This window comes from Ranitomeya imitator, chromosome 9 (assembly GCF_032444005.1).
Source record: "Ranitomeya imitator isolate aRanImi1 chromosome 9, aRanImi1.pri, whole genome shotgun sequence".
Classification (NCBI taxonomy): Eukaryota; Metazoa; Chordata; class Amphibia; order Anura; family Dendrobatidae; genus Ranitomeya; species Ranitomeya imitator.
The window spans coordinates 44115175-44403532 of record NC_091290.1 but is presented as its reverse complement, the minus strand read 5'-3'; the positions used below and the strand labels follow the sequence as shown (position 1 = coordinate 44403532).

The 288358-nt window shown below is 44.4% G+C and overlaps 4 protein-coding genes and 1 long non-coding RNA gene across 10 annotated transcripts in view; 1 reads left to right on the top strand and 4 right to left on the bottom strand.

Moving 5' to 3' along the window:
* Positions 1-60936: 60936 nt before the first annotated feature.
* Positions 60937-92081, bottom strand: LOC138649804 (uncharacterized). Its single transcript, XR_011315365.1, has 5 exons — positions 91980-92081; positions 89827-89935; positions 87883-88010; positions 86616-86732; positions 60937-61525 (listed from the first exon to the last, which is right to left on the bottom strand). It is a non-coding gene; the product is annotated as an uncharacterized lncRNA (long non-coding RNA).
* Positions 80369-131543, top strand: IRF7 (interferon regulatory factor 7). The gene is made up of 12 exons (XM_069740509.1): positions 80369-80404; positions 87126-87191; positions 89830-89980; positions 92321-92567; positions 93190-93287; positions 93707-93758; positions 97002-97184; positions 97987-98169; positions 98696-98911; positions 101048-101440; positions 102453-102562; positions 126232-131543. The coding sequence occupies exons 2-12, from the start codon at positions 87175-87177 to the stop codon at positions 126391-126393; spliced, it is 1812 nt and encodes a 603-aa protein (XP_069596610.1). The 5' UTR covers positions 80369-80404; positions 87126-87174; the 3' UTR covers positions 126394-131543.
* Positions 131544-133889: 2346 nt separating this feature from the next.
* On the bottom strand, positions 133890-167548 carry LOC138648844 (malignant fibrous histiocytoma-amplified sequence 1-like). Its single transcript, XM_069738795.1, is given in 11 exon segments — positions 133890-134135; positions 137271-137341; positions 143576-143744; positions 143862-144019; positions 152725-153215; positions 153360-153410; positions 153412-153551; positions 154176-154362; positions 158735-159029; positions 162008-162881; positions 167393-167548. Coding segments are annotated over 11 exon segments (2586 nt in total). The 5' UTR covers positions 167457-167548; the 3' UTR covers positions 133890-134049.
* Positions 167549-182800: 15252 nt separating this feature from the next.
* PHRF1 (PHD and ring finger domains 1) lies at positions 182801-240868 on the bottom strand. 5 transcript variants are annotated; one of them, XM_069738728.1, is made up of 20 exons: positions 240774-240868; positions 220868-220985; positions 216932-217045; positions 216520-216728; positions 214948-215031; positions 214658-214776; positions 213448-213542; positions 209331-209497; positions 209058-209190; positions 208794-208891; positions 206654-206841; positions 205509-205628; positions 203239-203393; positions 198135-200851; positions 196999-197254; positions 196221-196564; positions 193053-193233; positions 192328-192377; positions 186315-186443; positions 182801-183551 (listed from the first exon to the last, which is right to left on the bottom strand). In XM_069738728.1, exons 2-20 carry the CDS (start codon positions 220959-220961, stop codon positions 183402-183404), a joined length of 5403 nt encoding a protein of 1800 aa, XP_069594829.1. In that variant the 5' UTR covers positions 220962-220985; positions 240774-240868; the 3' UTR covers positions 182801-183401. The 5 variants fall into 5 exon arrangements, with proteins under 5 accessions (XP_069594829.1, XP_069594832.1, XP_069594831.1 ...); XM_069738731.1 differs by having other exon boundaries at positions 193053-193230; XM_069738730.1 differs by having other exon boundaries at positions 193053-193230; positions 240732-240857.
* Positions 240869-283582: 42714 nt separating this feature from the next.
* Positions 283583-288358, bottom strand: part of RASSF7 (Ras association domain family member 7) — a 58619-nt gene continuing 53843 nt past the window's right edge. For both annotated transcript variants that reach the window (XM_069740147.1, XM_069740148.1), the window contains exon 6: positions 283583-283954. In XM_069740147.1, the coding sequence (XP_069596248.1) occupies positions 283923-283954 (32 nt within the window). In that variant the 3' untranslated portion in view covers positions 283583-283922. The remainder of the gene's footprint in view (positions 283955-288358) is intronic.

The window sequence follows — 288358 nt, the reverse complement described above, 5'->3', positions numbered from 1 at the left end:
GGCTGCTGAGCGTAATTATGATGTGGGCAACCGAGAGTTGCTGGCCATGAAGTGGGCATTCGAGGAATGGCGTCATTGGCTTGAAGGAGCTAAGCATCGCGTGGTGGTATTGACTGATCATAAGAACCTTACTTATCTCGAGTCTGCCAAGCGCTTGAATCCTAGACAGGCCCGTTGGTCGTTATTTTTTGCCCGCTTCGATTTTGTGATTTTGTACCTTCCGGGCTCTAAAAATGTGAAGGCGGATGCTCTGTCTAGGAGTTTTGTGCCCGACTCTCCGGGTTCATCTGAGCCGGCGAGTATCCTCAAGGAAGGAGTCATTGTGTCTGCCATCTCCCCTGATTTGCGGCGAGTGTTGCAAAAATTTCAGGCGAATAAACCTGATCGTTGTCCAGCGGAGAAACTGTTCGTCCCTGATAGGTGGACTAGTAAAGTTATCTCTGAACTTCATTGTTCGGTGTTGGCTGGTCATCCTGGAATCTTTGGTACCAGAGAGTTAGTGGCTAGATCCTTCTGGTGGCCATCTCTGTCACGGGATGTACGTACTTTTGTGCAGTCCTGTGGGATTTGTGCTAGGGCTAAGCCCTGCTGTTCACGTGCCAGTGGGTTGCTTTTGCCCTTGCCGGTCCCAAAGAGGCCTTGGACACATATTTCGATGGATTTCATTTCTGACCTTCCCGTTTCTCAAAAGATGTCAGTCATTTGGGTGGTCTGTGATCGCTTTTCTAAAATGGTCCATCTGGTGCCCTTGGTTAAATTGACTTCCTCCTCTGATTTGGTGCCTTTGTTCTTCCAGCATGTGGTTCGTTTGCATGGCATTCCTGAGAATATTGTTTCTGACAGAGGTTCCCAGTTTGTTTCAAGGTTTTGGCGAGCCTTTTGTGGTAGGATGGGCATTGACCTGTCTTTTTCCTCGGCTTTCCATCCTCAGACTAATGGCCAGACCGAACGAACCAATCAGACCTTGGAAACATATCTGAGATGTTTTGTTTCTGCAGACCAGGATGATTGGGTGTCCTTTTTGCCGTTGGCTGAGTTCGCCCTTAATAATCGGGCCAGCTCGGCTACCTTGGTCTCTCCATTTTTCTGCAATTCTGGGTTCCATCCTCGTTTCTCTTCAGGACAGGTTGAGTCTTCGGACTGTCCTGGTGTGGATTCTGTGGTGGACAGGTTGCAGCGGATCTGGACTCAGGTAGTGGACAATTTGACCTTGTCCCAGGAGAAGGCTCAACTTTTCGCTAATCGCAGACGCCGTGTGGGTCCCCGACTTCGTGTTGGGGATTTGGTTTGGTTATCTTCTCGTCATATTCCTATGAAGGTTTCCTCTCCTAAATTTAAACCTCGTTTTATTGGTCCGTATAGGATTTCTGAGATTCTCAATCCTGTGTCTTTTCGTCTGACCCTCCCTGACTCCTTTTCCATACATAATGTATTCCATAGGTCGTTGTTGCGGAGATACGTGGCACCTATGGTTCCATCTGTTGAGCCTCCTGCCCCGGTTTTGGTGGAGGGGGAATTGGAGTATATTGTGGAGAAAATTTTGGATTCTCGTGTTTCTAGACGGAAACTCCAGTATCTGGTTAAATGGAAGGGTTATGCTCAGGAAGATAATTCCTGGGTTTTTGCCTCTGATGTCCATGCTCCAGATCTTGTTCGTGCCTTTCATGTGGCTCATCCTGGTCGGCCTGGGGGCTCTGGTGAGGGTTCGGTGACCCCTCCTCAAGGGGGGGGTACTGTTGTGAATTCTGTGGCTGAATTCACTCCTGTGGTCACAAGTGGTACTGCAGCTTCTGAGCTTCCTCCCTCAGGTGTTCTGGTGAGCTCGTTGGCTGCTTTGTTATTTAACTCCACCTGATTCTGTCTTCCTTGCTCCTTGTCAATGTTCCAGTGTTGGATCTGAGCTTCTGGATCTTTCCTGTGGCCTGCTGCTCTGCTTAGATAAGTGCTTCTTTGCTTTTGTTGCTACTTTTTCTGTCCAGATTGTCTTTTCGTTTTGCTGGAAGCTCTGAGACGCAAAGGGTGTACCGCCGTGCCGTTAGTTCGGTACGGTGGGTCTTTTTGCCCCCTTTGCGTGGTTTTTTGCTTTAGGGTTTTTTGTAGACTGCAAAGTTCTCTTTGCTATCCTCGCTCTATATAGAATATCGGGCCTCACTTTGCTGAATCTATTTCATCCCTACATTTTGTCTTTTCATCTTGCTAACAGTCATTATATGTGGGGGGCTGCCTTTTCCTTTGGGGTATTTCTCTGAGGCAAGTCAGGCTTGTTTTTCTATCTTCAGGCTAGTCAGCTCCTCAGGCTGTGCCGAGTTGCATAGGTAGTGTCAGGCGCAATCCACAGCTGCCTTTAGTTGTGTTTAGGTTAGGTTCAGGTATTGCGGTCTACAGAGATTCCACGTCTCAGAGCTCGTTCTATTGTTTTTGGGTTATTGTCAGATCACTGTATGTGCTCTGATTGCTGGCACACTGTGTCACTGGATTGCCTACATAACAAATGCCCCTTAAAGGAATAGGGTTCTGCAAAGGCTGCAAGGGGAAACCACAACGTCTGGCAAATTCTAAGTCCATTAAGTTCAGAGCGGCGCCTGAATCCACAAATGACATGATGACAGAAAATGACGATTATGAGCAGATCAAGATCACAGATAACAGAAATTTAGGTTGTACAGTACTGATGGTAACAGAACTAGCGATTCTCTTTGTACACTTAGGGCAATCAGAAATAATATGAGCAGAATCGCCGCAGTAAAAACACAACCTATTCTGACGCCTGAATCTTTGTCGTTCAGCTCTAGACAAAATCCTATCACACTGCATAGGCTCAGGGCTCCGCTCGGAGGAAAACGCCACAGTGTGCACAACTCTGCGCTCGCGCAAGCCCCGATCAATCTGAATGGCCAGAGACATAGAATCACTCAGACCAGCAGGCGTGGGGAACCCCACCATAACATCTTTAACGGATTCAGAAAGACCCTTTCTGAAAATTGCCGCCAAGGCATCCTCATTCCATTTAGTCAATACAGACCATTTTCTAAATTTCTGGCAATACGATTCTGCCGCTTCTCGACCCTGACACAGGGCCAACAAAGTCTTCTCTGCATGAACCACTGAATTAGGTTCATCATACAATAACCCTAGCACCTGAAAAAAGGTGTCTACATTAAGCAAAGCAGGATTCCCAGATTCCAGGGAAAATGCCCAATCCTGAGGATCACGACGCAGCAGGGAAATAACAATTTCAACCTGCTGAATGGGATCACCAGAAGAACGGGGTTTCAGAGCAAAAAACAGTTTACAGTTATTTTTAAAGATCAAAAATTTGGACCTGTCCCCAAAAAACAAATCAGAAGTTGGAATTCTAGGCTCTAAAACCGGAGTCTGAACGATATAATCGGAAATACCCTGTACTCTAGCAGCAAGTTGGTCGACACGAGAAACCAATTCCTGAACCTCCATGCCAGCGCCTAACTCCTGAGCCACCCAGAGGAAAAGAGGGAAGGAAAGACAAAACAGACTACAGAAAAAAAATGGCTCAGCACTTTTCTTCCCTTCTTCTGAGATGCGTTTAACTCATTGTGGGCCAGTTGTACTGTTATGATCTGGTGGCCTAGGAGCAGCATGTGACGTACTCTGGAGAAGGTGGTACCTGTACTGACCGCAGACCCTGAACTTAGCACCGAAACTAGAAGTAGCCGTGGGATGTACCTAACTGTTATGACCTAGTGGTCAGGACAACAATGGACCTAGTGGTTAAGAGCACACGGAATGACCTGATAGTTTCTGATAATAAGGACGAGCTCTGGGACGTGGGAACTCTGCTGACCGCAATCCCTAATCCTATCAAACACACTAGAAATAGCCGTGGATTGCGCCTAACGCTCCCTATGCAACTCGGCACAGCCTAAGGAACTAGCTAGCCCTGAAGATAGAAAAATTAAGCCTACCTTGCCTCAGAGAAATTCCCCAAAGGAAAAGGCAGCCCCCACATATAATGACTGTGAGTAAAGATGAAAATACAAACATAGAGATGAAATAGATTTAGCAAAGTGAGGCCCGACTTACTGAACAGACCTGAGGATAGGAAAGGTTACTTTGCGGTCAGCACAAAAACCTACAAAAAGACCACGCAGAGGGCGCAAAAAGACCCTCCGCACCGACTCACGGTGCGGAGGTGCTCCCTCTGCGTCCCAGAGCTTCCAGCAAGCAAGACAACAATAAAAATAGCAAGCTGGACAGAAAAATAGCAAACCAAAGAAATACAAGCTGGAACTTAGCTTCTGCTGGGAAGACAGGACACAAGAACGATCCAGGAGAGAACTAGACCAATACTGGAACATTGACAGGTGGCCTGGAGCAAAGATCTAAGTGGAGTTAAATAGAGCAGCAGCTAACGAATTAACCTCGTCACCTGTGGAAGGAAACTCAGAAACACACACCAGAGGAAGTCCATGGACAGAACCAGCCGAAGTACCATTCATGACCACAGGAAGGAGCCCGACAACAGAATTCACAACAGTACCCCCCCCTTGAGGAGGGGTCACCGAACCCTCACCAGAGCCCCCAGGCCGACCAGGATGAGCCAAATGAAAGGCACGAACCAGATCGGCAGCATGAACATCAGAGGAAAAAACCCAAGAATTATCCTCCTGACCATAACCCTTCCACTTGACCAGGTACTGGAGTTTCCGTCTCGAAACACGAGAATCCAAAATCTTCTCCACCACATACTCCAACTCCCCCTCAACCAACACCGGGGCAGGAGGATCAACGGATGGAACCACAGGCGCCACGTATCTCCGCAATAACGACCTATGGAACACATTATGGATGGCAAAAGAAGCAGGAAGGGCCAAACGAAATGACACAGGATTGATAACCTCAGAAATCTTATACGGACCAATGAAACGAGGCTTAAACTTAGGGGAGGAAACCTTCATAGGAACATAACGAGACGACAACCAAACCAAATCCCCAACACGAAGTCGGTGACCCACACAGCGCCGGCGGTTAGCGAAACGTTGAGCCTTCTCCTGGGACAATGTCAAATTGTCCACCACATGAGTCCAAATCTGCTGCAACCTATCCACCACAGTATCCACACCAGGACAGTCCGAAGACTCAACCTGCCCTGAAGAGAAACGAGGATGGAAACCAGAATTGCAGAAAAACGGCGAAACCAAAGTAGCCGAGCTGGCCCGATTATTAAGGGCGAACTCAGCTAACGGTAAAAAAGGCCACCCAATCATCCTGATCAGCAGAAACAAAGCATCTCAGATATGTTTCCAAAGTTTGATTAGTACGTTCGGTTTGGCAATTTGTCTGAGGATGGAAAGCCAAGGAAAAAGACAAATCAATGCCCATCCTAGCACAAAAGGCTCGCCAAAACCTCGAAACAAACTGGGAACCTCTGTCAGAAACGATGTTCTCCAGGATACCATGTAAACGAACCACATGCTGGAAAAATAATGGCACCAAATCAGAGGAGGAAGGCTATTTAGACAAAGGTACCAAATGGACCATCTTAGAAAAGCGATCACAAACCACCCAAATGACCGACATCTTTTGAGAGACGGGGAGATCCGAAATAAAATCCATAGAAATATGCGTCCAGGGCCTCTTCGGGACCGGCAAGGGCAAAAGCAACCCACTGGCACGAGAACAGCAGGGCTTAGCCCGAGCACAAGTCCCACAGGACTGCACAAAAGAACGCACATCCCGTGACAAAGACGGCCACCAGAAGGATCTAGCCACCAAATCTCTGGTACCAAAGATTCCAGGATGCCCAGCCAACACCGAACAATGAATCTCAGAGATAACTCTACTAGTCCATCTATCAGGGACAAACAGTTTCTCCGCTGGGCAACGGTCAGGTCTTTCAGCCTGAAATTTTTGCAGCACCCGCCGCAAATCAGGGGAGATGGCACACAAAATTACCCCCTCTTTGAGAATACCCGCCGGCTCAGGAACACCCGGAGAGTCAGGCACAAAACTCCTTGACAGGGCATCAGCCTTCACATTCTTAGAGCCCGGAAGATACGAAACCACAAAATCAAAACGGGAGAAAAATAACGACCATCGAGCCTGTCTCGGATTCAACCGTTTGGCAGACTCAAGATAAGTCAAATTCTTGTGATCTGTCAAGACCACCACGCGATGCTTGGCTCCTTCAAGCCAATGACGCCACTCCTCGAATGCCCACTTCATGGCCAACAACTCACGATTACCAACATCATAGTTACGCTCAGCAGGCGAAAACTTTCTAGAAAAGAAAGCACATGGCTTCATCACCGAGCCATCAGAACTTCTTTGCGACAAAACAGCCCCTGCTCCAATCTCAGAAGCATCAACCTCAACCTGAAACGGAAGCGAAACATCTGGCTGGCACAACACAGGGGCAGAAGAAAAACGACGCTTCAACTCCTGAAAAGCCTCCACAGCTGCAGAAGACCAATTGACCACATCAGCACCCTTCTTGGTCAAATCAGTCAACGGTTTAGCAACAGTAGAAAAATTAGCGATGAAGCGCCGATAAAAATTAGCAAAGCCCAGGAACTTTTGCAGGCTCTTCACAGATGTCGGCTGAGTCCAATCGTAAATGGCCTGGACTTTAACAGGGTCCATCTCGATAGTAGAAGGGGAAAAAATGAACCACAAAAATGAAACCTTCTGAACTCCAAAGAGACACTTTGACCCCTTCACAAACAAGGAATTCGCACGAAGGACCTGGAACACCATTCTGACCTGCTTCACATGAGACTCCCAATCATCCGAAAAGACCAAAATATCATCCAAATACACAATCAGGAATTTATCCAGGTACTCTCGGAAGATGTCATGCATAAAGGACTGAAATACTGATGGAGCATTGGAAAGCCCGAATGGCATAACCAGGTACTCAAAATGGCCCTCGGGCGTATTAAATGCTGTTTTCCATTCATCGCCTTGTTTAATACGCACAAGATTATACGCCCCTCGAAGATCTATCTTGGTGAACCAACTAGCCCCTTTAATACGAGCAAACAAATCAGACAGCAACGGCAAAGGATACTGAAATTTGACTGTAATTTTATTAAGAAGGCGGTAATCAATACAAGGTCTCAAAGAACCATCCTTCTTGGCCACAAAAAAGAACCCTGCTCCTAACGGTGATGACGACGGGCGAATATGGCCTTTCTCCAAGGATTCCTATATATAACTCCGCATAGCGGCGTGTTCTGGCACAGATAAATTGAACAATCGGCCCTTAGGAAACTTACTACCAGGAATCAAATTAATTGCACAATCGCAATCTCTATGAGGAGGTAGGGCACTGGCTTTGGGCTCATCAAATACATCCCGAAAATCCGACAAAAACTCTGGAACTTCAGAAGGAGTGGAAGACGAAATAGACAAAAATGGAACATCACCATGTACCCCCTGTCAACCCCAGCTGGACACAGACATAGATTTCCAGTCCAATACTGGATTATGAACCTGTAGCCATGGCAACCCCAAAACGACCACATCATGCAGATTATGCAACACCAGAAAGCGGATATCCTCCTGATGTGCAGGAGCCATGCACATGGTCAATTGGGTCCAGTACTGAGGCTTATTCTTGGCCAAAGGCGTAGCATCAATTCCTCTCAATGGAATAGGATACTGCAAGGGCTCCAAGAAAAAACCACAGCGCCTAGCATACTCCAAGTCCATCAAATTCAGGGCAGCGCCTGAATCCACAAATGCCATAACAGAATAGGATGACAAAGAGCAAATCAGAGTAACAGACAATAGAAATTTAGACTGTACCGTACCAATGGTGGCAGACCTAGCGAACTGCCTAGTGCGCTTAGGACAGTCGGAGATAGCATGAGTGGAATCACCACAGTAAAAACATAGCCCATTCCGACGTCTGTGTTCTTGCCGTTCAGCTCTGGTCAAAGTCCTATCACATTGCATAGGCTCAGGCCCATGCTCAGATAGTACCGCCAAATGGTGCACAGCTTTACGCTCACGCAAGCGTCGATCGATCTGAATGGCTAAGGACATAGACTCATTCAGACCAGCAGGCATGGGAAACCCCACCATGACATCCTTAAGGGCTTCAGAGAGACCCTTTCTGAAGATTGCTGCCAGGGCACATTCATTCCACTGAGTGAGTACAGACCACTTTCTAAACTTCTGACAATATATCTCCGCTTCATCCTGACCCTGACACAGAGCCAGCAAGATTTTCTCTGCCTGATCCACTGAATTAGGTTCGTCATAAAGCAATCCAAGCGCCAGGAAAAACGCATCAACATCACGCAATGCCGGATCTCCTGGCGCAAGGGAAAATGCCCAGTCTTGAGGGTCACCACGTAACAAAGAAATAATGATCTTTACTTGTTGAACAGGGTCACCTGAGGAGCGAGGTTTCAAGGCAAGAAACAATTTACAATTATTTTTTAAATTCAAGAACTTAGATCTATCCCCAAAAAACAAATCAGGAATTGGAATCCTAGGCTCTGACATCGGATTCTGAACCACAAAATCTTGAATGTTTTGTACCTTTGTAGTGAGATTATCCATCCAAGAGGACAGGCCTTGACTGTCCATGTTTACACCAGTGTCCTGAACCACCCAGAGGTAAAGGGGAAATGAGAGACAAAAAACACTGCAAAGAAAAAAAAATGGTCTCGGAATTTCTCTTATCGCTCTATTGAGATGCATTAGTACTTTGGGCCACCTGTACTGTTATGACCTAGTGGTCAGGACAACAATGGACCTAGTGGTTAAGAGCACACGGAATGACCTGATAGTTTCTGATAATAAGGACGAGCTCTGGGACGTGGGAACTCTGCTGACCGCAATCCCTAATCCTATCAAACACACTAGAAATAGCCGTGGATTGCGCCTAAAGCTCCCTATGCAACTCAGCACAGCCTAAGGAACTAGCTAGCCCTGAAGATAGAAAAATTAAGCCTACCTTGCCTCAGAGAAATTCCCCAAAGGAAAAGGCAACCCCCCACATATAATGACTGTGAGTAAAGATGAAAATACAAACATAGAGATGAAATAGATTTAGCAAAGTGAGGCCCGACTTACTGAACAGACCTGAGGATAGGAAAGGTTACTTTGCGGTCAGCACAAAAACCTACAAAAAGACCACGCAGAGGGCGCAAAAAGACCCTCCACACCGACTCACGGTGCAGAGGCGCTCCCTCTGCGTCCCAGAGCTTCCAGCAAGCAAGACAACAATAAAAATAGCAAGCTGGACAGAAAAATAGCAAACCAAAGAAATACAAGCTGGAACTTAGCTTCTGCTGGGAAGACAGGACACAAGAACGATCCAGGAGAGAACTAGACCAATACTGGAACATTGACAGGTGGCCTGGAGCAAAGATCTAAGTGGAGTTAAATAGAGCAGCAGCTAACGAATTGACCTCGTCACCTGTGGAAGGAAACTCAGAAACACCCACCAGAGGAAGTCCATGGACAGAACCAGCCGAAGTACCATTCATGACCACAGGAGGGAGCCCGATAACAGAATTCACAACACCTAACACTCCCTAGACACCTCGACACAGCCTAAGGACTAACTTCCCCTAAAGATAGAAACGGGAAAACTATCTTGCCTCAGAGAAAATCCCCAAAGGATAGACAGCCACCCCACAAATATTGACTGTGAGAGGAGAGGGAAATGACATATGCAGACTGAAATCAGGATTTAGCAAAGGAGGCCTTTCTAGCTAAAAAGAAAGAATAGGACAGAGTACTATGCGGTCAGTATTAAAACACTAGAAAATATCCACCACAGAAAATACAAATCTCCACATCTGACTTAAGACATGGAGGGTATATCTGCACCTCCAGAGATACAGCTTGGCTGCAATAAATCCTTACACAGACAAAGCTGGACAAGACAAAACATGAAAATGCACAGAACTATAAGGCCCACAGCATGTGGACAGCAAAAACAAAGCCAGAACTTATCTTTGTTGAAAAGAACAGCAAAACAGGAGAGACCAGTAAGGGATGTGAATCCTCCAAAAACAATGGGCAACTGGCACTGACTAAAGGATCAAGCAAGACTAAATAGCCCAGTCCAAATTGCAATAAGTGGACACACCTGATAAATGCTGCGATCCAAAGACAGCAGCACTACCACTCATAACCACCGGATGGAGCCCAAGAGCAGAATGCACTGTTCATATTTTTACACGTCTGTATAATACGCTCATGTAAACGAGCCCCAAAGTGAAGCTGCCGCTTCTTATCTTTTTAACCCTTTTGCTGCTAGACTGCAAATTGTCTCTTCAGAGAGGAAGAAGATTAGACCTCTAGCGCCACCTATTGGAAGTAGCAATTCTAAAAGTCAATGTTGACCCTGTAACGAGCCTTGTCACATGACTTCGGATAAAAGCCAAATCAGAATCTCAATTTGCAGACACGGTGTTTCGAGGTTTTGCCCTTCATCAGTGCAAAGTTTGAGATCCGATTTGGCTAGGTGAGAGGCTCTGGACTGTGATATCTAAGGAATAACGTTTCTCCTGCATGGCTTAACAGTCTCCTCACTCTGAAATAGCTTCCTGCTCGACTGCAAAACCTTTCATTCAATTTTGGAGTTATTGCTAAACGCTCGCAATCTTATTATAGCGGTAGGTAATGTGTTTTACTCATAAGCTGAGTAAGAGGCTTTTGCTTCGAAACACGTCAACTATCATGTGCTGCTAAAGGGGCTTTTTACCTGTAAAGTTTTTTGACATGACATACTTTATAATTGCAAAAAAAGTAAAGCTTACAATTTTTTTAAAAAAAATTCTCAGCCTTATTATAGAGCATGAGTAGAATGAATGTGTTGCATGCTTAATTGTGTGGCACATACTTGCACACTTATGGCATGGCATTTAGGTCAGATCTCAGACCCAGATGCCATGCTTTTCGTGCGTCTGGAAGATGTGGTAATTGTTCTTGTATATTATAATAATAGAAAATGCAAGACAGAAGATTTCCACCTAATTACAATGTTCCTCTTTCAACTGTCTCCATGAATTCCCCTTCATTGTGACCTCCTTGAGACTTCGCTAACAAATTTCTTTAGAAACTTTGCTGCAGAGTAAGTGATTCTCAGCCCATCAGGCACGATACACAGAGGAAATGTCACCTACTTTTCTCTATAATCAGTTACTTATATGTTCACATTTTCTTTAAAAAAAGCTTCACATTGGCAAAGTTACAATGGGCTTCTTGTCTAACTCACTGATAATAATCCAGTGCTTTTAGTCACATCTGCAGTATGAAGCAAAGGTCTACCCAAAAGTGCCAGCCATAGTGCCCAGCGAAAAGTGTAGCCCCTATAATGCCAGCAAACACGGAGTTTAACTATTTGCTAGTGTTACATAGATACCTCCTCACAATTTTTGCTACCATATAGCTAATACTGATTGTGCTTGATCAGTGAGATGGAGACATATGAGGCCAGTATGGGAGAACATATGGGGACAGGATGTTAGAAAATATTGGAGCAGGATGAAGACACACGGAGCCAGAAAAGAGACACATGGGGCCAGGATGTGGGACATTATTACTGTCGAGGCTATTTAAGGGACATTATTACTGCTGTGATGTATTTTTATTTTTCAGGATACTGTTTTCAGTGAGGGGAGGTCTTGTTACTGTGCAGGGCTACACTATGTTCTAAGCTAGAAGATCGTTGGGTACAGCCGGGACCAGCTGCTTCGAAAGCATCACCAAACCGCGCGCCATAAGGCGCGCAAATTTTTTCCTGTAGGACATTATTGCAAGAGAGCTTGGCTGAGTAGATTACACAAGAAGGAAAACACACAGCAAGTCAGCAGGATCTAGGAGCAACATGGCAGATGTGACAACCTACATGGTGAGCTGCAGCATGTGCTACATGTTCACAGATCGACCAGAAGAAGAATCCAATTTCACCTGTCAGAAGTGTAGACTAGTGGCCCTTTTAGAAGAAAAGGTGCGGGGTCTGGAAGAAAGAATAGCAACTTTGAAACTCATCAAAGAGAATGAAGACTTTCTAGACAGAACAGAAGCATCTCTACTGGACACAGAAGGTGAAAAAAGTGTCAGAGAACCTCCAAAAGCAGATGAGTGGAAGCATGTGACCAAAAGAAGCAAGAAGACCATGGAGAAATCACCAACCACACAACTGAAGAACCGATATCAAATCTTTGTAGAGGATGAAGATGGCACACCTAAGAATGAAGCAATACCAGCAAGCAAAAAAGAAAAGGGCACACAGCAACAAGTGACAGCAAAAAGTACAGCCAAGAAGCAACGAAGAGTGGTGGTGGTGGGAGACTCACTACTGAGAGGCACAGAAGCAGCCATCTGCAGACCGGACATAACTGCAAGAGAAGTATGCTGCCTTCCAGGTGCGATGATCAAGGATGTGACCGATAGGATACCAAAGCTCTTCAGCTCCAAGGACGTCCACCCATTTCTTCTGATACATGTTGGCACCAATGACACGGCAAGGAAGGACCTACCGACAATCTGCAAGGACTTTGAAGAGTTGGGGAAGAAAGTAAAGGAACTGGATGCACAGGTAGTTTTTTCTTCTATCCTTCCAGTAGACGGGCATGGCACCAGGAGATGGAACAGGATCCTTGATGCAAACAACTGGCTAAGACGATGGTGCAGACAACAAGGATTTGGATTCCTGGACCACGGTGTGAATTACTGGTATGATGGACTCCTCGCCAGAGACGGACTACACCTCAACAAACCTGGGAAACACACATTCGCCAGGAGACTCGCTACACTCATCAGGAGGGCGTTAAACTAGAAGAAGAGGGGACGGGAGGAAAAACATTAGACTCGAACAAAGACGACCCAGGAAAACATACTCAGAAGGGAGGTAAGAACATTTCTAAAACAATCCACAGTGAGGAGATAGGAACAAAACAAAATCCTCTAAACTGCATGCTCGCAAACGCCAGAAGCCTGACAAACAAGATGGAAGAACTAGAAGCAGAAATATCTACAGGTAACTTTGACATAGTGGGAATAACCGAGACATGGTTAGATGAAAGCTATGACTGGGCAGTTAACTTACAGGGTTACAGTCTGTTTAGAAAGGATCGTAAAAATCGGAGAGGAGGAGGGGTTTGTCTCTATGTAAAGTCTTGTCTAAAGTCCACTTTAAGGGAGGATATTAGCGAAGGGAATGAGGATGTCGAGTCCATATGGGTTGAAATTCATGGAGGGAAAAATGGTAACAAAATTCTCATTGGGGTCTGTTACAAACCCCCAAATATAACAGAAAGCATGGAAAGTCTACTTCTAAAGCAGATAGATGAAGCTGCAACCCATAATGAGGTCCTGGTTATGGGGGACTTTAACTACCCGGATATTAACTGGGAAACAGAAACCTGTGAAACCCATAAAGGCAACAGGTTTCTGCTAATAACCAAGAAAAATTATCTTTCACAATTGGTGCAGAATCCAACCAGAGGAGCAGCACTTTTAGACCTAATACTATCTAATAGACCTGACAGAATAACAAATCTGCAGGTGGTTGGGCATTTAGGAAATAGCGACCACAATATTGTGCAGTTTCACCTGTCTTTCACTAGGGGGACTTGTCAGGGAGTCACAAAAACATTGAACTTTAGGAAGGCAAAGTTTGACCAGCTTAGAGATGCCCTTAATCTGGTAGACTGGGACAATATCCTCAGAAATGTGAATACAGATAATAAATGGGAAATGTTTAAGAACATCTTAAATAGGCAGTGTAAGCGGTTTATACCTTGTGGGAATAAAAGGACTAGAAATAGGAAAAACCCAATGTGGCTAAACAAAGAAGTAAGACAGGCAATTAACAGTAAAAAGAAAGCATTTGCACTACTAAAGCAGGATGGCACCATTGAAGCTCTAAAAAACTATAGGGAGAAAAATACTTTATCTAAAAAGCTAATTAAAGCTGCCAAAAAGGAAACAGAGAAGCACATTGCTAAGGAGAGTAAAACTAATCCCAAACTGTTCTTCAACTATATCAATAGTAAAAGAATAAAAACTGAAAATGTAGGCCCCTTAAAAAATAGTGAGGAAAGAATGGTTGTAGATGACGAGGAAAAAGCTAACATATTAAACACCTTCTTCTCCACGGTATTCACGGTGGAAAATGAAATGCTAGGTGAAATCCCAAGAAACAATGAAAACCCTATATTAAGGGTCACCAATCTAACCCAAGAAGAGGTGCGAAACCGGCTAAATAAGATCAAAATAGATAAATCTCCGGGTCCGGATGGCATACACCCACGAGTACTAAGAGAACTAAGTAATGTAATAGATAAACCTTTATTTCTTATTTTTAGTGACTCTATAGCGACAGGGTCTGTTCCGCAGGACTGGCGCATAGCAAATGTGGTGCCAATATTCAAAAAGGGCTCTAAAAGTGAACCTGGAAATTATAGGCCAGTAAGTCTAACCTCTATTGTTGGTAAAATATTTGAAGGGTTTCTGAGGGATGTTATTCTGGATTATCTCAATGAGAATAACTGTTTAACTCCATATCAGCATGGGTTTATGAGAAATCGCTCCTGTCAAACCAATCTAATCAGTTTTTATGAAGAGGTAAGCTATAGGCTGGACCACGGTGAGTCATTGGACGTGGTATATCTCGATTTTTCCAAAGCGTTTGATACCGTGCCGCACAAGAGGTTGGTACACAAAATGAGAATGCTTGGTCTGGGGGAAAATGTGTGTAAATGGGTTAGTAACTGGCTTAGTGATAGAAAGCAGAGGGTGGTTATAAATGGTATAGTCTCTAACTGGGTCGCTGTGACCAGTGGGGTACCGCAGGGGTCAGTATTGGGACCTGTTCTCTTCAACATATTCATTAATGATCTGGTAGAAGGTTTACACAGTAAAATATCGATATTTGCAGATGATACAAAACTATGTAAAGCAGTTAATACAAGAGAAGATAGTATTCTGCTACAGATGGATCTGGATAAGTTGGAAACTTGGGCTGAAAGGTGGCAGATGAGGTTTAACAATGATAAATGTAAGGTTATACACATGGGAAGAGGGAATCAATATCACCATTACACACTGAACGGGAAACCACTGGGTAAATCTGACAGGGAGAAGGACTTGGGGATCCTAGTTAATGATAAACTTACCTGGAGCAGCCAGTGCCAGGCAGCAGCTGCCAAGGCAAACAGGATCATGGGGTGCATTAAAAGAGGTCTGGATACACATGATGAGAGCATTATACTGCCTCTGTACAAATCCCTAGTTAGACCGCACATGGAGTACTGTGTCCAGTTTTGGGCACCGGTGCTCAGGAAGGATATAATGGAACTAGAGAGAGTACAAAGGAGGGCAACAAAATTAATAAAGGGGATGGGAGAACTACAATACCCAGATAGATTAGCGAAATTAGGATTATTTAGTCTAGAAAAAAGACGACTGAGGGGCGATCTAATAACCATGTATAAGTATATAAGGGGACAATACAAATATCTCGCTGAGGATCTGTTTATACCAAGGAAGGTGACGGGCACAAGGGGGCATTCTTTGCGTGTGGAGGAGAGAAGGTTTTTCCACCAACATAGAAGAGGATTCTTTACTGTTAGGGCAGTGAGAATCTGGAATTGCTTGCCTGAGGAGGTGGTGATGGCGAACTCAGTCGAGGGGTTCAAGAGAGGCCTGGATGTCTTCCTGGAGCAGAACAATATTGTATCATACAATTATTAGGTTCTGTAGAAGGACGTAGATCTGGGTATTTATTATGATGGAATATAGGCTGAACTGGATGGACAAATGTCTTTTTTCGGCCTTACTAACTATGTTACTATGTTACTATGTTACTATGTATGTTGCTTTTTTTTCTTCACATGGCATAGTGTAAGAGTGGGGGAAAAATTGGGGAATATGCCCTGGAAGTGGAGCTCTAGATGACTGTGTTATTTTCTGCAGAGAAAAGTTCTGGCTGGAAGAAATGATGGCGGTCTGCACTGGATGAAGAAGAAAAACAAAGATAAATATCTTCAACTAGAGATGTCACTGGGGAGTCAGTGTGTTAATTGTACACTAACACTATACATTATATACAGAGCACCTGTGTTTAATGTCACTGTTGATCCTTACCTGTACACTATATACAGAGCTCCTGTGTTTTATGTCATTTGTGAACATTGTATTACTTGTACACTATATGCTATATACAGAGCTCCTGTGTATAATGTCACCAGTGGTGATTGTATTACCCGTACACTGACACTATTCACAGTATAATATATAAAGAGCTCCTGTGTATAATGGCACTTATGGTAATATTAGTCTTGTGGTTTTTTGTTAGTGATCAGTATGGTATTATTCAGTCACCATGTGGTGGTAATATGTGATCTGGTCATGACATGGCAGTATTTGTTCCTTATATGTGATATTATTTGGTCACTATGTGTGGGTAATATGTGGTCCGGCCATGGTGTGGCAGTATTTGATCCTTGCATGTGGTATTATTCGGTCACTGTGTGGTGGTACTATGTGATCCGGTCATGGTGCAGGTATTTATCTCTTGTATGTGGTAGTATTTGGTTACTATGTGATGGTAATATGTGGTCTCGCCATGGTGTGAAGGTATTTGTTCCTTGTATGTTGTATTATTGTTCATTTAAAAAGTGTATGTGACATATTTCCTTAAAGAAAAATTATTAAAAACATACCTAAAAAGAGTATTGAGTATTTTAAGAAATGTTTAATAGGTTAGAGTAGAGTAGAGCCCGGCCAAAAGAGTTTACCTTGTTGTGGTGGCAGCTTAAAAAATCTTTTGATCTTTTGGCTAAATCAAAAGCTGATGGCTATGACTGTGATCTGGTGTTCGATGGGAACTGTTAATATGTGATTGGTGAAGATGTGGTGCAAAAGTGGAGTTTTTCCAAGAGTGGGTGGTGGGACTGTGGAAAGTTTGCGGGATGGAGGCGGAGGTGGGGTGGAGCCTGGGTGGAGTGTTATGAACTGGTGGCTTAGGAGCAACATGGGACGAGCTCTGAAGGAGGTGGTACCTGTACTGACCGCAGTCCCTAAGCTCAACACAACACTAGAAGTAGCCGTGGGAAGCTCCTGTGACTCCCTAGGCACCTCGTTACAGCCTGAGAACTAACTACCCCTAAAGATAGAAACAGGAAAACTATCTTGCCTCAGAGAAAATCCCCAAAGGATAGATAGCCCCCCACAAGTAATGACTGTGAGTGGAGAGGGAAAAGACATACGTAGAATGAAACCAGGATGTAGCACAGGAGGACAGTTGTTGTGAATTCTGTGGCTGAATTCACTCCTGTGGTCACAAGTGGTACTGCAGCTTCTGAGCTTCCTCCCTCAGGTGTTCTGGTGAGCTCATTAACTGCTTCATTACTTAACTCCGCCTGATGCTGCTATCCTTGCTCCTTGTCAATGTTTCAGTGTTGGATCTGAGCTTCTCCTGATTGTTCCTGTGACCTGCTGCTCTGTATAGCTAAGTGCCTTTTGCTTTTTTGTTGCTTTTTTTCTGTCCAGCTTGTCTTTTGTTTTGCTGGAAGCTCTGAGACGCAAAGGGTGTACCGCCGTGCCGTTAGTTCGGCACGGTGGGTTTTTTTTTGCCCCCTTTGCGTGGTTTTGCTTTAGGGTTTTTTGTAGACTGCAAAGTTCGCTTTACTGTCCTCGCTCTGTCCTAGAATATCGGGCCCCACTTTGCTGAATCTATTTCATCCCTACGTTTTGTCTTTTCATCTTACTCACAGTCATTATATGTGGGGGGCTGCCTTTTCCTTTGGGGAATTTCTCTGGGGCAAGTCAGGCCTATTTTTCTATCTTCAGGCTAGCTAGTTTCTTAGGCTGTGTCGAGTTGCCTAGGTAGTTGTTAGGCGCAATCCACAGCCGCTTTTAGTTGTGTTTAGGATAGGATCAGGTGTGCAGTCTACAGAGTTTCCACGTCTCAGAGCTCGTTCTTGTATTTTTGGGTATTTGTCAGATCACTGTGTGCGCTCTGATCGCTATGCACACTGTGTTTCTGGATTGCCTTCATAACACCTGTCATTAGCAAACATAACAGTACAAGGAGCCCTACTAATGATTCTCAATAGAGGGAAAGAAAAAGTTCTGACATCATTTTTTTTTTTTTTTTTTTTTCTGCTCTGTGTTCACTTTTTTTTTTTTTCCCCCTAGACATTTGGGTGATTCTGGACACAGGTGTGGACATGGATATTCAGGGTCTGTGCTCTTCAATGGATAATCTCGTTATAAATGTACAAAAAATTCAAGATACTATTGATCAGAAATCTATGTTACAACCAAGAATTCCTATTCCTGATTTGTTTGTTGGAGATAGAACTAAGTTTCTAAGTTTCAAAAATAATTGTAAGCTATTTCTGGCCTTGAAACCTCATTCTTCTGGTAATCCTATTCAACAGGTTTTGATTATTATTTCTTTTTTGCGCGGCGACCCTCAAGACTGGGCATTTTCTCTTGCGCCAGGAGACCCTGCATTGAGTAGTGTCGATGCGTTTTTCCTGGCGCTCGGATTGCTGTACGATGAGCCTAATTCAGTGGATCAGGCTGAGAAAAATTTGCTGGCTTTGTGCCAGGGTCAGGATGATATAGAAGTATATTGTCAGAAATGTAGGAAATGGTCAGTACTCACTCAGTGGAATGAATCTGCGCTGGCAGCTTTGTTCAGAAAGGGTCTCTCTGAGGCTCTTAAGGATGTCATGGTGGGATTTCCTATGCCTGCTGGTTTGAATGAGTCTTTGTCTTTGGCCATTCAGATCGGTCGACGCTTGCGCGAGCGTAAATCTGTGCACCATTTGGCGGTACTGCCTGAGGTTAAACCTGAGCCTATGCAGTGCGATAGGACTATGACTAGAGTTGAACGGCAGGAATACAGACGTCTGAATGGTCTGTGTTTCTACTGTGGTGATTCCACTCATGCTATTTCTGATTGTCCTAAGCGCACTAAGCGGTCCGCTAGGTCTGCCGTCATTGGTACTGTACAGTCCAAATTCCTTCTGTCCATTACCTTGATATGCTCTTTGTCGTCGTTTTCTGTCATGGCGTTTGTGGATTTGGGCGCTGCCCTGAATCTGATGGATTTGGATTATGCTAAACGTTGTGGGTTTTTCTTGGAGCCTTTGCGGTGTCCTATTCCATTGAGAGGAATTGATGCTACACCTTTGGCCAAGAATAAACCTCAATACTGGACCCAGCTGACCATGTGCATGGCTCCTGCACATCAGGAAGTTATTCGCTTTCTGGTGTTGCATAATCTGCATGATGTGGTTGTGTTGGGGTTGCCATGGCTACAAACCCATAATCCAGTATTGGATTGGAATTCCATGTCGGTATCCAGCTGGGGTTGTCAGGGGGTACATGGTGATGTTCCATTTTTGTCGATTTCGTCATCCACCCCTTCTGAGGTCCCAGAGTTCTTGTCTGATTATCAGGATGTATTTGAAGAGCCCAAGTCCGATGCTCTACCTCCGCATAGGGATTGTGATTGTGCTATCAATTTGATTCCTGGTAGTAAATTCCCTAAAGGTCGATTATTTAATTTATCCGTGCCCGAACACGCCGCTATGCGCAGTTATGTGAAGGAATCCCTGGAGAAGGGACATATTCGCCCATCGTCATCACCACTGGGAGCAGGGTTCTTCTTTGTAGCCAAGAAGGATGGTTCGCTGAGACCGTGTATTGATTACCGCCTTCTTAATAAGATCACTGTTAAATTTCAGTATCCCTTGCCATTGTTATCTGACTTGTTTGCTCGGATTAAGGGGGCTAGTTGGTTCACTAAGATAGATCTTCGTGGTGCGTATAATCTGGTGAGAATCAGGCAAGGAGATGAATGGAAAACTGCATTCAATACGCCCGAGGGTCATTTTGAGTATCTAGTGATGCCGTTCGGACTTGCCAATGCTCCATCTGTGTTTCAGTCTTTTATGCATGACATCTTCCGTGAGTATCTGGATAAATTCCTGATTGTTTACTTGGATGACATTTTGATCTTCTCAGATGATTGGGAGTCTCATGTGAAGCAGGTCAGAATGGTTTTTCAGGTCCTGCGTGCTAACTCTTTGTTTGTGAAGGGATCAAAGTGTCTCTTCGGTGTGCAGAAAGTTTCATTTTTGGGGTTCATCTTTACCCCTTCTACTATCGAGATGGATCCAGTTAAGGTCCAAGCCATCCAGGATTGGATTCAGCCGACATCTCTGAAAAGTCTGCAAAAGTTCCTGGGCTTTGCTAATTTTTATCGTCGCTTCATCTGTAATTTTTCTAGCATTGCCAAACCATTGACCGATTTGACCAAGAAGGGTGCTGATTTGGTTAATTGGTCTTCTGCTGCTGTGGAAGCTTTTCAGGAGTTGAAGCGTCGTTTTTGTTCTGCCCCTGTGTTGTGTCAGCCAGATGTTTCTCTTCCGTTCCAGGTCGAGGTTGATGCTTCTGAGATTGGAGCAGGGGCGGTTTTGTCACAGAGAGGTTCTGATTGCTCAGTGATGAAACCATGTGCTTTCTTTTCCAGGAAGTTTTCGCCCGCTGAGCGTAATTATGATGTGGGCAATCGAGAGTTGCTGGCCATGAAGTGGGCATTCGAGGAGTGGCGTCATTGGCTTGAAGGAGCTAAGCATCGCGTGGTGGTATTGACTGATCATAAGAACTTGACTTATCTCAAGTCTGCCAAGCGCTTGAATCCTAGACAGGCCCGTTGGTCGTTATTTTTTGCCCGCTTCGACTTTGTGATTTCGTACCTTCCGGGCTCTAAAAATGTGAAGGCGGATGCTCTGTCTAGGAGTTTTGTGCCCGACTCTCCGGGTTTATCTGAGCCAGCGGGTATCCTCAAGGAAGGAGTCATTGTGTCTGCCATCTCCCCTGATTTGCGGCGGGTGCTGCAAAAATTTCAGGCGAATAAACCTGATCGTTGTCCAGCAGAGAAACTGTTCGTCCCTGATAAGTGGACTAATAAACTTATCTCTGAACTTCATTGTTCGGTGTTGGCTGGTCATCCTGGAATCTTTGGTACCAGAGAGTTAGTGGCTAGATCCTTCTGGTGGCCATCTCTGTCACGGGATGTACGTACTTTTGTGCAGTCCTGTGGGATTTGTGCTAGGGCTAAGCCCTGCTGTTCTCGTGCCAGTGGGTTGCTTTTGCCCTTGCCGGTCCCAAAGAGGCCTTGGACACATATTTCGATGGATTTCATTTCTGACCTTCCCGTTTCTCAAAAGATGTCAGTCATTTGGGTGGTCTGTGATCGCTTTTCTAAAATGGTCCATCTGGTGCCCTTGGCTAAATTGCCTTCCTCCTCTGATTTGGCACCTTTGTTCTTTCAGCATGTGGTTCGGTTGCATGGCATTCCTGAGAATATTGTTTCTGACAGAGGTTCCCAGTTTGTTTCAAGGTTTTGGCGAGCCTTTTGTGGTAGGATGGGCATTGACCTATCCTTTTCCTCGGCTTTCCATCCTCAGACTAATGGCCAGACCGAACGAACCAATCAGACCTTGGAAACATATCTGAGATGTTTTGTTTCTGCAGACCAGGATGATTGGGTGTCCTTTTTGCCGTTGGCTGAGTTCGCCCTTAATAATCGGGCCAGCTCGGCTACCTTGGTTTCTCCATTTTTTTGCAATTCTGGGTTCCATCCTCGTTTCTCTTCAGGACAGGTTGAGTCTTCGGACTGTCCTGGTGTGGATTCTGTGGTGGATAGGTTGCAGCAGATCTGGACTCAGGTAGTGGACAATTTGATCTTGTCCCAGGAGAAAGCTCAACTTTTCGCTAATCGCAGACGCCGTGTGGGTCCCCGACTTCGTGTTGGGGATCTGGTTTGGTTATCTTCTCGTCATATTCCTATGAAGGTTTTCTCTCCTAAATTTAAACCTCGTTTTATTGGTCCGTATAGGATTTCTGAGGTTCTCAATCCTGTGTCTTTTCGTTTGACCCTCCCAGACTCCTTTTCCATACATAATGTATTCCATAGGTCGTTGTTGCGGAGATACGTGGCACCTATGGTTCCATCTGTTGAGCCTCCTGCCCCGGTTTTGGTGGAGGGGGAATTGGAGTATATTGTGGAGAAGATTTTGGATTCTCGTGTTTCTAGACGGAAACTCCAGTATCTGGTTAAATGGAAGGGTTATGCTCAGGAAGATAATTCCTGGGTTTTTGCCTCTGATGTTCATGCTTCCGATCTTGTTCGTGCCTTTCATGCGGCTCATCCTGGTCGGCCTGGGGGCTCTGGTGAGGGTTCGGTGACCCCTCCTCAAGGGGGGGGGGGGGGTACTGTTGTGAATTCTGTGGCTGAATTCACTCCTGTGGTCACAAGTGGTACTGCAGCTTCTGAGCTTCCTCCCTCAGGTGTTCTGGTGAGCTCGTTAACTGCTTCATTACTTAACTCCGCCTGATGCTGCTATCCTTGCTCCTTGTCAATGTTTCAGTGTTGGATCTGAGCTTCTCCTGATTGTTCCTGTGACCTGCTGCTCTGTATAGCTAAGTGCCTTTTGCTTTTTTGTTGCTTTTTTCTGTCCAGCTTGTCTTTTGTTTTGCTGGAAGCTCTGAGACGCAAAGGGTGTACCGCCGTGCCGTTAGTTCGGCACGGTGGTTTTTTTTTTGCCCCCTTTGCGTGGTTTTGCTTTAGGGTTTTTTGTAGACTGCAAAGTTCGCTTTACTGTCCTCGCTCTGTCCTAGAATATCGGGCCCCACTTTGCTGAATCTATTTCATCCCTACGTTTTGTCTTTTCATCTTACTCACAGTCATTATATGTGGGGGGCTGCCTTTTCCTTTGGGGAATTTCTCTGGGGCAAGTCAGGCCTATTTTTCTATCTTCAGGCTAGCTAGTTTCTTAGGCTGTGCCGAGTTGCCTAGGTAGTTGTTAGGCGCAATCCACAGCCGCTTTTAGTTGTGTTTAGGATAGGATCAGGTGTGCAGTCTACAGAGTTTCCACGTCTCAGAGCTCGTTCTTGTATTTTTGGGTATTTGTCAGATCACTGTGTGCGCTCTGATCGCTATGCACACTGTGTTTCTGGATTGCCTTCATAACACCTGTCATTAGCAAACATAACAGACAGTCTAGCTAGATAGATAAGACAGGATGGAATACTGTGCGGTCAGTATTAAAAACTACAAAGATCCACACAGAATTTACAAAAATCTCCACACCTGACTAAAGGTGTGGAGGGTAAATCTGCTTCCCAGAGCTTCCAGCTTAACTGAATTAATCCATACTGACAAGCTGGACAAAACATAGAATGCACAGAACGAATAAGTCCACAACATGTGGACAGAAAAGAGCAAAGAAAGGACTTATCTTTGCTGAACTGGTCAGGATATCAGGGAAATCCAAGAGAGATGTGAATCCAACCAGGAACCATTGACAAGTGGCACTGGCTGAAGGGAAGAGCCAGGCATAAATAGCCGAGCAGAAAGACAATCAGTGGAAGCAGCTGCAGACTGCTAAATCCAAGGAGCAGCCATTCCACTTAAAACCACCGGAGGGAGCCCAAGAGCAGAACTCACAAAAGTGCCACTTACAACCACCGGAGGGAGCCCAAGAGCGGAATTCACAACAGTGGAGTCTCAAGGGGCCCCAAAATGTTGCCAGTATGGGGTCTTGAAATTCCTGGTGACAGCCCTGATCAGGAGACATGCATATATAATAATAATGTGAACACAATATTTTGTAAATTAAAAATAAATGCTGATGAGTAACCATTACATGTTATAATGGGAACAATAGATTATAGAAGTATATTGTGTCAAGTAGAACTTGTGATAAGAATAAGAAGTAAGGTGCCTGGTACTTCCTATGAAGGAAAGATGGAACAGTTGCAAGACTATAGTTAAAGTGAATATCAAAGCTATGCAATGAACCAGGGACTGGCTGGCACTTTTCAGCCTGGAGGGCAATCACAAGGCGGTGGCCCTCAAGATGCAGTCGCCCACCTTTGCCCTACTCAGGCTTTAAAAACAGGCTTGTACATAGATATATAAATAGAACGGAGCTTGCTGAATAGATATGGGAGCAGAACCAAACTTACTGCCTACATAGATACTGTAACAGAAGCAAGATGACTACATATACACGAGAAGGATGGTTTACTACATAGATAAGTGAGCAGAACCAACCTTACTAGAGAGATATAGGAGCAGAACCGAGTTTACTACAGAGATATGGGAGCAGAAAAGAGCTTACTACAGAGACATGGGAGCAAAAATGAGCTTACTTCTTTGATAATAGAGAGGAACTGAGCTTACATTCCAAAGACATACTGATAGGGAATTTAGATTGCGAGCCCGAATGGGGACAGCAACGATAATGTGTGCAACCTGTAAAGCGCTGCGGAATATGTTAGCGCTATATAAAAAATAAAGATTATTATTACTACTACAGAGATAAGGGAGCAGAACTGAGCTTACTACAGAAATATGGGAGCAGAACTGAGCTTACAACAGAGATATGGGAGCAGAACTGAGCTTACTACAGAGATATCGGAGCAGAACCAAGCTTACTGCAGAGATAAGGGAGCAGAACCAAGCTTACTACAGAGATAATGGAGCAGAACAGAGTTTACTACAGAGATAATGGAGCAGAACAGAGTTTACTACAGAGATATGGGAGCAGAACCAAGCTTACTGCAGAGATAAAGGAGCAGAACCAAGCTTACTACAGAGATAATGGAGCAGAACAGAGCTTACTACAGATGTAAGGGAGCAGAACAGAGCTTATTACAGAGATAATGGAGCAGAAAAGAGCTTACTACAGAGACATGGGAGCAAAAAAGAGCTTACTTCTTTGATAATAGAGAGGAACTGAGCTTACATTCCAAAGACATACTGATAGGGAATTTAGATTGCGAGCCCGAATGGGGACAGCAATGATAATGTGTGCAACCTGTAAAGCGCTGCGGAATATGTTAGCGCTATATAAAAAATAAAGATTATTATTACTACTACAGAGATAAGGGAGCAGAACTGAGCTTACTACAGAAATATGGGAGCAGAACCGAGCTTACTACAGACATAATGGAGCAGAACAGAGTTTACTACAGAGATAATGGAGCAGAACCGAGTTTACTACAGAGATATGGGAGCAGAACCAAGCTTACTGCAGAGATAAAGGAGCAGAACCAAGCTTAGTACAGAGATAATGGAGCAGAACAGAGCTTACTACAGATGTAAGGGAGCAGAACAGAGCTTACTACAGAGATAATGGAGCAGAACGGAGTTTACTACAGAGATAAGGGAGCAGAACAGAGCTTACTACAGATGTAAGGGAGCAGAACAGAGCTTACTACAGAGATATGGGAGCAGAACTGAGCTTACTACAGAGCTGTGGGAGAAGAACTGAGCTAACTACAGAGATATTGGAGGAGAACTGAGCTTACTACAGTGCTGTGGGAGAAGAACTGAGCTAACTACAGAGATATGGGAGCAGAACTGAGCTTACTACAGAGATAAGGCAGCAGAACCAAGCTTACCACAGAAATATGGGAGCAGAACTGAGCTTACTACAGGGATATGGGAGCAGAACCGAGCTTACTCTAGAGATAAGAGAGCAGAACCGAGCTTACTACAGAGATAAGGGAGCAGAACCAAGCTTACTACAGAGATATAGGAGCAGAACCGAGCTTACTACAGAGATATAGGAGCAGAACCGAGCTTACTACAGAGATATAGGAGCAGAACCGAGCTTACTACAGAGATATAGGAGCAGAACCGAGCTTACTACAGAGATAAGGGAGGAGAACCGAGCTTACAACAGAGATAAGGGAGCATAACCAAGCTTACTAAGTCTACTACATATATACAGGAACAGAACCAAGCTTACGGCATGCATATGGTAACAGAATCTAGATTACTACATCGATACAGTACCAGAACCAAGCTTACTGCTTAGATATGGTACCATAACTGAGCTTACTTACAAACACTAGAAACACTGACAAGTAAACACACAGTACGGCAGGGACATTGCTAGGGTTCTAAAAGGTCAGGGGTCCAAGCCCCAAAGTGCATGCCTCCCCATCTAACCCCCCTATAACCATTTAAAAGAGCATCTATACATATATAATTACAGTATACCATTGTTGTTAACCAAAACATACAATGCAAAAAACAATATTATCACAATTACTACTATAAAACACCAAAACAATAAAACTACTCAAAGTCCTCTACCATCACCACTACACAGCAAATACATAATATAATATAATATGACCAGAGACCAGTGACACCACCATACACCTTCTACTACATAATGACTGAAACAAATTGAGCTGTTACTAAATAAAAAAAAGACTACTAAAAAGAGCAATATTCCCACCTTACTGTAACCGAATATTGGTAGATACCAGTCCCGCAGAACATACACCTCAGTACAGCACAGTTATATATAGTAACTTACAGCTGACAATCTTTCAGATTTGGGCCCCTCACTTTTCCCGTAATTTCCATCTTGCCCAGACCTCCATTACCACTTCTCCTGCCACAACTCGTCTGCACAGATTACAACAAAAACACATTTTACTTCTCACATTTCTAGTGATGTCTCCATCTATTCCCAACCTACAAAAACTCCCCACTCTGCATGCACCTGAGGCATAGAATACTGAACCCAATATTTTAAAAACTGTGTCATTACTATGATTACTCCCTCCCCCAAAAATTAAAGTGTCCCATAGAAGGTATTAATACCCCCACTGTGCAAAGTCCTGTATGCTCCTTTGAAGGATATAATATCCCATGTGCCCCCCTCCAGCAACAAATACCCTTGAGTGTCCATTTCAAGTTAACAATGTCCCCACCCCAAAAAAATTACTGGAACCTGAGTGCCCCTATCAAAACTATTAATGTCCCCATTTATAACACATGTCCTGAGTGCCCACATAGCTCTGCATATACAGAGCCCCCAATATACACAGCCCTCAATACACAATATGGTGGTCCCCAAAGCCCTTTATTATACATTGAGGACCTCATAGCTTCCCATATAGTAAAATGGCTACATAGCCCCTATATACAATGTGATGTCCCAACTGCCCTGTATATAGAGTATGATGGACCCACTGCCCCCTGCATATAGTATCATTGTCCCCACTGCCCCTATATATGGCCCTAGTTCTCCCATATATATAATATAATGGCTCCAGTTCCCCATATATAGTATGATGGCCCCATAGGCAGCCAGTACAGCATAATGCACCCTCATAGTGTGAGGTTTTTGGAACTCTTAGAGTGAACCCACAGATCCACGACAACGAACCTCCCAAGGGTGAGCTAGCCAGATAGACCACCCCCTATACAGGGAGCGTTAGGGGCAGGCCCGAGGGAGACTATTGCCGCAGAAGCTGGCACCTGGGGACAGGGAATAGGAGATTCAAAAGAGAGTGGGAGAGCGTAGGACTAGACTGAACGGAAGAAGACGCAGAACGGACAGGTACGGACTGGACACAAGTGAGACACAAGGAAAGCTGGGAATGATGGAGGCACAGAGGTGGTGGAACACATACGGAGGTGGACACAGGGCAGGCTGGACTGGACGATGCGACGGGGAAGACTAAATACGGCGAAGAAACTGGACAGGCTGCACTGAGCAAGGACACAGGACAGACTGAGCAGACACAAGAGAGGACCTGGTCATAAGAAGCACAAATGACAATCAGGCAAGGAGCAGAGGACGGGTGTACCTTAAATACATGGTGTGCAGGAGAACTTCCAGGTCAGGGTCCTCCAGGCCACAGAGAGGAGAAGCAGTGCACCAGAATATCAAAGAGGAAGTGCGCGTGTGCAGAGGGACATGGAGTGCGCACACGCACCCGACAGACACCAGGAAGCTGCGGTGAATCAGGAGGAGAAGAAGGAAGAACGCGCGCCTGCAGGAGGAGCGCGCCGAAGCGGGTAAGTATGTAGGCGAGCGGGGGGCGGAGCGGCAGGTGGGGCGGCACGAGCGGCGGCGCTGAGCGGCGCCGTGGCACATAGGCAGCCAGTATAATATAATGCACCCCCATTGGGCAGCCAGTATAGTATAATGCACCCCCATTAGGCAGCCAGTACAGTATAATGCATCCGCATAGGCAGCCAGTATAATGTAATGCACCCCCATTAGGCAGCCAGTATAGTATAATGCACCCCCATTAGGCAGCCAGTACAGTATAATGCACCCCCATTGGCAGCCAGTATAATGTAATGCACCCCCATTGGGCAGCCAGTATAGTATAATGCACCCCCATTAAGCAGCCAGTACAGTATAATGCACCCCCATAGGCAGCCAGTACAGTATAATGCACCCCCATAGGCAGCCAGTACAGTATAATGCACCCACATTAGGCAGCCAGTACAGTATAATGCACCCACATTAGGCAGCCAGTACAGTATATTGCACCCCCATAGGCAGTCAGTACAGTATAATGCACCCCATAGGCATCCAGGACAGTATAATGCACCCCCATAGGCGGCCAGTATAGTATAATGCACCCCAATTAGGCAGTCTGTATAGTATAATGCACCCCATTAGGCAGTCTGTATAGTATAATGCACCCCATTAGGCAGCCAGTACAGTATAATGCACCCCCACAGGCAGTCTGTATAGTATAATGCACCCCAATTAGGCAGTCTGTATAGTATAATGCACCCCATTAGGCAGTCTGTATAGTATAATGCACCCCATTAGGCAGCCAGTACAGTATAATGCATCCCCATTAGGCAGCCAGTACAGTATAATGAACCCCCATAGGCAGCCAGTACAGTATAATGCACCCCCATTAGACAGCCTGTATAGTATAATGCGCCTCCATTAGGCAGCCTGCATAGTATAATGCACCCCCATTAGGCAGCCAGTTCAGTATAATGCACCCCCATTAGGCAGCCAGTATAGTATAATGCACCCCGTTAAAAAAATAAATCCAATACTCACCTCTCCTCCTTGTTCCCGCAGTGCTCTAAGCACCTGCACATCTCCGGACCGCCGAGTATTGACATCATCGCGACCCCCTGTCAGTGTCGGCGTCTGTGATGTCAGACGCTGACAGGGGGATGATGGGAGAGGGAGCGTTAAAGCTCCCTTTCTCATCAATACAGTCAGCTGTATCGGCATCTAGCCGATACAGTTGACCCTGCGATAACGAGCGGGAAGCCCACTGCTGGCACCTGGTCCCCCACCGCCTCCTCCAGGGCCCCATAGCGGCCATGCAGCACTGCAGGGAGATCGATTCTCCCTGATCTGCTGCAGAGTGTAACTGTATCATAGTAACATAGTAACATAGTAACATAGTTAGTAAGGCCGAAAAAAGACATTTGTCCATCCAGTTCAGCCTATATTCCATCATAATAAATACCCAGATCTAAGTCCTTCTACAGAACCTAATAATTGTATGATACAATATTGTTCTGCTCCAGGAAGACATCCAGGCCTCTCTTGAACCCCTCGACTGAGTTCGCCATCACCACCTCCTCAGGCAAGCAATTCCAGATTCTCACTGCCCTAACAGTAAAGAATCCTCTTCTATGTTGGTGGAAAAACCTTCTCTCCTCCAGACGCAAAGAATGCCCCCTTGTGCCCGTCACCTTCCTTGGTATAAACAGATCCTCAGCGAGATATTTGTATTGTCCCCTTATATACTTATACATGGTTATTAGATCGCCCCTCAGTCGTCTTTTTTCTAGACTAAATAATCCTAATTTCGCTAATCTATCTGGGTATTGTAGTTCTCCCATCCCCTTTATTAATTTTGTTGCCCTCCTTTGTACTCTCTCTAGTTCCATTATATCCTTCCTGAGCACCGGTGCCCAAAACTGGACACAGTACTCCATGTGCGGTCTAACTAGGGATTTGTACAGAGGCAGTATAATGCTCTCATCATGTGTATCCAGACCTCTTTTAATGCACCCCATGATCCTGTTTGCCTTGGCAGCTGCTGCCTGGCACTGGCTGCTCCAGGTAAGTTTATCATTAACTAGGATCCCCAAGTCCTTCTCCCTGTCAGATTTACCCAGTGGTTTCCCGTTCAGTGTGTAATGGTGATATTGATTCCCTCTTCCCATGTGTATAACCTTACATTTATCATTGTTAAACCTCATCTGCCACCTTTCAGCCCAAGTTTCCAACTTATCCAGATCCATCTGTAGCAGAATACTATCTTCTCTTGTATTAACTGCTTTACATAGTTTTGTATCATCTGCAAATATCGATATTTTACTGTGTAAACCTTCTACCAGATCATTAATGAATATGTTGAAGAGAACAGGTCCCAATACTGACCCCTGCGGTACCCCACTGGTCACAGCGACCCAGTTAGAGACTATACCATTTATAACCACCCTCTGCTTTCTATCACTAAGCCAGTTACTAACCCATTTACACACATTTTCCCCCAGACCAAGCATTCTCATTTTGTGTACCAACCTCTTGTGCGGCACGGTATCAAACGCTTTGGAAAAATCGAGATATACCATGTCCAATGACTCACCGTGGTCCAGTCTATAGCTTACCTCTTCATAAAAACTGATTAGATTGGTTTGACAGGAGCGATTTCTCATAAACCCATGCTGATATGGAGTTAAACAGTTATTCTCATTGAGATAATCCAGAATAACATCCCTCAGAAACCCTTCAAATATTTTACCAACAATAGAGGTTAGACTTACTGGCCTATAATTTCCAGGTTCACTTTTAGAGCCCTTTTTGAATATTGGCACCACATTTGCTATGCGCCAGTCCTGCGGAACAGACCCTGTCGCTATAGAGTCCCTAAAAATAAGAAATAATGGTTTATCTATTACATTACTTAGTTCTCTTAGTACTCGTGGGTGTATGCCATCCGGACCCGGAGATTTATCTATTTTAATCTTATTTAGCCGGTTTCGCACCTCTTCTTGGGTTAGATTGGTGACCCTTAATATAGGGTTTTCATTGTTTCTTGGGATTTCACCTAGCATTTCATTTTCCACCGTGAATACCGTGGAGAAGAAGGTGTTTAATATGTTAGCTTTTTCCTCGTCATCTACAACCATTCTTTCCTCACTATTTTTTAAGGGGCCTACATTTTCAGTTTTTATTCTTTTACTATTGATATAGTTGAAGAACAGTTTGGGATTAGTTTTACTCTCCTTAGCAATGTGCTTCTCTGTTTCCTTTTTGGCAGCTTTAATTAGTTTTTTAGATAAAGTATTTTTCTCCCTATAGTTTTTTAGAGCTTCAATGGTGCCATCCTGCTTTAGTAGTGCAAATGCTTTCTTTTTACTGTTAATTGCCTGTCTTACTTCTTTGTTTAGCCACATTGGGTTTTTCCTATTTCTAGTCCTTTTATTCCCACAAGGTATAAACCGCTTACACTGCCTATTTAGGATGTTCTTAAACATTTCCCATTTATTATCTGTATTCTCATTTCTGAGGATATTGTCCCAGTCTACCAGATTAAGGGCATCTCTAAGCTGTTCAAACTTTGCCTTCCTAAAGTTCAATGTTTTTGTGACTCCCTGACAAGTCCCCCTAGTGAAAGACAGGTGAAACTGCACAATATTGTGGTCGCTATTTCCTAAATGCCCAACCACCTGCAGATTTGTTATTCTGTCAGGTCTATTAGATAGTATTAGGTCTAAAAGTGCTGCTCCTCTGGTTGGATTCTGCACCAATTGTGAAAGATAATTTTTCTTGGTTATTAGCAGAAACCTGTTGCCTTTATGGGTTTCACAGGTTTCTGTTTCCCAGTTAATATCCGGGTAGTTAAAGTCCCCCATAACCAGGACCTCATTATGGGTTGCAGCTTCATCTATCTGCTTTAGAAGTAGACTTTCCATGCTTTCTGTTATATTTGGGGGTTTGTAACAGACCCCAATGAGAATTTTGTTACCATTTTTCCCTCCATGAATTTCAACCCATATGGACTCGACATCCTCATTCCCTTCGCTAATATCCTCCCTTAAAGTGGACTTTAGACAAGACTTTACATAGAGACAAACCCCTCCTCCTCTCCGATTTTTACGATCCTTTCTAAACAGACTGTAACCCTGTAAGTTAACTGCCCAGTCATAGCTTTCATCTAACCATGTCTCGGTTATTCCCACTATGTCAAAGTTACCTGTAGATATTTCTGCTTCTAGTTCTTCCATCTTGTTTGTCAGGCTTCTGGCGTTTGCGAGCATGCAGTTTAGAGGATTTTGTTTTGTTCCAATCTCCTCACTGTGGATTGTTTTAGAAATGTTCTTACCTCCCTTCTGAGTATGTTTTCCTGGGTCGTCTTTGTTCGAGTCTAATGTTTTTCTTCCCGTCCCCTCTTCTTCTAGTTTAACGCCCTCCTGATGAGTGTAGCGAGTCTTCTGGCGAATGTGTGTTTCCCAGGTTTGTTGAGGTGTAGTCCGTCTCTGGCGAGGAGTCCATCATACCAGTAATTCACACCGTGGTCCAGGAATCCAAATCCTTGTTGTCTGCACCATCGTCTTAGCCAGTTGTTTGCATCAAGGATCCTGTTCCATCTCCTGGTGCCATGCCCGTCTACTGGAAGGATAGAAGAAAAAACTACCTGTGCATCCAGTTCCTTTACTTTCTTCCCCAACTCTTCAAAGTCCTTGCAGATTGTCGGTAGGTCCTTCCTTGCCGTGTCATTGGTGCCAACATGTATCAGAAGAAATGGGTGGACGTCCTTGGAGCTGAAGAGCTTTGGTATCCTATCGGTCACATCCTTGATCATCGCACCTGGAAGGCAGCATACTTCTCTTGCAGTTATGTCCGGTCTGCAGATGGCTGCTTCGGTGCCTCTCAGTAGTGAGTCTCCCACCACCACCACTCTTCGTTGCTTCTTGGCTGTACTTTTTGCTGTCACTTGTTGCTGTGTGCCCTTTTCTTTTTTGCTTGCTGGTATTGCTTCATTCTTAGGTGTGCCATCTTCATCCTCTACAAAGATTTGATATCGGTTCTTCAGTTGTGTGGTTGGTGATTTCTCCATGGTCTTCTTGCTTCTTTTGGTCACATGCTTCCACTCATCTGCTTTTGGAGGTTCTCTGACACTTTTTGCACCTTCTGTGACCAGTAGAGATGCTTCTGTTCTGTCTAGAAAGTCTTCATTCTCTTTGATGAGTTTCAAAGTTGCTATTCTTTCTTCCAGACCCCGCACCTTTTCTTCTAAAAGGGCCACTAGTCTACACTTCTGACAGGTGAAATTGGATTCTTCTTCTGGTCGATCTGTGAACATGTAGCACATGCTGCAGCTCACCATGTAGGTTGTCACATCTGCCATGTTGCTCCTAGATCCTGCTGACTTGCTGTGTGTTTTCCTTCTTGTGTAATCTACTCAGCCAAGCTCTCTTGCAATAATGTCCTACAGGCAAAAATTCGTGCGCCGTAAGGCGCGCGGTTTGGTGATGCTTTCGAAGCAGCTGGTCCCGGCTGTACCCAACGATCTTCTAGCTTAGGGAGACTTCGCTTCTCCCAGAAGGCACCTGGAATATGCAAATTAGCCTCCTGAAGCTTGAATCCCTGGTTTCAGCGCAATGTGCTCAGCTGCTGGGGCAGCGGCCCGGGGGGACTTTTGCCTCCCTGCCACCCGGCCCAGCCCGCTCCTGCAAGGAACATGGCTGATATCTACCTAGTGGCACCTATAGCAATAAATGAGAACCTGAAAGAAAGTACAGCCCAACAGTAGCAGGGGTGTTTGAATATGACTAAAATAGGAGGTGCTGCAATGATGCTATGAAGCTGAAGCTGAACAACGAAGGGAACTTGTGAACTTTATTCACACCGAGCAATGCGTTTCTGCTCTCTATGTAGATTTTCAGGATTATGAGATTCAGCTGCAGATACTCAGAGGTGTCTTTATTTACAGGTGTAGGATCATGTAGTACAACTTCAAATGGTGAGCAATATTCAGTGGTGCACTCCCAATAGCAGCAGACCAGATGGCTGCTATGAGGTCTTGAGTCAAGAGTTCCCAGTGTTGTACCCCCTGCCCCACCCCCGGCATCTCAATGTCAATGGTATCTGCATCCTCAAGATGTAGATATTGTTGAATACACTGGTGGAGTGAGGAGCCATCAGTTCTCTGTTCCACCATTCAGTCTTAGGGTACCGTCACACTATACGATTTACCTACGATCACGACCAGCGATATGACCTGGCCGTGATCGTAGGTAAATCGTAGTGTGGTCGCTGGGGAGCTGTCACACAGCCGAGGTCCCTGGGCAACCAGGGTAAACATCGGGTAACTAAGCGCAGGACCGCGCTTAGTAACCTGATGTTTACCCTGGTTACAAGCGTAAAACTAAAAAAAAACAAAACAGCACATACTTACATCTGGTGTCCGTCAGGTCCCTTGCCGTCTGCTTCCCGCACTGTGACTGCCGGCCGTAAAGTGAAAGTGAAAGCACGTCACCGCTGCAGTATGTAACTAGATCATGCCTGCTGTGTGGGGTCTCAGTCTACACTCAGGAAAGTATTCCATAGTGCAAGGTGTAGAGGTGTTATGTGATTCATTTCTCTTTACTTATTTCATCAGTCAGTGCTTGTAAGAAGCTGTGGGGTCTCATAATGTGGAAGGGGGCATCATGTGTGTGGTGGGTATTGTGGGGGCCATCATACTGTGTGGGGTGCTATATGCCATTATACTGTGTGGGAGATTGTGGGGACATCATTCAGTGTGGAGGAATATGGAGGCCATCATACTGTGTGGGGTACTATAGGCCATTATACTGTGTGGGAGATTGTGGGGACATCATTCAGTGTGGAGGAATATGGAGGCCATCATACTGTGTGGGGTACTATAGGCCATTATACTGTGTGGGAGATTGTGGGGACATCATTCAGTGTGGAGGAATATGGAGGCCATCATACTGTGTGGGGGACTGTAGGCCATTATACTGTGTGGGAGATTGTGGGGACATCATTCAGTGTGGAGGAATATGGAGGCCATCATACTGTTTGGGGGACTGTAGGGGCATCATACTGTGTGGTGGTATCATGCTGTACGTTATGAGAACTATGGGAGCAGCATACTATGTGAAGGGGACTGTAGGAACATCATACTGTTTGGAGGCCATCATACTGTCTGAAGGACTTCGAAGTCCATAATATTGTGTGGGGGCATCATACTGTGTGGGGGAAATCGTGCTGTAAATGATACTATGTAGGGGACCACAAAGAACATCATAGAGTGTTCGGGGGAGTTTTGAGGGCCATTATACTTGGTGGAAGTATGGTGGGTGCATCATATTCTGTAGTAGGTTGTTAGGGCATGATACTATGTGGGGGTGGTTGTGGAGGCATTATACTGTGAGGGGCTATGCATCATACTGTTTGGGGAATCATACTGTTGTGGGGTCCATAGTACAGTGTGTGGGGTCATCATACTGTGATCTGGGCTATCATACTATGAGGGGAGCTGTTGGGAGATCATGTTGTGAGGGAGGCCATCATACTTTGTGTGGGGTCATTACATAGTGTGTGGGATGTGGGAGACCAGGATACTGTGTGTGGACATGTCCCTCTCCATATCTTTAAAATATATTTGTTTTTTTAGGAATCATGAGTTTTGAGTTATCACACGAGGAAGAGCTGTTTCTATCTATATTGTATGCATTTGACAAGATGAGTCAACCGTTTAGATTTATTGAAAAGCATAATATTTGCAATTTTCAAGAAAAAAAGGAAGATGAATTACAGCATTATGCAAAGTGATGATTAATCCAAGAACTAGACTTGCATCTGCTGAGTGCTTTATGCTATCAGATAATAACACAATCATGTAGCACCAAAATAACAAATAACAGTATCGTTCAGTTTCTAAGCAATTTTACCACGCAAAGCAGCATGGGGCATATTATTTCTTTACTCTGTTCATGTCTTTTATGTGACTTACTAAACTGTAGTATTTAAAGAATGAACTTTTACTGTGAAGTGGCACATATCTGTGGTGACACATAGGCCAATGAGGCAAGACTAATCTGGCAAGCTGCTTCTTCCTCCGGTTTAACCCTGCCTTGGATCTTCTAATCACATCTCGCTGGGCATACTCAACAGCCAGTATATAATATTCGTTATGGTAGCACCATTATACAGGTCATCAATCGCTCCCTGGGATGTGTGATTAAAATTTCTAAGGCAGGTGTAACAGTGAACTGTATGTGGAAGCCTGACATCTCCTAATAGGGCTTCCAGGGATAGACTTTGTGCCAAAGTACTCCTCTTAGATGCTCCCAAAACATTCTGCAATCTGGACTTACAACAGGGACCCCTGGGTTGTGTCCACAGAGTAGCTGCTGGGTGGTTGAGCAAGCTGGCAGATAATAGTCAACTAGCTGGGTTCAAAACTTTAGAGGGCAGATACAAGGAAAAATCAAGAGATCAAGTCAGATAGTCAGGAAATAGCCAAGATCAGAACAAGAAGAATAGAGTCAGAGGCATAATTTTCAGAGAATAAAGGGTTAAGTTAGTCCAGGGTCACTCAGGAAATAACAGAGATAAGAACCATTAGGATGGAGGTCAAAACAAGTAGGAAAAGTAGAACTGTAAGACATTTGGAGGCATTTAAAGCGGGGGTCATCAATGAGTATCAAACAAGCTGGGTTAGATAACCGAGAAAAGCAGGAGACAAAAACCAAGGCTTGTATAAACTTATAACTGGAAACTTCCATCAATATGCTGGTAGTTTAATTAGCGCGTAGTACTGCCCCTTGACCACAGCAAGAAGCTGGATAAACTTGCTGGGCTTCTGAACACTGCACATACTCATTTGCCAAGGGGGTCCCCAGGTCACAGCCACAACAGTCCATCTGGATAAACATTGTCATAGCTGTGTGACCTCTCCTCTATCACCAGCACTGCCCACAGAAAACATCTCCATGTTCACAGAGTAAATATGGTGGCAATTGGTGTCAGAAAGGATGAGGCAGTGCCACCTGCCACTTCCTCTAAAGAGGATTAGCCAGCCGAACCCTTTGTTATACGTTTATCAGGAAAAGATCTATAAATTTTCCAGATTAGGTTGCCAAAGTTGATGTAACAAGCCGAAACCCATAATTTTTCCTCTGGACCATAAATTCTGCAGTACACCAGTTACTGTAAGAATCCTTTTACTGCACAAGAATCTAGAATTTTATGCATTTCATATTCTAAGCGATTGATATACTTTGAGCAGAGATTTGTATGGCACACTAGGTAAGAAGACATTGCAAATGGAAAGCTACAGGGTTACTGACCTCAATTATTTCATATTTCATTATTTCATAATCAACCTATAGTTCATTGTTTTAGTGATTAACTAAACTTTCCCATAACTTTAAATCTCGGAACACGGTAGCGCTATGTCCTGCGCCCCTGCATGGTATGCTCTTCTCCATCCCTGCAGGGATGCCGGCTTACTCACTGCCCCGGCCCGCAATGGGGCTCCTGGTGTGTTCCTGCCTCCTCCCAGCTCTGTGCATGCCGCACTGTGTCCTGGTGGCATGCTTAGGGCGCATGTGTGCGCACTCCCCTGTTCTTAAAGGTAAACTGTTGGGAGTCATTTATTTAATGTGTTCACCAGCAAGGTGTCTCCCAGCCGATAGCTGGGAGACATCTTGTATAAAGGCATCCTCCCCTATTGGGAGGTGCCTGAACAACCCTTATTAAACCCCAGTTAAGTGGTTGATGTGTATGCAACTGTATGTTGCCAGGTCCCTTGTCCCTAGTTTGTTAGTATCCCGTATCCTATATCCTGTGTTCCCGTTAGACCACCATAGTTAGTCATTGTCGGCATCTGAATCCCAAAACCACATCTCCGGTACTTGTACCCCATGGCCTCATAGGCGGTACCTGTCTGCCACCCTGGGGGCTGAATACACAGGAGAAAATTGGGAACCTATCCCTGTGGCCCTCCATTCTCCACCGTGTGAACCTGTCTCTCTGGCCATCCTGTCCCCGCAGTGAGAACTTGTCCCAAGTGGCCGTCCTGTCAGAATGTTTCCCAAGAGGCCGTCTTGTCTGAACTTGTCCCAAGGGGCTGTTCTGCTTTGTCTGAGAATATGAAGTCACGTCTCTGCCCTTTGTTTCAGCAGCTACAGCTGAACGTAGTACCTGGGAACTACCCACCGCACACATCTGACCTCACCACTAGAGGCTCCAGCAAACACCAAGGTATCTGCTTAGGCACGCCTCTCCAGGGTAAGTCCTATCTATGCAAAGTGGGTCCACAAACCACGTGCAACACGTAGGAACGTAACAAACACTAAAAGGTCTTTTATTAGCAGAGACGGTCTGATTACTCCGTGCATTTCTTCTACGGTGTTGCTATCAGTGTGTCAAGAGTGGGAGAAGAGGGTTGCATTGAGAATCCAACACAATGGGCAGCACTTTGAACACATTTTATAAGTGGTCATAAACTTGTAAATAACTCATGAAATAAAAAAGTTACGTTAAAACCAAGCACACCACTGTTTTTCTTGTGGAATTCTCAATAAGTTTGATGTGTCTTGATGTGTCTTGACTCTGCCCTCTCTTTCAAGCCACATATCCAAGCCCTTGCCTCCTCGTGCCGATTCTAACTCAAAAACATTTCATGGATCCGCACATTCCTTGACCATGAAACCACAAAAACACTAGTGCATGCCCTTGTCATCTCCCGCCTCGACTACTGCAACCTCCTACTCTCTGGCCTCCCCTCTAGCACTCTGGCTCCAATCCATCCTAAACTCTGCTGCCCAATTAATCCACCTGTCTCCCCGTTATTCCCCAGCCTCTCCTCTCTGCCAGGCCCTTTATTGGCTTCCTATTGCCCAGAGACTCCAGTCCAAAACACTAATGATGACATACAAGCCACAGCAGGGCACAGATTATACCTACTGAGCTGCTGGATAGCACAAACACTCATATTGACTGGCAGGGTGGCATCACTGGTCCCAGTCAAAATATCTCTGGCCGGGCAGTGTCCACGCTGCCCAAAGTTATTAACGTGAAGTATGGAAAAAATAATGAGCCTTGGGTGTTTGTTTGGAGCCCTACTGCAAAGAAGAGTGGGCAAAGTTTATCAATTCTAGATGTGCCATGCCCATAGACAAAGGGTGTGCATATTTATGCAACCGCATTATTTTAGTTATTTCTTTTTCTTTTTCCAACTAAAAAGATTGCAGTTTATTTTTCAACGGAATTGTGCATATTATGAGCGACATAAATGTGGAAAAAGTTCTGAAATGATTTTTCTTGTTATAATTTTATGGGATGTGTAGACTTTTTATATACTCTGTATATACTGTATTGCAATGCAGCACAATGACTCAGTGGTTTGCACTTTCTAAACCCTGGATCCTCCTCCTTTTTTATGACTGTCATTATTAAGGTATCGTCATGTGTGCAGGTATGTCTCAATTTACAATTCGAATATAAAACCTGGTTTATAAGAAAAGTCTCTTATGGGAAAAACCCTTTATTAACCTCTGTTAGAATGCAACCTGGATTAAAATAAATCAGTAATCAAGGCAGAGTGCCAAGTCTGGTATTTTCAGTTTCAATTCTTGCTGATGAAACCTCATCATAATTAGTTATGAAACTTCTTGATTCTTTCCTCCTACCTTTCTTTCAATCACATTCACAAGCTCTGATGAAACCTTCCGTACATAATCTCGACAACATCAATTGCACCCACGGTTTCTTCTCATCATTAAAGGGGTTTTCCACCATATGGAAAATGAACCCCAAATAATCTAATGTATCTAAAAATGACAAAGGGATCAGGTACTTACCCTCCCCTGGTCCAGCGCCAGTTCCCTGCGCTGTCCGGGTCTCATTGGTTTTGCTGCAGCAATGATGTTACACTGACAGCTCATGTCACAGCTGCAGCCAATCACTGAGCTCAGCGGATTGTTTCATCTACCTTGGTAGAGCTGCTGAGCTCACTGACTGTCTGTAGCGGTAATGTGATGTTACCGACGCGCTTAAAGCAACAAGACCCAAGCAGCAGCGGGGACCCAGGACTAGATCTGGTGAGGATGAGTACCTGCTTCATTTATTATTTTAGGGAAATGAGAGCTTTTAGTTTCTGCTTTCCTTAAAATCAAACAGCCCCATTCAGGGTCAGTTTAACGCCCTGTTCCATCTACAAAACTCAAATGATATTGTTTCCTTCCCTTCCAGATGTAAATAACCAGCTACTTACCTCTGAAAGAGAAGTTGTCATGTGAACAAACAACATAATCCTGCAGATATGGGGTTAATCAACAGGTTAATAGCATTCTAAAGTCTTGCGGCTGCCTCACTGAAAGCTCCACTGCCAGGAGGAAATACTTTATTCCTCCCGTCAGCCTCCGACTTTCAGTCACAGAAGCGTGGCTGACACATCCTAACTCACCATTCAGTACATTGTGAGTGGAAGCTGTAACCACACCCTGGCACTGACTGACAGCTGGCTCAGTAGTGCATGAGTACAGAGCCGGCTGTCAGTCAGTGTCGGAACGTGGTTACAACACCCACTCACTATGCACTGGGTGATGGCTCAAGCTGCACCGGTCATGCTCCTGTGACTGAAATCTGGTGGCTGCTGGGAGGAATGAAGTTAATTTCCTCCTGTCAGCCTGGATTTAGTGTGGCTTTTAACCTGCAGGGTAATAACATTTTTTACTACGGTGCTGGATCTGGTCACTGTACTCTCACCTTTACGTATAAATCTATGTTCATATTGTGTTAGCAAGTGCAAAACTCCCTGCATTAGTTCAGCTGCCACAAAATATCGCAAGGTCCAATTGCTAATTTGTGAATCAAGAATTATTTCAAAAGCAGTAGGCAATAATGACAAGAAATTGATTCCAAAGTCAGCTACAAATAAGGTTGTCTTCTGATGGACAGTTTCAACCCAATATTAATTCTCAGCCCCTACCCATCTAAGGAATCTTTGTAGTGCACCAGTCGAACCCTTGACCATGAAAGCCACTTCCTTGGTATCATTTTGGAGGATGAATTGATGAGGATTTGTCAGCAATTTCAATTTATGTATGTGGAGCGCTCCCATGGGGCCGTGGGGTACTCGGTACCGGGTCCTTTGGTTCATGGGGGGATGTCACGGTGGCTGTGACCCGGTCTATGGCCCTGGGACATCCGTGTAAAAGGGAAAGGTCTTTAAAGGGATAAAGTTTGTGTTCGTGACGCCACCTGTGGTATTCGGTCAGGGTGACCGACGCTGCTTTAAGGGGTCCGCTGGGGTGATGTTATGGCAGCTAGATGGTATACCTTCCCACAGGTGAAGTATATCCCCAGGGCTTCCCAGTGTGTAGATGGTGGTATGGTGAGAGGCGCAGAGAAGAACGAGGACACAAGGTTGCAGTCTCTTTACCTTTACTGAAGACTTCAACATCCACAGTCCAGGGCACCAGATCACAGGGCAGGCAGAGTCCGGCCGGTTTGGAGGCAAGTCCAGAGTCCCCTTGTCTAGGTGGAAATAAAAGCCTTCCTCTAGTGCCGTGGTGTTGTAGTCCCTTACTGCTAAGCTTCTCATAAGGTCCTCACAACTGTTGTAGATGTTCGGTCTTTCTCTGTCTCCCGGATAGGATAGGACAAACCTGTATGACTGGTGGCTTGAGGTGGTTTATAGGGACTCTATCATGCCCCAGCCTCTAAGGGGTGCCACCGTGCCTCCTGGGTGTAGGGGCGGACAGGTAGCGTGAAATTAGCTGTCCTGCCGGTCTCTGAAGTAAAGCATAAAGGTCCTTACTCCCTCAGTGTTCCGGCTACCGGGATCCTGCGCCTCAGAAGGAGGCAGCCTGTGCAGGGCTGGTCCCCTTCTGGCATCCTCTCCTTTGCTTCGTCTCCTTACACGCTCGCTGCAATACAATTCTGCTTTCAAAGTCTCTTTCTGGGAGCTACAGCTCTGAGGGCATGCACAGCTCCGTGGACCCTCTGTCTTCCTCAGACTACTGTCTGGAACTCACTAACTTTCCCTACAGACTAACAGTTATATATATGGGGAGTGACCTAATAAATAGGAGCAGAAGCTCCCCCTGGTGGCCTGGAGTGTAAACTGTGTTGCATGTTTGTGATACCTGGATGCAGTTATCCTTCTTTGCCTCCAAACGTTACATCACTCTCAAAGAGAGGAAAGCAATACCACTGTGACGACCAGGACCCTGGGGCGCCGCATATGTAAGCCATTGAAGGTAATCCAGAGCCTCGCAACATACCATGATAACATATGAATTATATGCTGTTTCACAACATTTGCAATCACAGTCATCTTGTTTCCATGATCTAATATTGGTCTACAGATGTCAAGCTTGAAGATCTTGGGTTCATATGAAAAATCTGCATCAGGCCAACCACAACCTCCATATGCCATCTAAAGTGAAATTGACACCACAGCTTACGAGTGATGGTAGCCTTTGGAACCCAATCTTAGGCTAGGTTTGCCCAAATGCTGAGGTCTACACTAAGAACTACATCAAGGTTTCTGTCTCAATCTCTGAAAAACAGGATCTCAAATGAAACCCCCCAAAAGCACCTGTAGATCCATTCATTATTATGAGGCCGATGGAGTCACGGTGGACTCTGTCTGGCTTCCACCCTGACATTGTCCATCTTTTTTAAACACACACAAATCCATTGTTTACCATGTCTAAAAACGTGGACAGTGTCAGGTCAGAGGCCAGATGGAGTCCAAAGTTGACCTCATACATCTGAATCCTGTTTTTTGGGGATTCTGACAGAAACCCCCAAGGGGTTCTCAGTATAAAGCATTGCATGTAAGTTCGCCTAGCCTTAGAACAATTGTTAGATCACTTTTTAGACGCACACATTTTTTTGGTTCCGATTAAATTATTTTTCAGTTAAAAAAATGTTTTGGATAGGTCGCCATTCATAATGTGACATTTAAAAACCCAAAATGTCTCAAGATGTCCACAATGTCTGGTAAAAGATATTTTTTTCAGCAGTTGCCTGCTCCTGTTCCGAAACCAGAAGCATTGGATCCTGTGAGAAGTGGCACCAGCTCGGTGGAAGTCATGCAACCCATTTCATGGATGTTGAAACAGGGATACAATTGACCACAAGTTCCTCATTAAAACGCTTTAAAATTCTGAAGCTGCAGTATTATACACATTTTAAATTGCTATTCAGGAGTTGCATGAGATTAGAAAACAGGAGAGTGAGACGGAGCTGTAGAATCAAACACAAACCTTGGGAGACAAGGGGCACTTTTTGTAGAAAAATAATTTTGGGGGGAAATTGCAAACAGCATCAGTAATATTGGCTTCAGTCATGAATGTTCTCAAAGCAGGAGATAAGGTTCAAGATGCAAAGATAGAAATAATTCTAGCAAACTCACATTGTTTTCTGCTTAATTTGTATATTTTTTCCTTTTAAATCTAACTGAAAAGTAAAAAAATGTACATGATCTCAAATTATTTATGGCCTAAAGTGCTGTTCTCTGTTAGTTCGGGGAATCTCCTTTCTATTTTGTCTGTGCATCTAGTGCCGCTGAAAGCACTTACGTTGCAATCTCGATCCAAATCTATCGAAAAGATCGAATTTTCACGCTGACAATTTGCCAATATGATCAAGTGAAAAAATAGTTCCCACGATAATGAAATGCTTACACAGTACAAATGAAATGTAACACGGGATGGTTCTGATCAATTTCACCATTTACACATTGAGACTTTGAGTAACAAAAACTAGTAAAAGCGCTTTTTGGTTTTCATATCATTTTCACATTAAAACAGTAACTGATGTCTGTATATTCTCTCATGCACGAAAATTGGACTTTCACACCTTGTTTAAACTGTGATCATTCTGTGATCCGATTCTCTCGAATGAGGAGAAAATGGAGAAATAAAATGTCTCCATCTTCTCCATTGTGTCAGTCCGTGAAAATCAGACCGTACTCAGATGTCAACAGGGTCTGCCTGTCATGGGCTGCCTTGACTTCTACGTTGTTAACAGAATCCGTGTTCTCAGGATACCCATACTGTTAAGAGTTGTGATAGAGCATAAAGTCACTGACTCCGTCACTTACCCCAGCAGGCCACAGGTATCATTACAAATATTGGTCTGGTAGAAAATCTTCCTTTCCGCCATCCAAGGTAATATTAGTAATATATCCCATCTGGTTCTTGGGGACAGGGACAACATGGGCCTGTGTGATTTCAAATGCCAGAGCGGAATTTCAGCTCCAGTCCATACCTGGATGTCATCCAAGTGTAATCTGGATATCGGATCAAACTTGGTCATGCAGCGATGTTTGTCTCGTAGCGGCATGGAAAAGATCTGACATATGCACGACCCTATAGACTAACATTGGTCCAGATGCGATCCGATGTTTTGTTGTGTCACGCTTGGACTGAAAATATGGCCATATGCATGAGCCTTAGGCTGTATTTCAGGGTCCCTATGTAAATATAGCCTTGTCTGCACTGAATGCAGGTCTCCTTACCATTCTTCAAGAGTCACACATATCTACAAGGCTGTAAATTTGGGCCGAAAGACACACAATCAGTCCGGACCTTGGAGTCTGACACTATCCTTAAAGAAATTGCTGGATTTTGTTGAAATGATGGAATCAATCATAAGAAGTCAAATTGTAATTACATACAGTTATCCCCTACATCTAAACAGTTCACTCTCGGTACAGTGCACACAGTCACGTCACCTGCAATCTTTCTACGCCTCCACAAACCTCCTACACCACTGACACTCCTTATTTAGATGACCTCAGGTCAGGCTGAGTATTTACTAGGTGTCAAGAACCTGCTGTATTTATCTGCACAAATATCTTGAAATGTGAAAAATCAAAAATGGGTATTTTCTTTTTCTTTTTATTGTTTTTCTGGAAAGCAAAGTTTTATCTTAGTTTTATCATATTTATCTATTTATATTATTATATGTCGCTGTATATTATACTTGGTGAAGTTACATGAGTTTGTGCTACGTGTCTTATAGCATTCAATGTTCAAAACTGTTGATGACAGCAAGTCTAAAATAAGCAGAATTTTTGGAAGAAGATATGCTCAACAGACACATGTACAGTGGCGGGCATATCATTGGCGCAACCTGTGCAGTTGCACAGGGGCCCAAGAGATAAGAGGACCACTACCACCTCCAAAAATGATGAGCTACTGCAAAATGTCCACATATTGTTCTTGCCCAGGGACCCTCTTCTGTCTGTGTCCACCAGTGCACATGTAGGAGGGTTTTCCATTGAATTGGCAGATAAATTGGTATACATGGCAGCAGCCACTAAAAAAATGTACGGAGCTATGCGTTTCCCCCCATACATTGCTTACATCTGTTCACTTGCAGAGAACTTATCAGTTGATCTGTGGAGGTCCCGTGTGTCGGACCCCCAACAATCTCATATTGTTGACCAATCCTGTGGATCAATATACAATATAAGACCTGGAGAAGACCACTAAGGGTCATTCTTTGATTTGGATTCTCAGGGCATTGAAGAAGATTAAAAAGGTTTGGTCTAATATTGTCAGCAAGAGAGGTATTCGTGTTCTGTACAGTTGCAAGAATAGAAATTCTTCCTCCAAAGAGTTCTTGGGTATGTGATTTAGGATCTTTTGTGAAATAGCTAATATTAAAATTGTTTAAATCCTCTGTCAGGCTCACCTTGTGAGGTAGAGTCTCCAAGCCCAAGGTCCGGATGGCGGCACTGTGGACGCAGAGGACAGGTGCTGCATCCAAAGTGCTGCCAATTGCTGACCGTGTGCACAACCCTAAAGAGGCCGGGAAACAAGTGTCAAATGACTTCAATATTGTCGATCACGCTCATTTACAGATCTGAACTTAGCGCTTGTAAATACAACAGAAATGTTTCTGTGTGATGTGCAATATGTGAGCATTTGGAGCCACACTTTAAACTTTTGCCCATGGCCCCACTTTATCTAAAACTGGCCTTGCTTATCCCACAAAAAATTAGATAAAGCCCTCACCCATCATCATTGATGAAAGAGTAGTAATAATGATAATAATAATAAAATCTATTGATTTCAGAAAATGGAAACAAACAAAAGAGTTTTTGTTTTTAATAATCAAAACAGTGAAATATAGAAAATCAATTTAAACAGAAGACAATTGATACAAACATTAAATTATATTAATTATTATGGAACAATAGCAGCTGGGGAAGGTAATATTGAAGGCTTTGCCTGGGAATTTATATTGATGGCCTATCCTTGAGGCCGGTTTCACACGTCAGTGGCTCCGGTACGTGAGGTGACAGTTTCCTCATGTACCAGAGACACTGACTCACGTAGACACATTAAATTCAATGTGTCTCTGCACATGTCAGCGTGTTTTCACGGACCTCCCATAGGGGTGGAGCCGCATATTCATCAATGTAATGGGCGGTACCACGTGACCGCTCATACAGGAGAAGCTGCAGCGTGGAGAGGAAGCAGCGAGGGAGCTAGGTGAGTATTTTATTAACAGCGGGCGGGCGCACAGGGGGTGGGAGGGGGTTGGGGACAGGGATCTTTATTTTAAACACCAAAAACAAAAGCAAAAAATAATTTTTCATATCTTCTCTCCAGCGACGCTGCTGGAGAGAAGAAATGAATGGAGCTTCAGCACCCAAAGCAGGGGACAGCGCTTACTTGTAGCGCTGTCTCCTGCACGGTCCGTGTGGTACCCAGTTGGCACACGGGCGGCACACGGCTGCCGCACGTGTGCCACACTGATGTGCAACGTGAGCACACGAACACATGGACACGGATAATTCCGGTACCGATATTTCCAGTACCGGAATTATCTGGACGTGTGAGACTGGCCTGAGATGGTTGGAGCTGTTTCCAGTGCCAATGGAAATAGAATTAATAGGGGGTGGATGTGCAGTGCCCTGTCCGTAGAATATCTCATCAATATCAGATCGTGGATGGGCTACAGCTGAAACCCCCAAAAATCAGCTGTTCCATATTCCATTGATGGAGCTGTGCTGTTCTGCTTTACAACTCAATACATCAGGTTGCCTCCGGGATAGGGAACTGCTGATCAGCAGGGGTGTCAGGTACCACCCCGCAAAATATGATATTGATGAACTTTCCTAGGATGGGCCAAAAAATGTAAAAGTAACTGACAACCTCTTTAAGAGGCAAGTGCACAGTCAGTTCTAGAGGCTGATATATTGGAAACAAGAAGATTAACTAAATTGTGATAACTGGAAAAGTGGGATAGTGCATTTCCAATAAGCTATTCTATTGGGATGCTCCTGCTATGTGGAGGTTAGTACCTACCAACCAAAAACAGTCTAAGGAAGGACAACCAGTGAATGAGTCTTGAGTGCCCTAAGCACATTGATTCACGTGGGAAGAAAAGAGTTGTATTTCTTTTGTCAGATTACCTGGGGCAGGGGCTCCTTCCCTGTCCCTAATGCTAGGGGCACCCAAGCTATCCCTGCTTTCCAGTTTATTTCTGATGGTGAAGATGCCGGAAAAACGTACCTTGCGGAACTTGTTAATCAGACCTATATCGGTCTCCCTCCCTCACCCAGGGAAGTGGGGAGGAATAGTGTATGCATATACACAAACCAAACAAACAAGTAAGGACGTACAGGAATAAATGAAAATACCAATCATACAAATATGCTCTCACAGACAACAGCGGGGAACACCAAAGAGAATAGGTAGGGCAACTAAAAAGGAGAAGGCGAGGAACTGCACACAACCGAAACACCTAGCAACAGTCAAAGAAAAACACTCCACAAATGCCACTACCAACAACCGACTCCTCCGCTCCTCACCAGGCAGATCAAGACTTAACACTGACAATCCGAATTGGCAGAGGCGAGTATACAGATCTGGCAAAAATTAAGAGACCACTGCAAAATTTTCAGTTTGTCTGATTTTTCTCTTTAGAGGTATATTTTTGAGTAAAATGTAAATTGTTCTTTCATTCTATAAACTACTGACAACATGTCTCCGAAGTTCCAAGCAATAAATTTTGTATATATTTTCGGAAAATGAGAAATGGTCAAAATAAAAAAAAATGCATTGCTTGCAGACCTCAAATAATGCAAAAAAAACCAAGTTAATGATCATTTAGAAACAACAATATTAATGTTTTAACTCAGGAATAGTTCAGAAATCAATATTTTGTGGAATAACCATGATTATTAATCACAGCTTTCATGCGTCTTGGCATGCTTTTCACCAGGCTTTCACGCTGCTTTTGGGTGACCTAATGCCACTCCTGCTACAAAAATGTAAGCAATTCTTCTTTGTTTGATGGCTTGTGACTATCCATCTTCCTCTTGATTACATTCCAGAGGTTTTCAATGGGGTTCAGGTCTGGAGATTGGGCTGGCCATGACAGGGATTTGATGGAGAGGTCCTTCATCCACACCTTGATTGACCTAGCTGTGTGGCATGGCGCATTGTCCTGCTGGAAAAACCAGTCCTCAGATTTGGGGAACATCGCCTGAGCAGAAGGAATCAACTGTTTTTCCAGGATAACCTTGTATGTGGCTTGATTCATACGTCCTTCGCAGAGGTTAACCTGCCCAATTCCAGCCTTGCTGAAGCATCCCCAGATTATCACCGATCCTCCACCAAATTTCACAGTGAATGCAATACACTGTGGCTTGTATGCCTCTCCGAGTCTCCATCTAACCATTAGACCACCAGGTGTTGGGCAAAGCTGAAAATTAGACTCATCAGAGAAGATTGCCTTACTCCAGTCCTCTATGGTCCAATCCTTATGATCTTTGGCAAACTTCAGCCTGGCTCTCCTTTGCTTCTCATCGATGAAAGGCTTTTTTCTAGCTTTACATGACTTGAGTCCTGCCTCTAGGAGCCTGTTATGAACTGTTCTTGCCGTGCACTTCACCCCAGCTGCCATTTGCCATTCCTTTTGTAGGTAACTTGATGTCATCCTGCGGTTGCTGAGTGACATTCAAATAAGATGAAGGTCATCCCGGTCAGTGGAGAGTCGTTTTTACCCTCTGCCGGTCTGTAGCTTTGTTGTCCCCAGTGTCTGCTGCTTGACCTTATTGTAATGGACTGCCATCTTAGAAATTTTAAGGATGGAGGTAACATGATGCTCACTGTGTCCCTGTGCTAGAAAAGCCTGAATTCAGCCCTTCTTTTCCTCACTCAAGACTTTTCTTTTCAACTCCTTTGACATGGTTAAAATTTATTTTTTCATTCCTATTACTTTTGGGATATTACTAGCACTTGTTTTGCCATCCAGCTTGTCCTGTTGCAAGAGGATTGTGAACACCACAGCAGGGTTTTTTATACTTTTCTTTGTTAAATAAAATTTGGTTCGGGTGATCACCTAATCAGAAGCACATTAAGTAGAATGAGGTGTATTCTGGATGGAATTCAACTGACACTGGACTGGAATGGCTGCCAGACATGTAGAGAAGCTGATTTTTATAAAACTGTGCAGTGGTCTATTAATTTTTCCCAGAGCTGTATATAGGAGAGGGGAGTGGTCAATACTGAGCAGCTGATATCATCCAAGCTTGAAGCTAAAAGGACTCCAAGCTGAACAGTTTAACTCCTGCACTGCTAACTGAAACCTGCTCCGTTTAATATGAGGGAAACGTGCTTCTAATTAGTGCAAGAATACGTGAATTCAGACTGTGGGCTGTAAATTACTACTGAGATACCCGATTATATTCCTTTTTTTTCCATATTGAAGTAATTGACTTCTAGGAATCCTTGTGGCTCTAATGATCTGATGACCAGCTCTATCCTCACCTACTGTACCCTCACCCATCCCTTGTAGATTGTGAGCCCTCGCGGGCAGGGTCCTCACTCCTCCTGTACCAGTTATGACTTGTATTGTTTAAGATTATTGTACTTGTTTTTATTATGTATACCCCTCCTTACATGTAAAGCGCCATGGAATAAATGGCTCTATAACAATAAATAATAATAATAATAATAATGATCAATGGAGGTAGGATGTAGCCTTGGTTTAAAAATGTCTTTTTAAGATGGGTTCAGTGTTCATTCCTGTCCATTGGGTTGGAACAGGGACAACTATATCTAAGGGCCTGGCTGTTGATGATGGACTTTTTAATGTATTTCGGATACAAGATGTCCCATCCAAGGTACTGTAAGTTTCGAAAGCTTGCTTTGTAACAAAATTTATTTTATTTTTGTTAGCCATTAAAAGGTATCATAACTACAAGATTATTGTTACTAGATGGTGGCCCGATTCTAAGGCATCGGGTATTCTAGAATATGTATGCATGTATATAGCAGCCATATAGTATATAGCACAGGCCGCGTAGTATATAGGAGTACTATGTGGCCTGTGCTATATACTATGTGGCTGCTATATACATACATACATATTGTAGAATACCCGATGCGTTAATACAGGCCACGCAGTAAATAACACAGCCCTTGTAGTATATAATACAGGAAAGAGAAGGAGATCCAGCTCAACGATGTAGTGAAAAATCCATAGTTTTTATTTCACTTGAAAAAATAAAGTGTAAGGATAAAACATCAGCATACAAAAAAATTAAAAACCAAGATCAACGCGTTACTGGTGACTAAGCACCCTTAATCATCTCCTTCTCTTTCCTGTTTGTCTACGCCCTGACACAGCGGTTCCGTGCTCCGAGCTTTTGGGAATGTCGGTATGGTGAGCTGGACTTTGTTTTTTCTTCCTTTATATAATACAGGAAGTATATATCTTCCTAGTATATAATACAGTCCACGCAGTATATAGCATCCATGCAGTATATACAGGCCACGTAGTATATAACACTGGCCACGTAATATATAGCACAGCCCACATAGTATCTAACACTGGCCATAGAAGTAAATAGTCCCATATAGCTTCATATGATACACGACTACTCCGCACAGCTGGGGCCACCGTACACAGAGATCACTATGCCCGGGCCCAGCCACTCACCGTGTAAATAAAATAAAAAATAGTTATATACTCACCGGCCGCGGTCCAGCGAAGCTTTGCCGATGCGCGCGATGCTGCCGCCATCTTTCGTTCCCAGGATGCATTGCGAAATTACCCAGATGACTTAGCGGTCAATAGTAAAAAGTTGGGGACACACAGGGTTAATAGCAGCGTTAACGGAGTGCGTTACCCGTGGCATAACGTGGTCCGTTAACGTTGGCATTAACCCTGTGTGAGCGGTGACTGAACGGGAGTATGGAGCGGGTGCCGGGCACTGACTGGACGGAAGTAGGGAGGGACTAATTCTCGGCCTGACTGTGCCCGTCGCTGATTGGTTGTGGCAGCCAGGACAGGCAGCTGGCGAGACCAATCAGCGACGCGGGATTTCCGTTACAGACAGACAGACAGAAGTACCCCTTAGACAATTTTATATATATATATATATACAGTGGGGCAAAAAAGTATTTAGTCAGTCAGCAATAGTGCAAGTTCCACCACTTAAAAAGATGAGAGGCGTCTGTAATTTACATCATAGGTAGACCTCAACTATGGGAGACAAACTGAGAAAAAAAAATCCAGAAAATCACATTGTCTGTTTTTTTAACATTTTATTTGCATATTATGGTGGAAAAAAAGTATTTGGTCAGAAACAAACAATCAAGATTTCTGGCTCTCACAGACCTGTAACTTCTTCTTTAAGAGTCTCCTCTTTCCTCCACTCATTACCTGTAGTAATGGCACCTGTTTAAACTTGTTATCAGTATAAAAAGACACCTGTGCACACCCTCAAACAGTCTGACTCCAAACTCCACTATGGTGAAGACAAAAGAGCTGTCAAAGGACACCAGAAACAAAATTGTAGCCCTGCACCAGGCTGGGAAGACTGAATCTGCAATAGCCAACCAGCTTGGAGTGAAGAAATCAACAGTGGGAGCAATAATTAGAAAATGGAAGACATACAAGACCACTGATAATCTCCCTCGATCTGGGGCTCCACGCAAAATCCCACCCCGTGGGGTCAGAATGATCACAAGAACGGTGAGCAAAAATCCCAGAACCACGCGGGGGGACCTAGTGAATGAACTGCAGAGAGCTGGGACCAATGTAACAAGGCCTACCATAAGTAACACACTACGCCACCATGGACTCAGATCCTGCAGTGCCAGACGTGTCCCACTGCTTAAGCCAGTACATGTCCGGGCCCGTCTGAAGTTTGCTAGAGAGCATTTGGATGATCCAGAGGAGTTTTGGGAGAATGTGCTATGGTCTGATGAAACCAAACTGGAACTGTTTGGTAGAAACACAACTTGTCGTGTTTGGAGGAAAAAGAATACTGAGTTGCATCCATCAAACACCATACCTACTGTAAAGCATGGTGGTGGAAACATCATGCTTTGGGGCTGTTTCTCTGCAAAGGGGCCAGGACGACTGATCCGGGTACCTGAAAGAATGAATGGGGCCATGCATCGTGAGATTTTGAGTGCAAACCTCCTTCCATCAGCAAGGGCATTGAAGATGAAACGTGGCTGGGTCTTTCAACATGACAATGATCCAAAGCACACCGCCAGGGCAACGAAGGAGTGGCTTCGTAAGAAGCATTTCAAGGTCCTGGAGTGCCCTAGCCAGTCTCCAGATCTCAACCCTATAGAAAACCTTTGGAGGGAGTTGAAAGTCTGTGTTGCCAAGCGAAAAGCCAAAAACATCACTGCTCTAGAGGAGATCTGCATGGAGGAATGGGCCAACATACCAACAACAGTGTGTGGCAACCTTGTGAAGACTTACAGAAAACGTTTGACCTCTGTCATTGCCAACAAAGGATATATTACAAAGTATTGAGATGAAATTTTGTTTCTGACCAAATACTTATTTTCCACCATAATATGCAAATAAAATGTTAAAAAAACAGACAATGTGATTTTCTGGATTTTTTTTTCTCAGTTTGTCTCCCATAGTTGAGGTCTACCTATGATGTAAATTACAGACGCCTCTCATCTTTTTAAGTGGTAGAACTTGCACTATTGCTGACTGACTAAATACTTTTTTGCCCCACTGTATATATATATATATATATATAAACACTACCGTTCAAAAGTTTATGGTCACTTAGAAGTTTTCTTATTTTTTAAAGAAAAGCACAGCTTTTTCCAGTGAAGCTAACATTAAATGATTCAGAAATACACTCTATACATTGTTAATGTGGTAAATGACTATTCTAGTTGCAAATGTCTGGTTTCTAATACAATATCTTCATAGGTATATAGAGACCCATTTCCAACAACCATCACTCCAGTGTTCTTACAGTAATTAAGGCTAATGAATGGTTAGAATACCCTTGAAAATCCTTGTGCAAGTATGTTAGCATAGCTGAAAACAGCTTGGCTGATTAGAGAACCTATAAACCTGACCTTCCTTTGAGCTAGTTGAGAATCTGGAGCATTACATTTGTTAGTTCCATTAAACTCTCAAAATGGCCAGAAAAAATGAACTTTCATGTGAAACTCGACAGTCTATTCTTGTTCTCAGAAATGAAGGCTATTCCATGCGAGAAATTGCCAAGAAACTGAAGATTTCCTACAACGGTGTGTACTACTCCCTTCAGAGGAGAGCACAAACAGGCTCTAACCAGAGTAGAAAGAGACGTGGGAGGCCCCGCTGCACAACTGAGCAACAAGACAAGTACATTAGAGTCTGTAGTTTGAGAAATCGACGCCTCACAGGTCCTCAACTGGCGGCTTCATTAAATAGTACACGCAAAACGCCAGTGTCAACGTCTACAGTGAAGAGGCGACTCCGGGATGCTGGCCTTCAGGGCAGAGTGGCAAAGAAAAAGTCATATCTGAGACTGGCTAATAAAAGAAAAACATTAGTATGGGCAAAAGAACACAGACATTGGACAGAGAAAGATTGGAAAAAAGTGTTATGGACAGACAAATCCAAGTTTGAGGTGTTTGGATCACACAGAAGAACATTTGTGAGAAGCAGAACAACTGAAAAGATGCTGGAGGAGTGCCTGACACCATCTGTCAAGCATGGTGGAAGTAATGTGATGGTCTGGGGTTGCTTTGGTGCTGGTAAAGTGGGAGATTTGTACAAGGTAAAAGGGATTTTGAATAAGGAAGGATCTCACTCTATTTTACAACGCCATGCCATACCCTGTGGACAGCGCTTGATTGGAGCCAATTTTATCCTACAACAGGACAATGACCCAAAGCACACCTCCAAATTATGCAAGAACTATTTAGGGAAGAAGCAGCAGCTGGTATTCTATCTGTAATGGAGCGGCCATTGCAGTCACCAGATCTCAACCCCATTGAGCTGTTGTTGGAGCAGGTGGACCGTATGGTGCAAAAAACGCCCATCAAGCCAAACCAACTTGTGGGAGAGGCTTCTGGAAGCATGGGGGGAAAGTTCTCCAGATTATCTCAGCAAATTAACTGCTAGAATGCCAAAGGTCTGCAATGCTGTAATTGCTGCAAAGGGAGCATTCTTTGACGAAAGCAAAATTTGAAGGAGAAAATTATTATTTCAAATAAAAATCTTTGATTGAACCTTGTCAATGTCTGGACTAGATTTTCAATTCATTTGGCAACTCATTTGATTAATTAAAGTGAGTTTTCATGGAAAACACAAAATGGTGTGGGTGACCCTAAACTTTTGAACGGTAGTGTATATATATTTATGTCTTGTTTTGTTAACAATATTGTTATTTACTAAAGAGGCTGCTGTGGCCTTTATATTCCATCATCAAGCAGCATTCATGTCTGGCTTATTTATGCTTATGAGAGGAAGAAGGGGGAAGAAGCACTGTTGTCATGATAGTGATTGATAATCTCTGCAGAAAATGACATAGCGGCCTTATATTTAGCTTAGTGGGTATTCTGAATAGTGCAAAGATGATGCTAGAATTATATAATTTTTATTTATAAAAATAGCGAAATAAATGAAAAAAATAATAACATTATATTTAATATAAAACATTACTTAAACAATAGGTCATATTCTGCTTGCACATTCCCTTAAAGAATCTCACACCACAGGTCTTGACGGACCACCACTGTGTTTGCTGGACAAGAGGGACCTACCTACACAATTTTAGGTCATCTTCTCTGTACTTTGTACAGAAAATCCTAAATGTACATTATATATACGTACACACCATCTAGAGCCCAGACAGACGGCTTGCAGACCTGGTGTGCACCGAAATATGCACTAAAAATACTATTGATTCATACAGAAACCATATTGCCTTTCATGAGTAGGGTACATTAATTATTAAATACAGCTTGAATGGTAGAATCTTTTGATTTCTTGGTCTGACAATCTGATGGAACAGTTTATCCTAGTCACGATGCATGGTCTCACTTTAAATGACTACTTCCTGGAAGGAAAAAACAAAAACATGAAAATAGTTATTTAGTGTACAATAGAATTAGAGAAAATATTTTTCACGTTTCACTTTTATGCTGAAATTGGATTTCTTAAATTCCCAATGTCTGATACTGCATGGCTGACATATTTTTATAACATGTGAGAAGCCAGAGTGATATTCATATTCTTAAAGGGAATCTGTCTACAGGATTTCTCCCCCAAAGCTATTTATATGTACATGTATCTATTTCAAGGACAAGTCCAGCAATACCTTTACAGGGCCAGTCCTTTCCTCCGTTACTGAGAAATCAGTGTTCGAATTAATATGCAAATGATAAATGAAGGACTGTGGTAAATCTGAAGCCTCTGTCACTCCAGCCAGGGCCGGCGTCAGCACCCGACGCACCCAGGCAAGTGCCGGGGCCCTGAGCAGGCAGGGGGCCCACTCGCCGCTGGGGACACTGGTGTGCTATGGTGCCGACCCCCCGCAAGTGGATCCCCCGCCTGCTTCAGGCCCCGGCACTTGCGATACTTACCTCTCCCGGTTCCAGCGCTGCAGGGTCTTCCATCCTCTGACTGTGACATTCAGGTCAGAGGGCGCGATGACATCACCAGTGCATCACCAGCGGCAAGCAACGAGAGGTGAGTATTTCATTTTTTTTTTAATATTTGGAGCAATATATGGGGACCATCAGAAGGGGCCCATATATGGAGCATTATACGGGGCTAATTCTATATGGAGTATCTTATGGGGCCAATAATATAGGGAGCATCTTATGGGGCCAATTCTATAGGGAGCATTATATGGGGCCAATTTAATATGAAGCCAATTCTATAGGGAGCATCTTATGGGGCCAATTCAATATGGAGCAGTATATGGGGCCAATATTATATGAAGCATCTTATGGGACTAATTATATATGGAGCATTTTATATGGCCAATTATATATGGAGCATTATATGGGGCCCATTATACATCGAGCATCTTATGGGGCCAATTGTTTTTGGAGCATTATATGGGACCCATTCTGTAATGAGTATTATATGGGGCCCATTCTGTATGGAGCATCATATGGGGCCCATTCTGTATGGAGCAATATATGGGACTCAGTATACTGTATGGGGCCGATCATATACTGTATGGAGCATTATATGAGGCCCATTATATATGGAGCAATAGATGGGGCCCATCATATACTGTATGGATAATTATATGTGGCTCACTATACTGAATGGAGCATTATATGGGGTCAATTCCATATGGAGCATTATATGAGGCTCATTATTCTATATAGAGGACTATGTGGTGCCAATTATACTGTATGGAGCACTATATGGGGCCATTATACTGTATGGGGCAATATATGGGGCTCATTATTCTATTTGGAGAAATATATGGGGCTCATTATTCTGTATAGAGGACTATACCGTCCGGTTTCTGAGCTAATGTAGAATGCACAATAGATATCACTCATGAAATGTAAGAAGTAATTGAAATCTTTGGCATTGTTCTATACCTATATTTCTCTGCCGTATCCGTGCATTATGAATTGTGGTATGTGTTAAAGGGGCCCACCGGGACTCTTTCACCCTGGGCCCATGAAAACCTGGAGCCAGCCCTGACTCCAGCTCTATTCCTGACCATCATTGTTTCCTCCTGCTTGACTGATGGCTTCTCTACCTAAAGTCACACAGCATAGATGCTTTTAGACAAGCAGGAGGAGGCAGTGCTGAGCAATGAATAGAGGTGGAGTGACCGAGGCATCAGATCTACCATAGTCCTTCAGCCTCATTTGCATATCAATTCAAATGCTGATTTATCAGTAACGGGTTAACAGCTTGACCATATAAAGATATCTCTGGACTTCTCTTTGAAAGAACTGCAAGAGTAAATAAATAGTTTTGGGGGGCAAAATCCTTCTGACAGATTCACTTTAAGCCCTATATTTTGTGAACATATTGGCTCTGCAATGTATTCCCACATAAACAGTTTAGGAATGGATATGCTCACACTTATACAGCGCTCCCTGCTGAGCATTAATTTAGGGTTCTTTCAGAATCCCCTCAAAAATGGATTCTGACAGGAACCCCAATATAACCCCAAATGGAGCCATTCACTTAAGTGAACCCAATTAAGTCACTGCTTGGCCTCCATCCTGAAAGTATTTCTCTTTTCCCGACATTCAGAATTCCAGATTTTCAGAGATTCTGACAGAAACTCCGATATAGTGCTAAGTGTGAACCTAGCCTTAGAACTAGAAGAGTTTCATTTGGGGATGCCTCCTCTCCCTCTTTATCTGATACCATAGGAATCCTATATTAGATTATCATACCTACTTGAAACCACAATTTAGGCTCTTGGAAATTAGCCTCAATATAATACAATTTAGTAATAAATGAGGTTACTAGAGGATTTCCTTAGACAAATCTATCTTACTTCCTAATTTTCAGCTTTGCTTTCAGAATAGAAACTTTCCAGTGTTTCGATTTCTCCGATGCCTCATTAGCACTTTCTGTGTAGGTCTAATGAGACTTGTGGTACATGTGGTCAGTTTAGTACGTGGAAGTAAAACGGGCATTACAACACTTCATGTGTACCAAGACCAATTTTTATCTATTCTGTTACTGTGTAAAAATCCAAACTTAAATTTTCTTTTTCATGTATGAAATATGGAATACCTAAAACCAGAACTTCTGGTTAACGAGCAATGTTACCTAGCAAGCGAGATGGCCAAAAATGATTCAGATTAATAGATTCATTAATAAGCAATTGCAGTGGGAGACACATTGTTGTTCTTTAACTATGGTCAGTGACTAAGTGGAATAGGCTTCCCCCATCCAGTCTGCATATTGAGTCACATCAGGAGTCTCCAGCCTGTGACCAGACTTCCTCCGCAACCATTTGTTAGGCAAAGACCGGACAGAACTTCCTAATACATCATTTAAAAAAGTGAATCTGGTTTTCACAAGACATTTTTTTCCTAAAAAGTTTATTTTATTCTAAATTATAATACCAGAGTAAGGCTACGTTCACACTAGCGTTGCGCCGCCCTGCGTCGGCGACGCAACGCGCGACGCGCGCAAAAACGCGCGCGTTTTGCGACGCGTGCGTCGTTTTTTGACCAAAATCGGACGCACAGAAAATGCAACTTGTTGCATTTTCTTGCGTCCGACGCTAGCGTCGGAAACGACGCAAGTGTCGAAAAACGCCACCCTAAAAACGCACGCGTCCCCTATGTTAAACATAGGGGCGCGTCGCCGCTGCGTCGCCGCTGCGTCGCCGGCGCAACAGCGACGCACATTGGCGGAACGCCAATGTGAACGTAGCCTAACAACTGTGCCTATGCAACAAAAAAATGTGAAAAAATAAAAACTTTCTACTTTTGTGTTGTGTCTTCTCTAATAAAGCTCTGCCCAGTCACTCCTCTATGAGCAGGAGCGCAGCCAGGTGTCCGTAAAAATCGGACCGAGATCACAACGCAATGCACGGTCTGGCCGCAGGTCTCCTAACAAAAGCCTGACAGCGGTATAGAAATATGTGACGCTGTCATGGTTGGGAGAGTCCAGTTTGTTCTCTGCGTTCTGATCTCCGACAAATTTATATGGTCGTTTGACTGTGCCCTAACAGAAATGTATGGTCGTCTCTGCTTTTTAAAATGTCTACTTACATCTCCTTGATTGACCTTTGTGTGAAAAAATTGTTTCTGTCCTGAAATTCTAAAAAAGGATTCAGTTATTAAATAGGTTGAAAGATTTCATAATAATAATATATATATATATATATCTAATAGAAGATATAAGAAGTACCCCGCTAAAAGAAAGCTTTCTTTCGAACATGGGCGTAACAAATAAGAATGAGGCGCCATACCAGACCTTGGAATAGGGCTCTGCTCTGTCAGTACTCGAAAAGTTAATGGTTATAAGCAGCCAATCATTGGCTGTTGACTGGCTGCAGCAGTTATGTGACGCCCCTAGAAGATATTGATGTCAGTAGATGTGAGAGGGAGACAACGTTAAGTATGAAGGAACGGTGCCAGTCTAGATGAGTATCGCTTTTTTTTCTGTATTGACCAATACATGGTCTTTATTTGTACAACCCCTTCAAGGATCTTTATGGCCAACCAGGAAATGGAGATTACTTTACAGCTAAGCTGGACCTGGAATGACTCCAGAAATTAGACTCAACAGACCATTTGATCAACATCACCACAGATCACTAAGGTTGTTACCTTGTTCCATTGCCTAAGGCAGCACTTTGCTGGAGGGTGGATGTGAGCTCGTAAATTTTTCTAACCTTTCCCCCGTAGGTCTTCTCATGGGAACTGGCCCTCTTTCCCCTGCTCTCGTAATGTGGAGTGCGCATTATCGACTCTTCGAACTGCTATTCTACCAATCACTGGGTCTGAGAAGAAAGGGAGGAGTACCACAAAAGCGCCATTGTTTGTGCACATCAAACACATGCAGAAAATTTGCAGGGTGTGAGATGTTTGACCGGGGCCTTTAGGTGGGTTAATATAAAGCTATGTTCACACTAAACTCGTGGCTTCCATTTATTCCAAAAAGTCATGAAGCTATAAATTGGATACCATCGGCATCAGAAAGACTTATTATAGTCTAGAGTCTGTTATTTTGACAAGCAGTAGACGAATAGTTTATTAGAACAGAACGTTTTATGCAACCTATTGACTGTAGCAATCCTCAAAGTCATAAACTACCCATGCCAGATAAATTAGCATAAGAAACCTACCTAGAAACTCCATTTGAAGACATGTTTCAGAGTGTTTACCCCTCATCAGTGCAAAGAAGGAGAACTAATTTGTCTAGGTGATTGGCACCTGACAGGTGGTCTAAAGGGTAAAGTTTCTCCTTGTGGAAAGCGATAAATTGTCATAGGGAGATACAGGAAAGATATATATCTTGGTACCTTGATACCTTTTAGTGGCTAACTGAAAAGATGGTAACAAATTGCAAGCTTTCAAGACTACTCAGGTCTCTTCATCAGGCATAGACTAATAGAAATTCTGAAGAATCACATATTTATGCACAACACAGCACAGATAAATGCCATAGATAAGACATGTGACGTGAAGCAGAATTACCATTATGTGAGTGATAAATAGTTTTGTCCATAAATATTGGGACAGTTTATGGATACGGAATGCTTTATTGTCCTCTGATTGGGGTCTGGTTCTGTTATGATGACCCCACATGGTCTGAGAAGCAAGTTCCTTAGTTAATGTAAAAAGACATAAATCCATGTGACACATTCATTCCTGCACTTAGAGTGTCAAAGGTCATCATCAGCTTATATTCCCAGACTATTCTGTCTCTCTGAGATTTGAAGTTACCTTTTAATACAAGTAATTTCATGTCCATAATGCTATGATCGAGGAGACAAAAATGTATTGCCACAGGAAGATCCATTTTTTTTCTCTTATCGTGTGGCGGTGAGAATTCATTCTTGTTCTAAGCTTTTGCCCTGGCTCCCCCACATACTCCCCTAGGTAGATACCAACCCAACATGTAGATCTGATAAGAAGATGGGGGGGACCTCTTAATACATCCCTACGTATCAATAACAACCTTATTTTTTAAGGGGAAAAAAGCTGAATTTTACAATATCATCAAAAGCAATGAGATTCCAGAAACTTCATGCACACACAGCTTTTTTTTTAGTCACACATGGCTGTATCTATAAAATGTTGTAAAAGCCAAATAAAAGGAAGCATAAAAAACAAAATAGCTTTATTTACAGCATAACACACCAAGAGACATAAACCTCAGAGTCAAAAACGTGAAATAAAAAAAAAGCATGTGAAAAAAAGGCAAGTAACCCTAATTTACATAATACGTGCAGAAATGTGGCAACATCAAAATCTCACTAAATACTGATCGTGGGAACGTAGCCTTAAAGGATAATTTTCATTGCATATTATCTACCCTAAAATTAAAGATGCCATCGCAGTCCCTGTTGTAGTGGAAAACAAATTCACAATCCGAGCTGGGAAAAGCTGCAAACGGTGATCAAGTAGACAGAAAAGGTAAAAGCCCCAGTGGTGAACTTACCATTGGTGTACAAGGTCCCAAAATGTAAGGGGTCACTATTACCTCCAAGGCATGTGAAATTCTGCATTATGATGAATTATTGGGCTGCAAAGGGCCCATATATTGTTCTTAAAAAGGGGCCCTCTTCTGTCTGAGTCTGCCAGTGAAAAGCCTTCATTGTAGACCACCACCACACTGCTACATCATGTCCATAATCAGCACCACCTGTTGGAATTAGTATCCACAAAGGGCTGTTATCATTCTCCTTGTCGCAGGGTTGTGCTCCTACACCAGTGCTTTCCAACGTTTTCAGCTTAGGGGATCCTCTGGAAAAAAAATGGGAGAGAAACAAGGCTTGACATCAATCACAAGGCTGAGCTGAAAAATGAGATGCAGTTCATCAACATCTGTAAGGCCATGTTCACACGTTCAGTATTAGGTCAGTATTTTACCTCAGTATTTGTAAGCCAAGACCAGGATTGGGTGATAAATACAGAAGTGGTGACGGGTTTCTATTATACTTTCCTCTGATCTTTTCCACTCCTGGTTTTGTCTTACAAATACTGAGGTAAAATACTGATCCAAATACTGAACATGTGAACGTAACCTAATCTCCTCATGCATATGAATACTGATATCATATATATTTATATGATACTCTCTTGTAGTGCCTCTGTCTGCTTATACGTTAAAAATAAATTCAGATCAAGACCATGCCTCTATATAATTACAGATCACAAACCAGACGCCAATATTAATCCAGATTCCTAAATAAATTGAGGCCCAAAATTCTAAGGCGCCATTAATCCCTAAACACCTGTAATCAAATGCAGTCTACATAACAGATCTCTATGAATCTCAGTCCCCAATCCAAACCTCTTAAGTAGACACTCAGTTCCCCTGTAGAGCCTCATTACTGCTCTTCCATCTACGTCAGGAACCTGTATATATACCGTCACTTATCTGTGTAGGTCCTTCCACAAGACTGACATCCACATGATTATGTGACCCTACCAGAGCAGGATTTTCTGCAGGTCCTGAACACATTTGTAAACTAGGCACTCAACTTAAAGATTAATTTTTTGACTTTTAACGTAGTCAAGGCAAAACGTTTCGGCTGCATCTGGCCTTTATCAATTACAAACTATACAGGAGGGTCAGGGATTTGTGGGAATCCTGTGGATTTTAGTGAGGCACATCTCGGTATGGTCACTTTCACAAGATTATGGGGCGTCTAAAGAGGAAAAACCCCAATGGTAAACAAGCCAGGGAACCTGAATGTGTGCACGTACCGAGACGCGCCTCACTAAAATCCACAGGATTCCCACAAGTTCCTGACACTCCTGTATAGTTTGTAATTGCCGCTAGATGCGGACGAAACGTTTTGCGTTGACTACATTAAAAGTCAAAAAATTAATCTTTAAGTTGAGTACCTAGTTTATTTTGTATTACTTTATGGTGTGGGATCCTACTACGGCACCTTCCTTAGTAGTGCACATGGTTCTCTATTAGTACTGAAGACATTTGTGTCAGGGACAGTGTCGAACTAAAGTGCCAAAGGCCCACCAGTAACCAACTCCAGGGCCCCACTTTTCAGCTACATGCAAATGTGACATTATCCTCAATCACAAATGTACATAACAATGAACGGTGTAGATCATTAAATAAAGAAGATGTTGCCTTTGTCTGTACATGTGATTCAAGTATATAGTGCCAAGTACTGCTCATATAACAGAGTGGTGGCCCGCCGGAGGATTCTCCTGTTCTCCAGTGGGCCAGTCCAAGCCTGGCCAGGGAAGTTTGTTCAGAGCTATTTTTGTTGGAGTTTTGCTGCCATATGCAACTAAAACTATGACAAAGCTACAATGTGCATAAAGTCTTTAAGATTGATTGTTCTGAAAAAAAAAATCTTGTAGTTATGATACCTTTTAATGGCTAGCAAAAATAAAATAAGTGATATTACAAAGCAAGCTTCCGAGACTTCTTGGGTCTCTTCATCAGGCATGGTATAATAAAGTATCTGAAGAAACACAAATGTATGCACAAAAAGAACAGAGGCATGACATAATACACGGACAATTAACTAAGCAAACAATCTGAGCTCAGAGAAGGAATCCTTCATTAGCTTAGATAAGTGGTGTGAGCGTTTTTATTGATCCAGACCTGGTGCCCTCATTGTCTCTGGAGACGATTCCTCAGTAGTAAGTCATAAATCCTCCTGACAGATTTAGTCCTGTGTGGATGATATCAAAGACTGTTATAAATGTTTGTTCACCAACCCATCTGTGTTTTTTGTAATTTGAAGATGCATTTCAATATAACAATTTTCATGTTGTTTATGTCACGTCCTGGACCTCAGGAATGTTTGGCCATAGATTGATTTTTTTTTGTGTGTAATCGTGTGGCAATGAGACCTCATCCTTGCCCACAGTTTTTCTCCTGTTTCTCCAACATAGAGACCCCCAGTAGGACAAATAATTTTGTGCACTAAGTGCACCACATAGTAAGAGGAACATGTGAATGTCTTTGGAATCTTATAGTCCTTCTGTGCATTGCGGACCTGTATCCAGTCTATGGTCATGACAATTGGGTATTCGTGAATCCTGTGAGTTTCGCCCCTTATCTAACCCTTTCCAACCCGCTCAGACTATCAATCCAACTTACCCACTCCCTAAATAATGATTCACCACATTTTTTCATTTGGATAAATTGGCCGCAGCAGCCTTTATTAACATAACAGTTTATTTATTTAACAATATTCACGGGGAGGGCAGTCCTCGAAGCCCCAAACTGTAGCAAAACTCAGGTCAATATCCATAAACTTGGCCTCCCAGGTCGCATCTTGCCTCTAGCCGCTAGGCACCAGCTCAGAGACACACAGAGACTCGCCCGGCCAATATCCTCCAAAATTACCCACGGATCCCAGTTATCTCCTCCGTGTGATCCTTACGTTCCATTCCATTTAATCCACTCAAGGGGGAGTCCAGGACCTTTGAGATCCCTCCCCCTCCGAGCTAACATTTATAAGCACCACCAACCTCAAGGACCCCCCCCCCCACGCCTGCTGCCGCGACAAAGCATTCCATATTACAAACAAAATACAATTAAAGTATCTCTCAACCCATCCTCAAACCTTTCCTCACCCTGAATTCCCTTGATTAACATAATTAACCCCTACTTTACCAAGGGAGGGTGGGTGGGAGCTTGTTTTCTGTGTGTTAGGGCACCTAAAATGGTTGCCCTACTAAGATAGCTAGTGACTTTTATAGTGCCCCCCTTTACTCCACCTCTTCTCCCTCCTCTCTCCTCTTTAGCCCTATCCTGACTCCACAATTCAAATTCCTTAACCCCTCCCAGTCCAACCACTTTTCAAATGTTCAACTCCTATAGGTCCACTCAACCCTGTCATGACGTCCTCCCTTCAAAGGCCTGCGGCCCAGTACGGCTTCACTTTACATGAATGTAGGTTTTGCAGCTCTTCACATTGCAAGGATAGGTTCCTCTTGGTGTATCAGAGGGCATTGGCAGTTGGCTGATCATGGTAGACAGTGTGGAGGCCATATACTATAGGAGGCTTATTTAGGGCCATAAAATGGACAGATATTTTTTTTCCAAGGACATTTTAATAACACTCTTATTTTTAAGGGCATTGTGTCGAGATGTGCTGCAAAATTCCGGAGAATAGGGAAGTCAGCAGAGAAGGGATGTGGATTTGAAAAGTCATCATGGCATCTAGACAAGATGGAGATGAAAAGAAAGAGAAGACAGCAAAGAAGATGTAATCTATAAGGTATCTGGGAGTAAATGTTTATCTGTGATACTGACTACTGTGGTTCCTGTATGGTCAGTAGTCTGATGATGGCTCTTAATACTAACTCCCAGTATCTCCTTAGCACTGTTAAGGATATACTGGGAGATGTAGTGTGGTAGATTCATGCGATACAATTGTTTATGGGGCTGACTTGATATGACAATAGATTGTTGTACTAAGCTTGGTTCTTGTATTCAAGTACTATTGGTTCTGGTTATGTATTCATTTACTTATGGTGGTTCTGTAGCTGTATTATGTACTGGTGGAGGTTCTCTTAGCGTACTAATTTACTGATGGTTGTTCTGTTGACATTCATGTACTGATGGTGGTTCTGGTGATGTATTTATTTACTGGTGATGTTTTTGGTGCCAGATTCATGTATTTTTGATTGCTCTGGTGCTCTAATTATGTACTGATGATAATTTTGGCTTAGTATTCATGTACTGATGATGGTTCTGGTGATGAATATATTAATAGAATCATCATCACTACATGAAAACAGCACCAGAAAGCCCATCACTACATGAATATGTCACCAGAACCAGAATACATCACCAGAACCACCATCACTGTTGTGTAAGCTGTATTTGTCCCATGACGGATGCAAAATCCATCAGACGTATCCCTTTATTTCCATCAAAGTGTTAATCCGCACAGCGGGGAAGCCCACTCAGTGCACAGGTAACTGCATGAACTGATGCTGCAAGCATATAAGTGCTCTGTGAGCCGGGGTGCCACTCCAAAGAAATAGCCACAATGGATACAAAAATTGAAAGGAACGGATGGCAAAAAAAACTTCTTTATTCCAATACTTTAAAACATCGGCATCGGGAGGATGGGAGGACTGGACGACAGCCGTTTCGCGCTGCAGTGGCACTTCGACTGGTTATTTATAATGGTGGTCTGTCTATTTTCCCTTAGCGTATTTGCCAAATGCTGGATACCTTAACTGAAACCAAACAGCCCCGATTCTAGTTACACTATATAAGTCACTGATTCTGTTTCTAACATTGAAATTGCACTCCCTGTTAGTTCACATCCCTAAAGCACATCACTTATTTTTTACCTTTGATAACATTTTTTTTGTGAAAAAGGTAGCAATTCTAGTGGAAGTAGTCATCAGAACTTGCTAACTAACCAATTGGCAGTGAAGGGGGATGTGGATTAAGTGTCCCGTTATCTTTGTGTCTGAGCCTTTCCTTTGCTTTTGGGGTGAGGGTGGATGCATGGTCAGCTTCAACTGCCTAGGGTGCCAAAATACTTTGTCCTGGCTATATATATATATATATATATATATATATATATATATATATATATATATATATATATATATATATACACAGTACAGACCAAAAGTTTGGACACACCATCTCATTTAAAGATTTTTCTGTATTTTTATGACTATGAAAATTGTACATTCACACTGAAGGCATCAAAACTACGAATTAACACATGTGGAATTATATACTTAACAAAAAAGTGTGAAACAACTGAAATATGTCTTATTTTCTAGGTTCTTCAAAGTAGCCACCTTTTGCTTTGATGACTGCTTTGCACACTCTTGGCATTCTCTTGATGAGCTTCAAGAGGTAGTCACCGGAAATGGTTTTCACTTCACAGGTGTGCCCTGTCAGGTTTAATGAGTGGGATTTCTTGCCTTATACATGGGGTTGGGACCATCTTGCACAGAAGTCTGGTGGATACACAGCTGATAGTCCTACTGAATAGACTGTTAGAATTTGTATTACGGCAAGAAAAAAGCAGCTAAGTAAAGAAAAACAAGTGGCCATCATTACTTTAAGAAATGAAGGTCAGTCAGTCCGAAAAATTGGGAAAACTTTGAAAGTGTCCCCAAGTGCAGTGACAAAAACCATCAAGCGCTACAAAGAAACACAGGCTCATATGAGGACCGCCCCCGGAAAGGAAGACCAAGAGTCACCTCTGCTTCTGAGGATAAGTTTATCCAAGTCACCAGCCTCAGAAATCGCAGGTTAACAGCAGCTCAGATTAGAGACCAGGTCAATGCCACACAGAGTTCTGGCAGCAGACACATCTCTACAACAACTGTTATGAGGAGACTTTGTGCAGCAGGAAGAAGTCTCCAAGTCTTTCAGGATCCAAGAAGTATCGTTTCTCCTTGCGGAGAGTGACATGTTAAGCTGACTGTTGACTGTTAGGATTGCTACTTCCAATAGGTGACACTAGAGTTCTAGTTCTCTTCCTCTCTGAAGAGACAATTTGCATATTTCCCAGAGGAGCATTGCGGCTTTAAGTCTCCTCACCTCGACATGCTTAACATGTCAATCTCCCCAAGGAGAAACTATACTTTTTGGATCTTAGTAAAGAGTAGAATGATTTGCTTTACCTAAAATCTCTATCTTGGTCTCATCTCTCTACAAGACGCTTTCCAAGAAGGATTTTCGCTTACTCATGTACATTTTGGCAAATTGCAGTCTAGCCTTTTTATGTCTCTGTGTCCTCCATGGGGTTCTCCTGTGTCTCCTGCCATAGCGTTTCATTTCATTCAAGTGTCAATGGATAGTTTGCAATGACACTGATGCACCCTGAGCCTGCAGGACAACTTGAATTTCTTTGGAACTTGATTAGAGCTGTATATTCACCATCCCAACTATTCTACAACCTTTCATCAATTTTTCTCTGCCGCCCACTTCCAGGGAGCCTAGCTACTGTGCCATGGGTTGTAGACATCTTGATTATGTTGTGCACCATGGACAAAGGAACATCAAGATCTCTGGAGACGGACTTATAACCTTGAGATTGTTGATATTGTTCAACAATTTCGTTTCTCAAGTCTTCAGACATTTCCCTTCTCCTCCTTCTGTTCTCCACGCTTAGTGCGGCACACACAGACACACAATGCAAAGATCGAGTCAACTTCTCCCCTTTTTATCTGGTTTCAGGTGTGATTTTCATATTGCCCACACCTGTTATTTGCCACAGGTGAGTTTAAACGAGCATCACATGCTTGAAACAAAGTTGTTTACCCACAATTTTGGAAAGATGACAACAATTTTGTTCTAACATTTTTGGGGGTTTTGGGTAAAATGATGTACAATTTTCCTTTTTTGTGTGTGTTGTTCCAATATACACAAAGGAAATAAATGTGTATAACAAAACATGTGTAATTGCAATAGTTTTTTGGGAGAAACACTTCATTTTCGGGAATAATTTCAAGGGTGCTTTCAGCCATGACTGTAGATATTACGGGCCTTCTGGAAATAACCTAGGGCTGTGCTTATCTTTCTCCAGCGTACTATAGACAATGAATGGAGTGGAGAATGAATCATGTATGCAACTTCACTCCACTCCATTCAAGACAAAACACAGCAGAACCCGATTCTGTGTTCCAGAGTCCTTTACTCGTGATCGTTGGGGGTAACTTACTATGTTTGGAATAGCTCTATAAGGAGTTAAATGAGTTGTATGAAATTAGAGAAAAAACATTTTTCAGATACTGCAGCACTCCTCCCCATGGACTTTGTCTGGTTTTGCACTCAGGCATCATTTGCTCAAACCTTTTTTCTGACAAATTCTACACCACATAGAATATCAATCAGCATGGAATTGTTCTACCCCAGCACTGGGATTAAAAGCCATAATGACACCATTCAAGTACATGACTGCAATGGTGAATGGGGCAGTAGAATTGGAAAAAGAGATGTGATTACCTAAATAAAATCTAAGTTCTATTAATTTACATTAAAACTTAATTCTCTGTAATAATATTATTGTTAGATAAAAAATAATATGGCTTCCTGCAGGATTGTGGATGTTATTGATCGATACATCCATGGGTGTTAGTAATTATCAAATTGATTATGGCTAGATTATTTTCCTGCCAACAATAAAAGACATTCTAGCAATAATAAAAGATACAAGATGTTTTTAATAACATAAATAAATAAAATCAGTACAAACAACAATTAATAGACAGGGTGGGGAACGACCTCCTTGTGGGGAAGTTCAAATAGGCTAAATACGAGTATATATACTCTACAGCAGGGGTGTCAAACTGCATTCCTCGAGGGCTGCAAACAGGTCATGTTTTCAGGATTTCCTTGTACTGCACAGGTGATAATTTAATTACCTACACAAATAATGAGTTGGTGATTAAATTATCACCTGTGCAGTACAAGGAAATCCTGAAAACATGACCTGTTTGCAGCCCTCGAGGAATGCAGTTTGACACCCCTGCTCTACAGTAATTACAAAAGTGAGGAGCTCTATGTAAGCCAGAAAAAATATTCACAACTAGTCTGTAATGTTAAAGCTAGGAACACGTTACCTATAGCCAGAAGATAAAGTGCTAGGTGCTGCAATAAACAATGTTACAGTGGAATCTAACAGAAAGACTATGGAACTCTATATATAGAACATGAGCCCGGCAAAGTATTTAACCACAGGCAGTATTATTAAATAGTAAAAAGAAGTGCTAATGCTAAGTAATCATAGAACTGCCGATGATAAATTAGACATGTCAATAATATACAGACATCTTAAAAGATAGATCATGAAGATCGGTACATCACCTGAATAAATAAGAGGGCAGTGGAGCCCAAGATTAGATAAAGTACAGCCGCACTTCCCCAACCCCTATGCTGTTTCGCATTATGCTTCTTCAGGGGGTGGGTCTAAAGCCAGGGGGCGTACCATTATATAGTATATTGGATCCAATCGGTGTCGCTAACAGTGCCGGCAGCAGAAGTTAATGATGTGTCTAGGTGCATCATTGGTATATATGGAGCACCAGCTAGGGTCTAAGGGATACTCGGTACCGGGTCCGGTGGTCATTAAAGGGGTAGTCTCGGTGGCAGTGATCCGTCCATGGCCCTGGTTGTCCACGTTAAAGGGAGATTCTTTAAAGGGATTGTTTTGAATAAAGAATGTTCGTGACGCCACCTGTGGTATTCGGTCAGGGATGACCGACGCTGCTTAAAGTGGTCCACTGGGGACGATGTTATTGCAGCAATGATGGTGTGGCTTCCCACAGGTGAAGCTTAGTCCCCAGGGCTCGCAGTGTGGTAGGCAAAGATGATGGATGGTGTGGTGCCAGAAAGAATTAGAGGACACAAGGTTGCAGTCTCTTTACCTTTTACTGGGAGTATGCAACCACAGTCCAGGGTACCAGTAACAGATGATGGTGAGGTCCGGGCAACCTGGAAGCGATTTGGAGTCCCCTTAACCAGGCGGGGTTGGAAGCCTTCCTTACTGCGCTGTAGTGTGCATCTCTTGCTGCCCGAGGCTTCACACAAGGTCCTCTCTCTCTCTGTCCTATATGTAGGACAATACCCACATGGCAGGCAAATCGAGCCTTTTTACAGGTGTCCCTTCTCATAGTGACTCCGGGCTCTATATGATGCTGTGCCTTCGGGTGTAATGGTGGACAAGCAACTTGAAATCTCCTGCCCGCCGATTTCTGCTGTGGGGCATACAGTTACCCCTACAACCTCAGAATTCCGGCTTCCGGTTTCTTACACTGATTCTGGAGTGAGCACGCTCGCAGCTGCACTCCCAGTATCTTTCCTCTCCTTTGCCTCTTGTCCCCTCACAGTCTCTTACAATCTGCTCTGTCAGGACCTGCAGAACCTCATGTCTGCACGGCCCCAGCTCTTCTCTAGACTGAACTCCTAACTTCTCCAGCCAGAATATATAGGGAAGCCATCCACAAACTGATCAGAGCTCCCCCTTCTGGCCTGGAGTCAGAACAGTGTTGTGTGTACGTGTCACCTGTTAAAGGGATCGTTCCTTACTTCCAGGCATGGCATCACCCTCCCCATGAGGATGGCAATACCACTGTAACAACTGGCTTCCTGGGGTGTGTGTTACATATAGTTCCCAATATACATATACACCAGGAAAAAGGAGGGAAGGGGAGAAAGGAGAAAGAGGAAAATTGCTGTTCATAAGAAATGTTAGAGAAATCATTATCCTTTATCTCTTTGCCCCTTAAGGAGGTGATAAAAATATTACAATCTGATAGTGTTGCATCTTATGATTTTTCATAGTAGTTATAGTCCTCATTAAGCTCTTTAGCTATTTCCTAATGAAAAAGATGGTTTTCACATAGTACCGAATGATTCCTCTTTAAGGCTCGCGGAAATTGAAGCGACCTTCTGCTTGCCGACATCAAAAATCAGACCAATACTACAAGAATAACAAATGACAGATACCAATAAATAAAGATAAAACTTAAAAAGCAAACAAATGCAATGAATATGACAAATATATTAAAAAAGCCCCGGAAACACTCACTAAACCTGAAAACCAAGATAAAGCCAGGATAAAGAAGCTCCCCAAACTACAAAAAGGACCCAAAACCAGTGTCATTAAGGCCCTGGGGGGGGGGGGTAAGGGTATCCAACCGAAAGATCGACTTGCTCTTTAATTGAGCCAGCACCTTACCTAAATCACCACCTCTTCGTCCCATCTCCACCATATCAATCCCTTTTATGAAAAAATGTTTTAGAATTGCAGTCGTAAAACTGATTAAAGTGACGTGGAATGGACTTCAAAAGAGATCATTAGTGGTTTTTGTCTATTCAATATCCTGAACATGTTCTCTTACCCGTATTCATAATTCTGTGATTGATAGCCCAATGTAGACCTTACGATAGGGGCATTCTGCATGATATATGACCCCTTTAGAGCTGCAGTTTAGTTGTTTACATATACATATATATATACATACAAAGCCATCCACAACCTGTCTCCTCCATACATCTGTGACCTCGTCTCCCGGTACTTACCTACACGCAACCTCCGATCCTCACAAGATCTCCTTCTCTACTCCCCTCTTATCTCCTCTTCCCACAATCGTATACAAGATTTCTCTTGCGCATCACCCTCAACCCTCTACCACAACACATCAGACTCTCGCCTACCATCGAAACCTTCAAAAATAACCTGAAGACCCACCTCTTCCGACAAGCCTACAACCTGCAGTAACCACCGATCGACCAAACCGCTGCATGACCAGCTCTACCCTCACCTACTGTATTCTCACCCATCCCTTGTAGATTGTGAGCCCTCGCGGGCAGGGTCCTCTCTCCTCCTGTACCAGTTGTGACTTGTATTGTTTAAGATTATTATACTTGTTTTTATTATGTATACCCCTCCTCACATGTAAAGCGCCATGGAGTAAATGGCGCTATAACAATAAATAATAATAATAATATACCAAAAGTTTGGGTCCCATCTGAATTCTTAAAGGTCTTAGTCTTCGATAAATTCATGCAGGCCTTACAAAGTCCGCAGGGGAGAAAAACAGGGTAAGGATGGTTGTTAAGATTTTTCTTACAGGCCTGGTCTTAAAAACTGTGGACCAAAATGTCTTTTAAATTTCTGCAGCATCGAGCCACCATGTACGGAGCAAGGAGTAGAACCTTTGCCAATATTGGGTCAGTAAGTAGAATCTTCCAATGTTTATTCATTATCAAAGATAGTTGGTCCCACTGGTTGTTGTGTGCGGATATGAAGTGAATTTGTTGATCCACTTCCATTTCAGGTTGCTGTCATAGATAGGTTTCTCTCTTGGTGTCTTGTTAGCCCTAATATATCTTTATTTAATTTGCCGATGACTGTAGCCTCTGACAGATTTGTGGCCTGGATTTCAAAGGTCTCAGTGTTGGTACAAATTATTTTAGCCCTTAAGAACTGCCCTATTGGTATCCTTCTAATCGTGGAGGCTGGGTGGGAGGATCCCGCATGGAGTTGGTGGCCGTCAGGTTCCTGTAGATGTCAGTTATAACTCGGCCATCTATTGAGACATTAATAAGAAGATCTAGAAATTCCAGTTCTCGTCCAAATTTATAAGTAAGCTTAATATTTTGGTTGTTTTGATTGAGAGCTCCCATAAATGTCTCTAGGTCCTCAATAGATCCCTCCCACAAAAACCACACGTCATCAATATAGCGCGTCCACCCCTGCACCATGTTGATCCCTGGATTCGTCTCCTTCTGAAATATATCCTTCCCCCATGCTCCTAAAAGAAAAAGGTTAGCATAGGAGGATGCACAAGCGACCCCCATAGCTATGCCTTTTATTTGTTAATACATTTTGTTATTAAAAATGAAAATATTATGTTTTAGGACATACTCGAGGAGGATAAAGAGCAATTCGACCAGATCAGGTTCAAGGTTGCTAGATCCCATATACCACTGCTGTACTTTATCTAATCTTGGGCTCCACTGTCCTCTTAATCATTCAGGTGATGTACCTATCTTCATGATCTATGTTCTAAGATGTCTGTATATTATTGATACGCACACTATTATACAGGTGCTTCTCACTAAATTAGAATATCATCAAAAAGTTAATTTATTTACAGTAATTTCTCCAATACGCCATTGGAGTCAGCGGTAGTAGAAATGAGTGAATATGTTTGGAATCGATCATCAAATATAAATTCGGAGCGAATAGGGTACCGATACGGCACAAATATGGCAAATTCAGATTCGGTGATCTTTTCTGAACATATTCGCTCAACTCTACTAGAGGTTTTACACTTGGCACTAGCATTAGGGCTCATTGAGACGTCAGTGGTTTTTCTCATACAATAATATCATTCCCAGTTTCATCAGAGTTTGATCTGAGTTCGGTTGGGTTGGTTTTTACCATCAGTGTTTGGTCGGAGTTTCACCAGTTTTTCTCGGATGAGAAACAGCAACAACAAAGTTTCTCTATCTTTTCCTATCTATCAGTCAGTGAAAAACAGATAGTACATGGATGGCATCGGAGTGCTGTTCGATTTTTTTTCACAGACCCACAGACTTCCACTATCGAGTCTGATTCAACACTCAATCAATATTGGACATGTCTCCACAACATTGAGTGATTCGTGAAAAATCACGAACATATGAACATCCCCATCTACTATGGCCTCATTCAGACATCCGATTTTTTTCGCGTATGAGAAAATCAAACCGAATATTTTGATCAGACTCAAAGTATGGTACAAGTGTCATCTGATTTTCTCCTAAGTGGAAATGTAAAAACAATTCTCCACCTTCTCCATACTGACAGTCCGTGAAAATCGCACCATACTCAGATATCAACCGAGTGCTGATTTTTTCATGCACCCATTGACTTGCATTGTTGATTTTGATCCAACCCGTGAGCAAAATAGGACATGTCTCTGATATTTTCTGCCTACCAAGGGAAAAGATCGGACATGTGAATGACCCCATAGAATATCATGATAAGTACAAGTGCTATTTGCGAAAATGTTTACATATCAATTTTTGGGAAAAAAATATATTTCTTTGTAAAAATGTACAAGAAAGAGTTGTTGAATTATTTTATAGTAACCAATATTTGGCAGCGGTGGTGACCAATCCGTGACATATCCACATGGACCAGGCAGAAGGTACAGAGCAGAGATACAAGAAGTACCCGAGAAAAGGATCTAAGAAATATCCAAGACATTCGAAGGCAGGACACTGATCTAATCTTGTAACATCAGCTGTATTCTTTTTCTTATGTCAGCAAAAGCCAACTTTTACTTTGTTTCCTTCCATTTTCTGACAATCTGTGAACAAGTGATAACACTTTCTACCTAGATGCCAGATTTAGTGAAATGGAAACAGTGTTAGGATCCTTGAAAATGTCTGGGATTAATTTGAATACACTTGACAGTAAAACAAGTAGAACACAATACATAAGTAAACAACTACACATGTTAGGTTACTTTTACACTTTTGGTTTTTTTTGCGGCCTGTTACCGCGGGCCTTTTTTGCGGGACATACTGCCGCAATTTTCACTGTCTGCCGCAATAACAGACAGCAAAAAACTTGCAGATCGCCATTTTTCGGGTTCCCAATACTATAGCAAAAGTATTGGAAAAAAAAAACGGCGGTCCGCAAAACCGGAAGTCACGCTGCACCATAAAAACAAGCTTCCCTTGTTTTTGCGGCCCCATTGATTTACAATGGGGGTCCGTGTCCGTAAGCCATGAAAAAGATCGAGCAGGCTCGATCTTTTTTCACAGCCGTAAATACGGCCCTCACGGCCATACCGTAGAATGTAAGTCCGCAAGGACAGGGGCCTCTCCCCTTTGTACCAGTCTGTTATTGTAAATTTGTTTACTGTAAACGATATCTATAACTCTGTATGTAACCCCTTTCTCATGTACAGCACCATGGAACTAATGGTGCTATATAAATAAATAACAATAATACGGCGCACCTGCGCCGTGGAATTATTTCTGCCCATTTTTGCGGCCCCATAGAAATGTATTTGGGTTCCAAAAATAAATACTAGATGGTAGCCCGATTCTAACGCATCGGGTATTCTAGAATATGTATGTAGATTATTTATGAAGATTTTAGAATAATATATTGAATACACAGGATTAGAGAAGCGTGGCCGGACTGCGCCTGTTGCTGATTGTTCGCGGCCAGCCACGTAGTATATAACAGCCCACGTAGTATATAACAGCCCATATAGTAAAAAGCACAGCCACGTAGTATATTGCACAGCCACGTAGTATATTGCACAGCCATGTAGTATATAGCACAGCCACGTAATATATAGCACAGCCACGTAGTATATAGCACAGCCCATGGAGTATATAGCACAGCCACGTAGTATATAGCACAGCCCACAGAGTTTATAACAGCCCATATAGCATATAACACAGCCACGTAGTTTATAACAGCCCACGTAGCATATAACACAGCTCACATAGTATATAACAGCCCACACACGCAGTATATAACACAGGCATCGTAGTGTATAACACATGCCATGTAGTGTATAACATAGGCCACATAGTGTATAACACAGGCCATGTAGTGTATAGAACAGCCCACGTAGTATATAGCACAGCCCACGTAGTATATTGCACAGCCCACGTAGTATATTGCACAGGCCACGTAGTATATAGCACAGCTCACGCAGTATATTGCACAGCCCACGTAGTACATTGCACAGCCCACGTAGTATATTGCACAGCCCACATAGTATATTGCACAGCCCACATAGTATATTGCACAGCCCACGTAGTATATTGCACAGCCCACATAGTATATTGCACAGCCCACGCAGAATATTGCACAGCCCATGTAGTACATTGCACAGCCCACGTAATACATTGCACAGCCCACATAGTATACTGCACAGCCCACGCAGTATATTGCACAGCCAATGCAGTATATTGCACAGCCCACGTAGTATATAGCACAGCCCATGCAGTATATTGTACAGCCCACTTAATATATTGCACAGCCACGTAGTATATTGCACAGCCCACATAGTATATTGCACAGCCCACGCAGTATATTGCACAGCCCACGCAGTATATTGCACAGCCCACGTAGTATATAGCACAGCCCACGCAGTATATTGCACAGCCACGTAGTATATTGAACAGCCCACGTAGTATATTGCACAGCCCACGCAGTATATTGCACAGCCCACGCAGTATATTGCACAGCCAACGTAGTATATTGCACAGCCCACGCAGAATATTGCACAGCCCACGTAGTATATTGCACAGCCCATGTATTATATTGCACAGCCCACGCAGTATATTGCACAGCCCACGCAGTATATTGCACAGCCCACGCAGTATATTGCACAGCCCACGTAGTATATAGCACAGCCCACGCAGTATAGTGCACAGCCCACGTAATATATTGCACAGCCCATGTAGTATATTGCACAGCCCACGTAGTATATTGCACAGCCCACGTAGTATATTGCACAGTCCACGTAGTATATAGCACAGCCCACGCAGTATATTGCACAGTCCACGTAGTATATTGCACAGCCCACGTAGTATATTGCACAGTCCACGTAGTATATTGCACAGCCCACGTAGTATATAGCAATGTGGGCATCATATGCCTGTTAAAAAAAAAAATTAAAATAAAAAATAGTTATATACTCACCTTCCGTTGGCCCCCGGATCCAGGCGAAGCGTTTACCGATGCTCCTCGTGCGCTCCGGTCTCAGGACTGCATTGTGGTCTCGCGAGATGATGACGTAGCGGTCTCATGAGACTGCTACGTCATCATCTCGCGAGATCACAATGCATGGAGCGGTCACCGAGGTGTCGCGCGGAGCGGAAAAGGCCTGTTCTGGATCCGTGGGGCCGACGGACGGTGAGTATATAACTATTTTTAATTTTTTTTATTATTTTTAGCATTAGATCTTTTTACTATTGATGCTGCATAGGCAGCATCAATAGTAAAAAGTTGGTCACACAGGGTTAATAGCGTTAACGGAGTGCGTTACACTGCGGCATAACACGGTCCGTTAACGCTGCGATTAACCCTGTGTGAGCGCTGACTGGGGGGGGAGTGTGGACTGCGGGCACTGACTGCGGGGAGTAAGGAGCGGCCATTTTGCCGCCGGACTGTGCCCGTCGCTGATTGGTCGTGGCTGTTTTGCCGCGACCAATCAGCGACTTGGGATTTCTGTGACAGACAGAAGGACAGACAGAAAGACGGAAGTGACCCTTAGACAATTATATAGTAGATATTTATTTTTACCTTAAAAGAATTTTACCGTGTTTGGAAGCTATCCGCTATCTCCAGTATAACTTACCCATGGCTGGGTGGGGAGCCGAATCTAATTTCTCTCAGTTGTGAATCTCAACTGTTAAAGCAGTTTACAATCAATCTTTGGTTAAAAAAGGACCATACAATGTTTGCTGCAACAATCAGATCTAGTCTGTGATTTCACAATTATACAGCTGTATAAATTGGACTGAAACCAGACGACTGTGCACGGACTGGCCAACGGCTCTCTGAGCATGACAGACTCATAGAAAGATATATCAGTTGGGAGAGCCGCTAGCCAGTCCACGCATTGCGGTCTGACCTTGGTCCAATTTATACACTGTACTGTAGTGTTGCTTCCCCCTCCTGTACCGCCACCATAGGGTAAAGGAAGAATTCCATGAAGCCAACTGAACTCAGTATTGTTCCATCTCTACCAGGACCTGCTCCAATGACATCTGCCACTGTCTCCAGGTACCGACTTGTTCATTCCGCGGGAGGCACTGGTGATAGACTATATGTTATGGCCAATATCACAGGCAGAGTCATTGTGCGTGCTGTCCGGCAGCTCATCGTGCTGTCCGGCAGCTCATCAGGATCTATTAGCTCCCTGCTGTGGCCAACTGGATAGTACCACACTCTATTTAAACTCCCGGCGTAGTGATGGGAGATACCAATTGGTTTACTTCTGAAGGTTTTCCTATTGTATTGATCTTAATACTTACCCAGCTTGTGATCGTGACTTTATTTCTCAACTCTGACCCTAGCTAGCTTTACTCCGCTTTGACTGACCATCTAGTAGTGGATCTCGGAAAAAAAAAATAAGCCACAGAGTGATGAAGGCATCTGTAGGCACGAACTTTTCACAGATTTGTATCTATAGCCACCACACTTCCATCTGAGCAGTACATGGGGGGTTGAAGTCAGCACCCTGGTCACAAACATTAAAGGGACACTGTCACCTGAATTTGGAGGGAACAATCTTCAGCCATGGAGGCGGGGTTTTTGGGTTTTTGATTCACCCTTTCCTTACCCGCTGGCTGCAATATTGGATTGAAGTTCATTCTCTGTCCTCCGTAGTACATGCCTGCACACTGTAATCTTACCTTGCGCAGGCGTGTACTACGGAGGACAGAGAATGAACTTCAATCCAATATTGCAGCCAGCATGCAGCCAGCGGGTAAGGAAAGGGTGAATCAAAAACCCAAAAACCCCGCCTCCATGGCTGAAGATTGTTCCCTCCAAATTCAGGTGACAGTCTCCCTTTAAAATAGAGAGACCTGTCACCGAAACACTGACTGCCCACCGACACGTGAGACAACACCACTTTAAAAGGAACCTGCTATATAGGCTAAGAGCAGACAACAGTAATTTCTTTCATCCGTGAGAATTAGGCCAATTATGCTAATCACACTCTGATTAAAGTTTGATCACAACGTGATCCGATTTTCTCAGATGAGAAGATGGAAAAAAACATTCTTCATCTTCCCCTTTCTGTCAGTGAGAATCGAACTGCATTCAGATGTCATCCAAGCGCTGACCAATTTTTCTCCACGCACTCACTGACTGATGGAAAACTGTAATCCAAACTGTAATCCAAATATCGGATGCAAATCAGGCACAGTGTGATTATTTTCCCTTGAACAGACTAGGGCTCAGGATAAAAAATCAGACATAACATTGGTCCGAGTGCGATCTAATGACTTGTCGGCTCACACTTGGATTGAAAGTACGGTTGTCTGTATGAGCCCTTTCTGAAAGTGCGCCTTCTGGGAGAAAATTAACTTTATTCCTCCTGAGAGTCGCCGGCTTTCAGTTATAAAGGCGGCGACTGAAAGCACTCCTCTGCACTATGGCTGACATTTTGCTGTGCAGTGCTTCTATGCAAAGCAAAGTGTCAATTAAAGTGATGAGGTGTTTTTTTCAGCCGCAGCTTTCAGTGCTTTGATGGGTGACTGTGGTCGCTCCGTGCCCAACTCTATGACTGAAAGCCGGCGGCTCTTGCTATGAATAAAGCTCACTTTCTCCCGGGCTGCGGTTACACAAGAGATTATACTCTCAAGCCAGAGATTCAGAAAGATTCTGTAAATGACAGACTTTGATCTGAGTGACATTTTTGTGTGATCCCCCTATTCCCTTGCATTACAAAATTGTATCACAACAGGTGTGAAGATGGAGAGCAAGATTTCTCCATCTTCTCCATTGTGTGTATCCACGTAAATCCGAGTGATGTCCGATGTTTCGCACGCACCCAAAGACTTGAATGGGCGTGCGTGATCCGATTTGCGAAAACCACTCGCGCCATGCTGTATCGGAATGAGAAAAATAACGCAGATCCGCACTGCCCCATGGTATAACACCGGTCTGAGTGCGATCCGATAAAACGTCAGACGCGTATGCTTGTGTGAGCGAGCTCTTGGATGACATTGGAACACTATTAACTTTACATATTAACCCTGAATCTGCATGTTAATAGCGTTTCGGGACATACGGTAACAGGTTCCCTATGAAGAGGTTCGGGGTGGGGATTTTGGAGCAGAATAGTGTGAACACATTCTACTACTGTGCTGAGAATCTGATCCGTGGGCTGAGATCTCCATTGTCATCGCCTTGATTTTCTTAGTATCACTTCTGTAGCTGTCATTCTTCCTAGTAAATCCCCGCCCCACCAGCTCAGACTTTTTTCAGCTGCATGGTCCCATGTCATATTTTTTTTTTTTTCTTTGAAAAGTCCTCCCCTGCAACGTTATGCAGCCTTATTGGCCTCCGCTGCTCCGTTGTGTCACCCGGGGCTGGGCTAGCTGGAGTATATTAATGGCACGCTAGTGTAGATCTGGGTTTACAGAAGAAACAATATCTAGCGAGCGACCAGGTAACACATTGGCACTGCTTTATCCTATAGCTCCTATCTCTGCCTGCAGGCTGCACCCCTCTCACACAGGCAGACCCCTGCTGGGGTACTACTGACACTTCTGGTTTTTGGCATTTTCCCAATGTGCTGCTGTCAGAGTCCTATGGGGAGAACACCTATAGATTTATTCCAGGATGTCTGCAGCTCCAGACACAGGAAGAAGGGAACATGCCGCATATATAGGGTCATTGGAATCATTAAATAGTTGACTTAATGTTTTATTAAGGGTTAAAGGAGGGATCGGTTCATTTTCAAATTCAATTTTGTTCAGTTTTTTTTTTTTTTTAAATGACAAGTGTAAAAAAAAAAAAAAATTGTAAGTGATATGACATACTTATTATCTCATATCATTGGGGGCCCGAGAGGTAACGGGGGGCACTATCACCTGCAAGGAAGATGGGGTTGTGCATTATGATGAGTATTGGACTATAAAGGGCCCGCATAGTGTTATTGCTATTAGCAACATTTGTAGAGGGAAGAATGGGGGGAAAAGAAGAAAACTAAATTTGGGGGAGCGGGGGTATTACATCAAAGAGAAGAGAGCATCTATAGACATATTTATTACTAATTTTAGGAAATGCACCCTCCCCCCCCCCCATAACAAATCACATTGCCAGCTCACAGTTGTCCAATTGTACAAGTATCCCTTATCTCAGGTGAATGGGGGGCAGCGCTCCCCCCAGAGATGTGACATCATTAGATAAAGTGTAGCCGCTGCTTTCATTTTTATGTCATGGATCAATGCTACACGTGAAAATAAGAAACGTTGTAATATATCTTGTCAGAGAAATCTGCTTCTGTCACCTCCAGAATCGAGCTTGACTTCTGAATTAATTTGTGAAATTTGTAAAATCTATATTAAAGGGGTATTCCCATCGCCAAGATCCTATGCCAATATATAGTAGGCGTAATAATAATATTATTAGCAAATACCTCCAATTAGAAATGTTGTATAGTTCTTCTGATTAGCGATGTTGCTTACCACATGTACAGGCCCTTGCAGTAGCTTAGGTATCCATGGTTACAGCCACAGCTAACTAACTGTCACTATATGAGTGGTCATAACCATGGATACCTAAGCTACTGCAATGCCCTGCACATGGGGTAAGCGACATAGCTAATCAGAAGAACTATCCTACATTTTTAATTGGAAGTATTTGCTAATATTATTATTTTTACATCTACAACATATTGGAATAGGATCTTGGAGATGAGAATACCCCTTGAAGTGAAGACAGATTTTCAGTGATGACAGTTTGTGCTCATAAGGTTCTATGGAAAACTGTAAATGTCGTTTCAGGAGAACTTGCAGCAGAAAGACAGAGACATTCTGCTGCAAGTTCTCCTGAAATGACCGTTACTTCACATAGAACCTTATGAGCACCAACTGCCATCTCCTATCTCAGTAATGGACCAGTGTCTTCACTGAAGACAGATTTTATCAGTGAAAGGAGAAAATTAATGATCAGTTCAGGAGGACAAAGAAAGATTTCTCTAATAAAATATATTAAAATGTTTCTGATTTTCACGCCCATTATTGATCTATGAAGCAAAAAATAAAAACGACGGTTACCCTTTAAATAAAACTCCGGTGGTACTATACTACATTTCTCCAGCCTGACACTTTGTCAACTTCGCATTACTAATGGGATGAAAAAAAATGAAAACATATTATTTGCTAATATTTTCTCCAGTTTTTGGGGCAAAATCAGGCGTCCGTGAACCATGGTCCGACTGTGAGATATGGACTGGCTGCGGGTCCAAACGTAACTCCGTGAGGTTGTCAGGAGACCCACGGCCAGTCCGGTAATAATGGTTCATATATTAGAAATAGACACTTTGCTCCTTCCTATAAAAAATAATATCCACTCCATCAGTGCGGTCAGGCTCTTATCATGCCCCATCCATATTGCCAATTATATAAACCCCCCCAAAAAAGTATTTCTAGAGATCTTGGTTTTGGGGTCTGTTGATCACGGTGGGCAATTTTGATGTTGCAGAACAAAGTCCAAATCTCCTACAACCTCGCCTGGCACGGGGGATGAGATTATTGGCAGAACGATGGTCTAAGTGACCGCTATCATGCTGAAAAATAGACATGGGTGGGGAGGGGCAACCCAAAACCCAAATCTTGTGCCCCTGGGAGCCTGTCCTGCTGCAGAGTACACGGCCATAGCACTTGGACTGTTATCACTTAGAACCTGGGGCAAAGTCCATGGAAAACCGGGCAGGAAGTGAAACTAGGAGAATTCTTGCAATAGCGAAATTCTGGAGTCTGGTAGAGGCTCAAATTGTCCCTCAAGCTCTAAAACTAATAGCTGACAGTGCGGTATTAATAATTATTAATAATTAGTACTGCTATTTATAGCAAAGAGCCGCCATGACTGCTTCACAAATGACAATGATGGCATAGCTATAGGATTAGTCCGCAATGTGTAGGGTGCAACCACCGGAACCGAGACCAAACCCAACACTGAAGGTCGCTCAGGACAGAACTGCAAAGCTTTAGTTCCAATCAATGGTGGAGAACTCCCGGTATATGAGACGGGTCATAGTTTTTAAGGGAATCTATCATCAGGTTTCTGCTATGTTATCTGAGAGTCGGGACTGAGACCCTGATTCCAGCGATGTGTTACTTGCTGGGATACTTGCTGTCAGTTCTATAAAATCACAGTTTTCTCTGCTACTGATCTACCAGAGCTCAGAGTGCTGAGCCCTGTATAACCACGCCCACAACACTGATTGGTCGCTTTCTGTGTACACTATGCATTGACAGAAAGCTGCCAATCAGTGCTGGGGGCGTGGTTGGACTAGGAGACACGAGACACCTAGTCCTGTAGTGATAATCTCCTGCTGATAAAACGCTGTTGTTGTTTTTCTTAAATGGCAAAATACAGCCCAGTAAGCGACATCACCAGATCAGGGTCTCTGTCACTACATCATGATGCTCTCGGAATACATAACAAAATCTACTGACGGATTCCCTTTAATTTTCCTAGAAACCTTGCAGGAGAACTTCAATTGAAAAACCTTCCTTGAAGCATCTGCAATTTCTGCTGAGCGTAGATAAAATCTCACTCACATGTCTGATACTGAATTGGACTACAGATTTTTTTTGCAACGCAAAAAAAAATACAAATGAGCATTTTTTTTTTTAAAGACATTGTCCACTTTCTGAAAAAAAAAATTCATCTCCAGCTGATGTTTGTTTTACAGCTGCTTGTAGCCGCCATCCCGGGGTTCAGCGCTGAGTCCCTGACATTGCTCCTGGTGTCCCACATCATGTCACTCAGCGAGCTCTGTGAGGCTGCTCGTGTAGACAGGACGCCTCCCTTAGTAGCCATTAAGACTAGCGATTGGTTGCTGAGCTGTGAATGTGATGTTGTAACGTCAATGGCCGCTGCCAGAGGTGTCTTTCTCTTCTCTATAAGTGGAAAAAACATGACTGCTCAGTCGAGTCGAGTGCTCATGTGTATGGGGGAGTCGAGGGAGTTAGTTATTGGCCCAGACGAATGGGGGTACAACAGATATCACATGTGTGTGGCCAGATGATGGCTTCCAAATGTCCTAATTAAAGGGGATGAGACACATTGGAATGTATAGTGCATATACTATCATATACTACCTCTATGATGTCTAACTATATGTTCTTACGAGTTCTGTGTGTCATTAGTGTGCCGCTCTCTAAGTGATGATGAGAACGCTCTCTGTCTTCCTGGAAGGGTGTGCTCATTAATGTTCTCTGACCCAGACATACCAGTATGACAGCTAGGACTGAGCCATTACTACACCTATTAAAGGAATCAGAGAGGTCTAAAAGGGAAACATTGGCCCAAAGTCCTAGAGACGCACTGCAATAAGTACTGAGTAAATGGCTCAATACTGCCGTCAGTCTTATCTGCCAGGTGCCAGGAAGCCGGACGTTTGTTCTTTCAACCACATTAAAGACTGACAATCTCTAAGTCCGATTTTCGCGTACAAGTGCCATCTGTGTTTTTCACGGACAGCACTCATAGCTGTGATACCTGAGACCATTCACATGTCTGGAGTCTGGAGACAAATCCGATTTTGATCAGAAGGTCGGATCAAAACCAGCAATGCAAGTCTACGGGTCCGTGAAAAATTTGGACTGCACTCAGATGACATCTAAGTGCTGTCAGATTTTACACTGACTGTCAGATTGAAGAAATTTTCTTTTCCACTTAGGAGAAAATCAGATGACACGCGTACCACACTATGATCAGAATACCTCGGTCTGATTTTCTCGTGTGCTAAAAAATTGTATTTCTGAATGAGCCCTAATACAGTCAGGACAGAGTAAGACGCTCCGAATTGGGGGATCTATGGTCACTTATATAAAAGTACTCTATGCATGTCAATCTAAGGGAATGTTCACATGTTGCCTTTTTGCATTTTGATTTGGAGACTTTTTTTCCCTTTCATTTTAATGGGTGAAAAAAGCTGAAAGAATTGACATGCTGCGGATTAAAAAAAAAATGTAGAGAAAATAAACGCAGGGTGTGAATGAGATTTTGGAAATTTCATTCACTTTGCTGGTACTGTTTTGGAGTAGAAAAAAAAATATACCCAAAAAACCCTACCCTTAGATGAGTGCTCACGGGAACTCGCCGAGGACCTACAGCTACAGCTAAATCTGACAAACATCATCGGAAATGATCGGTGGCGGCGGTCACTGAGTATCATACACCTGAAATGTAGAAGTCCAAAGGTTGACACGTTCCTCCACATACGACCTTCGTCTACTTACACATTTCTTATCATTATCTTTCACCTTTTATTTCCATGAAGTATGGCATACCGTACACATTTGATTAATTGATATGCAAATGAGGCTGAAGAGCTATGGTAGATCTGAAGCCTCTGTCACTCCAGCTCTAGTCCCCTCCCACGTCAGCCTCCTCCTGCTTTACTAACAGCCTCTGTGCTGTGTGAGCTCAATCAATGGAACAGGCAGTCAAACAGGAAGAGGCGGTGCTGGGTGGGGAATAGAGCCGGAGTGACAGAGGCTTCAGATCTACCAAAGTCTTTCAGACTCATTTGCACATCAATTCAAATGCTAATTACTCAGTAATGTAGAAACGATCTAGCCATGTAAAGCTATATACAGCAGGAGGAGGAGACGGCGCTGGACATGGAATAGAGCTGGAGTGACAGAGGCTTCAGATCTACCAAAGTCTTTGAGCCTCATTGGCACATCAATTAAAATGCTGATTTCTCAGTAACGTAGGAACTACCTGGTCATGTAAAGTTATACAGAGCAGGAGGAGGAGGCACTGTACAGGGAGTAGAGCTGGAGTGACGGAGGCTTCCGATCTCCAAATAGGTCTTTGACCTCATTTGCACATCAATTAAAATGCTGATTTCTCAGTAACTTAGGAACTACCTGTTCATGTAAAGTTATATACAGCAGGAGGAGGAGGCGCTGTACAGGGAGTAGAGCTGGAGTGACGGAGGCTTCAGATTGCATATCAATTAAAATGCTGATTTCTCAGTAACTTAGGAACTACCTGTTCATGTAAAGTTATATACAGCAGGAGGAGGAGGCGCTGTACAGGGAGTAGAGCTGGAGTGACGGAGGCTTCAGATTGCATATCAATTAAAAGGCTGATTTCTCAGTAACAGAGAAGTTATTGCTGGACTTTTCTTTGAGTGAGCTGCATGCGCATATTAATAGTTTTGGGTGTGAAATCCTGCTGACAAACTCCCCAAAAAGTGCCTGCCAAATTTGAAAAATATAAAAAAAATAAAGGTTTAGCTATTCTTTTAAGCACATTTTCTGCTAAAACCAAAGATTTCTTCATTTGTCCCCTACAGCCAAGTTACTGTAATTACTTTTGTTCTAGAGATTCCCCTAGAAAGCCCCACACAGATTGTCGAGTCCACCTGTCCGATCCCCAGGGGCGAAGCTTAGGGGATTTAGAAGCCTTGGTGTCGCTGACACATACGGAGACACAAGTGGGCGGCCTGTTCCACATTGTGCACAGTATCATAGGAAATTACTCTTTGGAGGAAACCCTTATCCTGAATCTTCAGCTATATAGAATATATGCAGTGAAACCTCTCCAGAAGACCACCTATAGGAGAAGACCACCTATAGGAGAAGACCACCTATAGGAGAAGACCACCTCTTTACTCAAACCGGCATTTATACCTATTTTCTTGAGTCTATGTGTATTTTCCAAGCATCCTGTTTTCGCTTGGACAGATTCCGCCCCATGTACTCATCTTCTTCTGTCCCAGGATTGGATCCGGTCACCCATCAGACCGCCTGTGTATATTTACAAGCAGAGGAAGTGTCAGTCTATTTCTCGCCCTCTAGTCGTCGACTTAAGAACTTTTCAGTATTTACTTTTCCAGGCCTAAAAACATGATATATAACGAAATATATGACCTTTTTTAACAGTTTGTTTTTGCAAAATAAAAATTAAAACACAATTGACTTTTTTTTATGTATATTTAAGTGCTATTTAGGACTCTTCAGCGCCACCTAGAGTACAGGAGGCGTTGCATGCACATCTGACAACAACACTGCACCACTCAGGTGTCAAGACGTGACTACTCGCTAATTGGAAATGGTTACACATTGTTCAACTTCAACTTTACATTGTTTCCCCATGTGTTTTTACCAATGTTTTCTAACCAACATATCTCCCAATTTCAGATATCATTTGTTTTCTCAACTTATAACTGGATACTGAATAATAAAGAAAATGCCCAGAAGGGAGAGGTAATATATGGCATTTTAAATAACTAAGTAATATATTAGAAATGTATTAAAACCAAACAGTGAACGTGTTCCTGTAATAATCAATTATAATATGATTATTTTCTAACCGAAGCTAGAATTTCGATGACCGTAGTTTAATTGAAGGAGTGGTCCAGGTTTGACATAAAAGTCTGCAGTCACTCTGTGTGACTGCAGACTTGTGAAACCTCACGTCACTCACATCTGGCATTGTCAGGATTCTCTGGATCCATAAGCGGGCAATCATGTAGCAGCAAGAGTGCGTTTTGCAAACTTCCAGGCTACACTCCGACTAGACGTGTGCGGACTCGCTCAATTCACTTGTATTGAGCAAGTCAGCGCACATCTAGTTGGAATGTGATCAGCATAAGACCTGAGTTCTTTGCCTAGGAAACCGGTCACCTCTGACAGGCTGCATTGGTGGTCGGTGACCTAGATAACTAACAGCAAACTGTAGAATTAAAAATACCGCCGGTTTAGTTTCAGAGAGGATTTTTAATAAGAGGTAGATTCCAAAATTGCTTTTTTTCCAAGCACTTTGCAATTTTACCCATTGAAAAAAATATGACCTTTAAGGCAGTGTTATTGACAATTTTTAGAATGTTCTAGCACAACCCAAGGAATTGCCGTAACATTTTCAAAAAAATTGGAATTAGATTTTTGTGATTCTCACCTATCATATAAAGGAAGAGACAGACCACCTTATCTCTGCTTTGAATGTGGGTCCCGGCAGGAATTGTCAGTCACTGTGCCATTCAGAAGTAGGGGAGTGTATCTGTGGTGGTGGGGCTTTCCCCCAACCTGTAGGTGATATTTGCATTTGTTAAGGTTAACGACTTTAATTATTGAAATAAGACATATGATACACATCTAAGGTGTTAAGGTACCTTCACACATAACGATTTAGTTAGCGATATCGTTGCAACGTCACGCTTTTTGTGACGTAGCAACGATCCCGCTAACGATCTCGTTATGTGTGACAGCGACCAACGATCAGGCCCCTGCTGGGAGATCGTTGGTCGCTGAGGAATGATCAGGACATTTTTTTGGTCGCTGATCACCCGCTGTCATCGCTGGATCGGCGTGTGTGACGCCGATCCAGCGATGTGTTCACTTGTAACCAGGGTAAATATCGGGTTACTAAGCGCAGGGCCGCGCTTAGTAACCCGATATTTACCCTGGTTACCATTGTAAAAGTTAAAAAAAAAAAACAGTACATACTCACATTGAGATGTCTGTCACGTCCCCTGCCGACAGCTTCCCTGCACTGACTGTCAGCGACGGCCGTAAAGCAGAGCACAGCGGTGACGTCACCGCTGTGCTCTGCTTTATGGCCGGCGCTGACACAGTCAGTGCGGGAAGCTGACGGCGGGGAACGTGACAGACATCGGAATGTGAGTATGTACTGTTTTTTTTATTTTACTTTTACAATGGTAACCAGGGTAAATATCGGGTTACTAAGCGCGGCCCTGCACTTAGTAACCCAATGTTTACCCTGGTTACCCGGGGACTTCGGCATCGTTGAAGACAGTTTCAACGATGCCGAAGTCTTTCCCTCATTGTTGGTCGCTGGAGGGAGCTGTCTGTGTGACAGCTCCCCAGAGACCACACAACGACTTACCAACGATCACGGCCAGGTCGTATCGCTGGTCGTGATCATTGGTAAGTCGTTTAGTGTAACGGTACCTTTAGGTCTTCATTTTGCACTTTCCCTTTGTCTATAGATGCATTGGATACGACAGTGTGCACATTTCCTACATTAGAAACACAAAAAATTTTCACCGGATCATATACAATGTGTCTCCAACTCTACACAATAAATAACACAACAAAAAGGGAAACTCTAAATATAAAGAGACCCAATAGAGAGTATCTTAAGGAAAATATAAATTTTATTGAACAATTAAAATCCAATAATCCAAGGCAGAGTAAAGCTAACCAAGCAGGATAGGAAGGTACACATTCACCACATGAATGGTAGTAATCAATACGCACTATATAGCACCTCCTGATGAAGATCGACGAAACGCGCGTTGAGGCGGCAGGCTGGGGTCTTAGGTCTCTCACCACATGTAGGTATTATTATATATAACTCATCTTGAACGAATGATTTTGCACTAGACACGCACTTTAGTCTAACAGCGCAGCTTTGCACCCTTTATTTCCCTCTGCCTAGCACTTTTTTGCACTTTGCCTTTGATTGTGTGGATAGCGGGTATATGAGGTCCTATGTGGATTGCTAACAGCGTTGTCATGTATTATCTGTATGCACATGCACTTTAAATTTTTGTATGGTATTTATTAGTCTTGATTTACCTTAGATTAGATATGGCTTTTAATAGTTAGTTCATGGTCTAATTACCCACTTGGTATTACAACTAGGTTCCATATAGTGCGTATTGATTACTACCATTCATGTGGTGAATGTGTACCTTCCTATCCTGCTTGGTTAGCTTTACTCTGCCTTAGATTATTGGATTTTAATTGTTCAATAAAATTTATATTTTCCTTAAGATACTCACTATTGGGTCTCTTTATATATAGAGTTTCCCTGTTTCTTGAGTTACATTTTCTACTTTGTATTCATTTATCATTTTTATATGTTTGTGTCACAAACCAGAGAACTTTTTGGTCCTTGGCTGATTCGGCAAATCAACAGCAATCATTTTGACGGTGTTCGTTGGTTGGATGAAAGTCGGACATTATTCCGCTTGCCATGGAAGCACCTGAATATGAGTAATGTAGACGAGAGGGATTATGGAATATTCAAGGCAAGTGGAAAACAAAAATCTGCATTTATTGGTTGTAACAATGTGAATATTTATGTTTCTCTATAATGGATCCACAATGACAATATTCTAATGAATAGGACAGGTTCGCAAACAGCCAACAAATATCTACAGACGTGAAGTCACAATCTCCTCCTCATAAGGAAGATTACCCTTCCGGAAAGGACTTGTCACCAAGTCAAAAGTGGCCACCTTGTGCTCTTATTTTATTCCTCCTGCCACCCTTAGTATTGTTTTCTCCGTTTTACATTTTCAGCACGGTTCCAGAGATAAGGGCCTTTTTATTTAGTGCTAATTTTCAGGGTCTCTATCAATGGCGCGTGTGTCAGAGAACTAATGCAGAAAAGCCTGAACACACGCCCCGGAGAATCCTTTGAGCCATGTTCCCTTAGTAAAACCCATAAAAAGCAGCATGTTGAATACATTAAATAAAAAGAGCACATATCTCTAGAGCATATGATGGAGCATATGATGGAAAAAAGAGATACATAATAAAACCTGTATATCTAGGTGAGCGGCAGGAATAAATTAATAAGAGCAAAAACTGGACACTTTTCTGCTGGTAACAGATCCTCTTTATTAAACAAAGTAGTGGAAGGATATATCATTTGTCAAATATATGATAAAAAGTTTTTTTGCTGACAGTAATCCTCATCAATAAAGAATAAAAGCAAAAGACTGCTTAGACAAAGCCAGTTCGGGAATTGCCCCCCATAAACATTAAGGTACCTTCACACATAACGATTTCGTTAACGATGTCGTTGCAACGTCACGCTTTTTGTGACGTAGCAACGATCCCGCTAATGATCTCGTTATGTGTGACAGCGACCAACAATCAGGCCCCTGCTGGGAGATCAAGACCTTTTTTTGGTCGCTGATCACCCGCTGTCATCGCTGGATCGGCGTGTGTGACGCCGATCCAGCGATGTGCTCACTTGTAATCAGGGTAAATATCGGGTTACTAAGCGCAGGGCCGCGCTTAGTAACTGGTTACCATTGTAAAAGTGTAAAAAAAAAAAACAGTACATACTCACATTCTGATGTCTGTCACGTCCCCCGCCGTCAGCTTCCTGCACTGACTGTCAGCGCCGGCCGTAAAGTAGAGCACAGCTGTGACGTCATCGCTGTGCTCTGCTTTACGGCCGGCGCTGACACAGTCAGTGCGGGAAGCTGACGGCGGGGGACGTGACAGACATCGGAATGTGAGTATGTAGTGTTTTTTTTTACTTTTACAATGGTAACCAGGGTAAATATCGGGTTACTAAGCACGGCCCTACGCTTAGTAACCCGATGTTTACCCTGGTTACCCGGGGACTTCGGCATCGTTGAAGACAGTTTCAACGATGCCGAAGTCGTTCCCCTGATCGTTGGTCACTGGAGAGAGCTGTCTGTGTGACAGCTCCCCAGCGACCACACAACAACTTACCAACGATCACGGCCAGATCGTATCGCTGGTTGTGATCGTTGGTAAGTCGTTTAGTGTAACGGTACCTTTAGATTAAAGTTTCAGCAATTTTGAAGGCTCAGCTAACAGTCCAATGTTTATTTAGACCTCCCGACTGTTCTGAGAGAGATGTTTGGGGAGATAACGATCAGGCAACCTTGAAACATGCCTTGCTCTTCTCCTTCGGGCAGATAACCCCTGCAAAATAAAACTGACCTTGGCTTCAATGGGTTTCTCCAAGATTTTTACATTAAACTCCTCTCAAACTGCTGAGATCTCCAGAAGAGGGAGCCGAGGTCGATCATGGTCACTCTCTCTCTCTTCCTTGTCTATGGAACTGCCGTAAGCAGCCTGTCGCTGTTCCCGGCCTTCTCTGGCAGTCCCATAAAGAATTAATTAAAGGTCTGTTCGACTTCTAATCCATCTATACAAAGTTCCCTAGAGTTTAGTTCTTGGGATCGTTTGGGTGCATTATTGCATCCAGAATAAAAAATTTTGAAAAGTTTGCAAATTATTATTTTTTTTTAAATGTCTTACCATTTTTGTCTCTATAGCTTTGATGATGATGTGTGTCTTCATGGCAACAGACTGAAAACTCTGTAGTCTGCTTCTAAAGTCATTCTTCTTGTCGTCTGGCCTAAAAAAAAGTAGTGGAAAGATGAAAGAGATGGTGCAGTTTGCAGTTTGTCATCATGGTGGCACATAGGCTTGCATAGGATCTATAGACACAAAATGGTCTTAACTGAAATGTTTACAGACCTTCGTAAACCTGCTTCAATATCTTAGATTTAGTCTTTAAAATACGTTTGTATGGGCTCGTTACCTTTTGACATCAATTGAATTTTTCTAATCACATGCATTCTTCGATTTGTTTTCAGGCTTGGGCTATTCACAGCGGAAAGTATAGTCAAAATTGTGCGGACCCCCCTACTTGGAAAACAAATTTCCGTTGTGCCCTCAATCAGGTTCATTATCGTAATAATAAAATGTTCACTGAACGTGAAGATAAATCAAGCGACCAACGTGATCCTCATAAGATCTATAAGTTCAATGGAGTTCATCGTGATACGCCTGCATCAAATCCAAGTGGTGCCATCTTCAATGAAGCCCCTATTAACCGAGAAGGTATAATGATTGCTCAATTAATTTAACGATATGCATTAAAATTGACTTTTTAGAAAAAATATGTAGTGTCCTACTCAGATGACCATATATATTTACAGACAGTCCTGGTTTTGGTGTGACGGTCTGGCAACAGAGGATTAGGCTGTAAAAGAAGTTGGGTTTAGCAAAACAACTGATATTTTTGGGTCATTCTTTGCCTTTTGGAGGTTCCTAGGTGGTCTATGGGTGGGACTTGAAAGTCTTGAATTTTGCAGTCTAAAAGTTGGTAAAAATGGGATTATTTTATTATAACAATGTATTGGGGTGGTGAGCAGAAAGAGCAGTTGTCTCTAGGTCCTGATGCCCCCAATGGCCCCGATGTATGTTGGACTAAAGTCGGGAGAACCCAACGATGTTGGGGTGATTGTGATATGTTTGGTGGCCTCCCGACTCTACCTACAACAGAAGGTGGTGGGGAATCGGCACACTGGAATTACAGCATCTGATCCATTTCGTTCTCCAGAGGGCTAGTCTGGCAGTGGAAAGCTTAGTTCACGGTTCAGTACCGATTTCAAGGTTTACTACCTGCTGAAAACTGAGACCCGTTTCTTAATTAATGTTTGCTTTCATTTTAATCTGGCAGAGCAAAATTTTCACAATGTCTTAAACGAAGAAGACTTCACACTTCGCATAAGTCCTGATTCTGTACTGGAGGCCCCTTTCGCCAGCCCTGAGGATTCGGTGCGTTACCAAATGGTGTAAAGTTGTATCTACCAGACATTAAGGGCATGATCTATATACTTCATATTACTAAATGTTTAGCCACCCTGTGTACGTGTAGTTCTAGTACCCTCCATATATTAAGACCATACAACTATTACGGGGCCAATAATAAAAGGGATTGAACTGGTATATATAAACACCAATGACTTCAACGCTAGCTTTATAAATCAGTATGCAGTCAGCTCCCCCTAGTGGTTACTGCAGGAGGTGATATTTATATTATTTAACCAGGATCGGTATTCAATGTGTCACCTGTTTTCGAAGGCCAATATTCTCGTCTATTTTACTTGATTATCAGTTCTGATCGTATTTTCAGATTATGGCTGTAGTGTGCAGTTTTATGGATTCTAACATACACCTGTCTTCCTCAAATATAGGACAATATCGCAGAGCTAATAAGTAATATTTTACTGGAGCCAACAGAAAACAGTAAGTCAGAAGTCTCACATATGTATTGTCTGTCTCTTGTTATAAAATTATTTGTGATGGGTCAGTAAAATGGAATGAACCTTTTTCCATCCTTGATAAGGTTACTAGCTATATAGAAACAATATTTTAAAAAATAAGATGCTGATCACGAGATTGCTCGAAATAGTCTGACACTTCATGTCCTGTAAAAGAACAGTGTTATGGCTGGCTACAGGGTCAGACTGGCCCACTGGAGAACAGGAGAATCCTCCGGTGGGCCCCTGTGCAAGTGTGGGTAATCAGTACTTGGCACAATATACTTGCATTAATCTGTAAAGACAGAGGCATCTTATTAATGTAATAATCTACCCAGTTCATCGTTATATAAATTTGTGATTGAGGATAATGTCACATTTGCATGTAGCTGAAAAGTGGGGCCCTGGAGTTGGTTACTGGAGGGCCCTTGATACCCCAGTCCGACACTGGCTGGGTACACACATTGTGGGGGTGTTATAAATCCATTTATACAAATTAGAACAGTTCACCGCAGTGTTGTAAGGTAACGTTTCGACCCGCTGGGTCTTTTTCAAACCTTACTTATAGTATAGATAATGGTGACGCCACCACCGCAGATGCCTGATGCCGCACACATATAGCTCCTAACGGGACTCCAGCACCTCTCCTGGGAATATGCCCTTTTTCCATTCTCTATACTATAAGTAAGGTTTGAAAAAGACCCAGCGGTGTTATGATCCGGTGGTTTGGACAAATAATGGACCTGATTGTTATTGATAATAAGGACGAGCTCTGGGACGTGGGAACTCTGCTGACCGCAATCCCTAAACCTATCAAAACACACTAGAAATAGCCGTGGATTGCGCCTAACGCTCCCTATGCAACTTGGCACAGCCTAAGAAACTAGCTAGCCCTGAAGATAGAAAAATAAAGCCTACCTAGCCTCAGAGAAATTCCCCAAAGGAAAAGGCAGCCCCCCACATATAATGACTGTGAGTAAAGATGAAAATACAAACACAGAGATGAAATAGATTTAGCAAAGTGAGGCCCGACTTACTGAACAGACCGAGGATAGAAAAGGTTACTTTGCGGTCAGCACAAAAACCTACAAAAGACCACGCAGAGAGTGCAGGGAAAAATACCTTCCGCACCGACTCACGGTGCGGGAGGCGCCCCTCTGCGTCCCAGAGCTTCCAGCAAGCAAGGCAATATTGACAAAAGCAAGCTGGACAGAAAAAATAGCAAACAAGCAAAATAGCACAGAGGAACTTAGCTTCTGCTGGAGCAACAGGAACTCAGAACGATCCAGGAGTGAACTAGAGCCATAGTACAACATTGACAGCTGGCATGGGGCAAAGATCTAAGTGGAGTTAAATAGAGCAGCCCACTAACGAATTAGCCTCGTCACCTGTGGAAGGAAACTCAGAAACACCCACAGGCACCAGAGAAAGTCCATGGACAGAACCAGCCGAAGTACCATTCATGACCACAGGAGGGAGCCTGACAACAGAATTCACAACACAGCGGGTCGAAACGTTACCTTACAACACTGCGGTGAACTGTTCTAATTTGTATTTTGGTGTTTCGAAAATTAAAAACCACTTGTTTTTTGGAAAAAACTCTTAAGATATTTTGAGTGCGACTGTTTTTGCACGAGAATAAATCCATTGGCCACATGGTATATTGGCTAGTTCTTGCTCTTATTTTATTCCGGCTGCTCGCGTGAGTTTTTTTTATTTTGGATGTTTGTTTTGTTTTTTTTTAAATCTGTCGTAAGGTTCTAGAAATATTGGCCTTTTCAATTAGTGTTCCCAATAATCTAATTCTTATCATCCTTTTCCAAGGGAATAAGGCAGGATAATAATGCAGAGCATCCTAAAGACACGCCCCAGAGGATCTTGTGAGCAACAACCACTTAGTAAAGGCCATAAAAATTACAACTAAAACAAAAGGTCCATAACTCTGAAGTCATATGGTGGCTTTAAAACAACAAAACAAAATACTCAGGGGAGGAGCAGTAGGAAAAAAATAGAGAAAAAACTGCCCACTTTTGTTTTAATTACAGGTCCTTTTCAAGTACTTCTGGAGGCCCATAAACTCAAGTCCGTGTTATACTCTGCAGTGATGATCTAAAACATCACTGTACAGTAGAGTAGCTGCACCAGATCTTTCAGCTTTAAGAGCTGGGAATCAGCTGTCAAGCACAGCCGATCTCCATACGGAAGGCAGAGATGGTTTATTACCGTCTCTGCTGATTCTATCATTATGTACACAGCGCTGAACAAGTGCTGAACAAGTATAGGAAGCGCTAACAGATCTCATCTTCTGGACCCATAGGTCATGTAACTGCCTGATGTATGGAGGAAGTAGGAGCTGCAGGATCCTGGGAGACATAGTCAGTTCTGCCACTTATCTTGGAAACTGCATTTCCCCTGTAACTGTGGCTAATATACCAATCCTAGTTACAGGGGAAATTGGATGAAAAAAATAAAATGTTGACATTCCCTCCAAAGGGAGGGCGCAATATGTGAAATAAATAAAAGATAAATAGCAAGTTGATAAAAAATAAATACATAAAGCCACCGCCAATCCAAATCATTGTTATTAGCAGCGCCCCTATCAAAAGAAAAAAAATGTGTCAAATAAATAAAAAAGAATTATTACAGAAAGGGGGACAAATTTTAAAATATATTTCATTGGTGGTCATGAAATTTGTTTTTAAAAAAAAAAACAGATACGCATTTCCTTTGTTTTCTCACCTGATATTGGCAAAAAAATGGAAAAAGAGAGTATGAAAATAAAACAAGAATTAAGCTACTTTTATACCCCCAAAAAAATCAAAGATCATTTGAATATCTGATTGATTTTTTTTTTTTGCTGCTTTTTAAATTGCGAGTACAAGAAAAACGTAAAATGTGGCTGATCAGTAACAGGGGTAAATGACCTGGTCTTGAACTGGTTAAATAGACAAAATTATACAATAATTGCATTACTTTCAATAGTTTGTGCAAAATACACAGATAGGGAGCTAATATTTAAAAAAAATGGCCTCTGACGTGTCATGCAGCATGTCCACTGCATTATCCAATCACTTACTGGGTCACATTCTGAAATAACAGCAGAGTAGATAATGTATAATTTTAGTTGTAAAAAAAATAAATTTCATAACTACAAAAATGAACTTGTGATGATGATGATGCATTCACCAAAACAAGCAGGAAATGACATGTATTTTTTTTAACTCTACAGACATAGAGCAAGTACTAAACCTCTCCCAGGATGGGTATCTACAAAGGGAGCCACTTGTGGAACAAATGTTCAGACCGTCTATACATGAGCACTGGACAAATTCACAACAGATGGAATCTTGTGTTGTTAATGGCCATGAGCGAACCGCCCACGAGGAGCCATCCATCCATATTCCAGTGTTTGGTGAGTAACGTGAGCACATATAGAGATAGTGAGGGAAGTAGATTGGGTATGCCATCAACTTTGGCCATAACCTATGGCAATAAAACCTGTATTCCTTTATTCCTATGTGGCACAAGAAGCTCCTAGAATCAATGTTTTCACAGTAGAACATGTTTAATTGTTCAATTACCGTAATTTACTTTATGTGCAAATTCTAGCAATTTTAAAAGTCAATACTGACCCCTTCAAAAAAGCCTTGCTAGGTGACCTAGGATAAGAAGCCATACAAGATGCTCCACTTGCAGACATGTGTTTCAGGGTGTTTGCCCCTCATTAGAACAAAGCAAGAGGTTTGATTTGGCTGGGTAAGAGGCCTCCGATTAGGAGGTATAAAGGAAAACCTCTCTCCAAGCTGATGTAAGGAGACCTTTAGGCCATGCAAAGCTCCTCTGGATATTTAAGAATGCAAATAGCCTTTTCAGAGAGGAATAGGACTGGACCTCTAGTACCACCTATTAAATGTAGCAATCCAAAAAATCAATATTGACCCTTTAATCAGTTGTGCCACATGAAAGGTGGCACTGTCTTCTTCCGCTCTGAAGTAGATATTTGCATATTTAAATTCCCAGAGGAGCATTGTATGGCCTATAAGTCTCCTTACACCAACTTGGCGCTGTCCACAAGAAGAAATGTTCTCCCGTTAGATCCTCATTTGCTTCAATAATACAAATATTATAATTATTAGAAACATTTTGAATTATTTTCCGAAACCAAAGAAAGTTATGCCTTACGCCATCTATGAAGAAATATATATTTTTTACAGGTACACAATATCAAATGTGTAACATTTATCAGAATGGATTCCCACAAGACGCGGCTGTAAACCAAGGCTTCCAACAGATATCTACAATCCCGCAGTTCCAACACCCTCCCGTAATTCTTAATGGTTTTGTTTCAGCATTGCATGAACCCCAGGTCGCTCAGATTAATGGGTACCATCAAGAAAGTGAGTAACACCTATAATACTCTTCTTATAAAACCTCTTAGTAGTAAATCAAATACCAGGTAATCATTTTTTTGCATCACCCCATTGGTACACAATTTGCGAATTTTCAAAGTTATTACGCCACTTTTCTGGGGTAAAAGCTTTGATAAATCAGACCCCTTGTGTCTTCTAATATATGCAGGAACATATTGTAATTCTTGAGGTTTGTGGATATGCTCTTTGTTGTCTTCGGTCAAAAACGACCGACCTTGAACTTCAATATTCTTTAAAATATTCAAGATGCGGCTCTGAAACCCGTGGCCGACCGAACCACCCTCATTTAAGTCAATCAACCACAAGTTTCAGAACCGCATCTTGAACACCCCAAAAAATACCAAAGTTCAAAATCGGTCTCCCCAGACCGAAGACAACAGCAGGGTTAAAAAAAGTACATCAATGCTCATACCTTACCCTTATTACATCATCTAATAAGCTCATCATTTCATAATTCCTGACCACATTTCTGTGATTTGTTCCTCTTATATAGGAGCACATGACCTAGCGTACCAGTCTGCCAGCAATGGGTGTCAACCGGATAAACCAAGAGTAAGACAAACTACTAACTCTTCTCCAAATTATTCCTATCACACCAACAACGAAGAGAGTGCAAGATCATCACCAGTGGGTCACGTTCCACCTATGGCTAATGGATCTGGACCTGTTTCTCCACCACAAGCCCAAGCTACATCAGTGAATGTTCACAGTAAGTCAAAGGATTTATTGCCATATTCCAGAGCATCTTTTTGTTTGTATTTTAGAATTTAAAAAAAAAACACATTTATAGTCATGGAAAAAAGAATCAGACATGCTGGATTTAAGTGACAAGATGGGAGTTTGTGGGGGTGATTTACTCTAACAAGTTAAATTTCCCCATTGTGAAATTGGACCATTTGTATGTGTTTGAGATGGAAAGTATAGATCATGAGTCCCATAGTTGACAAGGACTGGCTGAGGGCAAGGCAAGTTTTTGCGCCCCCTAACCTGTGAACTCTAAGCTTAGAATCATAGAATGTTAGAGTTGGAAGGGACCTCCAGGGTCATCGTGTCCAACCCCCTGCTCAAAGCAGGATTGACTAAACCATCTCAGATAGATATATGTCCAGCCTCTGTCTGAAGGCTTCCATTGAAGCATTTAATGAAAAATGAATCTCACTTGTTGTGATCTACATAAGCAGCCCAGGTTGGCACTCGCTGAGCCACTCCAAGAAGAAGAAGCTCTTCCAAGTGGGGAGGAGTGGGTAGGCAACATTGTGCACCTTCATGGACTTTTTTACCTGGTGCAACTGCCTCTCTTGCCCCCCTCTTGCTACGCCACTGCATAGACTGATATGAATGGTGAAACTATCTGTAGAGCATTTTGGAATATGTTGACTACTGGACTAATAAAAAAGGCAATCTGTCGTCAGGCTCTGGGTGAGATCGAATGGGGCAGCTAGGAACACATGGACAGAACTCAACAACACTTCTCTGGTGGTTATTGGCCACATGATTTTGTTTTAAAATCACGGAACCATTTGGCCATCGTGAATTGATGGAGTTTCCTCTGCCCCATGCGGTCTCACCCAAAAAGTCTACTAATTTCTTATGGCTGCTTATGGCTTCATGAATGGCTTGTAAGAGGATACCCATTCACATGCACAATGCTCCATACCCTCCATACTCGGGAGTCACTGCGCTCTACTGTACAGCTCAGTGTGCAAGGCTCTTATCTAACAGACTGACTAATTATGTGACTAATTATTTTCTGTTCATGGGTATGTGCACTTGGGAGAATTACTGGATGGAAAATTACAGTACCAGCACTATGGGTAATGTTTATTAAAATCTCATCCACACGTTGTAGAGAAGATACAAATTTTGCAATGCAGAGAGTGAAATCTGTGACAAAGCGACGGCATTTCCACAACAAAATCCACCGTGTTTTCTGCAGTAGATTAGTCCCATTTTTACAAACCCTATTAGTTCTAATTTATTGGGATCCAAGGGTTAATGTTTCCCCTTGTGGATATTCACATGCCAGCGTAAGGAGACTTATAAGCCATGCAATGCTCCTTTGAGAAATTAAATATGCAAATTGTCTCTTCAGAGAGGAAGGGGACTAGACCTCTAGCGCCACCTATTGGATGTAGCAATCTTACAAGTCAATATCGACCCTTTAACGAGCCTTGTCACATGACTTAGGATAAAAGCCAAACCAGAATCTCAATTTGCAGACACTGTGTTTCAGGGTGTTACCCCTCATCAGTACAACGTATGGGATCTGATTTGGCTTGCTATTTCCAATAAGTGGCATTAGAGTTCTAGTCCTCTTCCTCTCGGAAGAGGCAATTTGCATGTTTAATTTCCCAGAGGAACATTGCATGCTTTATAAGCCTCCTCACACTGACAAGATAGGGATGTCATTCTCCACAAGGAGAAATGATACCTCTTAGATCACAATCAGAGGCCCGTCATAGAGCCAAATCAGATATCATACTTTGAACTGATGAGGGGCAACTCCCCAAAACATCATTTCTGCAAATTGAGATTTTGGCTCAGCTTGTCTGTAATGTCTATTGTCTGTACAAGTCCCCTCTATAATTTGTAAAGCGCTGCGGAATATGTTGGCGCTATATAAATAAAAATTATTATTATTACGTCATATGGCAAGGCTCGTAATTAGGATTGCTACTTACAATAGGTGGCACTAGAGTTTTAGACCTGTTCCGTTTTGAACAGGCAATTTTCTAATTTATTATGGCACTTATCTTTACTTTTGGAACACTTTAGGATTACTTATGCCGATGTTCACTGTAGCGTTATTTGAATTTTCTAATTCCATGACATTATTCACCAACAGGGAGCATGCCACCCCTCACATCCTGGGAAGTTACTGTATATTATCGAGGAAAGGAAGTCCTAAAACAAAACATGTCTAAAAAGTTCTTCATCCTGAGAGATGTTAGTGAAGTCCAGATGCAAGATGCAGACACTATCCAACTCCCTTCTACAGATGTGCTGGTGGATCACGTGCAGATCAAGGCCACTAACGAAATCTGCAATTATGTTGAAAAAGGTCTTCTACTTGAAGTCAACCCTGACAATTTCAAGGTTTATGCTACAAGAATGGGTAGATCAAGAGTTTTTTGGAGCTTGTCAGAAAGTGTAAAAACCAAAGAAATGGCTTCACAAGCCAAGAAGCTGGTCAGAGATGACCAAACAGAGATATTTGACTTCAGTCAATTTTGGGAAGGTGAGAGTCCTAACGAGACGATATCTAGGGAAGACGTAGCTTGTTGATATTGTATACTTTTATGCGTACATTATACAGGTGGCTTTTCTTGGCAGAACAAAAGGTAGTGTAGGAAAATTGGGACGTCAATCAGAGTGTGATCTTATTTTCGTGGAGGTGGAAAAAAAATTGTTTCTCCTCCTCTATATTGTCAGTCCGTGAAAATTGCACCTTACTTGGATGTCCTCCTCAGGCGGTCCAATTTTTCCAAGGAACCATAAAGTTAAAGTTTTGCAGAGGGAAATCATGCATGGCGATTGTTTTCCTCGGCCCAAGGAAAAATCGGACATGTGCACAACCCCATAGAATAACTTGGCGAGGAGTGCTATCCATCAAAACGATAGATAGCATTAGTCCGATTTGCACCAGTACTTACTAACATAATGGGGGAATAACTAGCAGATTTACACCATTGGTGCAGGCTCACGTTTGTTTACAGCTCATTGCCTAGGCGACCGACCACCACTGCTATCTAGGAACGGTAGTCAAATATGCACTGTGTTTTCAAGCTTTTTTCCATTGTACTTGAAATTATTGTTTTGGAGCTGACCAGGATCCTGTCCAACTTCAGTGCAGAGTTTACAAGCTGCACAGCGGCGGTGGTCGGTCTCCTAGGCAAGGAACTGTAAGCAAAAGAGAAGAAAATCCATTGTATCTCAAAAACGTCTTCAAATTTTAATAAGCAGTAAACTGCAAAAGTGTTTTTATTTCAAGCAATATCAAACAACACTGTACACAGATAGGAGTGACCCTTAAGAGTCTAGTAGGTGCTTTTCTATAATTTGACAGACGCAACTATCATCGACTCCATTGCATTGCTTCCCTCACACATTGATTTGTTTCATAAAAAGATATGAGAAATAAATTTATTATTTTCTTTTCTCGATTGAAAAAAAAATGCATATATTTTATCCCCAACGACCTTTTAAATAGGAATATTTTACTATTTTTCCCCCATTTTTTGTATCTTCAGAGTTAAAAGGTTACAGGAACCACAAGAGGTCATCGCCAGACTACACAATCTATATGACATTTGGCGAGGAGCTGTTTGAGCCGGTCATGAAGAGACTTGTACTAGTGAAGGTGAGTGCACGGCCTTTAAAGGATTCATGCCCTTTGACCGTTCAGCTATTGACCGTACATTATTCCTCTTGCTCCGTCTTTTTTATGATCCCTGATAAATTGACTGAGGCATCTTCTGGTTAATAAGATTTTTGCCAAATTAAAAAGTTAGTGCACTTGTCCGTAGAGCCCACACAAACTTAAGACTAGCGCTGAAGGCCTATGTAACAGGGCTGGAGTTGTTGTTGGGTTGTAGGTTGGCCTGCTCCTTTTAGTAATACCATGATGTATTGGGCCTTAGCGGCAGAATAGTTCCCCTCTAAGAGATGGCGGTAAAATGCTGGTGTAAATTGATGTTAGTTCAAAAACTCACAAGGAGGCAGCAAGCTTGATGGTTACAACTGTCTTACAAGAGGCAATCGGTTGGCACTTTACTCGGCAGCACTCTTGTCACTCTTCAACAGTCTCAGTCACTATCTGAGCTTAAAGGGAACCTGTCATGTCCGATAATACTATTAACCCCTTCCCGACCTGTGACACAGCGTATGCGTCATGAAAGTCGATGCCAATCCGACCTGTGACGCATATGCTGTGTCACAGAATGATCGCGTCCCTGCAGATCGGGTGAAAGGGTTAACTCCCATTTCACCCGATCTGCAGGGACAGGGGGAGTGGTAGTTTAGCCCAGGGGGGGTGGCTTCACCCCCCCATGGCTACGATCGCTCTGATTGGCTGTTGAAAGTGAAACTGCCAATCAGGGCGATTTGTAATATTTCACCTAAAAAACTGGTGAAATATTACAATCCAGCCATGGCCGATGCTGCAATATCATCGGCCATGGCTGGAAACACTGATGTGCCTCCACCCCACCGATAGCCCCCCGATCTGTGGCCCGTTCCCCTCCGTCCTGTGCTCCGCTCCCCCGTCCTCCTGTCCGCTCCCCCGTGCTCCAATCCCACCCCCCGTGCTCCAATCCAACCCCCCCGCACTCCGATCCACCCCCCCACTCCGATCCACCCCCCACTCCGATCCACCCCCCACACTGCGATCCACCCCCCCGCACTGCAATCCACCCCCCCGTGCTCCAATCCACCCCCCGTGTTCCGATCCACCCCCCGTGCTCCCCCTCCCACCCCATCATACTTACTGAGCCTCCCGGGGTCCATCCGTCTTCTTTCCTGGGCGCCGCCATCTTCCAAAATGGCGGGCGCATGCGCAATGCGCCCGCCGAATCTGCCGGCCGGCAGATTCGTTTCAAGTGCATTTTGATCACTGTGATAAAACCTCACAGTGATCAAAATACAAAAAATACTAAATGACCCCCCCTTTGTCACCCCCTTAGGTAGGGACAATAATAAAATAAATATATATATTTTTTTTCTTCCACTAAGGTTGGGATTAGAACTAGGGTTAGGGTTAGGGTTAGGGTTTCGGTATGTGCACATGTATTCTGGTCCTCTGCGGATTTTTCCGCAGCGGATTTGATAAATCCGCAGTGCTAAACTGCTGCGGATTTATCGCGGATTTACTGCGGTTTTTCTGCGCATTTCACTGCGGTTTTACAACTGCAGTTTACTATTGGAGCAGTTGTAAAACCGCTGCGGAATCCGCAGAAAGAAGTGACATGCTGCGGAATGTAAACCCCTGCGTTTCCGTGCAGTTTTTCCGCAGCATGTGTACAGCGATTTTTGTTTCCCATAGGTTTACATTGAACTGTAAACTCATGGGAAACTGCTGCGGATCCGCAACGTTTTCCGCAGCGTGTGCACATACCTTTAGAATTAGGCCATGTGCACACGGTGCGGATTTGGCTGCAGATCCGCAGCAGATTGGCCGCTGCGGATTCGCAGGAAAGTTCCATCAGGTTTACAGTACCAAGTAAACCTATGGAAAACCATATCCGCTGTGCCCATGGTGTGGAAAATACAGCGCGGAAACGCTGCGTTGTATTTTCCGCAGCATGTCAATTCTTTGTGCGGATTACGCAGCGTTTTACACCTCTTCCTCAATAGGAATCCGCAGGCGAAATCCGCACAAAAAACACTGGAAATCTGTGGTAAATCCACAGGTAAAACGCAGTGCCTTTTACCCACGGATTTTCAAAAATTGTGCGGAAAAATCTCACACGAATCCGCAACGTGGGCACATAGCCTTAGGGTTAGGGTTGGAATTAGGGTTGTGGTTAGGGTTGTGATTAGGGTTATGGCTACAGTTGGGATTAGGGTTAGGGGTGTGTTGGGGTTAGTGTTGGAGGTAGAATTGAGGGGATTCCACTGTTTAGGCACATCAGGGGTCTCCAAACGCAACATGGCGCCACCATTGATTCCAGCCAATCTTGTATTCAAAATGTCAAATGGTGATCCCTCACTTCCGAGCCCTGACGTGTGCCCAAACAGTGGTTTACCCCCACATATGTGGTACCAGCATACTCAGGATAAAACTGCACAACAATTAGTGGGGTCCAATTTCTCCTGTTAACCTTGTGAAAATAAAAAATTGCTTGCTAAAAAATCATTTTTGAGGAAGGAAAAATGATTTTTTTATTTTCACGGCTCTGCGTTGTAAACGTCTGTGAAGCACTTGGGGGTTCAAAGTGCTCACCACATATCTAGATAAGTTCCTTGAGGAGTCTAGTTTCCAAAATGGGGTCACTTGTGGGGGGTTTCTACTGTTTAGGCACACCAGGGGCTCTGCAAACGCAACGTGATGCCCGCAGACCATTCCATCAAAGTCTGCATTTCAAAAGTCACTACTTCCCTTCTGAGCCCCGACGTGTGCCCAAACAGTGGTTTACCCCCACATATGGGGTATCAGCGTACTCAGGAGAAACTGGACAACAACTTTTGGGGTCCAATTTCTCCTGTAACCCTTGGGAAAATAAAAAATTCTGGGCTAAAAAAATATTTTTGAGGAAAGAAAACGTATTTATTATTTTCACGGCTCTGCGTTATAAACTTCTGTGAAGCACTTGGGGGTTCAAAGTGCTCACCACACATCTAGATAAGTTCCTTTCGGGGTCTAGTTTCTAAAATGGGGTCACTTGTGGGGGGTTTCTACTGTTTAGCCATATCAGGGTCTGTGCAAACGCAACATGACGCCCACAGAGCATTCCATCAAAGTCTGCATTTCAAAACGTCACTACTTCCCTTCCGAGCCCCGGCATGTGCCCAAACAGTGGTTTACCCCCACATATGGGGTATCATCGTACTCAGAAGAAACTGGACAACAACTATTGGGGTCAAATTTCTCCTGTTACCCTTGGGAAAATTAAAAAATTCTGGGATGAAAAATTATTTTTGAGGAAAGAAAACGTATTTATTATTTTCACTGCTCTGCGTTATAAACTTCTGTGAAGCACTTGGGGGTTCAAAGTGCTCACCACACATCTAGATAAGTTCCTCTGGGGGTCTAGTTTCCAAAATGGGGTCACTTGTGGGGAGTTTCTACTGTTTAGGCACATCAGGGGCTCTGCAAACGCAACGTGACGCCCGCAGAGCATGCCATCAAAGTCTGCATTTCAAAACATCACTACTTCCCTTCCAAACCCCGACATGTGCCCTAACAGTGGTTTACCCCCACATATGAGGTATCAGCGTACTCAGGACAAATTGGACAACAACTTTTGTGGTTCAGTTTCTCCTTTTACCATTGGGAAAATAAAAAAATTGTTGCTAAAAGATCATTTTTGTGACTAAAAAGTTAAATGTTCATTTTTTCCTTCCATGTTGCTTCTGCTGCTGTGAAGCACCTGAAGGGTTAATAAACTTCTTAAATGTGGTTTTGTGCACTTTGAGGGGTGCAGTTTTTAGAATGGTGTCACTTTTGGGTATTTTCAGCCATATAGACCCCTCAAATTGACTTCAAATGTGAGGTGGTCCCTAAAAAAAATGGTTTTGTAAATTTCGTTGTAAAAATGAGAAATCACTGGTCAAATTTTAACCCTTATAACTTCCTAGCAAAAAAAAAATGTTATTTCCAAAATTGTGCTGATGTAAAGTAGACATGTGGGTAATGTTATTTATTAACTATTTTGTGTCACATAACTCTCTGGTTTAACAGAATAAAAGTTCAAATTGTGAAAATTGTGAAATTTTCAAAATTTTCGCCAAATTTCCATTTTTATCACAAATAAAAGCAGAATTTATTGACCTAAATTTACCACTAACATGAAGCCCAATATGTCACGAAAAAACAATCTCAGAACTGCTAGGATCCGTTGAAGCGTTCCTGAGTTATTACCTCATAAAGGGACACTGGTCAGAATTGCAAAAAACGGCCAGGTCATTAAGGTCAAAATAGGCTGGGTCATGAAGGGGTTAAATTGCAAACTAACCTGTTATGATGCGGTGGTCTAGGAGCAACATGGAACGAGCTCTGAAGGAAGTGGTAACTGTACTGACCGCAGTCCCTAAGCTCAACACAACACTAGAAGTAGCCGTGGAATGCTCCTAACTCTCCCTAGGCATCTCGTCACAGCCTAAGAGCTAACTACCCCTAAAGACAGAAGCAGGAAAACTATCTTGCCTCAGAGAAAATCCCCAAAGGATAGATTAGCCCCCCACAAATAATGACTGTGAGTGGAGAGGAAAAAGACATATACAGAATGAAACCAGGATGAGCACAGGAGGCCAGTCTAGCTTGATAGATAGGACAGGATGGAATACTATGCGGTCAGTATAAAACACTACAAAAATCCACACAGAGTTTACAAAAAAATCTCCACACCTGACTAAAGGTGTGGAGGGTAAATCTGCTTCCCAGAGCTTCCAGCAAGACAGAATTAATTCATACTGATAACGCTGGACAAACATAGAAAGCACTGAACGGATAAGTCCACAATCTGTGAACAGAAAAGCGCAAGCAAAAACTTAGCTTTGCTCAACTGGTCAGGATAACAGGGAAATCCAAAGAGATGTGAATGCAAGCAGGAACCATTTACAAGTGGCACTGGCTGAAGGAACAGCCAGGCCTAAATAGCCGAGCAGAAGAGACGATAAGTGGAGGCAACTGAAGACAGCTAACTCCAAGGAGCAGCCATACCACTAGAAACCACAAGAGGGAGCCCAAGAGCAGAACTCACAAAAGTGCCACTTACAACCACCGGAGGGAGCCCAAGAGTGGAATTCACAACAGTACCCCCCCCCCTTGAGGAGGGGTCACCGAACCCTCACCAGAGCCCCCAGGCCTATCGGGACGAGCCAAATGAAAAGCACGAACCAAATCGGTGGCATGGACATCAGAGGCAACAACCCAACAATTATCCTCCTGGCCATAACCCTTCCGCTTGACAAGATACTGAAGCCTCCGCCTCGAAAAACGAGAATCCAAAATCTTCTCAACCTCATATTCCAACTCTCCCTCAACCAACACCGGGGCAGGAGGGTCAACCGAGGGAACAACGGGCATCACATATCTCCGCAACAAAGATCTATGGAAAACATTATGAATGGCAAAAGAGGCTGGAAGAGCCAAACGAAAAGACACCAGATTAATAATTTCAGAAATTTTATAAGGACCAATAAACCGAGGCTTAAACTTAGGGGAAGAAACCTTCATAGGAACATGACGAGAAGACAACGAAACCAAATCCCCCACACGAAGCCGGGGACCAACACACCGACGGCGGTTAGCAAAACGTTGAGCCCTTTCCTGAGACAACGTCAAATTGTCCACCACATGAGTCCAAATCTGCTGCAGCCTGTCCACCACAGAATCAACACCAGGACAATCAGAAGGCTCAACCTGCCCAGAAGAAAAATGAGGATGAAAACCAAAATTACAAAAGAAAGGTGAAACCAAAGTAGCCGAATTAGCCCGATTATTAAGGGCAAACTCGGCCAACGGCAAGAAAGACACCCAATCATCCTGATCAGCAGACACAAAGCATCTCAAATAGGTCTCCAATGTCTGATTAGTTCGCTCAGTTTGGCCATTAGTCTGAGGATGAAACTCCAAAGAAAAAGACAAATCAATGCCCATCTTAGCACAAAAGGCCCGCCAAAATCTAGAGACAAACTGAGAACCTCTGTCAGAGACAATATTCTCCGGAATGCCATGCAAACGAACCACATGCTGAAAAAATAATGGAACCAGATCTGATGAGGAAGGCAACTTAGGCAAAGGTACCAGATGGACCATTTTAGAGAACTGGTCACAAACAACCCAGATAACAGACATCTTCTGGGAAACAGGAAGATCCGAAATAAAATCCATGGAAATATGCGTCCAGGGCCTCTCAGGGACCAGCAAAGGCAAAAGCAACCCACTAGCGCAGGAACAGCAAGGCTTGGCCCGGGCGCAAGTCCCACAGGACTGCACAAAAGCACGCACATCGCGCGACAAGGAAGGCCACCAAAAGGACCTAGCAACCAAATCTCTGGTACCAAAAACCCCAGGATGACCAGCCAACACTGAACAATGAACCTCAGAAATAACCTTACTTGTCCATCTATCAGGAACAAACAGCTTCCCCACTGGACAGCGGTCAGGCCTATCAGCCTGAAATTCCTGAAGCACCCGCCGCAAATCAGGGGAGATAGCAGAAAGAATCACCCCCTCCTTAAGAATGCCAACCGGCTCAAGGACTCCAGGAGAATCAGGTGAAAAACTCCTAGAGAGGGCATCAGCCTTAACATTCTTAGATCCCGGAAGATACGAGACCACAAAATCAAAACGGGAGAAAAACAGGGACCATCGAGCTTGTCTAGGATTCAGCCGCTTGGCCGACTCAAGGTAAATCAGATTCTTATGATCGGTCAGGACCACAACACGGTGTTTAGCTCCCTCAAGCCAATGTCGCCACTCCTCAAACGCCCACTTCATAGCCAACAACTCCCGATTGCCGACATCATAATTGCGTTCCGCAGGCGAAAACTTTCTGGAAAAAAAAGCACACGGTTTCATCAAAGAACCATCAGACTCCCTCTGAGACAAAACGGCCCCTGCCCCAATCTCAGAAGCGTCGACCTCAACCTGTAAAGGAAGAGAAACATCCGGCTGACGCAACACAGGGTCAGAAGTAAATCGGCGTTTAAGCTCCTGAAAGGCCTCAACAGCCTCACAGGACCAATTCGTCACATCAGCGCCTTTCTTCGTCAAATCAGTAAGGGGCTTAACCACACTGGAAAAGTTGGCAATGAAACGACGATAGAAATTGGCAAAGCCCAAAAATTTTTGAAGGCCCTTCACAGATGTGGGTTGGATCCAGTCATGAATAGCTTGGACCTTAACAGGATCCATTTCTATAGACGAGGGAGAAAAAATAAAACCCAAAAAAGAGACCTTCTGAACTCCGAATAGGTACTTAGACCCCTTCACAAACAAACAAACAAACAAAAACAAAGATATTCAAAATGGCCTTCGGGCGTATTAAATGCAGTTTTCCATTCGTCACCCTGTTTAATACGAACAAGATTATATGCCCCTCGGAGGTCAATCTTACTAAACCAACTAGCCCCCTTAATCTGAGCAAACAAATCAGTAAGCAAAGGCAAGGGGTATTGGAATTTGACCGTGATCTTATTAAGAAGACGATAATCAATACAGGGTCTCAAGGAGCCATCCTTCTTAGCAACAAAAAAGAAACCCGCTCCCAATGGTGACGAAGAGGGCCGAATATGCCCCTTCTCCAAAGACTCCTTAACATAACTCCGCATGGCGGCATGCTCTGGCACAGACAGATTGAAAAGTCGGCCCTTAGGGAACTTGCAACCAGGAATCAAGTTAATAGCACAATCACAGTCCCTGTGCGGAGGAAGGGAACTGGACTTGGGCTCCTCAAATACATCCTGGAAATCCGACAAAAACTCAGGGACATCAGAAGAGGGGGAAGAGGAAATTGACATCAAAGGAACGTCACTATGTACCCCTTGACAACCCCAACTAGTCACCGACATAGTTTTCCAATCCAGCACCGGATTATGTTCCTGTAACCATGGAAAACCCAGTACAACAACATCATGCAGGTTATGCAACAAAAGAAAACGGCAATCTTCCTGATGTGCTGGAGCCATGTACATAGTCATCTGTGTCCAGTACTGAGGTTTATCCTTGGCCAAGGGTGTAGCATCAATACCCCTCAAAGGAATAGGGCTCTGCAAAGGCTGCAAGGAAAAACCACAGCGCCTGGCGAATTCTAAGTCCATTAAGATCAGGGCAGCGCCTGAATCCACAAATGCCATGACAGAAAAGGACGACAATGAGCAAATCAGGGTCACAGATAAGAGAAATTTAGGCTGTATAGTACTAATGGTAACAGACCTAGCGACTCTCTTAGTAGGCTTAGGGCAATCAGAGATAACATGAGCAGAATCACCACAGTAAAAACACAGCCTATTCTGACGTCTGAATTCCTGCCGTTCTGTTCTAGTCAAAATCCTATCACATTGCATAGGTTCTGGACTCTGCTCAGAGGATACTGCCATATGGTGCACAGCTTTGCGCTCGCGCAGACGCCGATCGATTTGAATGGCTAGAGACATAGATTCGCTCAAACCGGCAGGCGTAGGAATGCCCACCATAACATCTTTAAGGGCTTCAGAAAGACCTTTTCTGAAAATAGCAGCCAGAGCCTCTTCATTCCATTTAGTGAGCACAGACCATTTTCTAAATTTCTGGCAGTATAACTCTGCCGCTTCCTGACCTTGACACAAGGCCAACAGGGTTTTTTTCTGCATGATCCACAGAATTAGGTTCGTCATACAATAATCCGAGCGCTTGAAAAAATGCATCAACATTCAATAATGCCGGATCCCCTGTTTCAAGAGAAAAAGCCCAGTCTTGAGGGTCACCACGCAGCAAGGATATGATGATTTTTACTTGCTGAATGGGATCACCAGAAGAACGGGGTTTCAAAGCAAAAAACAATCTGCAGTTATTTGTAAAGTTCAAAAACTTGGATCTGTCCCCAAAAAACAAATCAGGAGGAGGAATTCTAGGCTCTAAAGCCGGAGTCTGGACAAGATAGTCCTGGATACTCTGTACTCTTGCAGCAAGTTGATCCACACGAGAAAACAAACCCTGAACATCCATGCCAAAGCATATATCCTGAACCACCCAGATATCAAGAGGAAAAAAAAGACAAACCAGAGCACAGAAAAAAAATGGTTCAGAACTTTCTTTTCCTTCTTTTGAGATGCATTTAATTCATTTTTGGCCACTTGTACTGTTATGATGCGGTGGTCTAGGAGCAACACGGAACGAGCTCTGAAGGAAGTGGTAACTGTACTGACCGCAGTCCCTAAGCTCAACACAACACTAGAAGTAGCCGTGGAATGCTCCTAACTCTCCCTAGGCATCTCGTCACAGCCTAAGAGCTAACTACCCCTAAAGACAGAAGCAGGAAAACTATCTTGCCTCAGAGAAAATCCCCAAAGGATAGATTAGCCCCCCACAAATAATGACTGTGAGTGGAGAGGAAAAAGACATACACAGAATGAAACCAGGATGAGCACAGGAGGCCAGTCTAGTTTGATAGATAGGACAGGATGGAATACTATGCGGTCAGTATAAAACACTACAAAAATCCATGCAGAGTTTACAAAAAAATCTCCACACCTGACTAAAGGTGTGGAGGGTAAATCTGCTTCCCAGAGCTTCCAGCAAGACAGAATTAATTCATACTGATAACGCTGGACAAACATAGAAAGCACTGAACGGATAAGTCCACAATCTGTGAACAGAAAAGCGCAAGCAAAAACTTAGCTTTGCTGAACTGGTCAGGATAACAGGGAAATCCAAAGAGATGTGAATCCAACCAGGAACCATTTACGAGTGGCACTGGCTGAAGGAACAGCCAGGCCTAAATAGCCGAGCAGAAGAGACGATAAGTGGAGGCAGCTGAAGACAGCTAACTCCAAGGAGCAGCCATACCACTTGAAACCACAAGAGGGAGCCCAAGAGCAGAACTCACAAAAGTGCCACTTACAACCACCGGAGGGAGCCCAAGAGCGGAATTCACAACACTAACCCTATGTTTGAAGGTTAATAGTGTTATCAGACGTGACAGGTTTCCTTTAAGCAGAAGCTCTCTGTGTTGGTCACACCTCCTCTTTCAGTCAACTCTCGATGGGAGAGATATCTTGCCGTAGCTGCTACAGCACCCGGTATGTTCTTGAAAGCTACTTCCTCAGTCCCTCACACAAAGGCACCAATCTCCCAGCTGTATCAGGCGTGACATTCCCCCTCACATTCAGACATTGGCTGCCAGACGTCTCTGCTTTTGGTAACCCCCATAACCAGGGTGGTGATAATTGCTCCCACATTAATAAGTCTCACTGCTACCCGCTAGTATGGAAATCCTCACACCCTTAATATGGTATTTCTTTTGCTCAGGTAGACTAGTCTCTTACCTCCAGGACAAACTCAACATGACTGCAGCTCAGATTCTCAGAATGGAGCTTTTATGATTTCTTCCATGGCTTTATTTAAACCCCACAGTGGTACATTTTAATACTGAGGCTTACTCACCCCCACTGCTAGCTAACTAGGATGCAGGCGTTCTCTCAGGATAACCTCCTCTTATTTTTGTGTGCATCATTTGTGTGTCTGATCCCTACTGGCAGGAAATCCCTTCCTTTTATCCGAAGCTTGTTTATAGGACACTATCGGGGGTATTAGGATGTAGGCTCCGCTGACCCCTACTCTAACCTTTATCCTGGCATCTCACTTTTTAACCTAGTGCTCATTTAGAAAACAGTAGAAAACCATCTCTCACTAATGGCGGTACATCCCTCCATAGATCCCTGGAGACTTGATTTGTTGTCCAGTGACATCTACATTAGACGTTTATGGCATTAAAGGGGTATTGCTTATTAAATCTCCTATTTCTAGAGTAGTCCATAGCAATCTTATGACAGTCATGAAATTAAAGGTAATGTGCCACTATGAAAATGCAGTCTAATCGTCAGGCAGCATGTTGTAGAGCAGGTGTATCTGAGCGGATTGATAAATAGTTTTGTGAGAAAGGATTTAGTATATTTTGTGTTTTCATCATTTAATCCTTTGCTCTTTGAGGGATTATCTGTTCAGTGTCCTATTAGTGACTCCATGGAGAGATAGCAGTCACACTTATACAAAGAAGGCTGTCAGTCACTGATGGGACCGCCTACTGGGCTGAAAATCCCAGAAAGAGCCAATGATTAAAATATAGTTTAAACTGAATCTTTACTAAAAAAAAAACTACATATATCAATTTACTCCACTCCCCCTGCTCTATAGCATGGTGTCTTAGATTGGATGGCATTTTCATGGTGAAAGGTTTCCTTTAATAGCTAGTACTTTTTTTTTTTTGTAAGCAGATAATGGATCATTTTTTTTCAGACATTTAGTTCACTGTTAACAAGCATTCTGTGTGATTAAATATTATAGGATCATTATGTAATAATGTGTCCATTGAGACATATTCTTCACACTTTTGAAATAAAACCTGATTTTTTTATAGCTAAAAAAATTGCAATTACATATATATATAGAATATTGTAGAAAAGCCCAACACTATACAACCATAGACCTCATTGCAATATTTCATGAAAACAGAAAGTTTTGTAAAAAGAAATGTATACAATTCCTTGCTTATTGCAAAATCTCTTATGTCAGCAGAGCCCAAGATGCACAATGCCTGGAAAAAAATACAATTTCAGCCTGTGCAGGGTCTATACATATCCCACATATAGATCAAATCACTGAATAAACCAAAAATACACGTGCCCCAGATGCCAGTAAATATTTGTGTCACAAGTTCAGCAAACCTCTGTCTGACATACTGGGGACCTCTGCCAAGGTCTATGCAATGTCATTATGTCACTTGAGGCCTAGTCTAGCCACAAGGCTGCACGTAACATCACAATATGCATTGTTCTGTGATGTCACGATGTGGCGGGGGCCTTATAAGCAGCAGAGGTGCCCACAGTGCAGAAGTGAACATCGCCCTGGTTCAGCTGCCACTGACGACCAAACTGGTTGCTGGAACAGGGTGATTCCAATGTTTTTGCTGAATTTCAGCAACATGTTTAGGAGTTGATTCGATATGTAACTGCTCAACTTCTCACTCAGAAGTTACAAAAGATGCTCTATAACCTATAAACTTGAACACAATTTTTTCCTAATTGATAAGACAAAAAAAATCCTGCATATCACATGCCAGATCACTGGAGGATGCACAGGAGAAGTGATAACATGAGAGAAGTCCTGTACACCCCTCCCAAGATCACTGAGGGCTGCACAGGAGGGGTGATACCTTGAGAGAAGTCCTGTACACTTTTCCCTAGATCACTGGAGTCTGTACAGGAGGGGTGATAATATCAGAGAAGTCCTGTACACCCCTCCCAAGATCACTGAGGGCTGCACAGGAGGGTGATACCATGAGAGAAGTCCTGTATACTTCTCCCTAGATCACTAGAGGCTGTACAGGAGGGTGATAACATGAGAAAAGTCCTGTACACTTCTCCCTAGATCATTGGAGGCTGCACAGGAGGGGTGATAAGATGAGAGAAGTCCTGTACACTTCTCCCTAGATCATTGGAGGCTGCACAGGAGGGTGATAAGATGAGAGAAGTCCTGTACCCTTCTCCATAGATCACTGGAGGCTGCACAGAAGGGGGGATAGCGTGAGAGAAATCCTGAACACCCCCTAGATCACTGGGGACTTCACAGGAGGGGTGATAACATGAGAGAATTCTGGTACACCCCTCCGTAGATCACTGGGGTCTGTACAGGAGGGGTGATAACATGAGAGAAGTCCTGTACACCTCTCCCTAGATCACTGGAGTCTGTACAGGAGGGGTGATAACATGAGAGAAGTCCTGTACACCCCTCCCAAGATCACTGAGGGCTGAACAGGAGGGGTGATACCATGAGAGAAGTCCTGTACACTTCTCCCTAGATCACTGGAGTCTGTACAGGAGGGTGATAACATGAGAGAAGTCCTGTAAACTTCTCCCTTGATCAGTGGAGGCTGCACAGGAGGGGTGATAACATGAGAGAAGTCCTTTACAGCCCTCCCTAGATCACTGGAGGCTGCATAGGAGGGGTGATAACATGAGAGAAGTCCTGTACACGTCTCCCTAGATCACTGGAGTCTGTACAGGAAGGGTGATAACATGAGAGAAGTCCTGTACACCCCTCCCTAGATCACTGGAGTCTGTACAGGAGGGGTGATAACATGAGAGACGTTCTGTACAATGCTCCCTAGATAACTGGGCGCTGCACAGATGGGGGGATAACATGAGAGAAGTCCTGTACACCCCTCCCTAGATCACTGGAGTCTGTACAGGAGGGGTGATAACAAGAGAGAAGTTCTGTACAACGCTCCCTAGATAACTGGGGGCTGCACAGATGGGGATAACATGAGAGAAGTCCTGTACACCCCACCCTAGATCACTGGAGTCTGTACAGGAGGGGTGATAACATGAGAGAAGTTCTGTAGAAGGCTCCCTAGATCACTGGAGGCTGCATAGGAGGGGTGTTAACATGAGAGAAGTCCTGTACACTTCTTCCTAGATCACTGGAGGATAAATTGAGAAAAGTCTTGGACACGGCTCCCTAGATCACTGTAGGCTGTACAGGAGGAGAGTTGACAGTAACAAGCCGAGATCTTCATACCTGATGTCACTTGCAGTTTCAACTCTCCCACCCTCTCTTAAATTCATACAGAAACAAAAAGTGAAATCATCTAGCCCTAATATAGAATTCTAGCCATGACAAGTGTGCAAAGTACGAGGCTCCTGATTCATTAAGAGGTGCACGTCTCTTAATGAAGCAGGTGCGTTTGACGAGTGCTGTGCACCTCAACACAAATCTTATGCCAACTGTCAACACTCATCATGAGTTTGAAATGCAGCAGTCGTATGCCCCCGTCCAGCCTTGGCTCTGCCCACAATGTCGAACCAGGGCAAAAATGGCATAAGAACGCCAAAAGTCGCAAAATTTTAGCGCAGCTTTGTGTTGTGCCAAAACTTTGCCACTTTTCAAAGCTTTTTCCACCAGAATTCTAGTGTAAAATGTTTGATGAATCAGTCCCATAGTTTAAAAGCCGTCTGTCTAGTGACTATGCATCTTAGATAACTAGTCCAAAGTATGTCCTCGATGAGTGCGTTCTGTCCTATTCCCCTAGATTGACAGCTCACTACCTATGTACACATATAGGGAGAGATCTTCCAGTCTAGGGGAATGAGGTGGGGAGAAGCTGCCAGCAACATGCCTCAGACTAGTCATACTAGTCCCTGGCCGGCTTTTCAAAGTTTGTTTTAGCTGAAATAGAAAGACGTAAATGGCTGCAACGCTCAGCTGTCAGCTTCAGAAAGGCTGGTTATCAAGAATAGAGGGGTCCCCATGCTGTATTTTCAATTATATAAATAAATAATTTAAAAAACCGACATGGGTCCCACCTATTTTTGACAACCTCCAAGCTAAAGCTGACAGCTGGGGGCTGGTATTCTCAGGATGGTAAGGGCCATGGATATTGGTCCTCCCCACCCTAAAAATAGCAGCCTGCAGCCAACCAGAAAAGGTGCATCTATTAGACACGTCAATTCTAGCACTTTGCCCAGCTTTTTCCACTTGCCCTGTAGTGTTGGCAAGTAGAGTTCATATTTGTGGGGTTGATGTCACCTTTGTTTTGTCAGGTAACATCAAGCCCACGGGTTACTAATGGAGAGGCATCTATAACACACCTATCCATTACTAATCCTATAGTTATATGGTAAAAAAAAAACATGGCCAGAATAAAGTCCTTTATTTGAAATAAAACAAAACACTTTTACATTTACAGTAGTTCCATCAGCTGACACCAGTGAATGGAGGTAAACTTTATACCTCCACTCACAACTGTGCACTCCCGCTGTCTTCTGACAGCGTGGGAACAACAGCTGTCTGACCGGCGGCGATGATTTTACCACCAATCAGAAGCTATGTTTGCCACACTGTCATGCACATGACTGTTATGGCTGGCAATCAGGCAACACAGTGTGCAGTAATCAGCGCACATACAGAGATCTGGCAATAACCAAAAACAATAGGACGAGCTCTGAGACGTGGAATCTCTGTAGACTGCAGTACCTGATCTATCCTCACACAACTATAAGCAGCAGTGGATTGCGCCTATCACTACCTATGCAACTCGACACTGCCTGAGGAGCTGACTAGCCTGAAGATAGAAATACAAGCCTGACTTACCTCAGAGAAATACCCCAAAGGAATAGGCAGCCCCCCACATACAATGACTGTTAGCAAGATGAAAAGACAAACGTAGGAATGAAATAGATTCAGCAAAGTGAGGCCCGATATTCTAGACAGAGCGAGGATAGCAAAGAGAACTATGCAGTCTACAAAAAACCCTAAAACGAAAACCACGCAAAGGGGCAAAAAGACCCACCGTGCCGAACTAACAGCACGGCGGTGCACTCCTTTGCTTCTCAGAGCTTCCAGCAAAAGTTAATAGCAAGCTGGACAGAAAAAACAGAAAACAAACTAGAAGCACTTATCTAGCAGAGCAGCAGGCCAAGGAAAGATGCAGTAGCTCAGATCCAACACTGGAACATTGACAAGGAGCAAGGAAGACAGACTCAGGTGGAGCTAAATAGCAAGGCAGCCAACGAGCTCACCAAAACACCTGAGGGAGGAAGCCCAGAGACTGCAATACCACTTGTGACCACAGAAGTGAATTCAGCCACAGAATTCACAACAGTACCCCCCCCTTGAGGAGGGGTCACCGAACCCTCACCAGAACCCCCAGGCCGACCAGGATGAGCCACATGAAAGGCACGAACAAGATCTGGGGCATGGACATCAGAGGCAAAAACCCAGGAATTATCTTCCTGAGCATAACCCTTCCATTTGACCAGATACTGGAGTTTCCGTCTAGAGACACGAGAATCCAAAATCTTCTCCACAATATACTCCAATTCCCCCTCCACCAAAACAGGGGCAGGAGGCTCCACAGATGGAACCATAGGTGCCACGTATCTCCTCAACAACGACCTATGGAATACATTATGTATGGAAAAGGAGTCTGGGAGGATCAGACGAAAAGACACAGGATTGAGAATCTCAGAAATCCTATACGGACCAATAAAACGAGGTTTAAATTTAGGAGAGGAAACCTTCATAGGAATATGACGAGAAGATAACCAAACCAGATCCCCAACACGAAGTCGGGGTCCCACACGGCGTCTGCGATTAGCGAAAAGCTGAGCCTTCTCCTGGGACAAGGTCAAATTGTCCACTACCTGAGTCCAGATCTGCTGCAACCTGTCCACCACAGAATCCACACCAGGACAGTCCGAAGACTCAACCTGTCCTGAAGAGAAACGAGGATGGAACCCAGAATTGCAGAAAAATGGAGAGACCAAGGTAGCCGAGCTGGCCCGATTATTAAGGGCGAACTCAGCCAACGGCAAAAATGACACCCAATCATCCTGGTCAGCGGAAACAAAACATCTCAGATATGTTTCCAAGGTCTGATTGGTTCGTTCGGTCTGGCCATTAGTCTGAGGATGGAAGGCCGAGGAGAAAGATAGGTCAATGCCCATCCTACCACAAAAGGCTCGCCAGAACCTCGAGACAAACTGGGAACCTCTGTCAGAAACAATATTCTCAGGAATGCCATGTAAACGAACCACATGCTGGAAGAACAAAGGCACCAAATCAGAGGAGGAAGGCAATTTAACCAAGGGCACCAGATGGACCATTTTAGAAAAGCGATCACAGACCACCCAAATGACCGACATTTTTTGAGAAACGGGAAGGTCAGAAATGAAATCCATCGAAATATGTGTCCAAGGCCTCTTCGGGACCGGCAAGGGCAAAAGCAACCCACTGGCACGTGAACAGCAGGGCTTAGCCCTAGCACAAATTCCACAGGACTGCACAAAAGCACGCACATCCCGCGACAGAGATGGCCACCAGAAGGATCTAGCAACCAACTCCCTGGTACCAAAGATTCCTGGATGACCGGCCAGCACCGAACAATGAAGTTCAGAGATAACTTTACTAGTCCACCTATCAGGGACGAACAGTTTCTCGGCCGGACAACGATCAGGTTTATTAGCCTGAAATTTCTGCAACACTCTCCGCAAATCAGGGGAGATGGCAGACACAATGACTCCTTCCTTGAGGATACTCGCCGGCTCAGATAACCCCGGAGAGTCGGGCACAAAACTCCTAGACAGAGCATCCGCCTTCACATTTTTAGAGCCCGGAAGGTATGAAATCACAAAATCAAAACGAGCAAAAAATAACGACCAACGGGCCTGTCTAGGATTCAAGCGCTTGGCAGACTCAAGATAAGTAAGGTTCTTATGATCAGTCAAAACCACCACGCGATGCTTAGCACCCTCAAGCCAATGACGCCACTCCTCGAATGCCCACTTCATGGCCAGCAACTCTCGGTTGCCCACATCATAATTACGCTCAGCAGCAGAAAATTTCCTGGAAAAGAAAGCACATGGTTTGAACACTGAGCAACCAGAACCTCTCTGTGACAAAACCGCCCCTGCACCAATCTCAGAAGCATCAACCTCGACCTGGAACGGAAGAGAAACATCAGGTTGACACAACACAGGGGCACAGCAAAAACGACGCTTCAACTCCTGAAAAGCTTCCACGGCAGCAGAAGACCAATTAACCAAATCAGCACCCTTCTTGGTCAAATCGGTCAATGGTCTGGCAATGCTAGAAAAATTACAGATGAAGCGACGATAAAAATTAGCAAAGCCCAGGAATTTCTGCAGACTTTTTAGAGATGTCGGCTGAGTCCAATCCTGGATGGCCTGAACCTTAACCGGATCCATCTCGATAGTAGAAGGGGAAAAGATGAACCCCAAAAATGAAACTTTCTGCACACCGAAGAGACACTTTGATCCCTTCACGAACAAGGAATTAGCACGCAGTACCTGGAAAACCATTCTGACTTGCTTCACATGAGACTCCCAATCATCTGAGAAGATCAAAATGTCATCCAAGTAAACAATCAAGAATTTATCCAGATACTCACGGAAAATGTCATGCATAAAAGACTGAAAAACAGATGGAGCATTGGCAAGTCCGAACGGCATCACCAGATACTCAAAATGACCCTCGGGCGTATTAAATGCCGTTTTCCATTCATCTCCCTGCCTGATTCTCACCAGATTATACGCACCACGAAGATCAATCTTAGTAAACCAACTAGCCCCCTTAATCCGAGCAAACAAGTCAGAAATCAATGGCAAGGGATACTGAAACTTAACAGTGATCTTATAAAGAAGGCGGTAATCAATACACGGTCTTAGCGAACCATCCTTCTTGGCTACAAAAAAGAACCCTGCTCCCAATGGTGACGACGATGGGCGAATATGTCCCTTCTCCAGGGACTCCTTCACATAACTGCGCATAGCGGTGTGTTCAGGTACGGACAAATTAAATAAACGACCCTTAGGGAATTTACTACCAGGAATCAAATCGATAGCACAATCACAATTCCTATGCGGAGGTAGGGCATCAGACTTGGACTCTTCAAATACATCCTGAAAGTCCGACAAGAACTCTGGGATGTCAGAAGGAATGGATGACGAAATAGACAAAAATGGAACATCACCATGTACTCCCTGACAACCCCAGCTGGTTACCGACATAGAGTTCCAATCCAATACTGGATTATGGGTTTGCAGCCATGGCAACCCCAACATGACCACATCATGCAAATTATGCAGTACCAGAAAGCGAATAACTTCCTGATGTGCAGGAGCAATGCACATGGTCAGCTGGGCCCAGTACTGAGGCTTATTCTTGGCCAAAGGTGTAGCATCAATTCCTCTCAACGGAATAGGACACCACAAAGGCTCCAAGAAAAATCCACAACGTTTAGCATAATCCAAATCCATCAGATTCAGGGCAGCGCCTGAATCCACAAACGCCATTACAGAATACGATGACAAAAAGCACATTAAGGTAATGGACAAAAGGAATTTGGACTGTACAGTACCAATAACGGCAGAGCTATCGAACCGCCTAGTGCGTTTAGGACAATTAGAAATAGCATGAGTAGAATCACCACAATAGAAACACAGTCTGTTCAGACGTCTGTGTTCTTGCCGTTCTACTTTAGTCATAGTCCTGTCGCACTGCATAGGCTCAGGTTTACTCTCAGACAATACCGCCAGATGGTGCACAGATTTACGCTCGCGCAAGCGACGACCGATCTGAATGGCCAAGGACATAGACTCATTCAAACCAGCAGGCATAGGAAATCCCACCATTACATCCTTAAGAGCTTCAGAGAGACCCTTTCTGAACAAAGCCGCTAGTGCAGATTCATTCCACAGAGTGAGTACTGACCACTTCCTAAATTTCTGACAATATACTTCTACATCATCCTGACCCTGGCATAAAGCCAGCAGATTTTTCTCAGCCTGATCCACTGAATTAGGCTCATCGTAAAGCAATCCCAGCGCCTGGAAAAATGCATCAACATTACTCAATGCAGAATCTCCTGGTGCAAGAGAAAACGCCCAGTCCTGTGGGTCGCCGCGCAAAAAAGAAATAATAATCAAAACCTGTTGAATAGGATTACCAGAAGAATGAGGTTTCAAGGCCAAAAATAGCTTACAATTATTTCTGAAGCTCAGGAACTTAGTTCTGTCACCAAAAAACAAATCAGGAATCGGAATTCTTGGTTCTAGCATCGATTTCTGATCAATAGTATCTTGAATCTTTTGTACATTTACAACGAGATTATCCATTGAGGAGCACAGAGCCTGAATATCCATGTCCACAGCTGTGTCCTGAAGCACTCTAATGTCTAGGGGAAAAAAAAGACTGAAGACAGAGCTAAGAAAAAAAAATGCTGTCAGGATTTCTTTTTTCCCTCTATTGGGAATCATTGGTTTGGCTCCTTGTACTGTTATGGCCGGCAATCAGGCAACACAGCGTGCAGTAATCAGCGCACATACAGAGATCTGGCAATAACCAAAAACAATAGGACGAGCTCTGAGACGTGGAATCTCTGTAGACTGCAGTACCTGATCTATCCTCACACAACTATAAGCAGCAGTGGATTGCGCCTATCACTACCTATGCAACTCGGCACTGCCTGAGGAGCTGACTAGCCTGAAGATAGAAATACAAGCCTGACTTACCTCAGAGAAATACCCCAAAGGAATAGGCAGCCCCCCACATATAATGACTGTTAGCAAGATGAAAAGACAAACGTAGGAATGAAATAGATTCAGCAAAGTGAGGCCCGATATTCTAGACAGAGCGAGGATAGCAAAGAGAACTATGCAGTCTACAAAAAACCCTAAAACGAAAACCACGCAAAGGGGCAAAAAGACCCACCGTGCCGAACTAACAGCACGGCGGTGCACTCCTTTGCTTCTCAGAGCTTCCAGCAAAAGTTAATAGCAAGCTGGACAGAAAAAACAGAAAACAAACTAGAAGCACTTCTCTAGCAGAGCAGCAGGCCAAGGAAAGATGCAGTAGCTCAGATCCAACACTGGAACATTGACAAGGAGCAAGGAAGACAGACTCAGGTGGAGCTAAATAGCAAGGCAGCCAACGAGCTCACCAAAACACCTGAGGGAGGAAGCCCAGAGACTGCAATACCACTTGTGACCACAGAAGTGAATTCAGCCACAGAATTCACAACACATGACAGCGTAGCAAGCACTCAATATTCGGGCCCCCCATTCAACTGAATGGGGTCCAGGTTCAGGGTTCGGGTCCAGGTACTGTTCTGGTACCTGAACCCGAACTTTTTGGAACTGTTCGGCCAAACTCGCCAGACCCGAACATCTAGGTGTCAGCCCATCTCTACTGGTAGATGCATAGGCTCTATGGAAAGTCTTTGTGACAACTCAAGCATTCGGCATACTGAGCACTCCGGCCCCTAGGTTTGAGAGATCAGTGGGGTCTCATGACCAATACCCCCACCAATCAACATTAGTTAGTATAAGTTAGTTATATGTTAAGAATTCTCAAGACCAATTTAACAAGGTGATACACTGTACAATTACCCAGGGCCCCAATTTCATAGTCCTTATCCCCTTCCCTAAAATCCGAGTGGCAACCTAAATTTGACATTGACCCTTTTAGCACCATAAACACTAGGAAATAGAAAACTATCCCTTTTTACGGCATTAAGCCACCAATGGATTTACACTTAACTCTTACACTAACCTAGGGCAACAGGGATTTTGTTGCAGAGCAATGGGGTCCTATTTTGCCATTTGCCCAGGGCTCTATTTTGTATAAAATTGTTCCTTAATATTAAAATTCTATAAACATTTTTATATTACTTATTACATTATTATTACTATAAAATGTTTATTTGGAGGATACAAAAATATAGGTTTCTATCTCTGATATAGATCTTTACCTGGGATGATCTTGGTAGTTTTTCAGTGAATATTTAGTCATTTCTAGCATTTTCGCATTACATTTTTGTGACCCTAACCCTTTAGCTAAAACATATAGAAAACAACATTGTTAAAAATTGGTTTTACTAACAAGAGACTGGTGTTTGTAAAATGTGTCAAAATTTTATATATTCACTTACCAATTATGTGGATAATACATGTCCCAGTCGTCCAAAAAAATCCCAAGAATTGCAGTGAGGTCTTGTCTGTGTCGAGCAGAGGTCTTCTCTGAAAAAGAACCTTGTTGCTTCAACTTATATATGTTTTGTGTTAAGTTTCACTTTCCTGTTCCTAGGTTAGGATCATCCTCCTTCTTCCCCTACATGTTTCCCAACGTAACAGTTTAAATGGTTGGACTTTGATATGTGTCGAGAAAGATCACAATGATATTATTTTGCTGTGTTGGGAAATTTTCATCATATTTGTATTATATTATAATTTTTAATTTCTGGAGAAATTACTAAGAACAATGCACTAGAAGTTTGTTACAAATTGGCTTAAAAAGAGTGTAAACACCAAATTTGTTATATATTTATGACATTTTTGTACCTATCTATTCAGTTTTCACAGATGTTTGGAACATAAAAATTAGCCAAGTATAAAGTTGCAAAAATTTGCGATGTTCCTATTTTATAACAAGTTAAATTATATTTGTAATGTCATGTTATAAATCAAAATTAATTTAAATTTGTATCGATTTGCTATGTTTATTAATTCTGCATGTCATTATCGACTGGAAATTCTGAATAAACATGCGTACATTAGTATAACCATATACCAATATGAGAAAGAAAAACACGTCTGCTGTGTAGTGCGACATGGACAATTATGACATATTGGAAAGAATTAAAACTCTGAAATACTAAAATGTATTAATTATAAATTGTGAATGTTTTTCTATTTCTTTGTTTTGCAAAACAGCTTTTGACATTGCATGTCACCTATAAACCCCCCTTTTTTCACAAATTTAATTGTCTGAAGGCCTCAGGACTTGAAGAGGTTTGATTATGAATCACCTATTAATAGTATAGGTGGTAAATGTTTGATCACTGGTGGTCCTTCCGATGGTCCCCACCTCCACCGATCCTAAATACAAGGGTCCCATGTCCTCAAGTTGAATGCAGCAGTGGTCATGTAAACATTGTACTTGGCTATCTCTGTCATTTGAATACACAATGAATGGAGCAGTAGTGGGCACGTACGACTACCCCTCCATTCATTAATGACCCAGGATAGGTTGAGGTCTCAGTCAAGGAGCCTTCCTGCAATTGTACATTATTAACATATCCTATAATGAAGTGTTAAATGTTGCTCAATATATAAACCCCTTAGGTGTATGTTGGCTATATGGTAATTTTTCACTAGGTAACTATTTGGAGGAATCAAGGCTAGAAAAACAGGAGCTTCAGGTTTCTTGTATTATGTTGGTCCTGAAGTTGACTTAAGTCAAATGCAGCATTAAAGGAACCAGCAAAACTGTGGTCAATTATTATCCAGGTTGTGAGAAATACAAATCAGAGATCTGGTGGGCACAAAGACAGCTTGTCAAAGGCAGCATGGGGGCACAAAGGCAGCCATTGCCATAGTCAGTCAATACAGGGTGGTCAACAATCCAGACAATATGCAGTTAGCTTCTCTACTGGGAGTCTATCACACTGCTCCCAACAGGCAGCAATCAAGGTCTGGGAGGGCAAAAATGTTGGCCATCTTGTAAAATGTGGTAGCTTTGAACATATCGTTCTGACAGATGAATGACATTTTCTTCACTACAACTAAGAAATGCTGCAATTTTTCGTGCATTAATAACAATCCAGGCAAGGCACAGACAAACAAACAAAAGTGTAGTCAACCAATGCTTGTCCAATATAAAAATACTGAACCGCATGAATGCTCCCATAAGTGGCCATTGGAAGATTCAGATAGAGGACTCTGATTGGCTGAATTGCCTTGCACATGCCTAATTTCTTACATTGCTTGGAGTAAAGAGGTTATCCACTATTAGGACAACCCTTTCTTAAATAATATATTCCCTCTTGTAAAATTAAAATACCGTATGCTCACCTACGGTACCGGGATATTTCCAGCAGAGTTGGTTCAAGGTCTCCCCAAGCTCGAATGATGTTGTTATGAGCATAAGGATATTTTTATTTTACAAGGGGGAATATAATATTTAACAAGGCGTTGTCATTATAGTGGATAAACCCTTTAAGTTTATTTGTCCATCTTCACAGCATTTAGATGTAACTCATCACACGAAGTCATCGTTACATTCTCAGTGACATCTCGTAACTTTCTTTTCAGCTTGTTCCCAATCTCTGCACGTACCTGCATCAAGCTGCACAGCAAAATGGCGCCTCATCGCTGCACTCCGAGCTCATCAGTCTCCAGATCTCACACGGAAGTTCCTTCAACAGCGTCGACCTCAACGATGCTTATTTAATGGATTTCCAAGATTTATTTTAAGTGGTTCTCATAGTTTCTGGATGTCTCACCCATCCTATTTTTTTAGTAGGAAGACGATGATTGATATTTTCTTGCCCTTTATTTTAAACTCATTCTGTGTCTATTCTAACTTTATCTTGGTTGCTTAACCCCTAAATGACCAGACTTGTTAAGGGGCCCTAAAGGAATGGGTCATTGAGTTATTCTGCTTGAACCGCGGGCTGCAAGAATTCGACACTGGTTGAATAATTGCATTGAAGTATGTTTTTCTCTGAAAAACATTTATACTTTATTCTTCTTGTAGCAGACGGTTAATTTCTATACTCTCCACTTTTTTCTCGCTGTTATTACAGTCTAGTGGATACCTGATTTAGATTTTTTAGTATAAAATATGTTTGTCATTTTTTTATGACTTTTTTTACTGTATTTTTTTTAATCCGATTAGGGATTACCATTTTTCTTTTTTTATATGCTTAGAATGTACTAGCATAATTCTGTATGCAAATCCACTATGTTCTGTGTCACTGTGGCACAGGTGATTGTTTGTTTGCCCAAACAGTGGGCAAATTGTTCAGAAAGCCTTGGGGTCCTTTCCAGATTATCAGGGCTGACTTCACAGAAAACTTGGATGTCACAAAGGGCGAGTCCCTTGACATATCATCAATCATGGATTTGACATAACCCCTCCCCCCCTATATATTGATGGTCATTACGGGGTTACCTGCAAGCCATCATGTATAAAAACTATTTGAGGGGGGAAAAAGTGTCCAATTTTCCTATAGCCATTAATGAGATTATTTATTTTGAAATCTTATTTAGAAAAACTCAAATACGAATCTCATTGGTTGAAAATTGAAACCTTACATTCTCCACTGCAGAGAAACTACAAATATAGTCCTGTTGGCAAAATTGACCTTATTTAAAAAAAAAATAAAAAAAAAAGTCCCCAATATTTCTGATAATATCCAAATGACATAAAACCCAAGTATAGCTGACGGAACGGGGCTCCTACCATTCGATTAACAAATTACTCCCATGAAGGTTTATATCCTCTTAATATATTGCAGTCATCATATTATACAGCACTGTGAACTTACAATTGCTCATTTTGCCTTTGTACCCAGTTGATTCTTCTCTTTTCCATTAAGTCTATGACATCACGTGATTAAAAACAGACTAGCTGAATCTAAGCTCTATGTAAAAACAGCAGGTCAATTTTCCCTGTATGAGTCATCATTAGAACTACAATTTAACCACACTGCAAAGTCCCTGGCAGAGGGGACGTCATGAGAAGAGATGAGCGAATATTTCAATGTTCGGTCCGGCTCACAATTGCCGAATTTGCAATATTCGCCAATTTAGTCGTTGATTAAATCGCCCAATATAACCGAACACACATAGCACAAAAACCAGTGTTTCCCACGCTGTGTGACAGTGTAGGAAACACCGGCGTAGTGCTTGTGATCGGCAGTGAAATCATCCCCACTTGTCAGAGAGCTGCGGTTCCCACGCTGTCAGAAGTAAACGCTCAGCTGTGATCGGAGATATAAAGTTTACTTTCGGTCACTGGTGTGAGCTGATGGGACTACTGCTCTCATCAGCTGACACCTGCTGCCTCTAATAAGAGTGAGAGAAGGAGCGGCAGATGGGAGTATTCATCAGGCTAAATAAATAATTAAAAAAAAACTTGCATGAGTTCCCCTGTATTTTTGATAACCAGTAAGGCAAAACTCACAGCTGGAGGCTGCAACCCTCAGCTGTCAGCTTCAGCAAGTTTGGCTATCAAGAATAGAGGTGTCCCCACGCCATATTTTTCATTATTTAAATAAATAATTTAAAAAAAACAGTGTGGGGTCCCCCCCATTTTTGACAACCAGCCTTGCTAAAGCAGACAGCTGGGGGCTGGTATTCTCAGGCTGGTAAGGGGCCATGGATCTTGCCCCCTCCAGCCTAAAAATAGCAGCCCGTAGCTGCCCAGAAAAAGGCACATCTATTAGATGCGCCAATTCAGGCGCTTTGCCCAGCTCTTCCCACATGCCCTGTAGCGGTGGCAAGTGTGGTTCATATTTGTGGGGTTGATGTCACCTTTGTATTCTCAGGTGACATCAAGACCACGGATTAGTAATGGAGAGGTGTCAAAAAGACACCTCTCCATTACTAATCCTATAGATGTATGGTAAATAAAGACACAGCCAGAATTAAGTCCTTTATTAGAAATAAGACTAAACACAGTTTTCCATTTTATTTAAAAATAACAAACACAGCTATACTTACCTAACGCCTATTCCACTGAAGCCCTCGTTCTCCTGTAATAAAACTAAAATAAAAAACAACAATGTCCCACGCTATAATCCATGTCTGGGGGATTAATAGTTTTCTACCTGGACAGTTTCAAGATGCGACCGTCCTGGCTGAGAACCACTGGGGAATGAACTGCTGTGAGCGCAGCTTCAGTGACCGGTGGTGACATCATTGAGGTTACATCCAGTCACTGAGGCTGCATTCCCAGCCGGGCAGAACTGCTGTGACCTCAGTGAGATCCCCACTACCACCGTGAGAAAAAGTCACTGAGTTCACCGCAGTTCAAGCTCAGTGGCTTCACAGCAGATCACCATGAGAATTTCTCACCGTGATCTGCGGTGAAGCCACTGAGCTTGAACTGTGGTGACATCATCACTGACTTTTTCCCACAGTGCTGAAGTCATGGCAGTTCAGCCCTGCTGGGAATGCAGCCTCAGTGACCGGAGGTAACCTCGATGATGTCACCGCTAGTCACTGAGGCTGCGTTTGCAGCAGTTCATTCACCAGTGGTTCTCAGCCTGGACAGTCTCATCTTGGCGCTGTCCAGGTTGAAAACTATTAATCCCCCAGACATGAATTACAGCATTAGACAGAACGACAGACAGATATGGTATATTGTTGCTTTTTTATTTTAGTTTTATGACAGGAAATTTAGGGTTTTGGTGGAATAGGCGTTAGGTGAGTATAACTGTGTTTGTTATTCTTAAATAAAAAAGAAAAACTGTGTTTTGTTTTATTTCTAATAAAGGACTTTATTCTGGCTGTGTGCTTATTTACCATATAACTATAGGATTAGTAATGGATAGGTGTCTTATAGATGCCTCTCCATTACTAAGCTGTGGGCTTGATGTCACCTGAAAATACAAAGGTGACATCAACCCCACAAATATGAACCCCTCTTGCCACCATTACAGGGCAAGCGGGAAGAGCTGGGCAAAGCGCCAGAATTGGCACATATAATGAGCAATTGTAAGTGCACCGTGCTTTGTAATATGATGATTGCAATATATTAAGAGGATAAACATCTTGATGGGAGGAGGAGTGCTTCATTAGCTGAGAAAAGGCAGAAATGGCATGCACTTTTTTCTACTCTCACTAGGATATAGGGAGAGCATAGATGAACTGTGTGCTACCCTATGAGGAGGGGTAGGAACTAGTGATGAGCGAACATGCTCAGGTAAGATGTTATCTGAGCATGCTTGGATGCTAACCGAGTGTGTTCAGCATGCTCGACAAATATGTTCAAGTCCCCGCGGCTGCATGTCTCACGACTGTTAGAAAGCCGCAACACATGCAGGGATTGCCTAACAAACAAGACATGCAGCCGTGGGGACTCGAACATATTTTTCTAGCACGCCGAAGACACTCTGTTAGCATCCGAGCATGTTCAGATAACACCTTATCCGAGCACGCTCGCTCATCACTTGTATGAACCATCTGAGGCAAAATCTCACCTGGCCTCATAGAGAGAACTTCTGAGGAAGGGCTGTTACAAGCAGCGTGTTGTGCCACATACGGGCACCACTGGCGACATATATAATGCTATATATGAGCATAGTTTTGTAAATTAAAAATAGTGTAAATATTTAACTTATTTTAAGCTTTGTTGATTGTTAACTATCAAGTATTAAATTCTCTGTACAAGAGGACAGTTGCCCGGCTTATCCTTTTGCTGTGAAGCTCGGCATTTGTCTAAAATCACAAGGGATAACTGAGGGTTGCCACATGCTTAGCTGCAGGGAAAATGTAGCCTCACAAATCGCTCATTCTAATAAATGGGCAACCATGTAATAGAGGCCAGTAGGCAACAATAACAATAATAATATTAGCAAATACCTCCAATTAGAAACGTAGCATAGTTCTTCTGATTCACTACATCACTTATCCCATGTACAAGGCATTGCAGTAGCTTGCTACGACCACTCACATAGTGACAGTTAGTCGTTAGTGGACATAACCATGGATACTTAAGCTACTGAAATGCCCTGAACATAGGGTAAGCAACATAGCTAATCAGAAGAACTATACGACATTTCTAATTGGAGGTATTTGTTAGTACTATTATTATTATACTTTCTACATATTGGGAAAGGATCTTGGAGATGGGATACTCCTTTAAGCTCTTACCTAAACCTCTAAGCATGGCCACAGTCCAATAATTATTAATAAATCCCAGAAATTGTAATATACTAACATCTTACAAGCACTAATTATTCTGAATATATAAATTTTACTATATATAATATTAGGATAAGGCTACACCGTGATTGAATATGGCAAAAAAAAAGAAATCACGGATGACTGTGAATTGCTTGTAATTTAAATGTAACGTAATAAAAATCACAAACTTTGATTATTGCAGACTATTTACACAATGGAAATTATTCATGCAGGTCATTAGCAATTTATTTTTCAGAAAGCCCCCGGTTGCAATTTGTCTATATAAAAAAAAAAAATATCATGCATCACCCTCCCCAGGTCCTGAAGTGAGTCCCCATTCTGCTCTGATGTTGCCTGCAGCGCCGACGTCACATCAACAGTGCGGCAGCTAATTAGTGACTGTAGCGACTCTGCCCCAGTTGATGGTATGAGCCACTCGCAGCTGTTGAGCTCAACAACAGATACTGGGAGCAGCGGAGTCTCAGCTTTGGACGTGGGGAGGGTGAGCAAAGAATTTTTGGAAACTTTGAAATAATTCCATTAATTTAACTAAGTATAAATAGAGAATTATTTGTTATTTAGTAATAGAGATTATTTAGTATTTAGACTAGAAGTTTTGTTTTAGGTTTTAATAATACACTCACAGACACATATACACCCATTTTAGCTTTAATGTTTGCTGTAGATTAATAAATGAGTATTGAGAGTGATTCCTGATTTTTTTTGGTTTTCTTTTAGTCCATGTATATGAAATACAACAATTAAATTGCGCGCCTTATACTTTTCCTGTTTAAGGCTATGTTCACACGTTGCTTTTCTGCTGCTTTTTCTTCTGCAGCCAAAACCTGATCTCTTGGCAGTAAAAAAAAGGATCCATAAAACATTTCTGGAAAAAAGGGCAATTTGATCAAACTATTTAGTGGAAAAAGATTTTTATGTCTGAAAAAATAGTGACTATTCTGAATAAAAAAAGTTCATATGAGTTAATGAAAAAATACACAATTGCAAATGTAAAAACAGCAGGGGGAGGTGAATTGGTCGGGAATAGTTTACCTAAGGCATTGGCAGTGCATTGAGTAGGTCGGACATTGTTTACTTTCACACATTGGTCATTGGTCAGCCAACTCCTTACTTTAATACATATTACTAATTTAATTAAATTGTACTAATCCTAACTTCCATGCTCAGGGGAGGACACCAAGACATATTGGTTCAAACTTGAGAAAATCACAAAAATAAGTTGGTTTAACATCCTATTGTACCTACTTTTATTTCAGCTAAAAACGTAGCAAAAACTGATGGTACCATTTTTTTGTTGCTGTTTTGCTACTTTTTTGCACATGCTGTAGTTTAAAAAAAAAGCAGCAGATTTCCAATTCAGTCCGGAAAAATAATCAATGTGTGTGCATGTGAAATCTCATAGCTTTTGCTGGTACTGTAAAAAGCAGCTTTTTATTTGCTAAAAAAAATGCAGCAAAAACGCAACATGTGAACAGAGCCTTAGACATAATTATTGGTTCGGGAAAATAAAGTATCACAGTAAATGTATAATGTAAAGTTAGACAATATTCCCATATACTTTCAATATCAATCACTCATGGTTTACGAGATCCCTGATTGCTGAACTCTTTATTCATTACTTCCATTGAATCCAAATCAGTCCTGGTCACCTGGCACAGGCATGTGGCTCATTAGAAGGCCGAGTTCACACATTTTCAGTACGAATGATGTCCGTAAACAAATTGACATCACAAGAACAGTGCTCAGACCCATATTATTCAATTAGGCTCTTCAGATGAGCGATTTGTTTTGTTTCATATGGTATAATGGGCCACACAGGGATAGTTAGGTTAATGCGTTGAGGCGGTAGGCCAGTCTGAAGAAATGCGTTTTTAGGGCACACTTAAAACTGTGTGGATTGGGGATTAATCATATTAACCTAGGTAGTGCATTCTAAAGAATTGGCGCAGCATGTGAAAAGTCTTGGAAACGGGAGTGGGAGGTTCTGATTATTGAGGATGCTAACCTGAGGTCATTAGCGGAGCGGAGGGCACGGGTAGGGTGGTAGACTGAGACCAGAGAGGAGATGTAGGGTGGTGCTGATCCATGGAGTGCTTTGATTGAGGGTAGTAGTTTTGTACTGGATTCTGGAGTGGATGGGTAACCAGTGTAATGACTGGCACAGGGTAGAGGCATCGGTGTAACGGTTGGTGAGGAATATGATCCTGGCTGCAGCATTCAGGACAGATTGGAGAGGGGAGAGTTTGGTAAGAGGGAGGCCGATTAGTAGAGAGTTACAATAGTCCAGACGAGAATGAATAAGAGAAACAGTAAGAGTTTTTGCAGAGTCGAAAGTAAGAAAAGGGCGAATTCTAGAAATGTTTTTGAGATGCAGATAAGAAGAGCGAGCCAGTGATCGGATGTGTAGAATTCATCCCACACAAAAAAAAAACAAGTGATGAGATATAGTACCTCAAACAAGTATTCATACACCATGAACTTTTCCACATTTTTTCATATTATACACATACACTTAAATGTATTTAATTGGGATTTAATATAATATTCCAACACAAAGCAGCAAGTACTTGTGAAGGTTAAAGGAAACGATATATGGTTTTCTAAGTATTATAAAAATATAAATCTTAAAATAAATCTGAAAACTCTTTTTTACTCTTCTCCACAACTTTATCCCTGACCTGTCTGGTGTGTTCCTTGGTTTTCTTGATGCTGTTTGACCACTAATGTTCTCAAACGTCTGAGACCTTCACAGGACATCTGTAGTTAAACTGAGAATAAATTACACACAGGTGGACCTCTCCCTAATGTGACCGCAATACGCCATTGGTACAATTCTGTGTCCTAGTTTTAGGATGGGGGTTTCTCACCAAATTTGTTCGGTCTTGGTTCCTCCACCAACCATAATTCAGTCCTGATTATATTAGCCATTGTCTGGGGTTCTGATGAACTATTCTGTTCACATGGCTGTGACTAAGTGTGGTTACGGTTTTTGCTTACAGCTGTCTCTTAAGAAACAAAAAGAAGCACAAGTATAATAAAAGCAATTTTTCTTTATTTTGAGGAGCACAGTTAAGACGTTACTTCCATTAGATCAAAAGAATTTTAACAAAAAAATATAAAATATCAATGAACCTAGGAACTGCTTAAACAAATTTTCTTATAGAAATCTCATGGCATGAAACTTTCTTCTCCATTTTACTGGTGTGATACAATAGATGCCACTCCGTAGTTCGTGACATGAATTGTTGGTTGCAGTAAAGGATCTTTGGTGTGGCCTTTTTCTGTGTGTAGTAAAACATATTAAAGGAAAGTTAGTCTTAAAAGGTAGATCAACCATACAGTAACTACCGTAGAGCCATGATTGCGGAATTGGTATTTCACATAAAGAGTTAAAAATAAAACAATAAAACCTATTTTTCGCCCAGTGAGATTTTGAGTAAATTCTGGAAACACGCAGGCTTGTGGACATTTTTCCAAAAATGTGGGCTGAGGGCATACAGTCATGGCCAAAAGATTTGAGAATGACACCAAAATTATATTTTCACATGATCTGCTGCCCTCTGGTTTTTATTAGTGTTTGTCTGATGTTTATATCACATACAGAAATATAATTGCAATCATATTATGAGTACCAATAGGTTATATTGACAGTTAGAATGAGTTAATGCAGCAAGTCAATATTTGCAGTGTTGACCCTTCTTCTTCAAGACCTCTGCAATTCTCCCTGGCATGCTCTCAATCAACTTCTGGACCAAATCCTGACTGATAGCAGTCCATTCTTGCATAATCAATGCTTGCATTTTGCCAGAATTTGTTGGTTTTTGTTTGTCCACCCGTCTCTTGATGATTGACCACAAGTTCTCAATGGGATTAAGATCTGGGGAGTTTCCAGGCCATGGACCCAAAATCTCTATGTTTTGTTCCATGAGCCATTTAGTTATCACCTTTGCTTTATGGCAAGGTGCTCCATCATGCTGGAAAAGGCATTGTTGGGCGCCAAACTGCTCTTGGACGGTTGGGAGAAGTTGCTCTTGGAGGACATTCTGGTACCATTCTTTATTCATGGCTGTGTTTTTAGGCAAGACTGTGAGTGAGCCGATTCCCTTGGCTGAGAAGCAACCCCACACATGAATGGTTTCAGGATGCTTTACAGTTGGTATGAGACAAGACTGGTGGTAGCGCTCACCTCTTCTTCTCCGAATAAGCTGTTTTCCAGATGTCCCAAACAATCGAAAAGGGGATTCATCAGAGAAAATGACTTTGCCCCAGTCCTCAGCAGTCCACTCCCTGTACCTTTTGCAGAATATGAGTCCGTCCTTGATGTTTTTTTCTGGAGAGAAGTGGCTTCTTTGCTGCACTCCTTGAAACCAGGCCTTGCTCAAAGAGTCTCTGCCTCACAGTGCGTGCAGAAGCACTCACACCAGCCTGCTGCCATTCCTGAGCAAGCTCGGCACTGCTGGTAGTCCGATCCCGCAGCTGAAACCGTTTTAAGATACGGTCCTGGCGCTTGCTGGTCTTTCTTGGGCGCCCTGGAGCCTTTTTGACAACAATGGAAGCTCTCTCCTTGAAGTTCTTGATGATGCGATAGATTGTTGACTGAGGTGCAATCTTTGTAGCTGCGATACTCTTCCCTGTTAGGCCATTTTTGTGCAGTGCAATGATGGCTGCACATGTTTCTTTAGAGATAACCATGGTTAACTGAAGAGAAACAATGATACCAAGCACCATCCTCCTTTTAAAGTGTCCAGTGATGTCATTCTTACTTATCATGACTGATTGATCGCCAGCCCTGTCCTCATCAACACCCACACCTGTGTTAATGGATCAATCACTAAAACGATGTTAGCTGCTCCTTTTAAGGCAGGACTGCAATGATGTTGAAATGTGTTTTGGGGGTTAAAGTTCATTTTCTGGGCAAATATTGACTTTGCAAGTACAGTAATTGCTGTTAAGCTGATCACTCTGACATTCAGGAGTATATGCAAATTGCCATTAGAAAAAATGAAGCAGTAGACTTTGGAAAAATTAATATTTGTCTCATTCTCAAAACTTTTGGCCATGACTGTACTTATAGAAAGTATCATGAGCGGAGATTTTCTTTTTTCAGCAGCTCGATCCTAGGCCTAAGACAAATCAGCCCGAATCCCTGTCTGTTTCCCAAAATGGTGGTGTAAGATGGACCCCCATTTGACGCATTCATTTTTTTCCCTATTTTCCTTCTGAAAATTTGGGGTGCGTCTTATGGTCTGAAAAATACGGTATAGTCGAGTCCCTGCGGCTGCATGTCTCGCGGCTGTTCGACAGCGACAACACATGCAGGGATTGCTTGTTTGTTAGACAATCCCTGCATATGTTGCGGCTGTCGAACATCCATGAGACATGCAGCCGCAGGGACTCGAACATATTTTTCAGGCACGCTGAAGACACTCGGTCAGCACCCGAGCATGGCGGATAACACCTTATCCCAGCACGTTCACTCATCACTAGGGATCACCCCTGTAGCATCCGATATTCACAGATACATTTCTGTTTTCTAACAAAGGGAACAGTATTAGGTTTTGTAAATTTTAATAACCACTGATGTATAGAGACGGATGTCATACGAATGACAAATGAATTGAGATGAAAATCATCTGTTTTTCGAAATTAAATTAGGTTGATTTTTTATGTGCGTGTGAACTTACACAAAGGACTTGACAATATTACAGCAATGTGGAGTTGTTGGAGACCGGACACGGATATATGATTCTGGATGACTTTGTTTCAAAATCAGCATTTTTTTTCCAATTGTTTTTAAATGATTCCCTTACTGCTAGTCAAAGATGTGTTCCCACCTTGGAAACTGCACCAGAAAATCAATATAACATTCTAAGATATTCATAGTAATTATTACATATTGGATTGAGCAGGGTGTGACAATTTAGTTAAAAAATAACTTTTAATGTATTATATTAAAATAGTGCTCAAAAAATAACAAGTAGACATTTGACTCACAAAAAGTCACCTTCCAATGAATGTTAAAATATACAGAAAGATCCGAGGGATCGAAAATAGCTTTTATGTCCCTACAAGAATCAATTTGCTTCATATACAAGCCAGAGTTCAATATATTCCACACTTAAGACTTCATAAATTATCCGGAGTCCACATTCCGAACATCATCGGTATCCCGTATCAAGTGAACTGTATTGTATAAAAATAGGAGCGATCTCACCTTCATGCTGGTTCCTCAGGTGAGACTTGTACCGTTATATACTGGTACTGCGTCTGGGGAGTCACTTTTGCGCACTTTTTTAATATAACACATTGAAAGTTATTTTTTAACTAAATAATCACACCCTGCTTAATACAATATTTCTTCGATTGGTGGTCTTAGTTTACAGATTAATTATTACATATTCAGCAATATAAATTACCTTTTGGTAAGAGAAGTTCCATATTGACAGTATTACAGCACGTCTCACAGGTTTTAAAGTCTTCTTTTATCCTTATGGAGAGATGAAAAAAAATAAGTAAGAAATAACAGTTTTAATGAAGCACACAAATGCATCTCCCTTTGGCTTTTAGCAACTTTGCTGTAATTATCATCTAAAATGTTGTCTTTGTGGCTTGAAATGACCTGAAATCTGCATTATCTGACATTTATGCTTTGTCTATTGTCAACCGTCCAATATCTTTCTTGTTGAAAATTAATAAAATTAATGTAAAAAGAAAAAAAGAACACAGGCACATTGCTAAACACTATGGTACCGATTGATCAAAGTGGTTACACCAGAACTTTAAATTGCTTTAAAAAGTCGCTAAATTTTTGGGCAATGTGAGGTTGTGACTTTTGACATTTTCACATCAGTTTCGCCCAGTTCTGTCAAAATGGGCAGAGTTGGGATTGGACGGAGGTGCTACGTCCACTACATGACTCCTTATTGCATACCGTACTCCAGTCTTTGACTGGAGTAAGATTTCTGCAAGGTGCATGCCACTAGTCCTTGTGTTCAGGGCCGGACTGGCCATCGGGCAGTTCTGGCAAATGCAAGAAGGGCCGGTGACACTAGTGGGCCGCTCGAGTGTGCCGTTGTCAGCACACTCCCCGCCCCACATTCAACTATACCGGCATCAGACACCGGTACAGTTGAATGTAATGATGGAGGAGAGAGCATCTGCTGACGCTCCCTCTCCCATCATTCCCCACTCTGCCTCTGACATCATATCATCGCGCACCTGCTGTGTGTCAGGCGGGCAGATTGCAGCCACTGAGACCTGTGCTGTATTACATTCTATGGGGGCTGGCTGCATTACATTCTATGGGGGCTGGCTGCATTACATTCTATGGGGGCTGTGCTGCATTACATTCTATGGGGGCTGTGTTGTATTACATTCTATGGGGGGATTTATTACATTCTATGGGGGCTGGCTGCATTACATTCTATGGGGGCTGGCTGCATTACATTCTATGGGGGCTGTGCTGCATTACATTCTATGGGGGCTGTGCTGTATTACATTCTATGGGGGCTGGCTGCATTACATTCTATGGGGGCTGGCCTGTATTACATTCTATGGTGGCTGGCTGCATTACATTCTATGCGAGCTGGCTGCATTACATTCTATGGAGGCTGTGCTGTATTACATTCTATGGGGGCTGGCTGCATTACATTCTATGGGGGCTGGCCTGTATTACATTCTATGAGGGCTGGCTATATTACATTCCATGGGGGCTGTGCTGTTTTACATTCTATGGGGAGCTGTATTACATTCTATAGGGAGGGTTGTATTACATTCTCTGGGGGCTACATTATATTCTATGGGGGGCTGCATTATGCTCTATGAGGGGGGCTACCATATATTATATATGCAGGGGCTGCATTATACTATATGAGGGGGCTGCATTATATTCTCTGGGGGGTTACATTATACTCAGGGGGCTACAATATATTCTGTGGGATGGCTGCATTATACTCTGGGGTGGCATCATTATACTATATGTGGGCTGCATTATACTATATCGAGGACTATGGGGAATACATTATACTATATGAAGAACTATGGGGTGCATTATACTATGGGAAGTGAATTGTACTACATGGATGTCGATGACAATGGCGGGGCATTATACTATATGGAGCACTATGAGGAATGTATTATACTATTTGGAGGACTGAGGAGTATTTTATACGATATGGAGGACTGTGGCAGTACATTATACTATATGGAGGACTGAGGAGTGTATTATACTATATGAAGGACTGTGGCAGTACATTATATTATATGGAGGACTGAGGAGTATATTATACTATATGGAAGACTGAGGAGTGTATTATGCTATATGGAGACCAGAGCAATTAAAATATTGAATTTTATTGATGATTATTATTAAAAAGAAAATTCCATCATCATTTAGATAAATAAATATAACAAGACATAAAAGACAAAAAAGGCACAGGGTTACAGTGACACCAAGCGACACGTCCAAATTAACAAACAGCTAGGTCAATAATAATAATGTCAATATGCAACAAGCCATGAGTTATCCAATAAGAAATGTGTGCAAAAAAAGCCAATAATAAATATAATTATAAAATAGCCTGCATGCATTACAAGGAATACCAAAAAGGGTGCCTCCTATATGGTTAGAAAATATAAGACCCGCATTTTCAGAGTATATAAAGCACCCAATGCATATATATCATGTCATAGCTCAATAGAGACCCTGAGAAGTACTCTAAAGGTTTAACAATCAGTAAGAAATGCCCATATTAGACCAACCTTAGCATAAGGACGTGGAGAACAACCCCAACGCGCGTTTCGCTGTAATGCTTCCCCCAAGGAAACGCGCGTTGGGGTTGTTCTCCATGTTCTCCAATATTTTAATTGCTCTGATATCCATTTTTCTGTTTTGGGATATATTTATGTACTTGTGGATGAGCTTATGATTTGAGCCCTTCTCTTTTTCGGTTAATATACTATACTAGATTGTGGCCCGATTCTAACGCATCGGGTATTCTAGAATATGCATGTCCCCGTAGTATATGGACAATGATGATTCCAGAATTCGCGGCAGACTGTGTCCGTCGCTGATTGATCGAGGCAACCTTTATGACATCGTCGCCATGGCAACCATTATGACATCATCATCGCTGTGCCCGTTGCTGATTGGTCGAGGCCGCGGGATGTCTACGTCCTTTATGACATCATCGTCGCTGTGCCCGTCGCTGATTGGTCGAGGCCTGGCAGCCTCGACCAATCAGAGACGCGGGATTTCTACGTCGATACTGTGCCCGTCGCTGATTGGTCGAGACCTGGCGGCATCGACCAATCAGGGACGTGGGATTTCCAGGACGGACAGACAGACAGAAAGACAGACAGACGGAAAAACCCTTAGACAATTATATATATAGATGGAGGACTGAGGAGGGTATTATACTATATGGAGGAGTGTATTATACTATATGGAGGATTGAGGAGTGTATTATACTATATGGAGGAATTGCAGTATATTTTAATATATGGAGGACAATGAGGAGTCTATTATACTATATGGAGGACTGAGGAGTGAATTATACTATATGGAGGACTGACGAGTGTATTATACTATATGGAGGACTGAGGTGCACATTATAATATATGGAGGACTATGGGGTGTATTATACTAAACAAGCAAAATGCTGCCTATTCATCGAGTGATTGGATTGTTTATATGGGAACAGAAATCCTTGTTCTCAGCAGCACATCGCCGGTGTAAACTGTAGATGTGCTGCTGATAACATGATACTGTATGGGGACAGATTGATCTACCTAACTGACCGTACATTCAGCGTCTCCCACTCACACACCACCTCCTCACCTCGCCCCCTATCTGTGGGAGTCCCGCAAGGTTCAGTTCTAGGACCCCTGCTCATCTCCATTTACACCTTTGGCCTGGGACAGCTCATAGAATCTCACGGCTTTCAATATCATCTCTATGCTGACGACACACAGATCTACATCTCTGGACCAGATATTACCACCCTACTAACCAGAATCCCTCAATGTCTTTCTGCTATTTCATCCTTCTTCTCCACTAGATTTCTAAAACTTAACATGGACAAAACAGAATTCATCATCTTTCCCCCATCTCACACGAGCTCCCCAACGAACCTATCGATTACAGTAAACGGCTGCCCACACTCCCCAGTCCCACAAGCCCGCTGTCTTGGGGTAATCCTTGACACTGATCTCTCTTTTAAACCACATATCCAATCCCTTTCCACTTCCTGCTGCCTCCAACTCAAAAATATTTCACGGACCCGCACATTCCTAATCCAAGAATCCGCAAAGACCCTAGTCCATGCCCTCATCATCTCCCGCCTTGACTACTGCAACCTCCTGCTCTGTGGCCTCCCCTCTAACACTTTTGCACCCCTCCAATCTATTCTAAACTCTGCTGCCCGACTAAACCACCTGTCCCCCCGCTATTCCCCGGCCTCTCCCCTCTGTCAATCCCTGCACTGGCTCCCCATCACCCAGAGACTCCAGTACAAAAGCCTAACCATGACATACAAAGCCATCCACAACCTGTCTCCTCCATACATCTGCGACCTCGTCTCCCGGTACTCTCCTGCACGCAACCTCCGATCCTCACAAGATCCCCTTCTCTACTTCCCTCTTATCTCCTCTTCCCACAATCGCATACAAGATTTCTCTCGTGCATATCCCCTACTCTGGAATTCTCTACCACAACATATCAGACTCTCGCCTACCATCGAAACCTTCAAAAAGAACCTGAAGACCCACCTCTTCCGACAAGCCTACAACCTGCAGTAACCACTGATCGACCAAACCGCTGCACGGCCAGCTCTACCCTACCTACTGTATCCTCACCCATCCCTTGTAGATTGTGAGCCCTCGCGGGCAGGGTCCTCTCTCCTCCTGTACCAGTTGTGACTTGTATTGTTCAAGATTATTGTACTTGTTTTATTATGTATACCCCTCCTCACATGTAAAGCGCCATGGAATAAATGGCGCTATAATAATAAATAATAATAATATCTAATTGTGATTGTTCTGTTCCCTTCATTCTTTCTCAGTTGGTGTAAAGAGGCTGGGAAACAAGCGAACGACTTCAGTATTGTCGATCACACTCGTTTAGTGGCCTGAGATCAGGGCATGTAAATACAGCAGAAATGCTTCACAAGGAGATGAGGCAAAGATGATGACAGTTGTAGTTAGCACCCGGCACCTGGGAATAGCGCTAACTCTACTGCTTTTCCCAGCCGCCAAAGCATTTAATTCTGGTATGTGTAATGATTTTTAGGGTTGATGTCAGCTGCGTAATGTCAGCTGCTATCAATCCCTGGTGTAAGTAATGGAGAGGTGTCTATCAGACATCCCCACTACTTCCCCAGACCTGGCGAGACCCAGGGACTCTGAAGAGTGGTGACAGTAGTAACAATACCGCTCTTCACAGTCGCCGAGCTCAGCGCAAGACCCGGAATATCTGAAGAGCGGTGACGTTACTGATGTCACCGCTCTTCAGAGTCACCGGGTCTCGTGCTGCGCAGCGGAACCAAAAGTGGCTGTAGGCAAAACTTATGGAGCATCAGAATGAGGTTCCACAGCCTTTGGTCGTCTCATCCCTTCATTATCTACGAGATCCAGTTATGTAGGTAAAGTAGCGGCTTTTCTTGGTACTGCAACTAAAAGCAATAAATAGGACTGAGCTGTAATGCTGGATACAGCTGTGATTATATGTTATATTGTTGTGTTACACTCCCCTCACTTCTTGTAACCTACAAGTGTACAAAGATATTATACAGTCACCAGGTGACAAGTGGGCCTGTGTAACTTCAAATACCAGGGCTGAATTTATTCCCTGTCCGGCCCTGCCTGTGTTTCGTTAAGATGCGACTGTCTGTGTAATGGTGAGAAATGCAAAGTTCCATAGAGCGAGATACACTTTTTCAAGGGTTTCTTTGCTCTAGCATTTCCACTCCTCAACACTAAAATTGCAATGCCAAGAAGGAAAATACGTGAAATTATGAAAATCACGGGACGAGTAGACATGTTACTGATATGCAAATGATAAAAAATACAACATTTTCAAAATATCTTCATTAACTCAGAAATCCAAGCACTTACAGCCTTTGCTGTTATCAATAAGGTTATTAATGGTCATCTGAGAAATGTGCAAATCATCAAGATCCGCTGCTGGCAGCTGCCATTGCAAATTGAAGACCAATGAGGTCCGAGAAGGGCTGGATGGAGGACAAGTCCAGAGGTGTTGCAGGCCACGGTAACATGCTAAGGCCATGCAGGCTGCTGGCTGTGGCACAAGCATCACGTGGTCTGGCGTTGTCGTGTTGAAAAACAGCCTCTGGGACAAATGTGAGGAAAGATTCTCTAATTCCACATCTTTTCCTTCTTGGTGTTGTAATTTCAATGTTGAGGAGCTTAGATGAGAGTCTTGAAAGTGGGAATATTCCCTTACTATACCCTAAATTTCGAAAAAGGAATTTGTCATGAGTATTCAAATCTGGAGAACCCCTTTTTAAGATACTTTGTGATTACCGTAACTTATTGTCAAGGGGCTCTTCCTGATCACTTTGATACCAAGGAACCCTTCTAATATATAGGAATTTTCCAAAGCAGAGAATGCCTTTATCAACGAACAAGGCATGCACAATAATCACTATTCTAAGTGCTGAAGATCAGTTTCAAACAGGTGAAATGTTACTATATGAGTACGTACATATCGTAGATAGAGCCGGTCGTTTCCATGTCTGGCCACTCAAACTCATCTGGACATCCAATTGTCCTACATGGTGATCGGATATAGTAGAAGAGGCCAGGCCACTCCTTGCAAAGCTTCTCCGCAATGGACAGAATGCTTAGCAGGAAATCCCAAACAGACCGGAAATCTGAATATTTACAAAGATTTTTTTTTCACATTAGAAATAGTAAAAGTCAGTTTATCTGGTACTCCCAATCATTTGTCGTAGATGACTATAAAAAAATGTGGAGATGTTCGGACTTACCATTGGGTCCTTTTGGTTTTCGGCTCCGAATCTCAAGATAACTGTCTGCTCTCTGGTTAAACTGTTTCACCAACAGCGGTTTCCCATTGTTTGCTAAAAGAAATTTGTCTTTTTCTACCCAATGCGTGGAATAAAATGAGCAAGATTTTACCATAAGTCTGTAATATAAAGAGAATGGGTTAGAAAATTGGTCTGCAAATACCATGATTTGTGTTATGATCCGGTGACCTTGGAGCAGCATGAAAACTTTCACTGGAGTAGGTGGTAACTATACTGACCGCAAATCCTGATCTTAACACAGCAACCAGAAGTAGCCGTGGGGTGTACCTAACACACCTAGACACCTCGTCACAGCCGGAGGACTAAATACCCCTATAGATGGAAATAGGAAAACTACCTTGCCTCAGAGCAGAACCCCAAAGGATAGGCAGCCCCCCACAAATAATGGCTGTGAGTAGGAGAGGAAAGACAAACACAAGCAGAAAACAGGATTCAGCACAAGAGGCCACTCTAGCTAAAATAGGAAAGTATAGGACAGAGTTCTGTGCGGTCAGTATTAAAACCCTTCCAAAAATATCCACAGCAGATTATACAAAAAATTCCTCCATCTAACTAAAGACGTGGAACGTATATCTGCAACTCCAGAGACTCCTACACTCAGAGCAGGAATACAATCAAAAAACAATTACACAGCTTGTGTGCCATAGAAAAAGAAACAGACTTTTTTTTTCCTTTTTTTTTTTTTCCTTTTTTTTTTTCCTTTTTTTTTTTTTTTTTTGGAAGTGCATTTGAACAGCAAGGTTGATTGCTGTTGAGGGGAACTAGGAAAAAAAAAAAAAAAAAAAATCTCTATATATCTTCAGCAGAGCGAGTGTGAGCGAGCTGAGTGTGAGCTGAGCGTAAGTGTGGACGGCGGTAAGTGTGACTTGTGATTCAGTGACTTTGGAGTCAGGGAGTTTTCAGGGGAGGATTTACTGAATTGCTGTCTGATTTTTATTAATACTTTGTATTTATTTATTTTTTTATTGAACTGTTCTGTCTGGTGCAATCCCCATTAGGAAATGTGCTCCACGATTGTTAATGCCATCCAGTGCACATCTTGCCACATGTATGCAGTCCTTGAGCAGCCGATCGAGGGTGCATACTGCTGTGCGAGATGTGAGCACGTTGTGCATTTGGAAACCCAGATTCTGACTCTAAATGTGCAGCTGGCAACACTGAGATCCATAGACAACATGGAGAGGAGTCTTCTGCTCATGGAGCAGACGCTCAATGGGACAGATGAGGGGGGGGATGGTGGGATGGAGCTGCAGGACAATGAAGTAGCAAGCTGGGTGACAGTTAGGAAGCGGGGTAGAGGGAAGAGTGCCAGGGAGGCTAGTCCTGATCTGGAACACCCCAATAAGTTTGCTAAGTTGGCAGATGAGGGGGGTGCCAGTACAGGGGTAGCACTGCTGCAGCCAGGCATGTCCTCTGAAAGCCGGAGGAGTGACTGCTCCAGTAAGGAGGGAAATAGGAGAGCAGGGCAGGCCAGACAGGTGCTGGTAGTGGGCGACTCAATTATTAGGGGAACAGATAGGGCAATCTGTCACAAAGACAGGGATCGTCGAATGGTGTGCTGCCTACCTGGCGCTCGAGTCCGACACATCGCTGATCGGGTGGACAGATTATTGGGAGGGGCTGGTGAGGACCCAGCGGTCATGGTGCACATTGGCACTAATGACAAAGTTAGAGGTAGGTGGAAGGTCCTTAAAGATGATTTCAGGGAATTAGGCTGCAAGCTGAAAGCAAGGACCTCCAACGTGGTATTTTCCGAAATACTGCCGGTACCACGTGCCACGCCAGAGAGGCAACGGGAGATTAGGGAGGTTAATAAGTGGCTCAAGAATTGGTGTAGGAAAGAGGGGTTTGGGTTCCTGCAGAACTGGGCCGACTTCTCAGTTGGCTACAGGCTCTACGCTAGGGACGGGCTGCACCTCAATGGGGAGGGTGCAGCTGTGCTGGGGGAGAGAATGGCTAGAAGGTTGGAGGAGTGTTTAAACTAGGAATTGGGGGGGAGGGTATTCATTTTATAGGAGGGGAAGATAGTGCAGACAGAGTCCTGGGCACAAATAAGGAAGTTGGGGGTGGCGGTGGCATGGGGGGTGGGGTCAGAACAGTTAATAATTTAAGAAATAGAAGTACAGAGAGGAACATAAAGTGCATGTATACTAATGCCAGAAGCCTCGCCAACAAAATGGACGAATTAGAACTAATGTTGTTGGAGCATAATTATGACATGGTGGGGATATCAGAAACGTGGCTGGATGTGAGCCATGACTGGGCTGTTAACTTGCAGGGCTATAGCCTGTTCAGAAATGACCGTACAGATAAGCGAGGGGGAGGGGTGTGTCTGTATGTAAAATCATCCTTAAAACCCATCCTGCGCGATAATATAGGTGAATTTAATGAAAATGTAGAATCCCTGTGGGTGGAGATAAGGGGAGGGGGAAAAAATAATAAATTACTGATAGGGGTTTGTTATAAATCTCCAAAAATAATGGAAGCAATGGAGAATATCCTCGTAAAGCAAATAGATGAAGCTGCGACTCAAGGAGAAGTCATTATTATGGGGGACTTCAACTACCCTGAAATAGATTGGGGAACAGAAACCTGCAGTTCCAGCAAAGGTAATCGGTTTTTGACAATTATGAGAGACAATTACCTTTCACAACTGGTTCAGGACCCAACAAGAAGGGGGGCACTGCTAGACCTAATATTAACCAACAGGCCAGACCGCATATCAAATATAAGGGTTGGGGGTTACTTGGGAAATAGCGATCACAAAATAATAAGTTTTCATGTATCCTTTAAAAAGATGTGTAGTAGAGGGGTTACAAGGACACTAAACTTCAGGAGGGCAAATTTCCAAAGGATGAGAGAGGATCTTGGTGCAATTAACTGGGACGATATCCTGAGACACAAAAATACACAGAGAAAATGGGAGACGTTTATTAGCATCCTGGATAGGACCTGTGCACAGTATATACCGTATGGGAATAAACATACTAGAAATAGGAGGAAACCAATATGGCTAAATAGAGCTGTAAGGGGCGCAATAAGGGACAAAAAGAAAGCATTTAGAGAATTAAAGGAAGTAGGTAGTGAGGAGGCATTAAATAAATACAGAAAATTAAATAAATTCTGTAAAAAGCAAATCAAGGCAGCAAAGATTGAGACAGAGAGACTCATTGCCAGAGAGAGTAAAAATAATCCTAAAATATTCTTTAACTACATAAATAGTAAGAAACTAAAAAATGATAGTGTTGGCCCCCTTAAAAATAGTCTGGGTGAGATGGTGGATGAGGATGAGGAAAAAGCCAATATGCTAAATGACTTTTTTTCATCAGTATTTACACAAGAAAATCCCATGGCAGACAAAATGTCTAGTGATAAAAATTCCCAATTAAATGTCACCTGCTTAACCCAGCAGGAAGTGCGGCGGCGTCTAAAAATCACTAAAATTGACAAATCTCCGGGCCCGGATGGGATACACCCTCGAGTACTGCAGGAATTAAGTACAGTCATTGATAGACCATTATTTTTAATATTTAAAGACTCCATAATAACAGGGTCTGTGCCACAGGACTGGCGTATAGCAAATGTGGTGCCAATATTCAAAAAGGGAACAAAAACTGAACTCGGAAACTATAGGCCAGTAAGCTTAACCTCTACTGTGGGTAAAATCCTGGAGGGCATTCTAAGGGACGCTATACTGGAGTATCTGAAGAGGAATAACCTCATGACCCAGTATCAGCACGGGTTTACTAGGGACCGTTCATGTCAGACTAATTTGATCAGTTTCTATGAAGAGGTAAGTTCCGGATTGGACCAAGGGAACCCAGTGGATGTAGTGTATATGGACTTTTCAAAAGCTTTTGATACGGTGCCACACAAAAGGTTGATACATAAAATGAGAATAATGGGGATAGGGGAAAATATGTGCAAGTGGGTTGAGAGCTGGCTCAGGGATAGGAAACAAAGGGTGGTTATTAATGGAGCACACTCAGACAGGGTAGCGGTTAGCAGTGGGGTACCACAGGGGTCAGTATTGGGCCCTCTTCTTTTTAACATATTTATTAATGACCTTGTAGGGGGCATTCAGAGTAGAATTTCAATATTTGCAGATGACACTAAACTCTGCAGGGTAATCAATACAGAGGAGGACAATTTTATATTACAGGATGATTTATGTAAACTAGAAGCTTGGGCTGATAAATGGCAAATGAGCTTTAATGGGGATAAATGTAAGGTCATGCACTTGGGTAGAAGTAATAAGATGTATACTTATGTGCTTAATTCTAAAACTCTGGGCAAAACCGTCAATGAAAAAGACCTGGGTGTATGGGTGGATGACAAACTTAAATTCAGTGGCCAGTGTCAGGCAGCTGCTACAAAGGCAAATAAAATAATGGGATGCATTAAAAGAGGCATAGATGCTCATGAGGAGAATATAATTTTACCTCTATACAAGTCACTAGTTCGACCACACTTAGAATACTGTGCACAGTTCTGGTCTCCGGTGTATAAGAAAGACATAGCTGAACTGGAGCGGGTGCAGAGAAGAGCGACCAAGGTTATTAGAGGACTGGGGGGTCTGCAATACCAAGATAGGTTATTACACTTGGGGCTATTTAGTTTGGAAAAACGAAGACTAAGGGGTGATCTCATTTTAATGTATAAATATATGAGGGGACAGTACAAAGACCTTTCTGATGATCTTTTTAATCATAGACCTGAAACAGGGACAAGGGGGCATCCTCTGCGGTTGGAGGAAAAAAGGTTTAAGCATAATAACAGACACGGATTCTTTACTGTAAGAGCAGTGAGACTATGGAACTCTCTGCCGTATGATGTTGTAATGAGTGATTCATTACTTAAATTTAAGAGGGGACTGGATACCTTTCTGGAAAAGTATAATGTTACAGGGTATATACACTAGATTCCTTGATAGGGCGTTGATCCAGGGAACTAGTCTGATTGCCGTATGTGGAGTCGGGAAGGAATTTTTTTCCCCAATGTGGAGCTTACTCTTTGCACATGGGGTTTTTTTGCCTTCCTCTGGATCAACATGTTAGGGCATGTTAGGTTAGGCTATGGGTTGAACTAGATGGACATATAGTCTTCCTTCAACCTTAATAACTATGTAACTATGTAACTATGTAACTTATCTTTGCTGAATTGGCAGCTAAGCAGGAGAAGCCAGACAGAGATCCAACACTTCCCAAGAAACATTGACAACTGGCAAGGACTAATGAGTCCTGCAAACCTAAATACCCCAGTCAGAATTGCAATCAACAGATAAACCTGTCCAGGACTGCAGCCTAGGGACAACTGCATTACCACCTACAACCACCGGAGGGAGCCCAAAAGCAGAATTCACAACAGATTTGTTCATGGGATCACTGTAGTCAAAAGTGACTACTGAAGGATTAAAGTAGGCTATGGGGCCATCCCCCAATTTGATTAGTTCACCAAGTTTCCATGTGACAGGAACAGAGATTGGGAAACCATTGTGCAGCCAGCATTGACAATAAACCTGCTCTTAGGGCACATAGTCGCCTATGATATAATGATACAGAACAATTTGTTTAAAATAAACAAGTAAAACTATACTCCCTTAAAAAGAAACCTGTCATGATGCTATTAAACTGCAGATATAGGGCTAAACTGCATGTCAATAGCATTATTGACCACCAAAAACTCGAGCCAAATGTACAAAGGATTGAGTAATGAAGAGATCCATGATAAAATGTTAGTTTTATGAAATCACAAATGACTTAAAACTGTAACAGACAAGCTACACCCCCGGAAGAAGCTGTCAGCAAAACGCGCGTCGGGGTGAGGGGACGCTGAGGTGTTCACTTTAATCCTGGACATCAGTTACATCTATGTCTACGGAATAGATCTGCACATGGCACTTTTTCCATTATGTATACTATAATTTAATTGGCAGGTTAATCCTACTATCTTGAGGGGCATTCATTATGGACATTACTTGGAGCTTAATAATGATCCTCATTAAATTTACTTACCTGTATACTGCAGCGTAAATGCTCATTAAAAAGTCCACATTTACTGCATTGCTTACGGTATATTATTACTCTACTTGGATCATTATATGAGATTTATAGGTTCTTTTTCTTCTCCTTTTTTTTTGTTCTTCTGATATTGATTACCTATAGGCCTTATATTTTTATAAAGTGTCAATTGCTCTGTGCACACTGTGCACTCCATCTATATTGTAGCATTCCTTTTTCTTCTGAATAATTTTTACCTATCAGGGTCCCTTGTAATTTTCTTGTCTGTTACCTTTTTTTAGTCATTTGTGATTTAATAAAAATAACATTTTATCATGGATCTCGTCTTTACTCAGTCATTTGTACATTTGGATCACATTTTTGTTGTTGTTTCAGTATAAATGAAGTGCCATTAATATTATTAGTGGACACTGGTGTATATTATGAAGCTGTCCAGCCATCGTGGTGAAAGTACAGCCACAGGGAGAAAATGAACTTTATTCCTCCCAGGAGCCGCTGACTTTCGGTGGTAGTGGAGTGCTTGGAGTTGTGACTGTCACAATCTAGTACACAGTAGTGGCTGCTGTAAGCACTTTGATTGACAGTTCACTCTGTATTGATGCACTGTAGAGCGAACTGTCAATCAAAGTGTAGGTTCACTGTGTGCTGAGCGATGACTGTAGAGGTCAGTAGCTACCGGAGGAATGCATAATTTTAATATATTTAGTTCAGTACGGTACAAATCAATAAAATTCATTTTCTATGAGCTTTCAGTAAGGCAGCAGGACAGCATTGTAATGCTGAAGATTAACCCTGTGTTTGCAGGATAAAAGCTTTTGGGAATATGACAGTTTCCCCTTATTTAAAAATGTAATACAACTAATATTAATAGCAAACATAATAATGTAATTTAAAAAAAATACGAAAATAAAAACACAATTAGATATATACATAAAAAAAAACTTTTATGTACATACATTGAGAAAAATAAAAAAAATGACACTTATGCATCTGCATGACCATAATAATCATAGTCAATTTAGCATGAAATATGAGCGGTATAAAAAAAATGGAATAAAAACCAAAGATTAAATCACTTTTTTTTTAATATCTGCACCACAAAAAAACCCCAGAGTGAATAACAGGTATAAAAAAGGAGCACAAACAGCCATACAGCCACATAAATATACTGTAAAACCATTATGACTGCTGAAATGCAAAGAGGAAAAAACAATATAATGTAGTTAGGCACTAAAGGGGTTGTCCAGCACTTTTATCTTCCCATCTGAATTCTTCTCACTTTCTGTGTAATGTCTCATACACAGCACTCTGCGTTGTCTTCTACTTTGAGCTGTGTATAGGACATAACTAGAGATGAGCGAATATGGTCGGAATCAGTTCCAGAATTTGCCGTGTTCCTGCCATATTTATATCCTATTCGTGTCGAATTTATGTTTGACGATCGTTTCGGAACATATTCGGTCAACTGTCCTCCCATTGACTCAAATGACATTCGGCTGTGTTTGGCAAATATTGCAAATACAATATTCGCCGGCGGATGTCATCCAAACCGAATATTGAAAAATTGGCTCAACTCTAGACATAACCACTAATGACAGTGGTAAATCGGGGCCGAGGAGACTGAGCTCCCCCAAGCCTGCACTTTCAGTCTGCTCCCTCATATGAACAATCGGAGTCTGTGTTTCAACACTGTCGTATTGTCTGTTTTTTTTACCCTACATTTTGTGTTCATTTACACATGAAATGTGATTTAATAGAGAACTATTTGGGAGCCAAAAGAGCTGGCTCTCTTTAGTAAGTTGACTAAAGTGATCCAGTTCATCCAAAGAAAAAACTTGAAGTGCCCATTGCTAGTCCTTCCGCGCATGCACAATTTCCAATCTCAACAGCACATGCACAATGGATCATTGCAAAGTATTATACAGGCCGGCCCTGGTGGAAGGAGTAAGAGAGCTTACAAGCAATAAAGCCTATTGTGGAGAGAGCACTGGCGCAATGCAGGATGGGAAATGTAGTGCAAGCATCCAGAAACTGGGAGCACAACCAGTCAACAGATGGATGTGCGGAGGTGACAGCATGGAGAGCTGTAAGAAGTAAGGGAACAAAAAAAAACTTGTGAGGGTTAATGGGGAGTGCTAACATACTGATTCTTATATGGGGGCTGGAAAATCCCTTTAACCATGCAATTTAAATAATTAGCCAAGACTTCCTTCTTTCTGACCTCCAGAGCCCTTGCATTGCAATAATCTCGAAGAGCAAACTTAGCATTGTGCTCTATCTCTTAGGCATCTGTATCCTACAGAAATCGTAGGATTCCTAGGCTTCATTGAATTACTCTGCTTGGTACCAGACTAGTAGTTGAGTGCATGGTACAATATAAATTTTAAGAGGTACAAACTCTTGGCATATCGTTTGGATATGCCTTTACTTGATAAACACTGTGCCACCCCCCACCAAACCTGAGACTGACGAGGATGCAGAACTGGATTAACGCTGAGCTCTCTTAACTTTTTCTCACTCGCAAATGGTGTCATGGCCTCCGAGCCGTGCAAGGAATATTTGGAAAAGGTTGTAACACTAAATCAGCTCTCCACCCCCTTAATTCTGAGGATTAATGTGAGTTCCCAGAGTTTGGATCCAGTCTACCATAAAGTTTTGGAGATATACGTATGTTGTTATGCTCTCTATATCCTCGTCCTTTCTACCTCCATTTTGATTTGAAAAATTACTACTTGAACAAAAAAGGAACAACTCTGAGAAATAAAAAGTTAACTAAGCCATACCTTTGAAAAAATCCTTCTGGAACTTGAGGAGTAAAGTAGACTCTAACATGAATGTCCTCATCATGGTCTCCTCCCCACCGCTCATTAACTTCCATGAAATTGCTGAGATAGGTGGGAAATAGGTAGCACAATTCTTTCCGTGTGTCTTGTTCACACCATGGATTCCCGGGAAAAAACTCAGCGGCTCTTGGATTTAGTTGCTTTATGTTTTTTACAGACATGCATATCTGGAAATGCAAGAGGAGGCTTAGTAGCTTCCCTTTCTGTGTCCCATATCCGGTCAGATCATGGAACAGATCCTCCGAATCCGGCAGGGATAGGGTCTCTAGCTGATGTTTCACCAAAACCCTAATGGCTTTAAAACGAATCATTGCCTTAGATTGTAGCATTTCTTGCCACTTCAGAAGATCACGCTTGAAGGCTCTTTCAGAAATAAGAACTTCAGCTGGTATTGCCCCAAGTTGGTGGTGGAGATCGTGCCTGATGAGCATCTGTAACGTAGCAGATATATTTCAATAAGTAGAGTGCTTAGAAAAATTGATGAAAAGAACATTGTAACCGAAGCCTAAAACATTTGTAAATTGAGCTACTAGGCAGTAAATGGACAGAAACATCAGAGTCTAATGGAAACAAACCTTGAAAACTGTGATGAGGAACGAAGGTTTCAGAAATACGGTGTTCAGCTAGCAAAGCCTTGATGTCTTCATACCACACAATGAGGCCAATTCTATGAAGATACCGTAAAATATCTTTGAGCAGATCTTTGTCCAGTTCAGTTTTGGTGATGAGCAGAACCTCATTTAAAAGATGATCTAAATCCATTATTCCTGAGAGACAAGTATTAGTGGTAAATATCTTATAGGTTCAAGAAGATTTCTCAATTACAACTTATTCGTAAGGAGGCAAAAAACTGGTGTAGAAAAGTTGCACATTTTTGCACAATCAGTACTTCGTAATCACGTTTGACATTTTACACCTTTACACTTTTTAAAAAGTTAGTGTAACTTAGCAAAGGAAGATGCAGCTTAGAACGTTAAATGCTACCATGAACAGAAAATAGAGCACAGCAATGATGGTGGCTCAGTGGTTAGCACTGTTGCTCTGCAGTGCTGAGGTTCTGGGATTAGTCCCGCCAAGGATAACATCTGCATAGAGTTTGCATGTTCTTCCCATGTTTGCGTGGTTCCATGAAGTACATACGACTCTTTTGCAGGGGAAAACACAGATGAAGGTCTCCGTGCCGGTCAATAACTCATCATCATGCACAATTCTGCCGGTTTTGGAGGTGAAAATTGACCACTTACTTTTGGGACCAGGTGCGGCTTCACAGGTTGGCCCAGTGGTATGTCCGCCCCTGGTCCTATGTTCTAATAATGGCTCTTCCGGCTGTTCTAACATGAGTTTTTCACATCTGTCTGATGAAGAGTGTCCGGTTTGGTATTTTAACTTACCATGCGGTGGAGTATCCTCATTGTGTTTCACTTCAAGTAAGGCATTTTCCACCACTTTGTAGATAGGGGGCAGCATTTTTATTACATTTAGAAATAGTTCTTCCTTGCGTACCGCATTTAATATATGATCCTGGAGCTTTTCAATGTCATTGGAGCGCATACCGTTGATAGGGAACACATTCAAAACCTGTTAAATACAAACCGTTCAAAAATTAGGTTTCCAGTAACATTTGAACCTTAATACCGCCTTGTGTGTATAACAACCAATATGATTAGACATTTACATTCAGTGAACTTGAAAGGGGATCTGTCAGCAGGTTTTTGTTAAGTAATCTAAAAGCAGTATAATTTAGGGGCTGAGACACTGTTTCCAGCTATGTCTCACTTACTGAGCTGCTTGCTTTAATTTTCATAAAATCACTATTTCATTACCAAAAAATGAAGGCAGCACTCCAATAGAAAAAAAGAAAGTGATGTGGACCTTTCTCAAGCCTGGACTGAAACGTTGCACATGGGCCAATAAATCCCTTTCTTTTTTTCTATTGGAATGCTGCCTTCATTTTTTGGACTATAGTATGAGGTTTGGTATATACCTGGAAGGATTTTTTCCACCCTTTGTTTTCTTTTGGTGCTGCTTTTTGTTTTCTTTTTCTATATTTAATTACCAAGAGATTATCACTAGAGGACTATTAAAACTGCTGCCATGTAGTCTTCCATATTCATAGGCTTTGTATTACCCTGCCTTCACCACTGATTGGCAGCTTTCTGCCTATTATTATTATTATTATTATTTATATAGCACCATTGATTCCATGGCGCTGTACATGAGAAGGGGTTACATACAAATTACAGATATCACTTACAGTAAACAAACTAACAATGACAGACTGGTACAGAGGGGCGAGGACCCTGCCCTTGCGGGCTTACATTCTACAGGATGGTGGGGAAGGAGACAGTAGGTTGAGGGTTGCAGGAGCTCCGGTGTTGGTGAGGCGGTGGCTTCGGTAGTGATGAGGAGGCAGCGGGGTCAGTGCAGGCTGTAGGCTTTCCTGAAGAGATGGGTTTTCAGGTTCCGTCTGAAGGATCCGAATGTGGTTGATAGTCGGACGTGTTGGGGCAAAGAATTCTAGAGGATGGGGGATATTCGGGAGAAGTCTTGGAGGCGATTGGATGAGGAGCGAATAAGTGTGCAGGAGAGAAGAAGGTCTTGGGAGGACCGAAGATTACGTGAGGGAAGATATCGGGAGATTAGTTCAGAGATATATGGAGGAGACAGTTTACGGATGGCTTTGTAGGTCAGTATTAGTAATTTGAAATGGATACGCTGAGGGAATGGGAGCCAGTGAAGAGATTTGCAGAGGGGGGACACAGAGGAGTAGCGAAGAGAGAGATGAATTAGTCGGGCAGCAGAGTTAAGGATGGACTGGAGAGGTGCAAGGGTGTTAGCAGGGAGGCCACAGAAAAGGATGTTGCAGTAGTCAAGGCGGGAGATGATGAGGGCATGCACAAGCATTTTAGTAGATTGATGGTTGAGGAAAGGACGGATTCTGGAGATATTTTGAGCTGGAGGTGACAGGAGGTGGAAAGAGCTTGAATGTGCGGTTTGAAGGACAGGGCAGAGTCAAAGGTTACTCCGAGGCAGCGGACTTCCGGTACGGGGGAAAGCATGATGTCATTGATTGCGATAGATAGGTCAGGTAAGGAAGATCTATGGGATGGAGGAAAGATGATGAGTTCAGATTTGTCCACATTGAGGTTGAGGAAGCGAGAGGAGAAGAAGGAGGATATGGCTGATAGGCACTCTGGGATTCTGGACAGCAGAGCGGTGACGTCTGGGCCAGAGAGGTAGATCTGAGTGTCATCAGCATAAAGGTGTTACTGGAATCCGTGGGACTTTATGAGTTGTCCCAAGCCAAGTGTATAGATTGAGAAGAGTAGGGGGCCTAGAACAGAGCCTTGGGGGACTCCAACAGAGAGAGGGCAGGATGAGGAGGTAGTGTGGGAGTGGGAGACGCTGAATGTGCGGTTGCAAAGGTACGAGGAGATCCAGGATAGGGCGAAGTCTTTGATGCCAAAGGAAGAGAGGATCTGTAGTAGGAGGCAGTGGTCAACTGTGTCAAAAGCAGAGGACAGGTCTAGGAGGTGGAGTACAGAGTACTGTCCATTAGCTTTGGCAGTAGGTAGGTCGTTAGTAATTTTGGTCAGGGCTGTCTCAGTTGAGTGATGGGGGTGGAAACCAGATTGTAGATTGTCAAAGAGCAAGTTGGATGAGAGGTGGGAGGAAAGTTCAGAGTGGACGTGCTGCTCCAGGAGTTTGGAAGCGAATGGGAGCAGTGATATTGGGCAATAGCTGGACATAGCAGTTGGATTGAGGGTTGGCTTTTTAAGAATAGGCGTGATTGTGGCATGTTTGAAAGCAGAAGGGAAGGTGCCAGAAGATAGTGATAGGTTGAAGAGGTGGGTTAGGGATGGGATAAGTGTGGTGGTGAGGTTGGGGAGGAGGTGGGATGGGATGGGGTCCAGCACACAGGTGGTGAGGTGCGATTTGGAGAGGAAACAATTAAGCCCCCCTTGTGATGTTGGATAGGGAGGTTATGGGGTTTGGGCATTGGTCTGGTATACAAAGGGGTTGTGGTGGATGAACAATGAAGACTTGCCTTGTCTGGTCGATCTTATTTTTAAAGTGTGTGGCAAAGTCCTTTGCAGAGATGAGGGAGGTTGGAGGAGGCAGTGGGGGGCGGAGGAGGGAGTTAAAGGTTTTGAATAACTGTTTGGGGTTGTAGGATAGGGAAGATACGAGGGTTGTGAAGTAGGCCTGTTTAGCAGAGGTGAGAGCAGAATTAAAAGCGAGTGTTGCCTGTTTGAATGCAGTGAAGTCGTCTTGCAAGCGTGTTTTCTTGAAACGCCGCTCTGTAACCCTGGACACTTGCCAGAGCTTTTTAGTGGTGTTTTTGTGCCAAGGTTGTCTATTGATATGTCGCACTCTGCCATGGACGAGAGGGGCAACTGTGTCAATAGCTGATGCAAGAGTGGCATTGTAGAAAGCAGTGGCACTGTCTGTGTCATGGAGTGAGGATATGGATGCCAGTGGTAGGATAGAGTCAGAGAGTGTGTGGGTATCTAGGTGTGCAAGGTTTCTGCGGCGGTGCGCATGTTGCTGGACATGGGTGACCGGTGAGGAGGACAGGGATGAGAAGGTGAGCAGATGGTGGTCGGATAGAGGGAGAGGGGAGGTGGTGAAGTTAGATAGAGAGCAGAGACGGGTGAATACCAAGTGTGGGTGGCTGCGGAGGACCACTGAGCAAGTCCAAAGGATGAGGTAAGGGACAAAAGTTTGGAGGCTGTTGACTGAAGAGTATCAATGGGGATGTTGAAGTCACCCATGATGATGGTGGGAATGTCAGCAGAGAGAAAGTGAAGAAGCCAGGTGAAGAATTGGTCAATAAAGGCAGTGGCTGGGCCTGGAGGTTGGTATATGACGGCCACTTGGAGGTTTGAGGGAGAGTAGATGCGGACAGAATGGACTTCAAAAGAGCGGAGGATAAGGGAGGGTAGAGGTGGGATTGGGTTAAAGGTGCAGTTAGAAGAAAGGAGAAGACCCACTCCTCCACCATGTTTGTTGCCGGGTTGAGGGGTGTGGGTGAATTGGAGGCCTCCGTAACACAGCGCAGCAGGGGAGGCGGTGTCAGAGGGTGTTAGCCATGTTTTTGTGAGGCCAAGTAAGGCAAGATTGAGAGAAAAAAAGGTTGTGAATCACGAGAAGCTTATTGCAGATTGCAGATTGAGCGGGCATTCCGCCTATGCAAAGTGTACTAAGAAAGCTGCCAATCAGCTGCCAATCAGTGGTGTGGTCGGGGTTATACAAAGCTCAGCATTCAGAGAACTGCTAGATCTGCAGCAGAGAAAACAGTGATTGTATCAAAACTACATCAAGCAGCCCAGTAAGTGGCACATCATTGAAATAAGGGTATCTGTCCCAACATCATGCTGCTCTGAGATTACATAGAAAAAAACAGGTGACAGATTCCCTTTGACTGATATCCTCCCTGTAGCTGCCCACATCCAGTTATGCAGTGCAGTGAGTATTTACAGTCACTGCTCATTATACAGAGAGTGTACTTTAATTATTCCCTGTGACATTGATTGAGTGTGTGTGTGTGTGTGTGTGTGCAGAGTATCTGTACAGAGCAGACTGTCAATCAGTGCCAAGGAGTGATCAAAGTGCACTCACAGTATAGTGAGCAGCGACTATAACAGCTTCCTGCACCGTCCCGATGAATAGAAGCGAGCAGCTGCAGGAAGGATATCATTTCATTTTCTCCCTGCAGCCGCTGCTCCAGTTAAGCAGCCAGGTATGACATATGTGTTATTTACCTGCAGATTTTCACTATCTTTGCAGGTAAATATCATTTCAGAAGGTAACAAAATCCCTTTAAAACCTACAGAATAGTTACTTTTTAAGTTATCCTGACAATAATTTATCTCCACCTGCAATTATAATTACCATTCCTGCTGAACCCATAATCATATCATATGCATGACAAGACGTGGTCACATACATGTATGGAGCAATTAGACAACTCTCTCAGCTTATCGGCCTGTTCCAAATAGAGCTCAGAGTCTTGACGTTCCTCCAGATTATTAATGAAGTGGGTGAGATTAGCCTTATATTCATTCAGCATCCTGTAGATCCTTTGTTCGATGTCTTTACACTTCTCTTCCACTTCCCCTGGTTGGCATAAATCCGTGTGAGTGCCCACAGTAAAAACTACTGAATTGGGTACCCTCATGACCAGATTTTTAATCCAGAAACCCACAAAGTCCATAAAAATCTGTTCATCAGCAACCTGGTACCTGTGTGAATATGAAAATGCACATTAGCTTTTATTTGCAATTCAAAAGCATTTCACCTATGGCAATGTGCATAAGGTCTTTCCACTAAAATCAAACTAAACAACCCTGAAAAACACAAGGGTTCGTGATTTATCATAATTTAACCAATTATTCATTCAGGTGACTTCCAACTTCTGAATTTTCCAATTAATTTCTCCCCTTCTCCCGAGATCCATAACATTATAATTTTACCATTGACAGGGTGAGTTTTATGCAAGATGAGTTGCAGTTTTGAATGACACCATTCATTTTACCTTACCTACTGAGAAAAGGGAAAAAAATCCAAGTGAGGTAAGCAAAATGCAATTCAGTTTTTTTTTTTTTAATGGCGTTCATTGTGGATTAAAAATGACCTGGCAATATAATTTACATATTAGGATTTAAAATAGTTCAGAACTTTGTGAACAAAAAAAATTGGTCTGGGCCTCCGTTACTTGAGACCTGTATAATTTTTTATTTTTCTACTAATGGTTGTTTTTTTTTTACATGCAGAGCTACGGTTTTTATTAATAGGAACAGGAACAGGAACAGGAACACATGGGCTACTTGCACAGTGAACAAGTCTGTATGATCATGTTCACACACCACCAAGAAACCTGAAGACACAAAAGAGAATAGTAAAACCAAAAACACTCAGTTTGAAAAAATGTTGCAGTAATCCGCAAGTGCTAGTAAAAGATGTAAAAAACAGGGTATTTGGTTGATACGTTTTTTGCAAAAAATGTATACTAAGCTGCTCTACCAATCTTCACGGTATACCCTTATCAGAGCAGTCCTAACTAATGTATGCAATCCCTATCTGATGTATTTAAAAACCTGATCATCTGTATATAACCTGTGTGAACAGGGTTCAGAGAGGAAAAATCCATGTGTGCATACAGGGTAGAACAGCTTTTGTGCAGATAGCCCAAGAGGAGTGGTGGAACTCCCCAGTCTTGTAGACACAAGAGAACAATTATGGAAACAGGAACACATGGGCTACTTGCACAGTGAACAAGTCTGTATGATCATGTTCACACACCACCAAGAAACCTGAAGACACAAAAGAGAATAGTAAAACCAAAAACACTCAGTTTGAAAAAATGTTGCAGTAATCCGCAAGTGCTAGTAAAAGATATAAAAAACAGGGTATTTGGTTGATACGTTTTTTGCAAAAAATGTATACTAAGCTGCTCTACCAATCTTCACGGTATACCCTTATCAGAGCAGTCCTAACTAATGTATGCAATCCCTATCTGATGTATTTAAAAACCTGATCATCTGTATATAACCTGTGTGAACAGGGTTCAGAGAGGAAAAATCCATGTGTGCATACAGGGTAGAACAGCTTTTGTGCAGATAGCCCAAGAGGAGTGGTGGAACTCCCCAGTCTTGTAGACACAAGAGAACAATTATGGAAACAGGAACACATGGGCCACTTGCACAGTGAACAAGTCTGTATGATCATGTTCACACACCACCAAGAAACCTGAAGACACAAAAGAGAATAGTAAAACCAAAAACACTCAGTTTGAAAAAATATTGCAGTAATCCGCAAGCAAAATGCAATTCAGTTTTTTTTTTTTTAATGGCGTTCATTGTGGATTAAAAATGACCTGGCAATATAATTTACATATTAGGATTTACATATTAGGATTTAAAATAGTTCAGAACTTTGTGAACAAAAAAAATTGGTCTGGGCCTCCGTTACTTGAGACCTGTATAATTTTTTATTTTTCTACTAATGGTTGTTTTTTTTTTACATGCAGAGCTACGGTTTTTATTAATACTATTTTGGGGTACATTGACGATGTTTTTGCATTTTTAATGGAAGTGCAGACACCCAAAGAATAAAATTCAGGCATTTGTTTTTTTTTCAGCATTTAACATATGGTTTCAGCATTTTTCAAATATTCAACATCTACAGGTGTGGGGCTATTTTTCTACATGCGGCACTGTCAAACCTCATTCATATGACTGAAGGAAGGCTGAATGGACAAATGTACTGAGATATTCTTGATACAAATCTGCTGTCATCTACCAGAATGAAGATGAAACGAGGGTGGACATTTCAGCAAGACAATGATCCCGAACCCACAGCCAAGGGAACTCTCAATTGGTTTCAGAGGAGGAAAATAAAGCTGATAGAATGGCTGAGCCGATCACCGGACCTGAGTCCAATAGAAAATTTGTGGAAAGCGCTAAAGCTCAGATTTTATACAAGGAGCCCACCGAACGTTCAGGATTTGAAGACTGTTTGTGTGGAAGAATGCCCCAAAATTATACCTGAGCAATGCCTGCAACTACAGCAGTTTCTCCATACAGGAGGCGTCTTGAATCTGTCATCACCAACAAAGGCTTTTATATGGAGTATTAATTACATTTCAGTAAGCGTGTTCAATCCTTTTTCCATGTGTCATTTCTCATTATTGTACATAACTTAATTTATGGACATCTATGGTTTGATTTCTTTGCCTGTGTTTATTGGATGGGTTGTTAAAGTGAGAATTTCATGTCAATATCACCTTTAAAAATATATTTAGTTAGAAAATTGGAGACAAGTTCAATGCTTACTTCACCCATTGTATCTGAGACCTTACACTGTCTTTAAGAATCTGTTCAAAATCTCTGCACTCACTGAAAAACAACAAAGGCTCCATAAACTCACTGTAGAACCACATCGGCTCTAGAATCGTGGGACTGATTGCCATGTTAAGGTTGGGACAACATGGAGAGCTCACCCTGAAACAGTATTCAGAACTCTCTGCTAGATTATTAGAAGTAGGAACAGATTTGTTTGGCTTGTTTACACGGGCATCATTCTCTTTGCAACAGTGGTTCCAGCAGTGGTGGACGCCAATGGAGATCTGCTTATAAATGTATGTGATCAATCAGGATCAAACCAAAAGCTCAAAGTCAATTTTTTCTCTACCTCTTTGTAACTTTCCATCTGAACTCACCTGTGCAGATTAACAACAAGAATGACAAGAGCATAAGGAGTAATAAAAACGTGATGGGTGACGTAATACTCAAGATGTCCGGCAAAGTCCCAGAATAAGAAGGTGAGGTCTTGGATGTGAAATTCACTGATCTCTATGCCAACTGTCCTTTCATTCAAAGATGCAGGAACAATGTGACCTTGTCTGAGGCTCCTGCTTATGGTCGTCTTCCCTGCCAGACTTGCACCTAAAAAAATGACTTTTACCCTCTTGTCTTCCTTGGCTTTGGTTTCTTGTAGCTGAAGAAAGTAACTGCGGATCTGTTTGAGGCCACCCACACAAACTTCATCAGGAGGCTCCCTCAAATGGTTGCAAGAAACCACCAACTTTTTCAAGGACAGATCAAGGAAAAGTTTAGCAGGTAGTTTTTGTAGCTTATTGTTCCCCATGTAGACTTCTTTCAAACTTTTTATTTCTAAGATACATTCCGGAAAATCAGTAAATAAATTGTGGGATACATTTAGGTACTGTAGCTTGGAACAGCTGCTCAAGTCTACTGGTAGTTTTGAAAGGCGGTTGTTGTTTAATTTTAGATGTTTAAGATTCTTTAGGTTGGAAAATATTTCAGTGGGAATGATCTTGATTTTATTTTGGTTTAGCTCCAACTTTTCTAAATGGGTTAAACTCTGAATTTCCAAAGGGAAATCAGTTAGTTCATTCTTGGAGAGAATTAAAATCTTCAGCTGGTGAAGATGGTCGATCCCACAGGCGCTTTTAAGTTTGTTCCTATCAAGATTAAGGGACTGAATTTTGGTATCAAACAAAATTTCTAATGGAATGACCTTCAATCTCCTGAGAGACAAGTCCCTTTGATTTAATGGCAACGCTTCTTTACCTGTTTGGAAAAAGGAATAAACATTGAGTTAATTTATTTCATACATATGGGATCACGTTTTTTTTGTCATTTTAATTACTCCATTTCCCTTTGTATAATTACTTTTTTACAGAAATGTTTCACTGTGAAATATCTGTATTAACCCTCCTTCTATAAAGGTGAACTAGTGGTCTAAACATTTGATTATGCTCACTTGGCTGATTTTAGCACTTAGGGAACTTCCCGCTCCTTTATATTTGATCTTTTCAGTAATGCGTGATGAGAAGAAGGTATTGACCCTGTTAAAGCCTCTGTGGCGCCCCTGAGGGTCCAGTCGCCACAGAGGTACTGCACCTCATCCCGAGGTGTGGTACTCCGCTCTCGGGTAAGGAGGGGGCACTACCCAAGAGCCATACTAGCATCCAACACCACACCACTCCAAGCCAGGGGATCTGGCAGGGAACCCTACTGAGGGAGGGCTCCATCTCAGGCTGGAGGGGGAACTAGGTAGAGGGTGTGGGTGGAGAGAGTGACAGTTAAAGGGAGGAGTTAGTCAGTCAGTGAGTGAGGAGTTGGTGGGGAGGAGTGGATGAAAGCAGATGTGGAGAGAGAAGCTCCTGAGAGAAGGAAGGAAGGGTTCCTAGGGGCCAGGGAAGTGAGGAATCTACCCTGGGCGCCTGAATCCACGCCAACTGTAGTTGGGTGGAAGGACCAGGACACAGTGGGGGAACCAGGCCCAAGACTATTGGAGGAACTAAGGCTCAGCCAGCAAGCCTTAGGCTGTGGTATCTGTATGTGCCACAGCCACATCCACACATATTCGCCGAAAAGGCAGCCACATAGGATCAAGGGGACCAGGAGGATGTCGCCTGACAGGATCCAAGGCTGCTGGCTTGGTACACTTTGTAAGACACAGGGCAAGAGGGTGAGAGCCAGCGCAGAGAGAAGGCCAGAGAAGGAACATAAGAAAGGGTGTCTTGGGAAAAAGTAAACACCAAATTACCTGAGAGCTGGCAGGACCACAGACCCGGAGGATACAGCACCCGGCTGGGGACTGCATCTAAAGGTACCGTCACACTGATCAACTTTCCAACGATCACGACCAGCGATACGACCTGGCCGTGATCGTTGGAAGGTCCTTGTGTGGTCGCTTGGGAGCTGTCACACAGACAGCTCTCCAGCGACCAACGATGCCGAAGTCCCCAGGTAACCAGGGTAAACATCGGGTTACTAAGCGCAGGGCCGCGCTTAGTAACCCGATGTTTACCCTGGTTACCATTGTAAAAGTAAAAAAAAAAAAAACACTACATACTTACATTCCAGTGTCTGTCACGTCCCTCGCCCTCAGCTTCCCGCACTGACTGTGTGAGCGCGCGCCGTAAAGCAGGGCACAGCGGTGACGTCACCGCTGTGCTTTACGGCCGACGCTCACAGTCAGTGCGGGAAGCTGACGGCGAGGGACGTGACAGACACTGGAATGTAAGTATGTAGTGTTTTTTTTTTTTTTACTTTTACAATGGTAACCAGGGTAAACATCGGGTTACTAAGCGCGGCCCTGCGCTTAGTAACCCGATGTTTACCCTGGTTACCTGGGGACTCATCGCTGGATCGGCGTCACACACGCCGATCCAGAGATGACAGCGGGTGACCTGACGACAAAATAAAGTTCTGGCCTTCTAGCTCCGACCAGCGATGTCACAGCAGGATCCTGATCGCTGCTGCGTGTCAAACACAACGAGATCGCTATCCAGGACGATGCAACGTCACGGATCGCTATCGTTATCGTTCAAAAGTTGCTCAGTGTGACGGTACCTTAAGAACTGTAAGTAAAGTGTGGAAACTGCACCCTGCTGTGTCCTCAGAATTATTTACTGTGTCACCTGCCCTGCACTACAACATTCACCACCATTGACTTTCAGTCTTTAACTGCCCTGGGGTCTAACTCTACCTATGGAGAGCTGTAACACCTCTGCTGCATCACCATCGGCCCCAGCGGTCCCTTTAAGCAGTGTCGGCAATCCACTGCCGAAAACCACAAGTGGCGTCATGAACTAACTCCCTATAGACTTTATTTCCCCCTTCATTTCATTAATTTTATTGGATGCCCAGGGCCACGGACTGGGTAACTGCTACCGTGACAACCCTCTGAAGAACCGTTGGACCCAGCCCAAGTACTTCACGGTCCTAGTGGGCGCTCCATTTTGGCATCACGAACAGGATGGACCGACCCGGTAAACCCGAGTCTCTTGCGCCTGTCATGGGCCCGGTTACCGAATGGTGCAAAAGCCATACCCGCCCACTGTAAAGACTGCAATGCAAAGTGAACTTGTCCATTAGCGAGAGGGATCCGCCTGCTGGCATGGCTGGCGGGAAAAGAAGAAGGATCCACCCACGAGTGGAGAACGGAAAGAGAACGTGCGGATGCGCGGTAAAGTGCGCTGCAGGAGAGGCGACAAGTCCGGTGAGCACCATGGCGAGTGGTGGAAGGAAGGCTTCGGAGCATAGGGTGGAAGCGATGGACTCCCTCAGCCGACAGGAGGACCCGGACCGGCTGCTCGCTGTGGACCCGAAGTTCCTTGGAGTCGAGGTGCAGGAGTTAAGTCTCCATCTCTTGGAGACGCAGCTTACTGTGGTCGCAAAGTGGAAGGAGGCCCTGCTGAAAAAAGTGTCGGAACGGAGGGTGGCCTCGCGAACAGCAGTGGAGGAGGAGACAGGTATCAACGTTGCCCCAGTGGCCGAGGAGACCTTAGTTGGGCCCTTAAAAACCCCGCCAGCCCTAAAACCTGGCCAGGCATTTAAAACCATAGCCTGGGACTGGACAGCAGACATCGGAGCTAGACTGGCAGCTCCACTGCAGCCGGAACTCATGTCCTGGGAGGTGCATAGCGAGAGAGTGGCTATTCGGTGGGAGCATGGGGACGGATTTGATGGGGCTCCCATGGGAGGCCCAAGCGGGAGAAAACCGGGCAGAAACCCTCAGTTGGGGAGACTACTGCCGGCAGCAAGTGCCCAGGAGGGAGACAGAGAAGCAGGAGCGCAGAGCCCAGTGGAGGACAATGGAAGAACGGAACATGGGGGCCAAGGCCCGCAAAGCTAAACATGCTGACTGGGGTCCGCTGAGACAGGGCACCGTAGTATCCTTTGATTTAAAAAAGGGCTGGGGTTTCATCAAAGAGCCCAGGATGACATCTGAACTGTTTGTCAAATGGCGGGACGTGGAGTCTCACCTGCTAGAGGGTCACCCTTATTGTGAATTACACCCGGGATGTGGGCGACGGGGTGGTACGCCCTTAATGTGAAAAATTGCACAAGGGAACGTGTTGTTCCCAGACCAACCAGTGCAGCGCCAGAAAGGCGACCTTGCTATGAGCCTGTGAAATCTTAATCTGTCTCCGTCCCATGATGCATGGAGCAGAAATGTAAGGTAAACAAGACACAAAGACAAAACAGGGAAAACACAAAACCTCTATGATACAAAAGCATAAACCAACAATAGGGAGGAGTATAGGGAGAAGGAGGAATAAACTAAATGTGAAGAGGGACCAGGAGACAAATACACATATACTACAGCAAACTACAGATCACTACTACAACAACGCCGCTCCAACCAATTAGCTTTAGCACTCAGCACAGGAAGACAAATCTTTCACCGGCAGGGACTAAACGCACAGAGACAGTATATATAGAGGGAGTAAAGCATAAGCAGTTATAGTTGAGAAAAAACAGGTTGCATGGTCTCAGCCAGCATGGAAAGAGTCCTTAACCCTCTCAGCACCGAAGGGAAGGCAATCTATTTAAAATAGGACATGAATCACACCATCTCTAAAGAAGAGTGCGATTCATTACCTGGCATGACTGTCTAACTCCAGGTGTCCCAAGGGGACATGAAACCCTTGTGACACTTCTCCAAATTAGGGGTCTCCTATGCCAAGTAAGGGCTCAAGGGTAGAGCCCATGGTGGGAATCTACTGTACCACTGTAAGAGGTGGTTTGAAGTAGTGAAGTGTGTATGTGCTCAGCCTTCTTATACTGCAAGATTATCAGGAAATGAGAATTCTTATTTTTCGTGCAGTGCAAATTAACCTTTGGTCGAAAAAGCAAAGGACGGGGAATGAACACGAAAATTAGCGTACTGGGCTGATTACGACACAAAATGTGGTGCATGCTTGTCCCATTGGCTTTTCCCCACAGATTTTGACTAATTGATAGGTGTCTTATCAGCAGTGGGTCCCTTGTGATTAAAAAAAAACAACCGAGTACATTACACAATTCCTTTTCTTGAGTGTGTCTGCTGTGAAATCTATGACTGTTTTAGATTTTGAACATGTTCATTTTCCATAGTGCTCATCTTATGAGGAAGTTTTCTCAGCACTACGTACATAGCAATCCTCGCCCACAACACCCCCAGTCAGCAGCCTGAATTTGCTTTTAAATAAAGCTGCTGTAAACCAATCATCTTAGTAAGCCTCGTTAATTCAATTGATCCATCGGTATCGACGGCTCACAATTACCGAGATCACTGAGATACTTACTTTTTCTTTCCATGTTTTCGTCTTCGAGGCGAGGCTCCATTTTTTTTTCAACATGAAGTTTCATTTCCTTTTAGATTCACTTGTTCTTCAAACAAAGTGAGTTTGTCATCCTCCCCGGAAATGCTTAAAGGGAACCTGAAAGCTGATTCATGCTGCCCGAATTGTGAATCAAAGTCCGTCTCCGTCAGCTCTGATACCATGCCATGATTAGTCCAAGAGGCCGGTCCCCGGTATCTTCTCCCCATCTTGTTCCCCTTGCATGGTAGGGATCCCCCTAAATGTTTTTGATAGCAAGGCTCCTGTCACTCGAAGGGAGTGAGGTGGGGAAAAGTCACGAGGACCGGCCTTGTGGTTTGGGCACCATGAATCAGCAAGACTGTGGCAACCATCTCTCACAGAACTGCATCTTCTTACGACTAGGGGTATCCATATCACGTAGCATTGGGACACCTCCACACCACAAAGGAAAGATCAATAAAGCGATTCAACATGCTTCACAGTAATAACAGTAAAAAAAAATGTCAAAACATGCAGAAAAGTCGTATCGTGTTTTACACTTATTTCTTCTAGAATAATAAAGACAAAAAAAATTGTTATTTTCATAACGTAAAGAAAAATAGGAAACACATGTCTATTTCTCATATTTTGTACAACCATAAAAAACCATAAAAAATTAAATTGCGTTCCTCTTTTCGTTTAATCCCTTAACGACCAGAGGTATTTGTGGTTTTACATTTTCATTTTTTTTGCTCCCCTTCTTCCCAAAGTCAAAACTTTTTTAATTTTTGGTCAAAATGGTCATGTCAGGGCTTGTTTTTTGCAGGACAAGTTGCACTTTTGAATGATACTATTGGTTTTAACATATCATGTACCGGAAAAGGGGAAAAAAAATTCCAAGTGCAGTGAAATTGCAAAATAAGTGCAATTATACAGTTGTTTTTTTTTTTTTACCATGTTCACTAAGTGCTAAAACTGACCTGCCATTATGATTCTCCAGGTCATTACAAGTTCACAGACACCAAACATGTCTAGGTTCTTTTTTATTTAAGTGGTGAAAATTTTTTTCAAAGTTTGTTAAAAAAAAAAATTGCGCCATTTTCCGATACCCGTAGTGTCTCCATTTTTCGTGATCTCGGGTTGGATGAGGGCTCATTTTTTTTGAGTGTCGAGCTGATATTTTTAATGATAAAATTTTGGTGTAGAAACGATCTTTTGATCGCCTGTTATTGCATTATAATGCAATGTTATGGCGACCAAAAAATGTAATTCTGGCATTTTTACTTTTTTTCTCGTTACGCCGTTTAGCGATCGGGTTCATTCTTTTTTTAAATTGATAGATCGGGCGATTCTAAACGCGTTGATACCAAATATGTGCATGTTTGATTTTTTTATTATTATTTTATTTTATTATTATTATTATTATTGTTTTATTTTGAATGGGGCGAAAGGTGATTTGAACTTTTATATTGTTAAAGTATTTTTAAACACTTTTTTTTTTTTTTACATTTAGCATGCTTCAATAGTCTTCATGGGAGACTAGAAGCTGCCATAATCCAATCGGTTTATCCAATCGGCATAATCCAATCGGGCGGTGCTCATAGCAATCCGGCAGTAAAAACCATAGAGGTCTGCTGGAGGCCTCTGGTTGTCATGCCAACTCATCGTTGACCCGCGATCACTTGACGGGGTCACCGATGGACAGGATTTCTGGCACGCTTGCCGGAAGCACGAGTTAAATGCTGCTGTCAGAGATTGACAGTGGCATTAAACTAGTTAACAGCCGTGGGTGGATCGCGATTCCACCCGCAGCTGTTAGAACATGTCAGCTGTACAAAACAGCTGATATGTGACGGAAAAGATGTGGGCTCTGCGATGGAGCCCACATCAAAGGGAGGGAGTCTGACATCGGATTACTATTATGCCCAATGTCGGAAAGGGGTTAAAGGGACTCTGTCACCTGAATTTGGAGGGAACAATCTTCAGCCATAGAGGCGGGGTTTTCAGGTGTTTGATTCACCCTTTCCTTACCCGCTGGCTGCAATATTGGATTGAAGTTCATTCTCTGTCCTCCGTAGTACACGCCGGCACAAGGCACAAACTCGAAACAGTATTGTTGACAGTGGTCTCTTGAGGAACTACTGGTCTCAAAAGGACTGATTGAGACATTGTTCGATGAATACATATACACGTGAAGTGTGAAGGAGGAGGATTCCCGATAATGTGGATTGTGCTCTAAAGAATGTTGTTGCAGTAAAGTTGTATTTTGTCCTTCGTTAATTGCCTCTTCGGGATCATTGCAAGGCATTTTGTTAGGAACAGAAGGAATCTCCAATTCAAGAAGGTGGATTTTGTAACTCATACTCGTGAGCTGTGCACATGGCTCTCCCATTACGCCTCTACAGTAAGGTGAACGCTCACAATAGTATATAATCTAAGACGTGCCGAGTCAAAAGTGCTTAAGTGCATATGACATTGAACAGTCAAAAATATCAAATACACAATTCAGGTTTACAACCATTACTTTACAGACTGAATTAACTATAAAAGTTACAAAAAAGCTGAATCCTTGAAAAATGAATTTTTCCCTATAGGACAGTTCAAAATGATCTAAGAACAGACACAAAACACACTGTGCACTCTTCAATGATTCTGTACATGGCAGCTTTGCCTCTGCAGCATCAGAAGAGCGCAGGAGAACTGAAGTCGGCTGGATACATCGACAGCTTGAGAACAGCACTTACAAGCTCTATAGAAGAGATTGCCCCTTGCCTTGGAGACCGGCCACTGATGAGGTGGCAACTAAACTAAGGGTACCGTCACATTAAGCGACGCTGCAGCGATATAGACAACGATGCCGATCGCTGCAGCGTCGCTGTGTGGTCGCTGGAGAGCTGTCACACAGACAGCTCTCCAGCGACCAACGATGCCGAAGTCCCCGGGTAACCAGGGTAAACATCGGGTTACTAAGCGCAGGGCCGTGCTTAGTAACCCGATATTTACCCTGGCTACCTAAAAAAAAAAACCACTACATACTTACATTCCGGTGTCTGTCGCGTCCCCCGCCGTCAGATTCCCGCACTGACTGTGAGGGCCGGCCGTAAAGCAGAGCACAGCGGTGACCACTGTGCTTTAAGGCCAGCGCTCACAGTCAGTGCGGGAAGCTGACGGCGAGGGACGCGACAGACACCGGAATGTAAGTATGTAGTGTTTTTTTTTAGGTAGCCAGGGTAAATATCGGGTTACTAAGCGCGGCCCTGCGCTTAGTAACCCGATGTTTACCCTGGTTACAAGTGAAGACATCGCTGAATCGGCGTCAAACACGCCGATTCAGCGATGTCAGCGGGTGATCCAGCGACGAAATAAAGTTCTGGACTTCTAGCTCCGACCAGCGATGTCACAGCAGGGTCCTGATCGCTGCTGCCTGTCAAACACAACGATATCGCTAGCCAGGACGCTGCAACGTCACGGATCGCTATCGTTATCGTTCTAAAGTCACTCAGTGTGAAGGTACCTTAAGGAATGGAGAAGACTTTTAATAAGAAGTAAATTTCAACCTTTTTACAAGAACTTTGCATTTTTTTCACATTTATGATAAAAAAAAATATTAAAGAGGTTTTTTCATTACCAGGTGTGTCAGCTTTTTATTCAACATACAAAACCTACAAGAAAAAAAAAGAAGCAAAAACCCTGCTGTAACTAAATAAGTAAAAAGTAAAAGTGCATCTAAATAACTCAGGGTTCTTAGTAATACTGTTTTTGATCAAAAAGAGTATAAACACCATCCCACCACGACAAGGTGACTCTGATCGGGACGGGACCTACGATGTCTAATATTAAAACCTTACCATGTGTCAGAGTTAACCTCAGAGTGTGAATAAGGGCCGACAAAAGGACCTTGTAGGTTTTGTATGCTTTATGGCCAATGTGAACATGCGTTTATGTGCTGCATGTATACCAACTTAAACCAAGCTCAATTTTTGTGTTTTTTTTTTTTTATTCAACATACTAAAGCATATTCAGATAAAGCTACACTGAGTTCGATTAGTCTTCAATGGTACTACATAGATGCTATAATGCATTTGCACGCCCCATACATATAACACATTGGGGGCTTACACAATGTGGTCAGAAATGCACATTTTAATGAGGATTGACCAAAAAATGGAAAATTATAGAAACATGAGGGATGTTCAATAACTTATCTATCTGAATACGAAAACAAAACTTTCTGAGAAAATTGCAAGTTTTCGATGTAATCCCCCTTGCCTTCAACACACTTATTCCAGTTCGCTTCCAGTGATGAGATGCCCTGAGAATAGATGGAGTCTTCTTGCTGCTTCAAGATCCCCGTCACGGCTTTTTTGACTGCATTACCATCAGGAAATTGCTTCCCATACAGAAATGTCTTCAGGTTCCGAAATAGAAAGTAATTACTGGGAGCAGGGGTGGGATGGGCCGGGGGGCAAATGCTGACTGACCACACTTGAACCTACAGCACATCACAGATTGTACAGCTCCATATGTATAATATGTGATGTCCTGTAGGCACGTCCAAGTGTGATCAGTACAGTGCATGGTATGTCTGTGCACGTATATCACATACAGATTAATGTATGATCTACTGTAATACAGGCAAAAATACACACTGCTATTATATCAGATGTCTGCCCATGTCTGTATATATTATACTGTAACTACAAAGTGCAGCCCACGGACCGGGACAGCCAAAGGGCAGAAAACTGTGGCCCATGGGCCGCACCATACCCTCCACTATCCCGATATCACCAGTCTGCATACTCAGGATGCAGACAGCGGTGAATACATTGGTGGAAAATGGAGCCGCCGGGAGATGTCAGGAGTGTGAAAGGGACACAGCAAACATGATGATGTCACTACATCTCGCCTGCTGTACCGTATAACGGGGCTTATGTGGGTCTCACACTGTATATAGGAAGCTATGTGGGAGCTGATACTGTATATAGGTGGTTATGTGGGGGATCATACTTTATAATGGAGACTATGTAGAGGCTCATGCTGTATATAGGCTGTGTGGAGACTCACACTGTGTTTAGGAGGCTATGAGGGGGCTCATACTATATATAGGATGGTACGTGAGGGCTCATATTGTACATAGAATCACAGCATGTTAGAGTTGGAGGGACCTCCAGGGTCATCGTGTCTAACCCTCTGCTCAATGGAGGATTCACTAAACCATCTCAGACAGATGTCTGTCCAGCCTCAGTTTGAAGACTTCTATTGAAGGAGAACTCACCGCCTTTCGCGGCAGCTTGTTCCACTCATTGATCACCCTCACTGTCAAAGGGCTATGTGTGGCTTACACAGTGTATATGGGCTATGGGGGGGCTCTCACTATATAGAGAGAGGCTATGTGGTGGCTCACATTGCATATACAAAGCTATGTGGAGGCTCATACTGAATGAAGAAGGCTATGTGGGGCTCATATTGTATATAGGATGCTATATGAGGGTTCATGGTATATAAGAGCTAAGTGTGTGGCTTACACTGTATATAGGGGCTATGTGGGTCTCATATTATATGTAGTGATAATGTCTAAAGCACTGTAGAATTAATGGTAATATATAAGTTAGTAAAAATAAATAGGGAGCTATGTGTGGGCTCATACTGTATACAGGGGGCTATGTGTGCTCATACAGTATATAGGGGGCTGTGTGTGGGCTCATACGGTATATAGGAGATGTGTGTGCTCATACGGTATATAGGGGGCTATGTGGGGGCTCATATGGTATATAGGGGGCTGTGTGTGGGCTCACATGGTATATAGGGGGCTCTGTGTGGGCTCACACTGTATACAGGGGGCTGTGTGTGTTCATACAGTATATAGGGGGCTGTGTGTGGGCTCATATGCTTTATAGGGTGCTCTGTGTGGGCTCATATGGTATATAGGGGGCTGTGTGTGGGCTCACATCGTATATAGGGGGCTGTGTGTGGGCTCATACAGTATACAGGGGGCTGTGTGCGCTCATACGGTATATAGGGGGCTGTGTGTGGGCTCATACAGTATACAGGGGGCTGTGTGTGGGCTCACATGGTATATAGGGGCTGTGTGTGGGCTCAAACAGTATACAGGGGGCTGTGTGCGCTCATACGGTATATAGGGGCTGTGTGTGGGCTCATACAGTATACAGGGGGCTGTGTGCGCTCATACGGTATATAGGGGCTGTGTGTGGGCTCATACAGTATACAGGGGGCTGTGTGCGCTCATACGGTATATAGGGGGCTGTGTGTGGGCTCATACAGTATACAGGGGGCTGTGTGCGCTCATACGGTATATAGGGGCTGTGTGTGGGCTCATACAGTATACAGGGGGCTCATATGGTATATAGGGGGCTGTGTGTGGGCTCATATGCTTTATAGAGTGCTCTGTGTGGGCTCATATGGTATATAGGGGGCTGTGTGTGGGCTCACATCGTATATAGGGGGCTGTGTGTGGGCTCATACAGTATACAGGGGGCTGTGTGCGCTCATACGGTATATAGGGGGCTGTGTGTGGGCTCATACAGTATACAGGGGGCTCATATGGTATATAGGGGGCTGTGTGTGGGCTCACATGGTATATAGGGGCTGTGTGTGGGCTCAAACAGTATACAGGGGGCTGTGTGCGCTCATACGGTATATAGGGGCTGTGTGTGGGCTCATACAGTATACAGGGGGCTGTGTGCGCTCATACGGTATATAGGGGCTGTGTGTGCGCTCATACGGTATATAGGGGGCTGTGTGTGGGCTCATACAGTATACAGGGGGCTGTGTGTGCTCATACGGTACATAGGGGCTGTGTGTGGGCTCATACAGTATACAGGGGGCTCATATGGTATATAGGGGGCTGTGTGTGGGCTCACATGGTATATAGGGGGCTGTGTGTGGGCTCACACTGTTTACAGGGGCTGTGTGTGCTCATACGGTATATAGGGGGATGTTGGGATACTTAATTCTGCTCAATATTAAGCGATATAATTATTTTATATTAATTGCAGTTAATATTAATATTGAGCAGAATTCCTTTCAGTCTATTAGTTAAGCCACCCACATCAGTCACAGTCTCTCATGTGGCCACTGGGGACAACGAATTGCCCACACCTGATATATACCATCATATATTAACCAGTATATACCACCTGATGTCTGTATCACAGCACGTCATATACAATACATATTCTCCTGTATACTGGATGTAATATACTGTGCACAGACATCAGATGGTATATACAGAATAATATGTGACTGGTGAGATATCTGATGTCTGTAGTCGTAGTGCAATATGCACTAGATACAGATTATCCTGTATGCGGTATATTATATGCACAGACATCCCATATTATATACAGGATAACAGGCGGCTGGTATAATCTCTGTATCACAGTATATCACATACCATCACCTATTCTGCTGTATACTGGATGTAATATACTGTGCACAGACATCAGATGGTATATACAGGATAATATGTGACTGGTGAGATATCTGATGTCTGTAGTCGTAGTGCAATATGCACTAGATACAGATTATCCTGTATGTGGTATATTATATGCACAGACATCCCATGTTATATACAGGATAACAGGCGGCTGGTATAATCTCTGCTGTCTGTATCGCAGTATACCATCACCTATTCTGCTGTATACTGGATGTAGTTTCTGACCTTTCATTCACCCCCTACATCCGATCACTGGCTCGCTCTTCTTACCTGCATCTCAAAAACATTTCTAGAATTCGCCCTTTTCTTACTTTCGACTCTGCAAAAACTCTTACTGTTTCACTTATTCATTCTCGTCTGGACTATTGTAACTCTCTACTAATCGGCCTCCCTCTTGCAAAACTCTCCCCGCTCCAATCTGTCCTGAATGCTGCAGCCAGGATCATATTCCTCACCAACCGTTACACCGATGCCTCTACCCTGTGCCAGTCATTACACTGGTTACCCATCCACTCCAGAATCCAGTACAAAACTACTACCCTCATCCACAAAGCACTCCATGGCTCAGCACCACCCTACATCTCCTCTCTGGTCTCAGTCTACCACCCTACCCGTGCCCTCCGCTCCGCTAATGACCTCAGGTTAGCATCCTCAATAATCAGAACCTCTCACTCCCGTCTCCAAGACTTTACACATGCTGCGCCGATTCTTTGGAATGCACTACCCAGGTTAATACGATTAATCCCCAATCCCCACAGTTTTAAGCGTACCCTAAAAACTCATTTGTTCAGACTGGCCTACCGCCTCAATGCATTAACCTAACGATCCCTGTGTGGCCTATTTATAAAAAAAAAAAAAAAAAGGTTCCTCGCATCATGTTCTCATACACTTTATGCAGTATTAGCCCTCTGTGTCTGTACTGCTACATACTTAGGCAGATAACTGGTTCATGCAGCTTTACATGAACACCTGAGCCTTACACTATAGCTGGTCCGAATAACTAAAGCAATTGTTACCATCCACCTCTCGTGTCTCCCCTTTTCCCCATAGTTTGTAAGCTTGCGAGCAGGGCCCTCACTCCTCCTGGTATCTGTTTTGAACTGTATTTCTGTTATGCTGTAATGTCTATTGTCTGTACAAGTCCCCTCTATAATTTGTAAAGCGCTGCGGAATATGTTGGCGCTATATAAATAAAAATTATTATTATTATTATTATAGTATACTGTGATTCCAGCATCCAATATTATACACAGGATATGTGAATGGTGCAATATCTGATGTTCTCTAGTCATAGTGTAGTATATAAATGTCACATGCTATCCTGTATATAATATGTGATGTGAATAGTTATAATATATCAAAATCCAGTACAGATGAGCAAATTGATCTGCAGGACACTGGTCAACAGTCACATCAGTAGTCGGTGGCCACCAGATTAGGGCCTTGCGAGCCTCCTCCTACCTGCCGACATCTGACTCTTCTATTGATTTGCAGTCCTTGCGTGATGTCATCTTTGCGGCATGGCACATACATGACATTGTGCCTGGCTACAAATCAAGGGTAGAGAAAGAGAATGCTATCGGCAGGAGACGGTCACAGGGCTCCTATCCAGAAGCCACTAAATAGTCATCTGACCAGTGGAGCGCGGTCCTGCAAATTACTGTAAGTTGTTTGTCTCCATATAGCAGTGATATATTCTCCTTCGTATATTGTTCTGTATGTGGTATACTGTATACTGTGTGCACAGACGTTGGACAATACACAGGATTAGTGGCTGGTGCATCACAGACTATAATGTGCAGTTGTAGGTCGCAATGTTGACTTGCTTGATCAAGTATGTATGGAAAAACACAAAATATTAATTCCTAGGTATCTGGCAGACCTGTGCTTATGTGTGACCACCTTTACTCTGATATGGTTATTTTTATTATTAGACATTTTTATAGTGCCAATTATTCCATGGCGCTTTACATGTGAAAGGGGCAAATATAGACAAATACCATAAACATGAGCGATACAAGGCACACGAGTACATACGGAGGGAGGACCCTGCCCTCGAGGGTTGACAGTCTGCAGGGGATGGGTGAGGATACACTAGGAGAGGGTAGAGCTGGTTGTGCGGCGGTTCAGTGCGTTGAGGATCACTGTAGGCTTGTCGGAAGAGGTGAGTCTTCCGGTTCTTTTTGAAGGTTTCTATGGTAGGCGAGAGTCTGATGTGTTGTGGTAGAGAGTTCCAAAGTATGGGGGAAGCACGGGAGAAGTCTTGCATGTGGTTGTGGGAAGAAGAAATGAGAGGGGAGTAGAGAAGGAGATCTTGAGAGGATCGGAGGTTGCGTGTAGGTAAGTACCGGGAGACCATGTCACAGATGTATGGAGGAGACAGGTTGTGGATGGCTTTGTATGTCATTGTGAGGGTTTTGAACTGGAGCCTTTGGACTATAGGAAGCCAGTGAAGGGCTTGGCATAGGGGAGAGGCCGGGGAATAGCGGGGAGACAGGTAGATCAGTCAGGCAGCAGTGTAGGATGGATTGGAGAGGTGCCAGAGGAGAAGCCAGCGAGTAGTAGGTTGCAATAGTCGAGGCGGGAGATGACAAGGGCATGCACTAGTGTTTTTGTGGTTTCGTGGTCAAGGAATGTGCGGATCCGGGAAATATTTTTGAGTTTGAGACGGCAGGAGGAGGCAAGGGCTTGGATATGTGGCTTGAAAGAGCGAGCAGAGTCGAGGATCACCCCGAGGCACCGGACTTTTGGGACTGGGGAAAGTGAGCAGCCATTGACATTGATGGATAGGTCTGGTGGAGGGGTACAGTGAGATGGGGGAAAGATGATGACTTCTGTTTTGTCCATGTTCAGTTTTAGAAAGCGAGCAGAATAGAAAGCTGAAATAGCAGACACAGTGTGGGATTTTGGTAAGGAGGAGAGGTCAGGTCCAGATATGTAGATCTGAGTGTCATCGGCATAGAGATGATACTGTTTTTTCATGGAGTGTAGAAAAGCACAGAACACCTTGCATTACTAGGTGCTGTTGGGTTTCTCCACGGTTAGCACTTGAGACAGACAATATGGTCGTGTGAATACAGCCTATGAAGCAGCTGGAAAAAAAATGTTAAGGATGGGGCGCTACTCATGGGTCACTGCTGTGCACTTGCCAACCAGGCTAATATTTGCCAGCCAGCCCCTATCTGTGAGCCAGGTCTGGACTGTAGGATGAATGGTTAAGCTCCATGAAGTTGCATTTCCCGAAGCTTGTGATTTGAAAGATTTCTGGCCATCGACATCTTCTCACAATGTTTCTCTTTGATTGCCTCACATAATGCCTTCATTGCTGAAGCATAGGTGTCTATAATAATTGCTGTCTTGTATGCATAAATTAAAGTAATAAAACTCCTGTGTCCCCAAAAAACTACTGCCATCTTTTTAGCTGACTGCTGGACAAGAAATTTCTTTGGAGTTGGTGATCCCTTGTGCTTTCATTGCATGAACCCTTCTTTGGTCTCAGAATCACAGTGATGGACCCATATTTCATCACCCAGAATAATTTGAGAATAGAAGTTGCACGTGTGAGGAGCTGGTCACTTACTAAAGACTATTGGACCAATGGAGAATAGAGCAGAGTCCACGGTTCTGAGGGATGCAGACTTTTTTCTAGCACATAGCACTGGTTATATTGATCTTATTGTGTTTTATTAGAGATTTGCTTGCTTGTCAGTTCAGCTTCAGGAAGCAAGGTTTCCATTCAATGAGGGTAAGCAGAAGAAGAGGCACGGGATCGATCTTATTTCATTACTCTCGCCAGTGTCTCAGGGGCCTCAAGCCTTTGTTCTGCCAGTCACTAGTCCCATTTTGTGGATGAGGAGCCATCACAATAGGGGTCTCACATGCAGTTCCAGGTGATGGGCATGAGCCTGTGGAAAATACCTCCACCAATGTAATGAGCTTTGGGCAGGGGGTGTTTCAATAGGGCCAGGCTCAATTTTCTTGGGGCATCTTGGGGTATTTAGGACACTGATGAGAAAATGGAGGGGTGGTTGCTGGCTAGAGGGGTATACACGTGTTATGGTAGTGATATCTTGCTTGGAGGAACATAGGATGTGACTGCAGACTGTAGCAGCATGAGATACCAAAAGCTGTGACCCAACCAAAAGTTGGTAGACAGTGGGTATTATCTGGTACGGGGGCAGTGGAGCTACTGATCCTGGGTTGGGAACTTGTGGACTAAGGGCATTGCAATGTTGGCCATCTACCCAGAATTGCTGTAAGGCCGGTTTCACACGGTACTGGAGTTATCCGTGTCCGTGTGCTCACGTGGCACATTAGTGTGGCACCCGTGTGCCCACTGGGTACCACACGCACCGTGCAGGAGACAACGCTAAAGTTTAGCGATGTCCCCTGCATCGTGCTGAATCCGCGATTCATATCTTCCCTGCAGCAGCGTTTGCTGCAGAGAAAATATGAATAATAGTGTTTAAAATAAAGATCTACCTGTCCCCCGCCCTCCCATCCCCTGTGCGGCCAGACCAGGAAGCAGCGCCAGCCAACAAGGAAGGCGGGTGAGTATTTTCAGAACAGCGGGGGGGCACACAGGGGGTGGGAGGGCGGGGGACAGGTAGATCTTTATTTTAAACACTATTATTCATATTTTCTCTGCAGCAAACGCTGCTGCAGGGAAGATATGAATCGCGGATTCAGCACCAGTGGGGGGGGGGGGACAGCACTTACTGTAGCGCTGTCTCCTGCACGGCACACGGACTGCACACGGACATCCGTGTGCGGTACGTGTTTTACACGGACCCATTGACTTTAATGGGTCCGTGTAATCTGTGCGCTCCCACGAACACTGACATGTCTCCGTGTTTGGCACACGGAGACACGGTCCGCAAAAAAATCACTGACATCTGAACAGATGCAGTGATTTTTATGTGTCTACGTGAGTCAGTGTCTCCAGTACGTGAGGAAACTGTCACCTCACGTACCGGAGACACTGACGTGTGAAACCGGCCTAAGACCGTGGAAGTAAGCAGGGCTGTGGAGTCGGAGTCCGAGCCCATTTTGGTGGAGTCGATGTCATGGAATTTGAGGATTCAGAGGTTTGGCTTACCAACTCCACAGCCCTGGAAGTAAGGAATAAAAATTAGTTTCATTGTTATCCTGCCTAAATTATTTTTACAACCCACAACCTCAGATCCTCACAGAATCTATTTTCTCTAAGCATATCTAAATTCTCTTCCACTAAATTGCTGGCGACATGTTTTTTTACTCAGGCGTCAACATTCGTGGCACCCGCCCAGGAACTGACCTTTGACATCATCAAAGCATCATGGAACTGGAAAGCATGCAAGAAGAATGACCTACTCATGAGCTAGAACATTGACTAGGCGATCTTAAAAAAATCTTGGCCTCCACCTTATGGCATATTTCCTCTGAAGATGCTCCGACAGGTCACCCTGAACGGGTGTCATCTTAAAAGTATTCTCTACCCCATTTAAACGGCTTGTCCCAAAATTTTACTTGATAGTAGGCAGATGCATAATCACCATATACAGCAAGCATGCTTGTTTTCTTCCTTTGTAAGGAATTTAATCACGGAACAAAGTCCCAGATCCCTCACATTGTTTGTAGCACCGCGCTGTACTGCACTTCCCACCCTGTCACTTCCAGTGCTTTTATTAGACAACTTCTACTGTGTCTGTTGTATGTCCAGATGTGTCTCAAGTTCCACAGAAAAGTTCAACTCTCTAGTAGGAGTTGAATGAATATGTTATCTGCCATATTGGTACCCTATTCATGCCGAATTTATGTTTGACGATCGATTCCAACCATATTTAGTCATTTCTACTCCCATTGACTCCAATGATGTTCGGCGAATACTGCAAACACAATATTCGCCGCTGATCGTTATCGGAACCGAATTTTGAAAAATTCACTCAACACTACTCTCTGGCACTGAGAGAACATGTACATAACTTGCTGAACACCCATCATACGTGGCTGATTCTTTCCCAATGTGCAGAAGATTTTCTTTACGTTTCTTCGATACATATTTTGCCTAGTCATCCACAGCTGCAAGGGAATGTGTAATCAGGAAATGATCCACTGGTGAAAATCAGGCTTTTATATTGAATGTTTTTTTTTGGTTATTTTTTATATCACCATCTGTAAATATTTATATACAGGGTGGGCAATTTATATGAAAACACCTAAATAAAATGGGAATGGTTGGTGATATCAACTTCCTGTTTGTGGCACATTAGTATATGGGAGGGGGAAAACTTTTCAAGATGGGTGGTGACCATGGTGGCCATTTTGAAGTCGGCCATTTTGGATCCAACTTTATTTTTTCCCAATGGGAAGAGGGTCATGTGACACATCAAGCTTATTGAGAATTTCACAAGAAAAACAATGGTGTGCTTGGTTTTAACCTATCTTTATTCTTTCATGAGTTATTTACAAGTTTATGACCACTTATAAAATGTGTTCAAAGTGCTGCCCATTGTGTTGGATTGTCAATGCAACCCTCTTCTCCCATTCTTGACACACTGATAGCAACACTGCAGAAATAATGCCAGCACAGGCTTCCAGTATCCGTTGTTTCCGATGCTGCACATCTCGTATCGTCACAGCATAGACAATTGCCGTCAGATGACCCCAAAGATAAAAGTCTAAGGGGGTCAAATCGGGAGACCTTGGTGGCCATTCAACTGGCCCACGATGACCAATCCACTTTCCAGGAACCTGTTCATGTAGGAATGCTCGGACCTGACACCCATAACGTGGTGGTGCATTATCTTGCTGGAAAAACTCAGGGAACGTGCCATCTTCAGTGCATAAAGAGGGAAACACATCATCATGTCGCCACAAATAGGAAGCTATCACCAACCATTCCTATTTTATAAATGGCCCACCCTGTATATATATTTCCTGATCTTTCAGTAAATTCACGACACAATGTCTCAGACCCTATTTTTTCTATTAAGGGATCTAATAAGCGTGCGCAAATGTCATTGTGAAGGTAGAGGGGCAGAGGCAGCGGTGACATTCCCCATTGTCAAATTTGTGGCACCCACCGGGAACTGACATTTGACATCAAAACATGGTACTGGAAATTATGCAAACTGAAATGCCCAACTCATGAACTATGACACTGATTTTGACCAGACAATCTTCCATAATCATGGCCTCCATTTTACAGCACATTTCCATTGACGATGCTTCGACAGGTCGCTATGAACATGGGTCATAGTCAAATCATTCCCTTCCCCCTATCTCAACTGCTTGGCCGAAAACTTTACTCGGTAGTAGGAAGGTGTCTCAACATGGTACAAAGCCATAATCCTCCTATTCTTCCATTGTAAGAAATGTAATCACAGAACAAAGCTCCAAATCCGTCACTTTCTTTGTAGAGCCGCACTGTACTGCACTTGCCATCCCGTTCAGAACCTCCATAACAATATTAACCTCGTATCTGCAGATTAATAGCGTTATCCGACATGATAGGTTCCCTTTAAATACATTTAATACAAAAAAATATGTCATTTTCTGATAAAGAAGTCTAATAACGCCTTGATGTGGCCTTAATAAATATAGTGAAGCTAAATTAAAGGGGTTTGTCCGATTTAATTTCTCGTATTAGGGAAATCTGTGAAAATCCAAGACCTCTATCAATTACAGAGAACAGCTACAAAGATCGGCTCTCTGCAAGACCAAGTAGCTCCGGGCTCCAGATTGATTCAGGTAGATGGCATGTAATACTTGGTTTCCCCTGTGGTGGCGCTGCAGAGGTGTTGAAAATCTCTACCATGGGGTCCTAGCAGCAGGAACACGTACGACCCCTTTCATTTCGGGAGGGGGAAACTCTTCAAAAAAGAAGCAAAAACACAGATTGCAACAACTCGACAACCTTTTTAAGCGCAGGGTTGTATTCCACAGTATCTCAAAAGAAGCTCAAGACTCAGAAATAACCTTAAAACAAAGAAAAATCTTATTAAAATCATAAATTTGCCTTCATACACATTTCACTGTCAAAGGACTAATCTTTATTCCAGAATACATCCTTTCATCGCTCTCATTACTTAAAGGCTGGGTCTTCGTCTCTGCTCCGTGCCAATAAAAAGTATACCCACAGAAAAAAAAAAGAAAAAAGAAAAAGTTTCTTACAAATGTATCTGGTCGTTTTCCTGTGTATACTTTAGGAACGCAAACTACAAAGGGAAATGACCACAGCGGTCAGCAATAATCCCAACGTCTTAAGGAGACGATGTCACTGCCTGTCCCTCGGTATTGTCCTCCAGGTTTTTAGCAAGGACCCTTGTGAAAAGGAAGCGGGCAGACTGGTTTGCGGGATATGGAAATATGGTTCAAAACTGGCAAGAAAAAAAAAAAACCAAGACCAAGTTTAGAAGAATAAATCAGGCATTTTCCATCTTGAAAAATGAAAATGATCTCCTCTGTATAGTACAGTTTACCCACTGAGCGGGGGAGGGGAGGAGTGTGACCAGACGACCTCCGATTTACCATGTCTACTTGAGTCCGTTATGCTGCGATTTCACAAAAAACTATTTATATGGGCGACTCGCGGCCTAAGTCATGATCATCGAACGCTCCCGATTTCTTCTGTTTATTTCTTATGTGTTTGTACTTGTCCACGTAGCCTTTCACCAAGTTCACAACTTTCACTGGATTTATTTCCCCGCTCTTGCTGTGACAGATCTGCGATAGATAAAAGGGAGCGTTATCAGATATACAGGACAAGTGCATGGCATGGGTGCACGTCACAGCCAAATTATGTCATACTAGATGGTGGCCCGATTCTAACGCATCGGGTATTCTAGAATATGCATGTCCACGTAGTATATTGCCCAACCACGTAGTATATTGCCCAGCGACGTAGTATATTGCCCAGCGACGTAGTATATTGCCCAGTCACGTAGTATATTGCCCAGCCACGTAGTATATTGCCCAGCCACGTAGTATATTGCCCAGCCACGTAGTATATTGCACAGCAACGTAGTATACAGCACAGAGCCACGTAGTATATTGCCCAGCGATGTAGTATATTGCCCAGTCACGTAGTATATTGCCCAGTCACGTAGTATATTGCCCAGCCACGTAGGATATTGCACAGTCACGTAGTATATTGCACAGCAACGTAGTATATTGCCCAGCTACATAGTATATTGCACAGCCCACGTAGTATATTGCCCGCCCACGTAGTATATTGCCCAGCCACGTAGTATATTGCCCAGCCACGTAGCATATTGCCCAGCCACGTAGCATATTGCCCAGTCACGTAGTATATTGCCCAGTCACTTAGTATATTGCCCAGCCACGTAGTATATTGCACAGCCCACGTAGTATATTGCCCAGCCACGTAGTATATTACCCAGCCACGTAGTATATTGCCCAGCTACGTAGTATATTGCACAGCCCACGTAGTATATTGCCCGCCCACGTAGTATATTGCCCGCCCACGTAGTATATTGTCCAGCCACGTAGTATATTGCCCAGTCACGTAGTATATTGCCCAGCCACGTAGTATATTGCCCAGTCACGTAGGATATTGCCCAGCCACGTAGGATATTGCCCAGCCACGTAGTATATTGCCCAGTCACGTAGTATATTACCCAGTCACGTAGCATATTGCCCAGCCACGTAGTATATTGCCCAGTCACGTAGGATATTGCCCAGTCACGTAGGATATTGCCCAGCCACATAGTATATTGCCCAGCCACATAGTATATTGCCCAGCCATGTAGTATATTGCCCAGTCACGTAGTATATTGCCCAGTCACATAGTATATTGCCCAGTCATGTAGTATATTGCCCAGCGACGTAGTATACAGCACAGAGCCACATAGTATATTGCCCAGTCACGTAGTATATAACACTGCCCACACAGTACATAACACAGCCCACATAGTATGTAACACTGGCCAGGCAGTATACAGCACAGAGCCACGCGGTATATAACACAGCCCACGTAGTATATAGCAGTGTGGGCACCATATCCCTGTTAAAAAAAAATAAAAACTGGTTCTATAATCACCCGCCGGGATCCAATCCAGCGAAGCTGTCCCGATGCGCGCGCGGCTGCCGCCATCTTCCATTCCCAGGACGCATTGCGAAATTACCCAGATGACTTAGCGGTCTCGTGAGACCGCTAAGTCTTCTGGGTAATTTCGCAATGCATCGCTGAGAACGAAAGATGGCGGCAGGCACGAGCTGCTCAGCGGACAACGGAGGGCGAGTATAGCAGGTTTTTTTTTTATTTTTTTTATTATTTTTAACATTACATTTTTTTACTATTGATGCCGCATAGGCAGCATCAATAGTAAAAAGTTGGGGACACACAGGGATAATAGCGGCGGTAACGGAGTGCCTTACCCGCGGCATAACGCGGTCCGTTACCGCCGGCATTAACCCTGTGTGAGCAGTGACTGGAGGGGAGTATGCGGGCGCCAGGCACTGACTGCGGGGAGTAAGGAGCGGCCATTTTCTTCCGGACTGTGCCCGTCGCTGATTGGTCGTGGCTGTTCTGCCGCGACCAATCAGCGACTTGGATTCCATGACAGACAGAGGCCGCGACCAATGAATATCCGTGACAGACAAGACAGAAAGACGGAAGTGACCCTTAGACAATTATATAGTAGATTTACCCATATCCCCCATTTTGGACGTTCCATGCCCGTATAATCCCCGCACTGTATAGGCACAGTATAGTGCGCCAAAGGACTGATCCACGTGTATACATGTACAGTGCAGTGTATAGGGTGAAGTAAAAACAAAATCCTCTGTGCTTTATATTTTTATATTGAGATCTTGTGTGCAGATTTTCTTTTAAAGGGAAATCTGTCAGCAGGTTTTTGCTAGGTAATAAGACAGCAGCATGAGATGTAGGGACTAAGACCCTGATTCCAGTGATGTATGACTTCGTCTACTGGGTGGAGTGGTTGGGATATAATCACAGTTTTCTCTGCTGCAGATCTAGCAGAGCTCAGAACACTTAGCTGTGTATAACTCAGGCCACATCACTGATTGGTGTGTACAGTGTATATTGACAGAAAGCTGCCAATCAGTGCTGGGGGGCGTGGTTGGACCAGGAGGCACAAAACACCTAGTCCTGTAGTGATAATCTCCTGATGATAAAACACTAAGGTTTATTGAAACGCCAAAACACAGGCTAGCAAGTGACACATTGCTGGAATTAGGGTCTCTGGCCCTACATTATGCACCTTTCATTTTACATGGCTAAAATTTGCCAACAAGACTCCGTTTAATAATATTTTTAAATAGCATTTGCAGACATTTTGGTTCTCTTGAGGGCAGCAGCCTTCAACCCATAGTTCTCTGGCTGTTGGAAAAAACTACAACTCCCAGCATGTTGGAAGTTGCAATCATTCAGCTACTGTAAAAGCCGTGACTAATCATAACCAACCCTGTCCAGGCAGACCGGTCTCTTGCTTCCAATCCTACCTTCTGCACAGCTTTGCGCAGGATCTCTTTATATTCATCCTTTGTGATCTCTCTCTTCTGGTAAAATGGTTTTATGGCCAGTTTGACCTCCTCCACTGCTCTTTCCTGCACGTAAAGTTTCTTCATGTACTGAGAAAGGGAAAAACCAAAGCCAATGTGTTAGATGGAGAATAACAGGAATAGCAGCAACCGGCATAATAGGAAGCAGAGTCCCACATCAAGGCCAAGTTATTCCCTGTGAAGGATGGATGGATATATATATATATATATATATATATATATATATATATATATATATATATATATATATATATATATATATATATATATATATATATATATATATATATATATATATATCCTCGAGTATAAGCCGACCCCCCTAACTTTGCCACAAAAAGCTGGGAAAACTTATTGACTCGAGTATAAGCCTAGGGTGGAAATGCAGCATTTACCGGTGAATTTCAAAAATAAAAATAGATCATTATTTCCCCATAGCTGTGCCATATAGTGCTCTGCACCGTTCATTATTTCCCCATAGCTGTGCCCCATATAGTGCTCTGCACCGTTCATTGTGCCCCATTGCTGTGCCATATACAGTGCTCTGCACCGTTCATTGTGCCCCATATCTGTGCCCATATACGGTGCTCTGCACCGTTCATTGTGCCCCATTGCTGTGCCATATACAGTGCTCTGCACCGTTCATTGTGCCCCATTGCTGTGCCCATATACGGTGCTCTGCACCGTTCATTGTGCCCCATTGCTGTGCCCATATACGGTGCTCTGCACCGTTCATTGTGCCCCATTGCTGTGCCATACAGTGCTCTGCACCGTTCATTGTGCCCCATTGCTGTGCCATATACAGTGCTCTGCACCGTTCATTGTGCCTCATATCTGTGCCCATATACGGTGCTCTGCTCCGTTCATTGTGCCCCATTGCTGTGCCCATATACGGTGCTCTGCTCCGTTCATTGTGCCCCATTCCTGTGCCCATATACGGTGCTCTGCACCGTTCATTGTGCCCCATTGCTGTGCCATATACAGTGCTCTGCACCGTTCATTGTGCCCCATTGCTGTGCCATATACAGTGCTCTGCTCCGTTCATTGTGCCCCATTGCTGTGCCCATATACGGTGCTCTGCACCGTTCACTGTGCCCCATAGATGTGCCATATACGGTGCTCTGCACCGTTCATTGTGCCCCATAGAAATCTCTGCCGCCGCCGCTGCTGCAATAAAAAAAAAAAACACATACTCACCTCCCTTGATTGCAGCTCCCGGCGTCTCGTTCCGGCGCCTCCATCTTCCCGGCGTCTCTGCTCTGACTGATCAGGCAGAGGGCGCCGCGCACACTATATGCGTCATCGCGCCCCCTGCCTGAACAGTCAGAGCGCAGACGCCGGGAAGATGGAGGCGCCGGCCGGGAAGATGGAGCGACGCCCGGCGGCTGGAACGAGGACAGGTGAATATGACATACTCACCTAGTCCTGGCGATCCTCGCGCTGTCCCTCTGCCTGGTCTTCGGTGCCGCAGCTCTTCCTGTCAGCGGTCACCGGCACCGCTGATTAGAGGAATGAATAGGCGGCTCCGCCCCTATGGGAGGTGGAGCCGCTTATTTATATCTCTAATGAGCGGTCCCACGTGACCGCTGAAGAGGGGAAGAAGCTGCAGCACAGAAGCCCGTGGGACGGCAGGGACAGCGCGAGGATCGCTGGGACTAGGTAAGTATACCTCAGCGCCCTCACCCCCTCACCCGCCGACCCTGCCACCCACATTGACTCGAGTATAAGCCGAGAGGGGCACTTTCAGCCCAAAAATTTGGTTGCAGGCTTGCAGGGCATCTCCTAAACTGGAGAGTCCTAAAAATAATGACCTAATACAGTATATGGACCAGCGAATTACACATTACACCTACAGGAGCTTTATCACCTCCCATTCTACATCCATAGAGCAGAGTATGGGGTTGGTCCTCCATTTGTAGCTATAACAGCTTCCACCCTTCTAGGAAGGATCTACAAGATTTTAGAGGATTCGGTGGGAATTTTACGCCATTCAGCCAGAAGACCATTTGTGAGGTCAGGCACCAATGTCTTGGAGAGGGCCGGGTTCAGTGTCTCCGCTCTAGATCATCCATCCCAAAAGTGTTGACTAAAGCGGAGGTAAGGGCTCTGCACATCCAGACCAAAATTCCCCAATAATGTCTTTATAGACCTTAAAGGGAACCTAACACAGTCCAAACAACAAAATGGCGGCAGACAGCACTCTGTAGTATAAAATGGTTGCTTGTCCTAGCTCCACAGGATCCAAATGGAGGAGTACATACCAAAGTTTCAGAAGTGAAGGACAGCATCCAATCCAGGTGAAGGAAATGAACACTTTATTGTGCCATAGGTGCAACGTTTCAACCCATAAGGGGTCTTTATCAAGCATACATAATAATCAAAATGACGGCCTTATATAGGAAGTGGATCACCACCACCTGACAGGTCCGCCCACAGAATTTACATACATAATATCTGGTGATCATATTAACCATAAAAAACATATACATAGCGAGACATACATACTTAAAATCTCATTGCATTAATACCACATAACCTCATTGTTGGCAATAGTGTTCAGATTCATAGTAATCCGCACATGTCAACGATAGAAAATAAATAAACAAAACCACATGTCACTTGTAGGCCTATCAGAGGACTCATGGGGGCTATTGTGAGCGTGAGCTGCCTATCACTGAACTTATCACATCATTATTGATTAACCAATCTATGTCTTTGGTAAAGGTCCAATCCAGGACACTGATACATATCTAGCCCATGCACTGGAACCAATCCAGGCTCCGTTTCTGCTTCTATAGAACCACCCCCCAGGCTGATCATTATCGTACTACATTACAACGTAGATAGATAATAGCATTATACGCTCTCTTCACTCACCCCTTGAAATATCCGATCACAGTGAGCAAGCCCGCCGGCCACACGGCAGCGCCAAGCATGTAAAAACATGCGGCGCAGCCGAGATGCACGCCCACCCGAACCGGCACGCGCCCCATATACTAGAATCAATCCAGGCTCCGTACCTGCATCCGCCCCCACTCAGGTCACATGACCGACCGGCCTTCCATACGCGTCAGCCCAAGCTCCCTAGTATGCCGAACGGAAGCCCAGGACCGAGGACGCATGCCTGACGGCTTCCCAGCGGCGCATGAAAACACAGCGCCGACACAGACAGCCGAAAGGCACGCCCCCCGGCCACCGCCCACCAATAGGGCTAGGATAGTGTGCCAGGGTTAAATTATTAAAAAAGAAAGAACTTAGATGGATATCGAGGTTGGGCTCTCGACAACCTGGGGGGTTAAATGTTGACTACAATCTCTCATTATGTGTATCTTGATCTATCTGTATATGGTTCGTGTGGCTCACATCTGTTTAGATTGTTTTTAATGTGGTGATTGGTATATTACTTATTGCATTTTTTGTTTTTTTAGAGTTGTGTGGATTGGCATATAACAAATTGGCTGGTTGTCTCCTGTCAGTTGGAGGTGACGCTCTGCCGTTTTAATGGGCTATATAGCCATGGATATGGTGTTATATTAGTTAAGATGGTTCATGTGTTTGTTTCCCCATATAGTTTTTATTAACTATGGTCGGTTTGAGCTATCCTTAGCGTTTTATGGCCCTTTATACTGATTGAGGGGTTTATTAAGAGGACCGCCTCTAAATGTTTAGATGGGGGACTTTAAAGTCTTCACATACCTCTTTTGTATGCCCGTATGCCTAATGGCATGAGCGCTTTAGTAATAGTAAGGGTACAGATGGATCATTAGCACACTATCCTAGCCCTATTGGTGGGCGGTGGCCGGGGGGCGTGCCTTTCGGCTGTCTGTGTCGGCGCTGTGTTTTCATGCGCCGCTGGGAAGCCGTCAGGCATGCGTCCTCGGTCCTGGGCTTCCGTTCGGCATACTAGGGAGCTTGGGCTGACGCGTATGGAAGGCCGGTCGGTCATGTGACCTGAGTGGGGGCGGATGCAGGTACGGAGCCTGGATTGATTCTAGTATATGGGGCGCGTGCCGGTTCGGGTGGGCGTGCCTCTCGGCTGCGCCGCATGTTTTTACATGCTTGGCGCTGCCGTGTGGCCGGCGGGCTTGCTCACTGTGATCAGATATTTCAAGGGGTGAGTGAAGAGAGCGTATAATGCTATTATCTATCTACGTTGTAATGTAGTACGATAATGATCAGCCTGGGGGGTGGTTCTATAGAAGCAGAAACGGAGCCTGGATTGGTTCCAGTGCATGGGCTAGATATGTATCAGTGTCCTGGATTGGACCTTTACCAAAGACATAGATTGGTTAATCAATAATGATGTGATAAGTTCAGTGATAGGCAGCTCACGCTCACAATAGCCCCCATGAGTCCTCTGATAGGCCTACAAGTGACATGTGGTTTTGTTTATTTATTTTCTATCGTTGACATGTGCGGATTACTATGAATCTGAACACTATTGCCAACAATGAGGTTATGTGGTATTAATGCAATGAGATTTTAAGTATGTATGTCTCACTATGTATATGTTTTTTATGGTTAATATGATCACCAGATATTATGTATGTAAATTCTGTGGGCGGACCTGTCAGGTGGTGGTGATCCACTTCCTATATAAGGCCGTCATTTTGATTATTATGTATGCTTGATAAAGACCCCTTATGGGTTGAAACGTTGCACCTATGGCACAATAAAGTGTTTATTTCCTTCACCTGGATTGGATGCTGTCCTTCACTTCTGAAACTTAAAGGGAACCTGTCACCCCGAAAATCGCGGGTGAGGTAAGCCCACCGGCATCAGGGGCTTATCTACAGCATTCTGTAATGCTGTAGATAAGCCCCCGATGTTACCTGAAAGAGGAGAAAAAGATGTTATATTATACTCACCCAGGGGCGGTCCCGCTGCTGGTCTGGTCAAATGGGTGTCTCCGATCCGCTGCGGCGCCTCCTATCTTCATTACAAGACGTCCTCTTCTGATCTTCAGCCACGGCTCCGGCGCAGGCGTACTTTGTCTGCCCTGTTGAGGGCAGAGGATAGTGCTGCAGTGCGCAGGCGCCGGGCCTCTCTGACCTTTCCGGCGCCTGCGCACTGCAGTACTTTGTTGTGCCCTTAACAGGGCAGACAAAGTACGCCTGCGCCGGAGCCGTGGCTGACGATCAGAAGAAGACGTCTTGTAATGAAGATGGGAGGCGCCGTGGCGGACCAGAGACACCCATCTGACCTGACCAGCAGCGGGACCGCCCCTGGGTTAGTATAATATAACGTCTTTTTCTCCTCTTTCAGGTAACATCGGGGGCTTATCTACAGCATTACAGAATGCTGCAGATAAGCCCCTGATGCCGGTGGGCTTACCTCACCCGCGATTTTCGGGGTGACAGGTTCCCTTTAAAAAAAACCTCCTGTCCCTTCCCGAGTCTCCGCAGCTGCTCCCCGCATCTGATATTGTCACGCCAACAGCACTGCAGCCAATCAGTGAGGTCAGCGGCTCGTACCATGCACACGGGCAGAGCCTCTGAACTCAGTGACAGGCTGCAGCATGACTTCAGTGCTACAAATGTAACAGACACTGGAAGCTCATGCGGAAACTTGGCACTGGACCTGGGGACGGTAGGTACGGCTCGATTTATGGTTGCTTTTCTTTTTCAAGCAAACAGCAATTGTGGACAGTGGATTTCTAAAAATGGCAAGCCTTGTAAGGACCTAAGCCAGCCACTACAAAAAAACACCCCCCATAGTATAATCCCACCAAACGTTACAGCTGGCACAATGCAGTCAGGGGGAGAACATTCACCAAATCCTGACTCGTCCATCCCACACCAGATACTTTTGTCCATACAGTGCATGTGCAGGTGATACAGCAGAAGATGTAGCAATATTGGAGAAGTAAAACGTCAATTATAAAGAGTGTACAGAGAATAAAACGTAAAAATGACACTGGGACATGCACTTCCCATAGGCATCTCCATATTACCTCTTCGTTCTTTCCTTGTTCGTCTTTTTTTGGTTTCGATTTTCCTTTACCTAAGGGTTAAACAAAAATCCACACATATTAGACACAGAAAACATACATGCTCTAGAGCTATCGGTTCTCTGAATATGTTACAGAACTCGACATTCAAAAAAACTGGTTGATCTGAAGCAGATAAAACTGTGGTTATGTAAAAACGACATCAAGCAGCTCAATAAATGACTGGAATCAGGGTCTCTATCCCTACACCAAGCTGCTCACTGATGGGGTAGCAAGAATCTAGTGACAGATTCCCTTTAAAGAGTTTATTTCATTTCATAAATCAATTAATCACGTATGGGATATATCTAATCGGAGAAATCTGCTTCCTTCTCCTCATTCATACTCAATTCATGGGTAAAATCTGTTTTTAGTGAAGGCAGATTTGCCAATTACTGAGATAGGAAATGACGGTTGGTTCTTCTGCAAGTTCGTTACAGATCTCCAGAGAATGTTATGGGCACCAACCGTCATCTGTCGCCTAACAGGAGATCTGCATTCACTGAAGACAAATTTTACCAGTGTGTTCAGAATTTTGAGAACAAATGACCAGTCCAGGAGGAAAAAGAAGAAAATTCCTGTGATAAGATACATTACAAAGTTTCTTATTTTCACGTATTCTATTGATTTATGAAGGATTACTCTAAGTCATGAAAGCAAGGATAGAAATGAATTATATGGGCTCTCACCTGTGCTTGCTGCCTGCATCTTGGGTTCATTTGCTGTGGCTAGACTGCCAGGTTTTGGCGTTTGGCTGGGCATGGTTCGGCTGCTCTGAATTATACAGGGCACTGTGGGTTCTCTCATGGGGGCATATGGGGGAAAGACCGGTGGAAGAGGTAATGGAGGCAAGGTCTGTGGGAACACCTGCTGAAGAAAATCGAGATATTTTGTAAAACAAAAAAACAAGCAAAAAAAATGTGTGTGTGTGTATATATATATATATATATATATATATATATATATATATATATATATACATATATATATATGTACATATATACATATACATATATACATATATATATATATATATATATATATATATACACACACACACACATTATATATATATATATATATACATACACACACACACACATATATATATGTATATACACACACATATATGTGTGTGTGTATGTATGTGTGTGTGTATATATATATATATATATATATATATATATATGTGTATGTATGTGTGTGTGTATGTATATATATATATATATGTGTATGTATGTGTGTGTGTATGTATATATATATATATATATGTGTATGTATGTGTGTGTGTATGTATATATATATATATACAGTGGGGCAAAAAAGTATTTAGTCAGTCAGCAATAGTGCAAGTTCCACCACTTAAAAAGATGAGAGGCGTCTGTAATTTACATCATAGGTAGACCTCAACTATGGGAGACAAACTGAGAAAAAAAAATCCAGAAAATCACATTATCTGTTTTGTTAACATTTTATTTGCATATTATGGTGGAAAATAAGTATTTGGTCAGAAACAAAATTTCATCTCAATACTTTGTAATATATCCTTTGTTGGCAATGACAGAGGTCAAACGTTTTCTGTAAGTCTTCACAAGGTTGCCACACACTGTTGTTGGTATGTTGGCCCATTCCTCCATGCAGATCTCCTCTAGAGCAGTGATGTTTTTGGCTTTTCACTTGGCAACACGGACCTTCAACTCCCTCCAAAGGTTTTCTATAGGGTTCAGATCTGGAGACTGGCTAGGCCACTCCAGGACCTTGAAATGCTTCTTACGAAGCCACTCCTTCGTTGCCCTGGCGGTGTGCTTTGGATCATTGTCATGTTGAAAGACCCAGCCACGTTTCATCTTCAATGCCCTTGCTGATGGAAGGAGGTTTGCACTCAAAATCTCACGATACATGGCCCCATTCATTCTTTTATGTACCAAGATCAGTCGTCCTGGCCCCTTTGCAGAGAAACAGCCCCAAAGCATGATGTTTCCACCACCATACTTTACAGTAGGTATGGTGTTTGATGGATGCAACTCAGTATTCTTTTTCCTCCAAACACGACAAGTTGTGTTTCTACCAAACAGTTCCAGTTTGGTTTCATCAGATCATAGGACATTCTCCCAAAACTCCTCTGGATCATCCAAATGCTCTCTAGCAAACTTCAGACGGGCCCGGACATGTACTGGCTTAAGCAGTGGGACACGTCTGGCACTGCAGGATCTGAGTCCATGGTGGCGTAGTGTGTTACTTATGGTAGGCCTTGTTACATTGGTCCCAGCTCTCTGCAGTTCATTCACTAGGTCCCCCCGCGTGGTTCTGGGATTTTTGCTCACCGTTCTTGTGATCATTCTGACCCCACGGGGTGGGATTTTGCGTGGAGCCCCAGATCGAGGGAGATTATCAGTGGTCTTGTATGTCTTCCATTTTCTAATTATTGCTCCCACTGTTGATTTCTTCACTCCAAGCTGGTTGGCCATTGCAGATTCAGTCTTCCCAGCCTGGTGCAGGGCTACAATTTTGTTTCTGGTGTCCTTTGACAGCTCTTTGGTCTTCACTATAGTGGAGTTTGGAGTCAGACTGTTTGAGGGTGTGCACAGGTGTCTTTTTATACTGATAACAAGTTTAAACAGGTGCCATTACTACAGGTAATGAGTGGAGGAAAGAGGAGACTCTTAAAGAAGAAGTTACAGGTCTGTGAGAGCCAGAAATCTTGATTGTTTGTTTCTGACCAAATACTTATTTTCCACCATAATATGCAAAAAAAATGATAAAAAAACAGACAATGTGATTTTCTGGATTTTTTTTTTCTCAGTTTATCTCCCATAGTTGAGGTCTACCTATGATGTAAATTACAGACGCCTCTCATCTTTTTAAGTGGTGGAACTTGCACTATTGCTGACTGACTAAATACTTTTTTGCCCCACTGTATATATATATATATATATATATATGTGTATGTATGTGTGTGTGTGTGTATGTATATGTATATGTATATGTATGTATGTATATATATATATTATATATATATATATATATATATATATATATATATATATACACACACACACATATATATATAACCTAAATCCGAAAAGTCAATATTGACCCTTTAACGGGCCTTGCCACTTGACTTAAGACAGAATCCAAACCAGATACTATTTGCAGACACGTGTTTTGGGGTTTTTAACCCTCCTCAGTGCAAAGCAAGAAATCAGATTTGGCTGTATAAGGGCCACTGAATGGGATCTAAGGGGTAACATCTTTCCTTGTGGAGAGAGACATGATGGCATGCAAGTGTAAGGAGATTTGTAGGATGCTCCTCTGGGGAAATTCAATATGCTAATTGCATCTTTACAGAGGAAGAGGATGGGCATACTTGCGGAGAATGACATGCCAGTGTAAAGCTTGTTAAAGGGTCAGTATTGACTTTTAGGACTGCTAGTTCCAAAAGTTGGCACTAGAGTTCACGTCCTCTTCCTCCCTAAAGAGGCAATTAGCATTTTTAATTTCCCAGAAGAGCATTGCATGGCCTAGAAGTCTCTTTACACTGGCATGCCAAGCAGAGGAGAAATGTTACCCGTTAGACCCAAGTCAGAGGCCTCTCCGCTAAATCAGAATGCTTGCTTTGCACTGAGGAGGGTTAAACACCCCGAAACACTCATCGGCAAATAGAGTATCTGGTTTGGCTTCTTTTCTAAGTCATGTGGCAAGGCTCGTTAAAGGGTCGATATTTAGTTTTAGGATTGTTATTTCCAATAATATTTTTACCTAGAGCAAGACAATGTGGTTAAAATAGGTATGCATGGAAGCCCCCTTTAAAGAAAAAAAGTCAAACTTAAAACCTACTGTAACAAGCAAACCAGTACCTTTACACCCAGGACATTTCGCGCCTGAACAGGTGTATCCGTGGCAAGCCATGGGATCGAACTTGTGTCCTTCACTTGTCTTTCCAGGGTGATAGGTCTGTCCACAGCTGCGGGTTTGTCTTCAGGTTTAGCCGGGACATTATTTTGGGCTCCATTTCCTATATTCCATGACCCCTGACTCACTGACTGGAGCACAGATCCCTGCAAGGATGTTTCCAGGGTGTTCCAATCAAGAGGGCTGGAAGTGTCACTTGAAGGCTCCGTTTTGTGACTGGTGACTTGATTAGTTGTAAACTTGGGTGAGGCTGCATAATCCTCCAGAGGAGCATCACAGGAAGGGGAAGCTTTCATAGAAACATACATAGTATATTACAAATAACAGAATGTACAGTATATACAAGTGGCATAAAAATATACAACACCGGAAAATAAAATACATAGGAAATGGTGATGTGACTCTCAGGCTCTTCTAATTTGAAAAAGTGAAGAAAACTAATCCAAACTCACCCTATAGCAAAGTAGCCATCTAAAATAAATCACTTTCAGAGGTAAACATTGGGATAAAAACCTGCCCAAGTAGAATAGATGTCAAATAATAGATCTAAGATGTTATCGAGGGCACCTTCCTAGGCTTGGGCAGTGCTAACTATGGGGTTGGATCCATCATAAGGGTCCAATATGTAAGAAGTAAGAGGGTACAAGTTTTTCAAAGCGAAGCAAAGAGGTATGAACACAATAAACCCCCCCCCCCCCCACAAGTTGGGGTTCGGGTACTTACACACAGATTCCTCCGCGACAGTGGTCGGAGGATTCTTATGAAGGTTCCAAGTCACTCTCTTTATCTGAGGCTTGGCTTTCGGGATAGAAGAAGGTGCGGCTTCCTTAAGGCCATCGGACTTGCTAACTTCAACATTGGAGAACTTATTTTTCGAGGTCTTGTCGATATGGTTTCCTGCTCTCCTACCGCCTGAATGGTCATTATCTTGTAGAAAAGGTAGGACTGACTTTATAGAGAAGTTAATTTCATTGGACTCCTAGAATACATAAAAAATACGATTTCAGAGGAGATGGCGAAAAATCATCGGACACTTAAAGGGGTTTCTGCATCATTATTAATGGGTACAATGGGAAAATACTTGTAAAAACAAGCAACTTTGCAATTTCCCTCCTTATTAAAAATCCTCTCCACTCAAAAAAGGACAGGATTTTTCATTCTTTAGTGTGCTGCTTGTTGCCTGGCTTACCGGCCACTGCTGGAGTCTATCAGAGGTGGTCGGTTGCTTAGGCAAGGTACACAGATTAGGGCGTGCATGCCCTGTACTGATGCTATCCGGGTTCTGGACAGTTTTAGAGCCTTCTCTGATGCTGCAGAGGCAAGGAATTCCTCTACTTGTTTTATCGGAAAGCGCACAGTTGAGCTCGACCATGCCGCCATACAGCACTGTCCATCACTGGAATGCACCGACCCCTGCAGCAAGATGGACAGCAGAGAAGTGCTCCTGAAGAACTAAGATGAGAGCCGCCATTTAACTAGGTAAGGCACTGACAACACGGTATGACAAAAGCGGTGTATGTAGAATTCTAAAAAAAACAAAAAAATGACGTACAGGGGGTCATCATATAAAGAAAATCCATTATTTATCCACAGGACGGAAGACAAATGAATGATTGCTGGGACCTCCATTGATCTAGAGAACGGGGGGGTCTAAACTATCCGATGTGAAGGAAGAGTTGTTGAGCATGTGCAACTACTGCTCTTTTCTGTAGGAACCATAGACAGTTAATGGAGCATGGTTGCACATGCTTAGTAATGCTTCATTCGCGACTGATAATTAAAAATCAGCCATTAGAAGTAAAATTGTTCAAAAGGAGAACAAACCACATAAGATCATTTCCTCCTGTAACGCCATTTACCTTAACATCTCCTTCTCTCTTCATCAGAATCGCTTCTTCAAGATCTACATCATCCGGGCTGTCTGCGCCCACTGAGCACACGTCATCAGAGAGGTCGTTTAACAGGAAATCATCTAAATGGGATGGAGACCACTGAAGATCGTCCTCTTCTTTAAGGACGGTAGGAACAGCAGTAGACTTTGGAGGATCCCCGGGAGAAGGTGGCTGTGGACTAGGAAGCTTTGGACTATCGGGCTCTGTGCCTGTAGACAAACATGAAGCTTGAGGACTAACCACAGACGTAGCAAGCATATCAATTAAAGGAGAAGATTCCTTTGGAGACGGAGGTTCTTGGATGTCTTCATTCTTGGGTTCAGGAACCAAAGGATCCAAAAGAGATGGAGACCAGGGTGGGCTTTCTGTTTCCAACTTAACTTCTTCATCACTGTCAGATAGTTCCTCATCTATTACCTTTTCGGTGGAAACCTTACCTTCTACGTACTGGAATGTTTGTCTTTCTTGCACTTCTTCTTTGGGTAGAAGAAGCACAGACTTTTTTGTCTCTTGAACAATTGTGGGAGACTCAGATTTGAAGCTAACGGTACATGTTATAGTCGTTTCGTTGTCATTAGGGGACAAAACAATGTGTCTAGTTACTTCTTGGTCTCTAAACGCGGGAGGAGATCTGTCCTTTGACTTGTGAGATTTAAACTCCTTGGGCATGGGTTGAGACCTTGATTTTTGCTTCCCTCGGTCTTCCTTAGGCTTCCTTTTCTCCTTCACTTTAGAACTGCCTTCTTTGTTGGAATAATTCTTGTCACTTTTATGTTTCCGCTTTTTTTCTTTTTCAGGACTCATGGGTCGGCCCACAGATCCACTTCTTGAATCACGCTTTTTTTTCTTTTTCTTCTTACTGTTATATGCCCTGTGGGACGAGCTACTTCGACTGCTAGATCTGGACCTTTTTCTTTCTCTGTACTCAGAGTTCTTCTTTTTCTTTTCTTTCTTCCTGTCTTTTTGACGCTTCTTCTTGGAACGTTCACAGCTTCCAGAGCTCGACCGGTCACTACGTGATCTCTTTACCTTGTGCAACTTTGATTTGGATTTTCTTTCTCTATCTTCTGTAGTCAATGAAGCGGATCTCGATTCTCGCTCGCGGGACCTTGTTCTAGATCTTGATCTTGAACGTGACTTTGGTTCCTCTTTAACAACGATTTTCTTTTTCTGTGGTTCTAGACTATGACTAGTAGATAACGAGCAGGACTCTGCTGGGCTCTCTGCCTCCCACACCACTCTATTACTTGCAGTACTTTGATGAAAAGTCCTTTGTGGAAGCATGTCTGGATTGGATTTAATCAAAATTTTAGGCTGACCTTCTACGTCAAAGTGGAAGCCGCGCGTACCACCAGCCTTGAGATCAGACGTAATCTTTAGCCCAGACAATGGGCAGGGTAGTCTAAAAGATTTAAGTTCAGTCTTTTCCTCCTTAATTTCCTTTTCAATTTCCTTATCCACATTAGGCGGAGGGGGTGATACCGGGCTTACATTTTCAGGACTTTTCGTTTCTGGCGACTCTTTATTGTTGGGCGACAGTCCAGAAAAGTCAGGACCAAGTTTAGACACACCCACTCTACTGGAGTGGGTGGTGAACTTAAAGCTCCGAAATGCTCCCACTTTCACTCCGCTAGATTGAGAGGTGCTAGGGATTTCTATAGATGTGGACGGTAAAGGTGGAGTAGCAGGCCTTTCCGGACTGCTATGCTCAGACGCCGAATCTGAACCCGTTGGCTCGAAAGGATCGTAAATTTCGTTTTTAACAGTTTTTTCTCTTTTGATAGTTGAAGGATGTTGAGGGATGGACTTTTGTTGAGTTTTTCCTTCCGATGCACGGAAGGGGTGTTTCGCACTTGGACTGAACTGCCTGCATGAATTGCTAGAACTCCCGCTGATTGTTATTCTAAGTCCCCCTCCTCCTGAATCTGAGGACCCCACATTCCTTGAGTTAGAACAAAAGGGCGCTTTGCTGCTGTTTGAGGGCGTATGACTAGACGATATCCCACCAGTGTGTCTCGATGGTGCTTGAGATTCGTGGCGAGTGTTTTTTTCTGTACTTTCTGTTGTAGCAAACCTTCCTAGCTGCTTACTCTCGCCCCGTCCAGTCAGTTGGGTCACACCTGGCCCTTGGCTGGCGGAGTCCAATCGTCTACTACTTTCATCATTAGGACTGGTGTCTGCCTCCTTTTTGATCTTTGGTATCCGAGGAAATTCAGAAATGTCAAGTCTTTTTTCCAGTGGCTTGCTCGGATGCTTGACCTCCGGTGGCTTCGGAGGGATTGGCTCGTTTAGGCTCGGCAACTCTGGCTTGTAAAGACTTCCATTGAAACGATGCTGCTCGGCCCCTTTAGAGGCAAAACGTCCAGCAGAGGACTGCACTTGGACAACCCGTGGAGTAAAAGCATTTTTTAACCTGAAAGGAGAAATCCCAAGCATTGAAGAGTTGGGCATAGATAATCTATCCATGTCTCTAGGAGAGGATGATGTTGGAGGGGGAGATGGTGAAGGGGACAGGGAATATAGATCAGATGAAGGAAAGCTGGGATGTGGTGGCTGTACAACAGGTTTCCATGTATTTATTGAGGAGGAGATTGTTGGGGACCCTGAGTGAGATGGACTTGGTTCCATGAAGTCAGGCGGCGTTACATCTTCCTTAGATTTTGAGTTTTGTGAAGGAGTTTCACCTAGAAATAATTCATGAAAAGTTAGCATACAACCAAAATGTTATCAGTACAACTCTATAGTGTGCCTCAATATACATAGTAACATTAATTATGGAATTAAAGGGGTTGTCTGGGCATAAAGTATCCTTAGGGTATGTCATCAACATCACATTGGTGGGGTCCGGCATCCCTACCCACCAGCTGTTACGTGTAGCGGCCGCTGTGGGATACTGAAGATCAGCGCTCATACAAAAGAATAAGATCTGATCTGCAGTTCTCACAAGGGAACGCTGCACACTGAACAATCATCACTGTTCAGCCTTGTAACAGCTGATCGGTGGGCTGCAGACCCCCACCAACCTGATACTAGTGAACCATCCTAAGTACAAGAAATCAATATTTTATGCCTAGGAAACCCCTTAAATTGCATGAATAGTCCTTCCGCATAAGAGTTACAAAATCTCTTCTCCAATTACGAACTAGTGGATTCGGGCATTTCAGGAGGAGCCATTGTAGAGTTTATAAATGGTCTGTCCTCAGTCACAACACTCACTACCAAGTGTTCAATCTAAAGATGTCCATCATTCTAAAACTGAGGCCTCCTTCACACGTCCTGATATTTCAGGCACTGGAAAAAAAAGCAGAGACGCTGTGTGCGTCGTACTGGAATAGGCTGCAGAATAGAAATGACATACGTTTAGGTGCTAAAGATGTGCAAAGATAAAGATAGATAAGATCTAGATAGCTATATAGCAGTGAGATCTATAATTAGTGCTGTGTGTATGTAGTTTACTGTACATTCATTTAGCGAATAAATACATGAATGAAAAAAAATAACGCGGTGTCCCCTTCTATTTTTGATAACCAGCAAAGATAAAGCAGACAGCTGCCGTCTGATATTATCAGGCTGGAAGGTCCATGGATATTGGACTCTTCCCAGCTTAGAAATAGCAGACCAGAAATGGATACCTGAAAAACATAAAATGAAAGAAAATCCCTCGTTCACCAATTTATTAGCAGAAATGTTCCCAGGAAGCTCCGAATCTGGCTCCAGCGACTGAGAATAGCAGTAAAGTTACCGCTATTCACAGGCACCGGGTACTGACTACAACGCTCATTAGAGCTGCCCGGTCTTACTGAGCCAGCGATGCTGATGAGCGTTGTCGTCACTACCCGATGCCTGTGAATAGCGGTAACTTTACTGCTATTCTCAGTCGCCGGAGCCAGATTCGGAGCTTCCTGGGAACATTTCTACTAATACATTTGTGAACGAGGGACATTGTCCTCTGTTTATTTGCTATTGTTTTATGTTTTCAGGTATCCATGTCTGGACTACATCGGATTCCCCTAATTACGGAAGGCCTACATGGGATTGTATTTGCCATTAAAGTGGTGAACTATTGATAGTGTGGAGGAGTCTATATTCAAAGAAAGTATTTTGTGTGTGTTTTATTATTACTGGGTTAGTAATTGGGCTGTCTGATAGACACCTCTCCATTACTAACCCCAGGGCTTGATGTCAGCTGAGATTTTGACAAAAATCACAGCTGACATCAACCCCGACTACTATTATCTCGATTGCCACCACACCAGTGCAATTGGGATGAACCAGGCAAAGTACCAGAACTGGTGCATCTAATGCATGCGCCAACTCTGGGCCGGCTCCAGGCTTGTATTTTTAGGCTGGGAAGACTCCAATGACCATGGACCTTCCCAGCCTGATGATATCAGCTCACAGCCGTCTGTTTTACCTTTGCTGGTTATCAAAAATAAGGAGAACCCAACAACTTTTTTTTCAATTTATTTATTTATTACTACACAAGCAGAATACTAAATGATATATCTCATAAATATCTAAGTACCCCATATCTTTTTCGATCTTCGCACATCTTTAACACCTAGACATCCGTCATTTCTATTCTGCATTCTATTCCGAGACGTCACAGGCACTTTAAGTCATCCATGTGCGGGACATAATGACATCTGTGCTGCCGTAAAAAAAATGGACATGTGTACGGGAGGGTCGCACGGTCCGTGTGAATACAGGGACGTGTGTGTAGCCCCATAGATTATATTGGGTGTGGAGTTATAGGTGTCTCCGGTACATGTGAAAACGGTCACCACACGTACGGGAGACACTAAGACATGTTTTGGTAGGAGAACCTCTTTAATGTAATATGTGACATAATATCACGTGATAGACATCATCAGAATAGACATCATAGAAGGGATGCTGGTCTTAGATCGGAGTCTATGTATTTATTTTTTAATTTATGTGGGTCACGTTTGCAAAAAGGGGTAGTTCAGTAGTGGCCAATCCCTTCAAGAGTTAAACGAAGTCCAACAATATAAATGTGTGCGCCAAGTTTACACCAAGAACAAACCACGTATCGGCATAAATGTCTCACCAGGATTTTTTGCTGTTAAAGATCCATCTCGGCTGATCCTAATTTCAGAGCTGTTCATCATGAGCATGCTCTGACCGGACAGGATACTTCCCAGGAGATCCGGCACAGGATCTGCGACTGCTGCCGAACCAGGAGATAAAGGAGATACTCTGCTCCTGAATAAAAACGCAAAGTCATATACGTTTCCCAACATAACACACAGGATACAGTTGGGTGCGGATATACAGTGGGGCAAAAAAGTATTTAGTCAGTCAGCAATAGTGCAAGTTCCACCACTTAAAAAGATGAGAGGCGTCTGTAATTTACATCATAGGTAGACCTCAACTATGGGAGACAAACTGAGAAAAAAAAATCCAGAAAATCACATTGTCTGTTTTTTTAACATTTTATTTGCATATTATGGTGGAAAATAAGTATTTGGTCAGAAACAAACAATCAAGATTTCTGGCTCTCACAGACCTGTAACTTCTTCTTTAAGAGTCTCCTCTTTCCTCCACTCATTACCTGTAGTAATGGCACCTGTTTAAACTTGTTATCAGTATAAAAAGACACCTGTGCACACCCTCAAACAGTCTGACTCCAAACTCCACTATGGTGAAGACCAAAGAGCTGTCAAAGGACACCAGAAACAAAATTGTAGCCCTGCACCAGGCTGGGAAGACTGAATCTGCAATAGCCAACCAGCTTGGAGTGAAGAAATCAACAGTGGGAGCAATAATTAGAAAATGGAAGACATACAAGACCACTGATAATCTCCCTCGATCTGGGGCTCCACGCAAAATCCCACCCCGTGGGGTCAGAATGATCACAAGAACGGTGAGCAAAAATACCAGAACCACGCGGGGGGACCTAGTGAATGAACTGCAGAGAGCTGGGACCAATGTAACAAGGCCTAGCATAAGTAACACACTACGCCACCATGGACTCAGATCCTGCAGTGCCAGACGTGTCCCACTGCTTAAGCCAGTACATGTCCGGGCCCGTCTGAAGTTTGCTAGAGAGCATTTGGATGATCCAGAGGAGTTTTGGGAGAATGTCCTATGGTCTGATGAAACCAAACTGGAACTGTTTGGTAGAAACACAACTTGTCGTGTTTGGAGGAAAAAGAATACTGAGTTGCATCCATCAAACACCATACCTACTGTAAAGCATGGTGGTGGAAACATCATGCTTTGGGGCTGTTTCTCTGCAAAGGGGCCAGGACGACTGATCCGGGTACATGAAAGAATGAATGGGGCCATGTATCGTGAGATTTTGAGTGCAAACCTCTTTCCATCAGCAAGGGCATTGAAGATGAAACGTGGCTGGGTCTTTCAACATGACAATGATCCAAAGCACACCGCCAGGGCAACGAAGGAGTGGCTTTGTAAGAAGCATTTCAAGGTCCTGGAGTGGCCTAGCCAGTCTCCAGATCTCAACCCTATAGAAAACCTTTGGAGGGAGTTGAAAGTCCGTGTTGCCAAGCGAAAAGCCAAAAACATCACTGCTCTAGAGGAGATCTGCATGGAGGAATGGGCCAACATACCAACAACAGTGTGTGGCAACCTTGTGAAGACTTACAGAAAACGTTTGACCTCTGTCATTGCCAACAAAGGATATATTACAAAGTATTGAGATGAAATTTTGTTTCTGACCAAATACTTATTTTCCACCATAATATGCAAATAAATTGTTAAAAAAACAGACAATGTGATTTTCTGGATTTTTTTTTCTCAGTTTGTCTCCCATAGTTGAGGTCTACCTATAATGTAAATTACAGACGCCTCTCATCTTTTTAAGTGGTGGAACTTGCACTATTGCTGACTGACTAAATACTTTTTTGCCCCACTGAATGTGAAAAGTGACACAATCTTCATCAGCCTCCGTTCACCATTAACTGGACTTGAAATAGACCCATCTAGATGTGATAGATATGTGGACTATTAGCATTAATCCACGGAGTGTTACCAATATATTAAACTGTATAGGAATTAGCGACATTTTTTATTTGTTCTTCAATTGTTACAATAACATTTTAAAGGAAGTTCTCCACTGCTCAACCCCTTCTCAATGACAATATTCCCCCATGTCAAATAAAAACAGCCTGTACCGTTCCAGTGGTGCTGGCGCCAGAGCCCTGCAGCCAATCAGCGGCTGCTAATGTGCTGCATCACTTTCCTTTTTTGTCTCGTAAGATTAGTTGCGGTTTTTAGCGGCAAATTCGCTAAAATGGTGCATACCAGTTATGAATTTTACGCAAAGTCAACACTAAAAAATGGATTTTCTCATACCGTGACAATCCAACGGAGATGGGCCTTGCAACAGGCTGATGTGACCTCAATGCAGAACGAGAAAGGATCCTTCGCTTAGCAGTCAGCGGAGATGAGGGATTACTGACTGGGCCGTCGTTACTGTCGAAAAACAGAGAAATGCAGCATGTTCTTAAATACAGCTTCATACTGATGGTGTTAGAATACAGTTAGAATGTAAAAGTAAGGGTTGGTTGTAGGGGGGCACAAAATTCTCAAATGATAATTTGCGATTAACGAGTATCACGGGTGATTGAGTGACATTGTTCTCCGCGGCCGCATGTTTCACAGTTCTTAGACAGCCACAAAACATGCGGGGATTCCCTGACATACACAGGCAAGCATACACAGGCAATCCCCACATGTTTTATGGTTGTCTAACAGCCGCGGCGACTCAAACATGTCACTCGAGCACCCCTGGTGCATACCCCAGCACCCTGGGCAAACTTGAGGAACGAGCACTAATAATATTTAACACCTAGAAAAGTTTAAGCTTCTGGTTAAAAAGGAGGAAACTTTTTGCCCGATTTGCGTTTGACGGATTCAAAGCTCGTTGGTGAAACGATTTACCAAGTTTGTTACTCAATATACTTTTTTTTTTTTTTAAATTGAAATAGGTAAATTGATTCCCACATTTTAATGGACCAGAAACTTGACAAAAGAGGTTGCATCTCCCAGAAAACAGGATCTCCCTGGATTCCGCACTTACTCCTATAAAACCTGTGTCGCTTTAATACTGAGGGAAACCAAATGATTTGCTGATGATATGCATTTGAGAAGGGTCTTGTAATTTCATCTACTGTTCCCTTTTCCACCGAACCGACAGGTCCGCTTTAACATTATACCTGGAAGAGATTCTTCTCACATCTGAGCTAATAACTAAAAAATATTTTTTTTATCAGATCAGCATCACTAGTTGATAAGGAAGATAAAAATAAAAACAGAAGACCTCAGGGTTTTTTGGGGGAGGGGAATAATGATGTTCTCTAACTTCAGACAATCTGACCCAGGAACATTCATTTTGTTGCTCTGCACAGAGAAAGTAATGTCTGATAAAAGACCTCAGAAGTTTGCTTTGTGACAATAACTGAGCCTTATTCTAGTAGGCAGAGAGTAAAAGGATTTACCTGTCAAATGGATCAAAGTCATTTGGGTTACCAAACACCGAGAGGGAGGCAGCACCAATGTCCTGCCTCATAGAGCCTAGCGTGTGTTCTGGTGCCCTCTGTATGCGAGGTATCGAAGACCCCCGCGGAGGGCTGCATATACCCAACGATCTGGCAATGCGGCTCTGAGAAGTTGGAACTTTTCGATTCTGAAAAGGCATAAATTCAAAAGGCAAAGCTTATAAGAAATAGATAATGACACGGAATACCTTTCTATTACCTTATGGCATTTAGTAGACAAAATATCAGCTTACTGAGGGTATATAAAGATACAGAAATTATATTATACATAATCTACAGGAGATGAAACCTAAGAAAAAATTGGAGCAAGAAGTCCAAAAAGTAATCAAAATATCAATTTATTGAAAGGAATACATAACACATAAACAGACTAGGATAAGGTAATAACAAAAGACAGTGGTATCCTGACAACAGATATTTAATATTTGGCATGGGTAAAAAAGTGCTCAAGTGCAGCAAGAGAAACCAGACGGTCCAAGGTAAATAGTAGAGATAAAAGTATCCAAATGGCTAAACTAATCTGCGCGCCGGTGGCGGCGTGGACACTGTTCCTGACACACTAATATCATGGGTAAGCAATGATTCAAGCTTGGGATCTGGTCCTATATAATGGCATAGCGCGCAGATTAGTTTAACCATTTGGATACTTTTATCTCTACTATTTACCTTGGACCTTCTGGTCTCTCTCTTGCTGCACTTGAGCACTTTTACCCATGCCAAATATTATCTGTTGTCAGGATACCACTGTCTTTTGTTATTACCTTATCCTAGTCTGTTTATGTGTTATGTATTACTTTCAATAAATTGATATTTTGATTACTTTTTGCTCCAATTTTTCTTATGTTTCATATTATGTTTAGGAGTGTCCTTTAGGTGCACCTTTGAGATAACCACATGGGTTTTGGTCTCTGTGGCACCCCTTCACTTATGTTGTCCTGTATGGTATATGTTTATTTATAATCTACAGGAGCAATTATTCAAAAATTGATTTCATTGGGAAACAGTGAAAACCTTTCCCCAGCAGAAAAGATTTAGCTATAGACCAGGAAGATGCTAATTAAAGGGAACCAGTCATGTGCAAAAATGCTATTTACTTGCAGATATATGATTGATCTGCAGGTTCATAGTGTTAAAAAAAAAGCCTGGCTGCTTTACAGAAAGTGCAGCTCCTGGGAAGAAATTAATTTATATCCTCCCTGCAGCCAGTGGCTTTCAGTCACTGGCTTGCCTCCCTTGAGAAAGGTTTATCCGAAACGCGCGTCGGGAGGGTCGGGGACATCGTAGTTCGCAGCTCAGCGTGCATCACTATATGGTATGTTTCCATTTCTTTATTAACATGCTCTGTAAGCCTGGTTATGGTTCCCTCAGTGCCATTGTTTGGCCTTATGTGCTATATATGGAGTGTTTGTTAACTCTGATGGAGTACTAAACTACATTTGATTTGTATTGCTGCTATGTGATGCCACTTTGTCCCCCTATACTATAGGTACGGATGTGCTGCCGATTTGTAACTCTTTACTGCCTCTGTTTGACCTTTGATTTTGCATTCCAAATAAAGTTTACATTTTATACTATTCCTTGGACTAGTACACCGCTTTCTTTGTGGTATTGGCTTTCAGTCAGGCATGCTCAAAGTGGCTGCAATCACCGCTCTCTATATTGTGAGTGGCAGCTGTAGTCACTCCCTGGGACTTTGATCGATAGCCCACTCTGTATAAAAATGCTGCGGTGAGGGCTGTCAAAGTCCCAGGGAGTGAATACAACCGCTGCTCACTGAGCACGCTCCGATGACGTAAAGTCAACTGCTCCCGCGAGGATGTAAGTTCATTTTACGCCAAGTAATCAGTAACATGGCCACTATTTACCTGCAGATTAACCCTGTATCTAAAGGTGAATGGCGCTTTTTGCACATGACTGGTTCCCTTTAAAGCGTCATGGGTATGACACACATATCCTGAATGTTCAGATGATAAGGTTATGGCAAATTTCTTCACCACGTGAATAGGTTCGGTAAGGAATTTGCAGCTAAGATCTGCCATGTCCGACTATACCAGGTACGATATTACCCGCCATTACTCACTATTTGCCTCCGTCCTTTTCGCCTTTTAACCCGTCGTTTTCGCCGTCTTCGTACACCGTGGCTTCCTTTGGATGCCTTTGACTGGCCAGTTTTTTTTCCTTTGAAATTTCGAGTGGAAAAATTAATTAAAGATCTCACTTGAGCATTCAGTGTGCAAAACAGAGGTTTAGTATAAAGTCTAGAAAACCAACATCGTTTCACAAGAAACGAAGTGACATTTCCCTGAATAAGTCAGCTTTCTGTCCATCTATGTAGCATACGCACCAACTCTTCTTTTCCGCCGTGTTGCGGTGGTGCGAGGAGTTAGGTTTCGTTGGTAGACCGCAGTATTGAGTCCGGCTACAACTGCCTCAATGGTTTCATCAAGAAGAGACGACAACAAATAACGAGGAACGTTCTGCAAAGACGAAAAAAAAAAAATTGAATGATGCAGAATTATTGCATCGATTGTAGGGCATAATAACAGTCATTAAAGTAGCACTCCCACCTAAATGGGAGAAACGATGAAAAACAGAATACACTTTTTTGCATTCATACCTGGCTACGGCGTGCCGTGGTGCGGATCCTGTTAACATTGGCTCTCACCCTCTCACTTTGTCTGGTACGGGCGATTGCACGAGTTCTAACCACGTTGGTCCTCAGATGGCTTGTGGTGGGAACTACATCTGCAAGCAGGCTGGCCACCTCTTCCTCACTGATTGCATCTGCGGAAGCAAGAAAAGGTGCACTGATATAGATAGATAGATAGATAGATAGATAGATAGATAGATAGATAGATAGATAGATAGATAGATAGATAGATAGATCTATGTGTGGTGTGTGTGTGCGTGAATGCATGTACATATGTATAGGCCAGAAAAACCCATACATCTGACAAATACTATTGAGAACTGCTATTAGAAGTGGAAAGGAAGAAAAAAGACCAAAAAATCTAAATAATAACAAAATTGGAGGAAGAGAAACCAATCACAAACTAAAAAGTTTCTATACCTATGCACAAAGCATGGGCACCAAACAAGGAGAACTGGAACTACTAACGCAGGAGAAGAAATTTAATGTCATTGGAATCACTGAAACTTGGTGGGATGATACACATGATTGGAATACAAGACTAGAAGGATACAACTCATTTGCAAGAAACCGACTTGATAAAGGAGGAGGAGGTGTCGCATTGTATGTTAGAAAAGCGTATATCTGCACAGAGATCCAAGCTTCAGAGACTGGGAGTTCTGTGGAAACTGTTTGGGTAAGAATATAAGGAGAGAACAACGGAAAGGACACCATTGTAGGCATTTACTACAGGCCACCTGGGCAAGCTGAAGATATAGATGAACTCTTCATGCATCAAATGGACAAGTTCTTCAAAAAATATGACATAGTGGTCATGGGAGATTTCAACTATCCAGACATGTGTTGGGAATCTCTCTCAGGCAAAACTGACAGGTCAAGCAAATTCTTATCTTCTCTTGCTGACAGCTTTGTCTTCCAAAAGGTAGGGAGAAAACAAGGGAATCTGCTACCTAGGATCTAAAGGTACCGTCACACTCAGCAACTTTCCAACGATCATGACCAGCGATACGACCTGGCCGTGATCATTGGAAAGTCCTTGTGTGGTCGCTGGAGAGCTGTCACACAGACAGCTCTCCAGCGACCAACGATGCCGAAGTCCCCTGGTAACCAGGGTAAACATCGGGTTACTAAGCGCAGGGCCGCGCTTAGTAACCCGATGTTTACCCTGGTTACCATTGTAAATGTAAAAAAAAACCACTACATACATACATTCCAGTGTCTGTTGCGTCCCCTGGCCTTCAGCTTCCCTGCACTGTGTAAGCGCCGGCCGTAAAGCAGAGCGGTGACGTCACCGCTGTGCTCTGCTTTACGGCCGGCCGGCGCTGAGACAGGATGCAGGAGGAGTGCAGGGAAGCGGACGCCGGGGGACGCGACAGACACCGGAATGTAAGTATGTAGTGTTTGGTTTTTTTTACATTTACAATGGTAACCAGGGTAAATATCGGGTTACTAAGCGCGGCCCTGCGCTTAGTAACCCGATGTTTACCCTGGTTACAAGTGAAGACATCGCTGAATCGGCGTCACACACACCGATTCAGCGATGTCAGCGGGTGATCCAGCGACGAAATAAAGTTCTGGCCTTCTAGCTCCGACCAACGATGGCACAGCAGGATCCTGATCACTGCTGCGTGTCAAACACAACGATATCGCTATCCAGGACGCTGCGACGTCACGGATCGCTATCGTTCTAAAGTCGCTCAGTGTGAAGGTACCTTTATCCTTATAAACAGGGAGGAAATGGTTGAGGAGGTAAGAGTGGCTGGGACTCTAGGAGGTAGCGACCATGCTATTTTAGAATTTTGGATAACTAAAGGAGGAAGACCTGTGAAGACTCAGACTTCAAGGTTTGAGTCCCTTAAAATCTGCCTTTTTGAAATGTAAGAGAATCGGAGGGACCCAATGGCTGGATATCCTTCAGGACAAAAATGTCCAGGAAGGATGGGAAATCTTGAAAAATGAGATTCTCTAAGCACAATCGTTAACAATTCTAAAAAGAGGGAAGAATGCAAAGCATTTAAGGAAGCCAGGATGGATGAACACAGAACTTAAACACATGCTAAAAAGGAAGAAATAAATGTTTATCAAATGGAAAGAGGGAGGCATATCTAAAAAAGAATATAATGCTGTCTGCAGAATCTGCAGGGCACTAATCAGATTATCTAAAGCACTGCAGTGCACAGGCGCCAGACCTCTGACCTTTCTGGCGCCTGCGCACTGCAGTACTTTGTCTGCCCTCAACAGGGCAGAGCAAAGTGCGCCTGCGCCGGAGCCGTGGCTGAAGATCAGAAGAGGACGTCTTTTAATGAAGATGGGAGGCGCCGCAGCGGACCAGAGACGCCCATCCGACCTGACCAGCAGCGGGACCGCCCCTGGGTGAGTATAATATAACGTCTTTTTCTCCTCTTTCAGGTAACATCGGGGGCTTATCTACAGCATTACAGAATGCTGCAGATAAGCCCCTGATGCCGGTGGGCTTACTTCACCCGCGATTTTCGGGGTGACAGGTTCCCTTTAAGGCTTGCAAGAGACATCAAAAGCAATAAAAAAGGATTTGGGGGATTTGTCAAAAGTGAAAGAAAAGTGAAAGATGCTATAGGATTTTTACAGGATGAAAATGATGAAATAGTAAGAAAGGATGTTGAGAAGGCCGAACTTTTAAATTCCTATTTTGCATCTGTTTTGTCTCAGAAAGGAAATGTAACATCAACTGATTTTCACTGTCCTATTAAAGGAATAGAAGAATCCAGGATATCTATAAACAGTAAGACAGTGAGGAAACACTTAGCTAACATAAATGAATTCAAGTCTCGAGGTCCAGATGAACACCCCAGAGTACTGAAGGAGATAACAGAAGACATTTTTGAACCACTCTTCATAATCTCTGAAAATTCTTGGAGAACAGAAGTCCCAGAAGACTGTAGAAGAGCAAATGTTGTTCCCATCTTCAAAAAAGGGAAGAAGGTGGACACGGGGAACTATAGGCCGGTGAGTCTGACTTCCATACCAGGAAAGATCTTTGAACAAATTATTAAACAACATGTATGCAAGTACCTGGATAAGAATGAAGTGATTAACCAGAGTCAGCATGGGTTTGTAACTAATAAGTCATATCAGACTAACTTAATTTCCTTCTATGACAGAATCACTGACTGGGTGGATCAGAGAAATGCTGTAGATATAGTATATCTTGACCTCAGCAAAGCGTTTGACAAAGTATCTCACACTATCCTTATTGAAAAAATGACTAAGTATGGAATGGACAAGGCAACTGTTAGGTGGATTCATAACTGGCTTAGTGATCGGACCCAAAAAGTGTCCGTAAATGGCTGCACATCCAGTTGGAAGAATGTCTCAAGTGGGGTACTACAGAGTTCTGTCTTGGGTATACTAATAGATCATAAACTGATCATGAGTCAACAGTGTGATGCAGCAGCAAAAAAGGCAAATGCAATTCTGGGTGTATTAACAGAAGCATACAGTCTAGATCATGTGAAGCCATTATTGCCCTCTACTCCTGTTTGGTCAGACCTCACCTGGAATACGGTGTCCAGTTTTGGGCACCACGTTTTAAAAAAAGACATCAACAAACTGGAGCTAGTTCAGAGAAGAGAGACCAGAATGGTGACCGGTCTGCAAACCATGTCCTATAAGGAACGGTTACAGGATTTGGGAATGTTTAGCTTGCAAAAAAGAAGACTGAGAGGAGACTTAATAGCTGTCTACAAATATCTCAAGGGCTGTCACATTGTAGAAGGATCATCTTTATTCTCATTTGCACAAGGAAAGACTAGAAGCGATGGGATGAAACTGAATGGGGGAGACAGATTAGATATTAGAAAAAACTTTTTGACAATTATGGTGATCAATGAGTGGTGCAGGCAGCCACGAGAGGTGGCGAGTTCTCCTTCAATGGAAGTCTTCATACAGAGGCTGAACAGACATTGTCTGGGATGATTTAGTGAATCCGCCATTGAGCAGGGGGTTGGACCAGATGACCCAGGAGGTCCCATCCAACGCTACCATTGAGTGAGTGAGTGAGTGTGTGTGTGTATCCTGCCCCCTATATATGAAACGTTAGACTTACCGTCCTCTGGCTGAGTGGTTGGGGCACACTCTGGGCAGAACCATTCATCCACAGGAACGGCGTTCAGGGGAGGCGTGAGACATTCCATGTGGTACCTAACACATGTATTATAGAAAGTGTCATCCAAAATATACAGGTGGTCCACTTCTGGAGATAAATTTGCTTTTATACTCATTTGCATTTATTTGGGGCTAACAATCATTTGAGCAGTTTGGCTTGTATTACAAATGTTGCATCATTTGGCATTTACAGGTTTTTCGTTTCCCTGCACATTTAACTTTAATGCTGTGTGATGTAGTTTCAATATAATCAGCATTTTATCAGCAGGAGATTATCACTACAGGACTAGAGGTCTCATGACAGGGTGTCCAGCTAATCTGTGTAACCACACCCCCATCAATGATTGGCAGCTTGCTGACAGTGAACACAGGAAGCTGCCAATCAGGGATGTGGGTGGGGTTATACACAGTGACCACTGCTACATCTACAGTAGAGAAAACAGGGATTCTATTAAAACTGCACCAAGAAGCCCAGTAAGTCACACATCGCTGGAATCAGGGTCTCTGTCCCTACATCATGCGGCTCTCAGATTCCAAAGCAAAAACCTGCTGACAGAGTCCTTTTAAAGTACTGCTTTAGTAGCTGCCGTCAACTATAAGGTTTCAGAAAAATAATGGCATGGAAGTGAATGATCGACTACCAATGAAGGAAAGGGGCAATCAACATATCCTCATAGCCACATAAGGGAATTTCAGGCCATGTAATGCTACATCATTGCAAAATCAATAACAAAACATACAAAAATGGAAATGGAGAAAAAGGTGGGCTAAGAAGGTCTAAGCCCATCATGATACAATGGACATAATGTAGGCCAACACAAGTCCCACAGACAGTACAGTGCTGAATTTTTAGTAATGTACATAGAATTAAAGGGGTATTCTAGCTTATTCAGAAGATGTGTGCTGTTAGATCAGCATGGGTCCCACTGATTGTGAGAAAGAGGACCTGTGTCTCCTGTCCACCCTAGGTTCTCCATACCTACAACACGTCTGACACGTGCGAACCAATGACACGTGCGAACCAAGTTGAGCTTCAGTGTCACAGAGCTACACTCAACTGCTCATAGCCACGGTCTTAGAGGCAGGGGAGAACAAGAGGAGAACAGAGGGCGAGTCCCGAATTCTAGCAATGAGTATACAAGGGCTCGTACCCGGCATCGCAGCCATCACACAGCAGCAGCCGATCCTCTCGGTCACTACGCCCGCAGACCTCACAATTTGTAGGGTCCTCTTCTATCAAACTCTCCTGTGCTTTGCTTTGTATCGGGACCTATGTCAAGCGCAGGAAGAGAGAAATTATTGCAGTTTGTACACCTCCAGCTTGGGTCTGCAGTCATTCAGAAGCATCTCTTTAATCGGCTGGCTGACAACAAAAAGAAAAAAGGCCTCGCATCCATGAAAGCCAAAAACAATAGTTTTATTTCCATGTCGGCATATTTACCTTTTTCAGGATCTTTCCACCATAATGCGCCCTGATATGAATGCATGAATAGGTGATTCTGTCCACGGGGCAAGAATTTGCATTCTGCAAGAAGCACAAACCGGGGTGAGCAGCACAGTCAATGTAGCCACCAGACAGTAAAGGGTAATCATTCAGCTGCACGATTATTGTTATTAACCCCTTAAAGACGCAATTTTCATTTTTGCCCTTGAATTCCCCTTCCTCTCCATTTTTCAAAGAGCTATAACTTTTTTATTTTTCTAACGACAGTTTCTTGGTTTTGGGACAAGTTACAGTTTTGGAAGACCTCATTCATTTTACTATGAAGCGTACGGGAAAATAATTCCATGTGCAGTAAAATTTAAAGGGAACCTGTCACCCTGAAAATCGCGGGTGAGGTAAGCCCACCGGCATCAGGGGCTTATCTGCAGCATTCTGTAATGCTGTAGATAAGCCCCCGATGTTACCTGAAAAAGGAGAAAAAGACGTTAGATTATACTCACCCAGGGGCGGTCCCGCTGCTGGTCCGGTCGGATGGGCGTCTCTGGTCCGCTGCGGCGCCTCCCATCTTCATTACAAGACGTCTTCTTCTGATCGTCAGCCACGGCTCCGGCGCAGGCGTACTTTGCTCTGCCCTCTTGAGGGCAGAGGATAGTACTGCAGTGCGCAGGCGCCGGAAAGGTCAGAGGCCCGGCGCCTGCGCACTGCAGTACTTTGTCTGCCCTCAACAGGGCAGAGCAAAGTACGCCTGCGCTGGAGCCGTGGCTGAAGATCAGAAGAGGACGTCTTGGAATGAAGATGGGAGGCGCCGCAGCGGACCGGAGACGCCCATCTGACCTGACCAGCAGCGGGACCGCCCCTGGGTGAGTATAATATAACGTCTTTTTCTCCTTTTTCAGGTAACATCGGGGGCTTATCTACAGCATTACAGAATGCTGCAGATAAGCCCCTGATGCCGGTGGGCTTACCTCACCCGCGATTTTCAGGGTGACAAGTTCCCTTTAAAAAAGAATGGTTTTTGGGGATTAATTTGTATGGGATTAAAGAAGAACTACCATAAAATGTTTTATGTCCAAAATCTGTGTGCAGCCAAAAAAATATGCTCACAGATCGCCGCCTTCCCCAGTTTCTTTATGTGTGCGAGCCGCTTTCACAATGCAGGTCTATAGAGCGTAACAACGTCCGCAGGCTTATAAACGCGACTTCCAGCTCACACGTAACCCCCAGACTGACCGGGACAAGTCACAATTGTAGTCAAGTGAGTGAGAAGAGGACTGGAGCGTTGCTGGAAACCGCAGAGGACGGCGATCTGTGAGTATATCAACGCAATTACACTGCATATATTTACCCAGGTTGAGAGTTAACAATGTTTTACGGGAATGCCTCTCTATTTGGGCTGTGAAAAACACATCACAGCCCCGGGGAGAGAGGGTGCTGACACCATGGGACCCATTTATAACCAATTGATATATTTATTTATGGACACTTTTATATATAAAGGTTTGTTTCCAATCAGAACAACACATGAACATGGGCTGAATGTGCTGTAACGCTTCAGATCATTTTACTAACCTTTGACCACTCGAGAATGCAGTCCAGGCAGAAGTAATGGTTACAGTTTTCCGGGGTCCCCACAACCTGATCTCTGAAGCCGTTCAGACAGATGGGGCAGTTCTCCCTTTCCTCGTCAGAACTCATAGCTTCAGCTATATCTGTAGTGGAAGCCGCGGGATCAGAGTTTTCAACCGGAAGGTCGTCTTCATCCTCCTCCTCTACTGATCCTAACATAGAAATACAGACAGACTGGTCACCTTATGTTTTGCAGCAGATTGTACGTTCTCCCCGTGTTTGCGTGGGTTTCCTCCAGGTTCTCCGGTTTCGTCCCACACTCCAAAGACATACCGATAGGGAACAAAATGTGAGCCCCGATGGGGACAGTGATTAGGTCTGTAAAGTGCTGCTTGATTATATTGTTTATACTCACCAGACCCATCTTCCTCCTCACCGTCTTCTTCCTCACCATCTTCCTCCTCACCATCTTCTTCATCCATATCATCCTCACCTTCGCTCCCTGATCCATCAGATTCCTCAACATCCTCTGTAACCAGAAAAATAGCAGAATTAAAGGGCAATGAAATAAATAGATTTTACATGACAGACATTTTGGGGGCACAACTGCCTACTGATATAAAGTGATTATTTTGAAGAAAAAAAAAAAAAAAAGAAAATAGGAAGAATATCATTCCAAATATATTTCTATATACCTTTAATTAGCAAAATCACTCTGTCTTTGTCTAAAGGGGCAATCACCATAGAACATCCAAATGATCGTTGTCTTGTAACAATTACATAAACCTGATAAAATAGGATAGGTATAATGGAGATACCACGGGTGCGGAGGTAAGAAGAGGCTGCTCCCACTACAATCCACCCTGTCTATCTGATCTAATACTGGAGATACCAGGAGTGCTGAGGTAAGAAGAGGCTGCTCACACTGCTGACCACCCTGTCTATCTGATCTAATACTGGAGACACCAGGAGTGCTGAGGAAGAAGAGGCTGCTCACACTGCAATCCACCCCATCTATCTGATCTAATACTGGAGATACCAGGAGTGCTGAGGAAGAAGAGGCTGCTCACACTGCTGTCCACCCTGTCTACCTGATCTAATACTGGAGATACCAGGAGTACTGAGGAAGAAGAGGCTGCTCTCACTGCTGTCCACCCTGTCTATCTGATCTAATACTGGAGATACCAGGAGTGCTGAGGAAGAAGAGGCTGCTCACACTGCTGTCCACCCTGTCTATCTGATCTAATACTGGAGATACCAGGAGTGCTGAGGTAAGAAGAGGCTGCTCACACTGCTGTCCACCCTGTCTATCTGATCTAATACTGGAGATACCAGAGGTGCAGAGATAAGAAGAGGCTGCTCTCACTGCTGACCACCCTGTCTATCTGATCTAATACTGGAGATACCAGGGGTGCTGAGGAAGAAGAGGCTGCTCACACTGCTGTCCACCCTGTCTATCTGATCTAATACTGGAGACACCAGGAGTACTGAGGAAGAAGAGGCTGCTCACACTGCTGTCCACCCTGTCTATCTGATCTAATACTGAAGATACCAGGAGTGCTGAAGTAAGAAGAGGCTGCTCACACTGCTGTCCACCCTGTCTATCTGATCTAATACTGGAGATACCAGAGGTGCAGAGATAAGAAGAGGCTGCTCTCACTGCTGACCACCCTGTCTATCTGATCTAATACTGGAGATACCAGGAGTGCTGAGGAAGAAGAGGCTGCTCACACTGCTGTCCACCCTGTCTATCTGATCTAATACTGAAGATACCAGGAGTGCTGAAGTAAGAAGAGGCTGCTCACACTGCCGTCCACCCTGTCTATCTGATCTAATACTGGAGATACCAGGAGTGCTGAGGAAGAAGAGGCTGCTCACACTGCTGTCCACCCTGTCTATCTGATCTAATACTGAAGATACCAGGAGTGCTGAAGTAAGAAGAGGCTGCTCACACTGCCGTCCACCCTGTCTATCTGATCTAATACTGGAGATACCAGGAATGCAGAGTTAGGCCTCTTTCACACTTCCGTCTTTTAGCTCCCGTCGAAATCCGTTGATTTTTGAGAAAACGGGATCCAGCAAATTTTTCTGCAGGATCCTGTTTTTTCCCATAGGCCGGCGTTATAAACGGCCGAGTGCAATGCGATAAAAAAAAAATTAAAAATAAAAATCGCATTGCACTCGGACCAATGTTAACATATGGGACAGCTCCCAGGAGCCGACTTTTTGTCGGCCGTTTTTCTCGGAGCATGCTGCGATTGTCTCGGACCGAGGAAAACTCTCGGCTCACTCGCACCCATATAAGCCTATGGGTGCGAGTGAGACAGCGCACACCACTCGGATAACATCTGAGTGATGTGCGCTATAAGCGGACCCCAGCAATGGAGGAGAGATGGAGAAAGTAATTTCTCCGCCTCCTCCGCAGCTGTGCTCTGATCCTCCCTGTGCGAGAGAATCGGAGCACAGACGCATGACACTCGGCTCTGGCTCTGCTGCGAGCAGGAGCCGAGTGTCATTAGCATATCGCATCCGATGTTCTCGCATCGGATGCGATACGCCAGTGTGACGCCGGCCATAGACTTGTATTAGCGACGGATTGTGACGGATGGCCATCCGTTTCATCCGTCGTGCACTGGATCCGTCGAAAAATTGCTGTCCATCGGGCGGAGAAAACGTTCAGAGGAACGTTTTTTCTGCATGTCAGAAAATCGGCCAGCGACGGATCCTGTGCTGTCCGTCATTCGCAATAATGGAAGCCTATGGACACAGTATCCGTCGCTGACCGTCAAAAACTGGAATCCAGCGACGTATCCAGTTTTTCTATTCTGAGCATGCGAGGAAGGATTTTCTAGTCTCTCTCACTGAAATTCAGGCAGCGCCTAGTTCGATGCATCCGTCAGGACACAGGATGCGTTACATCCGTTTTTCACTATTTTTAAGACATCCATCGATACGTCACAATGACGCATTCTGACGGGAGCCTAACGACGGAAGTGTGAAAGAAGCCTTAAGAAGAGGCTGCTCACACTGCGGTCCACCCTGTATCTGATCTAATACTGGAGATACCAGGAGTGCTGCGATAAGAAGAGGCTGCTCACACTGCTGTCCTCCCTGTATTTGATCTAATACTGGAGATACCAGGAGTGCTGCGATAAGAAGAGGCTGCTCATACTGCTGTCCTCCCTGTCTATCTGATCTAATACTGGAGCTACCAGGGGAGCTGAGGAAGAAGAGGCTGCTCACACTGCTGTCCTCCCTGTCTATCTGATCTAATACTGGAGATACCAGGAGTGCTGCGATAAGAAGAGGCTGCTCACACTGCTGTCCTCCCTGTCTATCTGATCTAATACTGGAGATACCAGGAGTGCTGCGATAAGAAGAGGCTGCTCACACTGCTGTCCTCCCTGTCTATCTGATCTAATACTGGAGATACCAGGAGTGCTGCGATAAGAAGAGGCTGCTCACACTGCTGTCCTCCCTGTCTATCTGATCTAATACTGGAGCTACCAGGGGAGCTGAGGAAGAAGAGGCTGCTCACACTGCTGTCCTCCCTGTCTATCTGATCTAATACTGGAGCTACCAGGGGAGCTGAGGAAGAAGAGGCTGCTCACACTGCTGTCCACCCTGTCTACCTGATCTAATACTGGAGATACCAGGAGTGCTGAGGAAGAAGAGGCCACTCACACTGCTGTTCATCCCGTCTACCTGATCTAATACTGGAGATACCCAAGGTACTGACATAAGACGAGGCTGTTCACACCGATGTCCACCCTATCTGATCAAATACTGGAGATACCAGGAGTGCTGAGGAAGAAGAGGCTGCTCACATTGCTGTTCACCCTGTTTACCTGATCTAATACTGGAGATACCAGAGGTGCAGAGGTAAGAGACTGCTCACACTGCTGACCACCCTGTCTATCTCATCTAATAATGAAGATACCAGAGGTGCAGAGATAAGAAGAGGCTGCTCACACTGCTATCCACACTGTCCATCTCATCTAATAATGAAGATACCAGAGGTGCAGAGATAAGAAGAGGCTGCTCCGAATGATGAAGACAAGCTGTTAACTGGAGATAGCTTGACAGTTTGTGGTATAAGTATTCTTCAGGTTACAGCAGCGGAGCTTCTACTGCAGATGCGAAGAAGATCCTGTCCTATCACAGGTTTAGGTCAGTGTAACAAGACAGAAGCCATTTTAAATGTACTATAGTTATTGCCTTATGAGACCAAACTAATGTGACTTACTAATTAAACGTATTTATGAATTTATTTAGACATTTACTTTTAATTTGTTTTCAATTCCAGGAGAATCTTTTTAACAACTTTGTAGCTTTGGAATCCAAACATTACCGTCATCGCTGACTACAAATGGCCCCTGTCGCCGGCTTTTCCCCTGGGAGGTGTTCCTGTTAATCAGCTGATCCTGATTCTCTTCATCATCCATGGTTATGCATCAGAAAGACATCCCCTGTAATCAGCAGAAAGTCAGCGTCAGAGGCTGGCAAATACGGCAACATGATCACTCACACGTGTGTACACACTGGAATTATTTGTAGCTGCATCTTTTTAAAAGGACAAAAAGCAATTTGACAATTATCTCACAAACTCTTTAATGGGCTGCATGGGCTACTCCCTCATAAATCCATCAATTAACCCCTTCACCACGATGTGATTTTTTTGTTTTCTCACTTTCGTTATTTGCTCTCCTTCTTTCCAGAGCTACAACTTCTTTTATTTTTCCCTCAATATGGCCGTATGAGGGCTTATTTTTTTGCGGGGGGTGAGCTATGCTCTTGAATGACGCCATTGATTTTACCATATAGCTTAATGAAAAATGGGGGGAAAAATTCAAAGTGCAGTGAAATTGCAAAAAAAAAAAAAATGCAATTCCTCACTTTTTAAATTTTTTTTATTTACCATGTTCACCTTACGGTAAAACTGACCTGGCAATAGGATTCTCCAGATCATTACAGGTATGCAGATACTAAACCTATAAAGGTTCCTTTTTTTCTTTCTAAGTCAAGTAAATGAAAAAAAAAAAAATCCCGAAATTTGTAAGAAAAAAAAAAAATTAAACTTATGTCGCCATTTTCCGAGACCCACAGAGAGTTAATTTTTGGGGATCTGGGGCTGGGTGAGGGCTTTTTTTTTCTGCGACTTGAGTTGACGTTTTTATTAATAGCATTTTGGGACCGAAAAGATGTTTTCACCGCCTCTTATTACATTTTATTGCAATGTTGTGGCAGACAAAAAAAAGGTAATTTGGGCGTTTTGATTTCTTTTCTTCTTAGAACCATAAAAAAATATCCAAAAGACATAAAACATAGTTATAGGGGTTTTTCCATCATGTAAAGATCAATAACTGATGGGTCCTACTAACACACACAACCAAAGTCAGGGGACACAGTACCCAGAAAAACAACACTCAAAAGAGTAAAAGATATAGAAAAAAAAATTAAGGCTTAAATCTAAAAAAAAAAAAAATTAACCGGAGAGTAAATGGGACATGTAAGAGGATTCAAAAGGGGATACCATAGATAAAGGTAGTAGGGGGGTTCACAAAAAGGAAAGGGTAGCAAGGTAGTCTGTATCAGAAAAAGCAGGGAATATTTAATGAACTTCCATGATTCACCTAAGCATCTGCATGTACTGTAAATCATAGTACAGACTATTAAGGAAGTATGGGAACAACAAGAATCAGTCACAGCCACCAGAGCCCCGACGCGCGTTTCACTGTTACGCTTTTTCAAGGGATGTATGTTAAGATGTTGAGGGTGTTTTTTTTATTTTTATTTAGATTTTTAAAACCTTTACCCCCCCCCCCCCCCCCACACACACACACACACTTTTTACTGGCTTCGATAGTCCCCTTAGGAGACTGGAAGGTGTGATGGTCCGATCGCCTGTGTTACACATAGCAGTGCTTCAGGGATTAGTAAGATAGGAAGAAGTGTACGGTACAGTGCAATAAAAGAAGTACCACAAGTGATTAGGGTGTAATGATAGAAAATTATTAACAATTTGAAAAATATGTTTTTTATGTTACCACGCACGGTGTTTGACCACAAGATATTGATGACTTATCCCTAGGGCAGGTGCACTGTATTTTCGCTCCAAGTGCGAGCTGACAAAATACCGAATCGCACGCCAATGTTATTCTATCGGGCTGTGCACATGTACGATTATTTTCCTGGGACAGAGTAAAAAAGTAGTAGCATGCACAAGCTTGAGCCGATATGCCGATAGCCCTCTGTCACGTAAGTCAATGAGTCAGTGGAAACCATTAGACTGCACTCGTATGACATCTGAGTGCAGTCCGATATACATGGACTGACAGATTGGTGAAGATGGAGATTTTTCTTCCATCTTCTGCTCCTCCGAGAGAATCGGATCATATTCTGACAAGCGTGTGTCACTTGCCTGATCCTCTCTGATGCACCCATCTTTAGTATATGTCATTAAAGGGAACCTGTCACCACAAAAAAAGCGCTATTAACTGGGGTGGATCTGAAGGTTAGTAACGTTACTAACCTGCCCGGCTCCAGCACATATACGTATACTGCGGGGAGAAAATTAACTTTATTCACGGACTGTGAAAGGCAGATGTGGGACACGGGCTACACCCTGATCAGTTGTTTCTCATTGCCCAAGCGTTTACTTGTGAACTCCATAACTGAGTGCCAATTATAACCACGGAAGACGTGACTAAAATCAAACACTAAAAAAAAAAAAAAAGAAAGAACCTGACATAAGGGCAAAGATCATGGAGCAAAGTTCAGAAACCGTGAGACCTGAGACAAACAGCCATTTAAAGAGAACCTGTCCCCTAATTTTTGGCGGTAGTATTGATGCTTATGTTATCATGACTGATGTTTTATGATGAAATATTTTACTTTCATAAGCTGCATTTACACTGAAAGAATCATTTCGTGACAATCTATCTGAATAAACAAGTTGTCGATCACGCAATGATTGGGAAAAACACTTGTTCGTAGGGTGAAATGACCTTTGGCACTCTGGGCGGTGTGTAGTGCTGTGTAAACAGGGCTCGAGCTGGCGAGAACTATGGCAGCTATATGCACGGAACTACAGATTGCTCAGTGTGCACTGCTTACTTTGGCCTGTGTAAACAGGCATTTAAACTACCGCCAACCAGGAAAGTAATATTGATCTCATCATGTCCGCCGGTCGATCCAAAGGGATGCTTTCGGCAGACCTCTACCCCATCCCACCAGTGAGTGTATACTAGCAGGTAAACCACTTCTATTTCCACACTGGGCGGTTTCCGCAACGCCCATTCCTCTCTAGTTACACGAACCGCACAGAGCAGCTGCGTTCGGCTGTTTTCATACCCTCAGGTGGCTGCAAACAGCTATCATCATCTTGGCCAGGAAAGGCAGAGATAGGAATATCCCTTTAAGAGAAAAACAAAGGGACCTTATTGTGGCCAAGACTAAAGTTAAAAAAAAAAAAAAATACACAACATAGATAACATACCCATTGGATAAGTCATTGATTAGACGGTGGGGGTCTGACACTCGGCCACCCTCACCAATCAGCTGAGGTGTAGGATATAAAGAAGGAACAGCACAGCCCTTATAATGTGCGGCAGCTGCTGCCGGGGACGGTATGTCAGCCGCCATTCTGTCGTTTTCAGCAGCGACCACTACACATAATACAACATTGTTCCGTTTAATCTTTAAAAGGGTTATTCCCATCTCCAAGATTCTATCCTAAAATGTAGTAATAATCTTAGCAAATGCGTCCAATTAGAAATGTAGTCTAGTTCTTCTGATTCGCTATGACTCTTTTCTCACGTGCAGGCATTGCAGTAGCTTAGGTACCCATGGTTACGACCACTAGCAAGTAGCTAACTGTCACCATATATAAGTGGTCGTAACCATGGCTACCTAAGGTCCTGCAATGCCTGCACATGAGGGAAGACACACAGCGAATCAGAAAAACTATACATTTCTTATTGGAGGTATTCGCTAATATTATTACACCTATTACATATTGGGATGGGATCTTGGAGATGGGAATACCCCTTTAAAGCCTCACCCAGAAAAGTTACCAGTTGTTGGGTCATCAATATGTTCTCGGAGGACCCCTTTAACTTTACAATCAAACCAGGCATCATTATTGTTAACGCTACGTTGGGGGAGCAGGAAGTTTTACTTCTTAGGCTACTTTCACACTAGCGTCGGAATTCGGCCCGTCGCATTGCGTCGTTGTTAGCGCCGCACAACGGGTGCAGCGGATGCATTTCTCCGGCGCACCCGCTGCCCCATTGTGAGGTGCGGGGAGGTGGGGGCGGAGTTCCGGCCGCGCATGCGCAGTCGGAAAAACCGGTCCGTCTGGAGCAGGATGCGTTTTTTCCCCTAAACGATGCATTGCAACGTATTAAAAAAAACGCCAGTGTGAAAGTAGCCTGTAATTCTGTGTCTCTGTAAAATAGCAAGTAAGAGGGGACGCAGAGATCGCAGGAAGACGCGGCCGTCATCTCTCCCCCTGTACAGTCTCCGGTTACCCCAAGAGAAACACAGGAACCTTTCCTCATGTTATCAGCCCTCTTACCAAATAAATAGGATCACAATGGCGTTTAGCAATAACAAGTTAATATTTATCATTTATTTTTTGAGGTCAGTAAATGAAGATAGACCCCACTGCTGCCCACAACACAGGTGTAAGCATTAGGGCTCCTTCTCACTTGTGAGACATACGGCCGAGTCTCGCAGGTTAAAACCCGGCTCTGCCGCCGGCCGCACAGCAATACATGGAGCTGCACGCTCCGCTCTGGAGTGCCGGCGGCAGAGCCGGGTTTTAACCTGCGAGACTCGGCCGTATGTCTCACAAGTGAGAAGGAGCCCCGATTCCTCTGTCACAGCTGAGATTCCCCTCGCTCAGCCTGGAGAATTCCTAAACTAGCGATTCCCCAGTATAGTGTAACACTGGGCTCACACACTCCAGCACCAACATCCACATCTAAAAGCCACGGAAAAACTAACATGTCAATGGGCTTCTAGTTACATCGAGGGCAAAAACCCAAAAGGTCAATTTACACCGCGCGAATATTGTGAAAAAAATATCAATAGGAACGCGAGTCCACTGATAACTGTACAAAACAGGCAGCCCGAAACTTCATCGTTCATGGCAGGACATCGTACGGTGCGGACAATGGCAGCCTATGTGCACTGGATCATCTGTAGAGGGATCAGCCTGTGTAATCAGACTATTAAAGGGGCTATCAAGGAGAATTTTATAGGTAGTTGCCAATTACCTGCCTGTTTTACCAGGCGCCGGCTCAGAGCGCTTACTGACCCGTCAGCAGAGCAGCTCCTCATCCTCCTTGTTGTGACCTCCGACGTCATGCCGATTGTCAGCCAGCTCCCCGCAGTTAGGCAGCAGGGAGCCGGCTGTCAATCATCATGGCAGTCAACACAGCAGAGTAGCTGCTGATCCGTCGACGTTGATGTCAGCAGAAGCCGCTGAATGACCGACAGGAGCGGTCTGTGATCACACTGTGCCGGCAGAGATCGGTGCTGGGCACAACAGGAAGGAAGTTAGCAACTACCTGTCTGTCAGATAATAGGCATGTAGTAAAAGAAACATAATTAAATAGCCCTGGATAACCCCTTTAAACAAGCATGTCACCGGTCAGTGGTCGTGGAACGCTGCGCACTGCACAGTGTAAATTGACCTTTAATCTGTGACCAAATTCTTGTAAGCGCTCCAGCAGCGGCTGCGTGTCTGCGTTACACAACAGAGGAACCATAAGGAGAAGAATAAATAATCGTCAGCCCATTAGAAGAATATCACTCGCCGGCTGACAAGAACAGAACCCAGGGACAGGGAGCAAAGTGTAATCCTGTCAGTGCCGACACCGGCTGACTGCACCGTAGAGCCCCCTTTATGTGTGGAGGCCAAAGTCACTGAACGACCCTCGATGGACAATACATAAGTGGATCTAACAGTGGACTACTGGGCTGTTTACACAGGACAGTGCTGGGGAGAGATCTGGGATAAGATGGCCCTATCCCCCCACAGTCACCTCCCCTAATCACACAGAACAGTGATGGGGAGATCTGGGATAAGATGGCCCTATCCCCCCACAGTCACCTCCCCTAATCACACAGGACAGTGCTGGGGAGAGATCTGGGATAAGATGGCCCTATCCCCCCACAGTCACCTCCCCTAATCACACAGGACAGTGATGGGGGGAGATCTGGGATAAGATGGCCCTATCCCCCCACAGTCACCTCCCCTAATCACACAGGACAGTGATGGGGGGAGATCTGGGATAAGATGGCCCTATCCCCCCACAGTCACCTCCTCTAATCACACAGGACAGTGATGGGGGGAGATCTGGGATAAGATGGCCCTATCCCCCACAGTCACCTCCCCTAATCACACAGGACAGTGATGGGGGGAGATCTGGGATAAGATGGCCCTATCCCCCACAGTCACCTCCCCTAATCACACAGAACAGTGATGGGGGGAGATCTGGGATAAGATGGCCCTATCCCCCACAGTCACCTCCCCTAATCACACAGGACATTGATGGGGGGAGATCTGGGATAAGATGGCCCTATCCCCCACAGTCACCTCCCCTAATCACACAGGACAGTGATGGGGGGAGATCTGGGATAAGATGGCCCTATCCCCCACAGTCACCTCCCCTAATCACACAGGACAGTGATGGGGGGAGATCTGGGATAAGATGGCCCTATCCCCCACAGTCACCTCCCCTAATCACACAGGACAGTGATGGGGGAGATCTGGGATAAGATGGCCCTATCCCCCACAGTCACCTCCCCTAATCACACAGAACAGTGATGGGGAGATCTGGGATAAGATGGCCCTATCCCCCACAGTCACCTCCTCTAATCACACAGGACAGTGATGGGGGAGATCTGGGATAAGATGGCCCTATCCCCCACAGTCACCTCCTCTAATCACACAGAACAGTGATGGGGAGATCTGGGATAAGATGGCCCTATCCCCCACAGTCACCTCCCCTAATCACACAGAACAGTGATGGGGGAGATCTGGGATAAGATGGCCCTATCCCCCACAGTCACATCCCCTAATCACACAGAACAGTGATGGGGAGATCTGGGATAAGATGGCCCTATCCCCCACAGTCACCTCCCCTAATCACACAGAACAGTGATGGGCAGATCCGGGATAAGATGGCCCTATCCCCCACAGTCACATCCCCTAATCACACAGGACAGTGATGGGCAGATCCGGGATAAGATGGCCCTATCCCCCCACAGTCACATCCCCTAATCACACAGGACAGTGATGGGGGGAGATCTGGGATAAGATGGCCCTATCCCCCACAGTCACCTCCCCTAATCACACAGGACAGTGATGGGGGGAGATCTGGGATAAGATGGCCCTATCCCCCACAGTCACCTCCCCTAATCACACAGGACAGTGATGGGGGGAGATCTGGGATAAGATGGCCCTATCCCCCACAGTCACCTCCCCTAATCACACAGGACAGTGATGGGGGGAGATCTGGGATAAGATGGCCCTATCCCCCCACAGTCACCTCCTCTAATCACACAGGACAGTGATGGGGGGAGATCCGGGATAAGATGGCCCTATCCCCCCACAGTCACCTCCTCTAATCACACAGAACAGTGATGGGGGGAGATCCGGGATAAGATGGCCCTATCCCCCACAGTCACCTCCTCTAATCACACAGGACAGTGATGGGGGAGATCTGGGATAAGATGGCCCTATCCCCCACAGTCACCTCCTCTAATCACACAGAACAGTGATGGGGAGATCTGGGATAAGATGGCCCTATCCCCCACAGTCACCTCCCCTAATCACACAGAACAGTGATGGGCAGATCCGGGATAAGATGGCCCTATCCCCCACAGTCACCTCCCCTAATCACACAGAACAGTGATGGGCAGATCCGGGATAAGATGGCCCTATCCCCCACAGTCACATCCCATAATCACACAGGACAGTGATGGGCAGATCCGGGATAAGATGGCCCTATCCCCCCACAGTCACCTCCCCTAATCACACAGGACAGTGATGGGGGGAGATCTGGGATAAGATGGCCCTATCCCCCACAGTCACCTCCCCTAATCACACAGGACAGTGATGGGGGGAGATCTGGGATAAGATGGCCCTATCCCCCACAGTCACCTCCCCTAATCACACAGGACAGTGATGGGGGGAGATCTGGGATAAGATGGCCCTATCCCCCACAGTCACCTCCCCTAATCACACAGGACAGTGATGGGGGGAGATCTGGGATAAGATGGCCCTATCCCCCACAGTCAACTCCTCTAATCACACAGGACAGTGATGGGGGGAGATCTGGGATAAGATGGCCCTATCCCCCCACAGTCACATCCCCTAATCACACAGGACAGTGATGGGGGGAGATCTGGGATAAGATGGCCCTATCCCCCACAGTCACATCCCCTAATCACACAGAACAGTGATGGGGGGAGATCTGGGATAAGATGGCCCTATCCCCCACAGTCACCTCCCCTAATCACACAGGACAATGATGGGGGGAGATCTGGGATAAGATGGCCCTATCCCCCACAGTCACCTCCCCTAATCACACAGGACAATGATGGGGGGAGATCTGGGATAAGATGGCCCTATCCCCCACAGTCACCTCCCCTAATCACACAGGACAGTGATGGGGAGATCTGGGATAAGATGGCCCTATCCCCCACAGTCACCTCCCCTAATCACACAGGACAGTGATGGGGAGATCTGGGATAAGATGGCCCTATCCCCCCACAGTCACCTCCCCTAATCACACAGGACAGTGATGGGGGGGGAGATCTGGGGTAAGATGGCCCTATCCCCCACAGTCACCACCTCTAATCACACAGGACAGTGATGGGGGGGGAGATCTGGGGTAAGATGGCCCTATCCCCCACAGTCACCTCCCCTAATCACACAGGACAGTGATGGGGGGAGATCTGGGATAAGATGGCCCTATCCCCCACAGTCACCTCCTCTAATCACACAGGACAGTGATGGGGGGAGATCTGGGATAAGATGGCCCTATCCCCCACAGTCACATCCCCTAATCACACAGGACAGTGATGGGGGGAGATCTGGGATAAGATGGCCCTATCCCCCCACAGTCACCTCCTCTAATCACACAGGACATTGATGGGGGGAGATCTGGGATAAGATGGCCCTATCCCCCACAGTCACCTCCCCTAATCACACAGGACATTGATGGGGGGAGATCTGGGATAAGATGGCCCTATCCCCCACAGTCACCTCCCCTAATCACACAGGACAGTGATGGGGGGAGATCTGGGATAAGATGGCCCTATCCCCCACAGTCACCTCCCCTAATCACACAGGACAGTGATGGGGGGAGATCTGGGATAAGATGGCCCTATCCCCCACAGTCACCTCCCCTAATCACACAGGACAGTGATGGGGGGAGATCTGGGATAAGATGGCCCTATCCCCCACAGTCACCTCCCCTAATCACACAGGACAGTGATGGGGGGAGATCTGGGATAAGATGGCCCTATCCCCCACAGTCACCTCCCCTAATCACACAGGACAGTGATGGGGGGAGATCTGGGATAAAATGGCCCTATCCCCCACAGTCACCTCCCCTAATCACACAGGACAGTGATGGGGGGAGATCTGGGATAAGATGGCCCTATCCCCCCACAGTCACCTCCCCTAATCACACAGGACAGTGATGGGGGGAGATCTGGGATAAGATGGCCCTATCCCCCACAGTCACCTCCCCTAATCACACAGGACAGTGATGGGGGGAGATCTGGGATAAGATGGCCCTATCCCCCACAGTCACCTCCCCTAATCACACAGGACAGTGATGGGGGGAGATCTGGGATAAGATGGCCCTATCCCCCACAGTCACCTCCCCTAATCACACAGGACAATGATGGGGGGAGATCTGGGATAAGATGGCCCTATCCCCCACAGTCACCTCCCCTAATCACACAGGACAATGATGGGGGGAGATCTGGGATAAGATGGCCCTATCCCCCACAGTCACCTCCCCTAATCACACAGGACAGTGATGGGGGGAGATCTGGGATAAGATGGCCCTATCCCCCACAGTCACCTCCCCTAATCACACAGGACAGTGATGGGGGGAGATCTGGGATAAGATGGCCCTATCCCCCACAGTCACCTCCCCTAATCACACAGGACAGTGATGGGGGGAGATCTGGGATAAGATGGCCCTATCCCCCACAGTCACCTCCCCTAATCACACAGGACATTGATGGGGGGAGATCTGGGATAAGATGGCCCTATCCCCCACAGTCACCTCCCCTAATCACACAGGACAGTGATGGGGGGAGATCTGGGATAAGATGGCCCTATCCCCCACAGTCACCTCCTCTAATCACACAGGACAGTGATGGGGGGAGATCTGGGATAAGATGGCCCTATCCCCCCACAGTCACCTCCCCTAATCACACAGGACAGTGATGGGGGGAGATCTGGGATAAGATGGCCCTATCCCCCACAGTCACCTCCCCTAATCACACAGGACAGTGATGGGGGGAGATCTGGGGTAAGATGGCCCTATCCCCCACAGTCACCTCCCCTAATCACACAGGACAGTGATGGGGAGATCTGGGATAAGATGGCCCTATCCCCCACAGTCACCTCCCCTAATCACACAGGACAGTGATGGGGGGAGATCTGGGGTAAGATGGCCCTATCCCCCACAGTCACATCCCCTAATCACACAGGACAGTGATGGGGAGAGATCTGGGATAAGATGGCCCTATCCCCCACAGTCACATCCCCTAATCACACAGGACAGTGATGGGGAGATCTGGGATAAGATGGCCCTATCCCCCACAGTCACCTCCCCTAATCACACAGTACAATGATGGGGGGAGATCTGGGATAAGATGGCCCTATCCCCCCACAGTCACCTCCCCTAATCACACAGGACAGTGATGGGGAGAGATCTGGGATAAGATGGCCCTATCCCCCACAGTCACATCCTCTAATCACACAGGACAGTGATGGGGAGAGATCTGGGATAAGATGTCCCTATCCCCCACAGTCACCTCCCCTAATCACACAGGACAGTGATGGGGGGAGATCTGGGATAAGATGGCCCTATCCCCCACAGTCACCTCCCCTAATCACACAGGACAGTGATGGGGGGAGATCTGGGATAAGATGGCCCTATCCCCCACAGTCACATCCCCTAATCACACAGGACAGTGATGGGGAGAGATCTGGATAAGATGGCCCTATCCCCCACAGTCACATCCCCTAATCACACAGGACAGTGATGGGGGAGATCTGGGATAAGATGGCCCTATCCCCCACAGTCACATCCCCTAATCACACAGGACAGTGATGGGGGGAGATCTGGGATAAGATGGCCCTATCCCCCACAGTCACATCCCCTAATCACACAGGACAGTGATGGGGGGAGATCTGGGATAAGATGGCCCTATCCCCCACAGTCACCTCCCCTAATCACACAGGACAGTGATGGGGGGAGATCTGGGGTAAGATGGCCCTATCCCCCACAGTCACCTCCTCTAATCACACAGGACAGTGATGAGGGGAGATCTGGGATAAGATGGCCCTATCCCCCACAGTCACCTCCCCTAATCACACAGGACAGTGATGGGGGGAGATCTGGGGTAAGATGGCCCTATCCCCCCACAGTCACCTCCCCTAATCACACAGGACAGTGATGGGGAGATCTGGGATAAGATGGCCCTATCCCCCACAGTCACCTCCCCTAATCACACAGGACAGTGATGGGGGGAGATCTGGGGTAAGATGGCCCTATCCCCCACAGTCACATCCCCTAATCACACAGGACAGTGATGGGGAGAGATCTGGGATAAGATGGCCCTATCCCCCACAGTCACATCCCCTAATCACACAGGACAGTGATGGGGAGATCTGGGATAAGATGGCCCTATCCCCCACAGTCACCTCCCCTAATCACACAGTACAATGATGGGGGGAGATCTGGGATAAGATGGCCCTATCCCCCACAGTCACCTCCCCTAATCACACAGGACAGTGATGGGGAGAGATCTGGGATAAGATGGCCCTATCCCCCACAGTCACATCCTCTAATCACACAGGACAGTGATGGGGAGAGATCTGGGATAAGATGTCCCTATCCCCCACAGTCACCTCCCCTAATCACACAGGACAGTGATGGGGGGAGATCTGGGATAAGATGGCCCTATCCCCCACAGTCACCTCCCCTAATCACACAGGACAGTGATGGGGGGAGATCTGGGATAAGATGGCCCTATCCCCCACAGTCACATCCCCTAATCACACAGGACAGTGATGGGGGAGATCTGGGATAAGATGGCCCTATCCCCCACAGTCACATCCCCTAATCACACAGGACAGTGATGGGGGGAGATCTGGGGTAAGACGGCCCTATCCCCCACAGTCACCTCCTCTAATCACACAGAACAGTGATGGGGGGAGATCTGGGATAAGATGGCCCTATCCCCCACAGTCAACTCCTCTAATCACACAGGACAATGATGGGGGGAGATCTGGGATAAGATGGCCCTATCCCCCCACAGTCACATCCCCTAATCACACAGGACAGTGATGGGGGGAGATCTGGGATAAGATGGCCCTATCCCCCACAGTCACATCCCCTAATCACACAGAACAGTGATGGGGGGAGATCTGGGGTAAGATGGCCCTATCCCCCACAGTCACCTCCTCTAATCACACAGGACAATGATGGGGGGAGATCTGGGATAAGATGGCCCTATCCCCCACAGTCACCTCCCCTAATCACACAGGACAATGATGGGGGGAGATCTGGGATAAGATGGCCCTATCCCCCACAGTCACCTCCCCTAATCACACAGGACAGTGATGGGGAGATCTGGGATAAGATGGCCCTATCCCCCACAGTCACCTCCCCTAATCACACAGGACAGTGATGGGGAGATCTGGGATAAGATGGCCCTATCCCCCCACAGTCACCTCCCCTAATCACACAGGACAGTGATGGGGAGAGATCTGGGATAAGATGGCCCTATCCCCCACAGTCACCACCTCTAATCACACAGGACAGTGATGGGGGGGGAGATCTGGGGTAAGATGGCCCTATCCCCCACAGTCACCTCCCCTAATCACACAGGACAGTGATGGGGGGAGATCTGGGATAAGATGGCCCTATCCCCCACAGTCACCTCCTCTAATCACACAGGACAGTGATGGGGGGAGATCTGGGATAAGATGGCCCTATCCCCCACAGTCACATCCCCTAATCACACAGGACAGTGATGGGGGGAGATCTGGGATAAGATGGCCCTATCCCCCCACAGTCACCTCCTCTAATCACACAGGACAGTGATGGGGGGAGATCTGGGATAAGATGGCCCTATCCCCCACAGTCACCTCCCCTAATCACACAGGACATTGATGGGGGGAGATCTGGGATAAGATGGCCCTATCCCCCACAGTCACCTCCCCTAATCACACAGGACAGTGATGGGGAGATCTGGGATAAGATGGCCCTATCCCCCACAGTCACCTCCTCTAATCACACAGGACAGTGATGGGGGGAGATCTGGGATAAGATGGCCCTATCCCCCCACAGTCACCTCCCCTAATCACACAGGACAGTGATGGGGGGAGATCTGGGATAAGATGGCCCTATCCCCCACAGTCACATCCCCTAATCACACAGGACAGTGATGGGGGGAGATCTGGGATAAGATGGCCCTATCCCCCACAGTCACCTCCCCTAATCACACAGGACAGTGATGGGGGGAGATCTGGGATAAGATGGCCCTATCCCCCCACAGTCACCTCCCCTAATCACACAGGACAGTGATGGGGGGAGATCTGGGATAAGATGGCCCTATCCCCCACAGTCACATCCCCTAATCACACAGGACAGTGATGGGGGGAGATCTGGGATAAGATGGCCCTATCCCCCACAGTCACCTCCCCTAATCACACAGGACAGTGATGGGGGGAGATCTGGGATAAGATGGCCCTATCCCCCACAGTCACATCCCCTAATCACACAGGACAGTGATGGGGGGAGATCTGGGATAAGATGGCCCTATCCCCCACAGTCACCTCCCCTAATCACACAGGACAATGATGGGGGGAGATCTGGGGTAAGATGGCCCTATCCCCCACAGTCACCTCCCCTAATCACACAGGACAGTGATGGGGGGAGATCTGGGATAAGATGGCCCTATCCCCCACAGTCACCTCCCCTAATCACACAGGACAGTGATGGGGGGAGATCTGGGATAAGATGGCCCTATCCCCCACAGTCACCTCCCCTAATCACACAGGACAGTGATGGGGGGAGATCTGGGATAAGATGGCCCTATCCCCCACAGTCACCTCCCCTAATCACACAGGACAGTGATGGGGGGAGATCTGGGATAAGATGGCCCTATCCCCCACAGTCACCTCCTCTAATCACACAGGACAGTGATGGGGGGAGATCTGGGATAAGATGGCCCTATCCCCCCATAGTCACATCCCCTAATCACACAGGACAGTGATGGGGGGAGATCTGGGATAAGATGGCCCTATCCCCCACAGTCACCTCCCCTAATCACACAGGACAGTGATGGGGGGAGATCTGGGATAAGATGGCCCTATCCCCCACAGTCACCTCCCCTAATCACACAGGACAGTGATGGGGGGAGATCTGGGATAAGATGGCCCTATCCCCCACAGTCACCTCCTCTAATCACACAAGACAGTGATGGGGGGAGATCTGGGATAAGATGGCCCTATCCCCCACAGTCACATCCCCTAATCACACAGGACAGTGATGGGGGGAGATCTGGGATAAGATGGCCCTATCCCCCACAGTCACCTCCCCTAATCACACAGGACAGTGATGGGGGGAGATCTGGGATAAGATGGCCCTATCCCCCACAGTCACCTCCCCTAATCACACAGGACAGTGATGGGGAGATCTGGGATAAGATGGCCCTATCCCCCCACAGTCACCTCCCCTAATCACACAGGACAGTGATGGGGGGAGATCTGGGATAAGATGGCCCTATCCCCCCACAGTCACCTCCCCTAATCACACAGGACAGTGATGGGGGGAGATCTGGGATAAGATGGCCCTATCCCCCACAGTCACCTCCCCTAATCACACAGGACAGTGATGGGGGGAGATCTGGGGTAAGATGGCCCTATCCCCCACAGTCACCTCCCCTAATCACACAGGACAGTGATGGGGAGAGATCTGGGATAAGATGGCCCTATCCCCCACAGTCACCTCCCCTAATCACACAGGACAGTGATGGGGGGAGATCTGGGATAAGATGTCCCTATCCCCCACAGTCACCTCCCCTAATCACACAGGACAGTGATGGGGGGAGATCTGGGATAAGATGGCCCTATCCCCCACAGTCACCTCCCCTAATCACACAGGACAGTGATGGGGAGATCTGGGATAAGATGGCCCTATCCCCCCACAGTCACCTCCCCTAATCACACAGGACAGTGATGGGGGGAGATCTGGGATAAGATGGCCCTATCCCCCCACAGTCACCTCCCCTAATCACACAGGACAGTGATGGGGGGAGATCTGGGATAAGATGGCCCTATCCCCCACAGTCACCTCCCCTAATCACACAGGACAGTGATGGGGGAGATCTGGGATAAGATGGCCCTATCCCCCACAGTCACATCCCCTAATCACACAGGACAGTGATGGGGAGATCTGGGATAAGATGGCCCTATCCCCCCACAGTCACCTCCCCTAATCACACAGGACAGTGATGGGGGGAGATCTGGGATAAGATGGCCCTATCCCCCACAGTCACATCCCCTAATCACACAGGACAGTGATGGGGGGAGATCTGGGATAAGATGTCCCTATCCCCCACAGTCACCTCCCCTAATCACACAGGACAGTGATGGGGAGAGATCTGGGATAAGATGGCCCTATCCCCCACAGTCACATCCCCTAATCACACAGGACAGTGATGAGGGGAGATCTGGGATAAGATGGCCCTATCCCCCACAGTCACCTCCCCTAATCACACAGGACAGTGATGGGGAGAGATCTGGGATAAGATGGCCCTATCCCCCACAGTCACATCCCCTAATCACACAGGACAATGATGGGGGGAGATCTGGGATAAGATGGCCCTATCCCCCACAGTCACATCCCCTAATCACACAGGACAGTGATGGGGAGAGATCTGGGATAAGATGGCCCTATCCCCCACAGTCACATCCTCTAATCACACAGGACAGTGATGAGGGGAGATCTGGGATAAGATGGCCCTATCCCCCACAGTCACATCCCCTAATCACACAGGACAGTGATGGGGGGAGATCTGGGATAAGATGGCCCTATCCCCCACAGTCACATCCCCTAATCACACAGGACAATGATGGGGGGAGATCTGGGATAAGATGGCCCTATCCCCCACAGTCACCTCCCCTAATCACACAGGACAGTGATGGGGGGAGATCTGGGATAAGATGGCCCTATCCCCCACAGTCACATCCCCTAATCACACAGGACAATGATGGGGGGAGATCTGGGGTAAGATGGCCCTATCCCCCACAGTCACATCCCCTAATCACACAGGACAATGATGGGGGGAGATCTGGGATAAGATGGCCCTATCCCCCACAGTCACCTCCCCTAATCACACAGGACAGTGATGGGGGGAGATCTGGGATAAGATGGCCCTATCCCCCACAGTCACCTCCCCTAATCACACAGGACAGTGATGGGGGGAGATCTGGGATAAGATGGCCCTATCCCCCACAGTCACCTCCCCTAATCACACAGGACAGTGATGGGGGGAGATCTGGGATAAGATGGCCCTATCCCCCACAGTCACATCCCCTAATCACACAGGACAGTGATGGGGAGAGATCTGGGATAAGATGGCCCTATCCCCCACAGTCACATCCCCTAATCACACAGGACAGTGATGGGGGAGATCTGGGATAAGATGGCCCTATCCCCCACAGTCACATCCCCTAATCACACAGGACAGTGATGGGGGGAGATCTGGGATAAGATGGCCCTATCCCCCACAGTCACATCCCCTAATCACACAGGACAGTGATGGGGGGAGATCTGGGATAAGATGGCCCTATCCCCCACAGTCACCTCCCCTAATCACACAGGACAGTGATGGGGGGAGATCTGGGGTAAGACGGCCCTATCCCCCACAGTCACCTCCCCTAATCACACAGGACAGTGATGGGGGGAGATCTGGGGTAAGACGGCCCTATCCCCCACAGTCACCTCCCCTAATCACACAGGACAGTGATGGGGGGAGATCTGGGATAAGATGGCCCTATCCCCCACAGTCACCTCCCCTAATCACACAGGACAGTGATGGGGGGAGATCTGGGGTAAGATGGCCCTATCCCCCACAGTCACATCCCCTAATCACACAGGACAGTGATGGGGAGAGATCTGGGATAAGATGGCCCTATCCCCCACAGTCACATCCCCTAATCACACAGGACAGTGATGGGGAGAGATCTGGGATAAGATGGCCCTATCCCCCACAGTCACATCCCCTAATCACACAGGACAGTGATGGGGAGATCTGGGATAAGATGGCCCTATCCCCCACAGTCACCTCCCCTAATCACACAGTACAATGATGGGGGGAGATCTGGGATAAGATGGCCCTATCCCCCACAGTCACCTCCCCTAATCACACAGGACAGTGATGGGGAGAGATCTGGGATAAGATGGCCCTATCCCCCACAGTCACATCCTCTAATCACACAGGACAGTGATGGGGAGAGATCTGGGATAAGATGTCCCTATCCCCCACAGTCACCTCCCCTAATCACACAGGACAGTGATGGGGGGAGATCTGGGATAAGATGGCCCTATCCCCCACAGTCACCTCCCCTAATCACACAGGACAGTGATGGGGGGAGATCTGGGATAAGATGGCCCTATCCCCCACAGTCACATCCCCTAATCACACAGGACAGTGATGGGGAGAGATCTGGGATAAGATGGCCCTATCCCCCACAGTCACCTCCTCTAATCACACAGGACAGTGATGGGGGGAGATCTGGGATAAGATGGCCCTATCCCCCACAGTCACCTCCTCTAATCACACAGGACAGTGATGGGGGGAGATCTGGGATAAGATGGCCCTATCCCCCACAGTCACCTCCCCTAATCACACAGGACAATGATGGGGGGAGATCTGGGATAAGATGGCCCTATCCCCCACAGTCACCTCCCCTAATCACACAGGACAGTGATGGGGGGAGATCTGAGATAAGATGGCCCTATCCCCCACAGTCACATCCCCTAATCACACAGGACAGTGATGGGGGAGATCTGGGATAAGATGGCCCTATCCCCCACAGTCACATCCCCTAATCACACAGGACAGTGATGGGGGGAGATCTGGGATAAGATGGCCCTATCCCCCACAGTCACATCCCCTAATCACACAGGACAGTGATGGGGGGAGATCTGGGATGAGATGGCCCTATCCCCCACAGTCACCTCCCCTAATCACACAGGACAGTGATGGGGGGAGATCTGGGGTAAGACGGCCCTATCCCCCACAGTCACCTCCCCTAATCACACAGGACAGTGATGGGGGGAGATCTGGGGTAAGACGGCCCTATCCCCCACAGTCACCTCCCCTAATCACACAGGACAGTGATGGGGGGAGATCTGGGATAAGACGGCCCTATCCCCCACAGTCACCTCCCCTAATCACACAGGACAGTGATGGGGGGAGATCTGAGATAAGATGGCCCTATCCCCCACAGTCACATCCCCTAATCACACAGGACAGTGATGGGGGAGATCTGGGATAAGATGGCCCTATCCCCCACAGTCACATCCCCTAATCACACAGGACAGTGATGGGGGGAGATCTGGGATAAGATGGCCCTATCCCCCACAGTCACATCCCCTAATCACACAGGACAGTGATGGGGGGAGATCTGGGATAAGATGGCCCTATCCCCCACAGTCACCTCCCCTAATCACACAGGACAGTGATGGGGGGAGATCTGGGGTAAGACGGCCCTATCCCCCACAGTCACCTCCCCTAATCACACAGGACAGTGATGGGGGGAGATCTGGGGTAAGACGGCCCTATCCCCCACAGTCACCTCCCCTAATCACACAGGACAGTGATGGGGGGAGATCTGGGATAAGACGGCCCTATCCCCCACAGTCACCTCCCCTAATCACACAGGACAGTGATGGGGGGAGATCTGAGATAAGATGGCCCTATCCCCCACAGTCACATCCCCTAATCACACAGGACAGTGATGGGGGAGATCTGGGATAAGATGGCCCTATCCCCCACAGTCACATCCCCTAATCACACAGGACAGTGATGGGGGGAGATCTGGGATAAGATGGCCCTATCCCCCACAGTCACATCCCCTAATCACACAGGACAGTGATGGGGGGAGATCTGGGATGAGATGGCCCTATCCCCCACAGTCACCTCCCCTAATCACACAGGACAGTGATGGGGGGAGATCTGGGGTAAGACGGCCCTATCCCCCACAGTCACCTCCCCTAATCACACAGGACAGTGATGGGGGGAGATCTGGGATAAGATGGCCCTATCCCCCACAGTCACCTCCCCTAATCACACAGGACAGTGATGGGGGGAGATCTGGGATAAGATGGCCCTATTGTGGAGACAATAACCGGATCCAGCACGGTGTCATCCTATGGTTTGTGCACTGGCAGAAATTAATGATGTCCTCGCTCCACCAGCTCGCGGACCGCTGCTGTCTGTGATTGGCTGCAGCAGTCAAGTGACTTTGAGCTGTGTATCATCATCTGATGACGCGTTACTCAAACCTAAAAGTGAGAGCTGCAGCCAATCACAGACTGCAGCGGTCCAGGAGCTGGTCGTGTGGTGGCCATGGCTGGTGGGTGCAGGGAGGTGCAGATGTGCACACCTGAGCACTGACAAGGGGGCACTAATGTAATAAATGCCTTATGTGGAAGCCTTGGTGTGCATAACGTCCCACTACACCTGCTGGGACTTGTAGTACCACCACAACACCTCACCTGGGAGTGACACTAGATATGCCAATGTCAGGCTGGCAGCCATAATAACAGCGTGCCTGTGACGTCACCACTAGCTTATATAAGGAAGGAGAGCAGGTAGACGCAGTGACGTCACGGCTCAGCGCGCAGGTAACGCACAATGTAGACGAGTCTTACGTTGCCGAGCACCGCGTCCCTCACCCTCCGGGGTCTGCTCACCGCATAGTTCGTGCGATCGGCCCTACTCTGGCAATCAGCGTCCGGAAGCCAGCAACACAAGGAGATCTCCTTCCGGGTCACACTGGTGGGTGGTGACGTCAGGTCAGTAGTGAGGGCCGCCCCGACCTGACGTCACGGCGCTTGTGAGATTCCCTGGTTACCATGGAGACGACCGGCAGAGGCGGAAGCTGTCCAATCTGCAATGTAGACAGAGGGGTGGGGGATGCGCATGCGTAGTGCTGCTGGCCGTGCTGCCGTCAGTGCCGTGCCCACTGCCACCGGTCACTGACGATCGGCGAGCAGAAACAACTTTCTTTTTACCGTTCATTAATTTATTTATATCCAGTAACTAAAATATTTATGGGGCCTAATTAACCCCTTGATTGAATTTTATTTTTTTATGGAATTGCGGTAACTGAAATACTGCACTTCTGTCATTTAGATATTTTTATGGTTCGTGTTTCCTAATCCCGTTAGTTCATCTTAAATTTTGATACATTAGACTTTTACTGACAAAGCAAAAGCAAATATGTTTTTTTATTATTATTATTATTATTTTATTGGTGGATAAATGTGAGTGATTTCAATTTTATATATATTTTTTATTTATGCTGTTAGACACTAACGCTAATCAGAGGTGTGTGGAGAGAGCTCGGGCTAATCAGACGTGTGCGGGTAGATCTTGGGCTAATCAGACGTGTGCAGTGAGAGCTCGGGCTAATCAGACGTGTGCGGAGAGAGCTCGGGCTAATCAGACGTGTGAGCAGAGAGAGCTCGGGCTAATCAGACGTGTGTGGAGAGAGCTCAGGCTAATCAGACGTGTGCGGAGAGAGCTCGGGCTAATCAGACGTGTGCGGGTAGATCTTGGGCTAATCAGACGTGTGCAGAGAGAGCTCGGGCTAATCAGACGTGTGCGGAGAGAGCTCGGGCTAATCAGACGTGTGCGGAGAGAGCTCGGGCTAATCAGACGTGTGAGCAGAGAGAGCTCGGGCTAATCAGACGTGTGCGGAGAGAGCTCGGGCTAATCAGACGTGTGCGGGTAGATCTTGGGCTAATCAGACGTGTGCAGAGAGAGCTCGGGCTAATCAGACGTGTGCAGAGAGAGCTCGGGCTAATCAGACGTGTGCGGGTAGATCTTGGGCTAATCAGACGTGTGCAGAGAGAGCTCGGGCTAATCAGACGTGTGCAGAGAGAGCTCGGGCTAATCAGACGTGTGCGGGTAGATCTTGGGCTAATCAGACGTGTGCAGAGAGAGCTCGGGCTAATCAGACGTGTGCAGAGAGAGCTCGGGCTAATCAGACGTGTGCGGAGAGAGCTCGGGCTAATCAGACGTGTGCGGAGAGAGCTCGGGCTAATCAGACGTGTGCGGAGAGAGCTCGGGCTAATCAGACGTGTGCGGAGAGAGCTCGGGCTAATCAGACGTGTGCAGAGAGAGCTCGGGCTAATCAGACGTGTGCGGAGAGAGCTCGGGCTAATCAGACGTGTGCAGAGAGAGCTCGGGCTAATCAGACGTGTGCAGAGAGAGCTCGGGCTAATCAGACGTGTGCGGAGAGAGCTCGGGCTAATCAGAGGTGTGCGGGTAGATCTTGGGCTAATCAGACGTGTGCAGAGAGAGCTCGGGCTAATCAGACGTGTGCAGAGAGAGCTCGGGCTAATCAGACGTGTGCAGAGAGAGCTCGGGCTAATCAGACGTGTGCAGAGAGAGCTCGGGCTAATCAGCTCGGGCTAATCAGACGTGTGCGGAGAGAGCTCAGGCTAATCAGACGTGTGCGGAGAGAGCTCGGGCTAATCAGACATGTGTGGAGAGAGCTCGGGCTAATCAGACGTGTGCGGAGAGAGCTCGGGCTAATCAGACGTGTGCGGAGAGAGCTCGGGCTAATCAGACGTGTGTGGAGAGAGCTCGGGCTAATCAGACGTGTGTGGAGAGAGCTCGGGCTAATCAGACGTGTGCGGAGAGAGCTCGGGCTAATCAGACATGTGCGGAGAGAGCTCGGGCTAATCAGACGTGTGCGGAGAGAGCTCGGGCTAATCAGACGTGTGTGGAGAGAGCTCGGGCTAATCAGACGTGTGTGGAGAGAGCTCGGGCTAATCAGACGTGTGGGGAGAGAGCTCGGGCTAATCAGACGTGTGCGGAGAGAGCTCGGGCTAATCAGACGTGTGCGGAGAGAGCTCGGGCTAATCAGACGTGTGCGGAGAGAGCTCGGGCTAATCAGACGTGTGCGGAGAGAGCTCGGGCTAATCAGACGTGTGCGGAGAGAGCTCGGGCTAATCAGACGTGTGTGGAGAGAGCTCGGGCTAATCAGACGTGTGCGGAGAGAGCTCGGGCTAATCAGACGTGTGCAGAGAGAGCTCGGGCTAATCAGACGTGTGTGGAGAGAGCTCGGGCTAATCAGACGTGTGCGGAGAGAGCTCGGGCTAATCAGACGTGTGCGGAGAGAGCTCGGGCTAATCAGACGTGTAAGCAGAGAGCTCGGGCTAATCAGACGTGTGAGCAGAGAGCCCGGCTAATCAGACGTGTGCGGAGAGAGCTCGGGCTAATCAGACGTGTGCGGAGAGAGCTTGGCTAATCAGACGTGTGTGGAGAGAGCTTGGGCTAATCAGACGTGTGCGGAGAGAGCTTGGGCTAATCAGACGTGTGCGGAGAGAGCTCGGGCTAATCAGACGTGTGAGCAGAGAGCTCGGGCTAATCAGACGTGTGCGGAGAGAGCCCGGCTAATCAGACGTGTGCAGAGAGAGCTCGGGCTAATCAGACGTGTGAGCAGAGAGCTCGGCTAATCAGACGTGTGAGCAGAGAGCTCAGGCTAATCAGACGTGTGCGGAGAGAGCTCGGGCTAATCAGACGTGTGAGGAGAGAGCTCGGGCTAATCAGATGTGTATGGAGAGAGCTCGGGCTAATCAGATGTGTGCAGAGAGAGCTCGGGCTAATCAGACGTGTGCGGAGAGAGCTCGGGCTAATCAGATGTGTGCAGAGAGAGCTCGGGCTAATCAGATGTGTGCAGAGAGAGCTCGGGCTAATCAGACGTGTGCGGAGAGAGCTCGGGCTAATCAGACGTGTGCGGAGAGAGCTCGGCTAATCAGACGTGTGAGCAGAGAGCTCAGGCTAATCAGACGTGTGCGGAGAGAGCCCGGCTAATCAGACGTGTGAGGAGAGAGCTCAGGCTAATCAGATGTGTGCGGAGAGAGCCCTGCTAATCAGACGTGTGAGGACAGAGCTCGGGCTAATCAGACGTGTGCAGAGAGAGCTCGGGCTAATCAGACGTGTACGGAGAGAGCTCGGGCTAATCAGACGTGTGAGGACAGAGCTCGGGCTAATCAGACGTGTGCGGAGAGAGCTCGGGCTAATCAGACGTGTACGGAGAGAGCTCAGGCTAATCAGACGTGTACGGAGAGAGCTCGGGCTAATCAGACGTGTGAGGACAGAGCTCGGGCTAATCAGACGTGTGCGGAGAGAGCTCGGGCTAATCAGACGTGTGCGGAGAGAGCTCGGGCTAATCAGACGTGTGCGGAGAGAGCCCTGCTAATCAGACGTGTGAGGACAGAGCTCGGGCTAATCAGACGTGTGCAGAGAGAGCTCGGGCTAATCAGACGTGTATGGAGAGAGCTCGGGCTAATCAGACGTGTGAGGAGAGAGCTCGGGCTAATCAGACATGTGCGGAGAGAGCTCGGGCTAATCAGACGTGTGAGCAGAGAGCTCAGGCTAATCAGACGTGTGCAGAGAGAGCTCGGGCTAATCAGACGTGTGCGGAGAGAGCCCTGCTAATCAGACGTGTGAGGACAGAGCTCGGGCTAATCAGACGTGTGCAGAGAGAGCTCGGGCTAATCAGACGTGTGAGGACAGAGCTCGGGCTAATCAGACGTGTACGGAGAGAGCTCGGGCTAATCAGACGTGTATGGAGAGAGCTCAGCTCCTGCGCCTGCCACACACACAGTCATCTCTGTGGCGGCATTTTACCCTTAGGGGTTAATACTAATCATGTGCACCGAGCAGACCGTACTTTTCACGCTGCATTGTTAATAGTGAACATCACTTGACTCTTAGGCTCTGTGCACACGTTGCGGATTTTGCTGCGGATCCGCAGCAGTTTCCCATGAGTTTACAGTACAATGTAATCCTATGGGAAACAAAAACGCTGTGCCCATGCTGCGGAATGAAAACGCACGGAAACGCAGCGGTTTATATTCCACAGCACAGGGGGTGGGAGGGGGGGGACCTGGATCTGGATTTTACACACAATTATTCATATCTTCTCTCCAGCGAACGCTGCTGCAGGGAAGATATGAATGGCGGCTTCAGCACCAGATGCAGGGGACAGCGCTTATCTCTAGCGCTGTCTCCTGCACGCTCCGTGGGATACCCAGTGGGCACACTGATGTACCAGAGAAACGCACCGGCACACGGACACGGATAATTCCGGTACCGATTTTTCCGGTACCGGAATTATCTGGACGTGTGAGACTGCCCTAAGATGTAGTGTCCCTGCCTTTGATGTGGGCTCGCATGCAGAGCTGTAACACAGCACAGATCCCGGAAAAATGGAAACGCTGCAGGTCTCGGAAAATGGTGACAAAAATAAACTTTTTTTCTGAAATTCCAACTCACTTGGAATTTTTTTCCCATACACTGTATGATAAAATGAATGGTGTCGTTAAAAGGTACAACTCATCTCACAAAAAACAAGCCCTTATATGGCCAGAAAAATAAAGGTTGGTGCTCTTGGAAGAGGAGGAAAAAAGAAAATGGAAAATCGCAGGGCGATGAATAGGTTAAAAAATTATAGTACTATGATTGGTGGGAGCTTTGGGGCCCCTACCACTGGGAGCACTGTTGTAGTGCTGTGGCGACCTCCCCCTGCTGGCTGTGCAGGGTACTGCAGCAGGACCCATTCATGTGACCAGGGACACTGTACAGGGAAAATCACCTGCATAAATGGTGTTGCCTTCATTGTCCGGATCAGTCGGGATTTCCAATTTCAAAACCAGACCTTTGGACCCATTAAACCAGCGCGACTCAGTGTCCAACCTGAGTGTTTCCTTATGAGAAAAATGTTGTGCAGCAAGCTACACCACAGACCTCCATTATACAAAAGGAACTCATGCTCCAATCTTCACTTCTACATTATAAACACAGAGCCTTCAAGCAGCTGCGCAGACCCAATGGGGCCGTCATTATCTTAGGGATCATTCACGTGTCCGATTTCTCCACGTACGAGAAAAACCGACCGATTATTCTGATCAGTGATTGATCAGAGTGTGGTCTAAGTTTCATCCGTTTTTCTCATACGTGGTGAAATAGAAATAAAAATATGTTTCTCCACCTTCTCCATTCTCACAGGCTGTGAAAATCAGGCTGCACTTAGATGTCATCCGAGTGCAGTCTGATTTCGCAATTTTCACAATCTATGGGACCATTTACATATCAATATTTTAGCGCTATATAAAAATTATTATTATTATCACCACAGGTATGAGTGCTATCTGCGAAAATCATGGCTAGCACTGGTACGTGAAAATCAGAGGTGGGAATGAGCCCTTAATGAGCGGCATATTCGAATGCAATGCTCTGACTCGCGGTGATGCGCCCTCTGCTGGTTGTCCTGATATGAACTCGAGCCTGGGAACTTTTCTGATTTTTTCCCACGCTCGAAGGACATCCAGCAGAGGGCGCCTCACCGCGAATGAAGGTAACTACAGGTCATTGACCTAGTTTCCATTCATTCCCTGGGGTTTTACAGTCAGAAACACAGCTGCATTATAGCAGAGCTCCTGGCTGTAAAAAAAATTAACCCCTTCAGATGGATTTACAACATGGGACGTTACAGATCTTCGGAAGGTATGTATATTGTTGCTTTATTATTTTTTCTTTGTCACAGAGCGAGGGTCTTCAGATGGATTGAGCGTAGAATAAATTATTACAACAAACGGTGTGTTTATTTCATTAAAATACTTTTTAATATTGTGTGTGTGTTTTTTTAACTCTTTCCTACTATTGGATTAATAATGGATAGGTGTCATAATTGACGACTCTCCATTATTAATCTGGCTTAATGTCACCTTACAATAGCAAGGTGACATTAACCCTTCATTACCCCATATCCCACCGCTACACGGGAATGGGAAGACAGTGGCCAAGTGCCAGAATAGGCGCATCTTCCAGATGTGCCTTTTCTGGGGTGGCTGGGGGCAGATGTTTTTAGCCAGGGGGGGGCCAATAACCATGGACCCTCTCCAGGCTATTAATATCTGCCCTCAGTCACTGGCTTTACCATTCTGGCGGAGAAAATTGCACGGGAGCCCACGCCATTTTTTTCCGCCATTTAACCCTTTAATTTAATAGCTAGAATGGCCAAATTTTGTACATACACACTACTACTAACATTAGTAGTGTGGAATATGCAAAAAAAGGTGATATGAGATGGTTTACTGTATGTAAACCAGGTCGCATATCATGTCGTGTTTAGGAAGGAGATAGCAAAAGCCGGTAATTGAATTACCGGCTTTAAAGCTATCTAGCGCTGTATGAAATATTAATATATATACATATATGTGTCTCACTAACATATATATATATATATATATATATATATAGACAGTATATATGTTTTTATTATTTTTTTTACACATGGATCCTTTGTATGTCCGTATGTCGGTTTTGCAAGCCTGCGAGAAAATCTCATAGTACGGATGACATACGGATGCCATACGGAGGATACCATGTGCAAAATACGCTGACACACCCTGCCTACGGAGGAGCTACGGACCACTATTTTGGGGACTTTTCAGCGTATTACGGCCGTAAATTACGGACCGTATTTTTATACGCTGAGTGTGAGGCCGGCCTTAAAGTGATTTCTACATGGATTTTTGTTGTAGAATCTGCATAAAATAAACTGTGTGACATACCCTAAGGCCACGTTCACACGTTCAGTATTTGCTCAGTGTTTTCCATCAGTATTTGTAAGCCAAATCCAGGAGGGGGTGATAAACACAGAAGTGGTGACGTGTTTCTATTAGGCTACTTTCACACTAGCGTTGTTTTCAATATGTCGCAATGCGTAGTTTAGGGGAAAAAACGCATCCTGCAAAGTTGTTTGCAGTTTGCGTTTTTGCCCCATAGAGTAATATTACCGACGCATTGCGACGTATTGACACACGTCGTAAACCGTCGTGCGACGGTTGCGCCGTGTTTTGGCGGACCGCCGGGAGCAAACACGTTAAATGTTTTTTGTTGCCGACGGACCGCTTTTTCCGACCGCACATGCGCAGCCGGGAACTCCGCCCCCACCTCCCCGCACCTCACAATGGGGCAGCAGATGCGCCGGAGAAATGCATCCACTGCCTCCGTTGTGCAGTGCGTCAAACGCTAGCGTCGGAATCTCTGCCCGACGCATTGCGACAGGCCGAATCCGACGCTAGTGTGAAAGTAGCCTTAGGGTATGTTTCCACGTGCACTAAACGCTGCGTGTTTGACACTGCGTAGAGCCGCAGCGTCAAACACGCAGCGTCCAGATGTTACGGCATAGTAGAGGGGATTTCATGAAATCCCATCTCCACTATGCGTGGTAACACGCACGCGGCGGCCCCGTGACTCTGGACATGCGGCCCGTCTTTTAAGATCGCAGCATGTCCGTATACCTTGCGGTGATGCTGCGTCGCCGCAAGGTATAACACAGGAACATAGGGCCCTATGTGTGGGGTGCGATGAACCCGGATGTGTGCTCGAAACACATCCGGCATCATCGCGTCCCAGAAGGGGGCGGAGCTTAGCACAGAGCGGGTTTGCCGCTCCGACGAAACCGCCGGCCATCCTGATTGTGGACACATACCCTTATACATCTCCTCCTGATTTTGGCTTACAAATACTGATGGAAAATACTGACCAAATACTGAAGGTGTGAACATGGCCTTACCCTACATGTCACTAGTTCTGTGCATTTAGCTTGCATCAATAGTCTATCATTAGATTTCATTAGCTTGTGCACCTGATATAGCACTGGTAGTTTATAGATGTTTAGGAATGCTAAAAATGTCACCTGCGTAAAACATCATCATCACGCAAACCTTGTACGTGCTTTTAGTCACTGCTGTCACTCCCTCACACACAGAGGACCGATGTCCTGAAAGCACTTTGATGTTTCCTCGTAGTACTTGATATGTCACTTTGCCTAACATAATATTTAGCTCTGTGTTCTGTAGTGACGTACATCTTCCCACCTATGTACCCAGAAGGCTATAATTTCACCCCTTACATAGTCTCCCATCAATAATAAAACTATCATTAATCAGAAATTGTGATACTATAAAAGTAGTTATTAGTGTCTTGATTAGATTTGCACTGACGAGGGGCAGTACCCCGAAACCCAGAGTCTGCAAATTGAGATTCTGGTTTGGCTATTATCCTAAGTCATGTGACAAGGCTCGTTAATAGGTTGACATTGACTGTTAGGATTGCTGCTTCCAATAGGTGGCACTAGAGTTCTAGTCCTCTTCCTCTCTGAAGAGACAATTTGATTAGAAAGTTCACTTTTTCACTCAGTGATTGACACTTCACTGCTTTTTTGCTGGTGTTTAAGGGTATGTGCACACGATGCGGATTTTGCTGCGGATCCGCAGCAGTTTCCCATGAGTTTACAGTACAATGTAAACCTATATAAAAAAAACGAAATCCGCAGTGCACATGCTGCGGACAAAAATGCGCGGAAACGCAGCGTTTTATTTTCCACAGCATGTCAATTCTTTGTGCGGAATCTGCAGCGTTTTTACACCTGCTCCAATAGAAAATTGCAGATGTAAAACCGCAGTGGAATCCGCAATAGAAACCGCGATAAATCCGCAGGAAAAACCGCAGCGGTTTTGCACTGCGGATTTTTCAAATCCGCTGCGGAAAAATCTGCAGAGGAGCGTTCTACTTGTGCATATAGCCTCATGGTGTGGACTGCAGTCACCTAGAGTTGTGTGCTCTATTGGGAACACTGGGCTGTACCAGAATCTGTAGCGTGGATTAAAGGGATTTTCCCAAAATCAAATTATCCCCCCAACCAGAACCCTGTCTTGGGCCTGTTTCACACGTCCTGATATTTCTGGTACCGGAAAAAAGCCGGATTACTTACCGGTAATGCCCTTTTAATGAGCCCCGACAGCACCCACTATGAGAGAGGGACCCGCCCATAGGAACCGGAAACCTACAGAGATAAAAAGGGCGGCCCCCCTCTCCTCCTCAGTTGTTTTTCAGAGTACAAGAGGAACCGCCATTGTCCAATTAGCATATACGCTCATTATTGCATAAATAATTAAATTTATATTCACCCGTGGAATATTTTTTATAAAAATGTATATATATATATATATATATATATATATATACTAGATGGCAGCCCGATTCTAAAGAATCGGGAGTCTAGAATCCATATATACTTTATTTATTCAAATGTAAGAATAATACAATTAATAAATAATAGTAAGAAAGAACAAAAATAATATGCAGTATATGGAGAAAACACCAAACAAAAGTTCAAAATTGGTGTGAAAATGTCACTGAACCACTTCACAACTAAATATATATAGTTTTGGTAAATGGTATTATCATTTTTTTGACGAAATTCGGCAGGAGCTTGAAGAGCAACGTCACTGGGCCCGCCTCCACGCAGTAGAAACTTGCTGCGAGGTAAAAATTCAAAAATCACACCAAAATGGCGGGCGGAGTGTGTCACAGTACGGCACGTTTCTGATTGGTCGCTCGCAGCAGGCGGCAACCAATCAGACACTGGACACTGTTGACGTCACTTATCTCCGGACATTAGCTCCGGACATTAGCTCCGGACATTAGCTCCGGACAAAGCCACGGAAGTTGGCACAAATTGCAGGAAGTAGTATTCTAGGCAATTAATCTCCGGACATTAGCTCCGGACATTAGCTCCGGACATTAGCTCCGGACATTAGCTCCGGACAAAGCCACGGAAGTTGGCACAAATTGCAGGAAGTAGTATTCTAGGCAATTATATATTATATATATATATATATATATATATATATATATATATAACTAGGGTGGGAAGTGACAGGGTGCTGTCGTGGCTCATTAAAAGGGCATTACCGGTAAGTAATCCGGCTTTTTACCCTTCGCCACGACAGCACCCACTATGAGAGACTTTCAGAGAACCTTCACCTGGGTGGGATTACCGTACTAAGGACGGCTCTCCCGAATGCCAAGTCAGATGTGGATACAGATCAAGTCTATAATGTCTATAGAAAGTAGAAGGCGACGACCAGGTTGCGGCCTTACATATGAGTTCGATGGAGATGTCTTTATTCTCCGCCCATGAGGATGACACAGCCCGAGCTGAATGTGCTTTCACTCCCTCTGGAGGATCTTTGCCTTTTTGTATAAATCATTTTTATTGGTCATTGCAATAAAGAGTAAAGGTAAACAATACAAACTAGTAAATCAGTGCAATGATAAACAATGATTACAAGTAAGTCAAGTAAGGCATTGTGACAACGTTTAGGTCTTGTAATTCAACTTTCTGGTAAATAATGTTGTTGGTTATCCCAAAATTATGAGGAGTTAATAAAAAACAGCAGGGATAGTAGATAGCCATTATTACATTTCTTTGTAATCATTTGACAGTATAATATACGTTCAAACTGGGTAAGAGGAAGACACACAAAGTAAGATAAGGGAAAGAAAGAGGGGTAGAAAGAAGGAGAGGAGTGGATGGGGGAGTAGGGAATGTGGGAAAAAAGTGTGGCTGCCAACCCGCTCCAGCGGCCAGAGCGCAGGTCGAGAAACGGCTCGAGAGTGCACGCGAATGAGTTACATAATGCATCAAGTTCTGGAAATCCAGCGATCTAATTCAGAGGTTTCCGTAAAAGCAATCCAGGGAGCCCATGTGTTGTAGGTTTTTTCCGCATTACCTGTAGACTGATTTATCAGCTGCTCCATTCTATAAATGTCATTAAGTTCTGCCACAAATTCCGCACGGGAAGGGAAGTTTTCTTGTTTCCAAAAACGTGGGATTAGATTCCTGACTGCAGTAAGAAAGTGTCTGAGGATGCCCCTCTTGAACCTAGATATCGACAGGTTACACAAAGACAACAATGCTAGACCTGCTGAGGGTTGGATCTGTGTGATAGACATCCTATTATGAAGTTCAAAGACGGCCAACCACAAATCCCTTATGGGGGGGCAGTCCCACCAAATATGCATGTAAGAGCCTATTTTCCTTAGGCATCTCCAACAGGTGTCAGGAGTCGTGGGGAACACCGCATGCACCATGGAGGGGCATCTATACCATCTTGCTAGAATCTTATAGCTCCTCTCCTGTGATACCGCGCATAATGACGATCTGAACGAGAAGAGAAGAATTTTTCCCCTATCTTCAGATGACAAGGGTCTTCCCAGATCACCCTCCCATTTCGAGAAAAACATTGGCCAACCCCGCAGCGGAGCCCTCCCCTCTTGGAAGATATTATATAGCAGCGAGACAGTATGGTCCGGGGGGCTTGCTGATATGCAAAGCATCTCAAAGGGAGTTAGCGGCCTGCCAATATTGGTTTGTTTAGAGATTGAGTGGATATAACTTTTTAGTTGTTCATAGAAGAACCAATCAACAGAGTGTGATTCCTCCTCTGGGAATAGTTCCCGAAGGGACTTCATCCCAGTTTCTTTTAAGTAGTCGTGGATGATGGGTTTGGAATCTTTTCTCTTATTTAGATATGTCTCTCTATTCAGCCCCGCCGGAAAAGCAGAATTGTCATAGATTGGAATTAAGGGGCCTGGGAGAGTTGTGATCTGAAGGTCTTTGTTTCGGTTTTTAATAAGAAGCAATATGTTTCGTGTGAGGAAGGGTATGTAGATGCCTGGTCCTACCCCCTTGCCTCCTGTCCAAAGAACAACTTGGGAGTCGCATCCATTAAGATCGTTTTCTAGGTTTACCCACTTTTTGCTATTTTTACTGTGATAAAGGTCCAGGATACAAGTTCCCATTGATGCATAACTATAAATCGCGAGATCTGGGAGACCCAATCCACCTGTCAGTTTAGATCTACTTAAAGGGAACCTGTCACCCCGTTTTTTCAGATTGAGATATAAATACTGTTAAATAGGGCCTGCGCTGTGCGTTACTATAGTGTATGTAGTGTACCCTGATTCCCCACCTATGCTGCGCAATACATTACCAAAGTCGCCGTTTTCGCCTGTCAATCAGGCTGGTCAGGTCGGGTGGGTGTGTTCACAGCGCTGTTTCTTCCTCAGCTTTACGTTGGTGGCGTAGTGGTGTCCGCATGTTGAGGTGACTAATCCACTGTGGGCACGTGAACAAGGAGCGCGCGATCTGCGCTATCACCCCCTGTCATCGGTGGGGGCGGCCATCTTCCTGGAGCCGCGCGTGCGCAGATGGAGTGCTCTGCTGCACGGGGCTTCAGGAAAATGGCCGCGGGATGCCGCACGTGCGCACAAGAGATCGCGGCGGCCATTTTACCAAAGCCGAGATGCAAACTCGGCTTTGGGAAAATGGCCGCCGCGATCTCTTGTGCGCACGCGCGGCATCCCGCGGCCATTTTCCTGAAGCCCCGTGCAGCAGAGCACTACATCTGCGCATGCGCGGCCCCAGGAAGATGGCCGCCCCCACCGATGACAGGGGGTGATAGCGCAGATCGCGCGCTCCTTGTTCACGTGCCCACAGTGGATTAGTCACCTCAACATGCGGACACCACTACGCCACCAACGTAAAGCTGAGGAAGAAACAGCGCTGTGAACACGCCCACACGACCTGACCAGCCTGATTGACAGGCGAAAACGGCGACTTTGGTAATGTATTGCGCAGCGTAGGTGGGGAATCAGGGTACTCTACATACACTATAGTAACGCACAGCGCAGGCCCTATTTAACAGTATTTATATCTCAATCTGAAAAAACGGGGTGACAGGTTCCCTTTAATGTTGTATATGAAATACGTGCCCGATTATGAGACCAAATAAAACGAGTAATTATTTGTTTGAGCCGGGAAAAGAAGGAAGCTGGTAGGTATAGGGGAATTGTTTGAAAAAAATATAAGAGACGAGGTAGGAGGTCCATCTTAACTGCATTGATCCTACCCAGCCAGGACAATTGGAGCCTGTGCCACCTCTCCAAGTCCGAGTTTGTTTTCTGTAGAATTGGCGCAAAGTTGGTTTCAAACAGTTTAGACGTTTTGCTTGTAATTTTGATACCTAAATAAGTAAGGAAATCAAAGCGCCATTTAAATGGGAAAGTCTTCCTTAATTGATCCGCCAAGGGGAGTTGGAGTGAAATGTTTAAGATTTCGGATTTATGGGAATTCATTTTGAAGTTACTTAGGAGGCCAAATTTATGTAGTTCCGAAATAATGTTTGGTAGGCTCGTAGAGGGGGACGTAATATATAGGAGAATGTCATCTGCAAAAAGTGCTAGCTTATGTTCTTCAGAACGTAGTTTTATACCCTTAATTGATGGGTTGTTTCTCAAGGCCACAGCTCCATTGTTAGGATATATAAGAGGGGAGAGAGTGGGCACCCCTGCCTTGTACCATTCCTGATCGGGAACAATTCCGATAATGTGCCGTTTACCTTGACCTGAGCACTAGGAGAAGAATACAAGGCGGAGATCCTACGCAGCATATTTTCTTTTAGGCCAATTTCCTCTAGGGTCTGAGAAATAAATTCCCAATGGACCCGGTCAAAGGCCTTTTCAGCATCAATTGACATGATACACAGGGGGTCCCCCTCTCTGCCCGCTCTGTCAATTAGAGAGATAGTTCGGATTGTGTTGTCTCTCGCCTCTCGCCCTGGAACGAAGCCCACCTGGTCCTGGTTTATTAGTTTTGGTAAAAGGGGGCATAATCTATTGGCTAACATTTTTGCATATATTTTAATATCCAGGTTTATTAAAGAGATCGGGCGGTAATTATCGCACATAGAAGGGTCCTTGCCAGGCTTAGGGAGAACTGTTATGTGAGCGATGAGTGCCTGTGTAGGGAAAGAGCCCCCAAGAGAGACAAAATTACAAGCCTTCAGAAATATTGGACTAAGCAGTGTGTTGAACGACTTGTAGAAGCCTGCTGAGAACCCATCGGGGCCCGGGCTCTTGCCCTGTTTCAAGGCGCTAATGGTTTCAGATACCTCCTCCACTGAGAATTCCTTTTCAAGATCAAGTAGATCACCTTCAGGCAGAGTGGGTAGTTTATGTTCCTGTAAATATGATTTGATTTTATTACGGAGAGAATGTAGTGGAGCTTCTTTATAGTGTCCCGCTATGTTATATAGAGATTTGTAGTATTCGCTGAAGTTGGAAAGAATATCTCTGGTATTAAACACTTTCTTCCCCTCTTTGTTTTTAATAAAAGGAATGTAGGTATTGGGATTGGATCTTTGTCTTTTGACGAGTATGCAAGATGGATAGCCTCCCTGATCCAACGGGACAAGGTAGCTTTCGTGACACCATAGCCTTTTCGGTGACCCTGAAAAGATACAAACAGAGCCCTACTCTGTCTGCAGGACTGGGTTCTCTCTATGTAGCTTAGGACTGCTCTTTTTACATCCAACATATGTAGCCTCTCTTCCTCTGGATTTAGTGGATTATCAAAAAAGGAAGGTAGGAAAATTTCCTGAGATCTATGATATTTTGTCGCTACTTTAGGGAGATATGATGGATCTGATTTGAGAACCACCCTGTCCTGATATGTCATTAGGAATGGAGGGTCTATGGAGGGGGCTTGTATGTCTCCTACTCGTCTGGCTAACGTTAAGGCTATCAGTAAAGCTACCTTGTATGTAACATTTTTTAGAGGGATGGAATCTAAAGGCTCAAAGGGAGGACCCGTTAAGGCGTCTAGAACAAGATTCAAATCCCAAGGTGGTAGACGTGGGACATGAACTGGAGTAGATCGTTCACATGCTCTAATAAATTTAGCTATCCATCTATCACCCGCTATGTTAGCACTGTAGAGGGCTCCTAAAGCAGACACTTGAACTCTTAAGGTATTAACTGATAGACCGAGCTCATGACCCTTTTGTAGGAACTCTAGGATAGCTTTAATAGGAATCTTACTAGAGAAGGGCTTTGTATAGAAGGTAAGGAATTTCTTCCATACTCTGCTATATATTAGGGTTGTAGACCTCTTTCTACTTAGCAGCAGCGTGTTAATAAGTTGTTGAGAAAATCCCCTTAGGGTTAGTATCTGCCTTTCAAGTTCCACGCCGTTAGGCGAAGATTTTTGACTTGTTGGTGATAGAATGGACCCTGAGATAGTAGGTCTGGGGTCATTGGCAGAATCCAGGGATCGCAAACTGACATCGCTCGAAGACATGAGAACCAGGGCCTCTTTGGCCAAAATTGTGCTATCAATATCACCCTCGCTTTCTCTTCCCTTATCTTTTTGATGACCAAAGAAATCAGCATCATTGGAGGGAACGCATAAGCCAGATCGTACTCCCACGAATGTTGGAGTGAGTCTATCATGTCTGGATGGTCTGTTGGATTTAAGGAGGCAAACATCGGTACCTGTCTGTTGTTTTTGGTTGCAAATAAAACTATTTGCGGCAGGCCCCATATGTCCACTATGTTCTTGAATATCCGAGGATTGAGAGTCCACTCTCCTTGACGGAGTGTGTGGCGACTTAGGAAGTCGGCTTTTACATTTTCTATTCCTCTGATGTGGAGAGCTGTTAGTGACAAGAAATTGTTTTCTGCCAAGTTGAAGATGTTTGCCGCTGAACACATTAGACTTCCTGATCGCGTTCCTCCTTGATGATTTAAATACGCGACCACCGTCGTATTGTCCGATAGGACTCTGATATGAGATCCTCGGAGCTGGGGAAGAAACAAATTCAACGCATAATAAACTGCTCTTAATTCTTTCCAATTAGAGGACTGCTGTATTTCATTAGAATTCCAGCGGCCTTGAGCTATATCTTGATTCAGATGGGCCCCCCAACCTTCTGGACCTGCGTCAGTAGTGACCAATTTTGAGGATTTTATTGACCATGAGACTCCCCTGGATAAATGTGTTCTATCTAGCCACCAAAGGAGAGAACTAAGTACGTCTTTAGACAGGGTCATCTTTGTATTTAAATGATCATGGCAATACGACTGAACCTGCAGAACTTGATGTTGTAAGGTTCTAGTATGGTATTGGGCCCATTGAACCGCAGGAATACAGGAGGACAGAGAACCTAAGAGAGACATAGCGTCTCTGAGGGACATCCGAGGGTTAGACCTCGCCATAGCCACCTTAGAAATTATAATCGATTTTTTGTCTTCTGGCAAGAGACATCTTTGACTTACAGAGTCCAAGATTAGACTTAGGAAGGACTGAAGAGTCTCTGGCTGTAGTCTGGACTTTTTGAAGTTCACAATCCAACCTAAATCCTGTAATGATGAAATGGCATTAGTCAGACGTTCTTTACATTGTGAAGCTGAGTTACCAATTATCAGGAAGTCATCTAGATAAGGGACAATTAACGTATCTTGGTGACGTAGATAAGCCATCACCTCGAGTATAACTTTTGTGAAAATCCGAGGAGCCGTGGAGAGGCCGAACGGCATGGCTGTGAACTGGAAGTGGCGGATTCGGCCCTGTAGCTGTACTGCTACTCTGAGATACTGTTGGTGTTCTGCACAGATGGGAAGATGGTAGTACGCATCTTTCAAATCTAGACCCGCCATAAAGCACCTAGGGAACAAAAGTTTAATAGTTGATCTTATCGATTCCATTTTAAAGGTATGATCACGGAGATAGGAGTTTAATCTTTTTAGATTTATTATAGTACGGAAAGTACCATCTGGTTTCTGAATCAGAAACAAAGAAGAATAGAATCCTTTTCTCTCCTGATTTTTTGGTACTTCTATGAGAACATTCTTAGCCAAAAGGCTCAGAATTTCTATTTGAAGCGCTTTACGTTGTTCCGGCGCTTTTAATGATGTAACTACAAAAGTATTTGATGGTAATTTGGAGAACTCTAATTTTAGTCCCCTTTTGATTATGTTAAGGATCCATGGGTTTGAAGATTTTTGCTCCCACTGTTGATGGAAATATTTCAGTCTTCCCCCCACTGGGATACTACTGATGGTATCTACCACGTCTAGAAGTCTCGGGGTTACTGAATAAGGCACCTTTCGGTTTTGCTTCCTTCGGATCCCAACGGTCTCTCTGCTGTTCATACGGCCTCCTTCTGTTGAACGGCCGTCTCCTAAACGCTCTCCTATAAGAAGGAAGAAACTGTTTAGGGAATCCCTTCCTTCTTTCTCCTGCTTTATTAAGGAGTTCGTCAAGAACCTTTCCAAACAGGAACTCACCCTGGCATGGGATTGTACATAATCTGGACTTAGATTGTGTATCGCCCTTCCATCCCTTCAACCAGAGGGCTCGACGAGCTGCATTGACAAGTCCTGCAGACCTTGCTGCCAATCTTAGAGAATCTGCTGAAGCGTCAGCCAAAAATGCCGCCGCACTCTTAATTAAAGGGACTGCTTGCAAGATTTTGTCCCTTGCGACTTTTCCTTTTATCTGCTGTTCAAGCTGGTCTACCCATACCAGTAATGACCTTGCAGTGCACGTGCCAGATATGGCAGGCTTAAAGGCTCCTGTGTTTGTCTCCCAGGATCTTTTCAGGAGTGCTTCAGTCTTACGATCCAAAGGATCTAGTAAGATCCCTGCATCCCCCACCGGAAGAGATGACGGTTTGGAGGTGGATGCCACTGCTGCATCTACTTTGGGAACCTTTGACCATACTGTTAGTTCCTCGTCACTGAAGGGGTAACGTCTCTTTGAAGAGGATGGGAGAAACCCTTTCCCTTGTTTATCCCACTCTTTTTTTACAAGGTCCTTGACGGCAGAAACAACTGGAAAAACTCGCCTTTTTTTATGACCCAGACCTGAAAACATGATATCCTGCGCAGATTTTACAGCTCTCGTATCTGGACACCCCATAGTGTTCCTGACGGATCTTACAAGGTTATCTATACTTTCTACAGGAAAACATGCTCCGCCTTCATCTTCAGACGAGCTGGGAGATGATCCTGAAGTATTGGAAGATCGGATGAGGCCCTCTTCGGACTCCGTACTAGAGGCAGGGGAGAGACGCTTAGTTCCATGTTTCTCTAAGGATTTTGATCCGAGAGACTGGATCTCCTGTCGTATCATGGCCCTAATATTCGTGGTTGTTACAGCCTCCTCATCTTGCAAAGTCTGCTTTATACAGTCCTGACATAACCTCTTGGGGTACGTGTCAGGCAGGGGTTGCAAACATAGAGCACATTGTTTGTGCTTAGTTTTATTGGATTTTTTAGCCTAAGGGGAGAGCAGAGAAGGAAGGGATCAGCTTATAGGTAGAGGACTATGAAACACTCACCCAGTGAAGCTAACGCCATACCGGTCTTGGAGGTGGAGATTTTGTGTGGGGAATAAGTAGATCTGAATCTCTACTTCTTGTCTTGCTTCTGTGAGTATCAGCTCCTGCCATGGAGCGATCACTCTTCTTTGCCGATTTTGCACTGCTCATGTCAGCGCTCTCATCCACCGCTGGTGGAAGCTCGTTATGTGCCGGGGACAGCATAGTGAGCGATTAGCGCTGTGCCCCGGCCTGTATTTGAAAAGCGCGGTCATTAGAACGCTGCCTGCCGCGAACCGGAAGTGTACCCATCCACTTCCGGTTCAGTGAATCAACGCGGACTTACCAGCCCAATGCTGCCGCCGCTCCTATGTGACACTCGTGCAGCAGCGCCGCTGGAGAGCGGCCGATCCTCCTCACTTGCCTCCTCCATAGGCCGGACTTCAGTCGCCCGGAACCTGCCGGATGGTGCCAAGACGAGGGGGGAGGATGCATGCAGTGCCTCCCCCGACGCTGCCGCTGACACCGCAGCCCCTGCTGTTCCCTCGGATACCACACAGGCGGGTGCATGAGTCAGGTAACCTGGAGGTGCTCCAACCACCTCCCTCCATGTAGGTGTTCCAGGATTTCCGATAGGAACAGGAAACCAACTGAGGAGGAGAGGGGGGCCGCCCTTTTTGTCTCTGTAGGTTTCCTGTTCCTATGGGTGGGTCCCTCTCTCATAGTGGGTGCTGTCGTGGCGAAGGGTAAAAACAGTACCAGCGATATCAGTGTCCGTGTGTGTAATACTGGTGGTATATGTGTGGCGTGCATGTGCCAGATCAGTATCGCACATACCGGTGCTTGGAAGGTAGCAGCACTGTTAGTGCTGTTCCCCGGTGCCAGGTGCTGAAAACAGCTCTCATCATTCTCCCCTGCTCTGCTGGCGATCAGCGTGAGCAGGGGAGAATGTTGAGCGTTATATTCAACTAATAACAGCGAGAGCAGGCGGCAGCTGATGGGAGTACTCTCATCAGCCTACCCCTGCTGCCACTAATCACAGTGACAGCAGGCGGTGACTGATGGGAGTATTCATAAAGTTCATAAGCTCTGTATACAGTGTAGGAAGCACCGTGTACCAAGAGGGAGCAGGAGCTGCTGGGTATTAGCAGACCTAAATTATCCCTGCAGTTGAAGAAGGAGGCTGAATTTTCCCTGTGTGACAAAGTCAACTACATTTTTTGGCCATTGTTGGGTGCAAACACCTTTGTCGTCATAATACAAAAGTGAGAAGTAGACATATTTCCTTTTTTTCTTTTAGTTTCCCTTGATATCAGCATAAAAAAACTGATATAAAAATTAGACCCTGCATATTAAAGGGAACCTGTCACCAGGATCATGCATGTTAAACTAAAGGTATGGCCATCATGGCTGATTAAGAAGATGTCTTCAGTGTAGAAATCCGCAGCCTGACTGTTGTTTGATTATCATTGGATGTTTGGGTGCAAATCCTCCTCGTGCATCGGGGTGGGACTGCGGATACGGTCTTCGGCTCTGCCACGGCCTCTCCGCTGGCTCTGGTGTCCGTATCTTCTTATTGTTTTACATTTTGTGACCACGCCATCCTAACTGTGGCCAGTGCTTGCGCACATTGATCTCACGGCGCGCTTCAGGAAAATGGCGCTCGTGTCGGCACATGCACAAATTTAAGTCTTGCGCTCAATGACGAGCTGAGATCTCAAGCTGCGCATGCACCGCCACAAGCGCTAATTTACTGAAGACTCTGCTCCGATCCTCTCACATCAGGGAATCGCAGCACAGGAGTGGAGGAGACGGAGAAAGTAATGTTTCCATCTCCATTGCCCTCATTGGCGGGAATTGTGCTGCACTTGGGTGATATCCGAGTGCAGTGTGGTTTCACTTACTCCCATAGATTTGTTTGCAATCCGATTTATCACTGCTGGTCAGTCGTTTAATTGCTGCTGTCAATCACTGTTGACAATGGCATTTGCATGGCAAAAAAAATGTAATATTTATTTAAAAAAATTATATATATATATATATATATATATATATATATATATATATATATATATGTATATATATATATAACACAAGGTTTTCCCAGACGTCTCTGTGCCTCCACCATGAGGGACGCTTCTCCTCAGGGAGGCAGCACCAGACTCAGGCTACGCTCATACGTTCAGTATTTGGTCAGTATTTTACCTCAGTATCTGTATTTGACCTCAGTATCTGTATTTGACCTCAGTATCTGTATTTTACCTCAGTATCTGTATTTGACCTCAGTATCTGTATTTGACCTCAGTATCTGTATTTGACCTCAGTATCTGTATTTGACCTCAGTATCTGTATTTTACCTCAGTATCTGTATTTGACCTCAGTATCTGTATTTGACCTCAGTATCTGTATTTGACCTCAGTATCTGTATTTGACCTCAGTATCTGTATTTTACCTCAGTATCTGTATTTGACCTCAGTATCTGTATTTTACCTCAGTATGTGTAAGACAATACCACGAGTGGGTGATAAATACAGCAGTGGTCTGGCTTACAACGACTGAGGTAAAATACTGTCCAAATGCTGAACGTGGCTTCAGTCACATTTCCCTTTTTCACTTTCTACTTTCCCGCCTTTTTTAACACACCCCCTTCACATAAAGCCACGCCCACCCACGTCAGGCAGCTACCGGGGTACGTGCGCCCTGACACAGTACTCATGGCAAAACATTCCTAACCTCTGGTATGGGAACTCCCACCTACTTGACGGAGGGATCAATTTACCCGCTTTATAAAATATCTCGCAAGAAATGCCTGGTGTGGGACCAAAAAACGCGCCGTAGGTATTACATTATATAACGAGACCGTAGCGCGCTGCTAAGAGCCCTACGTGAAGGATTCTTTATTCGACATCTAGCGACACCATTCAGGTCCCACCCCGGGGTGGGGTGTCAGTTGGTACACTCCTTCATGTAAGACGTGCAGAATCGAACGCACCGCACCCCAACCAGCCGGCTGGGAGGAGACCAAGCGAGTGTGACACGCCCATTTCTATCCTCATTGGTGGATTTTTACAAGCAGGCGGGGAGATTCGGACCGATACTGAAATCTGATTGGTCGTTGAACTGTAGAGTGAGAAGGGCGGATGAAGCTGTTGCGGGTGGCAGGTGGTGTGGGCAGGGCTGGTCCAGCTGGAACTTACAGTGTGTGATGCAGCCCAGGATGGCAAACTTCACATTCCGTGCCATAGTGATAATGTGAAGGAGCAGGGGCGGCGATGGCAGCGCGGCCGGAGGCAAGTAAGTGCTCCCTGGGGAGGGTCCTCACACTCTGTGCTATGGGGGGCAGCATTTCCTACAGTTCTATGTGGTTATTATTTATACGAAATGTTTACATTAAGTGTTTACAGAAAACAATTGAATAGAATTCTATTGTGTCAGTGGATTCATCATTGCTGCACATAAGTTATTGCAAATCTCTGTATATATATATATAATTTGTATATTATCACACTAATTTTTATAAATATACAATTTACAGAATTCACAAAATGTAAGTATATATGTGTCTGTATATATATATATATATAATCACATTGGCTGCTCACTACTGTCCTTCTGCTTTCTAGGAATACATCCATTACTGTGGGTTATACACAGTACACTGATCCTTCCTAGGGCTCAGGAGCCTTTTTTTCTCCTCTCTTTAATGTATCAAATAACAAAGAATAATCATTAAATCCATCTGAGAAATTTTGAAAAATGTTAGCAATCGTGTAAAAAAAAATAAAAAAAATAATATATATATATATATCCCACAAGAACAATCATAGAAATCGAATTTATTTATTTGACAGTCAGGACGAAGGTCCAGTAGAAGAAATGGCTGCCTGTACACAAGCCTATATATATATATACCTGAGATGGGAGGAAGCAGAGTCCTGTCATGTCTCTAGTGAATCTATAGATTGCCTGGGCTGCATGTGTCAGCCCCCTGTGGAGGAATGTAGGAGGGTCCCAAGCTGCAGACTGAAAGCATCTGCTGACGTCAGGACAGTGTCAGTGCTGGGCTATATATATATATATCTATATATATATATATATATCAGGGGCAGTGGTGCAGCCATACAGGGGCCAAGACGTTAGATGGCCACCATTGCCCCCAAAGCAGGTGGACTTATACTGTTCTTGCACAGGGTATAAAATATATATATATATATATATATATATATATATATATATATATATATATATATATATATATATATATATATATATATCAGTACAGCTCTTCTCCATGTCACTATGTGCAGACAGTATATTATATTGGCCTGGGCCTGATATATAAGATGGCTGTAGGGTTCCATGAATAATCAGACCACATAGGGCCATATGTTGTCACACTGACCGCTCAAGGTCGCATAAAATAGATGCAAAATCTAAGCAAAAATTGATAGATGGAAATCAATAGATTGGACCCACTGAGCCCGAATTACTACAACCCCACACACATTCTCCTAGAATCAATGGGCATGTGCCATAAAGTGCCCATTTCTGTGCCCATCTCTACGGGCAGTACACAGAGTATTGTGAGAGCTAATAAAACCCAATATTTGCCTTTGGGTGTGGGATAGGGATGATTAAATATGTTATATATATAGGTCCTCCCACAGTCTTGACATTTAGATTGGTTTCATAAACCATTTTATCATAAAATCTGCCTGTTTCTTGTCGTTTTTTTTTTTTTTTTTTTTACTGTGTTTTTGTGTCATTAGAAAATACACCAGGTGCAGTGCATTTTAGTTTTGTGTTTTTTTTTGTTTTTTTTATATAAAGGACTTGGAAAAGTACTGGTACTTTTGATAAATCTGAAATAAAAGTTTGTTTAACAATACATTTCTTGATACCTTTTTAAACTTCAGAAAATAGGATTGTGTGGGGAATAGTCGCCTTTCCTGAGGTTTGTTTAAATGTGTCCCTTTTGTCCTATATGGTTACAGTAGAATCACTTAAAGGGGTGTTCCGATCTTAGACATTTATGGCTGGGAGCGGCTGGATATGAGCAGTGTACAGAGCGGAGCTGCATACCTTCATGTTGCAAATCAGCTTCCGTTCAATGAATCGGTGTATGGAGCTGCGCTGTTTGTGGAGCTGCGCTGTTTGTGGAGCTGCGCTGTTTGTGGAGCTGCGCTGTTTGTGGAGCTGCGCTGTTCTGCTCCGTACAATGTTTTACATCCGCCCGCTACTGGAGCTGATTGATGGGGATTCGGGGTGTCGGACCCCCACCCTCTGATATGGATGACCTGTCCTATGGATAGGTCATCAGTATTAGGTAGTAGACAACCCCTTTAGGCACTTGATAGATATATTTTACGCATAAATCTGTTGTGAATTCTGTGGCAGAGCTCCCTCCTGTGGTCACAAGTGGTACTTCGGCTGATTCTCTCTGTGAGCTTCCGTTGGTGGAGGAAAGTGGTACTGCGGCTTCTGAGTTTCCTTCCTCAGGTGATGTGGTGAAGTCGTTAGGTGCTGCTCTATTTAACTCCACCTAGTGCTTTGATCCTGGCCTCCAGTCAATGTTCTAGTATTGGACCTGTTTCCTTCTGGATTGTTCCTGTGGCCTGCTGCTCTGCATAGCTAAGTTCCGCTTTGCTATTTTGTTTGCTGTTTTTTCTGTCCAGCTTGTCTATTTGTTTTTTCCTGCTTGCTGGAAGCTCTGGGACGCAGAGGGTGTACCTCCGTACTGTTAGTTCGGTACGGAGGGTCTTTTTGCCCCCTTTGCGTGGTTTTTGTAGGGTTTTGTGTTGACCGCAAAGTTACCTTTCCTATCCTCGCTCTGTTCAGAAAGTCGGGCCTCACTTTGCTAAATCTATTTCATCTCTACGTTTGTCTTTTCATCTTAACTCACAGTCATTATATGTGGGGGCTGCCTTTTCCTTTGGGGTATTTCTCTGAGGCAAGGTAGGCTTATTTTCTATCTTCAGGCTAGCTAGTTTCTCAGGCCGTGCCGAGTTGCATAGGGAGCGTTAGGCGCAATCCACGGCTGCCTTTAGTGTGCTTGGAGAGGATTAGGGATTGCGGTCAACAGAGTTCCCACGTCTCAGAGCTCGTTCAATGTTTTTGGGTTATAGTCAGGTCACTGTATGTGCTCTGACCTCTATGTCGATTGTGGTACTGAATTACCTTTCATAACATAAATCATTTTTAGGATTTTTAACTTGGGAGTGTGGAAGGGGCACGTCCTATAACCTTGGTTTGTTCTTTTTTACAACAGTCAGAAGATTGGATTGGGTGATAAGAAGGTCATTTAGTATACCTTAAAGTGTTGATTGAGCAAGAGTAGCCTGTAAATTAGTGTCTCATCTTGCCTCTTAAAGGGGCTGTACCAAAACTGTAGTTATACATTTCAGGGACCCCCTACAATCCCTGTTTGGCTACTTGTAGCAATCCCCTAGGTGATGAATAGAGCAAAAGTGTGCAGCATACAAAGCCCTATTCTCAGGATTGGGGGGGAAGCTCCCTGCAATCCAGAACTTGTTAATGGAGGCCCTATGGGCCATCCTAGGCCCTCCCTACCTGATGTAATTGGCCATTTGCAGCATAGATGATGGATAGAGCAGAGGTGTGCATGGAAAGCCCACATTCTTAGGATTGGAGGTGTGGGGGGTTCCAGTGGTCAAACCACCCCCAAGCAATCTGAAACGTGTTAATGAGGTCCTATGGGCAATGGGAGTATCCTGCCCTCCTCCGGCCATTGTGCTTCCTGTTCTGAAGCCAATACAGGCTGTAGAAATGCTTTTACTTTATCACTATTCGGACTTGGTTGGAAAAGACAAGACGAAAGTTGGATCCAAAAATTGCTGATTTTTGCCAATGCACGTCAATGTCCATGCAGAACGATTCCATATCATACGAATGAGATTTGTGATCCTCAGGCCTCTTACTGTCCCTTCCTGTATGAACCCACCACTTTGTGACCCAAGAGACATAATACCCACCCGTCATAAAATTCAAAGATGCCTCCGGGAACTTTGCAGTGTACATTTACCCACAAAGCAATGACTTTTTAGAAATCTAGACCGGTTCCCCATGACACCCTATTATAACGTTATCATTCCTCCAACAAATGTGATCTTCCAGGAGGCGGTACTGCAGTAAGCCATGGCCGCCACTGACTGATTCCTGTATGCCGCTCTCTCTATTACTCATGTGCTGCATTGCAGTCGATGCATGGTCCATACAAGCCTGTGCGTGTACCCGCAGTCACATGAAGGCTTTTTCTGGCCCCATCCTATATAATGAAGTACAACATTTAGTACCAAGGAGTAACCCTGAAAGCTCCGCACTCCTCACACCAGTACAGACCACCGGGGCAGAGCGCGGAGATGCCGGCATCATGCAGATTGCTGACCCGATAGAAGATGTCGCTACCTTCTGTATAGGACGTGATTTGCAGCCACTTCTGTATTTTGGAGCGTGTGCACACAGAGCAGATACTCCGCACATGATTGTGCGTGAGATTCTATGAAATTACATCCACTTTGGAAACCTGTGTTATGTCACTTTATGCAATGCAAAGGGTGAACGCTGCTGCACGATTGCAGCATTTACATTAAAAAATCCTCATAATTTGCATATTTTACCTCTAATTAGTGATGAGCGAGCATGCTGGGATAAGGTGTTATCTGAGCATGCTCATGTGCTAACTGATTTCGGCGTGCTCGCGTAATATGTTCCAGTCCCCGCAGCTTTATTTCTTGCGGCTGTCCAACACCCACAACACATGCAGGTATTACCTAACAAGCAGGCAATCGTCCACAAGACATGCAGCCGCGGGGACTCGAACATGGTATTCAAGCACGCCAATGTCACTAGGATACCACATGGGCACGCTCACTCATCGCTGACTCCAATGATTCGTCTCCCTTGGACTTTTCCCTTATATCTAACAACTTGCTGTATCTGCGTTAAAACGGTGTATTAAAAACGCCAAACACAGTTGTTACTCCTCCTCCCCAGGTCCAGCGCTGCCTCTCCGCAGCTGCACCACTCCGTTTTACAGACACAACTACAGGGCATGTGACAGCTGACCCCAGTGGCTCTGCCGGTGTACATGGCACAAGCCTCTGAACCAAGTGATTGACTGCAGCGGTAAAAAGCTCTGTAGTTGTGACGTAACCGCTGCAGCCTGTAAATAAGTGAGCGCTGCCTCTCTGCCGCTGCCCTCTTCATGTTTACAGGCTGCAGTGATAACGTCACACCTACACTTCACATTGCTTGGCTGAGTGGCTCCTGCTGATGTAGATGGCACAAGCCTTTGGAAAACAAAGTGATTGGCTGCAGCGCTCTAGCTGTGACATCACAAACAAAGAGCAGAGCAGCAGCAGAGAGGGAGAGGCTGGTTTAGATATCTGCAGGTCTATGGTGAAATAAAACATTATCCGGAACAACTTTTTTAATTATATGCTTAATATTTTAGGCTGACATTTTGGCGACTTTTGAAGAATTTTCTGAATTTTCCGTAAAATTATGGCATCAAGTTACAAAAGATTCGACTTCCAATAGTCACCCGGAAACAAATGAATATTGGGATCACGGTAGTACAGCCTTCTGTAGAAATCCAAGGTTGGGTTGACATGTTGTGGCTGTGGTGCATGGTGACAAATAAAAAAAAAAAAAAAGGGGGAAAAATTCAGTTTATTGCTCAGCAAAACCAATGAAACTGCTTTCATCTGCAATGACTTGGAACCGCATGCCAGTCAGCACGTCGTCGTCGGCAGGGATCGTGACTGCGTTGTGGGTGCGCCTTGGCTGGGGAGTGGCCGCACAGTGGGAACCTAATGTTAGTTATCCGGGATCGACAGAACCGGGCAGTAATAAAACAAGCAGGACTTACCGGTTAACCCGTTCTCTCCCTATCACCTTCCCTCCCTGTTCTTTGTTTACCGACACGCGTGTAGTCCCCACGTAGTCACGAGTGCTGGAGTGGCCTTTTCTTGTTGATCCTAGACAAAAGCTTTAATTTTCTTTTTAGTTTTTCTGTCCTTTTTGGGGAAAAAAAAAAGTAAGTCGTGGATGCTGATATGGTGCTTCTTGATCGCTGCGTGGGATCCTGGTGATATGAGCTCAACAACTAAAGAGAACCTGTTGCCTGAATCGTGTTCCCCAAATCCTGGGCAGCACGAAGCAGAGACGTGGCCAGGGATGAAGGGACTAGTCCTAGAGACGGGTCCTTGCCAGCTGCTCCCCACCCGCTCAGCTAGAGTGACCAGTAGAGATGAAGGAACTCAAACGTTAAAGATCGGGTTTTATTTCAGACACTTAGTGTCCGGTGCTGAACTCCGAACAATTCTTCCGGAAGTCCATTTTAATGTTTGGGGTTCCAACACGAGAGAGAAAAATTTCCAGCTCTGAAGTTCGGGTCCCTATACATATCAGTGGGGTTCGGGTTCATGTTCTGGTACCTGTATCAAACTTTGGACATAAAGTTCAGTCGGGTACCAGAACCCAATCTTCCAAGGGTCCGGACGCTCACCAATCTCTTGACCTGTCAGTCTAGCTGAGTGGGTGGGGAGAAGTGTTCGGAGATTTAAGTTTTCATCACCGCAGTTGAATGATTTAAAGCTATAACCCTGGCTGAGTACATGTGGGGGTTGCCTGGTTGGAAGGGAATCCCCACATGTAATCAAGCAGGCTAGTTGCTGTAAATCATCCAGCTGAGGCGCTGAAAACTTCATCTCCGAGCAGTTACAAATACTCGGAGATCACCCGAGCGTGCTCAGGAAAACCCGAGCAACGAGTATACTCGCTCATCAATACATTTAACATTCATTTATGTCATGAAAATGAAGGGTTCACGCCTCTTCTGATATTTTAATATGTTTCTGTTATTGCAGATATTTTGGCGCGGTGATGGAGACGGAGCCACTCGATCCGGAGGATTCAACACCAGCAACCATAAGTCTCCAGACGCAGGTGAGCCACTGACTAACGCACATTGCGCTACTATATCAATGCCACTGTGCGTGTGACAGCGGCTAACCAGCCTCTTGGAAGTACCCACCACTCCTGGGCGCAGTTCACACTTACTTTTTGGTCTACAATTCCATAAATAATTTGTAATATTATTCTCTCCGTATTCAGTTTTTCGTTCACTGGTCAGAGACCCTCACATTGCAGGGGGCAGGTTGTATACACAGTTTCTTCTCTGTGGTTTTCTACATACAATGAATGCATTGATCGGTTGACAACATTTAAAAATGTAATAATTAAAGTGAAGCCCCCATTGTTGGTGCCCTGTAAAGAATACATGTTTGGATTTCTGTTTGGTATAAATCAAATTTATTGAAGCATAACATGTAGAAATACAGTCATCTGTATAAACAAGAATATTAGATATTGCTTATTCACTGTTTGAAATGTAGTAATACGTCGATTCCACAAAATTCCACAAGTTTGTACTCATCAAATGTTGTCGCAGCATCTATTTGTTGATATTGAGTGCTAATGATGATATATCAATAAAAAAAGTTTTTGCAAACACTTTACAGCAATGTTGTATTGATTATTATAAAGAAAATAAAGTCTAGATAGGAAAAAGAAGTAAAGAAAGAGTAGAAAGAGGGAAAAGGGTAGGGTGGTGGAATGGGTTATGTGGGATAGGAAACTCGAATGTCAAATCTCTCCATCGAGCTTGCCCCTTAACCAGGAGGAGGGGGGGACGAAATCTAGTGTTTCTGGACTCTAAACAGACAGGACGGACCAGAGGTGCTTTATCCCCATTACGGGCTCTGCTGATTTAATCATGGAAATCTATAATATAACGCTGGGAGCGTCACTCACGTTAAGTATATAATTCCACATGTGTTAATTCATAGTTTTGATGCCTTCAGTGTGAATGTACAATTTTCATAGTCGTGAAAATACAGAAAAATCTTTAAATGAGAAGGTGTGTCCAAACTTTTGGTCTGTACGGTGTGTGTGTGTGTGTGTGTGTGTGTGTGTGTATATATATATATATATATATATATATATATATATATATATATATATTCTATAATATAACGCTGGGAGCGTCACTCTGTCCGAAGCCTTTATAGACTGCGCAAGCGCCGGCGCAGTCTGGCCCCCACAGAGTGTGACGCTCCCAGGAGATCGCGGTATGCGTAAACACAGAACGCACACCGCGATCTCCACCGGAGAGTCAGGGACCGCCAGGAGGGTAAGTATATTCACCTGTCCCCCGTTCCAGCGCTGCGTGCGGCTCCGTCTCCCGTCTCCTCTGCTGTGATGTTCAGAGGGCGCGATGACCAGTCACAGCCAGAGGACCCGGAAGATGGCGGCGCGCAGCGGTGGAACGGGGTCAGATGAATATAGCAAGTGCTGGGGGGCCTGAGCTAGCGGCGATACCGGCACCTGACCCCCACAAAGCGCCGGTGTCCCCGCCTGCTCAGACCCCCCAGCACTCGGCGCCCAGCGACGATAGGTGAGTATGATATTTTTTTTTTATATATATATATCGCAGCAGCATACGGGGCATATATTATGGAGCATCTTATGGGGGCCATCAACCATAATGGAGCAGTGTACGGGGGGCATATATTATGGAGCATCTTATGGGGCCATAAACCATAATGGAGCAGTGCACGGGGGCATATATTATGGAGCATCTTATGGGGGCCATAAACCATAATGGAGCAGTGTACGGGGGCATATACTTTGGAGCATCTTATGGGGGCCATAAACCTTTATGGAGCAGTGTACGGGGGCATACACACTGGAGCGTCTTATGGGGGCCATAAACCTTTATGGAGCAGTGTACGGGGGCATACACTATGGAGTATCTTACGGGGGCCATAAACCTTTATGGAGCAGTGTACGGGGGGCATACACTATGGAGCATCTTATAGGGGCCATCAACCATAATGGAGCAGCATATGGGGCATATGGCTGGGAGAAGCAAATTAAAGAATGGTGGCGCAGGATGGGAGCAGCACATGACAGAATTGGGGCGCAGGATGAGAGCAGCACATGACAGAACGGGGGCGCAGGATGGGAGCAGCACTTGACAGAATAGGGCAGCACATGACAGAACGGGGGTGCAGGATGGAAGCAGCACATGACAGAACAGGTGCACAGGATGGGACCAGCACATGACAGAACAGGGGCGCAGGATGGGAGCAGCACATGACAGAACGGGGGCACAGGATGGGAGCAGCACATGACAAAATGGAGGCGTAGGATGGGTGCAGCACATGTCAGAATGGGGGCGCAGGATGGGTGCAACACATGACAGAATGGGGGCGCAAGATGGGTGCAACATATGGCAGGATGGGGACGCAGGATGGGTGCAGCATATGACAGGATGGGGACGCAGGATGGAGCAGCACATGACAGGATGGGGACGCAGGATGGAGCAGCACATGTCAGAATGGGGGTGCAGGATGGGTGCAGCACATGACAGGATGGGGACGCCGGATGGAGCAGCTCATGACAGGATGGGGACGCAGGATGGAGCAGCACATGACAGGATGGGGGCGCAGGATGGAGCAGCTCATGACAGGATGGAGACGCAGGATGGAGCAGCACATGACAGGATGGGGGCGCAGGATGGAGCAGCACATGACAGGATGGGGACGCAGGATGGAGCAGCACATACCAGGATGGGGACGCAGGATGGAGCAGCACATGACAGGATGGGGACGCAGGATGGATCAGCTCATGACAGGATGGGGACGCAGGATGGAGCAGCACATGACAGGATGGGAGCAGCACATACCAGGATGGGGACGCAGGATGGAGCAGCACATGACAGGATGGGGACGCAGGATGGAGCAGCACATGACAGGATGGGGACGCAGGATGGAGCAGCACATGACAGGATGGGGACGCAGGATGGAGCAGCTCATGACAGGATGGGGACGCAGGATGGAGCAGCACATGACAGGATGGGGGCGCAGGATGGGAGCAGCACATACCAGGATGGAGCAGCACATGACAGGATGGGGACGCAGGATGGAGCAGCACATGACAGGATCGGGACGCAGGATGGAGCAGCACATGACAGGATGGGGACGCAGGATGGAGCAGCACATGACAGGATGGGGACGCAGGATGGAGCAGCACATACCAGGATGGAGACCATATACCAATATAAATGCTCGCCACCCGGGCGTAGAACGGGTTTAATTCTGGAGTCTCCTTAAATACGATCCAGGGAGCCCGTGTGTTATACGTTTTATCAGGATCTCGCGTTATATGGCCTATCATTTGTGTAAATGTCGTTGAGTTCTGCAACAAATTCAGAGCGTGAAGGAAATTTCTCTTGTTTCCAAAATCGAGAAATCAAATTCCTGACGGGAGTGAGGAAATGCCTAAGCAGACTCTTCTTAAACTGAGATACTGATAAATCACAGGACAGCAACGCTAAGTCTACTGTGGGTTGGATCTGCGAGATGGATAATTTATTGTAAAGCTAAAAAATTGCTAGCCACAGTTTTTTTTTATAAGTGGACAGTCCCACCAAATATGTATATATGAGCCTTTTTCTTTTAAGCACCTCCGGCAGGTTTCCGGATTCGTTGGGAACATAGTATGCACGATAGCGGGGCATCTATACCACCGCAACAAAATCTTGTAGCTCCTCTCCTGTGACACTGCTTCTACACTTAAGTTCGTCTCTCTGTTTATCCCCGCCGGAAAGGCCCAGTTATCATACTGGGATCAACGGTCCAGGAAGTGTTGTAATTTGGAGACCCCTATTTCCTTTTTTTGATAAAAGATGTCATGTTTCTGGTTAGAAAGGGTAAGGAAGCATTTCTTCCCTCTTTTCAAAGACCAAAGGATTATTTGAGAATCACGGCCATTAAGGTCATTTTCCAAATTAACCCATTTTTTGTGATTTCTGCTATGATATGAATCTAGGTACATGTTCCTATGGATGTATAGCTATAGATGGCAAAGTCCTGGAGGCCAAGGCCACCCTTCTGCTTGCATCGACTTACCGTAATCGTAAATATGAGATGCGTGCTCGGTTGTGAGACCAAACAATCGAGTGATCGCTTTTTTGAGATGAGAGAAGGAGGAGGCTGGTAGATGTAAAGGGATTGTTTGAAAATATTATGAGACGTGGCAATAGATCCATTTTGATTACATTAATCCTACCTAGCCATGACAGCTGGAGTTTGTGCCATCTCTCTAAATCCGATTCAGCTTTTCATGTATGGATTTCTTAACCTTGATCTTTTCAAAAACAGATTGTTTCCTGTATTGTTAAGGAAGAGCAATGTGATCTATTGGAGACTTGAAAATTTGACCCCATTAATTTGAACCCATGCTTCTTAGTCATGAGGAGCAGTGATGGGGGGACTTTTCTTTTTAATTTACCACCCCCTTCTGAATTCCAAGGGTCCTGGTTTAGATATTCACTTTCTTCTATATCCATTATTCCAGAGTGTCCATCAAGTTTATTCTCATGCCACTTTCTAAAAGTTAACATGGAGAAAACAGAATTCATCCTCTATACCACGAGAAGTTTCGAGACTTTTTCTCGCTTTCCCTGTGTCACAAGTTTGCGGCCCCAAGGATAACTTGTGATTCCACCTTGCCTTCGGTCTGCTTGTCTAAGCCTTTGCCACTTTAACCTCAAACGTTTCTCGAATTTGCTCTTTTCTTAACCTTGAGCCAATAAAAAAAGCCAATGTGTGCCCTCATCATCTCCCACCTAGACTACTGCAAACCACCCCCAACTGAACTCTGCTGCCCTATTATACCTTCCCCATTATTCGTTCACACCTCCCCTCCGCCAGTCTCTTCACTGGTTACTTCTTGCCCAGCAAACTCTAGTCAAAGCTCAAGGTATTAAGTGACTTACAAACATGACAATCCTCTGCCCCCTCCATGTATTTCCTGCTGCCTCCCCACATGTGATCTCCGGTTCTCACAACACCTTCTTTGCTCTCGTGTTGTCTGCTTCTTACATCTTTGTTGATACTTCTCACTTGGAACCCCTAAACTCTGGCACTCGAAAACCCAAAGCATTAAATTCCCACCCATTGACACAACCTTCCAAAGCACCGAGAATGGTGCAAACCTTTAGTAACACTTCTGCCCTTACCTAGTGTCTCCATCATCCCTGTGTTGTGGAGTGTAGGCTCTCATGGGCCTACACTCTGCCTCTCCATCATCCCTGTGTTGTGGAGTGTAGGCCCTCATGGATAGGGTCATCTCTGGATCAGTCTGCCTCTCCATCATCCCTGTGTTTTGTGGACTGTAGGCTCTCATGGGCAGGGTCCTCTCGGGATCACTCTGCCTCTACATCATCCCTGTGTTGTGGAGTGTAGGCTCTCATGGGCAGGGTCCTCTCAGGATCACTCTGCCTCTCCATCATCCCTGTGTTGTGGAGTGTAGGCTCTCATGGGCAGGGTCCTCTCGGGATCACTCTGCCTCTCCATCATCCCTGTGTTTTGTGGAGTGTAGGCCCTCATGGATAGGGTCATCTCGGGGTCAGTCTGCCTCTCCATTATCCCTGTGTTGTGGAGTGTAGGCCCTCATGGGCAGGGTCCTCTTGGCATCATTCTGTCTCTCCATTATCCCTGTGTTGTGGAGTGTAGGCCCTTTTGGGCAGGGTCCTCTCGCGATCATTCTGACTCTCCATCATCCCTGTTTTGTGGAGTGTAGGCCCTCTTGTGCAGAGTCCTCTCGGGATCAGTTTGCCTCTCCATTATCTCTGTGTTGTGGAGTGTAGGCCCTCTTGGGATCAGTCTGCCTCTCCATTAGCCCTGTGTTGTGGAGTGCAGGCCCTCATGGGCAGGGTCCTCTCAGGATCAGTCTGCCTCTCCATTAGCCCTGTATTGTGGAGTGCAGGCCCTCATGGGCAGGGTCCTCTCAGGATCAGTCTGCCTCTCCATTAGCCCTGTATTGTGGAGTGCAGGCCCTCATGGGCAGGGTCCTCTCAGGATCAGTCTGCCTCTCCATTAGCCCTGTGTTGTGGAGTGTAGGCTCTCATGGGCAGGGTCCTCTCGGGATCACTCTGCCTCTCCATCATCCCTGTGTTGTGGAGTGTAGGCCCTCATGGATAGGGTCATCTATGGATCAGTCTGCCTCTCCATCATCCCTGTGTTTTGTGGAGTGTAGGCTCTCATGGGCAGGGTCCTCTCGTGATCACTCTGCCTCTCCATCATCCCTGTGTTGTGGAGTGTAGGCTCTCATGGGCAGGGTCCTCTCTGGATCAGTCTGCCTCTCCATTAGCCCTGTATTGTGGAGTGCAGGCCCTCATGGGCAGGGTCCTCTCAGGATCAGTCTGCCTCTCCATTAGCCCTGTGTTGTGGAGTGTAGGCTCTCATGGGCAGGGTCCTCTCGGGATCACTCTGCCTCTCCATCATCCCTGTGTTGTGGAGTGTAGGCCCTCATGGATAGGGTCATCTCGGGGTCAGTCTGCCTCTCCATTATCCCTGTGTTGTGGAGTGTAGGCCCTCATGGGCAGGGTCCTCTTGGCATCATTCTGTCTCTCCATTATCCCTGTGTTGTGGAGTGTAGGCCCTTTTGGGCAGGGTCCTCTCGCGATCATTCTGACTCTCCATCATCCCTGTTTTGTGGAGTGTAGGCCCTCTTGTGCAGGGTCCTCTCGGGATCAGTTTGCCTCTCCATTATCCCTGTGTTGTGGAGTGTAGGCCCTCTTGGGATCAGTCTGCCTCTCCATTAGCCCTGTGTTGTGGAGTGTAGGCCCTCTTGGGATCAGTCTGCCTCTCCATTAGCCCTGTGTTGTGGAGTGTAGGCCCTCTTGGGATCAGTCTGCCTCTCCATTAGCCCTATGTTGTGGAGTGTAGGCCCTCTTGTGCAGGGTCCTCTTGGGATCAGTCTGCCTCTCCATTATCCCTGTGTTGTGGAGTGCAGGCCCTCATGGGCAGGGTCCTCTCAGGATCAGTCTGCCTCTCCATTATCCCTGTGTTGTGGAGTGTAGGCCCTCATGGGCAGGGTCCTCTCAGGATCAGTATTCCACTCCTCTTTCTTGTTACATGTTATGCATGTATGCCCCTTTTGTATGTTCTATGTACACTTCTTTGGAATTAAAGGGGTTCGCCCTTAAAAACAAAGGATAGATTATAAATTGTTGATTGTTGGGGGTCTGACCACTGGGACCTTCACCAATCGGCAGAACGGAGCACCTTTATACCCGTTAAAATGGATGCTCGACTGTTGTTCTATTCTGATGGAACTGAGAACAACTGGAATGACTGGAGCGCAAGTCACGCATGAATGCTGCCAATCAATGCTGTTCTCAGCAGTCGGACACCAATTAACAAGTTATTACTTACCAATGGTTAGGTGATACCTCGTTTACACCAAATAACCCCTTTTTAAAGGGGACAAAAGTCTGCAGTCACTGTATGACATACCGTTACAATTCTCGGTATTTGGCCGTTCTCTCGCTCTGTCCACTTGAGGGTATCGTGACAGTATTTAAAGTGACTGCAGACTTTTATCCCAAGCCTGGACATCCCCTTTAATACTTATATAATAGTGTACACCATCATGACCCCCAAAACCACTCAGTTTTGTCTATTTATATACTGGTAAGTCATCACATATCTAGTTGTACATTTTTAGCATTATATTCTCTTTTTCCTATACATAGTGTTTGTATTTGGGAGGAAAGTAGAACTCCATCAATGTTTTTACTCCACGTACTGATCATCACGCGTGTCGTATAAGTGTGCAGTATGTATATATGTCTATTATTTGTACTACTTAGCAAAGCTTATTTGTGGAAATTGTTGTCTTAACTTTTTTTTAAATCTTTAAATCTTATGTTTTACTAAAAGGAATATATTTAGTCTTTTAGGCCACTAATGTAGAATAAGCCTTGTAAAACGATCCTTTTACCAGCAGATGGCGCTGTTCTGATAGATATTGGACGCTTTATAGTAACACAGATAAAACGTAACCATTTCCTGTGATTTAAAAAAAATGCATGAAATTACATGTGGGTTTAGTCCCAATTTGTGTGTTGCTTTTAATAAAATAGGATTACTTTGTATATAAAAATGCAAGTGCACCACGGCAATTTTTTTTTTCTAAATATAGCTTTGCACCCAGTGGTGGCACAATTGGTTGATTTGATCACTATTTTTAAAAAAATGTGTACTTTTTAAAACCAGTTCCTAACTCAAATGCAAGTCTTAAAAAATTAAATAAATTTGCCGCTTTTGAAAGTCCCCAGTGTGCTGCAAAAAATAAAAGGCATGCTTACTTTCTGTACCAACGTCCCCCCTCTTCTGTCATGTGTGCCCTTCCAATCTAGTAACATAAACAATATGAGGTGTGCGCTGCAGCCCATCAGAGGTCGCCGATTGGCTGCAGCCTTCACAGTGCCATCCTAATGAACAGTGACAGCTTTGGGTAAGGCCGGTTTCACACGTCAGTGTCTCCGGTACGTGAGGTGACAGTTTCCTCACGTACCGGAGGCACTGACACACATAGACACAGTGAAATCAATGCATCTGCAGATGTCATTGTTTTTTTGCGGACCGTGTCTCCGTGTGCCAAACACGGAGACATGTCAGTGTCCGTGGGAGCGCACGTATTACACGGACCTATTAAAGTCAATGAGTCCGTGTAAAACACGTACCGCACACGGACGTCCGTGTGCCATGCAGGAGACAGCGCTACAGTAAGAGCTGTCCCCCCCCCCACATGGTGCTGAAGCCGCGATTCATATCTTCTCTGCAGCAGCGTTTGCTATAAAGAAGATATGAATATTCCTTTTTTTGTTGTTTCTCGTGTTTAAAATAAAGGTCCAAGTCCCCACCCCCCGTGCGCCCGCTGTTCTTAAAATACTCACCTGGCTCCCTCGCTGGCTGTCGCTGCTTCCTCTCCTGGCCGCACCTTCTACTATATGTGGTCACGTGGGGCCACCGATTACAGTCATGAATATGCGGCTCCACCTCCCATAGGGGTGGAGCCGCATATTCATCACTAAATGAGCGGCCCCACGTGACCGCTCATACAGGAGAAGGTGCTACCATTACTTATTCATATCTTCTTTACAGCAAACGCTGCTGCAGAGAAGATATGAATGGCGGCTTCAGCACCAGATGCAGGGGACAGCGCTTATCTCTAGCGCTGTCTCCTGCACGGTGCGTGTGGTACCCAGTGGGCACACTGATGTGCCACAGAAACGCAGGGGCACACGGACACGGATAATTCCGGTACCGATTTTTCCGGTACTGGAATTATCTGGACGTGTGAGACTGCCCTAAACAGTAGTGGACAACCCCTATATTTTTTCCAGGGAAACTCTTAAGATTGCTGTTTGTATGTTCTCCCCGTGTTTGCGTGGGTTTCCTCCGGGCAATCTGGTTTTCTCCGAAATACTGATAGGGAATTTAGATTGTGAGCCCCATCGGGGACAGCGATGATAATGTGTGCAAGCAGTAAAACACTGCGGACTATGTTAGCGCTATATAAAAAATAAAGTTTATGATTATTATTACTCCCACTCCCCTCTGACCTTCTGTTGTCGGTGTGTAAACTGGATGTCAGCATGTGCCACGTCTGTAGGGCTAAATATGGCACTGGCCTTAATAATTAGAAGGACATCATGGCTGAAAGCGAAGAGGAAGACCAGCAACCCGATGGCTTAATGCTATCAAGATAACGGCAGAGAAGACCCTGGTGGACCTATCTAGGCTTATACAAGATCGATTGTTAACCCATCAAGTCGCCATAGGTTGAGATCGAGACAAAGGCAGTGAAATATAACACTTCTCATTTACCCACATAACTGCAACGAATGGAGAACGCAGCTGCGGGGAATCAAACATATTTTTCGATCTCGCTGAAGACACTCAGCACTCGAGCATGCTCAGATAACATCATTCATCACTAGTGCTTATTTAATTTTTTTTTTAGCCTTTCTTGACTTCTTAAAGCTTTTGTTTACAGCTTGTTGTCTTAGAGACCGACCACCACTGCTACGCAGAATATGTGCAGTGCTTAGAAACTCTTTTCTATTGTACTTGCACTATTTTACAGCTGCCCAGGATCGCCGGAGTGCACTATTATCTCCTTATCCCGGCCAGCTTTAGTGCAGGTGCAAATCTTAATGAGCAGTAAATTCCCAAAACCCATACTCACCTCGTGTGCTGGCGCCGTTCTAGTGGTGTGAGCACTCGCGGTCCCGGGGCTCTCGCGTGGTGTTGTGACACGTGGTGCCCGGCGCCCAATCAGCGTTGGCGTCACTGACTCCGCCTTCGTACGGATTGAACATGAAGAGGAAGCCCGGGCTGCAGCTGATCTCTGGCTTCCTCTTCATGTAAGGACAGTGACGCCCGATTGGCCGCTGGGCAGACGTAAAATTCCGGAGCTCCGGGACCATGAGTGCCGACACCGCTCGAATGGCGCCAGCACACGAGGTGAGTGTAGGTTTTTATGGTATCAGGGCCAAACATTTAGTTCAAGAAGGGGTTGTCCTAATAATGGACAATCATTTTAAGCTGTGGGCGAGCATTACATGTATACAAGCGGCTGCCTGTGACTTCTACGAGAAAGCCTCTGACAGACATCTCTCCCGGCGGCTTTTCTCTGAAAGAACAAAACAATGGGCGGTCCAAAATTGGACATGAGCGATTGACATCTCCCCCAAAACTCAGTTGGTTGACACCTCCATACACATGTATGGGGGGATTTTAGTTTTAATACACGCATCTTTATGCACTTAGTCACTCCTGCAATTTGCAAATCTTAAGGACCCGAGAATTCACATTTCTGCAAACAACGGAGAGGCCCATTCAGACGTCCCTGAGTTTTATCTATGACAGACAGCACTTGTACCTATGATAGTCTACGGTCCTGTTCACATGTCTTGATTTCTCTTTGCAAAACGAGTTGTCGGCACTAAATTGAGGAGACGTCCTATATTGACCACAGTGTCGGATCAAAATGGAAAATCCAAATCTGTGAGTCTGTGACAAAAAAAATCAAACAGTACAAAGATCCAATCCATGTGCGGTCTATTTTTCACTGACCGGTACATAGAAGGTGATGGAACTTTTTTTTTATGTTATCCGAGAAAAACTGATGAAACTCGGATGGCGCTCTGATGATGATACTGTGAGGGCACTGCACAAAACCATTGATTAAACGAAGACCATTTTTCTTGCACGTGAAAAAAAATGAATGAGCCCTGACCCAGAGCAGAGAAGCTCATGATACCCGCCGTACCCACAGCAGAAATATGTGGCCATCCGTAACATCTACTGATCACTAGGTGTCTACAGATAACGAGGGATGACCGAAGTGGCCAACCAATTTACCCCTGCCATGGTGAAGGGATAGGTTTGTGGCTCTTTAGGCCAGGTTCACACGTTCAGTATTTTACAGCCATATTTTTAAGCCATTATCAGGAGTGGAACAATCAGAGAAAAGTATAATAGAAACATAAGCACCACTTCTGTATTTATCACCCACTCCTGGTTTTGGCTACAAATACTGATGTAAAATACTGCTAGTGTGAATGTGGCCCTAGAATTAAAAAAAAATAGATCTCCCATAAGATCAGAGCAGAATGTTGCACCTGACTGCAGTAAGAAGCCACAATGTGTGTGAGCCCAATACTCCATTTAATTTGTATTCATTGTGAGAGACAAACCATTTGTAATTATTATGTAATAATCCTTTACGTCCTCCTGCCTGACACTGTATATTACTCATATCCCACCTGACCCAGGGATCATTGTTAATAAGTGACTTCACTTGCCCAGAAGGTTAAGCTGTAGTTTCTGCCTAATCCTCGTCAACTAAGCAAAGCTAAACATAATAAAAGTCCTGTTCCTGAACGTGACACGTGTCACCAAGCTCAGCCTTATCTGTACATGGCGAGGTCATCATTCCAGAAGTACGGGAAGTACGGTCATCAGTTATGAATGATCCTGTGACTCGGAGAATTGCCGAGTGCTTATTTATGTTTGGCTTACTCCATTTATTGTGCATCCCGCCTATCTGACCCCATGTAATTATTCTTGGCTCTAACTATGCAATTGTAAAGTGAGAATGTATTCATTGCAAGACAATCCCCCGGATACAAGCACCCGAGTATTCACTACAGCATCTCTATTCCAATGCCTCAAGAAGCCCTCCTCCACCTCCTCCCATCAAAGTTTGTATCCTCTTAATATATTGCAGCCATCATATTATATTGCTCTGTGTACTTCCAATTGCTCATTTTGCCTTCCTACCCAAATAATTATTCTCTTTTCCATTAGGTCTATGACATCACATGATTAAAAATTGACTAGCTGAATCCTTCTAAGCTCTATGTAGAAACAGGAGGTCAATTTTCCCTGTATGAGTCATGAGTTACTGCAAAAGGTCCTAACAGTGGGAGGAGCGGACCAGCTGGGAATTGAAGAGGGGAATGATAAATGCAGGGACAATTGACTTTCAATTTTTACACAGAGCAGAGAAAAGAAGAATTTACTGGGTAGAAAGGCAAAATGAGCAATTGTAAGTACACAGTGCTTATTTTTTAAGAGGATAAAAACTTTGAATGGGAGTGGTTCTTTAAATGGCGGGCTCAATGTCATTCATATAGATCCAGCTTTCTTACCTGCATTATTACCTTTGAATAAAAAAGAACTGATCAGGAATATTTAGGGTTTTTTCCACATTAAGGCCAAGTATGTGTGTACTGTATGTGTATATATGTATGTGTATATATATATATATATATATATATATATATATGTATATATACATATATATATAGTATTTTCATCCGTATGACATTCTGTTTTTATGTATCAGCAGTTATTAAAATTTACACGACCAAATACAGTAACAGTATAGAATTGTATCCATAAAAAAATTAAGATTGCATGATGGCTGATTCATATGGGAACGGATTTAAATTTGCACTAGTATAGGCGAATCCCATCTGACCTACATGCTACGAGGTTTTTTTTTCATGCGCAGATTTAGTCTGTGAATAAAAACCGCTCATCAGCCCTAGTGAATAGCATTGGTCCTGCGATGGTATCTTTTTTTAATAACATTGGTCCTGCGATGGTATATTTTTTGAATAACATTGGTCCTGCGATGGTATTTTTTTTTCACAGGCAGCATTTAAACCAAAAATACCGTCGTGTAAACTTGGCCTAAAGCTGATGTACACAAATCTCGTTTGCTCCGTAATCCAAAATGGTGCATCCTGCCAATATTCCATGTATTCAATTAATCACCCTTTTTATGAATTTCCTATTTAAAAAAAAAGTTTGATAATGGCCAATTGGTCCAAAGCTGATTCCAGTCCCAGAGTTCCTTGCCTCCTCCTCCGAGGGCTCCGCTTTCTACTTGCTGCTCTCCCTTGTTACCCAGCTGCGGAGCTCATCTCGTCTCTTCGCTCTACCGCCTGATGCTCCTCAGCTTTTTCTTCTTGGTTGATCCCTTTCTTCTTGTCGTACTGGTCAGCAGCAATCAATTGGGTATCCCCGTTAAGTAATTAGGTAGCCCCTTTATAGTAAGCTAACAATTGTGTCAAATTTTCCTCTGAGAAAAGGATAGGATCAGAGATAGTCCATACACAGACTTATGTCGGCCAAACTCGCCAACGTCAACGAGTTCGGTCAACAATCTAATGTCGATGGGGGCGATGACCGATTGATCATCCGGAGCAATGTCGATCAGGCATGTCCGATGACCAATCACATTGTCCTCCCGGAGAGAAGCTGCAGGCCAACTCGTCAGTCGGCGGCTTTCTCATACAGAACACACGAGCACTGGGCCGAATGTGCACTCATGTATGGGAGAGACGACCAAGATGGTTGTCAGCCGAATGATCTTTTGTCCGACAGCCATCTTATGTGTATAACCAACAGTAATTTTTGTTAAAAGATGTTAATTTAGCCAGGGTGATATGGCGGTACCCAACAATTATGGTAAAATGGAAAGATTACTGCCGCGGAAGTTATGCCATACTTTACTGTAATTCATAGAAAATGCTAGTCTGCTGTGAAGCACTACCGCCCACCAGGAGTAAAGCACACCACTGTCTCTTTAAAGAGAACCTGGCACCAGATTAAAAAAAAAAAAAAAGTCCAGTTTTGATGCCTATTTATACCCACTCCATCAATGAGCATTCAGGATTTTTGTGGCTTTTTTTTTTTAATCCACCATATGGGCCTTTTTATTTTGGTGCAAAGTTTTATGGTCTTTACCAATAATGCTTAGCTCACAGCATAATTATGCAACCTAAAGACACGCCCCAGAGGATCCTGTGAGCCACACCCCCTTGTAAAGACCAATAAAACGGCCCATACCTCTATAGCCATATGGCGGATTTACAAAAAAAAAACATAGGGAAGCAAGAATAAAATAAGAGCATAAAACAGGCCTCTTTTGACCCGGTGACAGGTTCTCTTTAATTATGAGATATATATTGTTTGCGGCATTTTATGACATTAAAGAACACAACATGATTAAACTGTAGAAATTTATTACCGAAACAAATCCACGGATGTGAAAATTTACACAGGATACTAAACGGACGTAGGAAAGTTTTAGCTTTTTTTCACATTTTTAATATTCCAATTTTTTTTCCCACCCTCTCAAATACATGTAGCATATTTCATATTAAACCTCTAGATATATTTCTTTATACACATCTGTATCAAAAGAAATGTATAATACAAAATTATATAAACAATTAGATATGTACACATAATATATAGATATATTTTTCGACATAAATGTCATTTCATACATAGATATAGCATTTAAACATAGTGGAGATACTGGTCGTCGTTTCGATGAGGTCCTTCAAGTCCAAGAGGTATCCCGGGATGGTAAAACTGGAAAAAGAGGATTAAACAGAAGATTAATAGGGGAGAAATTGTGTCGACCTTGTAGAACAGGCAAATAAGACACAAATATCCTACCAGGAATCTTCCACCGGGGCAAATAAAAATCCATAGACGTGTGGAATAGATCCACTAAGCTCATGAAGTGCCACATGGCGTCACAACAGATCAGAGCCAGATGTACAGTGCATGGCCATGTATGCGGAGTATTCAGTTATTTTGGTTTTTGTTTTTTTTAATTCTTTTTTTTAAATCCGCCATATGGTTCCAGAGATATGGGCCTTTTTATTTAGTGCTACTTTCTATGGTTTTTCCAACGGGGCTGTGCTCTCAGGATCCTCAGGGGCGTGTCATTAGGCTGCTCTGCATAATTACTTGTGAACCACACCCCCTTAGTAAAGACCCTAAACAAAAAGACTCATATCTCTGGAACCGTATGGTGGATTTAAAAAAAAAAAAAAAAAAAAAAAAATCTCAAAAAAGCAGCGGGTAAAAAAAATAAATAAAGAAAAAAACTGGCCACATTTTGATTTTTATCTTCTTAAGAAGTGGCATTTCTACATTGTATTGCTTATGGGCCAGAGCTGTGAGCAGCTTCATTTGCGCATTGATTGCAATGCATAGAGTGTAATGTTTAATTCCTACTTTGGTCGGGCTATAGGGTATCCAGATATGTAATAGGTGTAATAATAATAATAATAATAATAATATTACCAAATCCCTCCAATTAGAAGTGTAGTATAGTTATTCTGATTTTCTATGTCTCTTTCCTCATGTGCAGGCATTGCAGGACCTTAGGTATCCATGGTTACGACCACTGATATGGTGGCAGTTAGCTAGCTGCTGTGGTCTTAACCATGGATACCTAAAGTCCTGCAATCCCTGCACATGAGGAAAGAGACAGAGAATCAGAAAAACTATACTACATTTCTAATTGGAGAGATATGGTAATATTATGATTATTACTAATATTATTATTACACCTACTACACATACAAATTTAACATTAAATATAATCTGAAGTGGATAATTACTTTTCATTTAGATTCATGTAACCCTATAATGTCAACACAACTTCCCCTACAGACCCACCGACCCCATCTGCCCATTGATTTATCATCAGTGTTTGATCAATGATTTTCTTGTATGAAAAAAAAAAATTCATGAAATACAAATGGGAAAGTTTCCCCTCTCCATTGCAATCTTAAAAGTGGACATCAGTTCGTTCTCGGTGGGCATCCATGTGGTGTCTGTGGTTTTCTTAGACTTCGATAAATGATTTTGATCTGTGACTGATAAAAATGGACATGTCTCCACAATTTTATTTGTTTGTTTTGCAAACAGAATCCCCCAAAAAAACAACAAAAAAAAACCCATAAACAATTCCATAGACTATAACGGATACATGTTCTATCCATGAAAATGACTAATAGGACGCACACGTGACTTACGGACGTCTGAACGAGGCCTTACATGCAGATAAACTTGAAAGCTTTTTTGTGCCGATGTGTTACAGATAGTGTTGAGCATTCCGATACCGCAAGTATCGGGTATCGGCCGATACTTGCGGTATCGGAATTCCGATACCGAGATCCGATATTTTTGTGATATCGGGTATCGGTATCGGAAGTGTAAAATAAAGAATTAAAATAAAAAATATTGTTATATTCACCTCTCCGGCGGCCCCTGGACATCAGCGGGAGGATCCGGCGTCCGGCACGGCTTCTTTCTTCAAAATGCGCGCCTTTAGGACCTGTGGTATGACGTCCCGGCTTCTGATTGGTCGCGTGCCGCCCATGTGACCGCCACGCGACCAATCAGAAGCCGCGACGTCATTCCTCAGCTAAAGTCCTAGAATGAGCGCCTTCTAGGACCTGAGGAATGACGTCGCGGCTTCTGATTGGTCGCGTGGCGGTCACATGGGCGGCACGCGACCAATCAGAAGCCGGGACGTCATTCCACAGGTCCTGAAGGCGCGCATTTTGAAGAAAGAAGCCGTGCCGGACGCCGGATCCTCCCGCTGATGTCCAGGGGCCGCCGGAGAGGTGAATATAACAATATTTTTTATTTTAATTCTTTATTTTACACTTTAATATGGATCCCAGGGCCTGAAGGAGAGTTTCCTCTCCTTCAGACCCTGGGATCCATGAGGATACATTCCGATACTTGATGTCCCATTGACTTGTATTGGTATCGGATATCGGTATCGGCGATATCCGATATTTTTCGGGTATCGGCCGATACTATCCGATACCGATACTTTCAAGTATCGGACGGTATCGCTCAACACTAGTTACAGAGCATTTTATATTAAAGTATTCTCTAGTCAATTAGTTGTTTGTTTTTTTATATGCACAAGCACCCCTTCCCCCCCCTCCCCCAACACCCTTTTTAGTCCTAAGGGTTGTGCACAAGGGATTGACTGGAGCAGCAGATATACTATTTGCAGCATCTCAATGTATGATATGTAAAGGTTGCCTGCCTGGGCAGTGATAATCTCCTGCTGATAAAACACTGATTGTATTGAAACTACAGCACACATCCTAGTAGGTGATACATCCCTGGATTCAGGGTGTCAGCCCCTAAATAATGCTGCCCTGAGATTAAATAGCACAAACCTGCTGACAGATTCCCTTAATGTTTTATCCTGGGAATTTACCACCAACGTTTACAAATACAGCTTCATTATTTCATAAATAAATGTAAGCAAATTAGGCTTCTTTCACACTGGCGTTTTTTTCAATACGTCGCAATGCGTCGTTTAGGGGAAAAAACGCATCCTGCAAAGTTGTTTGCAGGATGCGTTTTTGCCCCATAGAGTAACATTACCGACGCATTGCGACGTATTGTCACACGTCGCAACCGTCGTGCGACGGTTGCGCCGTGTTGTGGCGGACCGCCGGGAGCAAAAAACGTTAAATGTAACATTTTTTTCCTGCCGACGGACCGCTTTTTCCGACCGCGCATGCGCGGCTGGAACTCCGCCCCCACCTCCCCGCACCTCACAATGGGGCAGCGGATGCGCCGGAGAAATGCATCCGCTGTACCCATTGTGCGGCGCATCAAACGCTAGCATCGGAATCTCGGCCGATGCAATGCGACGGGCCGAATCTGACGCTAGTGTGAAAGTAGCCTTAATGTTGTCAGTTTTCCAAATTCTTCATCAAACGTTCTTATTTGAATTCAAGGACTGAAAACCTGTCCCAAAAAAAAAAGGTTCTGTTCACACAAGTGCATGGCTTGTTTTGTTTCAGAGTCTTTCCACCCAAAGCGAGCACCGATCGATGAACCACCAAGCGAGAATTTTCCTCTTTGACCAGCAGACATGCACATGTGCGCCAATGGTCGGGCACAAATGATTGTTCGCCCGCTCATCGGCCTCAGATTGAGGGTCTTCTAATGAGCCATAAGCCTTTGTCAGCAGGACACAATGAGGACAGGTGCTCAGCCAATGAATGCAAACAGTCAATGTTATTTCTCACTTACAGCAAGCAGAGATCTTGACGATGAACTATTGCACCAGTTACACAACTTTTCTTTTATGCAATGAATAAGCTGCAGTTACATAAAGCTGGAAAATCCCCGCAAGAAGCAAAAATATAATTGCCTTGATGAGATTAGAAAAATGAAAGTTAATTATAAAAAGTAAATAATTATCACCAAACAGCCTCAGGATGATCGATGCCTATCTGTGCCACACCTACAGTGAGGCTGCGAACAAAAAGGGGGAAATCCAACCCAATTATTGAATAACTATTCTCTGTTCTGGTCATCAGTTCATTCTCTGACCCCAGAGGGTCTCTGGACCCCAAATACACAGCCTCATATGTGCGTACGAGACTGTGGAGGTTAGGTCAGGAGATCTGCGACCACTCAGGACACTGTGGTCCGTACTTGGATGGTGAATGTCAGATATGTAAAACCTGTCTAAGGCTATGTTCACATGTTGCTTTTTTTGCTGCGTTTTTTTTTTTTCCTGCAGCCAAAATTTGCAGTAAGAAAAAAAACTGCTTACAATAAGAAGAAGATTTTGCTGCAGAATATATGTGTCAATTATCTACAGTGCACGTTTAATAGTTTAAGTTACCAAAAAAGCAGCAAAAATACAACGTTGCATTTTTTTGCACTTTTTGCTTACCTTAGTGAAAAAAAAGCATTCGCATGCTGCAGTTTTTTTCTTTGATTAAAATAGCAGTTTTCCAATTTCGTTATCAATAAAAATGCAAGTGTGAGTGAGATTTCTATAACATAGACTAAGCGTGAACAGGTGCTGAACCTAGAGTCACCAACTCATATACACTCAAACAAAAAAGGCAGCACACGGTAGCGCCAAAACTTGCAAACATGAAAAATGAAAATTGAATTTCATTAGTGCACTAGAAATATGAAAAATTG

What these genes read in the sequence shown, in the direction of transcription:
- PHRF1 (XM_069738728.1), bottom strand. Translation starts at nt 220,961, where the DNA reads ATGGATGATGAAGAGAATCAGGATCAGCTGATTAACAGGAACACCTCC. An exon ending in GATGCAGGCAGCAAGCACAG is followed by an intron (nt 192,378 to 193,052) that starts GTGAGAGCCCAT and finishes TTTAACCCTTAG; the next exon opens with GTAAAGGAAAATCGAAACCA. An exon ending in TGCGCAAAGCTGTGCAGAAG is followed by an intron (nt 183,552 to 186,314) that starts GTAGGATTGGAA and finishes TATCTATCGCAG; the next exon opens with ATCTGTCACAGCAAGAGCGG.
- IRF7 (XM_069740509.1), top strand. An exon ending in AGCCCCTATTAACCGAGAAG is followed by an intron (nt 92,568 to 93,189) that starts GTATAATGATTG and finishes TTAATCTGGCAG; the next exon opens with AGCAAAATTTTCACAATGTC. An exon ending in CTTCAGTCAATTTTGGGAAG is followed by an intron (nt 101,441 to 102,452) that starts GTGAGAGTCCTA and finishes TTGTATCTTCAG; the next exon opens with AGTTAAAAGGTTACAGGAAC.